This window comes from Pinus tabuliformis, chromosome 1_1, assembly GCF_031772625.1.
Source record: "Pinus tabuliformis cultivar Carrire ecotype Pingquan chromosome 1_1, CPIR1, whole genome shotgun sequence".
NCBI classification, from domain to species: domain Eukaryota; kingdom Viridiplantae; phylum Streptophyta; class Pinopsida; order Pinales; family Pinaceae; genus Pinus; species Pinus tabuliformis.
Window position 1 is genome coordinate 723,703,241 of NC_142297.1, and position 288,358 is coordinate 723,991,598.

Below are 288,358 nucleotides of genomic sequence, written 5' to 3' on the forward strand. Positions count from 1 at the left end.
AAAGATACGGGTCGTATTCATTATGGACGCAATTATATTTATGATGAATGGAACGCAGAGAGATACGGGTCATAATCATTATGAACATAGTCATATTTATGATGAATGTAAATGCTGGTCATTGAGTTGTAACATAAACGCTGGATGATGAGCAGCAATATATATACGTTGGGGTGATTCAAGTTACATGATGTATATATATATGGACAGTGATATACGGTATATGAAGACTCATATATTCTGACCTATGCTCATATACGCAGGCAAATCTGCAGTACAACATATATACATGGCAAGGTATATATATGCAGGTTATGGCAATAAATATCCATGCAGGTAGAAGGGCGTATTATCATAAGGACGCAACTATGATTTAATGTGCATGGATAGCACAATGATACATGGACCATGGGCAGCATCTTGATGAGTGCAATCATAAGCATGGGCAGCATGAAGCAGGATGATTATCATGATTAGTGCAGCAGCAACAAATGAACGAGATGTAGAATGATGATAGGTGAAGGAGTCACCTTGAGAATCAGTTGAAGTAGAACGTCTTCAACTCATGTCATCATTATTCAAAATGATCTATGCTAGATCTAGATAAGTCAAAGTGTTGACTTCTGTTGTAAATATACTCTCTCTCTCTCTCTCTCTTTCTCTGTTGAACTTTGAAGATAAAAGAAGATTTGATCAAAGGGTTTCCCCACACATTGTGGGGTTTGTCCCTGGCTTGCGCCACATCTTGTGTCCTCATGTCTTGGCTTGTCTTCTGCATATTATATTTATGTTCTATCTGCAGTTTATCGTAATGCTGATGTGATTGCTAACTGTGAAAATTTAAATAAATTGCTCTAGCATAGAACATACCAAAAATTAACATGGCATCAGAGCTGAGGTGAAGACAATGCCCAAGCAAGAGTGAAAGAGAAATCACCAAATACAGTTGGGACAAGACAAAAGGATCAATGGGTTCCTCATAATTCACCTAGGGTGAAGTTGAAGCAGAGAATGCTATTAGAATAGCGCAGCAAAACTTCTGATGGCATCACTTCGAAGTTCAGATCTAAGGGTAGGAAGGAAAGGTAGATGTCTTGGTCATGAGTTCGGCCCTTATGCGAAGGAGTGCCCGAATGACAGAGATGCGGGTCATCAAAGACAATGGTCGACTCTTCCATGAAAGCAAGGAACCCCAAAATATCTTTTATGTACCTGATTGAACCTGATGTCCATCTCGGAAATGGAAGTCAAAGGTTACAGGTGGCACTTATCGATGGAAAGGTACGTGTTTGAAAATAGATCTTTTAAAGATGTTTTTGAGTTCAGGGTTGTATCAAGTTGCAGGAAGTCCACTGGGGACCATGTCCATTGACTCAGCACCGGAGGTCTGTGAGATAGATGGTGACTAGGATGCCTGAATTCAAAAAGAAGCATGAAGGTACATGTTTGAAATGTACCGAAGGAAAATATTATAAGGGGACCATTCCCCTCATGCAGCAGGTTCACAGGTTTGGAACAACCTGAGGAGTTTGAGAATCATGATCAAGGAATCGCATGTATACAGGTGGAAGAAAGCCCTCTATGGCTTGAAGAAAAACACCTCGAGCATAGTATGAGAGGATTGATAGCTGTCTAATGCAGCTGAGATTCACTAGGAGTGAAACCGATCCAAACCATTACTCGAAGGTTGTGGATGATAAACCTCTCGTACCAGCACCTATGTCTGACAGGTGCAAACCCTCTCATTTATAGGAGACAGAGGGAGTTGGATTCAGAATGTGGGAAGATAAGCTGCAAGCTTGTGACTGCCTCTAGGATCTTAACTTTCAGAAGTTATATGGTAATGATGTCGGACCAGATTTGGGAAATGCTTTTGAGTTTCATAAACTCATTCGCATTGATGTTCTTGGAGAACCTCCGTTCGAACATATGTGTTGCAGTTAGCATGGTGAGCTCATATTTGGTTAAGCCTCACTGGATTGGTACCAAGAATCTTCTGAGATATCTTCAGGGGCACAATCTCTCATGGATTGAGATACACTGCCGAAAATATGAAACCACATGATTATTCGAATGATGAGTGGGCAAGCAGTGTGGAGGATCACTAGAGCACTTTTCAGTGTTGGTTCTCTTTGGATTCTGCTTTGATGCAGGAAGCAGAAGTCGGTCACTATAAGCACCGCCAAGACCGAATACATGGCTACAAGTATGATCTTATATGAAGCTGCATGGTTGCGGAATTTCTTAGTTGTTTTCGATTATTGAGGAATCCTGTATTCGACAATTGCTCCAGCAGATAGACATCAAATAATGCCTTATCTGGGATATGGTAAGTCGATGATTAAGGAGGCTCCATCACACTGAGATGATGTACAGGACAGAGCCCCGAGGAAAGATCAAATTTGTGATTTTCCCGAATGACTTGGAGTCATCAAGAGACCTTTGTAAAAGGGTCCTGCATGTTGCATACATTGAGCTCTGGGAGCTCTGGGGGGCTTGCAGTTCTACTTGAGAAACATATGACCACAGGGTGACTCACCCTCCCCTGGTGGTGCGCACTGGAACAAGATGATTCGCTCTCTTGTGGGACAAGATGATTCACTCTCTTGTGGAACAAGATGATTTGCTCTCCTGTGTAGCAGGATTGATGTGTTCTCCTGTGAGGCCTGGATTGATGTGTTCTCCATGGCGATTTTTGCAGGATTGATTTGTTCTCCTGTGAGGACAAGATTGATTAAGTTCTCCTGTCGAGGCATCCTACCCATGTAGTCTGGGACTCATGGGAAGTACCACTCATCTGATCAATGAGCAGGGAAATGAAGTTAGGGACCATAGTAGTACCGATGGATGCATCGTTGTATCTATCGTACTCTCTATGCTAGGATGTCCTCCATTGATCTGGGATCAATGATACTGGTCTGGGACCAGTGGTAGGAGTTGTACATACTATGACGCTGACTTCAGGTCGGCTGAGACTGGTCTGGGACCAGTGGTACACTCTCTGAAATATTATCATTTTCATATCATTATGTCTTCAATGACATGTATGGTTGCAAACACTCAAAGTCATTCCATGTGTTTCCTCTAATTGTTTTGCTCCTTTTCGCTTATTGGATCAACTGTCATATTTTGGCACGTTTGACTATTATGTCATGTTTGTGAGTCTTTTCTGATGGTTTCGAAGGTTGTTAAATTGGCAACTAGGGCCAAACTCCATGTGGGTCGGCTTATTTATGGCAGCTAATATTTTTGTTGGATCCCTCTCGTCAAGAGGTGTAGGATTGATCCAAAGATCATCCAATTCCGATAAGTATTTATGGAGATATGAATTTATTTTGTTTATGTAATTATTATCAAGCCAACCAGCTCTTATGTAGGCTCTAGAAGCCCAATCGACGTGTCTATTCATCATCCTCGTTGTGGTATAAATAGATGAGGATTTGATATCATTTACACACTCATTCTTGATGTGATCTCCTCTCCATGTCTTGGGTTTTTGGAAAAGGAGAGTCACAAAAGGAATACGCTGGCCTAATTTGATGATGCCCTAATCTGCTAACCTCAGCCGCAGTCAAAGGTGAAAGATGAGCCGCAGATGATGCCCTTATCTACGCCGGTCATGGAGACATACATACGCTGTTCATAGAGACTGATATACACAGGCAATTGAAACATGTATACGCTGGGCAAACACTGGACAGTCTTACATATGCGCTGGACAGTTTTATGTACGCTAGACAATCTTACATATACGCTGGGCAATAATATAAACGTTGGACGCTGGGCAAATGTTGTACGTTGGGCAAACGCTGGACAGTCTTGCATATATGCTGGACAGTTTTATAAACGTGTTTGTAAACGTTGGACAATCTTACATATACGCTGGAATCACAGTCTTCGTATTACATGGTTAAGGTATGACAATAAGCAGTCACAAATACGCAGATGATCTACGCTATCCACAAGTCTGATATGCTTGCTCTAAAGGAAAGGCTCTTCATTCGGTCTACCATGGATGTTATACAAAACTCCAAACGCAATCAAATCTCAAGCACCATTCCATATATCAGGTTTTGTTGTTTTATACAGAAACGACATCCACCCACAAACACATCGGGATACAGGAAAGTTTGTATTTTCCTTACACAAACTGATACATGCTGCAGCGCCATTTGAAATAGAAGCTCGACACATGTCAAGAGCAAGATCCATGGGGTCCGGTAAAGCAGGAAAAGACTTCGGAGCGGATATGTACCAATACCATCATCGATAGAAGTCAATGGCATCAAATACACCCTAAATACACAATCAATGATCTGCAACTTATCAAGACTGCACAATCTCAACATGGTTATCACCACAGTGATTATACTCGCTACAGGTATATACTGGAAGGAATGAGGAACAAAACTCGGGAGCAGGTATATGAAGCCGCATAGATAAACCTAGCTACAGTCATATGCAGATAGCAATACGCAGCAAAGAAAACCTACGTATATGGATCATATTCATGCAATTATATTTATAATGCATGGAATGCAAAGATACGGGTCGTATTCATTATGGACGCAATTATATTTATGATGAATGGAACGCAGAGAGATACGGGTCATAATCATTATGAACATAGTCATATTTATGATAAATGAAAATGCTGGTCATTGAGTTGTAATATAAACGCTGGATGATGAGCAACAATATATATACGTTGGGGTGATTCAAGTTACATGATGTATATATATATATATATATATATATATATATATATATATATATATATATATATATATATATATATATATATATGGACAGTGATATATGATATATGAAGAATCATAAATTCTGACCTATGCTCATATATGCAGGCAAATCTGCAGTACAAACAATGTAAACTTTGAAACGAGAACTGATACTGTTACCCGTTTCGTAGAGATAGCAAAAAAATGACCCGATTTTCAAAAGTGGTGATGCAGAATACACATGTTTTTTTTACAACATGGTTTTTGGAACTTTAATTTTTTTTCATGTTCAAGGATGAAATCAAGTTTTAGAATGGTAGTGATTTTCATGCTGATTTTAAAAAGTGAGTATTCTGCATCACACCCTTTTTTTAAAAGACCTATTTTTTGACTTTTAATTTTCTAGTGTGTGAAATGTAAAAAATTATTTTCTAAATTTGATAGTTTTTTGAAGTCGTCATTTTATTCATATTTTCTTGTTCTCTATCTTAAATTTTTTTTTTTTTAACGGGGGTTTTTATTGTTTTGCGTTTTTAAATTAGAAAGTCGATAGTTTGAATTTTAGATAATCTACATATTTATACATCCTTAATTAATTTTTCAATCCACATGAAATAATTGTTTCTAAAAAACAACATTTTTTAACAATGGACATAAAAATAACCATTTTTAACATAAATATAACAAAAAAACTAAACATTTTGATAATTTTTTGCTAGAATTAACATGTCAAAATCACAATTTTTATACAAAAATATTAACTAAAAATGGTCAAATAATAGTTTTTTTTATGAATTTCATGTCAAAAAAATAATAATAACAACTTTTTAAAAAAAAAAAATAATAATTAACTTAAAAATCAATGCGAAAATCACAAATTACAAATATTGAACACATAACAACTTTAATTCATTGATTATTCTTTTCATGAAATGTCAGAGTCAAAACATTGCAAAGCTTGATTTCGAGGTATAACTTAAATTTAATCAACAATGTCACGTAATCCAAACTCTTCGTCCTCTAGAGTTTCATCATTGTCATCTTCCACAATATTTTCTGCTTCCTTTTGCGTAATTTCCTCTTCTAATGGGTCTTTGATGTCTGCAAATCTCCCAATATATGTCTTTCCAAACATTCCATGTAATGGTGGTTGGGGTTCCTTTGCCTTTTTGCCACACGTGATTCACTAAAGTCCCCTTTCCTCAACCCAATTTCTTGCATTTCATCTGGAAGAAATTGAAGAGCATTAATTCTTTGCTGAATGAAATTGCATTGTAATGGATCTTTCTCAATTGCAATGCAATTTCTTCCTTTTTGAAGGCAGCATGCTAGTGTTGTAGCTAATTATCAAGCACAAAAAAATAATGAAGTAAATTAGTACAATGACATATTAATTAAAAAAAAGAACATATTGAAATTCAATTCCATGTGGCAAAACCTACCTGAGCCAGAAAATAAATCCAGAACCCAATCTCCTTCATTTGAACATATGTCTATAAGATAGTTAATCAATAATTGTGGTTTCTGATAAATGTTAACTATCTCTCCTTTCGTTTCTTTGTCTTCATATGTTAGTTTTCTCACAACAGCATCATAAGTCAGTATTTGGCTATGACTCTTTCTCTCCACCCGATTAAAAATCATAGACATATAGCTATCATCTTTTGCCCAACTATCAATATGAATGAACTCACAGTCATTTATAAATTGTTGATCTTCATTGTTAAGAAGATTTGACTTTTTCTTGTAACATAAAATAGTAAAAGTTCAATTAACTTGTACATAAATGAATTTTACAACATTAATCAAATATACCTTTAAACATCTTACCATGTAAGCTGCATCCTTGAATTTGTTTTCCCCTTGAAGCTTGAAAATAACATTGCCAATTGTGTGTCTGAATGAAATGTCACAAATCTCCATAATGGTGATGACGTCACTTCCATAAATCCCGCCACCACTTTATTAAAAGCTTGATAAGTATAAGGGTCACTATCATAGTAACTTAAATTAATAACAAAAATATACCATAAATTTTTTATTTGTATAATCAGAATTGCCCAGCCACCTCTAACGGGCAGGCGGGTCGATGGGCGAGCGGGAGGTCAGGTGAGGGATAATGAGGCTAAGTAGACATTTAGGCAAGTATGGGCGAGCCCCTACCCACGCGCCCCCCACAACCCCCTAAGCTTCCCCCCCTCCCCTTCCCTCACCCTACCCCCTACCGTCCCCCCACACCCCCGCCCCCAAAACCCCCTCCCCCCCCATCCCCCGCCCCCAAACCCCCTACACCCCCCAACACCTCCCCGCGGTCGCCCCTCCCCACTGCGCCCACCACTCCCCACACCACGCGCCCCCCTACCCCATCCCCCCCCCACCATCCCCATGCCCTAACCCTCCCCGATCTCCGCGCGCTACCCCTTACCCCCCCTACCACCCCCAACCCTTATCCCCCCCCACCTACACCCTACCCGCGCCCTACCCTTACCCCCCCCCCAACCCTTATCCCCCCCCTACAACCTACCCGTGCCCTACCCTTACCCCCCCCCCTACCCTTATCCCCCCCCCTACACCCTACCCCGCCCTACCCTTACCCCCCCCTTACCCTTATCGCCCCCCACCTACACCCTACCCGCGCCCTACCCTTACCCCCCCCCTTACCCTTATCGCCCCCCACCTACACCCTACCCGCGCCCTACCCTTACCCCCCCTATTCCCCACCCTCGCCCTACCCCCTTCCCCCCCCCTGCCCCCCGCAGCCCCTACCCTACCCCCCCCCCCATTCCCCCACCCTACCCCACCCTACCCCCCCACGCCCCCTATCCTACCCCCCCCATCCCCCCACCCTACCCCTACCCCCCCCTACACCCTACCCGTGCCCTACCCCTACCACCCCCCATTCCCCCCCCCCCCCCCCCGCCTACCCTACCCCCCCCATCCCCCCCCCCCCCCCCCCCCGCCTACCCTACCCCCCCCCATTCCCCCCCCCCTACCCTACCCCCCCCCTACACCCTACCCGCGCCCTACCCCTACCCCCCTATTCCCCCCCCCTTACCCTACCCCACCCCCATTCCCCCCCCCCCATTCCCCCCACCCTACCCCCCCCCCCCCCCCCCCCACGCCCCCTATCCTACCCCCCCATTACTCTGGATCCAATCCCTTTTGTCACTCAAACCATAACAACCATCATGGGTGATAAATATTGGGTTAGAAATGTCTACAAATCACTCAATATGATTGGGATAAACAAGTTCTGTTGTAGCTATTTCTTGTCCCAAAAACAACTACATTTAAAAAAAAAAATCAATTTTCTTTACTAACTGGATTATCAGACACATATTTTTGTCAAAATAACCTAGTTAAAATTTTGATCCCGCGACTCTTTCAAACATTTTTCTCATCATCCCTGTATTAAAATTTATTATTTTTCTTTATAAACTTTCACAACCTTAAATGGCATTTTACATTTTTAATGGTTATTATCATAAATAATTTATATTTATATCATAAATTTATTAATGACATTATTATTTAGTTAAAATAGTTTTTTATTTAAAAAGGGAAAAGTTCTTTAATCCACCCTTCTAATCTTAACCACACCTATGCAAGGCACCAATCGACAACTAATTGCCGAGCATTCAAATTAGCAAACCAAGTCCAAGCCATTGCATCAATCTACAAGCTATCAACAACATTGGAATTCAAAGGATCAACGAAGAATGTTAACTGCGGACCCCTCAGGGTTCTCGAAATTTAATGGAGAGGTGGCCTTCACAATTTGTGGTTTTGTGAAACCACTCTGGGCACGTGGTAGTAGAATAAGAATTGCGGCACCCAACAAGTCCAAAACTGCTTATCAGCAGTGAGCCCCCACGCAATCCACTTATTGTTTCTGACATACTGTTGTCATAGTGCCAATGGGTCAACAGAAGAGTTAGATGATGCCGTTAACAATTTCATAGCAATACCTGAGCAGGGAGAAATCATGGATCTTATTGAAATGGTAGATGCAGAGCACGTGAAGCATACATTGGTTGGTTGAGGTGGTTGATAGAGGCAACTTCTGCGCTGTCAAATATGGGGACATTTAAAGCGGAAATGAGTAGCGATTCATTTCAGCTGCTTGGGATGCTAGAAATTTTAAAGAATGATTTCCATTTTTTAACACATTCAATGAATATGGAGCGTCAAATTCAAGTTTTTTGTAGGCATTTTCACATAGTGAACTTCGAGCACATATTCTAGGCAAAAGAAGGCGAAATTCGAAAATCCGAGACGTGGACTTTGTGTAGAATTCGTCAATCAACTGACTTGCAAGAATTTCTGCGAAATTTGGAGTAGTTTGGGAGATTTCCTTAGATCTTTGAAAGGTAAATGTTCAGTTTTTGGCATGGTTGGTTTTGTTGCAAAACACTTGTAAACAATTAGTTGATCCCACACCTTCAGTAGATCAATCTATAACAAGAGTTATTAATGGGAAGTTTGGATTCTGGAAACGCCACGCGCGCAGCGCCACCCCCGGACCGCCCCGCCCCGCCGGTCGGGCGGGGCGGGGCGGCCCGCGGGTGGCGCTGCCGCGCGCATTATAACATTACATTTGCATTCTTCAAAATTACATTGCATCACAGTCCATCACAGTCCAAAAGAGGTCGACTTACGGTTAGATTGACCCAAATTGTAAGAAACAGATTCTGAATGCTTTGAGGCGTCTATGTTTCACTGTACCTTAATTACTATTGTACGGTATTGAGCTACTGGTGAACCAGTTTGATTGATTGATTGATATGATGCAATTCTTTATATTTATCCATTTCCGTTCTTCCATGATATGGTAAAGAGGACTTCAGTGTACAAGCACAGCGAAAGAATTTAAAAATACAATAACAATAACAACGAAATTAATCGAACCGTACATTTGGGAGAAGAATTTTTGTAATGGTAAGTCTTTTTTTTGTAATTTCTCATACATTTATACATTGCAAAATATAACAAATTTCAAACAGTGAAAATTTACCATCTCAAAAAAAGTCATTAACGAATTCCCACCAAGAAACTAGACTGCTCGGATCTTCAGGTATTGGATGTCAGCCAAGAAAAAAGGCTTAAGTAACTGATTTTTCACATAATCAAACGGCAAATCACCGTACCAAATTACGTTTCTTGAAATTGCCAATTAGCTTATGGATTCAATCATTTTAATTCATCTTTCCACATGATATCCCGGCATTCTTATACTTCTGGCCGTTGTCGCTCAATCCCTGACGTAGCAAAAAGCAGCACCCAGAGGGTCTCCAAAATGATTAATACTCGCAAAAGATCTGGTACTAAAGATGTCGCGCATGAAGGGCAGAGTTATACCGTCATGAGATTCATTCTGCTTGAACATAATGAATGCTATCATGTTGGAAGTTGGAGGTCTATAGGGAACCAAAGGCGCCCATTCGACACCTAATATTAATATTGGACAAGGAAACTAATCAATATCGATAACCAAGCATACTTTCGATCGATTTCAAGGCCAAAGAAAGAAAGAAAGAAAATCATGATACCTCTAATTAGTTGACCAGTAAACGGGTTTACATAAAAAGAAACGGCAGTCAACCTGTAATTAGGAGCAGCGATACATGGGGTTATTAGATTAAGAGGTTCCCGGCGCTATTATATTATACTGAGAAATTCAATCTGAGATGAGGAGTATTGGAGCATACCAGAGCAAAGACTCGCAAACAGTTCCAAGTTCAGTCATAACCTGGCCGCATATGAATTTTCATTTGATATAATTAATAATAAAATATGGAAACATTATAGGGAAGGAGGATAAATTATGTGGAAAGCGGATTAAAACTACTTACAAACACGTATCTGGTGTTCTTCGTTACATTCCGTGTGTGGGAGCTGATGTTTTTGTCGTCGATGTCCAGAGGTTCTCTTTGGACATCAGCACGCGAAACATGATCACCCAAGCTAATTTGTTTATTGAAGAAGCTTACATGCAGATCCACACATGGAAGAAAATCGTTGACAATGTCTCCTATAACTCTCGTTTCTCTCAGCAGCTGCCTTATTACCTGCCTTAGGTCTTGCACTGGTACCGCTAACAATCGATTTCTCTCTTCTAACTCCATTCTTTTGCGCCAAAACGACCTTATCTCTAATATCTCCAGTTTCGCCAGCTCCAGTGTCTCCCATTGCTTCTCAAGCGGTAACTGCAATATATTCTGTAATCTATTCCGCCATTTTGACTGAAACGATGTCAAGACCTCTTCTTGGAGCCGAATAAACCACTCCATTCGCCGGTCCCGTAGTTGCTGTGTTAGCTGCTCAATTCTTGCACGCTCCATATTTTGCCAAATGCAATTAGGGCACAATGCGAAGAATCAAAACACCCAAGAAGCAGCATGTAAATGAGACTTCCGATGACGGCTATGCCTATGCTTTATACATATTTCAAATATACATATATACCTCTTTCTTCTATTTCCATGTCATCATACATAAAAATATAATTTCGTGGATGTGTTTATTCAATTCATTTATATTAGTCATGGATGGACTGTGATGGACTGTGATGCAATGTAATTTTGAACTGTGATAGATTGTGATGAATCTAACCGTAAGTCGACCTCTTTTGGACTGTGATGCAATGTAATTTTGAAGAATGCAAATGTAATGTTATAATGCGCGTGGCAGCGCCACCCCCGGGCCGCGGCGGGTCGATTCCGGGAATCGACCCGCTGCCGGTCGGGCGGGGCGGGGCGGCCCGGGGGTGGCGCTGCGCGCGCGGCGTTTCCAGAATCCAAACTTCCCATTAATAACTCTTGTTATAGATTGATCTACTGAAGGTGTGGGATCAACTAATTGTTTACAGGTGTTTTGCAACAAAACCAACCATGCCAAAAACTGAACATTTACCTTTCAGAGATCCAAGGAAATCTCCCAAACTGCTCCAAATTTCGCAGAAATTCTTGCAAGTCAGTTGATTGACGAATTCTACACAAAGTCCACGTCTCGGATTTTTGAATTTCACCTTCTTTTGCCTAGAATATGTGCTCGAAGTTCACTATGTGAAAATGCCTACAAAAAACTTGAATTTGACGCTCCATATTCATTGAATGTGTTAAAAAATGGAAATCATTCTTTAAAATTTCTAGCATCCCAAGCAGCTGAAATGAATCGCTACTCATTTCCGCTTTAAATGTCCCCATATTTGACAGCACAGAAATTGCCTCTATCAACCACCTCAACCAACCAATGTATGCTTCACGTGTTCTGCATCTACCATTTCAATAAGATCCATGATTTCTCCCTGCTCAGGTATTGCTATGAAATTGTTAACGGCATCATCTAACTCTTCTGTTGACCCATTGGCACGATGACAATAGTATGTCAGAAAAAATAAGTGGATTGCGTGGGGGCTCACTGCTGATAAGCATTTTTGGACTTGTTGGGTGCCGCAATTCTTATTCTACTACCACGTGCCCAGAGTGGTTTCACAAAACCACAAATTGTGAAGGCCACCTCTCCATTAAATTTCGAGAACCCTGAGGGGTCCGCAGTTAACATTCTTCGTTGATCCTTTGAATTCCAATGTTGTTGATAGCTTGTAGATTGATGCAATGGCTTGGACTTGGTTTGCTAATTTGAATGCTCGGCAATTAGTTGTCGATTGGTGCCTTGCATAGGTGTGGTTAAGATTAGAAGGGTGGATTAAAGAACTTTTCCCTTTTTAAATAAAAAACTATTTTAACTAAATAATAATGTCATTAATAAATTTATGATATAAATATAAATTATTTATGATAATAACCATTAAAAATGTAAAATGCCATTTAAGGTTGTGAAAGTTTATAAAGAAAAATAATAAATTTTAATACAGGGATGATGAGAAAAATGTTTGAAAGAGTCGCGGGATCAAAATTTTAACTAGGTTATTTTGACAAAAATATGTGTCTGATAATCCAGTTAGTAAAGAAAATTGATTTTTTTTTTTAAATGTAGTTGTTTTTGGGACAAGAAATAGCTACAACAGAACTTGTTTATCCCAATCATATTGAGTGATTTGTAGACATTTCTAACCCAATATTTATCACCCATGATGGTTGTTATGGTTTGAGTGACAAAAGGGATTGGATCCAGAGTAATAGCACTATATCAGTCTTGAGAAACCTCTACCCCTCTCTTTAAAACTTCTTCAGGATCTAAAAGGCTCCAAGAAAGGGTCAAATTAGAACTTCTTGTTGAATACCCTCTACTAGACTCTTCCTACTATGGAGTAGCTTGTTAGGTTAATAAAACCTCCAAATATTTCTCACCAAATTTAATTGAATCCAAACTTTGAATACATGGAATGGACTTTATCCATGGCAACAATGCAAAAATACTATCTGTTAGACTCTCCTGAGAGGAAAATCCCTAACCTCGAATAGGGGAAAACACAAGTATACTACTAGGTAAGCCTCCCATTATCATTGGGCAACCTTGCCTCTTGCTTAAAGTCTCAAGAAAGGTCCTAAACCTAAAAGGGGGATCCTTAAATGCCTATTCTTTGTTTGCTACATGGTTAAACAGATCATTCTCTTAGAATGAGTAGTCAATGCATCTGTCTGCGTGTCATACATGCCAGAGCCTGCTTTTGAAGTGTTGGAAGAAACTGTTGACATGCGAAGGTTTATTCTAGGATCATATGGTGAGGGGAAATGCATTGAACAACTTAATGATATTAGCTTCCAACATCAATTTCGTATAAAAAAAATTGATGGGAAAACACTAATATGGGGCAAGAAGTTTTCAACTACTACAGAATGGGCACCGTCATCAGGTTTGCAATTTTTGAAGTTCATTCTAGATCGTCCAATATTTGCATCAAAAATATTGTTATTACAATCAGTTGGTGAAGTTCAGAATGCACGCAGATAGAATAGACATATAAATTATTCTGATTTCCTAGAAGAAATTAAAAAATGTATTAGATATACATATGAGTACTTTGACATTGCTGATTCAGTTTGGTGGGATTCATTTTTCAATAATCAAAGTGATATCATTTCAACAACAACCAATGAAGATATACCTTTGAAAAATCCAATTATTTGGCCACAAAATGTGTCGAATGAACAAGAGGAAGTAAACATTGTTGAACAACAACAAACTCAAGGTATTATTAATTCTTCACAGGTAATGGAAAGAGAGATGTATATTGGTTCCAGAAGATCTCGTGCACAACGTGAAGCCATGGAAGACCTTTCTAGGGGTTCAGTACATGATATTAAGGAGGGTTGCATGATTGCAGTGCTAGCAGATGGAGATCCCAAAGGCTATCCATTTTGGGTTGCTAAAGTTATAAAGGTCTTTACAGAAAATGAGGATGTTACAAGTGTTGAAGTACATTGGTATGCCACAAATACACACCCATTCAATGGTGTGTATAAGCCAGAGATGGTAGTTGACAAAAAAAATGGTGGAAAAAGAAAAAGAAAGGGTACAAATATAAATCGCCGCCGCACAGACATATTACAATTGGAGGATGTTGACATACTTGTTTATGACTTCAATTTAACAAAGAGAGGAACTCTTCGCTTCAAGACGATAGAGATTCTGAAAAGGTTGTTACCAGAAGGAATAGTGTTGACATGGGAGTTTGTTGAAACCAGTCGTAGATCTAGAAGACTTTTGAAACCTGGAATGTTGGGCATGCATGTGGACTCAGATGGGGCACTAGTTGATGAAAGAGAAGAATATGGAACATCTTCGTCAGCATCCAGTCACTCATCTGAAGATGTGAATTGTGATGGTATGCAAGAAAATATGAGTGATTTTGAATAATTTTTTAAGACAGATTATATAACTGATGTATGCATCATATCTTCAAATAAAATTAATGTTTTCCATATGTTGTTAAATGAGAAGTTATGAAGCATTTTTATGTTGTTGGATTATGTCTTAAGTATGATAAATTTTATTGTTTAAATATCTACAATGAAATATCAAATTAGAGATATAATGTCTATTTTATTCAATATACAAATAAAGACTTTTGATTTCATTCAGTGATATACTTTGTTCATAATGTCATGGTTTTTTAATTTTATAGTTGAAAAAATTTCAATTTCTTTTGTATCTAGCATGGTGTGGTTGAAAACATGTTAAATTTATACTTAGGAAAGAAAAATGATATTCTACCAGAAACATTAATGTTTTTTTTCCTTAAAAATTAACTTTGTTTGAGACATAAAAAATTGGTTTTATTAGCATTTTTTAAAAAGTTTGAAAATTGACCCTAAAAAAAAAATTGTTATTCCAGTAGCATCACTTTCGTTTTGAAGCTATATTTTGCACGAAAATTTCTTAGTAAATTTCGTAGTCACCGCCATTTTTAAAACACGTTCAAAATTCACACCTAAAAAAAAAACATCGTTCCAGTATACACACTTTTCGTTTTTAGCACTGTTTTTGATGTTTTTTTGGGGTTTTTTGGCCAGAGTTCCAGTTTTGAGTTTATAGTTCCCGTTTCAAAGTTTACATTGTTTACAACATATATACATGGCAAGGTATATATATGCAGATTATGGCAATAAATATCCATGCAGGCAGAAGGGCGTATTACAATAAGGACGCAGCTATGATTTAATGTGCATGGATAGCACAATGATACATGGACCATGGGCAGCATCTTGATGAGTGCAATCATAAGCATGGGCAGCATGAAGCAGGATGATTATCATGATTAGTGCAGCAGCAGCAAATGAACGAGATGCAGAATGATGATAGGTGAAGGAGTCCCCTTGAGAATCAGTTAAGCAGAACGTCTTCAACTGATGTCATCATTATTCAAAATGATCTATGCTAGATCTAGATAAGTCAAAGTGTTGACTTCTGTTGTAAATATACATTCTCTCTCTCTCTCTCTTTCTCTGTTGAACTTTGAAGATAAAAGAAGATTTGATCAAAGGGTTTCCCCACACATTGTGGGGTTTGTCCCTGGCTTGCACCACATCTTGTGTCCTCATGTCTTGGCTTGTCTTCTGCATATTATATTTATGTTCTATCTGCAGTTTATCGTAATGCTGATGTGATTGCTAACTGTGAAAATTTAAATAAATTTCTCTAGCATAGAACATACCAAAAATTAACATGGTATCAGAGCTGAGGTGAAGACAATGCCCAAGCAAGAGTGAAAGAGAAATCACCAAATACAGTTGGGACAAGACAAAAGGATCAATGGGTTCCTCATAATTCACCTAGGGTGAAGTTGAAGCAGAGAATGTTATTAGAATGGCGCAGCAAAACTTCTGATGGCATCACTTCATTGGGAAGTTCAGATCTAAGGGTAGGAAGGAAAGGTAGATGTCTTGGTTATGAGTTCGGCCCTTATGCGAAGGAGTGCCCGAATGACAGAGATGTGGGTCATCAAATACAATGGTCGACTCTTCCACAAAAGCAAGGAACCCCAAAACCTCTTTTATGTACCTGATTGAACCTGATGTCCATCTCGGAAATGGAAGTCAAAGGTTACAAGGTGGCACTTATAGATGGAAAGGTACGTGTTTGAAAATAGATCTTTTAAAGATGTTTTTGAGTTCAGGGTTGTATCAAGTTGCAGGAAGTCCACTGGGGACCATGTCCATTGACTCAGCACTGGAGGTCTGTGAGACAAATGGTGACTAGGATGCCTGAATTCAAAAAGAAGCATGAAGGTACATGTCTGAAATGTACCGAAGGAAAATATTATAAGGGGACCATTCCCCTCATGCAGCAGGTTCACAGGTTTGGAACAACCTGAGGAGTTTGAGAATCATGATCAAGGAATCGCATGTATACAGGTGGAAGAAAGCCCTCTATGGCTTGAAGAAAAACACCTCGGGCATAGTATGAGAGGATTGATAGCTGTCTAATGCAGCTGAGATTCACTAGGAGTGAAACCGATCCAAACCATTACTCGAAGGTTGTGGATGATAAACCTCTCGTACCAGCACCTATGTCTGACAGGTGCAAACCCTCTCATTTATAGGAGACAGAGGGAGTTGGATTCGGAATGTGGGAAGATAAGCTGCAAGCTTGTGACTGCCTTGAGGATCTTAACTTTCAGAAGTTATATGGTAATGATGTCGGACCAGATTTGGGAAATGCCTTTGAGTTTCATAAACTCATTCGCATTGATGTTCTTGGAGAACCTCCGTTCGAACATATGTGTTGCAGTTAGCATGGTGAGCTCATATTTGGTTGAGCCTCACTGGATTGGTACCAAGAATCTTCTGAGATATCTTCAGGGGCACAATCTCTCATGGATTGAGATACACTGCCGAAAATATGAAACCACATGATTATTCGAATGATGAGTGGGCAAGCAGTGTGGAGGATCACTAGAGCACTTTTGAGTGTTGGTTCTCTTTGGATTCTGCTTCGATGCAAGAAGCAGAAGTCGGTCACTATAAGCACCGCCAAGACCGAATACATGGCTACGAGTATGATCTTGTATGAAGCTGCATGGTTGCGGAATTTCTTAGTTGTTTTCGATTATTGAGGAATCCTGTATTCGACAATTGCTCCAGTAGATAGACATCAAATAATGCCTTATCTGGGATATGGTAAGTCAATGATCAAGGAGGCTCCATCGCACTGAGATGATGTACAGGACAGAGCCCCGAGGAAAGATCAAATTTGTGATTTTCCCGAATGACTTGGAGTCATCAAGAGACCTTTGTAAAAGGGTCCTGCATGTTGCATACATTGAGCTCTGGGAGCTCTGGGGGGCTTGCAGTTCTACTTGATCAACATATGACCACAGGGTGACTCACCCTCCCCTGGTGGTGCGCACTGGAACAAGATGATTCGCTCTCTTGTGGGACAAGATGATTCACTCTCTTGTGGAACAGGGTGATTTGCTCTCCTGTGTAGCAGGATTGATGTGTTCTCCTGTGAGGCCTGGATTGATGTGTTCTCCATGGCGGCCTGGATTGATGTGTTCTCCATGGCGATTGTCGCAGGATTGATGCGTTCTCCTGTGAGGACAGGATTGATTAAGTTCTCCTGTCGAGGCATCCTACCCATGCAGTCTAGGACTCATGGGAAGTACCTCTCATCTGATCAATGAGCAGGGAAATGAAGTTAGGAACCATAGTAGTACCGATGGATACATCGTTGTATCTACCTTACTCCCTACGCTAGGATGTCCTCCATTGATCTGGGATCAATGATACTGGTCTGGGACCAGTGGTAGGAGTTGTACATACTATGACGCTGACTTCGGGTCGGCTGAGACTGGTCTGGAACCAGTGGTACATACTTCGAGAATAACTTCGTGTTAGTGCAGGACTGGTCTGGGACTAGTGAGAGTCGTACATACTATGACGCTGACTTCAGGTCGGTTGAGACTAGTCTGGGACCAGTGGTACACTCTCTGAAATCTTATCATTTTCATATAATTATGTCTTCAATGGCATGTATGGTTGCAAACACTCAAAGTCATTCCATGTGTTTCCTCTAATTGTTTTGCTCCTTTTCGCTTATTGGATCAACTGTCATATTTTGGCACGTTTGACTATTATGTCATGTTTGTGAGCCTTTTCTGATGGTTTCGAAGGTTGTTAAATTGGCAACTAGGGCCAAACTCCATGTGGGTCGGCTTATTTATGGCAGCTGATATTTTTGTTGGATCCCTCTCGTCGAGAGGTGTAGGATTGATCCAAAGATCATCCAATTCCGATAAGTATTTATGGAGATATGAATTTATTTTGTTTATGTAATTATTATCAAGCCGACCAGCTCTTATGTAGGCTCTAGAAGCCCAACCGACGTGTCTATTCATCATCCTCATTGTGGTATAAATAGATGAGGATTTGATATCATTTACACACTCATTCTTGATGTGATCTCCTCTCCATGTCTTGGGTTTTTGGAAAAGGAGAGTCACAAAAGGAATACGCTGGCCTAATTTGATGATGCCCTAATCTACTAACCTCAGCCGCAGTCAAAGGTGAAAGATGAGCCACAGATGATGCCCTTATCTATGCCGGTCATGGAGACATACATACGTTGTTCATAGATACTGATATACACAGGCAATTGAAACATGTATACGCTGGGCAAACGCTGGACAGTCTTACATATGCGTTGGACAGTTTTATGTACGCTAGACAATCTTACATATACGTTGGGCAATAATATAAATGTTGGACGCTGGGAAAATGCTGTACGTTGGGCAAACGCTGGACAGTCTTGCATATATGCTGGACAGTTTTATAAACGTGTTTGTAAACGTTGGACAATCTTACATATACACTGGAATCACAGTCTTCGTATTACATGGTTAAGGTATGACAATAAGCAGTCACAAATACGCCACAAGTCTGATATGCTTGCTCTAAAGGAAAGGCTCTTCATTCGGTCTACCATGGATGTTATACAAAACTCCAAACACAATCAAATCTCAAGCACCATTCCATATATCAGGTTTTGTTGTTTTATACAGAAACGACATCCACCCACAAACACATCAGGATACAGGAAAGTTTGTATTTTCCTTACACAAACTGATACATGCTGCAGCGCCATTTGAAATAGAAGCTCGACACATGTCAAGAGCAAGATCCATGGGGTCCGGTAAAGCAGGAAAAGACTTCGGAGCGGATCTGTACCAATACCATCATCGATAGAAGTCAATGGCATCAAATACACCCTAAATACACAATCAATGATCTGCAACTTATCAAGACTACACAATCTCAACATGGTTATCACCACAGTGATTATACTCGCTACAGGTATATACTGGAAGGAATGAGGAACAAAACTCGGGAGCAGGTATATGAAGCCGCATAGATAAACCTAGCTATAGTCATATGCAGATAGCAATACGCAGCAAAGAAAACCTACGTATATGGATCATATTCATGCAATTATATTTATAATGCATGGAATGCAAAGATACGGGTCGTATTCATTATGGACGCAATTATATTTATGATGAATGGAACGTAGAGAGATACAGGTCATAATCATTATGAACATAGTCATATTTATGATAAATGAAAATGCTGGTCATTGAGTTGTAATATAAACGCTGGATGATGAGCAACAATATATATACGTTGGGGTGATTCAAGTTACATGATGTATATATATATATATGGACAGTGATATACGGTATATGAAGAATCATAAATTCTGACCTATGCTCATATACGCAGGCAAATCTGCAGTACAACATATATACATGGCAAGGTATATATATGCAGATTATGGCAATAAATATCCATGCAGGCAGAAGGGCGTATTATCATAAGGACGCAACTATGATTTAATGTGCATGGATAGCACAATGATACATGGACCATGGGCAGCATCTTGATGAGTGCAATCATAAGCATGGGCAGCATGAAGCAGGATGATTATCATGATTAATGCAGCAACAACAAATGAACGAGATGCAGAATGATGATAGGTGAAGGAGTCACCTTGAGAATCAGTTGAAGCAGAACGTCTTCAACTGATCTCATCATTATTCAAAATGATCTATGCTAGATCTAGATAAGTCAAAGTGTTGACTTCTGTTGTAAATATACTCTCTCTCTCTCTCTCTCTCTCTTTCTCTGCTGAACTTTGAAGATAAAAGAAGATTTGATCAAAGGGTTTCCCCACACATTGTGGGGTTTGTCCCTAGCTTGCGCCACATCTTGTGTCCTGATGTCTTGGCTTGTCTTCTTCATATTATATTTATGTTCTATCTACAGTTTATCGTAATGCTGATGTGATTGCTAACTATGAAAATTTAAATAAATTGCTCTGGCATAGAACATACCAAAAATTAACAAAGGTCGACCTTTGTGCATATTATTTTTCCTAACCATGTAAACATTCATCACACTCATGCACAAAGTCTTGAACATTGTCGCACAAGTGTCGTCACGGTCATCCTAAAGTCTATCTCAAGTGTCACACTTGTCACTTCTTGTTATGAGACAGTCACACAGAGGGAAATATTTTTTCTCCAGTGGTCTATGTTGTCATGTCATCAAAGTATGCTAAGTGTGTGATCACAAGTTCAAGTTCATCACAAGTCTATCTTCCTCCCACACTTAGCCATTTTTCTGAAAATATCCCTGACCAGGAAACTCAGCTGCACTGGACCCTAACTGGACTGCACACTGCATAGTCTCAGCCCCTCAGTGTTGTGACATTGTTGCATGGAACAGTGCAGTGCACAATAACTTTCCTCAAGGGCAGTTGCACTACACAATTTCAGAGCTCAGCAGCCTTCCTTGACCCCCAAAATTGCATAGCAGTTCCTCCCAGTCTGACCTGAACTGCGCACTTCGCACTGTCAGTCCTCAATCTTTTCCCCTTTCCTGCTAGAACCCTACAATGCGTAGATAACCCAACCTCCCTTAGCCTCCGGAACTACGTAGAGGTGTCTCCTAGTGTTCTCGCTCAACCATAGCTCACTTCACTCAAGAATTGCGTAGATTTTTGCTCCAAGGCTCTATGTTGCCCAATTCGCCTTGCCTTTAACAACTGCGTAGAACTGACCCCACATGGGCTCATCCTGCATCAGCCATTGTTGGTTTGAACTACGCAATTTTCCCCCCAGTGGGGATTGTGCTGAAAAGTTTCTCTGTCAAGCCTGAGCTGCGCCTTGCGCAATCTCAGTGATCAAGCCCTCTCTCTATCACCTGGAACTATGCAATACGTAGTTACGAGGCCCTCTCTCCTAGATTGTCACTTGTCCTAGGCTCAGTTCATGGATAGTAATGCACCATCTTATACTAGGGAGTTTTCGAATTGATGTCGTCCCTTCAAGGGTGAATTATAGGAACAGGTACACTATCAAAACATGATGAGATGATGAAGAAGGAGAAGAAGGAGGGAGGCATTCCTAGAAACTCACTTGTAGTTGAATGGACAAGTGAACCTACCAAGAGAAAGAGAAGGAACACAAGTGTGCAACCACTTGCCAAGACCGAAGATCATTGAAGACCCTACATTATCAATTTATGTGAAGGAGAAAAGAAAGCATATCCAAGAACACATCAATCGCTCAGCAACAACATCATCTTGATATTACCACATCATCAAGCTAGTCCATGTTAGCAGTGTCATGTCAAGTCATGTCATGCATTGTCATGTGCCACATCACTATTGTGGGCCATGTATATTGTGAATCAAATGTATTCTAAAGTGAAAGTCCAATGGACACAAGAATATGAAGAGTCACGTAAGTTGAAAAGTCATAGGAAGTTGAACAGTCATGAGGGTAGTCAAAAAGTCACAAGTGGAAGAATCACCCTTGGTTATATATACCCCCTCATTGTATGAGAAAAATAATTTTCACCTTGGCTCCTCCCGCAAGGCATTAGAGAGACCAACTAGTTCTTTAAGGAGCAAGGAGTGGCTCCAATGTCCCACTATTGGGGCTAGTGATGTACAATGTAAATATGTGTCTTGGAACTTTTTCTTAATAATAGAAGCCTTTTAAGGCTAGCACATTCTTCATGCATGACTTATGAATGTTTGTAAGACTATTCTATGAACATTTTTATTTCATGTTTTCTTTCACATGTACTAAGATAGCTGTTTCGGTTACTTTAGTGCTTATCTCATTAGCAATGTGTTGTAATGGTTGTTACTACTATCTCATCCTTATGGACTATTCCATGGGATTCTAGACAGACCTTTCTTTGCTTATCAGTATAACGACCATCACATCCACCATGTACTACTCCGCTGGATGTTAAACAGATCTTTCCTTGTTCATTGGTTGTAACGACTATCACATCCATTGTGGACTATTCCACCGGATGTTGGATAAGTTTTTATGGTTCATGTGTGTCTCTTCCTAGGTGGTACTATTACCTCTCATGTAGAGGCTCACTTTTCTCCCCCCTTTTGCAGTAAGAGAACCTAGACACAGTTGCGTTGCACACTCACCTTGTTGTTTGAAGATACTATTGCATCACTCTCATGTGCTTACAGCTAGAGCTAAGGGAAATATTTGAAGATTTGGAAACCATGCCTTTATACCGAATGGTAATCCTATAGAAAATGGTGTGAGGTCTCAATGGGACTTCATATCGGGGAGATCCCCTTGCTTGACATATTTTCAACACTGTCAATAGGAAGAAATATCAATCGAAACTAGAATCCAGTCAAGGGGGCAAGAAGAAATATTTGTCCAAAATTACATGTTTCCATTGTCATGAATTCCGACACTATGCCATGAAGTGTCCACACAAAAATGCAATCAAGAAGACCTCAGGAGTAGTCACAGGTGAAGCTTTGGCTTCACAGTTCGAGCTTGACTTTACCCTTATCGCATGCATGTCTAGCACAGTGATGGGGAGCATGTTGTACTTGGACTCAGGTACATTGTTCCACATGACAGGGTCTAGAGAATTTTTCGGTGACTTGGAAGAAAAATATTTTCAGATGCACATATAGATGGGGGACAATGAAAGGTATAGCGTGATCGAGATTGGTACAATCACCTTTCAAAGGGAGTCAAGTTCCCCCCTTAGGCTTAAGGATGTCATGTAAGTTCTGAACCTAAAGAAAAATATTTTCTTTGTTGCAATTTTGGAAGACCATAGTTATGATGTGATCTTTAGCAAAGGAAAGGAATTCCTGAGACACATAGCCATGGGACAAGTGAAGTAGATCGGGGTTCATGTGAAGAATCTGTATAAGCTAGATGTGGAAGATTATGTTTAATTAAGCACAAAATTAGAGAAGGTGCATAAAATTAGAGAAGGTGAACTTTGGCACAAAAGAATTGGTCAATTACATCATGGTGCCCTGAAGATTATGTAGTAAGTAACCATAGGCCTCCCTAAAGAAGCACTTAAGTAGTAGGATATGCAAAGGATTTACCTTGGGGAAGTACACAAAATCCAATTTCCATGATCAGGACAAAAAAGCATATACAGCCCTTGAAAGGATCCACTTTGATGTCTGTGGACCTTTCTCAACAGCCTCCATTATTAGACACAAATATTTTATCATTTTTATTGATGACTTCTCATGGAAGTGTTGGATCTTCTTCATGTGGAAGAAAGATGAGACATTCTCCAAGTTCGTAGAATTCAAGGCACTAAAATAAACTGGTAAGAAGGTGAAGGTTCTCAGGAGCGATAATGAAGGTGAGTAGATGACAAATGAATTTAAAAATTTCTATGCAAAAGAAGTCATTCGACAAGATATGATAACACCCCACAACCCACAGCATAATGGAGTGGTTGAGAGAAAGAACCATAGCATTGTGGGAGCGGCAAGGGTGGTGTTTCATGGTCAAGGCCTACCTCTAAATTTGTGGGTTGAGGCATGCAACATCACAGTCTATTTGCATAACTGGAGTCCTCATTGGATTCTGAGCATGATTACATCAGAGGAGGGTTTCTCAGGGAGGAAGTCAGATGTGTCACACTTTAGGATTTTTAGAGCCTCTTTTTATTTCCATGTCTCTAAAGAATCAAGGAAGAAGCTAGAGCCGACAACATAATTGTGGGTATTTGTGAGTTGCACAGAAACTCCCCACAACTACTGTGTGTACTTTCCATCCCTCAGAATGATATTTGTGTGAAGGGGTGTAAAGTTTGATGAGTAGAAAGCAATGTGGTACTCTCTTGAGAAGGAGATTCAGATCCCACAAGAAGAGGAGATTTTATCTCCAAAGGAGGAACCTCAAGAAGTTATGGGGCAACTACAAATTGAGGAGTAGAGAGTGGAGATAAACACTCAATCATAACCATATAGAGAAGGTAGAAAAAGAACCAAGGAAGTTTAAATACTTATGCAGGATGTGAGGGAGAATGTGGGTGCTCCTTCAAATCAGTGCAGGCAAAGAAGGTCACCTAATTAGTACACTAGCTACATGGATCTAATGACTAAGCTTGTAGAGACTGGTCCATCCTCTTTCAAGAAAGTAGTAGAGATCCCTACATGGTTTGATGCAATGGTAGAGGAATATGAATCCATTGTAAATAACAGTGCTTGGGAAGTGGTCCCAAGACCAGGAGATAAATCACTTGTGTGTTCAAGATGGATATTCAAGGTGAAACAGACAGCAGACGAAAGCATAGAGAAGTGTAAGGCCATATTTATGGCCAAGGGGTACTCTCAAGTTGAAGGGATTTAATATGAGGAGACCTTTGCTCTTGTAGCAAGCTACTCATCCATTAGATCATATCATGGTCTACTTGCGCAGATGGGGTGGAAGATCCACCAGATGGATGTAAAAACAACATTCCTCAATGGAATTATTGAGGAGGAGGCGTACATCAAGATTTGAGACATTTGATCAAGAGTGTCATGTGTGAAGACTTAAGCGAGCATTGTACAGTCTCAAACAATCACCTCGTGCTTGGTACACCATGATCAATAGTTATTACACAGGTTTGGGCTTCACCAAAAGGGACACAAATGAAAACCTCTAGCATATATTCGTAAAAGGTAAATTGTTGATTATTTTCTTATATGATAATGATTTGATTTTAACAAGTGATGAGTAGTTGATCATATCTTGCAAGGAGGACCTTGCAAGGGAATTTGAAATGAAGGACATGGTTCTCATACACTACTTCATCGAGTTGGAAGTATGGCAAGGAAATGGGGAATTGTTTATCTCTCAAGGAAAGTATGCAAATGAGATACTACAGATATTCCACATAGAGAGTTGCAATCCCATGAAGACACCTCTACCAACCAACTAGAGGAAGGAGGATGCCACTTTAGGTGAGGAGGTGGATGCTACCATTTATTGGTAGCTTTTGGGTTCACTAATGTATCTTGTGAACACACGACTAGATGTGTGTTATGCAGTCAACCAACTGAGCCAAGTTATGGTTAGGAAAACCAAACTATTTTGGAATGCAGCTAAGCATGTTCTATGATACCTCAAAGGTAATACCCTATTTGGATTATGGTATAGACGAACAGAGGGGGTGAAGTTGTGTGGCTTCACAAATTCAGATTGGGCAGGGAGTCCATCAGATCAAAAGAGTACATCAGGTGGAATTCTCAATGTTAGGTCCATAGTGGTTTCCTGGTACAATAAGAAGAAAAGATGTGTGGTGCTCAGCTCGACAGAAGTAGAATACAAGGTTACAAGTCAAGTAGTATGTGAGGAAATCTAGATTAGAAATATACTTGTTGGATTGTTTGGTCAGATGATGGATCCAACTATGATCTACTGTGATAATCAGAGTTGCGTCAATCTCTTTGAGAATCTTGTATTCCATGATTGATCCAAACATATAGAAATCTGGTATCACCATTTACAAGACTATGTGCAGGGGTGGATAATGTTGCTTCAGTGAATTCTGATAGAGGAACAAGATGTTGACTTTTTGAAAAAGGCCTTGTCAAGAGGGAAGTTCGAGTTCCACAAGTGTAGGATAGGGGTGGTTGATAATCCATTTCTTGCTAAGAGAGAGTGTTGAAAAATGTAGCAAGAAATTCTCAATTTGATTTTTCCTTGATAAAATTGAGAAAATTCGAATTTCCACATCAGTAAACAACTTGGATGCAGTTAACTTGTGTGACATGGCTTGTGTCATCTAGTTTACTCAATAAATTCGAGTTGGAGGAGTTAGAGTTCAGTTAAGCATGTGTGATTGCTAATTTGTAGAAATCAAAGTCAGCTATCTCAAGTTATTTTCAATTAAACTAGTTCCAACTTTTGGAGGAACTATTGGAAGGTTACTTGTGCAGTGAGACTTCAGTCAAACTCAGTGATCATCCAGTTAACTAATCCATCAGCCCAAAATAGCTAGTTCATGTAGAGAATTTGAGTTACCCATTTGAGGTGGATATTTGAAGGAAGTGTAACATTAGTTTTATACTATTCTGGAGTGTACAGGTGTTGCATGCAGCCTGATGATCAACTTGAGGAATTGCACAATTCATTTTCGAGAAATTGTTAAATAATAGGGGCCTAATCCCTTAAAGGAAATGTGCAAGGAAGCAGGGGCTCAAGCAGAGGCTGAAATTGACTAATTTTGGATTAGAGATTCTCATTGAGAAGAGAGATAGGTTATTCACTTGCAGGGTGTGCTCAATTGAGCAAAGAAATTGTAATACATCTCTATTCATCATATTAATGCAAGCAGACATTGGGGTTTTTTTCAAATTTCTTTCCCCAGGAAAAATACTATTTGCATGTGTCTGATTTCTTATTGCATGTCTGAAATTTTTGTTCTAGATTGTGAATTACTTTCCACAAAGCAATAGAGTAGGTTTGTGTCTTGTGATTTTGATTAAAAATTCAAGAGAAATTGAAAATATACACCATAATTTCTACAAATATATGTTGAGAAAATAAATTGAAATAGTAGAAAAAATGAAGCATGATTGATCCATAAATAAAACTCAAATTGTAAACATTAACAAGCTATCATCCAAGAATGTGAGAAGGTGCACTCTCAGCTTGCTTTTCTTGCTTACGGGGATGGGATGTGACACAATGAGAATAACCATGAGAAGAGTCTGGTCTAGTGACCTGAGCATTTTTATTTTCATGGTTTTCTGCAGGTAGAGGAGGGTTAATGGAATGCTTAGAAGTATGAGCAACACATTGTGGAGGTTTGCTAGTAGGTCTGGAAGATTGGGTTGTTGGTTGTGGAGTGGGGACAAAACAAGAGGTAGTTGATTGTAACTTATGTATTACATGGGGTTTGGGAGGGGGAGGAGGGGGAGGCAATTAAGTTGTTGGTAATCCCTAAACTGAACATAATTGTTGATTCTAAATCGTTTTTTTTCTAGCCATCATTGGCAGGGACTACTAGTGGCGTTGAAATATGAGGTGGCACTGGAATACCAATATTAGGCTTGCTATGGACGGAAGGCTACAGAGGCTAAGCAAGAGGTTGACCAGTTAAATTTATAAATTGTTAGTTTGGAGAAGCTACCTCAATGAGTCCCCATCAAAATGCAAAAATTATATGCCTTTTATCCCTTATTATCCCCAACCCCTTGTCTTTATTATTTCTTTCCATGCCTCTATTTCGATTATGAAAACTCAAGTTGTAAAGGAAACATCAAGTTACTTGCAGATCGTGATAAGACAAAAGTATTCTAGCATCAAATAATCTAATATTACATGAGTGTCTAATAACAAACATTTGGATAAAAATTGTAAGGGAGGGGAAAAACTGCTTAGTAAAGAATCAGAATCAAATTGTAATCAATGAGGGATTTGCAAGATATCATCAAAGGAGAAATGGAGTGACGATATCTAATGTAGAAATTCCCACCGTATATCAACAGATTATGCAATATACTAAAGCAAAATACAAGATCTACTTCTACAACAAACTTTTCGAAAGCTTAATCGAATACAAGCAAGATCAATTAGAACACATATAACTGAGAATGAGAAATCAATCACACATAACATAGAAGAAATAACCCGGGGAAAGCCTCAACCTAAAACCCCAATCTCTATATTATCATACAAGTGGAAATATGTTCGAGTTACAAAAAGAATCAGCTCACAAGCTATCCTGCTCTCTCTGCAATCAAACAATACAACTCACAGATTGAGTAGACACAAGATATGCCTTTCCTCAACCCTCCAAGCCTCCTATTTCCTTGCGCAGTTTTTCTTGGGGTCCAATGATGTCACATGTGTGAATTGGCCTCATCACACTCACTAAACTGAAGAAGTAACTGCGCAATCTCCAAGGAATGAATTCCTTCTACATGCAAGAGATATTCACAATGGAATATTCCTGCAACTGATAGTACATTGTCCCTCCATCTGATCTCAACTGGGTCTCTGTCTGAACTGACATGCATGAGTTATTTATGAGAGAATATTCAGTTATCTGAAGTGCAGCAGTTACATGCATGCATGCATTAACTAACTGAACTCACAATTAATTCAAAAAACTATTTGAATTAATCTAACTGGACTTGACTCAGTTAACTGAGCCAACTAATTACAACTCATCCTTATCTCTTTAACTGATGGATAAATTCCTCAATCAATGGAGAAACTGTTGCATGTCCCCACATAGACTTCATGTTTTATTTTCTACAACGTCTAATTAACTCAAGATGAATTAATTAATTATTTTAGAAACAACTGCTAAGATCAAATTCGAATTTCACTTCTCTATTTTAGTTCAAGGACTAACTAAAATAGCAAGGTATACCGAAATGTTATTTATAGCAATGCTAAATTTAACACTTCTATATTTATCATTTCTTGTTGTTATTTTCAACACTCCCTCTCAACAAGAAAGGGATTATCAGTAACCCCAATCATGTCTCTGTGGAACTCGAACTTTCATTTTGACAATGCCTTCGTCAAAATATCTGCATCCTGTTCCTCGGTCGAAACATACAACAACAAGATGATCCTCCTCTTGACCACACAATCTCAAAGATGGTGATACCAGATATCAATGTGCTTGGACTTGTCATGAAAAACGAGATCCTTAGAGAGTTTGATACAACTCTGATTATCGCAGTAGATCACGGTTGGATCCATCCTCTAACCAAACAATCCCACTAGAATCGTCTACATCGAAATGGCCTCACATGCAGCCTGACTAGCAGCCATGTATTCAGCCTTTGCTGAGCTAAGTGCAACTGATCTCTGTTTCCTATTGTACCAAGAAACTATAGTTGAACCAAGGTTGAAGATTCCTCAAGAAGTGCTCTTCGGATCTAATGGAATCCCTACCCAATCTGCATCTGTGAAGCCCTAAAGCTTCACTCCCTCTATCTATTTGTACCACAATCCGAACTAAGATGTGCCTCTGAGGTATCTCAGCACATGCTTCGCTACCTTCCAAAACAACTTGGTAGGCTAAACCATAGCTTGACTCAGCTGGTTCATCGCAAAGCATAAGTTGGCTCATGTGTTCACCAGATACATAAGTGAACCCACCAGCTGCCGATAAACAGTAGCAGCTACTACCTCACCTGAAGTAGCATCCTCCTTCCTCCAGTTCCTAGATAGAGGAGTCTACATGGGCTTGCACTTCTCCATGTGAAAGCGCTTAAGTATCTCATTGGAATACTTGCCTTGAGACACAAATACTTCACCATCTTTCTGGCACACCTCCATGCCTAGAAAGTAGTGCATAAGACCCATGTCTTTCATTTCGAACTCTCTTGCAAGGTCCTCCTTGCAAGACTGGATCAGCTGATCATCAACTATCAAAATCATATCATCAACATAAAGAACAATGATCAATGGCTTACCTTCTACCATGATGTGGTAAAGGTTCACATCTGCTTCACTCTTGGTGAAGCCCAACCCGATGAAATAGATGTCGATCCTGGTGTACCAAGCACAGGGTGCTTGCTTCAGCAAATACAAATCCCTCTTGAGTTGGCACACATGCGACTCACGATCGAAAGTCTCGAAACCCTTTGGCTGCTCAATGTACACCTCCTCCTCAATCTTACCATTGAGGAATGTTGTCTTCACGTCCATTTGATGGATCTTCCAACCCATCTAAGCTGATAGTGGCAACATTGATCTGATAGATGAGTACCTTTCTACAAGAGCAAAGGTCTCATCATAGTTGATCCCCTCGACCTGTGAGAAACCTCAGGCAACAAAAATTGCCTTATGTTTCTCAACACTGCCATTAGTTACCTGCTTTACCTTGTAAAGCCATCTAGAACTCACCACTGACTTGCCCTGAGGTCATGGGACAACATCCCACACACCGTTCCAAATGATAGAGTCGTATTCCTCTACCATTGCATCAACCCATACTAGTTGTTGCACTACCTCCTCAAATGAAGAAGGTTCAATATATACACACTCCCCAACCAGGGCCATGTACCCAGTGTACCGCTCGGGAAACCTCCTCTATCTGCGCTGAGAAGATGGTTGTCCCACATTCTCCCGCGCATCCAGCATCAACTTGTCAGCTTCCCTTGAGCGTTTCCACCCATCTCTGGAAGTCTCAGCATGAGTGGATGTCTCCACTCCCGGATCCTCTGCATGTAGCTGCTTCACATCAATCTGAGGCTCCTCCTCCTTAGGAACTAAAAGTTCCTCCTCTGCATGCAACTTAAGCTCCCTCTCAAGTGATAATCGCATGTCTTTCTGCTCGTCGAACTTCAGATCCCTGCATACCATTGTCCTCTAACTGGTAGGCAGGTACACTCGATAGTTGTGGGGTGTATCCGTGTACCCCACAAGTATTCCCAACTCAGCTGTTGGATCTAGCTTCTTCCGAGCATCTTTGGTCACATGACAGTAAACTGATGATCCAAAGATTCAGAAGTGACTCACATCTAGTCATTTCCAGGAAAAGGCCTCCATAGGTGTCTTCATTCCCAGTATATGGTGTGGGTTTCTATTCTGCAAGTATATTGTTGTATTGCATGCCTCAGCCCACAAATGCAGTGGTAGGCTTTGGTCATGCAACATCGCTCGAGTTGCTCCCACAATCGATCTGTTCTTCCTTTCAGCCACCCCATTCCACTGTGGGTTATGGGGTGCCATCAACTCCTGTTTAATTCCTTCTGCAGCGTAGAAGTCCTTAAACTGTTGGGAGACATACTCTCCACCATTGTCGCTACGCAAGGCTTTTATTTTATTTCTAGATTCTTTCTCTGCCAAGGCTTTAAACTCACAAAACCTCAAGAAAGCCTGATCCTTATTTTGCATAAAGTAGATCCAGCATCTACGAGAAAAATCATCAATAAAAATAACATAGTACCTTTGTTTAGCGGTGGAGGCTATAGAGAAAGGTCCACAAACATCTGAGTGAACTCGCTCCAGGATTGCTCCAGCTCCACTATCAAGATCCGGAAAGGAATATTTCGCATACTTACCCAAGGTACAACCTTTGCATGTATTTGTTTGCTCCAGTTTTCCCTTGGGTAGCCTAGTAGAAATATGCTGCATGACCTTCAAGGCTCCATGGTGCAAGTGGCCCAATCTTCTATGCCATAGCTCGCCAACATCTTGGCTCTACACCATCTCAGCTTTGGAACTCAATGTAGCATATTCATCTACCTCCAGCTTGTAGAGATTCTTTACTCGAATCCCAATTCGCTTTGTCTGTCAAGTACTGATATGCCTCAAGAATACATTTCCTTTACTAAAGACTACATCATAGCCTTTATCTTCTAGCATAGCGACAGACACAAGATTCTTCTTCAGACCTGGTACATACTTTACATCAGTCAGGGTGAGAGGAACTCCATGTTCCCTCTGAAACACAGTACTTTCCATCATCGCCCATCTCGATCCGCATCTAGAGATCCTTCTCCTCCAAGGTACTGAAAAGATTCTTGTCACCTAACATGTGGAATGAATCTCCACTATCCAGATACCACACACATCCCACCATGGATGAAACCATGCATTCAATAAGAGAGAAATCCAACTCAAACTATGAGGGCAGTGCCTCACCATCAGATCCCTTCGAGGAACCCTTCTTGGATTTCTTCTGTGGACAATTTGTAGCATAATGGCCCACTTCATGACAATGAAAGCATCACACTTTCAATTTGTCAAACTTCTTCCCACCATGGGAAGAATTGGATTTGGAATGGGATGCCTTCCGTTTCCCCTTCCTTGCCTTACTTGCTAAGGCTATATTTTCCTCATCATCTTGCTTTGATGAGGATCCATCTCTTGTGCTTCTTCTTATCTCCTCTTGCATCAGATCCAACCAAAGTCATTCCCAATGTGGCAGTTTTTCTCTCCCATTAACTGAGTCTTGGTAGCTATGCCAACTCTTAGGTAGACCGAGGAGTGCAAGACTCACCATGTCATAATCGGCTGTCATGATCCCTACACTTCCAAGCTCATCCCTGCAAGTGGCGAGCTTGTTTAGATATGTAGAGATCGTCTCACCCTTTTCACACTTGATTTTCTGAAGCTTGTCTTTTAGCGCCAGCTTCCTCTGATCGCTTCTATTCTGATATAGATCTTTCAATGTTTTCCACATGAAAACGATGTCTCCTTCCCATGGAGGCTCGAGAAAATGTGGTCTCGAACTCCCTCCAGGAGGATTCTCCTTGCTCTAGCCACACATTTGTTCCATTCTGCCAATTTTGTAGCATCAATCAGCTTGGGGACTTCTTGATCAATGAAGTATTTTAGACCATTATCCTCTATTACTGCTTCCATGCGATCCTTCCAGGCTATATAACTCAAGCTGCCATCAAGGGCATACTCGAGTCTTAAACCATTGAACACCATTGGTGAAATTGAGATGTGATAAGAACTCGATTTCTATATTTAGGAACTTCAACCTTCGAACTTCTCCCTTCTTGTATATTGCTCTGATACGATGTAGAAATTCCCACTGTAGATCAACAGATTATGCAATATACTAAAGCAAAATTCAAGATCTACTTCTACAACAAACTTTGTGGAAGCTTAATCAAATATGAGCAAGATCAATTAGAACAATATAACTGAGAATGAGAAATCAATCACACATAACACAAAAGAAATAACCTGGGGAAAGCCTCAGCCTAAAACCCCAATCGCTATATTATCATACAAGTGGAAATATGTTCGAGTTACAAAAAGAATCAGCTCACAAGCTATCTTTCTCTCTCTACAATCAAACAATATAGCTCACAGAATGAGTAGACACAAGATATGCCTTTCTTCAGCCCTCCAAGCCTCCTATTTCCTTGTGCAGTTTTTCTTGGGGTCCAATGATGTCACATGTGTGAATTGGCCTCATCACACTCACTAAATTGAAGAAGTAACTACGCAATCTCCAAGGAATGAATTCCTTCTGTATGCAAGAGATATTCACAATGGAATATTCCTGCAACTGATAGTACACTATCCCTCCATCTAATCTCAACTGGGTCTCTGTCTGAACTTACATGCATGAGTTATTTATGAGAGAATATTCAGTTATCTGAAGTGCAATAGTTACATGCATGTGTGCATTAACTAACTAAACTCACAATTAATTCAACAAACTGTTTGAATTAATCTAACTGGAATTGACTCAGTTAACTGAGCCAACTAATTACAACTCATCCTTATCTCTTTAACTGATGGATAAATTCCTCAATTAACTCAAGATGAATTAATTAATTATTTTACAAACAGTTGCTACGATCAAATTCGAATTTTACTTCTCTATTTTAGCTCAGGGACTAACTAAAATAGAAAGGTATCCCAAAATGCTATTTATAGCAGTGCTAAATTTAGCACTTCTATATTTAGCATTTCTTGTTGCTATTTTCAACATCTAAAATGATGATAAGCACACTTTCGAAATTTATGAAGGCCTAGGAGGTTCTAATAATATGTTATTTTTATAATATATATCGGTCTTAACAAACAAAGGCCTCTTTCTTTACTCAAAACCCTATGACCCAGGAAGTGTATATCATTATATAGACATGAAGTACTAAAAACTTTTAGCATCAACATAATCATGCTCACAAGGGTTATAAACCTTTAAATGTATATACATTTTGAAAATATTTCAATCAAAGTGTTGGGCTTGACCAACCATTAAACATGCATGAATGTTGGGCAAATAAAAGCACAAAAAATGATCAAGGTTTTTGACCTTCAGTAAAAAAATGGGGCATATCAAACAAAGGCACCATTTCAAAAACCATTTTGATTGACCTATTGATGATGAGGTGGTTTTGTGCTCAAAACCTCGAAGTCTCAATGACCCCCACATCAAATCATATATTTCAATTATGTTATGGAAAAACTTCTTTAGTCATGCGCCAAAGAAATACACCATAAGTATTTGATATGAGGGGAACTAAATCGTAAAGAGAAAAGGACTAATACACCCAAAAGTAATGTTCAAAAGAATTACTTAAAGAGAAACTAAACCATGGTTATAATGAATATGTCATTAAATGTAATGATAATCCCTTGTTATGACTTTGGTATAGAGAGGGATCAAGGTTTGATTGTTACAATAGTCACGCTGCATGGCTAGCATAACAACCATTTTCAAAATAGTTTTAGCAATAATATATAAGAATGTGTGCACCAAGAGAAGTTGATAGTTCGAAATTCTCTTTTTTCAAAAATATCATAATTAATGAACTTGAAAAAGCTAGATACAAGGACAAAGAACATGAATACAACCCTGACAAGACCCAGCAAGCCCTTTTGTTGTAGGGTTCGAAAATACATTAGATAAATTTTGAGGTTTAAAATGGGTCTGCTAAGGAATATTATAAAATAATAGTGGGAATAATAAAATAATATTATCTTACCTCATCAAGTTTTGGAGGGAAAAAAGAAAAAACTACTTTTTCAACTCGTATTTTCAACTTATTTTCTTATTATTTTACTCAAATTTTGAGCAGGAGCACTCGTTGGATGCAAAAGCTAATTTTGAATCCAAGGAGTGCCCATGTTGCGTACTTTGGATGGACCCTACTACATGAAAAATGTGAAATAAATTAAAAACATGATTGCAATCATGTTTTTCATGTATTTCACATTTTTCGTGTAGTAGGGTCCATCCAAAGTACACAACATGGGTATTCCTTGGATTTAAAATTAAATTTTGCATCTAACGAGTGCTCCTACTCAAAATTTGAGTAAAATTGTAAGGGGATAAGTTGAAAAGTATTTTTAATTTTAATTTTTTCTATTTTTTTATGTTTTTACTTTTTTACTCCAAAAATGATGAATCATCCCCCATGGTTGACATCATCATATTGAATCTTATTGGTTCTTATAAATTTTATTTGTGTTGTACATTTTTATTTTGAGGCCCATATTTTACCTCAAAATTTCTCTAATGGATACAATGAGACTTACCCAAAATATAGACACATACTTAGTGACTTTCAGGATCCTGGCATGCTTTTGTGCCTAAAACCTAGGTCCCAAAGCCTCGTATGAAGAAATGCATAATATATTCACATAGAATTTAACAAACCCTATGATGAAATCAACTATGTAAACAACCTTTGTATACTATAGGAGGTATTTGAATTAAAATATGAAGGATGATGTTGGTTCTAAGTTTGGTGAAGTTCTTAAAACAAAACAATAAGTTCTCGAACAGCATGGTGCATCTAAATGGACAAAATATCAAACAAATGAATCTATAAAAGGATTTGTGGATCTTTTGAGACTACTAAGCAATGAATAAACAAAAATTGAGGGAGGAAAGGAATAGGGACCATAAAACTTAATGTAAATTCAATTAATTAGAGAAAAAAAAAATTATCTATCACTATGAATACCTAGTAATTTTGCACCAAAAAAACAATTGTCCTGTGACCTAAAAAATTATTAATCCCTAGGCTCCCAACAATAGTTAAGGGTATTTTGAATGGAAAATAATTGAAACGAGAGGAGTTGAAACATGTTCAATACCCATGGAAGTTCACAGGCATAGTAAAAAGTGTGTGTTATGATCGAAGCCCAAGGAGGAGTGGTGAGTAAATGTCAAAGTTAATGGAAGATGCAAGGATCGCCATCGTGGATGGTGAGGCTACAAAGCATGGATTCCAACTCAGACTTATAGCGCCATCAACCACCGATAGTTTTGAGGGGAACCATATTATATGGGGATGGTTTCCATATTTTATAAATGTGGGCTAAGAACAGAGGTAACAACTGTCACTTTGTGTCGGCAAGGATAGATGCAAAAGACATTATATTAATGGTCAATCTTAGGCAGGGATCATGTAAATGACTTGCAATTAAAACCTCATTTACAACAAAACTCTAGTGCCATCCAAACCAAGATACATGGAATGACACATCAGTCTTAATTTGTCTATTTTGAACACAACCATCCCTAGTTAGGTCTTTGGATTGCATTACCAAGGACATGCCATGTAGAAGCCAAACAAAAATATGTTGCGAAACCTTGCCCTTTTCACTGAACCCATTTTCCATGTATTAACGAAATCCAAGAACTATATTATGCATCTTATAAACATGCCTCGAATATTTCATTGTTTAAACATGTGCTCCACTGCCACCTTGAGCCATACATTATAACATGCATTGGGTACGGTGTAAACTTTATACACTAATTCGATAGTATAAGCAATAACTCTAACCTTATAACATGAGTATCATATAAAATGTTTCCATTGTTTGTTATACATGGGAAATATAAGATTGTGATCACCAAAATATATAAAGTACTTTTCAACAATTCAAATCCCTCAATGTTAAAACAAATTATGTTTTGGCCATATAATACGCATGCAATAACTTTTGTTGGAAGGACTTATGGATATGGCATAAGAATTTAGATCTTCGACATTAGAGACCATATAGGTTAGCTTATAGTAATGAAATTAAAAGCCTTACTCTTTTATATGCTTTGAGGTACTATATAAATACATGTTCAGGCTTTACTTTTATTTTTCATATTCACGGAAAAAAAATTTGCCTCCATTCCAAACATAATCAAAACCCAAATGTGAAAGAAAATTCGATGTATTTGTGCTCTCATATCATCTCAAGTGGTAGAAACTTTTTATGTGATTGTCTTAAGGTAGGGTCCCACCTACTAGTTTTATTTTTTAATTTTTTGGGGATTGGTTCTTAATTTATTTGTTAGGGAGAGGGAATATTATCACAATTATTTGTGAAATTTTCATTATTGATGTGTGTCAACATTGGCACTCCACATGGCAGTTTGCATGGTGCAAACCAAAACTAAAAAATATTTGGTAATAGAGTTAATAGCTTAGGCTGTGAATGAGTAGGATGTGAGTTTCCATTGGGGGACATGACATAAGGTATGTGAGAGGTGGGATGAAGAAGGTAGTACATAGGGTATCCTTTCGTAGGTAAGAATAAGGTTTAGATCTATCTTATTCACAATCTAGCTCTTGAACAAAAGGGAAGGTTACTTATCCCTATATTAGAGATTTTGTTGCTGACAAGTTGAAGATATTAACACATAAATATTTTCAAAGGAATGAAGCTTAAAACAATTTGTATCAAAGAGAATGTTGTTGCTTTGTTAAAAATACCTTACAACTGTACTCAAAATACAATATATATCATCCTTACAAAAACTAAAAGGACTGGGATAATGAAAACTATGAAATATATATATATATATATATATATATAAAGATGCAAAAGATATATATATTAGCTTCTCAGATAATTACAGAATCTCCAGATATGAGACTAGCGCTCCGTGATGCAAGCAGATCGAGAAAACTTCTCGCAGATGCAGAGCAGGGAGATCTCGTCTTGTCTAAAACTCAAAGAACTCAAACTCACAATACATACTATAGAGTTAAACTCCGTGATGCAAGCAGATCGAGAAAACTTCTCGTAGATGCAGAGCAGGGAGACTTCACTCAGACTTTAACAATACTCAGACTCTCTCAAAACTCTCAAGACTCTAATGCCCCTAATGAGCTTACAATGCTAGTATTTATAATATCCTAGCAGGTCATCCGGTGAAAGGTTTTACCGGGAACTTGAAACCAAAAGAATCAAACTTTCGCTAGAACATCATGCAAGATGTCTATCACGAAAGAACTTTGTACAAAAGTAATGAATAGTTCTAAAGATTCGGGCAAGTGGGGACAACCACTTGTTATCTCGTCCCTTGGAGGCTAAGCCATATGGGGACCGAATCATGACATCTCTGAAGTGAAAAGATGGCCGGAATCTAGGACGTCGGCTCTTATACAAAAGTAATTACACAGTGGAGATTTTATTCGGACCAAATCCCACGGAAACCAAAGAACAGCAGGATAAAGTAATTACACAGTGGAGATTTTATTCGGACTAAATCCCACGGAAACCAAAGAGCAGTGTATGTACAAATAAAGCAGGATATGAAAGGATTTCATTTGATTGATCCCTTCAATCAGTCGCTGTTAGCCTTGTCATCATAATCATGTGCATGAGTATCTGGAATAGCTGGATTATTATGGCCAAGTCTGATTTGGTCTTGTTCTATTAATTCCTCAATTAGTTCTTCATTGTTTGGAGCCAGCACTTCGTATGGGACAGATTCATCTAGCCAATATGGTGTTGTATCTCTGGTACAACAAAAGAATGGGAATGTGAACATGAATGTTGGCCTGTCATGTGGGTCCACTGATATCAATCCTCTGAATCTGACAGAAAGCTTAAAGGACTCATCTTCTTCATTAGGAATGACAATTGTGTGTTTGTGGATGAATTCAAACTCTAAGACGAAATCATTTTGGACAGCTACATGCATTTCCCAATGAAAGATTCTGACAAACTCAACAAACGTCCTATCAAAAATGCTTTTAGCTCTAGGCAAATATCTAAACATGAATAGCTTAAACCATGGACTCCACCAATTGTTAGAGGGATCTATAGCTTGAGCATAAAATATGACCTTAACCGAACCATGTATCCTAGCTCTTTGGTGAATAGAAAAGTAGTTTGACCATGTCCAGTCAGTATTTTGAATACACCCAAAATAAACAGGATCTGGTTCCCTAGACAATGCATAATAAACACGCCATGGCCTAATCCTATATGGTAACTCTTTTGTATATGACCATCTAGACTCCTCCGAATCAAACCATTTTTGCAAAATGATTTGTCTTAAGCATAATGGAAAGACTCGGACCTGTTTTGATAGACATTCTAGACAAAACTCATAATGACAGTTACTACAGACTGTAACATACTTAACTCTTTTAGACTCGACATGACTGGACTGACTTGTGGAAGCTTCGTGTTGATTAAGTGGTCTGAACATCTTGATCTCCTTGGTTTCTTGAGCACCCTCTCTGGTAAGCATGTCAGCAAGATAATTTTCTGCACCAGATTTGTAAACAATATCAAAATCAAAACCTTCTAGCCATAGTGCCCATCTTCGTACTCTGGTACTACCTTGTTCTAACAATCTTTTGTTTGCCAACATCTGTTTCATATGCTTTATATCTGTTCTGACAATAAATTTAACACTTTTCAAGAACAAGTGAAATCTTTTTATTCCTATCTTTACTGCAAGTATTTCTTTATGAGAAGAAGGATACTTTTTTTCTGTATCATCAAAAGATCCTGAGGAATAGGCACAAACCAATTCTTTTCTTCCATGCTTTTGTAACAAAACTGCAGCCCAAGTGTGATAAGAAGCATCTGTTTCAAGTATAAAAGGAAGATTAGTATCACGAAGCTTGAGTTTTGGCAAATCATTGAGCTTACTCTTAATACTAATTACTGCTGCTGTCATTTCATCTGTCCAACTGACACCTTTCTTCTTTAGTCTGTTCTGCAGTATATTTGTATCCTCTGATTGTTTAGCATAAAATTTTCTTAGATAATTCAGACATCCAAGAAATCTCTGCAGGGTCTTTACATCGGAAATTATATCAGGAAACTTTAATAGATGGGTTAGCACATGTGGCTGAAGTTCTACATGTCCTTTTTCTATGTGTAAACCCAAGTAATCAATCTTGACTTTTCCAATCTGAAACTTCTCTTCTGAATCTGAAAGTACTAATCCATGCTTATATACAAGTTGGTAGAATTGTTCTAAATGGATCTTGTGCATATTTACATCTCTGCTAAATACAAGCAAATCATCAATATATACAATAATGTACTCTACCCCACCAAAATTGTCTTCCATCCTTTTTTGGAATTCAGATGGAGCATTTTTCAAACCAAAGGGCATCACAGTCCATTGATATTGGCCATGAGGAACAGTGAAGGCTGTTTTATACCTGTCAGCAGGAATAATACCAATCTGCCAAAATCCACTTTTAAGATCAAACTTGCTAAACACATTAGCATTAGCAATCTTAGCAAGTAACATTTCTTTGTTAGGCAGAGGATATCGAATAGGAAGAAGAGCATCATTCAAAGCCTTATAATTAATCACAAGCCTTTTCTTGCCTCTTTTCTGTTCACTATGCTTATTGACATAGAAAGCCGGGCAGGCCCAAGGGCTCTTGCAGGATTCAATAAGCTTTTGTTCTAACAATTGTTCAATTTCTGCTTTGCATAATTCTTGCTCTTTTGGACTCATATGATTTGCACTGGATTTTTGTGGCCTAGGAATATATCCTTCTCGGTAAGGTAGTGCAACAAAATACTTTTCTCTTGCCCAAAAGGCATCTGGCCTACTTGAAGTACAATCTGCACAAAGTTTATCAGAAATTTGTTGCAAGGTTTTGGGACCATGTAACTCTGCGTTATTTACGATCTTATTAATCTTGGTCAGATCTTGCAGACTATACTGGAGAGGATCCTGATCTTCAGGCTGCACATTAATTTTGTAATCACTGGAAGCAGGGACTGTGATAGGACCAGCAGTGGTGGAGAATATAACATAATCTTGTCCAAATGTGACTAGCAAATATTTCTTCAGAAAATCTTGTCCTAATAGAACATCAGCACCAGTATCAAAACTATACAAAGTGACAAAAACCTGGACATCATTCAAGAAAATAGGAAATTCAGGAGCTATATGACTTATTTCCATTAAATCACCAGTGATAGCCCTGAATTGGAGTTTAGTAGGCTGCCAATAATAATGAGGAATGGCTTTATATTTGCAGCAGCTACTCATAGCACCAGAATCTATTTGAGCATCCAAAGTATATGGTTTAATGCTAGGGACTTTAATTCTTATTGGAATAACCACTCTATCTTTGATGCCCATAACATTAAAAAGCTCAACATTTTTCTTTGGGGATATCTCTTCAATAACTGGCACATTTTTCATCAGTAGGCTTGTTAATTTAGAATTACAATCATCATAATCAGAAATAAGTTTTTGAAGTTTAGATGACAACTGTATCATTTCTGACCTTGTATGATGAATTCAAGATTCCAAATCTGTGATCTTCTTTTTAAGAGCATCAATTTGATTCATACCTGGAGATACTGAAATCTGCAAAGGTCTGAACATTGAATCGAACTCTTTCTCGATGAAGTCATCATCATCTCTTTCTTCTTCTGAAAATCTTTCTTTCCTTTTGGATGGCAGTTGTTTCTCAAGATTCTCAAGTTTTTCAATCAATCTTCTTCTTCCCGTAAACTGAACTGGATCTAACTGTGCTAGATCAGCTTTGACTGCTGTAATCTTTGCTTGTATCTCTCCTGAGGAATGTAGACTGAACATTTTAATATCAGGAATGAATGTTTCATCAGAATCAGATGATTCTGAATCAATTGTTAGTTTCGTGATTTCAGGAATTTCACTATCTGAAGATTCTGAAGAAGAACTTGAAACTTCAAAATATTCTCCATCAGAGTGGGATATAAGATCACAATCTTATGGATCATGTATTGTAGAAAAGATATTCATTATCTTCATCTTCTTTTTATCTTTTCTTTCTCTGCAAGCGTTAGCATAATAGCCTTCTTTACCACAAATAAAACACTCACCTTTTTTAGAAGGTTTTGATCTTTTCCTAAATACTACCCTTCGTCCTTTAAATGATCTTTTGGAAGGAAAGTATTTTTTCTTTTTAGGAAAGTATTTATCAGCCTTGCAGGAGCAAGAGTTATCAAACTTTGCCTTTTTAGAAACCTTTCTTTCACTTTTCTTGTGACAACCAAAATTATAGGTTTCTTTGACATTATTGCAAAGCTTTGTGCTAAAGTGCATCTGTTTTGAAAAATTCTTCTTGGCTTTGCTCTCTGCACATTCTTTCTGCAATATTGTGACAATCAATTGGTGAATAGCTGCAAATGATTGTCCTTCCAAATTCACTTTATGATCTTCTATGTACTGGTTAATTAGATCAGTAATTTTACCAGGCATAGACCGGATATAATATCTCAGATAGGCAACATTATGTGGATCACTAGCCTGATACAGAAGTTTTTGCATAACACAAAAATACTCCTGCAAGTAATCAATGTCGCATAACTTCTGGGAGAGAAATAGCTGTGAATGATGGGCTGAATCTTCAGGGACTAATCCAACAAATTCATGTTTTAAAGCTTCAAACAGTGCTCTTAATGGATCAGTACTATGTTCAACTATTTGATCTTTCTCTTCCTCTGCAAGCCTTTCCCACCATTGCTTTAGTATGCCAGTAAAAGACCATACAATTTGAGTAACTACATCAGACCATGATATTTTGGATTCAGCTTTCCTCTGTAATGCCCAAGCATGGACATTATGCAAAACAACAATTACTTCATTATAATCAAGGCAATCAATATTTACTAACAATGAATTTCCATATCCTCTGGAAGCAGGATTGTCTAGCCTTATAGGTATAGATTGCATATTTTCAGTATATCTGCTGAACGGGCTAGATGCTGATGCTTCATGTGCATTGGTATCACCAGCACCTCTTTTTCCTTTGTTGGAATGGAAAAAAGAATCACTTCTATCTCTTTTAGAACTTGATTCACCTTGTGTTTGCTCACCAGTTACTCCTGACATGGCCATTATTGTAGGAGCAGATGGTTGGCCATTTTGTTTCATCAAAGAGCTAAGGCTGACATAGTTCTTTGGCAGTCTTAGGCTTTCAACAGAAGGAAGATCAGCTAGTCTATTCTTCATCAACTCTGTCTTTTCTCTAGCTAGATTGATTCCTTTCTGGATCTTCTCAAGTCTGGCTTTATCTATATTCTCTACCCCTTTAAAAAAGATTTGCTTTGATTCATCAGAATTGGAGGAGAATTTCAGCTTTGAACTTAAGACATCTACTTCTCTATAATGAGGTGGAGAAGCAGGAGTGGGGAGTGCATTTGTAAGATGTTCCAAATACTTGGAGATGATACCCATGTTTGACTGAATATTATTTAACTTTTGTGTGTGTGTATCTTGGATTCCCAATGTCTCAATATAACCAGTATGCATCTTTTTGATGTGCTCTTTAATTTCTAAAACATCTCGAGCTATATCATCAATATTCTGAAGCATACAAACTATTTGGTAGTTTGTATAATTATGCAGCTTTTCATTTTCGTTCTGGTCTAGATCAGAAGTTGCTTTCATAGATAACCATTGGAAATCTGCTTTCTTCGTTCCATTGCTAAATGTTCTTCTAGAATTTCCAGATTCTAAATATCTTTCTGGTATTTTTGCAGTAACTTTTGACTGAGCTCTAGGAAGTGAGAAACTTTTGATATCAGGTATAAATAGTTCAGAGCTAGGGGATTCCTCAGTCTGGAATGTAGAAGATGAAGATGGAACACAGAACTGGCAATCATCAGGTTTATGAGAGGTGGATTTTCTATGATCTTCTCTTGGAGCAGAATGTCTTGATGATAAACTTCTGGGAACAGAGGGTATATGTGGATTCTTACTACCCAAAATTGTAGATCTAGGGAAGGATGACATAGATCTAGTAAGTGAAGGAGTGGTGAATTTAAGACCAGAGGATCCGTCAGGATGATGGACGAGAGACAATTTCGGAGGAACTTTAGATGTTTGCAGTTGAGGATATTTCTGTGAAAGTGGAATATAAGTACTATTCCATTCATCTGGAAGAGTACATTCTGCAAAACCAATTTGTAGGGGAGCAGTGTTACCAGGGTCAACAATAACACCTTCTTTTAAAGCTCTACCAGCTAACTTTGGATTCAGAGGAGGCATGGAGGTGGAGACAAATCTCAGGCATATAGAAGCATGGAGTTGAGCAATCTGTGACTGTGGGGCAACGTCAAAACCATAAAACTGAATATAAGCATTCAAGAAATCATTGATATAAGGGTCTGTCAATGAAACTTGATACCTGGGGATAACTGATGACAAAACAGGGCCATTATTGAGGGGACTTTGGAATCCTCCCAATAAAGCGTCGTCGAAATTATTCATTCTTGTATCAAGGACACATGTCAAGCATGAAGCATTTAGACCCGGACGGACTAGAGGATTAATTCCAAATTGTATGATACCGATATGGATATATCTATAACCATTTTCTAAACCCCATTTGATATTTTCTAGCTGTATTAGTGGGATTTGATATACAGACTGGCCAGTGGAAATAAGAATATTCACAGATGTAAATCTAAATAACTGAGCAGCTCGAAACTGGAAAACAGGCATTTTATAAAGCTTATCAATATCAATCTCTGGCAATGTCCAGTTAGGTTGTGGTTCAAACTCTTGTACTAATACTTTTTCATCATAGAGAACATCTTCACTTCTGGTTTTATTTAAAAACTTATTCATAAAAGACCATCGATTCTTATGAGCTATCTTTCTGTCTTCGGGCTTCTGAAGAGAAAACTCATTCATATAACCAGCCATTGAAAGGAAGTATGAGTAAGCACCTGAACAGAGGAGAATCAAAGCTTTTGTGCACCAGGAAAGAAAACACGGCAGTCCTTCGCCTTCACAGCTCTCTACCAGCGCCTTATCGCAAACTTAGACTCGTGGATAGTAGCTCAGACAAATACTACTTAATGGTACTTATATTCCACTTTCACAGAAATATCCTCAACTGCAAACATCTAAAGTTCCTCCGAAATTGTCTCTCGTCCATCATCCTAACGGATCCTCTGGTCTTAAATTCACCACTCCTTCACTTACTAGATATATGTCATCCTTCCCTAGATCTACAATTTTGGGTAGTAAGAATCCACATATACCCTCTGTTCCCAGAAGTTTATCATCAAGACATTCTGCTCCAAGAGAAGATCATAGAAAATCCACCTCTCATAAACCTGATGATTGTCAATTCTGTGTTCCATCTTCATCTTCTACATTCCAGACTGAGGAATCCCCTAGCTCTGAAGTCTTTATACCTGATATCAAAAGTTTCTCACTTCCTAGAGCTCAGTCAGAAGTTACTGCAAAAATACCAGAAAGATATTTAGAATCTGGAAATTCTAGAAGAACATTTAGCAATGGAACGAAGAAAGCAGATTTCCAATGGTTATCTATGAAAGCAACTTCTGATCCAGACCAGAATGAAAATGAAAAGCTACATAATTATACAAACTACCAAATAGTTTGTATGCTTCAGAATATTGATGATATAGCCCGAGATGTTTTAGAAATTAAAGAGCACATCAAAAAGATGCATACTGGTTATATTGAGACATTGGGAATCCAAGATACACACACAAAAAAGTTAAATAATATTCAGTCAAACATGGGTATCATCTCCAAGTCTTTGGAACATCTTACAAATGCACTCCCCACTCCTGCTTCTCCACCTCATTATAGAGAAGTAGATGTCTTAAGTTCAAAGCTGAAATTCTCCTCCAATTCTGATGAATCAAAGCAAATCTTTTTTAAAGGGGTAGAGAATATAGATAAAGCCAGACTTGAGAAGATCCAGAAAGGAATCAATCTAGCTAGAGAAAAGACAGAGTTGATGAAGAATAGACTAGCTGATCTTCCTTCTGTTGAAAGCCTAAGAGTGCCAAAGAACTATGTCAGCCTTAGTTCTTTGATGAAACAAAATGGCCAACCATCTGCTCCTACAATAATGGCCATGTCAGGAGTAACTGGTGAGCAAACACAAGGTGAATCAAGTTCTAAAAGAGATAGAAGTGATTTTTTTTTCCATTTCAACAAAGGAAAAAGAGGTGCTGGTGATACCAATGCACATGAAGCATCAGCATCTAGCCCGTTCAGCAGATATACTGAAAATCTGCAATCTATACCTATAAGGCTAGACAATCCTGCTTCCAGAGGATATGGAAATTCATTGTTAGTAAATATTGATTGCCTTGATTATAATGAAGTAAATGTTGTTTTGCATAATGTCCATGCTTGGGCATTACAGAGGAAAGCTGAATCCAAAATATCATGGTCTGATGTAGTTACTCAAATTGTATGGTCTTTTACTGGCATACTAAAGCAATGGTGGGAAAGGCTTGCAGACGAAGAGAAAGATCAAATAGTTGAACATAGTACTGATCCATTAAGAGCACTGTTTGAAGCTTTAAAACATGAATTTGTTGGATTAGTCCCTGAAGATTCAGCCCATCATTCACAGCTATTTCTCTCCCAGAAGTTATGCGACATTGATTACTTGCAGGAGTATTTTTGTGTTATGCAAAAACTTCTGTATCAGGCTAGTGATCCACATAATGGTGCCTATCTGAGATATTATATCCAGTCTATGCCTGGTAAAATTCCTGATGTAATTAACCAGTACATAGCAGATCATAAAGTGAATTTGGAAGGACAATCATTCGCAACTATTCACCAATTGATTGTCACAATATTGCAGAAAGAATGTGCAGAGAGCAAAGCCAAGAAGAATTTTTCAAAACAGATGCACTTTAGCACAAAGCTTTGCAATAATTTCAAAGAAACCTATAATTTTGGTTGTCACAAGAAAAGTGAAAGAAAGGTTTCTAAAAAGGCAAAGTTTGATAACTCTTGCTCCTGCAAGGCTGATAAATACTCTCCTAAAAAGAAAAAATACTTTCCTTCCAAAAGATCATTTAAAGGACGAAGGGTAGTATTTAGGAAAAGATCAAAACCTTCTAAAAAAGGTGAGTGTTTTATTTGTGGTAAAGAAGGTCATTATGCTAACGCTTGCAGAGAAAGAAAAGATAAAAAGCAGATGAAGATAATGAATATCTTTTCTATAATACATGATCCACAAGATTGGGATCTTATATCCCACTCTGATGGAGAATATTTTGAAGTTTCAAGTTCTTCTTCAGAATCTTCAGATAGTGAAATTCCTGAAATCATGAAACTAACAATTGATTCAGAATCATCTGATTCTGATGAAACATTCATTCTTGATATTAAAATGTTCAGTCTGCATTCCTCAGGAGAGATACAAGCAAAGATTGCAGCAGTCAAAGCTGATCTAGCACAGTTAGATCCAGTTCAGTTTACGGCAAGAAGAAGATTGATTGAAAAACTTGAGAATCTTGAGAAACAACTGCCATCCAAAAGGAAAGAAAGATTTTCAGAAGAAGAAAGAGATGATGATGACTTCATCGAGAAAGAGTTCGATTCAATGTTCAGACCTTTGCAGATTTCAGTATCTCCAGGTATGAATCAAATTGATGCTCTTAAAAAGAAGATCAAAGATTTGGAATCTTCAATTCATCATACAAGGTCAGAAATGATACAATTGTCATCTAAACTTCAAATACTTATTTCTGATTATGATGATTGTAATTCTAAATTAACAAGCCTACTGATGAAAATTGTGCCAGTTATTGAAGAGATATCCCCAAAGAAAAATGTTGAGCTTTTTAATGTTATGGGCATCGGAGATAGAGTGGTTACTCCAATAAGAATTAAAGTCCCTAGCATTAAACCATATACTTTGGATGCTCAAATAGATTCTGGTGCTATGAGTAGCTGCTGCAAATATAAAGCCATTCCTCATTATTATTGGCAGCCTACTAAACTCCAATTCAGGGCTATCACTGGTGATTTAATGGAAATAAGTCATATAGCTCCTGAATTTCCTATTTTCTTGAATGATGTCCAGGTTTTTGTCACTTTGTATAGTTTTGATACTAGTGCTGATGTTCTGTTAGGAGAAGATTTTCTGAAGAAATATTTGCCAGTCACATTTGGACAAGATTATGTTATATTCTCCACCACTGCTGGTCCTATCACAGTCCCTGCTTCCAGTGATTACAAAATTAATGTGCAGCCTGAAGATCAGGATCCTCTCTAGTATAGTCTGCAAGATCTGACCAAGATTAATAAGATCGTAAAAAACGCAGAGTTACATGGTCCCAAAACCTTGCAACAAATTTCTGATAAACTTCGTGCAGATTGTACTTCAAGTAGGCCAGATGCCTTTTGGGCAAGAGAAAAGTATTTTGTTGCACTACCTTACCGAGAAGGATATATTCCTAGGCCACAAAAATCCAGTGCAAATCATATGAGTCCAAAAGAGCAAGAATTATGCAAAGCAGAAATTGAACAATTGTTAGAACAAAAGCTTATTGAATCTTGCAAGAGCCCTTGGGCCTGCCCGACTTTCTATGTCAATAAGCATAGTGAACAGAAAAGAGGCAAGAAAAGGCTTGTGATTAATTATAAGGCTTTGAATGATGCTCTTCTTCCTATTCGATATCCTCTGCCTAACAAAGAAATGTTACTTGCTAAGATTGCTAATGCTAATGTGTTTAGCAAGTTTGATCTTAAAAGTGGATTTTGGCAGATTGGTATTATTCTTGCTGACAGGTATAAAACAACCTTCATTGTTCCTCATGGCCAATATCAATGGACTGTGATGCCCTTTGGTTTGAAAAATGCTCCATCTGAATTCCAAAAAAGGATGGAAGACATTTTTGGTGGGGTAGAGTACATTATTGTATATATTGATTATTTGCTTGTATTTAGCAGAGATGTAAATATGCACAAGATCCATTTAGAACAATTCTACCAACTTGTATATAAGCATGGATTAGTACTTTCAGATTCAGAAGAGAAGTTTCAGATTGGAAAAGTCAAGATTGATTACTTGGGTTTACACATAGAAAAAGGACATGTAGAACTTCAGCCACATGTGCTAACCCATCTATTAAAGTTTCCTGATATAATTGCCGATGTAAAGACCCTGCAGAGATTTCTTGGATGTCTGAATTATATAAGAAAATTTTATGCTAAACAATCATAGGATACAAATATACTGCAGAACAGACTAAAGAAGAAAGGTGTCAGTTGGACATATGAAATGACAGCAGCAGTAATTAGTATTAAGAGTAAGCTTAATGATTTGCCAAAAATCAAGCTTCCTGATACTAATCTTCCTTTTATACTTGAAACAGATGCTTCTTATCACACTTGGGCTACAGTTTTGTTACAAAAGCATGGAAGAAAAGAATTGGTTTGTGCCTATTCCTCAGGATCTTTTGATGATATAGAAAAAAAAGTATCCTTCTTCTCATAAATAAATACTTGCAGTAAAGAGAGGAATAAAAAGATTTCACTTGTTCTTGAAAAGTGTTAAATTTATTGTCAGAACAGATCTAAAGCATATGAAACAGATGTTGGCAAACAAAAGATTGTTAGAACAAGGTAGTACCAGAGTACTAAGATGGGCACTATGGCTAGAAGGTTTTGATTTTGATATTGTTTACAAATCTGGTGCAGAAAATTATCTTGCTGACATGCTTACCAGAGAGGGTGCTCAAGAAACCAAGGAGATCAAGATGTTCAGACCACTTAATCAGCACAAAGCTTCCACAAGTCAATCCAGTCATGTCGAGTCTAATAGAGTTAAGTATGTTACAGTCTGTAGTAACTGTCATTATGAGTTTTGTCTATAATGTCTATCAAAACAGGTCCGAGTCTTGCCATTATGCTTAAGACAAATCATTTTGCAAAAATGGTTTGATTCGGAGGAGTCTAGATGGTCATATACAAAAGAGTTACCATATAGGATTAGGCCATGGCATGTTTATTATGCATTGTCTAGGGAACCAGATCCTGTTTATTTTGGGTGTATTCAAAATACTGAATGGACATGGTCAGACTACTTTTCTATTCACCAAAGAGCTAGGATACATGGTTCGATTAAGGTCATATTTTATGCTCAAGCTATAGATCCCTCTAACAATTGGTGGAGTCCATGGTTTAAGATATTCATGTTTAGATATTTGCCTAGAGCTAAAAGCATTTTTGATAGGACGTTTGCTGAGTTTGTCAGAATCTTTCATTGGGAAATGCATGTAGCTGTCCAAAATGATTTTGTCTTAGAGTTTGAATTCATCCACAAACACACAATTGTCATTCCTAATGAAGAAGATGAGTCCTTTAAGATTTCTGTCAGATTCAGAGGATTGATATCAGTGGACCCACATGACAAGCCAACATTCATGTTCACATTCCCATACTTTTGTTGTACCAGAGATACAGCACCATATTGGCTAGATGAATCTGTCCCATACGAAGTGCTGGCTCCAAACAATGAAGAACTAATTGAGGAATTAATAGAACAAGACCAAATCAGACTTGGCCATAATAATCCAGCTATTCCAGATACTCATGCACATGATTATGATGACAGGGATAACAACGACTAATTGAAGGGATCAATCAAATGAAATCCTTTCATATCCTGCTTTATTTGTACATACACTGCTCTTTGGTTTCCGTGGGATTTAGTCCGAATAAAATCTCCACTGTGTAATTACTTTATCCTGTTGTTCTTTGGTTTCCGTGGGATTTGGTCCGAATAAAATCTCCACTGTGTAATTACTTTTGTATAAGAGCCGACGTCCTAGATTCTGACCATCTTTTCACTTCAGAGATGTCATGATTCAGTCCCCATATGGCTTAGCCTCTAAGGGACGAGATAACAAGTGGTTGTCCCCACTTGCCCGAATCTTTAGAACTATTCATTACTTTTGTACAAAGTTCTTTCATGATAGACATCTTGCATGATGTTCTAGCGACAGTTTGATTCCTTTGGTTTCAAGTTCCCGGTAAAACCTTTCACCGGATGACCTGCTAGGATATTATAAATACTAGCATTGTAAGCTCATTAGGGGCATTAGAGTCTTGAGAGTTTTGAGAGAGTCTGAGTATTGTTAAATTCTGAGTGAAGTCTCCCTGCTCTGCATCTGCGAGAAGTTTTCTCGATCTGCTTGCATCACGGAGCGCTAGTCTCATATCTGGAGATTCTGTAATTATCTGAGAAGCTAATATATATATATCTTTTGTATATATATATATATATATATATATTAAAAATAAATAAAAGGTAACTTATCAAGAAACTGTATAATCAAAAGTAAGCAAGATTACTTCAGAGTGTCAAAAGTGAAACAAGGGAAAATATGGAAGAAAATATTTACAAACAAAAAAATTGATTTTGATGATTTATTCTTATGTTGCTTCTACGTATGGCTTGAGATGAGATCCATTCACAATGTAAAGCATAATAAGATCATTTTTATCTTTTAAAATATAAGAATTAGGCCCAGAAATTGCAACAATTTTAAAAGGGCCCATAATTTTTGGAACTTATGATGTTTTCCCTTTTCTGTATGTGAAGAGTCCATAACGACACCTTTTGATCAATAGTAAAATTCACCGATTTAGATTTCTTGTCAAAATATTTCTTTATTGTCTACATCTTGCGTTTAATATTTCCAAGAGAATGATTATGTTTCTCTTTATAAATTTAACAAAGCTAAGACTCTTTGGGGAATATTGGTGGAATTAAACTCTTCAAATTGCATGGGAAGGCATAAAGAAATCAACTTGATTTTAACAAGCATAATTTCTTCTTTCCCATACACAAGATGAAAAGGAGAAGCATTAGTACTGGATTTCACAATTTTGCAATCAGCCCACAAGGTGTATTTTAACAAATTGTGCTAATTGCAAGGTTTGTCATTTATGATTTTCTTTAAGATTCAGATTAGATTTTTATTTGTTGACTCTACTTGACCATTATCTTAAGTGTAATAGGTGGAAGAGGTGGAATTTCTAATCCTGTATTTTTCGCAAAATTCAGTGAACCTTACATAAACAAATGTTGGACCATTATTAGTGATTACATCAAGATGGATACCAAAATGTGACAAAATATTATTTTCAAGAAATTCAATAAGTTGCTCATCTCGGGCATTCTTTAACAAGATAGCCTTTGCCCAATTCGTGAAGTAGTCAGTTGCAATGAGGATAAAGATGTGCCCTGCAGACAAGGGTGGATTGATTGGTCCAATAGAATCAAGACCCCATTTTGAAAATGGGAAATCAGTAATGATAGGTTGCAAAGGCGTCGCATGAAATTTTTCTTTATTAGCAACTTGTTGACATTCTTTGCAACTATGCACATATTTATAAGAATATGAAAATATCATTGGCCAATAAAAAAACATATCTCAATATTTTATGTGTGGTGGATTTGGCTCCAAAATGAAAACCTATATGCATTCCTCCATGAGTGGATTCATGAGATAGTGTTAAGATTTCATTTGTAAATTCATCATTAACACAACATAATAATAATGTATTAAAATATCTTTGAAAAAGCATGTTATTAAGGATTATATATTTGGAAGATTCTATACACAACCTTCTTAGTTGAGTTTTATTAAGATGATCAGGACATTTTTCATTTGCATGTATTAGATCAATTCTTGTACCAGGGGTGATTTGTGACATCAATTTGTTGTTTGTTAATAAAAAACAACGCAGATAAGGATGAATCATCATTCTCTGGTTCACTTGGTTCAGGGTATTAAGCCAAGTGAAGCGCCAGGTCGTGTCCCTTTATTTTTTTGGTAGTAATGATTGACAGATCATGCTCTTGAATTTTGGCAATCCAATGAGAAAGTTTCCATGAATTATAAGTTTGTGAAAGTTGAAATTTAATGGTAGGTAACAGGACTCTTACCTCCGTATGCTTGCCTAGGCTATAGTGTAGAAACATTTTTATTGCTTTGAAAATGGAAAAAGCATGTTTTTCAATAAAATAATATTTTAATTCATCATCCAAAAGGCTTTGACTCATGAAAGCAATCAGTTGTTCAATTCCTTAATCATTCTTTTGCATGAGGATACCAGAAATGCCTTCCTCTATGGCATTAGTGTAGATAGAGAAATTTTTAGTGAATTTTGGCTTTGCTAGAACTAGTGTGGAGGAAATAGCTTCCTTTATGGTAAGAAAACATCTTTCTACAATCTCATCCCATTTGAAAACATGATCTTGCTTCAATAAATTATGAATAGGCTTAGTATTTTTAGCAAAATCATTAATAAAAATGTGAAGGAAATTTACCTTTCCCATAAAAGATTGGATTTCCTTTTTTGAATTAGGGGGTGGGATATTCTTAATTGCTTTGACCCTATCTGGATCAATGTTAATTCTAACTTCAAGGAAAATATGTCCTAGAATCTTACCAGCAATGACTCCAAATATTGAGTTCTTTATCTAAGAGTGATATGTCAAATCTTCTACATTTAATGAAAACTCATCTTAGATGCTCAAAACAATATTTATGGCACTTTGATTATACCAGCATATCATCAAGATAGACCTAAATGATCTTCCTGACGAGGTCATCGAAGCCTAACTGCATAGCCCTCTGGAAAGTGGCACCTCCGTTGATCAAGCCAAAAGGAATTAGTTTGTAAGTGAAACTGCCCCAGTGATGGGGTGAAATTAGTTTTGTATTTGTCCACTTTCTTCATGTGAATCTAGTTATAACTGGAAAAGATATCTAAAATGGACGTCATCTGAGATTCTGCCACTTGTTGTAAAATATGATCCATGTTAGGCAAAGGGAAATTATCTTTTACACTTGCCTTATTTAATTATAAGTAGCCTACACATAAGTGTATGCCACCATTATTCTTCCTAACAAGGACCAAGTTGGCCACCCACTCTGAATATTTAACTAGAAAAATGATTTGAGCTTGTAGTAATTTATCTAATTCTTTCCTAATAGTGGCGTTGAGAGCAGCATTGATCAGTCTTTGTCTTCGCGTAACTGGGTTTGATCTGAAATCACTCGTGAATGATCTCAGCTAATTAATGAAGGTATTATAGACTTATGTGTTGGGATGTGCCTATGTTACTTTAAGCAACGGATCAATAAGATTGTGAAATACACAGGCACTTGAAACAGTAAGAGAAACACAATAAGCACATACAAAAACACAACAAATTTAATAAGGAGTTCACCCAATCCTCCTTGGCTACATCTCCTGGTCAGCTTTCAGTGGAGGCCTTTTCTATTGTGTCTTAAAGTAGAGATTTTACAATAAGGAGCTCAAATTGAGTCTCACTTAACAGAGGATGATCAGTAGGATTATACTTAGATCCCCCAAGTCTCTAGAGTACACAGACTCCCCTTACTGAATCTCAACCTCAACTGGTCTCAGTGATATGAGTCCAAGGACAGGTATACACAAAAGAGTTGCTTAAACCTCTCAAGCCTTCTCTAGAGTTCATAGACTCACGGACCCTCTCTGGCTCTGTCTACTCGATGTTGCCTTTACTCTGCAAGTCAGCTCAGCTTCTATGTTCTCTACAATTCACTTCTTTCTCTACTTATGTCCCCCTTCTTTTCTTTGTATGTTCGTGGCTTAAAGCCAATCTTCTCCCTGACTGTTTGTTTCTGCTTCCCGGCTCTCAGGATCGCCTGCCTCTGTCCGCTGGAATTACCCTGCTCTGTGTCATCATGGTTATGTAACGCTTCACAGAGAGGTGGCCACTTGTTTCCCTCACGAACTGAGTGTCAGTTCTCTTTGAATGGTCGTTATTTCCGTTGCTCCACGATTTCCCACAAAACTGTTCCATCTGCCAACTCATCGGTCATGCCGGATCTCAAATCTTATCTGCCTCAGCCTATTTCCCTGTCGAATCCGGTCACCCATCGGATTAATTCTCCGTCGTTGATCTAGGGCCTCCAGATCCTACGGTCTCCGTCTATATTGCGCGGGTAATTTGCTCGACCGTTACTCACGCGATGTAAGCATTCTTCTCTCTCATCCACTAGACACATGTCACCCAGTGTGTGGCATCGCATTGAACTTGGACAAAGTCGCTTATTGCTCGAAGTGCACGCAATATCCTATCGATTTTTGGCGCGGGACCCGCCTTCTGACGGTTTCAGTGATTTTCGTGCGGTTCTACGCTTATCCCTGTGACCAAGTGCTTGGGGCATTCCTTCACTGAGGGTTTTGCCCTGTGATATGCAATTAGCACAAAGCACTAATCATGTATCAGAAACTGCCTCTGTTTTTGGATCTAGGTTTCCAATTGCCAATTTGCGTCCATGCGCGGTCTCCATGGGCCAACAGTCGGCGCACTTTGACCGAGGGTCCTCATTGTTCTGTGCTGGCCACAAATTGCCATTGTCTAGAGGTCCTTTCTGATAAGCTCATTATTCATAAGATTTTGAAGCCTGACAAAATTTTAAATAGTCATGGAAATGTTTAAGGATCCAATTCGGATCACGGCCTTCCCACTGAAAAGAACTTTTGGACCACCAAAATTTGGTTTTCAAGCATCGACTAAGTGAGTGTATAGTTGTCTCACTTTTCCAATCTCTATCCATTTTGCACTACTTGGCTTTGAACCCTTGAGTCCAATCCTGAGGTACTCAACATCTCCCCTGCACGTCGTCCTCACCTTTCTGTCTAGAACTGTGTCTTCCTGCAATTCATTGAGATATTCAGGTAACAGATCATCAATAGAAGGCAATTGACTCTGCTCTTCGAGATCTTCAATTAATGAAGGTTCAAATAGTCTCAAGTTGTCTGCATTAACGACCGAGTAGATGTGCATGTAAGCCGGTAAATCAAGGTGAAAAACATTCTCACCAATTTTCTCAAGTATCTTGAAAGATCCATACCTTATTGGTTTTAGCTTTTTACCTTCACCTTGCATTTTGTCTTTGCTGATATACAACCAGACATGATCACCAACTTGGAAACTATGCTCCATCTGATGCTTGTCATGTCTTACCTTGTATTTGGCTTGGCTCTTTTCTAGCTGTTCCTATACTACCTAGTGAATCTCTTGGATTTGTTTAATGAACTGGGTTGCCTTGTCCACATCACGGTGTCCATCAACTAATATGTCTTTACCAAAGACAAAATCCAAGGGAGACCTTGGTGTGAACCCAAAACAGGTCTCAAAAGGAGATCTCTGTGTAGAAGAATGTGTTGCTCGGTTGCAAGCATGCTGCACATAACACAAATGCTCATCCCAAAGTTTGGGGTGCTTGCTGAAATAGCCTTTGAGAAACTAGATCACTATCCTGTTGACCACTTCTATCCGACCATTTGTTTGTGGATGAAAGGTTGTACTTTTCTTCAGTTTGGTGTCCATCAGTTCCCACAGACTCGACCAAAACTTCCCAACAAATCGGGTGTCTCGATCAGATACAATGGAAGTGGGTAATCCAAAATGAACCCATACATGCTAGAAGAACAACTTTGCAGTTCATTCAGTTGTAATATGTTTATTACAAGGTATCAAAATACACATTTTGTTGAACCTATCCACAACAACATATAAATAGTCATGACCTTTCCTAGATTTAGGCAGTCCTCCAAGGAAGTCCATGGAAACACTTTCCCAAGGATGAGAAGGAACTGGCAGTGGAGTGTACAAGCCTAGTTCTCTATTGATGGACTTGCTTTTAGCACACATGATACACCCTCTTACATATCTAGAAACTGTCTCATTCATTTTTAGCCAATAACAAAATCTTTGCAGCTGTGCAACCGTTTTACTTACACTAAAGTAACCTGATATTAGAGAAATGTGTGCTTCTCGAATTATCTTTACTCTTTCAGTTTGCGGAATTCATAGCTTCCCACAATGATACAAGAGTTGGTCCTTAATGTGATAATCCAATTCTTCTATTTGTTTGCCTTGACTTAAAGTTGCATATACATCTTTAAAATCTATATCTTGAGCATATTGTTCAATGTAGCTCTCATGCAATACTGAATTATGCTTAAGTATAGTAGATGCATTTATAATCGGTCTAGATAACATATCTGCAATTTTATTGCGTATGCCCTTTTTATATCTAATGACTAAATGAAACTGTTGTAGAAAACCCATCCATCTATAGTGTCTTGATTGCTGCAACATAGTTTGGGAGTGTAGATATTGAAGTGGTTGATGTTCAGTATGTATAACCGTCTCTTTGCCCATTAAGTAATGTTTCCACTTTTTCACACTCTGTACTAATGCATACAATTCTTTATCATATGTGGGATAGTTAACTACTGCGTAATTAAATGTCTCAGAATGATAACATATGGGTTTACCGTGTTGTATCAACACTGCTCCCATGGCATAGTCACTGGCATCTGTTTGGATCTCAAATGGTCTTTGAAGATCAGACAGTACTAGTATTGGTGCTGTACTAATCTTTTCTTTCAAGGTGTCGAAGGCTTTCTGCAATTTTTCCACCCATTGAAACACCTTGTTCAATCATGTTAAAGCATGTAAGGGAGCTGCAATTAAGGAAAATTTAGAAATGAACTTTCTCCAATATTGTGTTGCTCCTAAGAAGCTTCTAACTTCTGTAGCAGATTTGGGTTTAGACCAGTTTACAATGACTGCCACCTTAGAGGGATCTATCTTCAATTCACCACCCCCTACTATATGACCCAAATAATTCAAAGATGTTTTGCCGAATTCACATTTGGAGAGTTTAACATAAATTTTTTCTGTTTTCAAAACATCTAGTGTCTGCTTAACATGCTTTAAATGTTCTTCCCACGTTTAGCTAAATATAAGAATGTCATCCAGATATACAATCATTCATAATTCTCATGAAAGTAGTAGGAGCATTAGTTAAGCCAAAAGGAATAACCAACCACTCATACAATCCCTACTTTGTTTTGAAAGCAGTCTTCCATGCATCTTGTTCTACAACTCTGACCTGATGATATCCACTATGCAAGTCTAACTTGGAAAAATAAACAAATTATTTCAATTTATCTAATAGATCATCTATGCGAGGAAGGGGATAACAATTTTTTATCGTTATCTTATTCAGTGCTCAATAATCAATGCACATTCTCCACGAGCCATCTTTCTTTCTCACCAAAATGATTGAAGACCCACATGGTGATGTGCTAGGTCTGATGAACCCTTTCTCGAGCAACGCCTGCACCTACTTCTTGATTTCTACATTCTCTAAAGCGTACAACCTTTTATACATGTGGCTGCAATGGTTGCTTCATCTCTTGAGTCCGACCCCAAATCTTTCTGAATAGCTGCAACAGTCTTCTTCTTCTTTCCCTTGAACTTCTTAGGTCTCAGCTCCGGATGCAGAATCCAACAGTGCTCATCATCATGCCCATCCTTCTTACAGTGAGTGCATGAAGACTTGCTTTTCTGTGCAGTGTTGGCCTTCCTCTCTTTCCATTTATATTTTCTTTTCTCCTTATTCTTGCTTGCAATGGGCTTGGATGATCCTCCAACTTCTGGGTTCCCATTCTTTCCTCTAGCTTCTAGATGCGTAGCTTGAACAGATACCTCATCTATACTAGTGGGATTAAACATAAGGATAGTGTGCCTCATGTAGCTGTGTAGACCACCTATGTACTTCAACAAAGTCTTGGGTGAGTCTAATGAAATTCCTAGAATCAAAGCTCTCTTCCTAAATTCTTGGGTGTAACCTTGTACACTTTTCCCTTTCAATTAGCGAAGAGTTTTCCAATTCATCATGGCTTGCTGCATGTAAGCTAGTGGATAGAACTACTTTTTGATTGCAGAAACAAATTCACTCCAGACAGAAAGAGTCTTACCATGTTTCTTCATGTCAGCTTGGGTCCTGCCTTCCCACCATACCAAGGCAGTTCCTTCGAGGCGTAAGCTGGCCAGCTGAATCTTACTCTTGTCTGAGTCGATACTTTGCACTCTGCAATAAACATCAATTTGTCTAATCCAATTATCCAGCTTCTCTGCATTCAACTCTCCATCATATATTGGTAAATCAAATTTAATATCTAATTTAATCAAAGATGTCTTCTTTTTATGTTCAGGGCTATTAGGAGGTGTGAGAAAGTTTTCAAAAACTGCCTCTGTTTTTGGATTTGGGCTTCTAATTGCCAATTTGCGTCCATGCGCGGTCTCCATGGGCCAACGGTCAGCGCGCTTTGACCGAGGGTCCTCGTTGTTCCATGCTGGCCACAAATTTCCATTATCCAGAGGTCATTTCTAATAAGCTCGTTATTCATAAGATTTTGAAGCCTGACAAAATTTGAAACAGTCATGGAAATGTTTAAGGATCCAATTTGGATCAGGTTTGGCGTCTTGTTTAATGGGAATGGTGTATTGGATGATGTCAAGATCAAAACCATGAAGGTATTTGTAATACCAAGGAAAGACATTGGAAAAGTATTTGAATAAATAATTATCTTCTCTTTCTCTTCTTTGGTGCATTAGGCCCCAACTTGTAATATCTTAGGATCATCAGGGGTTCCAATATTTATTGAAATTGTTTCTCCAATTTTACACTAAGATCCTTATCCATGCTTTCCTTTTGAATTAGGAACGTCACTTGGTGAGAAATAAATTTCTATGGGGGAGAATCTGGCTAAAAATATAGTTACTAGCAATTGCCCCAAAAGGTGCAAAGAGGGGCCAATAGGATTGTTAAATTAAAAAATTGTTTATTTCAGTTTTCATAATCAAGCAAGAAATAGTTTGCCTTATGTACATATAGGAAAGAACATAATGTTATTTGGTCAAGTCCATCACAAATGGAAACAATTTGTTCTTACTGAAATTGAGGCATAAACATTATGGTACTCTTCTATACCACCCACCACTATCACTTTTCAGCCATGTGCTTAGGCAACTCAATTAAAATCAGAACAAAGACAAAACGGGGGCAATATTAATATAGAAATTCCAACAACACAGTATCCTTCAATTGGAAATTCTCACCCATCAACCTTCAAATATGCTATGAGCACATTGTATGTATGTTGTGGAACTTTATCGGTTTAGTATTCAGAAACAACCAAAACAAAAATACTAGTGCAGGGTGCTTTCTTGTGAAATCCAACGAATATGAGCTAACAGAGCTATGTATAAGCAATTACAATTTATGATAAATTATTGTTGTTAACCTTCTGAAGAGTTATTTTTTTTTCTAATTAGAACAATTATGTCTCAAGGAAGCAAACCAATAATTTCAATTACAAGCAATTTCTTCATTTCTTGACCAAGAAAATCTGACCAATCTCTAACTGCACATGAAGCTTCACGTTGTAGGTCTTGTCTCAACAATTCACACAGTGCTAAGAAGGCTCTTTCTTCTTTCTGCATTTTTTTTTGTTCATGGTTGGCTTAGATTTTCTAGCAAACACATATGTGCGAGCTCCTCCGGAGATGCTTCAATTTATATCATAATTGGAGCATGCGAAGAAAATATGCATTAATCTCATTAAGTAAAATTTATTTACAAGAGTGGAGATGTAGGATGGGGTTGATTGTAGGAGAGGAGTGGCTATAGTAAAACAAATGTATAATAAAGAAAAACTTAAGAAACAATGGTAAAGTTTATCTAGACAATGGTGATGTTGTAAGATAAGAGAGATGGAATTGGTAGAGGGAATAAGTTGAGGCAATGAGATCCAAGTTGAGGGTTCCAGAACATTTAAAGTTGAGGTGTACATACTCCACCTCTTTCTATCACCTTTAAATTTGAGCTTGTAACCTTTTTAACCATTAAACTTATTCAAATTATACTTAATATCTTAATTAATGTATACTTAATATCTTAATTAAATTATTTATTGAATAAATAACATAGATTTTTTGCCCCATAAATTCTATCAAATATTTTACTATTATACCATTTTTTTAATTTTTCATGAAATTAAAAATTTTAATAATTGAACATTAAATACTATAAATAAATTTATTTATAAAAACTGAAATTTCAGTATGCATACAATACTAGCATACCCTTGGACCCCCGAAGCCGAGGAAAGGGATACAGAACAAAAGGCAGAGTATATGTTTTTTTTTAAATCACAATTAAATGAATGGTTATTAGCCATGTTCTTTCTATATCTTTTTTTTCTAATTTTATACACGTCATCGGTGTAGTATCCTTTTTATAATTAGTTAAAACTTTTCTCAATATTTAAAAAAAATCATAATGTAGGTGTGAAAAGAGGTGAAAGAGTTCTTCCCAAAAAAACACATGATTGACATGGTTCAATGATGGAGTTTTATGATCTATTGTGATTAATCATTTAAGGGTTATTTCAACATACCTACATAATGTGAAACATGATGATCCATCTATTTGGCTAATTAATGGTTGGGTATTGAAACCATGTAGACATTGAAGAGTATTACATCCATTTGTAGGATAATGTAGCATAATCAAATGCAAACTTTGCTAATCTTGTAATGATGTGTTGAATTTATATAAGAACATCTTTGTATAGTTGAAATGATTCTTCAACTCGAGTAAATAGAGGGTCATCATAATGAATTGAGACAAATTCATGATTAGTTAGCACAACTCAATTAGAGGATAGAAACCATTGATTGAAATGAGAGCAATAGTCCATCATGCACCACAGGTTCATAGGATCATTACCTTAGAAATTTCTCATCAATGGTGGCGTCTTGGGTTTGATCATTGTTCTTTCATAAAGTATATATGTTCCATGACTTAGGCCTTAATTCCATTAAAAACAAATTGTATATTCCTTTCATGGGATTTTGTGATAGTTATTGATTAGATTAGAGTCTGCTCCATTCCCCTTTTCCTTCTCTCAATAGAGTGGATCAAAATCCTGGAAAGTTCAACACTCTTTGGTTAGGTTGGTGTTTGTTCCTTTCATGTTTTCCTTCTCTTAATGGGAGTAAATCAAAATCCTAGCAATTTCAATACTCCTCTAAAGTGACACATGTGAATAGAAGATATATGAATACATTCCATATCTCTAAAATTATTAGTATATTAGTACCTCTCCTCCCCTACAATCAAATTTGAGAAGGAATACTTGAGGTTAAAATTGATAAACAATACTCTCTTATAAATACAAGTCATGTAAAGAGGTGTGTTTTTGTTTTATAACATTCTATGATCAATATAGAGTATCACTTTAATTGCACAAGAAATGCAATTTCGACAATTAAGGTAAGAGTCACTCCCCATCGATATTTTGAGTTGCAACAATTAAATGAAACACATCAGAGCACTCATCATAACTTTGCCATTTTCACTTTAATTTGTGACTATAAAACTACTAAAATCAAAGAAAAAGAACAGTGATTTAACCACCACATAACTTGATTTAAGCAAGACACATTGAACACATATATGTAAATTTTTAGCTAGATGAATATATAACATAAATAACCTATCCAATTGCAAATGAAATACAGCCAAAAAAACAAAAAACGAATGTGACACATAATAGGTAAAAGGTATGAAACAGTGCAAACTCTTCCGCTTACAACATTAAATTATGTTTATGATAATTTTCTATAATTTTGGCCCATTGAAAAGCTTCAAGGGTTTTTTGGGGGTGACCAATGACCATAGAAAATATTTCCATTGAATTTTAGTGATGCAAGAAGTATAAAAGCACAGAAATCCGTAAATAACAGGAAAAGTCTATAACATGCCAAACAGTTGAGCTCACTATATTAAATTATGTGTTTATTATGGCTATCTACAATTTTCACCAAGATGCGAGTTTCAATATTTTTTAGGGTAGACCATAGAAAGGAATATAATATAGTTGCATGCTAAGAACTTCGAGAAGTCTTTTCCATGTATGGAGCGACTGAAAAGCAAAAATTTAGAAATACTAATATATATGTTGTATAACTCTTTCCTGATCTTCCTGCATGTAACAATTTGAGGTTTCTTTGTATCTTCCATGATCATGCTCATAAGTATTTTGATAACATTGCATTTGAATCTTCAGACTACATTCGTTTGGTACAGGTCTCATTTCTATGTATCCTTTTCCACCTAGTGCATTCAAGTATTTGCAATTATTGCAGGTTTGTAATTATTTACCCTTCCTTCAATAGATGGAATCTAAGTTACATGGAGATTCATTACCTAGACTACAAATAAAAAAAATTAAACACATGATACCTACAAATATATTAAAAATGAAATTCTAGACACCCTATCAGGAATATTATAAAATATATATAAAAAAAAAAAAAAGGTGAAACACCCATCGATAAGAATTATGGCAGAAACCATTTATATCATTTTGTTGACCTTGCTTGATTCATATCCTATTCAAAATAGACCGTTTTGTAGGATTATGAGTATATTCTTTGTTGTAATGAATTTGAGCTTTGGCTACCCTGAGTCAATCAAAAAACCAAATGAAATCCTAATAGTGTTTAAGAATGAAAAATGAAGATCAAACCCCATATGAATGTGTGATATATAAAAGCCTTGTGTAAACCCTTCCCTAAGACAAAGGTATTCATCCTTTCATTCACCCATACTTTACAGGAATATCTATAACGACCATGCTCAGAGTATATTAATAAATGCATCCTCTATGGACTTTGAATACAAGCTATGTTTTTCATAAGCCCATGAAGTTTCTGATATTTGACGATTCTCTCAGACCTATAATTACATAACAAAAACAAATGAATAACACAAACTAAAGTGGAATTAATGGTGATTGCACAAATCAACATGCTCTATAATATATTGTCATCATGGCACATTGTTGGGTATGACCATGAATACTAAGTTGAAATGGAATCAATTTGAAAGCTCGTGAAATACCTCGAGAGAACACCTTGCGGAAATCTCTATAAACTACCTCGCCCTCTTAAGCATGTCTGCTCTGTGAAGTTCAGAGCTGGAGCTCCAATGATTCTCGAATTGAATCTTTAACGGGATCTCTAGCATCTCTAACTAAATCTCCCACTGAATTTCCATCTCCAACAAGTGAATTTTGAATCGAACAATTTTCATTGAATTTTAAATGAATTCTCCCATTTCCCATTGGGTATCGAATTTGATATTCAGTCGAATTTTCCACTTGATGAGCGCAAATGGCATGGATTCTGCACATAAGGCTCGATTTAGTTACCAAGAAAATGCATGCCACTCGAAGGAATCATATTAACTACTCCATCCCTAACAAATTTCCTCACCTATTGCTACTCCTAGTAATAATTTCGTACCATGTTAAAAAATGCATGAATTTATTTTTAAGCATAAATTACAAAAGAAATCAATGATTAGTAAATATCTTAATATTGATGTTAACAAAAACCCATTGATTTCAATGAAAAAAAGTGAGTGATACACATTATTATAAATGACAACTATCACAACATCTAAGATGTTGTGTTATGGGATGTAATAGCCTCACTCATATTAATTTATTATATATATAGACACACACATAATTCCAAGGTCTCCAACAAAGCATTATATGACAATATTATATGTTTAATTTTAGATATAATAAAAGTAAGCAATATTGTGCATAGTTGTTACATTAGATGGTCCTTGGAAATAACATGCATGGGTACAAAAGTGCCACTACAAGGAGCCATGACAGTGACATAATGTGTTTTTGCTTCCCAACTAAAAGTCAAATTTAGCCTATGATGGCCATGAGAAATTATGTGCATTGTGACATTCAGAGGATTCGTCTCAAAAAGTGGGGAAATCATAGAAAACATCTGCCTATCCTAAACATTACCAGGGGGCATGGGTATATAATCTTCGAAACAATGATGGAGATAAGTAGAACCTGGAAAAATTGAACTTGCAAAATAGAAAGAACCAAATGGAAAGAAACTTTTAACATAAAATTTAAGCAAATTTGAAATGTATATCAAAATGGAGACAAAGAGAAATCTAAGCAAAGAAATTTTAGCGCCAATTTCACCAATCCAAGAAGGAATTATGCAACAAATTTGATATGCATAATAGCATCATATTCTCCCCATGGAGAACCATAAGAAAACCAAACCCTACCATTTTATTAGGCTCTAAGGCAAGGGCAAGACATGTGTTCATATAATAAACATGCGACAGCAAGGACAAAATTAACAGGGAGTCATTTCATAATCCATTGTGAATGACTAAACATTTAATAATCAAATGCACGTTTCAATGAAATTTTCAATAAACATCTCATAATTCAATCCACATTTTCAATGTAGGGTTGTAATTCTTTCATTCACTTCTCATTAATTTTCATTAAAATTAATCATGATAAGTGGTGAGAAACAAGTGGTAAAGTAAATTTTTAATTATTTTTGGTAAATATTTAATTTTAAACATAGTTTAAATATTGAATTAGAGATAATAATAAGTTATTATTGGAAAATTCAATTGTTTACTTAGAAGAGATGATGAAAATATCTTAGTATCTTTAATTTTGAACCATATAATTGAGTTTTGCAATTAAAAAAAATGTAAACTTAAAACTGAGAAACACCTATAAATGTAATGAAATATCTTTTCTTTTTTTTTATTCTCATGATACTGATCAATTTTTATGAACCTTCAAAGAGTGAGACAATGTCATTTTTTTTAATGATAAAACATATAGAGAGAGAAGTATAAGTTTAAGTTAAAACAAGTATCATTTTTAAAGTTGTCCCATAACTCTTAATGTGATGCTCATGCATCTTAACATGAAAAACTAACCATAGAAAAGAAATACTTTATTGTAACAATAAGTCATTTTAATGTGCATTCATCTGACAGAATTGGTTCTCTCTCTCCATTTCATGCTAAACCTATATATAAACATGTAATAAACAAAGGAAAAAGTCCCATTCTTAATGAATCTCACTTGAAGCAAAATATTATTTTGAACCATTAAAGCATCACAACACATATTGTACAGATGGAAGAGAATGACATCTCCCATACAAAACATGAAATCTCATTGGAAGAAAGTCCTCTTCCTCAGAGTTGCAAATAGAAATTATATTTTACATAAGAAGAGGAGATAACATGTAATACCAAAGCAAGCAACCTAATTGGGATACAATTGTATTCTTAGCATTGTGATTGTCTTTAATAAGAGCATAAATAAGAATAAGTTGGTTCAACCTTCAATCGTTGTCTAAAATTTGTAAGCTTGATCTGAAATCAACAAATCAAATTTGTGTGGGTCTGCAGAATGGATTGAATGTAGCAATGGATCAAAAATGTGACAAGGCACTCAAGAATACCACAAATAAATGAAACTGGAAGCTTAAGTGATTCATACTAAAACAACGCAGGAGGACAAATGACATTAGTATTACCATAAAATAGTTTGTTCAATGTTGACCGGTCAATTAGAGGTGAGCGACCAAATTGCCAATGAATCACTGTGATTGTGTGATGTTTTAGAGGGAAGAGTCGGCAACCTGGCCTGTGCATTACCCTCATTTCATGTATTGCATTGAAATTTTGGACCATTCTTCAGTAATACCTAGTTTCGAATAAAAACAATGAGGACGGAGACTCTCCCACTGCCCCTGCTACTTTTGTTATCATACATGGTGTTCGTTGATGTAGAGTTTCTGATGGACCTACATTATGTTCATAAATTGCAGTGGGAGAAGTCTTTCTGTAAATCAGCCAATATCAACGGTAGTGATAACCCTTTCTTCCATACATTGCTAAGCTTGTTCGGCATGGGAATAACTCAGTATTTGAGAGATGCATCCGTGCTCGAGCTTTCCAACAATGCCTCTGTTGTCTATTGTCTCACGCTCTTTCAGCATCATATGGTCTCTCTGGGTCTAGCCTCACACTTGGTGTCAATATGTTTGAAGAATAGTATGTTTGAGTTTGTATCGAGCCCAGTCCTCTACGCTGGATTACTAAGGATGAAGAATCAACCCTTAAGAAACCTAGAAAGGTTCCTGACATGAAAATTCGTAAGAGGTATTGCTACAATCATTATGGACACTACCAAATACAACCCATACACTATCGAATACAACCCATGCGGCTTGTTCTCTTGCCAAATATCACAATTGTAGCCTTGTTTTCTGGCTAAATATCACAACTATTACATTATCCCAACACCAGCCTCACGAATGCTAAGGCGAATTTGTTTTCCCAACTTCATGTCTCACAACAAAGTGCAATTAAATTCAGCGAACCTAAATAACTTAACTAATCTGGCTAATAGTATAGTTATTAGCATTTTATTGTGTGAAAATTTTAACAAATTTTGAAATTCCTTTGCAACTATTTGACATATGGGGAAAATAAATGTAATTAGGAATTCCTTTATAACTTCTCAACATCAATGGTGAGAATAACTACAATTATTATAATATGTTATAAGAAGAACATGAATTATTGCAATTATTATAATATGGCATAGGAAAAGCATGAAGATCTTGCAGAAAACATTTATGTAAATAAATAATGTGGCAATCATTTTTATTCAAAAACATTGACCAAGTGAAAGAGTCAAGATTATTAAGTTAATAGTGGTTGTTTGGATTATCTACTATTGATTGTCCATGGCATTACATAATAAATATATTCTTAACTTGGGATTGTGCATTGTGTGCTACAAGAAATCATGTTTGTTGTGATGAATCAACGTGACAAGAACACATAATGTGAGTAGGTGTGAGGAATGATGGGACAACAATAGCAAAATTGTAATGCCCCTAACAATAATAATAAATAATATAATATAAGGAAATAAACAATAAACAACAAAGAAAAGATAATAATAGTAAATAAATAATGAAGAGAATATAATAATAATAAATAAATAAAATAATAAATTAGAGTTCTAAATAATTATATATAAAAGTAAACTATAAAAATAGCAAAAATAAGTAAAGTTGAAAAAAATAAAAAGGAATAAAATAAGAAAGAATTAAATTAAGAGAAATACTAAATTAAGTAAAACTTAAAATAAAGAAATAAAGTTGTATGTTGACACATGGAATGTGTGAATGCAGACCCATTTCCATTTTTTGTTCTATTTAATGGACGGTGGGGAAGATGAGATTCATCATTTCTTTATCCATTTTTTGGGGACAAAAATGTTGTGAGACAAAGGATAGCAGTAGTACGTTGATTTAGGGCTCGGGGGTGGCTAGCTGTAGAAAGATTATGTGCAGTTGAGCCTACGGTTGGGTGGAGAGTCATCCCCAAAACTTTGTTGCGGTTAACGGGATTCAAATAATGTTCAACTTCGAAATCACAAGTAAGGAATATCATCGCCACAGGTAAGTTGTCTCTGCTCATATTTTTTTGAAAATCTATATTAATTAGCTAATTAATTGTGTGTTGATTATAAATCACATAATTGATGTAATTATTTGTATATTTTAAATCGAAATTGTTACATATGATATCAGGCCTATGAGTCTTGATATATAATTTTATTTAAGAATTATATGCAAAACGAATTATTAACCTTGTTAAAGATCTCTATTATTTTTATTTAATTGATTAAATAAATTTATAACCAACTTTCTTCCAGTATTAAATAGGAAAAAAAATATATATATGTTAGTTATATTCTTACCATATAAAATTGTAATGCAATAATATACAGAAAATTCTATATACATATTTGAGAGATTACACATTTTATATAATGTATTTCGTTTATGCCCTTTGGGGGCTCACTAGAGTCGGTGAAAATTGTTGGGTTTCAATTACCTCTTTAATAACACCATGACTGATAACAAACTTGAGCTTTCGATAACTACACTGCATCACATGGAACACTTCAAGACCATAGGTGAACCATTTCATCTGATTAACCATTCAGATTCACCATTTATTCAAATTTCTCTTAATTCACAACCGAAGCTTGCAAATTATTTTCAGAAGATTGCAAAACAATTGGTGTACTATTAGTTGTAGCTACACCCTTTATTAATACACATTTTCCAAATTTTTTTGTTAAAAAAATAAAAATCTGCAACATAACTTACATTATTAGTGTTTCCACTTGAGTGATATTTCTATTAAAGAGTAAAACTTGACACAACTTCAATATTTTAATTTTAGTACTTTAAGTCTAAAATAGGAAGAGTTTAAAAAAAATGATAAAATAAACGAAACAAACCATTTTTTTATATAACATGTAACTACAATCGTTTGTGATTTTGAGAAATTATTTTAAAGTTTAATAGGGTATAGTTCTTTTATATATAGATTATATTTAGAATGGAGTTTTCCAAAAATAAAAAAAACTATGATAAAATTGAAATGGCCATTTATTTTAAACGAAAAAAAAACTAGATCTTTCTTCTATAAGGGAGGTTGGTCATAAAATTGGTTTTTTATGTGAAGCTCTTTATTCTCTCACCAAGGATTGTCCGCATGTCTAGTTATTTTTATTTTAATTAATTTTGGTTTTATCAACTAGATCTTTTACTTAGTGAGAGTTGACAAATATTTACTGCAACTAATTTAACTTAGACGTCACCATTTAATTGAGGTTTAAGGTGAACAAAATTTTAGGAAAAGTTTGATTTGGTTGGTATAAAAATGTATCTTAATTATATGTTTTTTTTAATAGATTTAGATTAAAAATTAAAATATATAAATTTGAAATTAAGATAAGCATATTTTTCCTATGTTTTTTATAATTAAATATTTTCTTTTTAGGTAAATTTAAATTCTTTTTTTTTCTAGGTTAAGACTAAACTAAGTACCCACGGGGAATTGAACCAGTGACCTATCGCAAGGAGTGCCTTAACAGCGCACCCATTCACCATCAATTCAAAGCCCCGTGGGCTAGATAAATTTAAATTCATTTAAAAAGAGAAAATGAAAAATATATCATTGAAAAAAAACAAAAATAATCACTAGTTATAATTATTAAATAGTGATCTTTCTATAAACTTTATCCAAATTAATGTTTATTAATGATGAATGAATGATATATTTTTAATTTGAAATTTATAATTATATTAAAGTAATTAATTGAAATCCATTTTTTTATGTAGATTAAAAAAAATTATGTCAAAGATAAATTAAAATCTTAGATAATAAGAATATGATGATTTGTTTAAATATATAATTTATGAAAGATATAAAAGTAGAGTGTTTGGTATATAATATGAAAATTATTTATAATACATTTAAGTGATTTTGAAAAGATTGAAATGTATATATACCACATATGGTATATAGTGAAATTATTATATGTTATGGTTGTATATATTCTTATTTAGAATTTTTTGGTTTAATAAAGTGTAACAAGTAAATAATTCATGATTAAGGACAAAATAATAAGATGAGTTAAAATGAGAAAAATAGAGAGACATGGTGTGATTCCTTGTACCAAAGAAAATAAAGCTAATGAATAAGAACTCAATGAATAAAAATTCCATGTCGATATTATGGATGAATTCAAGATGATTGTGAGCTTAAGTCATAATTAATAATTTTTTGGTTGACCTTGATCTAAGGATGTTAATTATTTGGTTGACCTTGATCTAAGGATGTTAATTCTCAGGAAGAGAAGAAGGTAAAATAATAGGTTGGTTGACTAGAAACAAATAATGGTCTTGATATTTGATTACTCTATATCCAATGATGTTTAGTTTCTACATTGGATAATTAATGCACTAAATAATGTAAATATTGGGCTATTGCATTGGTTTTATTTTTATGATCCACATTATTAACAATGATAAGGAAAACTCATGAGATGCAGTTAGAAATATGAAATAATTGATAAGAAAGAAGCAAGATCAACTTATAATGGAACTTTTGTTATGCTCTCTATAACAAGTCAATTTTCATAAATAAAGTAGGAAAATATTAAAATTTCCTTAGTAGATGTGTCATTGATGAGTTATGTAATTGGATAAAATAAGTCAAATGATTGGAAATGAAACAATGATTTACAAAATGATGGTAAGGCTAGTAATAACTTAATTAATGGTTAAGGCTCTAGATGGTGAAACTTGTAAATAAATAGACTATATAAGAATTGTAGCATACAAATTGTGTGGTGAACTAGATAGGATTGCATATAACTTAGCTTAGATAGATACTTTTGTGGAGCATCTAAATCATATCATATTCTTTAAATTTTATTGATACGTCTAAATCATACATTGTGATTTCAATTAACAGTTATGTTGTTGGTTGAGGTTGGGGTGACCGAGTTTTGGATTTTACTGCGCAGCAACAAAACCCTAAATCATTGGCCCTTTCGGCAACGACCTGCAAGCATATCGCAGTCTCACTTGAATTGACTATGGGAGGATACAGAACCAGGTTTATGTAGCCTTGAGGGATGATGTGATGTGGTAGTTTTACTCTACTTTCACTTAACACTTTATTCTTTACTTCGTGGTGTTGGCTTATCTACTTAACCATGTCATTAAAAACCATAAACAATATTGTGTGGAAGTAAAATATAACCAAAATACTGAACATAAAGAAAAATATACACAATAATCATACAAAAGTTATGTCTGTCAAAATTGTACCTCTTATATTAATTCTTTGAAACAACGTACAATTCCTAGATCTGCGCACCCAGCTGTAGGTGCCTGCCACTCAACTGCAAACTTTTGGTCTTCGCGCACTCAACTGCAGAGCTTTTCCTTCAAGTTCCAAACATAGATTACACAGATATTTCCTTTATGCTCGTATCATTACTATATTCATGACTTCAAATTATATATTTTCTCCTATATATACTAATTACATCAACAAGTACATCAAAATATCATGGTCCAAATACCATGGTCCTCCTAAAAACAATCAACTATTGCCCAAACCCGTTACAAAAAGAAGGGATTTCGACCCACCCCGAAGCCCATAAAACATCGTGTGGTACATAGCTCTACCGTATCACACACTCCGCTCCCTAAAATGCGGAGTTTTGACCAAAACTTGGGCCAAGTTGGGTTGCGCCCAACATATGTCAACATAGAACTATTGAGTATAATGTTGGGATGAGGTTTCATGATATGATGGTATGGCAATAATGATGCACATGTGGTTCTTATTCCTTTAGTTTGATATGAGAATGATGTTGTATACTCATGATGAACATGATATGCATAGGTATTATGGTGTTATGATATGAAGTATATTGACATGTGGTTCATTTATGATGTCATGATATATCTTTAATGCAAAAATGTTGATGTTATAACTTAAATGATCGTATTTCATGAGATGAAGTATATGGTAAATGCATGCAGATTTTATGACATGCATGAGTATGCAATTCGTTATTATTCAAAATGATATGATTAACAATGATGTTATTCTCTCATGCTGACATGAAAGACTTGACACGTGAATTGTTTTCTATTATCATATGATTATAACTAATGCATTGGTTTCATGTTGAGATGTGGAGACTGACAAGAACTCCGCAAATGGGCTGAGAAGGCCAGTATTTGATGATCTCGTGGGAGCCCATACATGCGAGGGAGAATATGAAACACCATATGGGCTAGGGGGAGATACTCAATCAACACTACATATGGTATTGGTTCCTTTGTCATGTATATATCTTGAGGGGTTATGAGGCCATCTTGAAGGGGCTAAGTGCCCAGTATTGTAGGCCAAGTGCCTGATAATGGATTGGGATGTCAAATTCTAGTGGGGGTGTAAGGACTTTGATGCTTGGGGTTGTGCACCTTAGTTAGTGTGGATGGAGTGGGTCAGCCTTTCGAGATGCCTGGAGTACTATTGCATGGAGTACTGAGTTTGGTGCCTGCCTTGGGGCATCTGAGATCTGAGTTGGGTGTGAGCCTTGGGGCTAGCCTTGGGCTATGGTACAGACCGACGAGGCTTATGCCTGGTTCTGAAGGTGGGAAAATGACAGATATTTCTTGAGAATTCTCGGGTGTTGTGGAAACTTTTGATGCTTATTGGTTATACTAGTTCAACAGAGAGTGTGGGGTAAATGTGAAGTAATAAATAATTAAATAAAATAAAATGTTAAGTGATTCAACTTAACTTCGGGATGAAGTTCCTTAAAGAGGGAGAGTATGTAATATCCCCTAACAATAATAATAAATAATATAATATAAAGATATATAATAATAGTAAATAAATAAAGAAAATATAATAATAGTAAATAAATAATAAATAAAAGATAATAATAGTAAATAGATAATGAAGAAAATATAATAATAATAATAAATAAATAAAATAGTAAATAATAAACTGGAGTTATTTATTTATATATATATATATATATATATATATATATATATATATATATAAGTAAACTATAAAAATAGTAAAAATTAGTGAAATTAACAAAAAGGAATAAAATAATTAAGAGTTAAATTAAGAGAAATATTAAATTGAGTAAAACTTAAAATAAAGAAATAAAAATTGTATGTTGACACATGGAATGTGTACATGCAGACCCCTTTCCATTTTTTGGTCTATTCAATGGACGATGAGGAAGATGAGATTCATTATTCCTTCATCCATTCTCTTGGGAGAAAAGTGTTGTGAGACAGGATTCCCTGACAATAGTACATTGATTGAGGGCTCGGGGGTGGCTAATTGTAGAAAGATTATGCGCAGTTGAGTCTATGGTTGGGTGGAGAGTCGTCCCAAAATCTTTGTTGCGATTAGTGGGATTCAAATAACGTTCAACTCTGAAACCACAAGTAAGGAATATCATCGCCACAAGTAAAGTTGCGGTTAGTGGGATTCAAATAACGTTCGACTCTGAAACCACAAGTAAGGAATATCATCGCCACAAGTAAGTTGTCCCTGCTCAATTTTTTTTTGAAATTCTATGCTAATTAGTTGATTAATTGTGTGTTGATTATAAATCACATAATTGATGTAATTATTTGTATATTTTAAATCGGGGTTGTTACACAAATAAAATTACTTTGCAAATGGAAATTTTTAAAGTACATGTAAATGGGTACTCATGTCAAAAGCAGTTAGTATCTGTAAAGCCTAGTGATATAGACCTAGGTGATAGGGAGACAAACATGTTTGTTTTCAATAATCACGTTTAAAAGAAAGATTGTTAAATAAACTTTACTTTGTTACTAAAAGAATCATTATTTTTAGTTCATAATGAGAATTTCAATCAATATTAATGACCTATAATTTTAAGTCCTTGACATTACATAATTAAAATATTTTAAAAAGTTTTAATATTCTTTCTTATAATATGTTAAATGTGAGTAAAAAAATCATTTCCCTAGAATAAAAATATTAACTATAAATAAAATAATAATAATAATAATAAAAAATTAGTTTCTCTTATTAAAATAGTTATAAATAAAATAATAATAATTATTATTATTAATTAGTTTCTCTCCTATTAAAATAGTTAAAATAAATGAAATATATATCCTATTAAAATAGTTAAAATAAATGAAATATATATCATGTGGAAATTTAAAATATAATTTTCCCATGAAAGTGGAAATAAAGTTATGGTGTTGAGACATTTACACATTCCAACTATAAATATTTTATGGTGTTGAGATATTTACACACTCAATCCACAAATATCTTGTCACAAATAAATCAACGTGTATTCAATGGTGTCCAGAATGTGGCCATCAGAAAGCGATGTAACACGGAGCCCCACAAACAATGAACAACCGAGGTCGATGGGGCCCACAACGAACTCTCCAACGGTCTCCACCGTCCTTCCCTCTTTGTCAGTGATGTTTCATTCACGTAATTTCTGGCTCATGGGGTTTTTCTTTCTTTCTTTAGAGAATGCAGTTGTCTATAACTTGATTTTTTGAAAGTCTTTCGGGCGGGTTTTTCCGGTCGAAATCCGGCAGGAATTTATTAGAATCTCAAGTTTGATAGCTAGTTTCTGCACAATGAAAGCGTCCTAGGGGTTTTCGAGGGTGCTGAATCCAAATATGCAGTTAAAAAACCATTTTAACTGCAACAAATCAAGATTTAACCTCAATTTCTTCCGCCGGATTCCGTCACCGTAATCTCCAAAAAGTCGCATTATAGACAACTCCTTAGAGAATAATTTGGAAAGTTTTCATTCATTGAAGTTAAAATAGATGGAGATTGTATGACCTATTTACGATTAGTTTAAACGAAGTTTAAATTTTTTTGGTTTGAAAGTTATGGAAATTTTAATTATATTGTGAAAAAATTGATAAAGATTTTTGTAATTTAAATAAAAGCGGTTAAAATTTATAATTTTAAGTGTTTTAGATGTTTTTGATGGCGCTAAATCTATTTCCACCATCAAAAATATGATTCAAACACTGCATCTACAAAAAAAAATTAAGTTTTTTTACCCCGGTATTTTTAACCGTCCAACCAATTCCTCCACCTCTATAAACTCCCTTTTTGAAAACTGAATAGATTTAAAACCTCACAAACTCACAAAATAGAGTAACTACGTCCCTAAAACTGAAATTGTTATATTTAAAACAACAATCTATTTCGACTGAAAATTGATTATAATATATTGCCTTAGACACCCATAAAAATGGGTCATTGCCTTTTATCCTTTCAGATTATAAATAACCCCCTCTTTATGATACACATGCATGCATATAGTACGTGCTGGTGACTCATCATTAGCTTTTTCCATCGGTAGGGCATTTAATTTTATTTATTTACTTAGTAGATAATCTATTAATTTTAATTTTAGTAATTAAATTAGTTTGAAAAAGACAAACATCACATTGGTTTGAACTTTTGTTGGGTAAAGAATATGAAAGTGTGGAAATAAAAGAGATATTGTTTTAGCAGTTAATATTATATAAAAAATATTTATATAAATTACATAGTAGATACTAATTTCTAATTATATTAAGAAGACGTAAGGGATTTATTCAAGCGATTAGGTGTTTTTTTTGTTACAATGGTACGTGATTATTATTTTATGAGGAGGACAATGTACTATTAAATCAAATCATCAATCACGAGATCATGGTCATATTATTATTATTATTTAATTTTAAGGTCACGACCAAGCTAGACACCAAATTGGTATATGAGACCTCCTTGTTTGTGGGATAAGGGACCCACCTTCGTGTAGCGATTTAACTGCTAAGTCTACAAAGGTATACATACTCTAGCCCCTATGGTTTTGAACCTGTGACCTCTTAGGAAGAAACCCATGCTCTTAACCATTAATTCTCTCACATCTCTTCCCAACATAATTTATAAAATGATATAATTTAAGGCATAAATTAATTATCTTACAAATTAAATGGGCATTTAACATTTATGTATATAGTACACTTGAAGTGTCACTCGAAATTAAAATAGAATTTTTAGATTTTTTTAAAATTTTTTTTTTTTGACAAATTCATTTTAAAGCAAATAAAATTAGTCATTTCAATGTTGTCATTTCAATATCCTTGTCCGATCAGAAAATTGGAATACAATTTTAAAACAAATAGAAAATATTTTTATAATTATCAAATATTTGATTTAATATTTAAATACTTCAAAACTATTGTAAAACTATAGTAAATTTGCTATATTTGAAACAACTAATTAAAGGTCAATCTATTTTGACTAAAAAGTGATTACAATATATATGCCTTAGAGACTTATAAAAATTTCCAAGTTAGATTTTTTGAATTTTTTTTTAAATAAGTCTTGAAATAAGCAATATTTAAGAACTTATCGCCTTAAATATTTATAAAAGAGGAGTTTTTCGGATTTAAATTTTTGGAGATGGGTTTTTATTAATTAATAAATAATTTATTTTTGAAATTCCATTTACTGGGAAATAATAAGGAGTTGCCTTTAGTGCGACTTTTCGGATTTTCTAGTGTCAGAATTCGGGGGGAAATTTGAGGTGAAATCTTAATTTTTGTTATTTAAATTGGTCTTTTGACTGTATATATGGATTCAGCACCCTGAAAAACCCCTAGGGCTCTTAGATTGTGGAAGGGTTACCCATCAAGCTTGTGATTTCAATATAATCCTGTCGAATTAGAGAAATTAGACGAGAAAAAACCACCGGAAAAGCTTTCAAAAAGTCACACTAAAGACAACTCCAAATAATAATATAATAATAATTTATCTATTTATAAGTAAATAATAATTTATTATGAAAAACTTCACTTTGTAATCATTATTTTTTTTACATTTAGAATTTGTTAGTGATTTTTATTTATCTTTCTTTTACATATATTATCTAAAGGAGTGATGTTGGAAAATGTGACATAAAAAATCCTTAAATCTATTAAAAAAAAAATGTTTATATTTATAAATTTTAAATTTAATTTTTCATTTATATTAAAAAAATTGTGTAAGGTGAATTCTATTGATCAATCAGAACTAGAATACATCATATACAATCATGATTCTTTTCTTGGCACAGTGTACCATTTATTGATAGGAACATCACTGAGGTGTATGAAACTGAGAATAGCAAAGGATACATAGAGGAACAAAAGAAACAATTACAGAAGAGAAACATCCAAATTGGGGCTCATCCTCAAAGTGACTTTTCGTTCCTTTCCTTTTTGAAACCATGACCCAACCTTCCAAAGGCAGTTTTATCAAGGAAATTTTAAGATTATTAGTGCGCATTGAAGGAGAACCTTTGTTAGAGTCTAAAGAAGTTGACTCATAAGTTCGCTTCAATGCACTCGAAGAAGCATTATTATACATTATCTATGTGTTTGTTGAATGAGCATGGTCCACACCAAGATCCTCAATTGATTTTTGAGGATTAGAAGTCTATACCTTGTCCACCAAATGCATTTCATCATCATATCCTTCATCATCCTCTTTCGCAACAAAGAAAGCCTCGTCCTCCATAGGAGGCAATTCACAGGGCTTCCAACTTTTAACTTTGGAATTTTGAATATTCCGCTTCTGGTGAGATTTGAACAGAGAGAAAGAATTCTATAAATGGCTTGTTTGCTAATAGAAGTGACAACGAAAAGTAGTATTCTCATATTCCAAATCCTAGGTCCAATGAAAATCACCTATTTTAAATTGATTTAGTTTGGTGGTCCTTTACTGATATTGACTTCAACACAAATTCTGCCATAGGTGTCGATGCCCAACTTGCCATGAGAATTATCAATTGCAAGTAAATGACTCAGGGTGTTCCCAATGCCCTGAAAGGTTGGGTAATGTCGCGAGTGAGCAATAAGATTAGGAAGACGAACCCATATTGGCAGTTTGGTAATGGTTATTATGGAAGGGTTAAAATATGGAAACCATGGTATTAGGAACAATCCTACATTACCCCAAAATTAAGGCCCTTTTGATAAAACTTTTCGATAGTCTTCTTTTTCAGCAAATGCCACAATGAAGAAGCCTTTGGAGCATAAAATAACCTTGCATTTTTTGTCGATGATGAATGGATCCATTGCTAGAGATACACTGAATGGGTCCATAAACCATTAAAACTAAAAATGAGGGTTGACTCTACATAGATCTAACAGACGTTCTCAAGAGTGGGGTAAGCGATTTCTCATATTTTTTGACCAAAAATAGCTTAGGAGTTGCCTGGGACTAAGTTTCCTTTGGGGAGGATTGTGCATGCACAACATCTTTATAAAAAATTCCTGAGAGGGGGAGGGCTTAACCCTAACCCCCCTTGTAAAGAAAAGGCCATAAAGGCAATATCATCTTTTCCACTATTATAGACTGAAAGAGGGGAAGAATCGTCTAGTTTCTTACCTTTGAAGTGTAGGCATTGCATGATAGAGGGAATACCCACCCGAAGCTCCAAGGAAATCTTGAGGTCCCATACCAGATATGTGGAGAAAACCCTAAGGAGCAATGAGTGCCCAGAGAGCACTTTAACAAATATTTGACAAGAAATTTAAGGAGTCGGGGGTTGAGGGCACAAGAAACTAAAGTAGAAAGGTAGCAGACTTCCACCATTAACATAGCCACCACTACTAAAGCCACTATCACCGTCACCCTTGTTGTTGTCTCAATTTACATCGTCGCCTCCACTGTTACCCTGGACAAAGACTCTGTCAGTCCCCATAACATCAATGGATTTGGATCTTTCATCTTTCTCATGCTCGACCATGTACTTGGCAACCTCTCACTTGACCTACAATTAGATACTTTGGAATGAATCGAAGTTTGGTGGACCAATAGGTCCTCACTACCATAATTAGGTGTTATGAAATTGTGACCCTTAGTCGAGTCAAGCCCCATACCCTTCCCCTATCTCTTTCCCCGATATAGGGTATCACTCTCGGTAGCCAGATATTCAAGAGCAACAGTGAGATACATTAGAGCACCAACCTCCATGCGCTTTGCATGTCATGCAACTTTAAGGAAATTAACACTTCTTCCTACCAGGAACTGTAATCCCACCTTCTGCAGCATAGACATAGAATTCATAGAATTGGTCTTCCCACGACTACCAGGATTATCAACAAAATTGAGGTTTTTGTGTATCAATCTCTTTGCACACTTTCCCTTTGCAACTATCATCATGCTCTTGGATAGATTCCAGCAACGCTTAGTTTTTTCAAGCCTCAAATTCCCATTGAAATTTCAACACCATGCAATCTCCTCATTGGGTTTAGGCTTCCTGGTTCTAATATCTGGTAAAGGCGATGGTTGCAACCATGAAAAGTATTTATTGGGCTCAACCTCCTTGATTCATTGTTCAATCATAGGGAAACACAAAGAATCATGAATATCCTTGAGCCTGTGCCATTTTTTGAATGCGGAAACCATGGGAGATCTGCAACAACTGAAGGTCGTCATTCGCAGAGCTCTAGTATTCTCCTCATTTATATTAAAGTTGTAAAAAAAATGGTTGTTTGTCAAGTTGTCTATGATACTCTAGGCTTGACCTGTGTGGCTTGAGTAGTCGTGACCCAAGGGCATCTAATCCGTCAAAGTCACCCAGGAATCGCACCCTCTCCTCCCCCTAACACAGGGCATAACCACCCCCATGAGGTTTGATCCTGGGTTGCCCTGCTAACAAGGCCCATCATCAACCGGTTGTGCTAGCGGGACTTGACAAGTTATAAAAAAAATTATTATTTATAAAAATTAAATTAAATTTCTTCAAACTATATGAAAAAAAAAAACAAAAAACAAAACAAAAACTAAGCTTGAGATACAATTCTTTCTTATATGATACACAAATTCATAGCACATGGTTTCATCTTCCAATTAATTACTTAGACTTCTCATGACTATTCAAATTCACTTGTGGTTTTTTGCTTTCCTCTAAAGTTAATAATAAACTTTACATAATCTCTAAGGATTATGTTTCCAAATTTCCCCCTTTAGTCCAAAGTAGTAAATATGAGCCCGAAAAGAGAGTTTAAATATGGAGGTGGATAACATCTAATGACTTGATGTACTTTTTGAATATGGGGGTCTAAAGAAGAACACGAATCAAATGGGTAGTAGAAACTGAAGTCTTCAACTAGTGGTGGTTTAAGGTTTTCCACTAACACAAGAACTTGACTTGAAACAATTTATGTAGCAATTTCAAATATAGTTAGAAGTTGATGTCTTTTGTGAAATGGAAGAACTTTATAATGAGGATTTGACAACGATTAGAAAATATTGAAATTCTGGTTTAAAGATGACCATAAAATATTGTAAAGCATAAGAAGTAATTATTTTACTAGGTGGTGGTTTAAAGAGTATCATAAACCAGATGGTGCTCATGGAGCATGAGAGAGAGTTTCTCTCTAGATACAATGTTGACTTGGCCTTAAACCACCACTAGTAGAAGACTTCGGTTTTTTCAACCCATTTGGCATGTGTTATTCCTTGAACCACCATATTTGAAAAGCACGTCTAGCCATTGGCTAATATCCACCTCCATATTTCATCTCTCTTCTTGGACTCACATACACCCCTTCGGATCAAGGGGAGATGTTGGAGAAATAATCCTTAGGGATTATGTAAACTACATTATTAACCTAAAAGTAAGATAATAAAAAAGTCGCAAATGAACTCAAAAAGTCATGGGGATTCCAAAAGACCACTCGTAAGATGAAACCAAAGGTCATGAATTTATGTATATCATATAAATAACAATTGCATTTCATGCTTGTCTAATCAAAGCTCCAATTTTTATAAATATAACAATAACAAATCACTTGAAACATAGTGAAACTTTGTTAAAAAACTAACTTTATAATATTAAAATAAATTAAAATAATAATGATTCATATTCATAAGAATTTTATTTCAAAACATATAATTAATAAATATAAAAAATAAATTGTAAAAATTACAAAACATGACAAAGAAAAATGTCAAGAACATTTACATGTATATATATGTAAATGTGATTATATGTATTATCTAAGATTTTAATAAAATTAAAAGAAGAATATGTGTGTGTGTGTGTGTGTGTCCCCAAGGTAAGCTCAAGTGGCCTAGAGCCAAACGTGAAATTATTTGACATTATTGCTAGTTGTTGTTGATCACGAGTTCGACTTTCTTCGATTCCTTTAGGGTGAGGTCTCGTAATCAAGGCCAATAATTTATCCAGTTTACCATCCACGAAACCAAACCACTGACAATAGAGATAAAAATTCAATTTGTAGTGTTGACCCAAAAGTGTTACTCTATCTATAGTCCAACTTATATAAGAAAACTAATGTATTGTGCATTCATACTCCCCACCAATAGCAAGCATGATTGATGATACAAGTTATTGGTTGGAAAACAGGACCCAACTACAAAACCAAGAAACTAAATAACATGAAAATATAAATAGAAAGAAAACCTTTAGGAAACTTGAGCCATGAAAACTCATAGGAGGACGAAGCTAGAGCCGAAACAGTGACATTAGGATATAGAGTAGGCTATGTTGAGAAATCAACGCTTATAGGAATTAGAGTTTGATTCCTCTTTCTTGATAATTACTTGTGAATCGTGTTGGCTTCTTTTACTTCTTTATTATTTATTCTTTCATCAAGAAATTACCAAATTATGTGTATATGAGGATCATGAGAATAAGAGATACAAGATGTAAACGCTCAGCGAGGGAAAAACCCCTACAAGGGGAAAACCCAGTCAAACTCTTCCACTAGTAGATTCAAATCAAGATGAGACACTCCAAGACTTCTTAGACCTAGACAATTACTCCTCCAACCACCAAGTCAGCCCTTCCCTTCAATAGATGATCATTGTCAAAGTCTCCAAGTGACATCTCCCCAACAACAACTTCAGTCCAGAATTTTGGCCCCCCGACAGCAAAACTTCAGCCCCCGGCAACATAATTTCAAACCTGCAGTAGACATAGATTTTCAGCCCCAACAACTGCCCAGAAACTTCGCACATGTGAGAGATAGATAGCCTAGAAACTCAAATTACGTCTTCCCAACAAATTTGTTTCCTTCTCCAGCTACTTTTCTCTCTTTTTTACCTCTCTTCCTTGAAGATCAAACCTGTTGAATGAATGCACCAAATAGGTCGAACTAGCTCTCTATATATAGCCTTTATGTTGGGTCAAATTGCCCTAATGTAGACAGACTTCATGCGGACAGGTCCAACTTGGTGTGGAGGTGACAAATAACCTTTTTAACTCAAAAATAACTATTTTTAAATGATACAAAGGCCCAATAAGGGTCTAATAAAAATGACAATGACTTTAATGACTCAATGCAAAACCTAGAAGCATTCAATGGAGGCTTTGACCTAGAAAACATTAACCCAAACATGAAACCCATGCTTTAATAAGTCATTTTATTTAATAATAAAATTTATTTTGACAACTACAATTATGAAGACCGACACTAGTTACATTCTTTAACATACTAGTTGTCATTTTTCATGAGCTTTTCAATGTTCCCAAGTCGAGCATCCAAGCTAACCAAACAGGTGTGCAAGTGCTTTTGGACACAGTGAATGTCATTTAGGAATACAATGATCTCATTGTGGTCCTCTTGTTTCTCTTGGATAACATGTCCCAATAATATTTCATCTATCAATAAAGCGTAAGCGAATAGAAGTAATGGTTGCAATAACTCCAAAAATTTCCTGTTTTGAATTGGATCATTATATTGTTTTTAATCATTCTTGATGTTTTGAGAGTGGAAAAAATGGACGAATAAGCTCATAGGACCCTTTTACCAGCAGGGCCCAATTTGGAAAATGAGGTCTAAAACCTTCCAGGAGAATTTTGAGGCATCAAATGAAATTTTTTGGGTGTAAAACTTTGTTGCTTTAACGCCATGCTTTTTTTTCATATTCTACACACATAAACCTTCCAATGGTGCAAGAACCACGTCAATCAGAGTCTGTATGTGAAAGTTATGTCACCCAGAAGTTGAACTTCCTATTTTCACCACCACCATTCGAGAGGGTGCCACGTCAACTCCCATAATTCATGGAAAATGGGCTAGCCATGTGATTATGATGAAGAAGACTCTAGAAAAGTGTAACCCACCCCTCCCACATTTACCCAATTTCACCTACCTGTCAAGGTAAACACGAGATGAAGAGTTACTATGACATGACCCAACCTCCAATCTCTAGTTAAGTGGGGCCTACTACTAACGATCGAATGACAACTCACAATATTCCTCAGGGATACATGACATTTAGGGGCCAAAGGACCACCCCAAGTGACCAAACCCTAAGTTGGTGCTGCTTTTTACTAACTTGGGCTCCCAATTGCATGTTGAGATGTGGCAACAAGAATATTCCAAATTAATTTGTCCTTGAATTAAATTGTGAATTAAAATCAAATTTAGTCTTAACAGCTACTTGGAAAAGATTAATTAATTTATTTTGAATTAATTAGTTGGATAAATTCAAGTTAGAAGTCTTTCTGAAGTCATGCAAGAGTTATCCCTTAAATTAAGGAAGTTATCCCTTAAATTAAGGAGATAAGATTGAGTTATATTTGAGTTGTAATTAGTTAACTCAGTTTACTAATTTAAGTCCAGTTAAATTAGCTCCAAACTGTTTGAGGAACTAATAGATAGTTTACAATAAGTTGATGCATTAATGCACTCAACTAGTGTACTCCAGTTAACTGAAGATTCCCTCATCAGAAACTCATGCATGTCTATTCTAAGAAAGACCCAGTTGAGTTAAATGTAAAGGACAGTGTACTATCAGTTGCATGTGTTTTCCTATAAAGAAAACTCAAGCATGCATTCAAGAAATTCATCCTTGAGGATTGCGTAGTTTTGGAGGATTAGTGTTACACTTGATTGAGAGTTTTCCACTTGGTAACAGGAGGATCACCTAGGAGAAACAGCGCAAGGAAATAGGAGCTTGGAGGGCAGAGAGGAATGCTTGAGAGAAGCCAAGATTTCCTGTGAGCATCTGTGAGGATTGTACTAAGAGCTAGCTAGTTGTGAGAGCTAAGGCTTTGTATAATTCCTATGTATTTCCACCTTGTATGATAATACAGATAGTGGGGTTTTTGAGCTGAGGCTTTCCCCAAAGTATTTTCATGTGTATTGTGCATTGATTCTTCTTCTTCTTATTATTATATTGTTCAGCTCAATCCTCAAGCTTCCGCAAATTGATAGTAGGAGTAGGTTATAGTATTATGTTTTGATTTATATTGCATTATCGAGTTAACCTACAATAGGTTTTTTACATGGTCTCAAAGCAATATTTGTAGAGAGAATTTCTACATGGTATTAGAGCTGTGAACAGTATACTAAGAAGATAATTTGAAGTTTGAATTTCGGGGTTGCGGGTGAAAATTGAATTCATATCATACCTCAAGGTTGGCCAATGGTGTTCTATGGTTCTTCTCATGGAGGGAAGAAGGGTGACATGCCTAAAGTGAGATTCTTTAATTGTCACGAGATGGGACATTATGCGACTAATTTTCCATCGAAGAAGTCCAAGAAGGGATCCTCGGAAGGATCGGAAGGTGAGGCATTATCCTCTTAGTTAGAAATGGACTTTACCCTCATCGCATGCATGGTATCATCGATGATGGGTTGTGTCTAGTATATTGAATGTGGAGCCTCATTCCATATGACCGGTGATAAAATTGTATTCAGTGACTTGGAGGAGAAAGACCTCAAGATGCACATAGAGATGGGTGACGACAGAAGGTATAGTGTTTCAGGAGTGCGCAAGGTTGCTTTTCAGAGGGAGCATGGAGCTCCTCTCACCTTGACAAATGTGATGTATGTGCCTAGACTGATGAAGAACTTGGTATCAGTCGCAATGTTGGAGGACAGAGGCTACGATGTTGTCTTTAGTAAAGGAAAGGTGTTCTTAAGACACATAGCTACGGGTCAGACCAAGAGGATAGGGATTCGAGTGAAGAATCTTTATAGACTAGAGGTAGATGATTGTGTAGCATTGAGTATGAAAGAAGAATTGGTGCAAAGCCAAGACATTGGCAAGTTGTGGCACAGGCGGTTGGGCCATTTGCATCATGGGGCTTTGAAGATAATGCAGCAGATATCTACAGGACTTCCCAAAGGTAAACTTGAGAAAGTTGACACATGCAAAGGTTGTACCTTGGGAAAGTACACCAAGTCTTCCTTTCATGAACGAGTCGAGCAAAGGTTATCTTAGAGCAAGTTCATACTGATGTGTGTGGACCATTCTCGATGGCATCCACAGCGAAGCAAAGGTATTATTTGATTTTCATTGATGACTATTCTCATAAATGCTAGATTTATTTCATGTAGAAGAAGGACCAAACCTTCACAAAGTTTTGTGAGTTCAAAGCTTTGGTCGAGAAAGAGTTAGGGAAGAAGATCAAGGCCTTGAGAAGTGACAACGATGGAGAATATGTCTCTCAAGAGTTAAGGACGTATGTGCAACAGAAGGAATTAAACGAGAGTTGGCGACACCTCATAACCCACAGCAGAATGGGGTGGCTGAGAGGAAGAACAGAACTATTATAGGGGCAGCACGGGCAATGCTACATGACCAAGGCATACCACTTCACTTGTGGGCTGAGGCATGCAACACAGCGGTTTATTTGCATAATAGAAGCCTGCATCGCATACTTGGGATGAAGACACCAAAGGAAGCTTTCTCCGGTAAGAGACCAGATGTGGTTCACTTTAGGATCTTTGGCTCATCCGTATATTTCCATGTGACAAAGGATGCATGGAAGAAGCTTGAGCTGATAGCAGAGTTGGGGATATTTGTGGGGTACACTACTACACCTCACAACTATCGGGTGTACTTGCCTACCAGTCGGAGGATAGTGGTTCGCAGAGATCTCAAGTTTGATGAGAAGAAGGCCATGTGAGTTTCCCTTTGAGAGGGAGCTCCAACTATAGGTTGTGAAGGAATTGTTGGTTCCTAAGGAGGAGGAGCCTCATACTGATGTGGAGCAGCCGCATTGAGAGGTTCTAGGAGTGGAGACGTCCACTCAAGCAGAGTCTTCCAGAGATGGATGGAAGCACAAAAGAGAAGTTGACAGATTGTTAAAGGATGTGAGAGAGAATGTGGTAGCACCATCTTCTCAGAGCAGACAGAGGAGGTCACCTGAGAGGTACACTGGATATATGGCCCTTGTTGGGAAATGTGTTGAGACCAAGCCATCTTCCTTTGAGGAAGCAGTGCAGCAACTGATTTGGGTTGATGCTATGGTGGAGGAGTATGAATCCATAGTTCGTAACAGTATTTGGGACGTGGTTCCGAGACTGGAGAACAAGTCAGTTGTGAGTTCCCGTTGGCTTTACAAGGTAAAGCAAGCTACTGATGGGAGGATCATGTTGTTGTAGTATATTTTGATAGAGGAGCAAGATGATGACATTTTGACAAAGGCATTGTCAAAGTGTAAATTCGAGTTCCATAGAGACAGGATCGGGGTGGCAGATAATTCCTTTCTTGTTGAGAGGGAGTGTTAAAATGTGGTTTAGAGGGAGTGTTGAAATGTGGCAATAAGAATATTCCAATATAATTTGTCCTTGAATGAAATTGTGAATTAAAATCGAATTTAGTCTTAACAGCTACTTGGAAAAGATTAATTAATTTATTTTGAATTAATTAGTTGGAGAAATTCAAGTTATAAGTCTTCCTTAAGTCATCCAAGAGTTATCCCTTAAATTAAGGAAGTTATATCTTAAATTAAGGAAATAAGATTGAGTTATATTTGAGTTGTAATTAGTTAACTCAATTTACTGAGTTAAGTCCAATTAAATTAGTTCCAAACTATTTGAGGAACTAATAGAGAGTTAATAGTCAGTTGATGCATTAATGCACTCAACTAGTGTACTCTAGTTAACTGAATATTCCCTCATCAGAAACTCATGCATGTCTATTCTGAGAAAGACCCAATTGATTTAAATGTCTAGGACAGTGTACTATTAGTTGCATGTGTTTTCCTATAAAGAAAACTCAAACATGCAGTCAAGAAATTCATCCTTGAGGATTGCGCAGTTTTGGAGGATCGGTGTTACACTTGGTTGAGAGTTTTCCACTTGGTAACAAGAGGATCACCCAGGAGAAACAGTGCAAGGAAATAGAAAGCCTCTGCGAGGATTGTACTGAGAGCTGGCTAGCTGTGAGAGCTAAGACTTTGTATAATTCCTATGTATTTCCACCTTGTATGATAATACAGATAGTGGGGTTTTTGAGCTAAGGCTTTCCCCAAAGTATTTCCATGTGTATTGTGCATTGATTCTTCTTCTTCTGGTTATATTGTTCATCTCGATCTTTAAGCTTCCGCAAATTGATAGGAGAAGTAGGTTATAGTATTCTGCTTTGATTTATATTGCATTATCGGGTTAACCTACAACATATTTTCTACATGGTCTCAGAGCGAGATTTGTAGAGAGAATTTCTACACTGCATGCATGACAAGCCCTGGGTGTGGTTGAGGGTCTCCAACTGCATGCACAACATTGCTTGAGTGTGATTGTGACTCAAAATGTCCAATTCAAAGGGTGCAGTCCCGAGATCTGAGCCACAACTCTAGGTTAACGTCCAGACCACTACCCAAAACTTCCTGAAACTTCTCATAATCATTATTGACATAACAACAAGGATAAACATACAAACTTGAGTAATAAACTTGATCTAGATTGGACATAAAAAACTAGACATTTCATCAACACATGGTAAACATGTAAGCTACATGTCATGAATGCCTATGTGATCATAAAGGTATGAGAATCACTGAGAAAGCCCTATGCCCTCTCCACATAGCTACAACAACACTTATTAGTACATGCATTCATCAAATGATAAATAGCTAATAATTCATGACAAGAGCCATAAAAGATACACATCATATGAACAACATATAACCTGAAAATAGCCAGCACATAGACCATGGAAACTCAGCCATAATATCACCAACATAATCGCTACAAATATACATGAATCACAATAGAAGAATAACTCTTATTAACATATGAAAATACCAACCAAGTTAGGGACTTCCACATACAACCCGACCATAGATTGGGCTAAACAAAATCTCTCTTTCAGCCAATCACCCCTGCACGATATTCCAAGCATGAATGTGGGATCTCATGGAATAAACCAAACAAAACCAAACTAGGGCTTCTAGAGGCCAAACCACCTCAACCCTCAACCAGTGATTCCACCTCATGGTCGAACATCATGTTGTGTTCCTTCCTAAATTAATTTGGAACAAGACTAATTATTTCATTTTGGGGCCAGTTTTGGAGATAGTGGGGCCCATTTGATTTTTATTAGGAGATTAGACTTAGGAGAAGTTATTTTGTTGTGGTTAAATTACACATGGGGGTCACCCACACTAGGGAAATACGCACTCCCTAATTCGTTTTTCATGGAGGTGGTTAAGTGAGTGTCCATGATGGAGATAAAATTGGAGGGAAAAGTGCTCCACGAAATCTATATAAGGAAGGCAACTCTCCTCATTTCATTCATCTTTTTGGTAATATCGATTTATCTTTAGTCGCTTGAGCTGCTTAGCCGAGTCACCTATTGTTTAGCACGAGTTCTTCAAGCAAAGAGATCACCATTTCTTCGAAGGACTTCGAGTGCCACCCTAGGAATGTTTCCTTTCATTTCTTCAGTAGGAGGATCTCAGTGTGATTCCCAACAATTGCATCCATCTTCAGGTGGTGTGTATTACTGGAGGACGTAGTGAAGAGGAGGCTAAGTTTTCTTATGACCTCTTGGAGAGGAGTTTGGGTGAAGGATTTTTCGGAGAGGAGGCATAGGAGGATTGTTGGAATTTGGGAGAATTTTTGGAGCTGGAGGAGTGTGTTACTTTGCAGGGTGATTTTCGCACTTCTTGGGCCAACGCAGAGGCAACACTGGGTGTTCACGTGGAGGGTAGAGTATCAGTCTTTGAGGCTGAAGTTTACCATGGAGGTTAAGGGAAATTCTTGGAGAAGTGATTATTGCATTTTTATGAGATTGGAGGAGGATTTCACTGGAGTTTATTGCAGGTCGTTTCTGGAGTAGCTTGGAGGGCGTATAGCATATTGGAGGTTGATTTTGAAAGTTCAAAATCTGGCCAACCATTTATGGGTTTTTCAGGGATTTCAACAAGGATCCCAGATATAAAGTTTCATAGTTTTTTGAGCAATAGAGGTGGGGTTTTTAACTATATATTTGCAGCAGACATTATAGAACTGTTGGGAATTGCATAGGCATACTGGAGGCTGAATTTGGGAGGATGGATTAAACCAAAACCATTTCTAGGTTTTTTTGGGTTTTTGACAAGGATTCCAAATATAAAGTTTTAACATTTTCTTAGCACCAAAGATGGGGTTCTTGCAATTCCTTTCCAACCAATAGTGTAGTTTCTAGGGACAGCGCAGAGCATTAGAGGAGCAATCATTTATAGCTTTTAGATTATTGTTTTATTACCTTGGTCCTGTCAAGATTTCCCTTGAGGCAAGACCAAGTGCATTTCTCCGTATTATTGTACTTGCTCTATTTCATTAATAAAATGGCTTAGCTGGTTCTTATTTTTGGAGTTTACATGGGTGTTTGTTGAATGTTTGAAATTTCCGGTGTTGTATTTGTTATTTGCTTTTCATATCACTATTTTTCCTATTTCGTAACATTACAGTGGTATCAGAGCATGATCTTGGCCCAGTTGTGGGAAACTAGCCAGAAGATCATGGAAACTTTGGGTATGAGTGCACAGTGATGAGTGAAACTGAAGATAAACCCATGGCTCAAGGGAAATCCAATATGCAAAAATTCAGGGACATAATTCATTGGGACGATGAGAGGTTGGCCTAGTTGAGGAGGGTGACAAACCAAACCCATCTTCACCCTTACAACGGAGACGTTAGAGGTGAGCAGGTTGTGGGGGTGCAACCATCTACATCATGTGGAGAAGTCAACAAAAGCAGGGCACCAAATCTCCTGAAAAGGAACAGGTAGGACAGGGACAGTTAGAGAGTGAGACCACGTAGTGTTTTGGCTGGTGGAGACTTGACTTTAGATATCAAGAGCCTAAGGAGGAGATTTAGCATGATGCTAAGAGCCCATAGGATGGTGAGGAGCACATTGATTTACCCAATATAGCACATGAGTCACCATTGTTGGAGACCTCTTTGATAACACCAGTTGACACCTTGGTAGAGAGGATGGAGCCTACACATATAGAGTTATTTTTTGAGGAGGCTCCACCCATGGATGAGATATTGATAGTTTCTTAGGTATCTAGAGTTGTGCCTGAGTCTCCAGGTGATAGATACCAATGACAATTTCATCATTTCTAGACTGACCTTCTAGCATTGAGAGAGGAGGCCATGATAGTACGAGGGGCCATTCTACAATAAAAAGAGGAGCTATAGGGCATGAGAGTGGTTTGTCCTGAGTCAGCAACCAAACTGACTCGCGTTGGGGAATGGTTGGATTCCCTAATGGTACAAAAAATGTTCACATTAGAGCATCAGAGCAACCCTCTTCAGACATACATAGATGGGGCTTGTAGTGTTAGTAGTTTACCTTTGCACCTTAGAGAGGGAGAGTTAGATCCACCTCGACATATTTTATGTGTTGACAAAGATGATGAGATGACGCGACATGAGCAACATAGAGTGTAGCATTCGCATGATGGAGGGCTTGTCCTATGTATGGGAGTTTGTACATTCAATCCCTCTCTTGGGGTTGGATGGTGAGATATTTTGAGTTGGTACTCGGTGGAGTGGGCTATGGAGATGGTAGTGGACTGGCATGAAGCTCAGCAGGAGCTTTCAGGCATTAGTGATCAGGTGCTCAAAATTATGCTCAAAAAATAAAAGTGTCAGAAACTTCTCAAACTCAGCTTTAGATTGAAGAACTCGTCATTCTGAATCCAACTGTGTGAATGACACTCAAATCGGACTTCGTATGCAGAAGTTAGAGCAAGTCAAATTTAAATTTTGACTTTCATAAATGGCAGGATTAGGATGATGTGGCAAGTCTTCAGCGAATAACAAGGCACCAAGTGGTAGCCTGCCATTGGCCCTCGCAAATCGCATATCGCAGTAGTAGGTGGGAAAGGTGCTTCAAATCGCTCCCCGACAGGTTTAGGTTGTGATGAGACCTAATCACAATCGCATATTGCAGATGGTGAATGGGGAGAACAGAATAGGTATCGGCAAGGTTTGTGATGTAATGCGATCACATATCGCAATCGCGGAGAATAGGTATCAGCCCCGGCCCCGAAAAGGTTAACAATGTGATGCGATGCAATCACATATCGCAATTGCAGTAGTAATAGGAATCGGTCTTGACGCAAGTTGAATTCTGAATGCAAAAGACCTCGTACATGATAACGTTATATGTCACAGTTTAAAACTCTAGTATGTTCCTGATATTGCAATCGCAACATTTTGCTGAGTAAACAAGACATTCTGCTCATCGAAACCCACTGATTTCAATTTGTGATATGACCGATATAATATGGACCGCGGTGCGAGAAATTATTTCCTGATTAGTGGATTTTGGGGCTAATTTGTAGTTTTCTACCGGTTTTGGAGCATTTTGTGGAACAAATAGTGGGAGAACTGGGAGAAGTCATAACTCCTTCAGTTCTTATCCAAATTTGATGCAAAAATAGTCAATTCTAGCAGATTTGATTATTTTGAACTCATTGAGATAGGTTTTAGAGGCATCTGAGCATTGTAAACATACTTTTGATGTAATTTGAGCATAACAGAGAGGCCCAAGCCATTTGAAGCTGGATCAAGGAGACGTACCCAAAAGGGGTGAAATAATTTATCATGTGCTTGTTGTGTGTTATATTTTGATGTTCTTTGCAGTTATATTGCAGTTGTTCAACATATTTTTTTATGTTAAACTGTTTATAACATTTACATAAGAAACTCTCATGGGAATCTGTTAATTATGAAAAAGTTTTGAATCCTTAAGCACTTGAAAAAGAAAATGATAAGCATCTTGGGTTTATTTCTGAATGGGGAATTAGCACAACATTACTAATCTACTCCAATTCATATCAAGTTGGTATTAGAGCATTGGTTTTGCTTACTAGATTTTCTTTGTGAAAGAAGGATTTAATTGTTTGCAAGTTTATGTCATGCTCACAAGGTTAAAGCTCAAAAGAGGTGAAGGAAAGCTAGTTGAAAGCCATGAAATTGGGTCAAAGGGAAGAAGAGAAAGGTTTCCAAAGTCTTCTACACCATTTTAGCCTCAAGTTGCAGAAGTTGCAATTGAGATTCCAACACCAGTACAACCTCAAGTTGTAGTTGAGTCTCCATAAACCATGGCTCATGAAGGAGAAACTATCATGACAAAAGATAAGAAGACCTTCAGAAATGATTTCTTTGATATGACAGAGATGGTGAAGGTCCTCTATGAAGAGAGGAACAACATACTACAAGGAGAAAGTTCCAAGCCTCCCAATGGAGAAGGCTCTTTAGGAGGAGTTAATGGAAAAGAAGATAAAGGAAAAGGAGGTAATGGGAATGGAGGCAAACCTCCACCATCTCCACCATATTCTTCATCTTCTTCTTCGAAAGCATCTTCACACTCTTCCACAAATACCACCGTTACTCATACTCATCATCATTCTTCGAAAGGGGTTAGTAAATCACCTTTTCTAAAGCTTGATGTTAAATTCAAGTTGTCTATGTACAATGGCGAGGTTAACGCAGAGAACATGGATAACTGGATTCGTTAGTTGGAGGTGTATTATAGAATTCAGAAGCTTCAAGAGGATGATATCAAAATTCAGTTGGCTTCATTGAGACTGGAGGGTGCAACACTTATATGGTGGTAAGCAAGGACGCAAGACTAGATCAAGAAACATGGTAAGATATCTATTTCTTGGTATGATTTCATTACTTCTATAAATAGACAGTTCTACCCTTTAGCTCATGTGGAAAAGCCATTATGAATTAGAAAATTTTCAGACAGTTGAAAGGTCAAAATGTGCAAGAGTATACTCAAGAGTTTAGGAAAAGAGCTCTTATGCTAGGAGTAGACTTACAGTCACAAGATACCTTGCTGAAATACATAGGAGGGTTGCATAGCTATCTTCGACATATTATTCTTATGTTCAGTCTCATGAATATTGTTGAGGTTCGTGTTTAATCTACACACCTCGAAGCAAGAGGGAAAAATATACATGAAGATGGTAAGAATAAGCCATTTCAGAGTGTTGAAAAGGGGAAGAAGTTTAAAGGAAAGCAGAAGAAAAATGCTTCTGTTAAGAAAGAAGGGGAGAAACCCATGTGTAAGAATTGTTCCAAGGAAGGACATGATGAAGTGCATTGTTGGAAGCTTCATCCAAAATTACGACCAAAGAAATTCAAAAATAAATGGAAACAGAAGACCAATGTTGCTGCACAACAAGACTTGGGTTCACACTCACGGGATGAAACAAAAATCACAGCCACAGTCACCAAAGGAAAAGCCATGGAAAAAGAAAGTAAATAGGTCAGCAAAGAGGCAGTTCTAGCAAGTACCAGTGCAGAAAATAATACCCATAACATTTCAAATAAGTAAAACCGAATAGAACTATTCCATATCCGAGTCATTTCCAAACATATGAAAATCGATACGTTGTTTGAAAGTGGATCGCAGGCCAACTTAATTTCTGCGGATTTGTTTAAGAAAACGAATATGGAAGCCATGCCCCATAACAAACCTTATCCATTGGGATGGATAACCAAGGACGTTAATTTACAGGTCACACAGAAATGCATTTTCAGGTTTGCAATCACCGCTCATTTCATTGATGAAGTTGAATTAGATGTTGTGCCATTGGATATCTCAGGAATTGTGTTGGGAAGTCTGTATTTGTATGACAGGAAGGCTATTTTCTATAGGTTTGAGAATAAATACCATTTGTTAAAAAATGGAGCGGAGTAAATTATGAGAGTCCATCACAAGAAACTTAATATGTCTTTGGCAAGCGCAGGTGAAATGAAACGACTGGTTAATTCCACCAAGAGTCTCGTGCTCCTCATGATCAAGCATAAAAATGACACGGAGCGGGGATCCTTTGCAGGCTATGACATGAAGCTGAAAGATGAACAGTTGATGTGGTCAATCAATATGGAGACATGTTTAAAGGACCAAAGGGATTGCCACCGAAAAGAGGAATTCAACATGAAATTCAGCTACGGCAAGATTGTCCACTCCCAAACATTGGTATGTATCAAATGTCAACTTTGGAAAGTTTAGAAATTAAAAAACAAGTCCAGGAATTGTTAGATAAAGGAGTAATTCATCCTTCTGCTTCGCCATGTGGTTCACCAATAGTATTGGTACCCAAGAAATATGGAACCTGGTGCATGTGTGTAGATTATCGAGCTTTGAATAAGATTACAGTAAAGAATCGATACCCACTACACAGAATAGATGATTTGCTAGATCAGTTGAAAAATGCAAAGTATTTGACTAAATTAGACTTGAGAAGTGGATATCATTAAGTTATAATAGTTGAGGAGGAAATATGGAAGACTGCTTTTAAAATCAAATAGGGATTGTTTGAGTGGTTGGTTATGGCTTTCAGTCCTTGTAATGCTCTAGCTACATTCATGAGAGTTATGAATGATGTTTTAAGATCATTTCTTGATGAGTTTGTAATTGTCTATTTAGATGATATTTTGATATTTAGCAAATCATGAGAAGAGCATGTCAAGCATGTTAGGAAAGTGTTGGGTGTCTTGAGAAAAGAACTGTTATTTCTGAAGATGTCTAAATGTGAATTCGGGAAAACTTCTTTAGTGTATTTGGGCCACATAGTTGGAGGAGGAGAGCTGAAGATTGACCCCTCTAAAGTTTTGGTCATTGTAAATTGGCCAATACCCAAATAATTCATAGAAGTAAGGAGTTTTTTAGGAGCAACACAGTACTGAGGAAGTTCATTGTCAATTTCTCCTCCATAGCAGCTCCACTACATGCATTGACCGGCGTGAAGGTTGTCTTCTAGTGGGGAGACAAACAACAAAAAACATTTGATGCTTTGAAACAAAAGATCAGTTCAACCCCAGTTTTGGCATTATCGGATTTGAAACAACCATTTGAAATACAGAGAGGTGCAAGTGACTACGCCATGGGTGCAGTTCTTTTACAGCATGGTAAGTCCATTTCATTTCATTCTGAAATTTTTAATGGTGTTGTTATTAATTATCCTACATATGATAAAGAGATTTACGCATTGGTACAAAGTGTGAAGAAATGGAAGCATTATTTGATGGGAAAAGAAACCATTAGTCACATTGATCAACAACCTCTGCAATATCTTCAATCTCAAACCAAATTGCAGCAATCGAGGCACTTTATTTGGATGGGATTTTTACAGCAATTCCACTTGGTAATTGGATACAAGAAAGGCATTTATAATAGGGTTGCTAATATTCTTTCTAGACCGGTTGTAAATGTAGCCATTTTACTCAAGAATAATTATGTTTTACCTGAAAGTTATGTTGAACAATACGCACATGATGCTGACTTTCAAAGTTGTATTTAAACTTGAGTCAAGACCACCAAGTTGTGGAATTAGACTACCATGTTCATGATAATCTGTTGTATCATTTGGGAAAAATCTGTTGTCCACGGGAAGAGAGAGTAAATGTCACAAGTGAAGCGTACACTTCTCTTATTTTTGGACATTTCGGTGTAAGTAAAACAGTGGCAAATCTTCAGAGGTATTTTTATTGGCCTCGTATGCTTGAAAGTGTGTCACATTTTATAAGAGGTTGTTCATTGTGTGCAATCAATAAGCCTAGTAATAGGAAACTAGGATTGTACACACCACTTCTAGTGCCTTCAAGACCATGGGAAAGTGTTTCTATGGATTTTGTAGGAGGTCTTCCTTTGTCAAGGAAAGGTCATGATTATTTGTATGTAGTTGTGGATAGGTTCAACAAGATGTGCATGTTAATTCCTTGTAAAAAGAAAATTACAGTTGAACAAATAGCTCAACTTTTCTTTCAAAATGTATGGATTCATTTTGGATTGCCTTCTTCTATTGTAAGTGATAGTGATTCTTAATTTTGTTGGGAATTTTTGGTTAAGTTTATGGAACTTGATGGACACCAAGTTGAATAAAAGTACAACCTTCCATCCGCAAACATATGGTCAAACTGAAGTGGTAAACAGGACAATAATTCATTTGCTAAGAGGATATTGCAGAAAACATCCTAAGTTGTGGGATGAACAGTTGCATTATATTCAACATGCTTACAACCGAGAAAAACACTCTTCTACTCTAACTTCACCTTTTGAGGCATGTCTTGGTTATTTGCCTAAATCACCTTTAGATTTCATCTTTGAGAAAGATGTAGTTGTAGATGGACATAGTGACATCGACAAAGCAAAGAAATTCATTGAGAAAATTAAGTTGATTCACCAAATAGTTCAAGAACAACTAGAAAAGAGTCAAGGCAAGTATAAGGCATGGCATGATAAGCATCTTGTGGATGATCAATTTCAAGTAGGTGATGAATTTTGGCTCCACATTAGCAAGGAAAGGCTTCAAGGTCAAGGTAAAAAGCTTAAACCAATTCGTTATGGTCCATTTAAAATTCTGGAAAAGATTGTTAATAACGATTTCAAGCTTGATTTCCCTTCATATATGCAAATCTATTCCATTGTTAATGTTGAAAAATTGAGATTGTATGAACCTTCTCTGATTGAAAATCAAGGAGAGAATGTTCAAATTCCATCTATTAAAGACTTTTCTCTAGAATGCCTTCATGTGCTTCAGCAAGACACTATACTTGACAGAAGGACAAGGACAACTAAATGGGGAAATATTTATTATCTTCGCGTGGGTCTCAAAGGTACACATCCATCAAAGGCCAAATGTATTGAAGTGGGGAAGGTGAGGGAACATTAACCTCATATGTTCAATAAATTAAAGTGATCCTTTTGGGGTCCAAAAGGCTTCCAATGGGGAGGAGTGATTAGGTGCTCAGAATTATGCTCAAAAAATAAAATTTTCAGAATATTCTTAAACTTAGCTTCAGATTGAAGATCTCATCATTCTGAATCCAACGATGCAAATGGCACTCGAATCTCAGTTCGTATGCAGAAGTTAGAGCAAGTCAAATTTCAAGTTCGACTTGCCTACATGGCAGGATTTGGATGATGTGGCAAGTCTTCAACGAAAAAGGAGGCGCCAAGTGGCAGCTTACCATTTGCCCTCACAAATAAAATATCACAATAGTATGCAAAAAATGTGTTTCAATTCGGCCCCTGGCAGGTTCAGGTTGTGATGCGATCTAATCGCATATCGCAGATGGTGAGGGGAGAACAGAACATGTATCGACAAGGCTTGCGATGCGATGCGATCACATATCGAAATCATGACAAATATGTTCCGGCCCCGACCCTAACAAGGTTAACAATGTGATGCGATGCAATCGCATATCGCAATTGCAGTAGTAATAGGAATCGGTCCTGACACAAGTTAAGTTATAAATGCGAAAGACCCAGGACGAGATAATGTTATAAGTCACAGTTTAAAACTCTGGTATGTCCTCGATATCGCAATCGCAGCATTTCGCCGAGTAAACAAGACATTCTGCCCATCGAAATTTGAGATACGACCGACAGAATATGGACCGCGGTGTGATAACCTATTGCCTGGTTAGCATATTTTGGGGCTAATTTGTAGTTTTTTGCCGATTTTGGAGCATTTTGTGGAACAATTAGTGGGAGAACTGGGAGAAGTCATAATTCCTTTAGTTCTTATCCAAATTTGTTGCAAAAATAGTCAATTCTAGCAGTTTTGATTATTCTGAACTCATTGAGATAGGTTTCAGAGGCATCTTTGCATTGTAAACACACTTTTGATATAATTTGAGCATAATAGAGAAGCCCAAGCCATTGGAAGTTGGACCAAAGAGACGTAACCCAGGAGGGGTGAACTCCTTTATCATGTGCTTGTTGTTTGTTATATTTTGATGTTCTTTGCAGTTATATTGTCGTTGTTCAACATATGTTTTTATGTTAAACTGTTTATAGTATTTACATAAGAAACTCTCATGGGAATCTGTTAATTATGCAAAAGTTTTGAATCCTTAAACACTTGAAAAAGCAAATGATAATCATCTTGGGTTTATTTTTGAATGGGGAATTAGCACAACATTACTAATCTGCTCCAATTCAGATCAAGTTGGTATCAGAGCACTGGTTTTGCTTACTAGATTTACTTTGTGAAAGAAGGATTTAATTGTTTGAAAGTGTATCTCATGCTCACAAAGTTAAAGCTCAAAAGAGGTGAATGAAAGATGGATGAAATCCCTGAAGTTGGGTCAAAGGGAAGAAGAGAAAGGTTTCCAAAGTCTTCTACATTTTTTCAGCCTCAAGTTGTAGAAGTTGCAGTTGAGATTCCAACACCAGTACGACCTAAAGTTGTAGTTGAGTCTCTAGATACCATGTCTCATGAAGGAGAACCTATCATGACAGAAGATGAGAAGACCTTCAGAAAGGCTTTCTTTGATATGATAGATATGGTTAAGATCCTCTATGAAGAGAGGAACAACATACTACAAGGAGAAAGTTCCAAGCCTCCCAATGGAGAAGGCTCTTTAGGAGGAGGTAATGGGAATGGAGGCAAACCTCCACCATCTCCACCATATTCTTCATATTCTTCTTCGAAAGCGTCTTCACACTCTTCCACAAATACCACCATTACTCATACTCATCATCATTCTTCAAAAGGGGTTGTAAATCACCTTTTTTGAAGCTTGATGTTAAATTCGAGTTACGTATGTACAATGGAGAAGTTAATGCTGAGAATTTGGATAACTGGATTCATTAGTTGTAGGTGTATTGTATAATTCAGAAGCTTCAAGAGGATGATATCAAAATTCAGTTGGCTTCATTGAGATTGGAGGGTTACATGGTGGGAAGCAAGGATGCAAGACGAGATCAAGAAACATGGTAAGATCTCTATTTCTTGGTCTGATTTCATTGATGCTATAAAAATACAATTCTACCCTTTAGCTCATATGCAAAAAGGCATTATGAATTGGAAAAAATTCAGACAGTTGAAAGGTCAAAATGTGTAAGAGTATACTCAAGAGTTTAGGAAAAGAGCTCTTATACTAGGAGTAGGCTTAAAGTCACAAGATACCTTGCTGAAATACATAGGAGGGTTGCATAGCTATCTTCGACATACTATTCTTATGTTCATTCTCACAAATCTTGATGAGGTTTGTGTTCAAGCTACACACCTCGAAGCAAGAGGGGAAAATATATAGGAAGATGGTAAGAAGAATCCATTTCAGAGTGTTCAAAAAGGGAAGAAGTTTAAAGGAAAGCAGAAGAAAAATGCTTTTGTTAAGAAAGAAGGGGAGAAACTCAAGTGTAAGAATTGTTCCAAGGAAGGACATGATAAAGCGCATTGTTGGAAGCTCCATCCAGAATTATGACCGAAGAAATTCAACAATAAAGGGAAACAAAAGACCAATGTTGTTGTGTAACAAGACTTGGGTTCAGACTCACGAGATGAAACAAAAATCGCAGCCACAGTCACCAAAGGAAAAGTCATGGAAAAAGAAAGCAAAGAGGTCAGCAAAGAGGTAGTTGTAGCAAGTACCAGCGTAGCAAATAATACCCACAACGTTTCAAATGAAGAAAACCGAATAGAACTATTCCATATCCGAGTCATTTCCAAACATCTGAAAATTGATACGTTGTTTGACAGTGGATAGCAGGCCAACTTAATTTCTGCGGATTTGGTTAAGAAAATGAATCTGGAAACCATGCCCCATCACAAACCTTATCCGTTGGGATGGATAACCAAGGATGTTAATTTACAGGTCACATGGAAATGTATCTTCGGGTTTGCAATCACCACCAATTTCATTGATGAAGTTGAATTAGACATTGTGTTGTTGAATATCTCAGGAATTGTGCAGGGAAGTTCGTATTTGTATGACAGGAATGTTGTTTTCCACAAATTTGAGAACAAATACCATTTGTTCAAAAATGGAGTGGAGTACATTGTGAAAGTCCATCATAGGAAACTTAATCTATCTTTGGCAAGCTCAGGTGAAATGAAATGACTGGTTAATTCCAACAAGAGTCTCATGCTCCTCGTGATCAAGTAGAAAAATGACACGGAGCATGAATCCTTTGCAGGCTATGATGTGAAGTTGAAAGCTGAATCGGTTGATGTGGTCAACCAATATGGAGACATGTTTCAAGAACCAAAGGGATTGCCACCAAAAAAAGGAATTCAGCATGAAATTCAGCTACAACAAGATTGTCCACTCCCAAACATTGGTATGTGTCGAATGTCAATTTTGGAAATTTTAAAAATTAGAAAACAAGTCCAGGAATTGTTAGATAAAGGAATAATTCGTCCTTCTACTTCACCATGTGGTTCACCAATAGTATTGGTACCCAAGAAATATGGAACCTAGTGCATGTGTGTAGATTATCGAGCTTTGAATAAGATTACAATAAAGAATCGATACCCACTACCCAGAATAGATGATTTGCTAGATTAGTTGAAAAATGCAAAGTATTTCACTAAATTAGACTTGAGAAGTGGATATCATAAAGTTAGAATATCTGGGGAGGAAATATGGAAGACTGCTTTTAAAACCAGATAGGGATTGTTTGAGTGGCTAGTTATGCCTTTCAGTCTTTGAAATGCTCCAGCTACATTCATGAGAGTTATGAATGATGTTTTAATATCACTTCTTGATGAGTTTGTAATTGTCTATTTAGATGATATTTTGATATTTATCAAATCACGAGAAGAGCATGTCAAGCGTGTTAGGAAAGTGTTGGATGTCTTGAGAAAAGAATAGTTATTTCTGAAGATGTCTAAATGTGAATTTGGGAAAACTTATTTAGTGTATTTGGGCCACATAGTTGGAGGAGGTGAGTTGAATATTGACCCCTCTAAATTTTTGGTCATTGTGAATTGGCTAATACCCAAATTAACAGAAGTAAGAAGTTTTTTAGGAGCAGCACAGTACTAGAGGAAGTTCATTGTCAATTTCTCCTCCATAGAAGCTCCACTACATGCATTGACCAGCGTGAAGGTTGTCTTCCAGTGGGGAGGCAAACAACAAAAAGCATTTGATGCTTTGAAACAAAAGATCAGTTCAACCCCAGTTTTGGCATTTTTGGATTTGAAACAACCATTTGAAATACAGACCGATTCAGGTGACTACACCATGGGTGCAGTTCTTTTACAGAATGGTAAGCCCATTTCATTAAATTCTGAAAATTTAATGGTGTTGTTATTAATTATCCTACGTATGATAAAGAGTTTTACACATTGGTAGAAACTGTGAAGAAATGGAAGCATTATTTGATGGGAAAAGAAACCATTATTGACACCGATCATCAACCTCTGCAATATCTTCAATTTCAAACCAAATTGCAGCAGTCAAGTCACTTTCATTGGATGGGATTTTTACAGCAATTCCACTTGGTAATCAAGTACAAGAAAGGCGTTTATAATAGAGTAGCTAATATGTTTTCTAGACTAGTTGTAAATGTAGTCGTTTTACTCAAGAATAATTGTGTTTTACCTAAAAGTTATGTTGAACAATATGAACAGGATGTTGACTTTCAAGAGTTGTATTTAAATTTGAGTCAAGGCCACCAAATTGAGGAATTAGACTACCATGTTCATGATAATTTGTTGTATCATTTCATAAAACTTTGTGTTCCACAGGAAGAGAGAGTAAATGTCACAAGGGAAGCACACACTTCTCTTATTGTTGGACATTTCGGTGTAAGTAAAATAGTGGAAAATGTTTAGAGGTATTTTTATTGGCCTCATATGCTTGAAAGTGTGTCACATTTTGTAAGAGGTTGTTCATTGTGTGTAGTCAGTAAGCCTATTAATAGGAAACTATGATTGTACACACCACTTCCAGTGCCTTCAAGACCATGGGAAAGTGTTTGTATGGATTTTGTAGGAGGTCTTCCTTTGTCAAGGAAAGGTCATGATTATTTGTACATAGTTGTGGATAGGTTCAGCAAGATGTGCATGTTAATGCCTTGTAAAAAGAAAATTACAGCTGAACAAATAGCTCAACTTTTCTTTCAAAATGTATGGATTCATTTTGGACTGCCTACTTCTATTATAAGTGATCGTGATTATCGATTTGTTGCGAATTTTTGGTCAAGTTTATGGAACTTGATGGACACCAAGTTGAATAAAAGTACAGCCTTCCATCCGCAAACATATGGTCAAACTGAAGTGGTAAATAGGACAATAATTCATTTGCTAAGAGGATATTGCAGCAAACATTCTAAGTTGTGGGATGAACAATTGCATTATATTCAACATGCTTACAATTGAGCAAAATACTCTTCTACTCTAACTTCGCCTTTTGAGGAATGTCTTGGTTATTTGCTTAAATCACCTTTGGATTTCATCTTTTTGAAAGATGTAGTTGTAGATGGACATAGTGACATCAACAGAGCAAAGAAATTCATTGATAAAATTAAGTTGATTCACCAAACTGTTCAAGAACAACTAGAAAAGAGTCAAGGCAAGTATAAGGCAAGGCATGATAAGCATCTTGTGGATCATCAGTTTCAAGTAGGTGATGAAGTTTGGCTCTACATTAGCAAGGAAAGGCTTCAAGGTGAAGGTAAAAAGTTGAAACCAATTCGTGATGGTCCATTTATAATTCTAGAAAAGATTGGTAATAATGCTTTCATGCTTGATTTGCCTTCATATATGTAAATCTATGCCGTTGTTAATGTTGAAAATTTGAGATTGTATGAACCTCCTTCGATTGAAAATCAAGGAGAGAATGTTAAAATTCCATCTATTGAAGACTTTGCTCCAGAATACCTTGATGTGCTTCAGCAAGACACTATACTTGACAAAAGGACAAGGACAACTAAAAGGGGAATATTGATTATCTTCAGGTGAGTCTCAAAGGAACACATCCATCAAAGACCAAATGGATTGAAGTGGGGAAGGTGAGGGAACAATACCTCATCTGTTCAATAACTGAAAGTGATAATTTTGGGGTCCAAAAGGCTTCGAGTGGGGAAGAGTGATTAGGTGCTCAGAATTATGCTAAAAAAATCAAAGTGTCAGAATATTCTTAAACTTAGCTTCAGATTTAAGATTTTGTCATTCTGAATCCAATGGTGCAAATGACACTCGAATCTGAGTCCGCATACAAAAGTTAGAGCAAGTCAAAGTTCAAGTTTGACTTGCCTACATGGCAAGATTAGGATGATGTGACAAGTCTTCAATGAATAAGGTGGCACCAAGTGGAAGACCACCATTAGTCCTCACAAATCGCATGTTGCAGTGGTATGTGAGAAAGGTGTTTCAATTCAGCCCCCGGCAGGTTCAGGTTGTGATGCGATCTAATCGTAATCGCATATCGCAGATGGTGAAGAGGAGAATAGAACATGTATCGGCAAGGTTTGCGATGCGATGCGATCACATATTGCAATCGTGGTGAATAGGTATTAGCCCCGGTGCCAGCAAGGTTAATAAAGTGATGTGATGTGATCACATATTGCAATCGCAGCAATAACAAGAATTGGTCCCAGTGCAAGTTAAGTCTCGTATGCGAAAGACTTCGGACGCAATAACATTATATGTCACAATTTAAAACTCCTGCAGGTCCCCAATATTGCAATCGTAGCATTTCACCGAGTAAACAAGAAATTCCTCCCGCCAAAACCCACCGATTGCGATTTGCGATACGACCGACAGAATATGGCTTGCGGTGCGGAGAAATTATTGCCTCGTAAGCAGATTTTCAAGCTAATTTGTAGTTTTCTATTGGTTTTGGAGCATTTTGTGGAACAAACAGTGGGAGAACTGGGAGAAGTCATAAGTCCTTCAATTCTTATCCAAATTTGATGCAAAAATAGTCAATTCTGGCAATTTTGATTATTTTGAACTGATTGAGACAGGTTTCAGAGGCATCTGAGCATTGTAAATACACTTTTGATGTAATTTGAGCATAATAGAGAGGCCCAAGTCATTGGAAGTTGGACCAAGGAGACGTAGCCCAGGAGGGGTGAACTCCTTTATCATGTGCTTGTTGTGTGTTATATTTTGATGTTCTTTTTTGTTATATTGCAGTTGTTCAACATATGTTTTTATGTAAAACAGTTTATAACATTTACATAAGAAACTCTTATGGGAATCTGTTAATTATGCAAAAGTTTTGAATCCTTAAGCACTTGAAAAAGAAAATGATCAGCATCTTGGGTTTATTTTTTAATGGGGAATTAGCACAACATTACTAATATGCTCCAATTAAGATCAATTAGGGATATTGTAATCCCATACTGGAATTGGGATCCAGGTGGGACTACCTATCATTCCCAGGATATGTCGGTTGACTATGACCGTGGTGGTGCAGTTGGCCTGGCAGTTGAGCACACACATTCGCTAGGGGAGTATTAGTCAGCACCAGTGGAAAACCAGTTTATGGAAAGGATCCCTAAGTCATTTTGGTTTGATGGTCGTGCATGGGAACATAGGATGACCAGCATACCCTGGTGGGAGTTTGTTGGAGGAGGTGGCATTGGCAGGGCACCAGACAGTGCCTTATATGGAGTTGGGGATTCTTCATATTTGTATGGGGAATGAAATACATGGAAGGGTAGAGTCGTGGTGTCTTCGCTATTGGTACCTAGGGAGATTCACTTCTTGGGTCCCTCAAGGAGGATTTGGAGGGGATATCCCCTCATCGGAGAGAATGGTGATGCGATGGTGGAGGTGATGATACAAGTCGGGTGCGGGCCAACACATATCGACACAGCTTTAGGCCATCACAACCAAGGATGGGTAGGAGCATCTTGTGTGGAGAAGTGGTCTATAGATGGGCATGGAGACGCATGGGGGTGTGTCGTAGTATGTTGGACTACATTATGGAGTGGGAGTGCCTCACATCGCATTGAGTACATGTGGGGAGTGACAGGTGCAATGTCACGGGTGGGACACAGGATTGTACAGGATGGTATAGACATAGCTGGGAGTATCCAATAGTGTATCGGGATAGGTTGCAGTGTACAGTGGCATGCCGAGGATTGCGGCCATATTGGGTGGTATGCAGTGGCATATGATGTGGCGCAGTGGGCGCTTGGGGTGTTGCTTATTCATAGGATTACTCTTGAGAATTCCCGCAGACACTTGATCATACCGATCCTCTTCCAGTGTCGTTTACCATTGGAGAGTGGTTGTTTGTTTCCCATTAGCACTCTCCATTAAGGAAACAAGGCTTTGGAGGTTCACCCTAGGCAGTTGGATGAGACACCTCGTGTCATGATATGGGAGGAGACTCTCCAGTTGAGACACTTGGTAAGTGCACGAGTTCACGAATACAAGCTTAGGGATGGCATGTTTGATTGTCGAGGTAGCATATGTTCCACCCCTAAGCTCACACATGGGGAGGTGACCAAGAGGGAGTTACATGGTGCTTTTTCAGTTGGAAAACTCGAGGTGTTAGGTGAGCATGAGGTGCAGAGGATGGTAGTCTTTGTTGGCAAGATGATGCTTAGGCTTCTGTCAGTACCCGGGCACATCATCCGGAGTTAGGATAGCAGATATCATTGTGTTATTTGGAAGATAAAGAGAAACTGGATATTCATGGCACAGGTTTTCTTGATGCTCGGTGTCTACCTATTGGATACCTACAGGAGATAGAGACGAGGCACAGAGGGGTCCCAACAGCTAGCAGCATAACACAACAGCAGGTAGAGAGGATTTGGGGTTGTGGACCTCTAGTATGGTTATGGGATCTAGGGATCCAGTGGATTGGTGGGATACTCCACTCCTCAATGAGCCTGGTCAGAATAACAGGCAAACTAATTCATTCACAGGTAGACACATGGGGAGTCACCAAAGCCCTCACCATAGGGCGAGGCAGATTGTTGCTCAAGATTGGGGCCAGCCATGGGGCGATAGGTGTTGGCACTATTGAGGCGCTTTGGCAGGTTGGGCCTAACCTCAATCATCACATAGATTGTAGTCAAGAGTTATGCGAGATGAGGTTATGGTACGAGTGTGCTAGGTAGTTAGTGATGAACAGGGTGTCACAGGGTCAACATGATAGTTTCTTACTATGCTGGGCAAGGGGACCTAGCATCATAGTACTTAGTGGTTCAGCTCCCCATAGGGGTGAGCTGGCCTCTACAAGAGACGGTTGTCCAGATTTTCCACCAGGTTTCTGTGATTGGCTGATGGCGTGGGAGACTTCATCAGCATGGCAGGATGGACAGCAAGAGGATTTCAGGAGGAGCTCATGCAGGAGAGGCTTCATTCGCATGGGGATTGAGTTGTATCTTCAGGGGACCACAATCAGAGTGTATGGGGTGGACTATTAGATAGGGAAAGTTCATGAGGATTTGGATGGAGTTTTACATCGTCATGACACTTTGCTTATTGGCAATAAACAGATGGGTCCTAACACTCCTATCTTACAGGATAGTGAGTGGAGCAAGGGGTGCTCCACGTTGATAAGGTTGGCTTGGGATCTTGGTATCAAGTGACTCCTTCACTACAGGATAGTACAATGACCAGGGATGATCCAATGGCATATTTGGGACCCTAGTGAAGTTTGCAGTGATAGTGGGGATCCATAGTTGGAGAGGGCGCTTGTTTAGGCATTGCTTGATGACAAGCAATTTTTGGTGCATTGGAGGAGCTTGCCGGATGAGGATGCTACTTGGGAGGGAGAGCACATACTTGAGCATCTGGCACTGAAGTTGCTTGGGGACACGCAATATCTAGGAGGGGACGATTGTCATTTCCCTTCCTAAATTGATTTGCAACAATACTAATTATTTCATTTTGGGGCCAATTTTGGAGATAGTGGGACCCATTTGATTTTTATTAGGAGATTAGACTTAGGAGAAGTTATTTTGTTGTGGTTAAATTACACATGGGGGCCACCCACACTAGGGAAATACACACTCCCTAGTTCGGTTTGCATGGAGGTGGTTAAGTGAGGGCCCACGATGGAGGTAAAATTGGAGGGAAAAGTGCTCCATGAAATCTATATAAGGAAGGAAGCTCTCCTCATTTCACTCATCTTGTTGGTAATATTGATTTCTCTTTGGCTACTCTAGCTGCTTAGCTGAGTCACTTGTTGTTCAACACAAGTTCTTCAAGAGAAGAGCTCACCCTTTCTTTGGGACTTCGAGTGCCACCCTAGGAATGTTTTCTTTCATTTATTTAGGAGGAGGATCTCAGTGTGATTCCCAACGATTGCATCCATCCCCAGGTGGTGTGTATTACTGGAGAACGCAGTGAAGAGGAGGTCGAGTTTGCTCATGGCCTCTTGCAGAGGAGTTTGGGTGAATTATTTTTTGGAGAGGAGGCATATGAGGATTGTTTGCATTTCGGAGAAGTTTTGGAGCTGGAGGAGTGTACTACTTCGCAAGGTGATTTTCGCACTTCTTGGGTCAGCGCAGAGGTAGCAATGGGTGTTCACATGGAGGGTAGTGTATCAGTCTTTGAGGATGAAATTTACCATGGAGGTTAAGGGAAATATTTGGAGAAGTGACTGCTACATTTTCATGAGATTAGAGGAGGATTTCCTTGGAGTTTATTGCAAGTCGTTTTCTAGAGAAACTTAGAGGGCGTAGTGCATATTGGAGGTCGATTTTGAAAGTTCAAAATCTGGCCAAACCGTTTCAGGGTTTTTCTTGATTTTTGACAAGGATCCTAGATATAGAGTTTTATATTTTTCGAAGCACCAAAGGTGGGGTTTTTGGTCGTATCTTTGCAACAGATAGTGTAGAATTAATGGGCATTGCATTGGGCATATTGGAGGCCAAATTTGGGAGGTTAGATTCAGCCCAAACCATTTCTGGATTTTTATGGGTTTTTTACAAGGATCCCATATATAAGTTTTCAACATTTTCTAAGCAACAAAGATAGGGTTTATTGTAGTTTCTTTCCAGTCAGTAGTGTAGTTTCTAGGGACAATGCAGAACATTAGAGGAGCATTCATTTCCAACTTCGAGATTATTGTTTTATCACCTGGGTCCTTTTAATCTTGCCCTTGAGGCAAGCCTAGGTGCATTTCTCCATATTATTGTACTTGCTACATTTCATTAATAAAATGGCTCAATTGGTTCTTATTTATGGAGTTTACATGGGTGTCTGCTGAATGTTTGAAATTTCCAGTGTTGTATTTGTTATTTTCTTTGCATATCACTATTTTTCCTATTTCGGAACATTCCACATCACTAACACCAACCAGATCGGTCTCTACCCAAGTTGTATAGGGCTCCGGAAACTAGTAACTCAACCCAAAACCTTCCAAGGCTCTAGGAACTAGTAACTCAACCCACAACCTTCCAGGGCTCCAGAGAATTTTTCTAACCTGACTCTAGGGACTAGTAATTCAACCCACCAAAGGCTCAACATCATTTGCCCCAACCTAGGCTCCAGGACTAGTAATTCAACCCAAGTAGTTTCAGGGCTTCCATAACATTTGTTCCAACCCACAACCATAAGGAATTATGAGAAATAAAAAAAAAAAATCAAATGGAAAAACCCAAAACACCATGGATATCCAAGAAATGGCAAGGCAAGGCTAAAACCACTGTCAATTCACGCAATTCCCCATGCCAATGACAACACATAACCATATAATCACATGCATATATCAGGCATCCATAAATCAACAAGGAAATTACACATGCAACCTGTTACCTGCAAAGCAATCCAAATATAGTTGTTGATCCACGTGTTCCCTTGCACTTTCCTACTTTCCTTTTCCTTCTTTCTCTAATCCAAGTGAAAATTAGTGTGCTCCAAGCATGCTCCAAGAATTCTCTAAATGTGCAAGAGTATGAGAGAATGAGAGAATAAAAGAGAGCTCCAACGCAAGATTGACAAAAAATTGTGAATTGATCCTCATAAGCCTTTTTATTATTGAGGCCTCTATTTTCATCATTTTCCTTCAATTTCCTCCTCATGAAAATATGTGACCTTTCATCTCCCTTTTCTCCTATCCTTTATTTCATTAATAAAATGCCAATTATTGACACTTTTCCTTCGCCAATACCTTTTCCAATTTCCATAGCTATTAATTAATCACCAATGATATCCATCGCTATGTTTTACCCAACATTCAACCCTGAATACATGTCCCATGACCTTGGTCTTATTTTTATTTACATAGAAAATCAACTAGGGGCTGTTACAAATCCCTTTCCCTTAAGGGAACAATGTCCTTGGTGTTCAAAGCCACTTATAAACCAACAAAAAACATGTTGCCCATGGAGCTTTATAACACATCTTGATGCAACATTTACATTATATCATACTGCCAAGACCATGACCATCATACCATGAACACCATACTGCTTATTGGAGCTTTATAACATAGCTCAATGTGGTAATTACATGCACATGCACACATATAGACATAACCAAAACACAACATCAAAACATATATCAGAATACATCCACTCAACCAATGAATAAAGAAGGATACATAGCTCGAATAAGATCAACCATCTCCCATATAGCTTCATCGGGCCCAAAGTGCTTCCATTGCACTTTAAATTTCTTGCTTGCTCAATTCCACAGCATGAGCATCTTTCACTGCAAAATTCACTGAGCTTCCAGATGAAATTCTCCTTCTGGTTCGACCTGCAATACATACCAGTCAATCACATGATCAACATCCTTCATGTATCTTTTAAGTAATGAAACACGGAAAGCATCATGGAATTTCACTATTAGAGGAAGTGCAAGTCTGTAGGCCACTGGTCCAATCCTCTCAAGGATCTTTAAAGGCCCACAATACCGAGGTGCCAACTTGGCACATGATCCAATCCTTAAGGATATTTTCTTGGGCTTGACGCACAAGTACACATGTTCCCCAACCTAAAACTCCTTAAATACCTTGTGTTGATCTACACAACTCTTCTTCCTATCATGTGCTATCTTTAGATTCTTCTTGATAACCTACATTTCTTGTTTTATTTCTACCAACATGTCCTTTCCAATCAACAACCCATTCACTAGAGCAGCCCAACTGATGGGAGTATTACAAGTCTGACCATAAAGTGCCTCAAATGGACTCATCTTCAAAGATTCCTAATACCCATTGTTATACGCAAGCTCCACAAGTGGAATATACTCTTCCCACTTTCGTTGTTGATTGATTCTCTCTGTCTATACATCTATCTACAAATGATAAGTTGTACTTGAGACCAAATCTATCCCCAAACCTATAAACAACTCTTTCCAAAACCTGGAAGTGAACTTGGCATCCCCGTATGACTCAAACTTATTAGGAATTACATGCAAACTCACTATCTAACAGATGAATACCTGGGCTACCTCACTAGCTAAATTACTAGACATCACTGGAATGAAGTGAGTTACCTTAGTCAACTTTTCAGCCATAACCATAATAGAATCATGTTATCTAGATGTCCTCGGCAAACCTGTAATGAAGTCCATGGAAATGACCTCCCATTTCCATTTTGGAATCGGAATCGGCTGCAATAAACCACCTGAATGCTTACACTCTGCTTTTACCTGTTGATAATCCCAACATCTCGCAACAGACTCGACCACCTCTTTCTTCAAATTCATCCAATGATAGTACTTCTTAACCATTTTCAATGTCTTCTGATATCTCGAGTGACCTGAATATGACTTAACATGAAATTCCCTCCAGATAAGATTCTTGAGCTCGTTGTTGTCTGACACATATATCATGTCCCTAAATATAACAAAACCATTTACTGTGAGATGATAATCCACATCTTGTTCACCTGTACCCTGTTATTGTAACATGTGCTTAATTTGCTCGTACTTGTCATCCTGTTGTCCTACCTACAATATTTTCTCCTGAAATTCTATCCCATATGAACTCATAGTCGTAATGTGATTTACCGGCACTCTTTTGCTAAGAGCATCTGCAACCATGTTATCTTTACCCTTAATGTACCTAAACTCAAATTCAAACTCATTTAGTGTAGCCAATCACTTAGCTTTCCTGGAATTCAGATTAGGTTGGTCAAACAATTAACTTAGCCAACTATGATCACTCATCAAAATGAACCTCCTTCCAAGAAGATAGTGTACATCTTGAAGGTGTGGATGATAGTTGCCAACTAGAGGTCATGAGTCACATAGTTCTACTTGTGTTCATTCAATTTCCTTGATGCGTAGCATACTGCTTGTCCTTCTTGCATCAGGACTCCGCCAAGTCCACTCTTTCAAGCATTTGTACATACCACAAAATCTTTGTCTGGATCTACAATCTTTAGAACTTGAGCATTTTTCAGAAATTGCTTCAGCTACTGAAAACTAGATTCGCATTCCTCAATTCATCTAAACCTCTTTCCTTTTCACTGCAAATACGTAATAGGATAAGAAATCTGTGAGAAGTTCTTGATGAACTGCCTATAACAACCTGTTAGTCCCATGAATATGATCTGACCTCTTTCACATTCCTAGGATTTGGCCACTCCATGACAATTATGATGTTCTTCAAGTACATTGTTATACCTTCCTTGGAAACCACATGCCCCAAGTAATGAAATTATGTCTGAGATAAACTGCACTTACTAATTTTGGCATATAGTTGATGCTCTCTTAGCAATCTCAAGATTGCTACTAGATGTTTTGCATGCTCTACCTAATTCTTAGAATATATCAATATGTAATCAATGAATATTATCACAAACTTTTTCAGATAAGGACACAACACATTATTCATCAAATAAATGAAAGTAGTTGGAGCATTAGTCAAACCAAAAGAAACCACAACAAACTCATAATGCCGATACCTGGTCCAGAAAGCAATCTTGTAGAGATCCTCTTCTTTGATGCATACCTGATGATATCTTGATCTTAAGTCAATATTTGAGAACATTGTTGCTCCCTTTAATTGATCATACAAATCATCAATCCACAGTAAAGGGTACATGTTCTTAATCATCACCTTGTTCAACATTCTGTAATCAATACACAACCTGAGAGTACCATCCTTATTATTCACAAATAATATTGGTGCACCTCAAGGTGGCACACTTGGCCTTATCAAGCATTTCCTTAAACTGCAACTTCAATCCCACCAACTATGGGGTGCTCATCATATACGATGCCTTTGATTCTGGTGTTCTCCTAGCATCAACTCAATAGAAAAGTTTGCTTCCCTATGAGGCGGTAACTCTGAGATCTCTATTGGAAATACATCCCGAAACTACTGCAAAACTGGATACCTCTTCAAGACTTTTGCATCCTCAACATCCTTTACCTTTATCACTATAAATATGAACTGCAAACAATACACATCCTTTCCTACTACTGCACTTTTCCTGCATAGTTGTAACCATTCTAATCAACGTAGGCTTCTTCTTACCCAACAAGATTCTATTCTCTTTGTCATCATCCAAGCACTCAATAGCCTTATCATAGCAATCTACCTTAGTATTGTGAGTGTACAACCAATCAACATTAGAGGAAATTTCAGCCTAAAAGTGGCCTCCTAAGGAAAAATAATAAAATAAGAGTTATGATTTTTTGAGGGAAAAGAAGAAAACTATTTTTTTATTATTGTATTTTTAGCTTATCTCCTTATATATTTACTCAAATTTCAAGTGTAGACACTTGTTGGATGCATAATGAAATTCTGCATCCAACTAGTATCTATTATGCATACTTTTGAGAACACCAACATTGATAAAAATTGAAGATACATTAAGAAAGTGTGTTCAACACCTTTTTTTTAAGTATCTTCAATTTTTCTCAATGTGGGTGTTCTCAAAAGTATGCATAATGTGTACTTGTTGGATGTAAATTTTACTTCTGCATCTAATAAGTATTACACTTGAAATTTGAGAAAACCTATAAGGAGATAAGCCAAAAATACAATTAAAAAAAGTGGTTTTCTTTATTTTCCTCCAAAATATTTACATGTACCTCATTTTAAATTTAAAGGATTTTGATCGGTTTACATATTATGTACGTGAAAATTTCATGGACTAAAATTTCTTCTAATGTACCCAACAACATATTGTATTATCCCAATGAAAGCAGATTTCGATGCGTTGATGTAGACATATTGTTCAAATCGAATGCATAAGATCTTACCCAATGATGAACTCTTTTCTTAATACCTGTAGCCAACTATACCAATGAAGATTTCATGAACTTCTTTTGACACTTATCCACGAGGTCAAGACTGATATAACTCTAGTTAGATACAAGGTCAATCAAAATAGAAACAAGTTGATCACAAAGCTTACCTTCCATCTCCATAATAAATGTCTGATGATCAACTTGCCTATTATCTAATGCTGCATAAATCTAAGGAATACTATGTCCAACATCCCTAACTGACTTTGTCTCCTAAGAACTATAAATTTTTGGTATACCACCCTAATGTTGTGGACAATATCTCCTGCAATGATACTTGACACAAGTCCAACACTGCAAAGGTTTCCTGCCATCACCCTTGTTCTAATCCTTAGACTGAAATCCCTGTCCTCTGTCAACTACGTTGAATTTATTGTATGGTGTTGCATTCTCCTTGTCATTTGTATCCTAAGGTTTTCCTCTCTTCTTAGCTCACTTTCCTTTATCCTTCTCACTACCTTTCCAATACTGCTTAGACTCAATTTTGTGCTTTGATTGCTCATAAAAGTGCTTCAACTTTCTAATGGCTTCCTCCAATGATCTAGGCTCATCAAATTCAATCATTTCTTTGAATGATAGCAACAACCCGCTAATGAATCTCTGATTATTTTATTTCTCCTCCTTAAGATAAGGCACATATCTCAACAAATCCAAGAATCTGCTAGTATACTCCTCATCAGTCATAGATCCCATCTTCAACTCATAGAACTCCTTTGCCTTGTCATCATAGTATCTTTTAGATAGATACTTCTTCCTGAAAAGTCTCTTGAACTCACTCCAAGTCAGCTCCTCCTCTCAAATGCCTCTGACATTCTTTACATCTTCCCACCAAATGTTTTCTTTTCCTTTAAGGCTGAAAGTAGTTATCCTAGCTTTCATATTTTCTGAATAGTCATGCAATATAACAAAAATTATTCATCCCAAACAACCAAGCTTTTGTGTCTTGTGACTTCTTCATTTCTCAATCAAATTCATGAGACTTTGCTTTCTTGAAATCCTCTGGAAAGTATTGCTTCTCACTCCTCCTATATGAATGGTAATTGTGATGACGATGATGTCTCTCTGAACCAAAACTGGAATAGAACACATGGTCATTACCCCCCCCCCCCTGTCAGGGGTATCCAAGAACCTACCATCTCTAACCGTGTCGTCCCTATCAAACCTTTATCCTGATCGAGATCTACTACCATATGCCCCATTTTTCCTTTCCTCTTGTCCATGATTGATCCTAAGGGGTCCATGTCCTTGCAAATCAGATAGACTCTGAAGAATAATTGCATTAACTTCTTCTTTCTTTTCCTATGTCCTGGTAAGTCTTTCCTGTGACTAAATGATCCTATCATTATCTGCCTTAAAACTTCTTATCGTTGCCTTTAAACTTCTCAATGTATATACTATGTCAAGGGGGTACTCATCTCCATGTTGTTCATCTGATCTGTAGGGAGAATCACATGAATTATATACCACCATTTTGCTTGTCATCTTTATCTTTTACTTCCTGCAAACATACCATGTTAGGTAAACCCAAATATAAACATGATAAAACATACCTCAATGAAGTTCAGGGGAGGTTATATCATCTGCACAATCAATCAGATTAGCACAACATATGTATATGTAATGAAATCAACATATCAATCATCTCAACATCAACATCATCAGCCTCTACATGACAACACTACTACAACACTAACTATCACAATGCATTCATAATAGACACATATACAACTGACATGCATGCATGACAAACACATTCCTCCCATCCAGTCCAACTACTTGAACCTGGAAACACTGATACCAATCTATAAACCACCCCTCCCACATTTACCTAATTTCACCGGCTTGTCAAGGTAAACACGAGACAACGGGTTACTATGACATGACCCGACCTCCAATCTCCAGCTAAGGAAGTTGGGCCTACAATTGACCATCAAATGAAAAAAACACAACATTCCTCAAGGCCACAGGACACTTAGGGGCCAAAGGACCACCCTAGGTGACCAAACCCTAATTTGGGGTTGCTTTTACTAACCTAGGCTCCCAACCGCATTCATGACAATTCCTGGGTGTGGTTTAGGGCCTCTGACCACATGCACAACATTGCCTAAGTGTGGTTGTGACCCAAAATGTCCAGTTCATAGGGTGTGGTCCCAAGACCCGAGCCACAATTTCGGGTCAACCTCTATACTACTGCCCAAAACTTCCTGAAACTTCTCAGAATCATAATTGACATAACAACATGGCTGAACATGTAAACTTGAGTCATAAACTTGAACTATAATGACCAAAACAAACTAGGTAGTTTGTCAAACACATGGCAAACATGTAAGATACATGTCATGAATGCATATCTAGTCATAAAGGTCTGAGAATCACCGAGAAGGCCCTATGTCCTCTCCAAATAGCTGCAACAACACTTATTAGCCCATACATTCATCAACCCATCAATATCTAAATAATTGATGACAAGAGCCATAGAAGATACACATCATATGAACAACATATAAATATAAAATAACCAACACATAAACCACAGAAACCATAATATCACCAACATAATCACTACAAATATACATGAATCACAATAGAAGAATAACTCTTATTAACATATGAAAATACCAACCAAGTTAGGGACTTCCATGTACCACCCGACCATAGATTGGGTTGAACTAAATCTCTCTTTCAGCCAATCACCCTTGCGCCATATTCCAAGCATGAATGTGGGATATCATGGAATAAACCAAACAAAACCAAACCAGGGCTTCTAGAGGCCAAACCACCTCAACCCTCAACCAATGATTCAACCTCACGGTCGGATATTACTAACACCAACTAGATCATTCTCTACCAAAGTTTTCCAGGGCTTCAAGAACTAGTAACTCAACCCACAACCTTCTAGTGATCCATAGTGTTTGTCGAACCTAGATCCAGGGACTAGTAACTCAACCCACTAAGGGCTCCAGAGCATTTTTCCCAACCTAGGCTCCACGGCTAGTAACTCAACCCAAGTTTTTCCAGGGATTCCATAGCATTTGTTCCAACACACAACCATTAAGAATTATGAGCACCAACCAGAAAACAATCAAATGGAAAAATCCACAACACCATGGCTATCCAGGAAGTGGCAAGGGAAGTCTAAAACCACTGTCAATACAGGTCATCCTCCATGCCAATGACAACACATAACCAGATAATCATATTCATATACCATGCATCCATAAATCAACAAGGAAATAACACATGCAACCAGTTACCTGCAAAGAAATCTAGTTGGAGTTTTTGATCCACCTATTCCCTCACACTTTCTTTCTTTCATTTGCATTCTTTCTCTAATCCAAGTGAAAACTAGAGTGCTCCAATCATGTTCCATGAATGTTCTAAGTGTGCAAGAGTATGAGAGAATCAGAGAATAGAAGAGAGCTCCAACACAAGACTAACAATAAGTCATGAACTGATCCTCAAAATCCCTTTTAACATTTAGGCCTCTATTTTCTTCATTTTCCTTCATTTTTCCTTCAATTTCCTCCTCATGCAAATATGTGACCTGTCATCTCCCTTTTCTCCTATTTTCCTTTATTTCGTAAATAAAATGCCAATTATTTCCACTTTGTCTTTGCCAATTTCCGTAGTCATTAATTAATCACCAATGATACGCATCATTATGTTTTACCCAACACTCAACTTGGAATACATGTCCCATGACCTTGGTCTTATTTTTATTTACATAGAAAGTCAACCAAGGGTTGTTAAAAAGAGTTTATATTGTAACTATGGTTAAGATTTGAGGTAGTCAAACCTAACCACTAGTAGGATATTGGGCTATGTTATAACTAGGCCACTAGGAGGAAAAGGGGTTCCATTCTTTCGAGTGCATTCATTACATGGTTGAGAAAAAAATACCCGAGAGGGATAGGAGATGGATCACATGAAGAAGATTTGTGCACTGAAGTAGCCCGCAGGCCAAAATCCATACTTCTTTGTACTCACAAACATTTTCTATTAATAGAAAGAGAGCATAACGACCTCACCTTCCAGCTGGGTTCTTCTACCGAAAGGGTTTCCCAAGTCATATCTTGTATCAAATGTGTGTGTGAGATTTTATTTCACTCCTCTCTATTTTCTCCATAATTTTAATTCACATGCATACACTATTAACAGACATCTACAAATCCATAAATCTAAAAAGAAATAAAATTGCAATAGTGAAGAATTTCAATTTTTAAATATAATTTTATTAGACTTGTTGTGACGAATTATCCAATGGAATATCCACAACTGTTTACGAATCATGTCCTGTATCTGGGAGGCAAAAAATGACTGTCTCCTAGATTTTTGAATCCAATTGCACCTGTCAGTCTTGGGTGACTCTTATTTCGAGGTCACAAATTTCTTCTTGGATATGACCAAGAGTGGAGGAGTGGAATAAGGATGCAACAGGCTAAGCCCAAATTTCAGCTCTCGACCTATGACCTGGACTACATCCACTAGAGCCCTATCCACCGCACATGCGTTGGCACAACACGATGTTTGAAGGAGAGGAAGGCACATCCAAAGAGAAGCTACACACCAACAAGAGCTTAGAGAAATAGTTATGGGGGGACCCACATAAACAAGACCTATAAACAAAGCCAAGAATTAGCTAACGAGAGGGAGAAAAGGGAGAGGCTTGAATAAGAGAAGGGAACAATGGTGAAATAAGAATCATGTGTGAACAAGAGGCAAAATCCTTTCCCATCCAAGTGATGACAAGAGACTCCTTCTATGACAACACCCGTTACATTTCCCATTTATTGTAAATAAAATTTAATAAAAATAGGTTGAGTCAGGGAAATAGATTCTAGAGCTGAGGAGGGGAGGAATTTATTGGGATACTGCATGTTTGATGATAGCCATGGAGGCTGACTTGTGTGCATAAGGAACAAGTTCCAAAAATATCAGTGGATAGAGGATTAAGTGGCACCATGGTGATTAACCTGCAAGATTATGATAGGGAGACACAAACAGATCAAGGGCGAAAAGGATAGCCGACAAAAAAAATATGGAAATAGAAATATAGTTGGAGAAATGTTGATTGGTCAAGGGGATTTGGGCTAGGCTGGAAAATAACCTCCAGGAAGTTGAATCAAACAACCAGAGTAACAAGAAAAGGGCAGCGTGGGTAGGGAAATTTAGAGAAGGGAGGCAACGAAAGAAAATGGGAGGAGGGATCTGAGGCACAAGAAGATACATGCACAAACATTTTATACCCCCCCCCCCGCGCGCGCGCGTGCGCTAGTACAAGCAGTGAAAATAAGATTTCCTCAGTATGCACTTTTTAGAGGAGCCAAGCAAGCATTGGCTCTATTGATGTCGCCATAGAAGGCAACAGAAAAAGTATGGATGAGTTACGTTGTGGGAATAGTGTACATTGTTGGAGTATCCGGTGATGAGGAGAAGTCTAGAGGATATATACCCGACGTGTAGCATTCAATGATGTAACCACTAGAATTAGACAGAGATCATAGTACAACTCTTATGGGGAATATGAAGTAATATGATTAGAACCACTTGGCCGAAATCTGCATTTGATCCTGTGACTAAATGTAGCTGGAAGCATAACATGGGAGAAGGAGTTGAATACAGTAGCTCAGAGGAAGCAATGAGAAAGTTTCTTTGTTGCACCAGTAAGGGAAGGACATTGATCTCATAATAGCTGTTGGTGGAGGCGATAAACTTCTAAAAGTCCCTAAATAGATTTGAGTAGCAATGTCGATTTAATCCCTTGATAAAATTCCCTTTTCACTCTCTGGAATTTGGCTTGGGGGTGATTAGGATGCAAGAAGGACCATAGTGCATCCAATCTAAGGTTCGATGGAGAAGCTTATTATAGAACTAGATTGTTCAACTGATACTCTAAGATAAGTAGTTATCCCATGAATTTCATGTTATGTTTAATGGTTTAATGTCCTGTTCACTAAATGCTTAAGCATGACTTTCTCATAGGGTTAATCAACACTCTATATGATTGGTATAATATAATTGACAACCACACTAACTCTCAGTGTTGTATTGCTGAATGAATTTCCTTCTCATGAAAAAGTTATTGTTCCCGTTTCTAGCCACGGCGACAGAGACAATGTACAAAAACAAATTGTGCTTGTCCAATATGAAAATCAATTGTTAGAAAATGGTTTGTGTACCTTGCTTCAGGAGTTGGTGGTAATATGTGTGCTTGTTCTTTATTTTATTGTAGTGGCTTGAAACCTACATTATTCGGTGTTTGGACACTCGGGAAGTAGTTTTTAAGTTTGTTTTTGTTGTCTCTTGCGATTGTGGAACTTAATCAAATTGGTATTTTGTAGCTAATTGTCCTTATATATATAAATAATCAAGATAATGCTCATTTCCTAAGTTTATAGTGGCTCCTCTCAGCATAGATGAGTCTGGATGCTTCATAAAGACAGAAGTTTTGGGTATTCCATGTTGTAATTTATTTCTTAGATTTTGAGTTCAGAAAAATAGCATATAGCGCCAAAGAGGGACAAGATTTTTCTTAGTCACAAGTGTTGTAGATAAAAACTATATCTATTATGCTGACATTAGACAAACATGGTATGCATAAAGCCAATTTTGTGTGGTGTTGTAGAATAACTAAAGAGGAGGATGTCGACATGAACTTTATACCAAATAATAACTCTGATTTACCATAATATTAGTGATTTTTTTCCTCTTTTATGAAAAATATTTATCACGAAGGTTAAAATACAATGTTGTATAATGTGGTGTGGGGTATGGCATGTATTTAGTGGACTAGGTTGGGAAGTGTACCATGCATTAACTTGATTAGCTTGATGGAATCTTCTATAGAACTATACATAGGTTTTGTGTTTGTTATAAGCCATTTTGTCGGAGTCAATTCAATCCCTTGGTGGTTTTCCTTGCCCTTAGTGTTTGTTTTACCTCTTGTTTAGACCTTTGTAGTCTTACTCAGTCCTGATTAGACCTAGGAAGACCTATCATTGAGTTTCCATTTCATTTTTTTGTGTCCGAACGTGAGATTCCTTAATCAACACACCCCCTGATCTAAAGATGGTGCATTAAAGTGCACCCTAGCCCTTTCAGCACTTGTAGTGATCCCTGTTTGATGCAAAAAATTTACCTTTTTGTGATTTTCTCTCTGATTAACTTTGGTCAAGTTGGTCCTCCTTGTGTTCCTAAGTGTGTTTTGGTCTCTCAATATTCTTCATTTGGTTTTATTTTTGTTTTTATAGCCTTCGATGAGAATTTATTTAGATTTTTATTTGTTCTTGTCAATTAGGTCATTTTCAAATTGATTGCTTAATCGTTGGATTGCTTGAAGGAATTGATGTTCTAGTCATCGTTTTGAATAGTTTCTTTTATCAGTGATTAGGGAAATATCTTAGTTTTTATCTTAAAATTAAGTGGAAGCCAAAAGAAAAATCTTATGCATCATGCATTGCATACAGGTCTTTGATTTTGATTGGAATAATGAAGTTGAGGAGATCAATTGTTGCATCACTTGTTTGTTTCATTGTTGATTGATTTCTTCTTCCCTTACTTAGTCAGGCCTTTCATTATTAAAAGGAAAATGAAAGAGTTGTTCTTCTAATATTAGTTGTATCATAGGTGTGTTAAGGTGATATTGTGTTTTGAGCCTTGAAACTAAAATCTAATTCAAGATCAACTCTAAAATTCACTCAATTAATCTAAGGATCATTTGTAACATTAATCCAAACATCTTGAGGTCTAGGCTAGAGATGTGCTCTGATATCTTTAAACATAGGAGCTATATTTTTTTGTCGACGTTACAATCCAAGGGTTATATCTCGTTCCACGCACATAAGTGTATCAGATCATTCTACACGTATTTTCGAGCAATCAGATGGTGCTCCATGCATGAAAAGTATATGGGAATGCTCTCATTGAATGATTATGCATTGACAACATTACCATAGATTGCACTTCCACGTACCGTCAAGTATATTTTGGAAGTCCACCATAGGTTGTAGTCAGTTGCCTTGTATACTATTATACATCAAACACAACATTCAGGGAGATTGCCTACCCGTTCGTAAATCCTTGGTTCTCCAAAGTGCTATATTGCAATTCACAGTTGCTTGGTAAACCCTTTTTCCTAGTTTCCCCTTTTTTTTTTTGGTTATGTATTTAATCTATAATCAATTAATTGACCACAAAACAACATCCTCACTATAGAATAGCTCCTTAGTAGATCTCAAGTTGAGACTAATGGAAACAGTTCCTGAGTCCACCAGTCAAGGAAACCCCTCTGATAGAAATCCTAGTCCTTTTCCTTATTTTGGAAATATTGGTGCTCCTTTTCTACCTCTTTGGTTTTGAATGTCAAAACTACTTCTCAACCAGGTTCTCCTCCACTTGAACAACATCAACCTCAATTTGATCCTAAAGTTGAACCTTTGCCTTCTTCACCTATTCTTTCTTCATCCCTTTCTTCCTCCTCACGTGGTGAAATTCTTGATTCTAGTATCCAAGAGGCTAAGAAGAAGAAGAAAAGGAAGAAGACAAAGAAGCAAAATAAGCATAGGGGCAACCAAGCAACCATTTCTACAAATGCAACTAGTATGGAAAAACCTTCCAATCAACCCCACAAAATTAAACTCACTTGCATGTTATGTAAGTGTGATCACCTTCTTAGAGATTGTCATGGTATTCCCAAGATATTAGAAGTATGGTCTACAATATCACATCAACCTTTGTCATCAACCTCTAGAGATAATGCTTGTGATAATTGTCCACAAGTGATAGTAAGGTTCATGGGAAAAAGGGTAAAGTCAAGTTTCCCTGTAAGCTATGTGAAGGAAGTCATCCTATTCACCTTTATCCTTATATCGATGAAGCTTCAAAAGTGTTAGAATCCTTACAAATTCTCAGCCACGAATTCAAGCTGGTTACTAGAAGATTTATCCCAATCCTCCACTAGTTCATGAAATGATTGATCGAAATCTTGATGAAGTGATTGATCAGAATCTGTCTCCATTCGATCCCACTCTCTCTGAACGTGAATCTCGTGAGTCTGTTCCTAACCAACCATTGATATAGTAAATGGTTGACTCGATTCCACCTTCAGTTGATCATACCTTTCCCATAGAGAGTGAAATTCGTACTGCTCAGATTCTTCTTGTTTCTTCAGGATCCAATGACCTGTGGGATAGTTCTCTCGTTCCCACGGCATAGGGGGGAATCCTCCCATTCCCACGACACTAGAGAGAAATTGTCCCATTTCCATAGCGCAAGGGAGCAGTCCACCCATTCCCATGACACCCCCTCCAAGTAGTATGGTCACTTCCTTTGATCAATAGTCTAATTAGGTGAATGAAATGAAGCTTGGGGAGCATGTCCTTGAATTGAGTCATTATGTTGGGGGCATGCACACTTATTTCAAGCATAGTTTTTCTCTGTTTCAAGCTTGTGTAAAAATTAAACCACTCTCAAGCATAGTTTTTCTCATGTTTCAAGCTTGTATAAAAATGAAACCATCCTCAAGTAATTTCAAGCGTAGCTTCCCATGTTTCAATATTGTGTAAAAATGAAACCACTTTCATCCTATTCTTGTGATTGGAATTTTTATCAGCCTGTTTTTTTCACATGAGCCTTGGTTTTATAATTCCACCGTCATCATTTGTTTGGTCGATCATAAACTTTCACTTGATTGTTTTACCCTTTCCTGAGGAAGCTCTACGATGAGTGGTCTTATTAGCAAGTCTCTTGACCTTTACGTGTTTGAGCAGTTCCATCATGACCGAAACTAGTTGTTACCTTTTATAACACTTGTTCCTCTAGGAGGAGTCCTCTTTCAGCTCTTTTCAAACTCCCAAAATATGAAAATATTGTCGAGCACTTGTCTTTTCGAATTCGTTAAAGTAAATGAAAAGACGTCTACTCAGTATAAGTTTAACCATTTTCCTGACTGATATGGACTAATTACGAAAAAGGAAAACCTTAGTCAAACATGGATAAGAGGTTCTCTTGAGTATTGTTTTATGCCTTTTCGGACTCAAGGGAATATCTACAAAAAGGAACCTTTGGAGTTTTCTTTTTCACCTCTTTTTCAAACTCTCTAAACATGAAAAATATGTCGAATTTTCACCTTCACTGGACTTGTAAAAACATCAAACAACGATGGAATCGTCGATCATAATGGGACTAAACTACTCCTTCTTTGGGTTAGTTAAATATTCTCAGAGGGATTCATCTGAAGGATGGAATTACAGATCAATCATATTTTATCCTCCTTAAGCTTGTCAAAAATAAAGTGGTATTGACCAATAATGGTTGGGGAAATTGGGAAAACGGGATACTCCACTTGTTAATGGCAATGATTCGCTCTTGAACACGACACTCTTCTACTTCATCTCTATGGCTATTGGGTTGGTTAATATACTTGTCTTTTGGTTTATCATACCTTATCAAAGCCTCGGCCTTTGGTTTTAGGTCAATGTTGCAAACTTCATTTCAGTGTCGTCGTTGTGTTCAAGAGAAGTCATTTCAATATATGAAACAATACTCTTAAGTTGTCATTCCATGTCTATTTTTCCTGATCTAGTTCCATATCAACATCATTACAATTATTTTGTCTCAAATCATGATGCCTGTTTCATGTCGTTGACCGTGGATACATCAAGGCCCTCCTACGACAAGTCGTTTCTTGTCGACATCAACTCATTATCCATGAAGTTGACTTAGAAACATCCCTTTCGTACCTTGGTGCTTGCATACATCAATGTCAAGTTTCTTTGCTCTTCGCAACATGTTTTCATCATTATCCTTTGACCGAAAGATTATGTGTGGTGTTGGACATCAACTCATTCATTCACACCATACATATTGTACTAGTGTACCTTGAGAGCCATTAACATCATTAATGGTTTCTCTCGCATTTGCTAACTACTTACATCATTGGATGGTAATTAGATGGTGTCTACCACGTTTGACTTCAGGTCATTGATTCACATGGATAAACTCATACATTGGTTGGTCGTGTGAATGAGATAGAAAACCCTAGATCTAGGTATATCCATTCGAGCTTCAATTTCAGGAATAATGCAAGATCACAATGTACGATGGCTATGATCATACAGATAGTCATCTAGTCATGGGTCCACCCTTTATCATCAATAGACATGTCTTCTTGATCATTGTACATGTAATGTTAGCTTATGTGTTGAACATGGGTATGCCTCCCTCAACAAATATTCCATGATGTAAATGTATTGTTAGAGATGATGGCTATGACCGATTGATCTTGATCCTAACTTGTCACAAGGTAAAGCATTTTAGTCATAAATTGTCATTTATGACTTTATTCTTTAGGGGCTAATATGTTATAGACCATTTTGTCGCATTTGGTCAACAAACCTTCAAATTGGATCAATTCACATCCTTGAGCATGTTGTAGTCATCCCTACACAAATCCTTAAGCATGGCGATGCTACATCCCTGAGTTTATGCTCTTTATTGCTAAGTTTCCAAACTTTTAAGGCCCAATGCACCCTGGCCCTTTAGGGACCAACGTTGACCACCAGGTTGACCCTCTTTGCACCTGCGTTGAACGCTAACAGGTTGCTCAGTCTGGGGGCTGCGCTGATTCTAAAAATTCGGGAAAAATAAAAAGAATCCCAAAGCTTCCTCTTCCAGAAGCTTCCTAAGGTTGTTTCAACCATTTACCTTGGATAAGAGTCTTATATCCTATCTGATCCTACCTTGAAGTTTTCACCTCTTATCCCTTGAGCTCATCCTCCCATATCAAGTGGATCTCAAGCCTATATTGGTAAATGGATAAGAATTCATGAACTACCTCCCTCGTTTATATATTTACAACCATCTATGGGCAAGGGGTTGGATTTTGGAGATTGATTCTACCCTCATGTTGCTGCTTTGAGAGTCATTATTCCATGCATTAAGATGACATAGAGGCATAGTTTATAGCAAGAGAAGGACAAGTCAACTTGGGGGGCTCTTCTACAAGATCAACTCCTATTTTTGGTTGTAACTTTGTCCATTTCTTTTAATACAAAGAGTAGACTATTTTCCTATATGATGTTATGATTCATGTATTTCAATACCATGTCGATATGTTGAATGAAGTGATTAGGTTATGCTACATAGATGTCGTAGATATTTATCTTGTATTGTTTGATTGTGTAGGTTCTAATTATAGAAATAAGAGCTAGGATTGGAGCGTACAAGCCGAGAAAGGAGTGAAGCTTACGATCGATTCCAAGCAAGCTTCATCCCATCATTCAATTAATTTAAGGAGGATATTATTATGTTTGCTTTCTATTGTTCTAGGTTAGTCCACCAGGCCTAGAGAAAACACTTCTTCCCACAGTCATAGGTTTTGTATAACAGTGTTGAGCATGGGATTTCGATGTGGCCTTTCTTCCCAACTTTTATGTAACCCATTGGTTGGTGAACAAATTAAGAGATCACTCTTTCTACCATGGTTCTTTGGCCTAGTTTAGTCTTGCTTCTTGGGATTTTTTTCATCTTAGTGTTGTTATTTGGTTATCTTTCTATATTATCCTTTAGTGAAGTCCCTCGTATCAACTCAGTCTTGATGATTACTCTTCTCATAGGAATTGTTGTGGATTGTATCCTTATCCAAAGGTGATACAATTATGTTCTTTGCCCAGAACATTGAAAGATTTTATGAATATTGACGAACAATCACGTTGGCCTCCATTTAGTATATAATATGCAATGTTGATAAATGTAAATGTGTGTAGATGTTTAAAATGTATGATGAAACAAGTGATGTATAGAGATAAATAAAAAAAGGTTTGAGAAATGAAGTTCTTAATAGGTAATCAAGCTCATCATGGGCAAGTTCTATATTGAGCTTTCCTCGAGGTAGGTTGAGTTATTTGTTATTTTAGGGTTATTTGAGGTCAATGATAGGTATATTATGTTTATACCTCTTTCAAGTATATGATTAGATTCCTATATAAAATTCTAATCACTTGTGCAATTTCATTGAATACGTATGAAATTTTTAGGTACCCCATTCTATCTTAACTATTAGTTACTCCCAATTATATGCTTAAAGGGTTTAATCCAAAATAGGTATTGGTTAACTACTTTGAGTATAGGCATATATGCAAGCCATTTAATTGGATGCATGTAGAGATGGGCATAGATAATGTATCACTTATTAAATTATTCTAATTGGATGTTTCCTCATCTAAGAATTCTAGAAAAGCGGTTTTTGGGCAACATGACTAGAGTGGAGGCCATGTATGGTTTGTATAATAGTTGATATTTACGTAACTTTATAATGAAAAAAGGCTACTACAAGTATAAAATGTGTGATGACCCATGAGACTAAGAGGCCTCTCAACATAAATGGATTCCCATGGTTTATAGGGTATTGTTAAGGGCCAGTGTAGGATAAGTTTCTTGTTAGGTGGTCTATTTGGCTACAAAGTCATCATTGATTTAGTCATCCAGTTCTTTCCTTGCGGAGTTCCAAAAGAATGATTGACGTAAATGAAAAAAATATTTTCTATATGCTAAGGTGCCCTCCATAGGATGAAGAGCGATCGCCTTGAGACAAAGATATACAGGCCCTAATAAAACACAATGAATTCAACATATACAATAAGCCATCTCTAAGCGTACAATTGAAGAAAGGGGTCAGATTAATTACTGTCGAATGTTGGATGGATTCCGCAACATGACCAAATAATGGATTAGTGACATAGATGTCTTTCCATTCTTCATATGTTGTATACTTCACATCGAGTATGTGAAGAGACTTGGCGGGGGTCTGCTAAGCTAATTAACAATTGTATTTGAGCTTCCCTTTTTGTTCTTAATAACTAAATGAAATTGTTGTACATAGGACATTCATTTCAAATGGTGTTGCACCTAAATTTTAGATTAAGAATTTGAAAATTGAAGGCATTGATGATTAGTGTGGATGCTGATTTCCTTAGTTGTAGTGTTGCCATTACTTGAGTACTTGAAACAACAAGTAGGCCTCCTTGTCATAATGCGGGAATTGAGCTTGGTTTGAGTCAAGGTTTTGAATGGGATGTAGTTGGGTGTCCTCCTTGCTTAAGAATGGTGCCAATTTCATATTGAGTGGCAACAATATCTATTTCAAATGGTTATTGTAGATTTGGGAATGCAATCATAGGTGCCTAACAAGGGGCATCCTTCAACTTCCAGAATGCTATGTCTGCTTATGGAGTCCATTGAGAGTCTTGATTGTCAATTTGGATGAAGGGGCGAGCTATATGGGAGTAATGGCAGATGGATTTTTTATGGATATTTATTCTCCTGGAAAAATCGAGATTGAAAATGGTACTAAGAGTTTGCCACTCTAGAACCCTAGATTTGTATGAACTACTACATCAATAAAAAATCCCATGTATTAGTCACACGTCTTACCAAAAAAAGGTTTCTTTTGTTTTGTGAAGATCCAAGACTATGTAAATGTGCTCCAAATGTTCTGCCTATATTTTATTATATATCAAGACATTATTAAAATGGAACACAAACAAAGTCTCCAAGGTGAGGGTAAAAACTATCATTGATGAACGCCATAAAAGAGGTAAGGGCAATGGCGAGGTCAAAAGACATGACCAACCACTTTTAGAGACCCACATTAAGTCTTGAAAACTCTTTGCCATATATTGTTAGGTGTGGAATTGGTGATAACCAAAAGCTATATCAATCTTGGTCAAGTACCTCGCTCGCTTGTGTTGGTCAAGAACATCATCAATCCTTGAGAGTGGATAACAGTTTTGAAGGGTTATCACATGACCCTGTAATATGTGCAATGGCTTCACTCTTATTGTTCCTTTTCAGGGATGGAGATTGTTGGAGATCCACAAGGTGAGATGCTAGGTTTGATTTGGTTGTCTTATGAAGTTACAAAAACAACTTAATCTGTCACTCAATTTGTGTGCTTTCCACAAGTGTGGTTTGGTAGGCAAGGTAACAAGGTAGGAAAGAACTCGAGGCCAAGTGAATAAAATGCTAGTGACTCTAAATAAAGGGATCCCTTTTGAGGTCTCAAAAAAATATTGGTATAAGAATTTATGAGTGCCTGAAGATCAGAGGGAGGGATCTTTCTATGATTGTGCCCCTTGATTTGGAGGGTTATCTATTTGCTAAGGTTAACCTCTTTAACAACTTTCTAACTAGTAGATAGAGAATAAAAAAAAATGTTGAAGACTTTTGAGCCCATTCTCATAACTGCACTTTGGGATTTGGGTAAACCTAGTAACCACCTCCTCGGGTTAGGATGTGAGGGGGTTGTTACACCTTCCCGTGGAACTGAAAAAAATCCACACCCCCACGAGAATTCCAAACAACTGTTACACTAGAGGCAAACCAAAATATACCACAGGGACACACTAAAACCGGAAATGACAAGTCGGAGGGAGATTGCTTGTGTTCAGGAAAATCCAATTGCATGGAGAAATTGTTGGGCCGACACATAAAGATTTCCAAAATCGTCAACTAACTAACCAAGCAGACAATGAAATTTGTGACAGACTTGGGCTAAGGATGGAGGGTTCGACTAAGAGGGCCCAAACCTTCCCACACTCTTGTCACCTTTGCCTAGACTATACTGGGACAAAATCCCACATTCTTTTCGACAACACTTCCTTCTTTCTTGATAAACTCTCGCTCACCACTGAAACAATGCATTTGAAGGAGGGGGATTACCGCAATAAACCATTTGAGTAGTCATAAAGTGTGGGGTGTGTGTGAATGCATGGGTCTAACTGGACACAACCCCTCCTCATTTAAAGCCTAGGATGATGGTGGAGTGGATAACCTGTTGTTCATCAGCTAATGCACGTCTTCCAACACCCTGATTGGGGTTAATATAAATAATATTTTTAATAACCAATATAGATTCATTTTAATTTTAGATTTATCAAAAGTAAAGAAGAATTAAATATTTATGGGTTTAAACTTTTTCTTTTAAATTTTAACACTTAATAGATATACAGTTCAAATACAATTATATTAATTGTGCCGAGAGGCACTCTACAACCCAATATAGGGGTAGATGTGTAGGCATAAATGTTTAACATTTAACATTTATATGTCGGCTCAATTAAAAAACAATAAAAGGTTAAAATTAATATAGAGTCGAGTATGGTGGAGATGTTGTAGTGCAAACATTTAAACCTTGGCTCAAATAAAATAAAGTTAAAAATAATAAAATTCAATTTATTATATTGTAATTTTATTTTGCAGGGCAACTTAGCCCCTCCAACTCAAGTTAGAAATTATGCTTAGCCCTCCAACTCAAGTTAGAAATTATGCTCTAGGAAAAATTGCATAAATAATTACAAGTTACATTGGTCAATGCTAAATTAATAATGATTGATAAATAAATCATTCTATAGTCTTGCTTTGGCAGTAACTAATAAATTGAGATGTGAAGTGGATAAGTAAATTGCTTGCTCAAGTAGAAGAACTTGCATAAATTTTGGTGGGTAGTAACCATTAGTAAGTCTACACATTTATAATTTTACTCCTACATAAGTGTTGAAGAAAACATAAATAATGGTGGGAAGTAACTCTTGTAAGTATATTTTTTACATCTTATTCCTATCCATTTTTTATGCAAAGACTTGCTTAAATTATGGTGGGAAGTAATTTATGTGGATATGCCATTTACTTGAGTATAAGTTATTTTTCAATTATTTTATTTTTGAATGGTTTTCATACTAATCCGTTAATGAAAAAGGTATTATAGATTATGTGTGAAGTTGCCTATGTTACTTAGTGCAACAGATTGAAAAGATTGTGAATAACATAAACACATAAATAATTAGAAAACACATTTAAACCATCAACACAATCAAATTTAATAAAGGAGTTCACCAGACTTCTTGGCTACGTCTCCTGGTCCTTTCGCTTCCAGTGATGACCTCTCTATTCTATCTTCAAATTGTTCTTAAAGGTGTGAGCTCAGAAATAGAGTCTCAAACATGAAAATGAATCTCACATTTGTGTTCGGCTTGAATCTTCGAGTTGAAACGAGTATACACTCGACCGTACTTGGTTACTATGACCTCCAGACCCCCTGGAATGGTTCACAACACACTCTCCCAACTTTTTCTATGTTATGGTACTAATATACTACATATAGTTACAAACTGCGATAATCATGAAATAATACGATTACACTAAAAACAGAAGATAAACCAAAGGACCGGCGGGCGTGGAGTTGACCCCGACCGTCCGACCTTTTCCCGACGTTGATCTCAAGATCAAACAATCTGACGGCTATCGCGTCTCACTCATCAACTAATTTGGACGTTCCACACCGTTGATCTGTCCTGTGGGATCCGATGGCTATCACGTGATCTCGCGCTCCAACTAGTACGCCTGCTAATTCCCCGAAGGCACGCGAGAAAGCGGTTTCAGGATGCTACGTGTCGACCGCTGAGTGGAATCACGTAGATTTTTGAAAAATTGTTTCTTGCCTTGAAGGCACGCGATAAACCACTTACCGCTTCCCTGCCAGAACTCAAAGGAGTTTAACTTCTTTTGCATAATTTCATCGCGTCCATTTTCTAGGATAACCTGCTTGCATGTTTCGACGCGATATGCGTCGATCTCCGCTCTTGGTTGTTGATCCCATCACCTATGGTATGAACCAATCGTAGACTACCACATCACATTCTGCACTGACATCATCAAGAACCTGTGACTCTTTCCCAGGTTGCCACGTGTCATGCTAATGTAGGCATTGACTTTTTGACCTAAATCTTTAATTGGATCTAAATTCTTCATCCAAACTCGGAGTTACACACAGTTTGCACCGTTGGCTTTGTATTAACGAGCACTTCAACATGATTCCACTTTCATATGTATTTAAAGACTTTTGATATGGAGGCTTTACTGAATCCATTTTGGATCACTCCTCCCCACTAAAAGCTTTTGGTCCACCAAAAGTTGGTTTTAGCTATCGATTAAGTGAGGATAAAGTTCCTTCACATTTATAATCTCTATCCATCATGCTTTACTTGGATTTGTACCTTTGATTCCAACCCAAAGGTACTCAACATTTCCCGTCGCGAAGTTCTTATCCTCTTATCAAGAACTGCGTCCTCCTGTAACTCATTGAGATACTCGGGCAACAGATTCTCAATGGAAGGTAGCTGACCTTTCTCTTCGGGATCTTCAATCAATGAAGGTTCATACAACCACAAGTTTCAACATTTACAACTGAATAGATTTGCATATAAGCTGGTAGATCTAGGCGAAAATCATTTTCACCAATTTTATCAAGTATTTTGAAAGGACCATATCTAATTGGTTTCAACTTTTTACCTTCCCCTTGCAATCTTTCTTTGTTGATGTACAACCAGACTTGATCACCAACTTGAAAACTATGCTCAACTCGATGCTTGTCATGTCACGCCTTGTACTTTGCTTGGTTCTTTTCTAGCTGCTCCTGTACTGCCTGGTGAATTTCCTGGATTTGTTTAATGAACTTGGTTGCTTGTCTACATCACTGTGTCCATCAACTACTATGTCTTTACCAAAGACAAAATCCAAGGGAGACTTTGGTATAAAACCAAAACAAGTCTCAAAAGGAGATCTATGAGTAAAAGAATGTTTTGCATGGTTGTAAGCATGTTTCACATAACACAAATGCTCATCCCAAAGTTTGGGATGCTTACTGCAATATCCTTGAAGCAACTATAGCACTGTCCTATTGACCACTTCTGTTTGACCATCTATTTGTGGATGAAATGTTGTGCTCTTCTTTAACCTTGTGTCCATTAACTCCCATAGACTTGACCAAAATTTCCCAACAAATCGAGAATCTCGATCAAATACAATAGAAGTGGGTAACCCAAAATGAACCCATACATTTTGAAAGAACAACTTTGCAGTTTGTTCAGCTGTGACCTATTTATTACATGGTGTCAAAATACACATCTTACTGAACCTATCCACAACTACATACAAATAATCATGACCCTTTCTAGACTTTGGCAATCCCCCAACAAAATCCATGGAAATACTTTCCCAAGGACGAGAAGGAATTGGAAGGGGAGTATACAAGCCTAAGTTTCTATTACTTGGCTTGCTTGTAGCACACATAGTACATCCTTTTATATATCTAGAAACCGTCTCATTCATTCGTGGCCATTAGCAGAACCATTGTAATTGTGCAAATGTTTTACTTACACCAAAATGACCTGATATGAGAGAAGTATGTGCTTCTTGAATTATATTAACTCTTTCAGTTTGTGGAATGCATAACTTTCCCAAATGATATAAGAGTTTGTCCTTTATGTAATAATCCAATTCTTCTACCTTCTTTCCATGACTTAAAGTTGCATATACATCCTTAAAATCTATGTCTTCAACATATTGTTCAATGTAACTTTCATGAATTACTGAATTGTTCTTAAGTATTGTGGATGCATTTATAATTGGTCTTGATAACATGTCTACAACCTTATTATGTATGCCCTTCTTATATCTGATAACAAGATGAAATTGTTGTAGAAAACCCATCCACCTGTAATGTCTTGATTGTTGCAATTTAGTTTGTGAGTGTAAATATTGAAGTGGTTGATGATCTGTGTGTATGATTGTTTCTTTACCCATTATGTAATGTTTCCACTTTTTAACACTTTGAACTAATGCATACAATTCTTTATCATATGTAGGATAGTTAACTATTGCTGATGTAAATGTCTCAAAATGAAAGCATATAGGCTTTCTATGCTGCATCAACACTGCCCCCATGGCATATTCACTTGCATCTATCTCGATCTCAAATGGATATCGAAGATCTGGCAGTGCTAGTACTAGCGATGTACTGATCCTTTATTTCAATGTGTTGAAGAATTTCTGTTGTTTGCCTCCCCACTGAAACACCTGTTTCACACATGTCAAAGCATGTAAAGGAGCTATAATCAAAGAAAAGTTAGCAATAAACTTTCTCCAATATTGCGCTGCCCCTAAGAAACTTCTAACTTCTGTAGGAGTATTGGGCTTAGGCCAACTTACAATAGCTTTGACCTTAGAGGGATCTATCTTCAATTCACCACCCCCTACAATATAACCCAAATAATTCAAAGGTGTTCTGCCAAAGTCACATTTTGACAGCTCTACATAGAGATTTTCTTTTTTCAATACATCTAAAATCTGCTTTAGATGCTTTACATGTTCATTCCATGTTCTACTAAAAACAATAATATCATCTAAATATACTATTACAAAATCATCAATAAATGGTCTAAATACATCATTCATGACTCGCATAAACGTAACTGGAGCATTAGTTAAGCCAAAAGGCATAACCATCCATTCATAGAGTCCTTGCTTCATTTTGAAGGCAGTCTTCCATACATCCTGTTCTGCAACTCTAATCTGATGGTAGCCACTTCGCAAGTCCAATTTAGAGAAGTGCATTGCATCTTTTAACTGATATAATAAATCATCAATACGAGGAAGAGGATAACTATTATTTATTGTGATTTTATTTAATGCTCTAAAATCAATGCACATTCTCCACGAACCGTCTTTCTTTCGCACTAACACAATAGGTGATCTACATGGTGATGTGCTTGGTCGAATAAACCCTTGATCGAGAAACTCCTGTGCCTGCTTATTTATCTCTGCATTCTCTAGAGTTGATAACCTGTACATTCCAATGTTAGGTAGTGGAGCATCTTGCTGCAAATAAATCTCATGTTCTATCTCTCGCTTTGGTGGAAGCCCTTTAGGCTCCTGAAACAAAATATCATAATCAGAAACAACTTTAACTAGATATGCTTTCTGTTTAGGATTACAGCCTTGGAATGCATCGTATTTATCAATATCCTTTGCTTTTACAATCATATGTAAAAATTGCTTACTTGAATTTACAATTCTTTTCATCTGTCCTGAATTTATGAGAGATAAGTTATCTTTCAGTTTATGAGCCTTTAAAATATATTCAATTCCATCCTTAGTGAGTTGATACTTATTTTCAGTTCGATAGAAGATAGCTTTTCTATCGTACAAGTATGGAATTCCTAATACAATTCCACATATGTCCAATGGGACTATGTCTAACTCAACCTCATCTACAAACTTTGACCCAGTAGCAAAACGAAGTTTACATTGTTTCATAACTTGTAGCTTAGTTTTAGCACACACCCAACCTAATGGATATGGCTTTTTATGAGGTTTTGTTTCTAGATCCAACTTCTTTACAATTGCTTCAAAAATCAAATTAACTTGTTACCCACTATCAAATAAAGTATCAATTTGTGTATGGTTGGAAATGACTCTAATATGAAATAGCTCATTCCTTTTCCTCTCATCATTATCATTATCAAAAGAATGTGAAGAATTACTTGTAGATGCTTTAGAATATTTGCCTTTTATACATGTAGCTGTAACCATTGTCTCGTCACCCAAGTCTAACCCCAAGTCCTTTTGAACAGCAGCAACATTCTTTCGCTCTTTACTCCCGAACTTCTTAGGCTTCAATTATGGATGCAAAGACCAGCAGTGTGCCTCATCATGTCCTTCCTTCTTACAATGAGTGCATGAAGGTTTATCCTTCTTCACAGTGTTTGTTTTCCTCTCCTTCCATTTCAGTTTCTTCTTGCCTTTATTCTTGTTTTCAATAGGTTTGGATGATTTCCCAATATCTGGGGTTACATTTTTACCTCTAGCCTCTAGATGAGTTGCTTGAACTGATACATCATCTAAGCTAGTTGGATTAAACATAAGGATAGTATGCCTTAAATAACTATGAAGACCACCTCTGTATTTTAACAATGTTTCTTGTGAGTCCAATGATATGCCTAATGTTAAAGCTCTCTTACGAAATTCCTGAGTATAACTCTAAACACTTTGACCTTTTAGTTGATGGAGTGTTTGCTAACTCATCATTTCTTGATGCATATAAGCCAAAGGACAAAATTTCTTTTTAATGGCAGAAACAAATTCGTTCCAAGTTGAAATGATTTTACCATGTTTTTGGAGATTTGCTTGTGTCTTGCCTTCCCACCATACAAGTGCGGTTCCTCCAAGTCGAAGGCTAGCAAGCTAGATCTTCTTCCTTTCTGAATCAACTTTCTGCACCCTGCAATATACATCTATTTGTCTTATCCAATTATCAAGCTTTTTAGAGTTAAGTTCTCCATCATAAATTGGCAAATCAAATTTTACATCTAATTTGATCAAAGAGGCTTTCTTTTTCTTCTTCTTAGAAGAACTAGTCTTATGAGAAGAAGACGACGATGATGATGATAATGGTGATGATGAAGGAGACTTTTATCCTTTTCCTTTATCTTCTTTATATGGAGGGATAAAAATAAAATATTCCTCTACTCCTTTTTTTGGTTTAGGTGATGAAGTGCCTTCACCTTTTCCCTTTTTAAACTCATTATACATCTCTTCCACCATTGCACTATTGTCATGAAACTATCCAAGAATTGGGATTCTAAACCAAGTGGAGCATCCTTTGCCATCCTTATTTGTGTAAAGACCCTTCCAATCTCTGGATTTTCCTCAAAAAGTTATCCTTCACCTCGTCCAAGCCTCAACCTAGTAAGCATTCAAATCTCCACACAAACTTGTCAAACATTTAGAAACCTTACTGCTCTGATACCACTTGATCCGTTAATGAAAAAGGTATTATAGACTATGTGTGAAGTTGCCTTTGTTACTTAGTGCAACAGATCGAAAAGATTGTGAATAACATAAACACTTAAACAATTAGAAAACACATTTAAACCATCAACACAATCAAATTTAATAAAGGAGTTAACCAAACTTCCTGGCTACATCTATTGGTCCTTTTTCTTCCAATGATGACCTCTCTATTATGTCTTAAAATCGATGTTGCAGGTGTGAGCTCAGAAATAGAGTCTCAAACACAAAAATGGATCTCACCGCTGTGTTCATCTTGAATCTTTGAGTCGAAACGAGTATACACTCGACCATACTTGGTTACTATGACCTCTAGATCCCTTGGAACAGTTCACAACACACTCTCCCAACTTTTTTTGTGTTATGGTATTAATATACCACATATAGTTACAAATTGCGATAATCGTGAAATAATACGAATACACTAAAACTAGAGGATAAACCAAAGGACCGGTGGGCGTGGAGTTGACCTCAACCATTCGGCCTTTTCCCAGTGCTAATCTCGAGATCAAAAAATCTGACGGCTATTGTGTCTCGCTCATCAACTAATCTGGACGTTCCGCACCGTTGATCTGTCCTGTGGGATCCGACAGCTGTCGCACGATCTCGCACTCCAACTAGCACGTCTGCTAATTCCTCGAAGGCATGCAAGAAAGCAGTTTCGGGATGCTACGTGTCGACCGCTGAGTGGAATTGCGTAGATTTCTAAAAAATTGTTTCCTGCCTTGAAGGCATGCAATAAACCACTTACCGCTTCCCTACTGGAACTCAAAGGAGTTTAACTTCTTTTGCATAATTTCATCGTGTCCGTTTTCCAGGATAACCTGCTTGCATGTTTCGACGTGATATGTGTTGATCTCCTTTGATCGAATGATCTCCGCTCTTGTTCACTGATCCCATCACCTGTGGTATGAACCAATTGCAGACTGCCACATCACCTTCTGCGTTGACATCATCAAGAACCTGTGACTCTTTCCCAGGTTGCCACATGTCCTGCTGACGTAGGCATTGACTTTTTGACCTAAATCTTTAATTGGCTCTAATTTCTTCATCCAAACTCGGATTTACACACTGTTTGCACCATTGGCTTCGTATTAACGAGCACTTCAACATGATTCCACTTTCACCTATATTTGAAGACTTTTGATCTAGAGGCTTTACTGAATCCATTTTGGATCACATACAAAGATTAAAATAAAAAATCACCACACAAATATCTAAAAATCATTTATGAATATTGCAATCATATCCATAAATTATGGCATAAAATATGTATGATAGTTATCCGCAAGACATATTATTGTGCAAAGGCTGCAATAAGGCCTTCAAGTTATGGTCCAATCAAATGTTTGAAAATTGCTTTTTGTAATATTGAAAAATAAATATTTATTTTTCAAAGTTAAACGTTATAATTTGCATTCATCAATGTTAAACTAATAGTGATCAATAGACAAATACATTGTTAGAGTCTTGCCTTGGAAGAGACTAATAATGATTCCATAACCATATTTACATTTAATTAATAAGCACATAAAAAATTAATACTTACGATAAATTTATAATATAACAAGTTTCTGAACCATGTATATCCACCCCCATTTTACCATGGATATTATTAAATTGTAAATAGTTTTTGTTGCAATACCATAACTTATCAATACCACACAATACCACACGTAGAATATCATAAAATCATAACTCATTTCACAATAAAAAATTAAAATGTAAAATATTTTAGACATTACATATAACATTCATTACATAGAGTGAAAATTCTCCAATCATATGGAGAGAGAGAGAAAGTGACATAGTTGGAGGGTGAAGAGAGAGATAGAGAGAGTGATGGGGAGGGGAGAGAGAGAGGGAGGTGTAAGAGAGGAGATAGAGGAATGAAGAGAGAGGAGGGGAGAGGGAGATGGAGTTGGAGGGGGAGAGAGAGTGAGGGAAGAACAAAGACATATAGAGATAGAGGTAGAGAGAGAGGGAGTAACAAGGGAGAAATGACGAGAGAAGGAGAGAGGAGAGGAGGGAAGTCACATAGGAGAGGAGAGAGAGGGGGACATAGAGATGGAGATGAGAGAGAGAAGGAGAGACGGGGGATATAGTGACAAAGTTGGAGGGTAGAGAGAGAGAGATGGGGGGGGGGAGAAAGGGGGAGAGAGAGAACTTGAGAGAGAGGAGGGACAGAGGGAGAGAGTAGAGCATGAGGGAAGAGAGAGAGAGGGACAAATGCATCCAACCTAGATATGGTATGTGTGTATATAAAAACAAGCCTAAATGGATCCAACCTAGATATGGTAGGTGTGTATATAAAAACAAGCCTAAATGCATCTTAACCATGGATCTATCAAATGCTGAGAGAATGTTTGATCCCTCTCAACTGTTGATACATCCAAGGTTATGTTTAATCACTCTCAGCTACAATTTCACCAATATCAAGTTAACCAATTAAGTTGCCCCAAGGCTTTTTATTATATTATTTAGAAACATTTTCAAACAAGGGCTACATAGTAGCTAGTCCCTATTGCTTAATTTAAATATAGCTAAATTAAAGTAGAAAACAATAAAAATACAAAGATTTAAAATTTTAAAATGTTATAATTAGATTAATTTTAAATTGTAATTAAATGCATTACTAAATTTTGTAAATTAACATTATTTATATTGCAACATAGAAATAATTACTAATAGTTTACATTTGACTTTTTATAATTTGTGGATGTGGCCTTATGAAAATCTTATTATTAGACCTAGGTATAGAGGTCATATCATAAATTTCTATTATACATTGGTTTGTGAATATGAGAAATTTCATATTTATTCATATTACAAACATCTTATTATTTTGAATATCATTCATTCGTTAATAGTGTAAAATCTATCATATGTGGTTAAGTTCGCACAAAAACCTAAGTGACCTCTAAGCCTTAAACATATAATGTAAAAATAAAAATATATCTCTTACATACCATTAATAAATCTTTTTAAATTACATATGTGATTTAAATAATCATTTTAAATTATATATGTAATTTTAAATAATATTATTTTTATTAGATTATATTGATCATTAACCATTTTTATAAATAGGAATATAAAATGATTATACACATTAGCAATGATTTTATCACCTTGCCAAAACAGATTATATCATAAATGCCTATCTTGCACTATGTATTTTTTATTAATTAATAAAGGCAAAAAACAATAACATGTTGAATTTGATAGCTAATCAAAATAATCATGAATAAATTAAAATATTAAAAAAAATATATTCCACTGTATAATGTTATGGAAAATTTTTTAATCAACCTATACTAATATGATTTTGATAAAAAAACTATTGCAATATCCATGGCTAATAATTTAAAATTATAAATTTAATTTAATTTTCGAATTTTAGCCGAACCGTTGGTCCTAAAAAAATTTTGATGCCTTGAAAACATAAAGTCGACATTAACGTCGAAACCACATTCATATAAATTCTATTATAAATTTGAGGTCACGAGCTGTTGATGAGGTCACTTTTCCAGAGATCTTTCTAGAAGGAGGGGCCCTCGAAGCCGACATTAACGTAAAAACATATTCATATAAATTCTATTATAAATTTGAGTTCACTGGCGGTTGACGAGGTCACCTTTTCCAGAGATCTTTCCAGAAGGCGGGGCCCTTGTCCATGCGAGTAAATAAATAACTCTGAATTGAAAGTAGTTGTCTGTGCGTAGCGAGGAGAGACTGTTGCGACAGGGCCTCTCTTCGATTCTGTTGAGGTGCTCCTGGTAGTGTTGAAATTTCTGTTCAGTCATTTGCCAGAATACACAATAATCTTCTCTGATTTATCAGATTTATCAAGAAAGGGAAAAATAAGGCAATCGAAGATGCGGGCCACGGCGGAACGGGTGCGGATGCCTGCAAACAACAGGGTTCACAGCAGCGCCGCGCTCCAAACTCATGGCCTTGGCCCGCCTTACCTCCTCCAACGCTGATGAAGCCCGGGGCGCCTGTAAAAAATGCGACAGGGTCGGCCATCTCACCTTCCAGTGCCGGAACTTCTTCAGCGTTAAAGAAGATGATGTTCTGCAGGCCATTATGGAAAGGGAGAACAATGATAATAACAATAATCGTAATACTAAATTTGTCGGTTCCGACAGGGCGAGATCGCTGAACAACGCTGTTGCTCCAGCGTCTGGTAAGAGTTCTGATGAAGATGAAGAGCAATCCGAGTCCGATGTTACGGTCAACAAAGAGGACTCTGAAATTGAGAGGATTATTGCGGCGAGGTTTAGAAATTCTCACAGTAAGTACAAGGACATTCATAAAGAGAAATATAGGGTTTCCAGGGTTTCACGCGGGAAGGAATTGTCTCGGAAGTCAAAATATCGGTCTAAGAGGGATGATTCCGATCGGAAGACAGCGAAGATGACTATGATTTGGAGGAGAGAAAGTCGAGGAGGAAGAGGTCCAGCAGGAGAAAGAAAAGGTCGAGGAGTTTTTTTGGATTTAAATTTTTGGAGATGGGTTTTTATTAATTAATAAATAAATTATTTTTGAAATTCCATTTATTGGGAAATAATGAGTTGTTTTTAGTGTGATTTTTTGGATTTTCTAGTGTTAGAATTTGGGGAAAAATTGAGGTGAAATCTTAATTTTTGTTATTTAAATTGGGCTTTTGATATATATGGATTTAGCACCCTGAAAAACCCCAAAGGCTCTTAGATTGTGCAAGGGTTACCCAACAAGCTTGTGATTTCAATATATTCCTACCGGATTAGAGAAATCAGAAGAGAAACACCCATCCTAAAAGCTTCCAAAAAGTCACACTAAAAACAACTCGAAATAATAATATAATAATAATTTATTTATTTATAAGTGAATAATAATTTATTATGAAAAACTTTACTTTGTAAATTTATATTTATATTTATACATTTTAAATTTAATTTTCATCTATATTTAAAAAAAATGGTGTAAGGTGAATTCTATTGATCAATCGCAACTAGAATACATCATATATAGTCATAACTCTTTTCTTGGCATAGTGTGCCATCTATTGACGAGAACATCACTGAGACGTATGAAACTAAGAATAGCAAAAGATACATAGAGGAACAAAAAAACAATTACAGAAGAGAAACATCCAAATTGGACTCATCTCCAAAGTGACTTTTTGTTCCTTTCTTTTTTGAAACCATGACCCAGCCTTCCAAAGGCAGTTTTATCAAGGAAATTTTAAGATTATTAGTGCACGCTGAAGGAGAATCTTTGTTAGAGTCTGAAGAAGTTGACTCATAAGTTCGCTTCAATGCACTCGAAGAAGCATTATTATGCACTATCGATGTGTTTGTTGAATGAGCATGGTTGACACCATGATCCTCAATTGAATTTTGAGGATTAGAAGTCTAGACCTTGTCCACCGAATGCATTTCATCATTATATCCTTCATCATCCTCTTTCGCATTTTGAATATTCTGCTTTAAGTGAGATTTGAACAGAGAGAGAATTCTATAAATGGCTTGTTTGCTAATAGAAGTGACAACAAAAAGTAGTATTCTCATATTCCAAATCCTAGGTCCAATGAAAATCACCTATTTTAAATTGATTTAGTTTTGTGGTCCTCTACTGATATTGACTTCAACACAAATTTTGCCATAGGTGTAGATGCCCAACATGCCATGAGAATTATCAATTACAAGTAAATGACTCGGGGTGTTCCCAATGCCCTGAAAGGTTGGGTAATGCCACGAGTGAGCAATAAGATTAGGAAGACAAACCCATATTGGCAGTTTGGTCATGGTTATTGTGGAAGGGTTAAAATATGGAAACCATGGTGTTAGGAACAGTCCTGCAATACCCCAAAATTAAGGTCCTTTCGATAAAACTTTTTGATAGTCTTCTTGTTCAGCAAATGCCACAATGAAGAAGCTTTTGGAGCATAAAATAACCTTGCAATTTTTTGTCAATGAAGAATGGATCCATTGCTAGAGATTCGCTGAATGGGTCCATAAACCATTAAAACGAAAAATGAGGGTTGACTCTACATAGATCTAATAGACGTTCTCATGAGTGGGGTAAGAAATTTCTCATATTTATCGACCAAAAATAGCTTAGGAGTTCCTTGGGATTGAGTTTCCTTTGGGGAGGATTGTGCATGCACAACATCTTTATAAAAAATTCCTGAGAGGGGGAGGGCTTAACCCCAACCCCCCTTGTAAACAAAAGGCCATAAAGGCAGTGGCATCTTTTTCAATATTATAGACTGAAAGAGGGGAAGAATCATCCAGTTTTCGACCTTTGAAATGTAGGCATTGCATGATAGAGGGAATACCTACACGAGGCTCCAAGAAAAGCTTGAGGTCCCATACCAGAAATTTGGAGAAAACCCTAAGGAGCAATGAGTGCCAAGAGAGCACTTTAACAAAGATTTTACAAGAAATTTAAGGAGTCAAGGGTTGAGGGCACAAGAAACCGATGGTTGCAGCCATGAAAAGTCTTCATTGGGCTCAACCTCCTTAATTCATTGTTCAATCAGAGGGAAACACAAAGAATCATAAATATCCTTGAGCCTGAGCCATTGTTTGAATGCGGAAACCATGGGTGATCTACAACAATTGAAGGTCGTCATTCACAGAGCTCTAGTCTTTTCCTCATTTATATTAGAGTTGTAAAAAAAATGTTTGTTTTTCAAGTTGTTTGTGATCCTCTAGGCTTGACTTTTGGCTTGAGTAGTTGTGACCCAAGGGCATCTAATCCGTCAAAGTTACCCGGGGATCGCACCCAGCCTAGGCCACCCTAGTGCTAATTTGCCTGGATTTGTTTAGCAAGTCTCCTCCCCCTAGCATAGGGCATAACCACCCCCATGAGGTTTGATCAGGTTCGCCTTACTGACGAGGCCCATCATTAACCGGTTGTGCTAGTGGGACTTCACAAGTTATAAAAAAAATAAATTTCTTCAAATTATATGAAATTTTCGAAAAAAAATCACAAAGGAATATCATAATATGTTTTTGGCATTTCAATAATTCAAAAATATGTTATAATTATTAGACTCATGAAAATTAGAGCTAAGCTTGAGATACAATTCTTACTTATATGATATACAAATTCATAGCACATGGTTTCATCTTCCAATTAATTAAGACTTCTCATGACTATTCAAATTCAATTGTGGTTTTTAGCTTTCCTCTCAAGTTAATAAATTTTACTTAATCTCTAAGCGTTATGTTTCCAACATTCCCCCTTTAATCCAAAGTAGTAAATGTGAGCCCAAAAAGAGAGTTTAAATATGGAGGTGGATAACAACTAATGACTAGATGTACTTTTCGAATATGGGGGTCTAAATAAGAACACAAACCAGATGGGTAGTAGAAATCGAAGTCTTCAACTAGTGGTGGTTTAAGGTTTTCCACTAACACAAGAACTTGACTTGAAACAATTTATGAAACGATTTCAAATATAGTTAGAAGTTGATGTCTTTTGTGAAATGGAAGAAGTTTATAATGAAGATTCGATGACGATTAGAAAATATTGAAATTATGGTTTAAAGATGACCATAAAATATTGTAAAGCATAAGAAGTAAGTCTTTTACTAAGTGGTGGTTTAAGAAGGATCATAAACCAAATGGTGCTCATGGAACATGAGTTTCTCTCTAGCTAAAATGTTGACTTGGCCTTAAACCACCACTAGTAGAAGACTTCGGTTTTTTCAACCCATTTGGCATGTGTTCTTTCTTGAACCACCATATTTGAAAAGCACGTCTAGTCGTTGGCTGATATCCACCTCCATATTTCATCTCCCTTCTTGGACTCACATACACCCCTTCGGATCAAGGGGAGATGTTGGAGAAATAATCCTTAGGGATTATGTAAACTACATTATTAACCTAAGAGTAAGATAAAAAAAGTCACAAATGAATTCGAAAAGTCATGGGGATTCCAAAATACCACTCGTAAGATGAAACCAAAGGTCATGAATTTATGTGTATCATATAAATAACAATTGCATTTCATGCTTGTCTAATCAACGCTCCAATTTTTATAAATATGACATAACAAATCACTTGAAACATAGTGAAATTTTGTTAAAAAAATAAATTTATAATATTTAAATGCTAAAATTTGGATGCCAGAGCACAAGTGGTTCCGTAAGGCTTTGACCTTTGGCTTAGGAAAAAGTGTCCAAATTTATTTTTTACTTTTCTCCTAAAGTGATTTTATAAGTGGTAAAGTCAGTTTAATTTAAAAGTGACTTTATAAGTGGTAAAGTTACATTCTAATTTAAAAGTGACTTTATAAGTGGTAAAGTTACATTCTAATTTAAAGGTGAATTTATTAAAGTGATGAAGAATTAGAAAGTGAAAAAGTGACTATGGAAATAAAAGGCTAAATGGGTCTTTATTTAAGCGAGTGAGTTAAAAAATAGAAAGTGATAATTAAATGCACATTTATTCTCATCCCTAGATCTAAATGAATCTCAGCCATTAGATCTTAGGGTAACCCAAAAGGTCATTTAGAGAATAAAAGGAGAAGAGAAGAGGAAAAGATCATTCATTCTTTCATGAGCATTTGAGAGAAAGAGAAGAGAGAGCAAGGAGAAAATTTCTGAGCAGTGAGGAAGTGAAGGAGAGCAACAAGAAGACATTTCAACAAATCTAGGCAGCAACATTTATTGGCACGCATCCCAAGGAAAAACCGTACAGCAGGAGAAAGGCACAGAAATCGAGGAAGAGGGACAGCAAGTTTTGGGCACATTTTTCAAGGTTGGCCATACAACATTTAATGTTGTTTTATTGCTGTAAAAAATTCTATTTTGGCTATTTGTTGATTGGCACGATTTTTGAGGCAGAGTTCAAGCACGGAAATCGAGATAAGTTGTAATTTGTGGTTGCTGGAATTTTTACTGTGTATTTCAGTTTCTCTGTAAAAGCATTTTCAGAAATAAAGAAGAGCTCTCAAACTGGTTTTCCCCAAGAGTTGTAGGGGGTTTTTCCAGGGTCACATTGACCAAAAATCACTGTGTTATTTTTTGTGTGTGGCTGTCATAATTTTGTTGTGTTTTATTTCTGCAATTTCAGTAGTTGTAAAATCTCTAAATTTGTGTTTTTAAAAAAATATTATCATTTCCAGATTTTAGAATTTTTATCATGCTTGGATTTAAAACTAAATGCATGGAGTGATAAGGAAAACTAATAACCGGAGTGGGGGTTGAAATTTCTTCATGGTATTAGAGCTTCGTTAGCTGAAAAGTGCAGTTTGGGACAGCAAAGTGAAAATTACAGCAAGCTGATTTTTACATAGAAAACAGAAACCTTTCCCGCATGTTTGAAAATTTCAATTTGATAGGAGAGTGAAACATGTCTTTGGGTTTGAGAGTTGAAGACAAGTTGGATGGGCAGAAAAACTACAATGCATGGAAGGAGAGAATCTAGAGCATCTTTGAAGTAGAAGTCTAGGGCATTATGGTAAATACCACACAGAACCCAGTAGCAGTATCTGCTAACCCTGTATAGTTGGCAAAGTTTAACAAAAAGAATGTTAAGGCAAAAAGATTGATTCTAGAAGGAATCAAAGACCATGTCATTCCTCATGTGAGAGGAAAGACTTATGCACATGAGATGTGGACAACCTTGACCAGTCTTTACCAGAGCTCAAATGAAAACAGAAAAATGGTCCTAAAGGAGAAATTGAAGGCCATTAAAATGGCTAAGACTGATAGTGCTACAGCATACCTCACAAAGATCACTTCAGTGAGAGATGATTTGGCAACCATAGGTGAGATCATTGCACCCACTGAGTTGGTGAGAATTGCTTTGAATGGTCTTCCCAAGAATTGGGAGAATTTTGTGGATGGCATTGTTGCACGGGAAAACCTTCCCGATTAGGAGAGGTTGTGGGATGATTGCATTCAAAATGAGATAAGAAAGAACCATCTTGGGGCAGCCAAACAAGTGGAGGAGGATGACAATGTGGCATTGTTAGCAAGAGGCAAGAAGGGCAAAGCAAAGAAGCAAGCTTCCAATAGTGGAGGCAAAAGCAAAGGTAAAGGCAAGCAGCAGAACAAGGAGGAGGACTATTCCAAAGAGAGCTTCTCGGAGAGATTTGATCGGGAGTTTGGGTTCATAGCTTGTGAGGCCACTAGTGCAGGATCACCTGCCATATAGGTTCAGAAGGAGTGTGCCTTCCCCGCTACTAGCAGAGCATCTTCTAGCATTTGGTATGTTGACAGTGGCACTTCCTGCCACATGATAAGAGTCAGAGAGTACTTCTCAGAACTTTCAGAGGGTGATACTGATATGGAGGTAGTACTTGGTGATGACAGCATTGTTAGAGCAGTCGGTGTGGGAAAATTAACATTTGATAGTGGACCCAAACCTCCCTTGAAAGTGTCAGATGTTTTATATGTGCCTGGAATGAAGAAGAACCTGATATCCGTCTCAGCACTTGAGGATAGAGGGTACGATGTGTTGTTCAGGAAAGGGTAGTGCTTATATATCCTAGGGGAACTCCAGCTTCTTTAGCTAGAGAGATTGGTGTGCGCCATGCCAAGGTGTACAAGTTCTCATTCCAGCCCCTGATGGCATTGAGTAGAAGCACCCGGGACAGGGCCGACAACAAATCTAGTAGTTCAGAGTTGTGTGAGATTTGGCACTGCAGGATGGGGCACATGTATCATGGGGCCTTGAGTACATTGCGGGAGATCACCACTGGTGTGCCAGATTTCAGTTTTGATCACCTTGATGTATGTAGAGGATGTGCTATGGGGAAGTTTGCCAGATCCCCTTTTCCCAGCAGTGATAGCAGAGTGATCGGGATCCTTGACTTGATTCAGACCGATGTGAGTGGTGGGATGTCTCATGTATCCTTTCGTGGCTATGAGTACTATGTTTTATTTATTGATGACCACTCCAGGAAGACCTAGATTTATTTCTTGAAGACAAAGAGTGAGGTATTCAAGTGGTTTCAAGAGTTTAAAGCTCTTGTGGAGACCCAGACAGGTAGGAAGATCAAGGTCCTTAGGTCGGACAATGGAGGGGAGTATACCCTTGGTGAGTTTGTTGATTTTTGTGCTAAGGCAGGCATTAGGAGGTAGTTCACAGTGCCTTACTAACCCCAGCAGAATGGGGTTGCAGAGAGGAAGAACAGATCCATTGCAGGGGCTGCCAAAGCCATGCTTCATGATCAGGGGTTACCTTTATTTTTGTGGGCAGAGGCCTGCAACACTGCTGTGTACTTGCAGAACAGGAGTCCACATCGTGCCTTGGGGAATGTGACTCCAGAGGAGGATTTTTTGGGAAGAAGCCTGATGTTGGGCACTTTCGTATCTTTGGGTGCCTTACATATTCCTATTTCCCCAAGGAGAACAGGACCAAGCTAGAGCACACTGTAGACAAGGGCATCTTTGTGGGTTATAGCGAGACCTTGAAAGCTTATCGGATTTATATTCCTGCGCAGAGGAAAGTGGTTATCAGGCGAGATGTGAAGTTCGAGGAGGAGAGAGCTTTCAGCAGGTCACGGGGGTTAGAGCATCCAGAGTCACTAGACCCTCAGGAGCAGCTGAGTCAGTCATAGGGATCCAGTGGTTAGGGATCAGGAGGTACGTCGATTACAGTGTCAGGGCCATCAGTGAGCAATGGCTCTCAGAGTCAAGTGGGTGGTTCTTCAGGAAGCATGCAGGGCAGTCCGCATAGCAGTTCACAGGGTAGTCCACTAATGGACAGTTCACATGGTACTTCAGCATCTACAGGCACAGGTTTAGGCATGAGGTCAGTTGACAGGCCTTCAAGAGTTCAAGCTTCTGATGATGATGAGGATTCTTTCACTCCGGTGGGAGAAGTATGCTCAAGGAAGAGGAAGCCCAAGTGGCTTCAAGAGACCTTGCACGAGGCCACATCAGTTGTTGGGCCAAAGAGACAGGTTAGAGAGAGTAAACCACCTAAGTGGTTTTGTAGTTACATGGCATTGGTAACAAGAATTGTTGACTCTAAGCCTTCTAGTTATGAGGAGGCAGCCAGCTAACAGGTGTGGAGAGAGGCCATGATGGAGGATTATTCTTCTATTATGAAGAACGATGTTTGGGAGGTAGTGCCGAGGCCTGAAGGTAAATCAGTTGTTACTTCCAGATGGCTCTACAAGATAAAGCATGCTGTAGATGGCAACATCAAGAAGTTCAAGGCTTGATCTGTGGCGAGAGGGTTCTCACAGGTAGAGGGAGTTGACTATAACAAGACCTTCGATCCCGTAGCTCGGTATACATCTATTCGCTCCATTATATAGATTGCAACACAGATGGGTTGGAAGATCCACCAGATGGATGTGAAGACTGCATTTCTCAATGGCTTCATTCAGGAGGAGGTTTATATTGAGCAGTCGCAGGGCTTTGAGGTGCATGGACAGGAGTCCCATGTATGCAGATTGAAAAAGGCACTCTATGGCTTGAAGCAAGCTCCTAGAGCTTGGTACTCGAGGATTGATACATACTTGCAGCAGTTGGGTTTCACAAAGAGTGAGGTTGATCTAAACCTATACTTCATTGTGGTGGGTGAGGAGCCTCTCATTCTGGGGTTGTATGTTGATGACTTGATCATCATTGGTGCAGAGTGACTCATTGAGGGCTGTAAGAGAGATCTTGCTTCAGAGTTTGAGATGAAGGATATTGGCTTGATGCATTATTTTCTGGGATTGGAGGTGTGGCAAGAGGAGGGAAATTTCTTCCTGGGACAAGGGAAGTACATTGTGGATATTCTTAGCAGATTTCACATGGAGGATTGCAAACCCATGTCTACACCTATGATCACTAACTGGAAGAAGCTTCATGCTTCTGATTCCGAGTTGGTGGATCCTACTCTATACATACAGTTGATTGGTTGTTTGATGTATTTGGTCAACACTCGACCAGATATATGTTTTACAGTTAACACTATGAGTCAGTTCATGTGTGAGCCCAGGAGGGTGCACTAGGTAGCTGCAAAACACATTCTTCATTACTTGTAGGGGATAGTGGATTTTGGTCTGGATTATAGACAGGGTGATGGAGTGAGACTGGCAGGGTACACGGATTCAGATTGGGCAAGTTGTGCTTCAGATAGGAAGAGTACTTCCGGGTGTTGTTTTGGGTTGGGTTCGGCAATTGTGTTGTGGATCAGCCGGAAACAACAGTCAGTTGCATTGAGTTCAGCTGAGGTAGAGTATATGGCTGCTAGTTTGGCTAGTTGTTAGGCCATATGGCTTCGCAAGATGTTGTTTGGTCTATTTGGTCAGGCATTGAAACCTTCAGTAATTCACTGTGATAATCAGAGTTGCATAAAACTCACGAAGAATCCAATTTTTCATGATAGGTCAAAGCATATTGAGATCAAGTATCACTTCATTAAATACTTTGTCCAAAAGGGAGTTGTCAAGCTTGAGTACATTTCCACAAATGAGAGGGTAGCGGACATTTTCACCAAAGCCTTACCATGTGGCATGCATGTATACTTCAGAAACAAGATGGGAGTGGTGAGGAACACTTTCCTCGATAAGAGGGAGTGTTAAAATTTGGGTACCAGAGGACAAGTGGTTCCCTAAGGCTTTGATCTTTGGCCTAGGGAAAAGTGTCCAAATTTATTTTTTACTTTTCTCTTAAAGTGACTTTATAAGTGGTAAAGTCAATTTAATTTAAAAGTGACTTTATAAGTGGTAAAGTTACATTCTAATTTAAAAGTGACTTTATAAGTGGTAAAGTTACATCCTAATTTAAAGGTGAAGAATTAGAAAATGAAAAAGTGACTATGGAAATAAAAGGCTAAATGGGTCTTTATTTAAGTGGGTGAGTTAAAAATAGAAAGTGAGAATTAAATGCACATGTATTCTCATCCCTAGATCTAAATGAATCTCAGCCATTAGATCTTAGGGTAACCCAAAAGGTCATTTAGAGAATAAAAGGAGAAGAGAAGAGGAAAAGATCATTCATTCTTTCATGAGCATTTGAGAGAAAGAGAAGAGAGAGCAAGGAGAAAATTTATGAGCATTGAAGAAGTGAAGGAGAGCAGTAAGAAGACATTTCAGCAAGTCTGGGCAGCAACATTTATTGGCATACATCCCAAGGAAAAACCGTACAGCAGGAGAAAGGCACAGAAATCGAGGAAGAGGGACAACAAATTCTGGGCACATTTTTCGAGGCTGGCTGTACAGCATTTAATGTTGTTTTATTGCTGTAAAAAATTCTGTTTTGGCTGTTTGTTGATTGGCATGATTTTCGAGGCAGAGTTCAAGCATGGAAATCGAGATAAGTTGTAATTTGTAGTTGCTGGAATTTTTATTGTGTATTTCAGTTTCTCTGTAAAAGCATTTTCAGAAATAAAGAAGAACTCTCAAACTGGTTTTCCCCAAGAGTTGTAGGGGGTTTTTCCAGGGTCACATTAACCAAAAATCACTGTGTTATTTTCTGTGTGTGGCTGTCATAATTTTTTTGTGTTTTATTTCTACAATTTCAGCAGTTGTAAAATCTCTAAATTTGTTTTTTCAGAAAAAAGAAGAAGAAATAAATAAATAAATAAATAAAATAAAATAAAAAAAATAAAAAATAAATAAATAATAATAAAATAAATAAATAAATAAATATTATCATTTCCAGATTTTAGAATTTTTATCATACTTGGATTTAAAACTAAATGCATGGAGTGATAAGGAAAACTGATAACCAGAGTGGGGGTTGAAATTTATTCATTAAATAAATTTAAATAATAATGATTCATATTCATAAGAAATTTATTTCAAAACATATAATTAATAAATGTAAAAAATAAATTATAAAATTACAAAACATAACAAAGAAAAATGTCAACAACATTTACATGTATATATATGTAAATGTAATTTTATGTATTGTCTAAGATTTTGATAAAATTAAAAGAAGAATATGTGTGTGTGTGTGTCCCCAAGGGTAAAGTGTAAGCTCAAGTGGCCTAGAGCCAAACGTGAAATTGTTTGACATTATTGCTAGTTGTTGTTGATCACGAGTTCGACTTTCTTCGATTCCTTTAGGGTGAGGTCTCATAATCAAGGCCAATAATTTTTCCAGTTTACCATCCACGAAAGCAGACCACTGACAATAGAGATAAAACTTCAATTTGTAGTGTTGACCAAAAATTGTTACTTTATCTATAGTCCAACTTAAACAAGAAAACTAATGTATTGTGCATTCATACTCCCCACCAATGGCAAGCATTATAGATGATACAAGTTGTTGGTTGGAAAACAAGACCTAACTACAAAACTAAGAAACTAAATAACATGAAAGTATAAAACAGAAAGAAAACCTTCAGGAAACTTGAACCATGAAAACTCATAGGAGGATGAAGCTAGAGCCAAAACAGTGACATTAGGATATAGAGTAGGCTATGTTGAGAAATCAATGCTTATAGGAATTAGGGTTTGATTCCTCTTTCTTGATAATTACTTGTGAATCATGTTGGATTCTTTTACTTTTTTAATATTTTATCTTTCATCAAGAAATTACCAAATTATGTGTATATGAAGATCACAAGTACAAGAGATACAATATGTAAGCGCTCAGCGAGGGAAAAACCCCTACAAGGGGAAAACCCAGTCAAACTCTTCCACTAGTAGATTCAAATCAAGATGAGACACTCCAAGACCTCTTAGACCTAGACAAAGACTCCTCCAACCACCAAGTCAACCCTTCCCTTCAATAGATGATCCTTGTCAAAGTCTCCAAGTGACATCTCCCCAACAAGAACTTCAATCCAGAATTTTGGCCGCCCAGCAGCAGAACTTCGGCCCCCAACAACATAATTTCAAGATCAAACTTGTTGAATGAATGCACCAAATAGGTCGAACTAGCTCTCTATATATAGCCTTTATGTTGGGTCGAATTGCCCTAATGTAGGCAGACTTCATGGGGACAGGGCCAACTTGGTGTGGAGGTGATAAATAACCTTTTTGACTCAAAAATAATTATTTTTAAATGATACAAAAGCCCAATAAGGGTCTAATAAAATTGACAATGACTTTAATGACTCAATGAGGAAGTCATAGCTGGTAAATCAGATCAAGGGGTTGGAGCTCCCTTTCGGTGGGTGCAGGTAAATGAGATTAGGGGGTTGCAGCTCCCTTCCAATGGATGGTGGAGAACAAGAGAAGGTTGTAGCCTTCAACAAGCGGGTTCTTGCATACTAGTATGAGTCCACACTAGTACAAGATTGTAAGAAGTTTTTCTTTATATTAAAAAGAAGACAGAGACGACAACATTGGTGGTTTTTCCCCACATTGGGTTTCAACATTAAATCCTAGTGTTCATGTGTGATGGTTTATTTTTTTCTTACTGCACATGGTTATTGTTTTTTAATGCTTAATGAAGTATTGATGCACTTACGATATAACAAAAGATGAATTAACTGAAAAATGGGTTTTATTGGATATATGCTAGTTGTATGAACAACAGTCGCGTACACACGCGGGTAGAAATTCCCACCTGTAGATCACCTGATAATGCAATATACTAAAGCAAAATACTTGATCTAGTTCTACAAATAATTATGCAGAAGCTTAATCGAATATGAGAAAGATCAATAGAACACATATAACTGATAAGAAGAAATCAATCACACATAACACAAAAAAAATAACCAGGGGGAAGCATCAGCCTAAAACCCCAACTCTGTATTATCATACAAGTGGAAATCTTGTCCAAGTTACAAAAAGAATCAGCTCAAAATCTATCCTGCTCTCTCTACAATCAAACAATGAAGCTCATGGACTGAATAGACAAGTATATATCCTCCTCAAGTCCTCCAAGCCTCTTATTTCTTTGCGCAATTTTTCTTGGTGTCCAGTGAAGCCACATGTGTGAATTGGCCTCATCACACTCACTGAACAGGAAGAAGTAACAACACAATTCTCAAGGAAAGACTTCCTTCTGCATGCAAGGAATATTCACCAAGGAATATCCTAGCAACTGATAGTACACTATCCCTCCATCTGATCTCAACTAAGTCTCTGTATGAACTGACATGCATGAGTTATGTATGAGAGAATATTCAGTTATCTGAAGAGCAGTAGTTATATGCAAGCATGCAATAACTAACTGAACTTACATTAATTTAAACAAATTGTTTAAATCAATCTAACTGGACTTTACTCAGTTAACTGAGCCAACTAATTACAACTCAAAATAAAACTCTTCCTTATCTCTTTAACTGATGGATAAATTCCTCAATTAATAGAGAAACTGTTGCATGTCCTCACATAGACTTCATGTTTGATTTTTCACAACTAATTAACTCATGGTGAATTAATTAATTTATTTTCAAACAGTTGTTAAGTTTAAATTCAAATTTTACTTCCTATTTTAGTTTAGGAACTGACTAAAATAGGAAGGTATCCCAAAATGCTATTTATAGAAAAGCTATTTTTAGAACTTTCACTTTTCATCCATTGTTGCTAAGTTTAACACTAGCTGAACTACTATTTATAGCAGTGCTATTTTTAGCATTTTCTATTTTTAGCATTTCTTGTTGCTATTTTCAACACTCCCTCTCAACAAGAAAGGGATTATCAGTAACCCCAATCCTGTCTTTGTGGAACTCAAACTTTCATTTTGACAATGCCTTTATCAAAATATCTGCATCATGTTCCTCAGTCGAAACATACAACAACAACATGATCCTCTTGACCACACAGTTTCGAAGATGGTGATACCGGATATCAATGTGCTTAGACTTGTCATGAAAAACTGGATTCTGAGAGAGTTTGATGCAACTCTCATTATCACAGTAGATCAATGTAGGATCCATCCTCTGACCAAACAATCCCACTAGAATCTTCCGCATCCAAATGGCCTCACATGCAGCCTGACTAGCAACCATGTATTCAACCTCAGCTGAGCTAAGTGCAACTGATCTCTGTTTCCTACTGTACCACGAAACTGCAGCTGAACCAAAGTTGAAGATTCCTCCAGAAGTTCTCTTCATGTCTGATGGACTCCCTGACCAATCCGCATTTGTGAAGCCCTAAAGCTTCACTCCCTTTGTCCATCTGTACCACAATCCAAACTGAGATGTGCCTCTGAGGTATCTCAGCAAATGCTTCACTGCCTTCCAAAACATCTTGGTAGGCTGAACAATAGCTTGACTCAACTAGTTCACCACAAAGCATAAGTCGGGTCGTGTGTTCACCAAATACATAAGTGAACCCACCAGCTGCTGATAAATAGTAGCAGCTACTACCTCACCTGAAGTAGCATACTCCTTCCTCCAATTCCCAGCTAGAGGAGTCTGCATGGGTTTGCACTTCTCCATATGGAACTGCCTGAGGATCTCATTGGCATACTTGCCCGGAGATACAAAAATTTTCCATCTCTCTGCCACACCTCCATGCCTAGGAAGTAGTGAATAAGACCCATGTAACATTGACCAATACATTGCATGTTCTTGCGAAATCATTATGTGATATACCTTCAAATCAAACGACAATTGTTGTAGGAGATTTCAATGTCCATATGCTCGAAACCAACAACAAAACAAACAAACTAAAACCACATATGTGCAATTACAACCTTCATTTTCTTTTGGACACAAATAGAAATGTACCAACATCAATGATCGATCACATATGGTCAAACATAACTTATAGCTACGAAACCTTCAGGATAGATACATATTGGATAAACCATGATAATATTTGTCTCATAATCAACCATAAAAATGCAGAAGAGCCATAATACATATGAAAATAGTCTAACATATTTGTTAGCCAATATTGCCACATCTACTCAATCATTTCCTTTTTATACAAAGCATAACAATAGTGAGTATTATTACCAATGTTACTTTTACTTTGTTTGTAGAAAAGTTGCAAATGATTGCATTCTAACTTTTCAACAATGTCACAAATAATACATAGGTCTTGGAAAGAAGAAAACATTTACTTTGCCAACACATACGAATTAATTTCAGTGGAAAACATTTAGTTCTTTTTACACATATGGATTTGCTTATTTTTACTTAACAATTTTATTATTTTGACTTCAACTAGTATGTCTTGTACAGTTGTATTGCTTTCTACATTGGATCAAAGGTTCAAAGACATATCAAAAAAACAAAGAAACACATCCAGGTTCGTTTATTACATTCAATTCACTAGTTCTTTCCTGCATATGTATACATGTATGTTTATGATTAGTTGTTTCTTTGTTTTTATGTCTTTGTTGCAAGATATATATGCATATATGTATTATGTCTGTTTGCGCTTTCTATGTCTATCTATAACACCATGTTTTCATGTGACATAGTTGTTCATAAGGCCTTTCACGAAAAGCCTATTGTACCTTAGTAATTACTCATCAAATCCATTATTTATATTTATATACTTAATTCTAGTACTAATGTTGCATTTGTGTGATCTTGCAGCTCTAAAGAATAAGCAAACATAGACAAACAACAAGAAACATCACTTTCAACAGAATCAAAGAAGTAAGTACATTTGAAACAAACTATTATAGATTTAATTGTAACATGTAATTTATATTCATCAACATTGTCTCTTAGTTCTAATTTTTCCTTTTGTCACATCAACATCATTAATACACAAATTAAAAGAAACATTTTTAGTTCCAGTTACAATTGAAGAAATAAGCATAAGCAAAACCAGAAAGTTGTTCAATGGAGATGTTATGGTTATTTATTGTATGTACCTTGATAAAGTCAACAAACCATGACAAATGCTACGTGCATATTTGATAGATGTAGAAGGAATAATGACAATCACATTGTCCATACCAGGTAAGCTCATTGAAGAGAATCAACAAAAAGAGAATCAACAAAAACTATCACCGGGAAAAGGAATATCAATTACAAATTTTAAAATTTTACCTAAAACAAATTATGATTGTGATGATTGTGACTCGATTCTACTAATCACTGAATCTAGTACTGTACATAGCATACCACCAATTTGCAAAGGTTACAAATTTATTCTAGATACAATAGTAAAATAACTTGCACGAAATACATAAACATATCCAGTTGGAACAATTGCTGCAATTGTCACAACAACATGGAAAATTGGCTCATAATTCACATTACAAATTAAAGATGGAAATTTTGATGACAATAAAGCAACGGTAACATCAATTACTTTACATTAGTTTTATATTACTATTCTCGTTCTGAATTTCATTGTTGTTTCAAATAAAATAAAATAAAATTTTTGTCTTGTATTAAAGTTTGAGCTACTTGAAACATTTGCACCACTCTACAGTGAAATTGAACAAGAATTACAAAAATGACATTTTCCAATCATGTTATTCAAAAACATAACAAACAAGAAAGATGTCAAAGAAAGGAAATTTCGAAAAACACAATCAACATTCATCTGAAAATTGAATACAAAAGTAGCAAAAGAAATCAAAAAATTTAGCCCTCCAACAATCTCTGTAGTAAGCATAAAACAATACTTCTACTTTTGTATATGCAATACTCCTTTCATTTCATGTATTTTCACATATGCTATTTATCCTCCTCCATAAACAGATAGAGGGAACATTGATAGTTGCTAGCATATAATTTACGCCATTTGAACCTCTTTGTGTTGAATGCAATTCGCTAATACATGGGCTTTTGAGACATGATGTTTTTGTCCAAATACGGAAAACAATCAACTTATTATGTATTTTCGTAGATATCTTTTCAGGCTTAATGGTTTTCACGTAGTGGCCTGCATGATGCACAAATACTCTCTTATTTTTGTCATTTGCTGCATACTCTCTTATTTCCGCTGTAGTGGTCCATTTTTAAATTGTTTAATTTTTTGGGCAACCATTTACCTGAGAAGTATATGATTTCAAGTTGTTTCTTATTTATCTCCTTCAGAAGTATTACAATTTCAAATTATTTAATATTTACTGAAAGGGATCGCGTGGTCCACTTCAGTATTTAGAGAGAGTTAAATTTCGGTACTAGAGACTACATTTGGTGTTTTTCACTTCACTGGAATTCTTTTTATGGCTTTGACCATGAAAGCTCGAAAATGTTAGTTGGCTTAAGGTATTAAATTAATCTTTAACGCACAACTTTGTCTTTGTATCAGCTCAATCTCAATATCTGAAACTATAGAGATAATGTTTCTCCTGCACTAGGGATATTTATTTTAATTTTCTTGTTCTCATGAGTAGATTGTTGATGATAATGTTATTTTTGGGTATTATTTATTTTATGCTTTGTAGTTGTACATGTTGCAGTCCAATCTAATTTCATTGATGGTACTTCCTACTTTCATTACATTTATTTTTGTTTTTGATCTATGCCCTAATTTGTGTTCACTTACACATATAACAATTGTTTCAACTCCAGAACACAAGAAGTCTTTGATTTTAATAATATGGGTTCTAAAAGAGTTGCAACCCCATACAAAAAGAGTTGTAATGGCTTCTCAACCTTCACATGTTTTTGTATCCATGTCTATTTTCTTATCAAAACTGGGCTATTTTTTTTTAATTATAGTTTTTTTTGTTACTTAAAATATGTTTTTTAAACAAATTAAAAAGATTCAAATTATATAAGTATTAGAATTTTAACAAAATCTTATGTAAATTTGACCCAAAGTAACTATAATATTTTATTGGTTTTAATTTAATATTCAAAATTTAATCACAAAATTATATTTAATCTTCAATGAGTTCGAAGCTAGAGCTTACGGTCTTGAAAAGAAAATGTAGAGAACTTGGCATCCCTTGATGGCCACATATGAAAATCAAGTCACTTGATAGTCTCATACTGGGTCTACAAGTAACTTATATGGTTTTTATATTTGCTTTAGGAGCATATCTATATTGATAAAGCGATGGTTTTATATAGATCGATGTCTTTTCTTCTATCCTCTTGATAATGTCAGCTTATGAAAGGCTTAAAAATAAATTTCACTTATAAAATAAGAGAAGGCATTTGTTTAGCTACATTATTTTTATAACGAGTGATTTGTATTGTATGTTTCAGTCAAAGATAATTTTCCTATCGATTCAAATTGAATGCTTGATTTGGGGCGGGAAGAAGCCAAGAGATAGAAGAGAGAAGATAAAGCTACAACTATGACAACAATGAAAATAACAAGAATATTGGAAATTGGGAGAGAAAAGATTGAGAAGAAACCTAGAATAAACATCCAAAATAAGTATGATACTTCAAATTCAAACTCAGACGATGGAGATCCATCAGAAGAAGTTCCATCAATTTCCATCATCCTAACATTAAGGATAGATAAGGCAAGAACTTCCACAACTACCAATTAATTATTTGTGTCTATCTTTTGTTCTTTGTTATAGAATTTTAAGCAAATAAATTATGGCAACTTCCACAGTTTATTGCCAAGAAATTTGATGCAGAACAACAAACACTCTTTTAGAGGCTTGGTGTAGAAATGTTACTTCATCAATTTGTTGTCAAAGATTGTGCCTGTGAATGTATGAGGTGTTAAATTTAAAATGTTTAGTGATAAGTTAGTTTGGTTATTAACAATACAAATGTTTGTAACGCTCTCAGAACATATATATGGACAAAACATCCATCCATTAAGTGATTAATCAATATAACATTAACATTGAAGTACCCATGAATTGCAAATTCAATTTTGAATTCTTTTATATTTAGAGGCCCTGTGATCTATATAACAATTACCATTTGTGTGTTTTTAAGAGCCAAAGGTCCTTATGGAGGGCGTGTATTGCAAATTTCAAGGCAAGTTTCTTGTTTATTTACATCACGATCCTCACGGTCATGGGTGTCAAGAGGGCCGACAATGTTTGCACCGATTTTGTTGGAATTCAAGGGACCACATGGGCGTTTGGGGGAATGATCTTCTGTTTCGTCTATTGCACAAGAAGAATTTTAGGTAATAATTAATCTTTTCTGGCTTTTAGTCTGCATGAGATAAAATAAAAAGGTCCCGAGGAGATTAAGGTTCTGTCTATGAGCGTTTTAACTACATTTTTGAATTCCTTTGTCAGCAAGTTTAGATACTCTAACCCTGAATTTCTTTCCATCATATCATTTATGACTAGTACTACATTTATATGTTTACTATTAAATTTTCATGTCGCAGGCTTAAACTACTATATTCAATTTCTAAATATAGTAGGACTCTGAAATTGAGAGGATTATTTCGGCGAGGTGTGGAAATTCTCACAGTAAGTACAAGGACATTCATAAAGAGAAATATAGGGTTTCGTCCCGGAAGGAATTGTCTCGGAAGTCAAAATATCGGTCTAAGACGGATGATTCCGAGTCGGAAGACAACAAAGATGACTGCTCTGATTTGGAATAGAGGAAGTCGAGGAGGGAGAGGTCCAGCAGTAGAAAGAAAATGTACAGGAGTGACTTTACCAATTCTTCTAATTCCGATGACAAGAAGCGGTTGAGAAAGAGGAGAAGAGTTCGGAGTTCGTCGGACAATGACAGCTATAGCGAGTCAGATAATGAGAAGAGGAGGAGAAGGAAGCATGCAGAGAAGAGGCATCAGAAACATGACAGGAGCAGGAGTTACCATGACAAGACGGATGAGCAGGAATCAGGTAGCGACATCATAAGCACCACAAGCATGGCCGGATGCATTGTTCTAAAGAATAAGCCACCACTTCTTTATTCTGGATCAATGGGGTTGCATTACAGTAGCATATTATTCACAGACACGAGTTCTCAAATTCTGCTTTAATTCAGCATTATTTAGGTTCATCATTTGTGTTGACACCTAATCCGAAACGGATGGGTGAACTGGACAGTCATCTAGAAGATGAACTGATCCGTTGTATTTATGTATATAAATATGAGTTAGCTAATGAATAAAATTATCAGTTGTTTCTCCCCCTCATCCTGGAGTTACCCTGGCCTGACATGGTATCAGAGCACAGGTCCCAGAAATAGTTGTAACTCCTGCCTCTACCAGGTTTCTGCTGCCTCATGAAACCTCTGTCCTGAGAGACTGCGCATCCGTTTTCTCTGCGCATCCGGTCCTCTGTCTCTCTGCGCATTAACTGCCACCGCTCTGACCTGCATCTGCTACACCTGCTCTCCCTCTGCCTGGCTCTGACATTGATTCCCTGCGCATCTGCATGGTAACGTTTTCAAGCAAATTCTTCTTGCTATCCGAATTGATTTGAAACTTTCGAGGGGAATTCTTGGTGCGCTGCGGAACATTCTCCAGCCATCGCAGTCCCTCTGCTCCATGATCGTTTCAGACTTCCAGACAATGTCCTCTATCCCACTTGAAAGATTCTTGTAGAACTTGTGAAATTCCAATGTGTCACCTCCGGCTTTACGAAGCTCAACCATGAAAAGCGACGGAGCTACTTCAAATATCTCTGTAGCTACGGATAAGTGCCCCTGAGAGTCATTGAAAACGGCATCCACATCATCCAGATTTATATCCACGTCTTCTTGAAACTTGGGTGGCTTGTAGCCTTTCTTAAACCATACATCCTCTAAAATATCGGGTACTGTAATACGCGTCTTTGGGTTTGGATCCAAAATTCTTGAAATCAGATTTTTTGCACTTGAAGAAAACCATGAAGGAAAGCTCCAGGACGTCACAACGTTTGGTTTCCTACCGATGAAGTTCTCGGATTATCAATGGCAGACGAATGCAGAAGCAAGACCCTGAAGGCCATGACCTGCGTCAAGCATTTGATGTGAAAGCTCTTTTAGGGAGGGCGCTATTTTGGATCTGAGACAGCGAGGAGGTATTGAATTTATTATTTTGAGCTGTTGTCTTTCTCATAATTGAGGGCTGAATCTAATTGTAATATGTTGAGTCGAAAGTCTGTGTCTCCAACGTTACGTAGAAAAGACATCTATTGATAAAGGCAAATGAATCGGTTAGTCCGTGTTGTATCTGGCTACAGCTAGAGTCTCTTTTGAAAATTGAAAACTCAGATGGTGGACATATAAAATTGAAGTGCCCATCTGTATGGGACATATTTACGTTAGAGAATCGAAAATTCAGAGGGATACAGGCATACATAAACTGGAGAGTGTCTATCTGAATTGACACATTTACTTCCCATAAAATTGCACTTTTGAAAGCGCAGGCAGATTTGTACCTACGAAGGAGGAGAAGAAGAAAACGCGGGTGATCCTTCCAGAGCTCAAGGAACCGTGGGTTCCATGACCAAAGAGAAGAGATTCGTGTATATGATGGATCATGGTACCATCCCCAGGTAATCAGGTAAAGAATGAAAATGTTCTTGACAAAGACCATGTCTGTAAAACTCACTTTTAACAATCAAATTCGAAGCAATTGCAATGCCCTTAAAGCAGAAGTTGCGCATAGCAGTGGCATGTGTATTGTGTTGCATGCGGTTTGAAAATCGCTTAATAAATGTCAACAATCTCTGGTTAAATTTACATTCAGAGGAGCTGCTGGGATAGTTGAAAGTGTTCAGTATTGTTCAGTATTGGGATGGTTTTATATATTGCGCTGCTTTCATAACAGTTTTTTGCATTGATATATATTGAAGTAATATATCCCTTGCGCATTTTTAATATATTGAAGTGATATATTAATAGATTGAAGTGATCCATTGCGTTTTTTTTCAAAACATAGTAGTATTACAGTATGCTGATGCTTTTAGCAAAATATTAGAGGAATTTGAAGGCTGTAACGTAAGGATTTTCTATCAGTAGAAATAATTTTGTTACAGGATGCATTCAAGAAAAAGAAGAAGATATTTCAGAGGCAGGGGGGGCAGACACCCTCAAGAAGAAAAGGCAGACTTACATTGCATTCGCTGCAAACGAAATGGATCTCATGATGCTTCTACATGCAAGCTACCATGGGAAAAGATTGAGCAGAGAAGAAATTAGCAGAAAGGTAAAACTAATAACACAGACAAAGGTAAAGCACCTGAATCCGCTCACTATATTGAGGCACAATGTAACATTGGAGTAAATGAAGATCTGTTTAATGCTTCACTTACTTCTTCGAAAAATGACTGGTTGCTTGATTCAGGAGCAACCTGTCATATGACTCATAGGAAAGATTTTTTTGAAGATTTCACTGATAATGTTGATGGAGCAGTATACTTTGCAGATCAGTCAAAAATCAAGCCATCAGGGCTTGGCACAATTAGGCTTAAACTGCCTGGTCTTCCAGACTTTCTTCTGGATCATGTTCTATATCTCCCACAACTCAAGAGAAACTTGTTGTCCCTGGTCCACATCTGCCAGCAAGGTCACTGCATTCATATGTTTGATGGAAAGCTTGAGGTAAGAAAGGCATCTGACCATTCACTTGTCATGAGGGGTATAGAAGAAGAAATACTTCTTAAACTGCAAGGAACCTCTGCTCATGCACAACATTTTTCATATATTTCTCATCATGAAGAAGGTACACTTCCATCAAGTTTATTATGGGATGCTAGATTTGGACATTTAAACTATGACAGTCTTCGCTTATTAAAGAAAAATGGTGTTGCTGGTTTGCCTACAATTCCTAGAAAACATAAGCAATGTGATGCTTGCATTCTAGGAAAGCATAGCAAACAGTATTTTCATGATTCACATTCAAGAGCACACAGGAAACTTGAACTCATTCATTCATATTTATGTGGTCCAATGCCTGTTCCTTCTGCAAATGGAAATAAATATATCATGACATTTATTGATGATTACACCAGAATGTGTTGGGTTTACTTATTGAAGAACAAATCTGATGCTTTTCAAACATTCAAGAATTTCCATAAGTGGATTGAAAATGATGCACAATCTCATATTGGGTCTATTCGCACTGATAATGGAAAAGAATATACATCAAATGAATTTGAACACTATCTTCGCCAACATGGGATTAAACATCAAACAACTGTGCCTTATAATCCTCAACAGAATGGTGTAGCTGAAAGAATGAACAGAACAATTTTGAATATGGTACGATCCATGCTTTTCTTCAAAAATGTAAAGACAATGTTTTGGGCTGATGCTGTTCTATGTGCTGCATATATAAAGAATAGATGTCCATCTAGTGCTATAAGAAACAAGACTCCTTATGAATTGTGGTATGGACATGTTCCTTCGGTAAAACATCTCAGGATTTTTGGTTCCACCTGTTATGCTTTAATACCAAAGGTACATAGAAACAAACTTGGTGCTAGAAGTCGTAAGTGTATCTTCCTGGGGTATTCAAACACATCTAAAGCATACCGTCTCTATGATGAAGTAAATAAAAAGTTTGTTTTATCTAGAGATGTCATTTTTCTTGAATCATCCAAATCTGACAGTGTTGTTGAGCGGCAACTTGATCGCTTGGATAGATTCACAAAACCGAAATCATTTCAAGAGTTTGATAATTAGATTCCACATCTTGAAGGGGGGATTCCTATACTAGATCAACATGTGGAATCTCCTTCTGAAGAACAATCTCCCCTGCATGACACTCCAACAACAGATGATGCTTTAAGTGATGTAATTGATAGAATTGGGAGACTCAATCTTGATTCAGACCCAACTCAATCAACAGCGCAGCCTGGACCATCTCAGAAAGGTCCCCCAAAGTGGCTGACAAAGACACTTGAAAGTGTTCATCCTGATGAAATTGGAAAAACAGGAACCAGAAATACAAACCGACAAGATGGAGGTGATGTAGATAACTCTAATTCACCTGTTGATATGGATGTTACTTATGATTGTGAATTGAACTTGTCTACAGATTTTGAACCAACTTCCTTCAAAGAAGTTGCTTCTCATGATGAATGGAAAGAAGCGACGCAGAAGGAGTATGATGCCCTCATAAAGAATGGCACTTGGAAGCTGGTTGATCCTCCATTTGGAACCAAACCAATTGGCTGCAAGTGGGTCTACAAGAACAAGTACAAAGCTGATGGCTCACTTGACAAGCACAAAGCTAGGCTTGTGGCAAAAGGTTTTGCACATAAGGAAGGGGTCGATTATGAGGAAACTTTTTCTCCCACAGAAAAATGGGCCACCATCCGGACACTCTTTGCACTAGCTTCTCAGAACGGTTGGAAAGTCCATCAAATGGATGTAAAAACTGCATTCTTGAATGGAGATCTAAAAGAGAATGTTTTTATGTCCCAGCCTGAAGGATTTGCTGTGAAAGGACATGAACACAAAGTATGCAAACTTGTGAAGTCCTTGTATGGCCTCAAACAAGCACCACGAGCCTGGTATGAAAAACTAACTGAGCATCTTCTGAAACTCAACTTCAATCATTTTGATCTTGATGATGCAACTTTATTTGTCAAGAAAGTTGGAAAAACAGTTGTATATCTTGTGGTATATGTAGATGATCTTTTAATGACAGGGAACAATGAAAGCTATATTGCATCCATAAAGAAAGAATTAGGAAAAATTTTTGAAATTACTGATTTGGGCTATGTTCATTACTATCTTGGCATTGAAGTAACCCAACATCCAAAGTCCATATTTCTTTCTAAAAAGAAATACATTGGAGATTTGTTAAACATATTTGGCATGACAGAGTGCAATCCCCTTTGTACTCCAATGGAACAAAACTTGAAGCTCACATCTATTGAAGGAAAGGAATTTGAGGATGCAACAAAGTATAGACAGCTTGTAGGAAGTCTCATCTACCTCACTACTACCAGACCAAACATTTCATTTGCTGTTGGAATCCTCTCCAGGTTTATGCAAAAGCCTTGTGAGGGACATTGGTCTGCTGCAAAAAGAGTTCTAAGGTACTTGAAGGGAACTCAAGACCTTGGAATCAAGTATACACAGGTGGACGACTTCAACTTGATTGGATACTCTGATTCAGACTTCGATGGAGACAAAGAAACTGAGGTATCTACTTCAGGATATGCTATGAGTCTTGGATCAGGAGCTGTCTCCTGGAGATCACACAAACAATCAGTACCAGCAGATTCCACAACAGAAGCAGAATATGTGGCAGCAGCTGAAGCAACGAAAGAAATTGTGTGGCTCAGGAAAATTCTTGAAGATTTGCAGGTAAAACAAATACAATCAACTCCACTCATGATTGATAACATATCTAGAATAAAGTTGGCCAAGAACCCAACGTTCCATGATCGTACTAAGCACATCAATACTAAATATCATCTGATTCGACATCATGTTGAGGCCAAAACAATCCATCTCCGTCATTGTTCCACAAACGAGCAAATTGCATACATCTTCACCAAAGCGCTTGGAAGAGAAAAGCTTGAAAGATTCAGAACGATGCTTGGACTCACCAACATCCCTTCCGATTAAGGGGGGGAATGTTGACACCTAATCTGAAACAGATGGGTGAACTGGACAATCATCTAGAAGATGAACTGATCCGTTGTATTTATGTATATAAATATGAGTTAGCTAATGAATAAAATTATCAGTTGTTTCTCCCCCTCATCCTGGAGTTACCCTGGCCTGACAATTTGGTTGGATGTATACAGGCTATTGTAAACTACGAAATTTAAATCTCTGGTTATCCGGTCATAGTTAATCTTCTCTAGAATTTATCTTTCAACGTCTTTCATCCGACGTATATTGATACATGCTTTGTGATGATTAAATGAACTTGGACTCTAATAGATTGCTGTTCACCAGAGGACTTCACTAGTAACTAGTCTGTAATTGTACCTCAGACATTGTAAATCTTGTTCTGTAAGGATTTCATGCTTTTTTAACTACTCGGGTTGATGCAATTTATACATGCGTTTCATTCTGATATTTTCTAGCATTTGTCTCTTTTCTTAGTATTTGGATGCACAAGAATTTTTTGTTACGGATGCAGATTACAGTACAGCACAAACAATAAACAGTCCTATGCACGGGAAAGTTTAATTGGATTTTGTTGGCAATATCGGGCTAATCTAAATGATAGATGAAATCCTGAATTGGGCCTCCTTTGCCTCCCGACGTATCTACACAACAGAAAGATGTACCTGCGGGGCAGAAAAGGCCTTAAAAATATGGAACTGGCACAGATCCATGTGCCCTCTTTGTGGTTTTGTATTACAACATATGAAATGAATTGGAGCTCTTTGCTCACAATTGTTGTTATTCTTTTATTATTCTATAGTTCTTTTGATTTTGGGAGCATCATTGTTGTTGACTTTGAATGTTATGTTAGCTATTAAAGTCACACATTTGGGTGTTCACTTCTGGCTTTGCCAATCTCTTGGAGTATGATGCTTCTGAGATTATAGATTTATGGGACTGGAGGATTGCAGTGTTAGGTGTGTGCCTTTTTAAATCTGAATACACAGATATTAGAGGAATGTTTAGTTTGAGGTATTCTTGTACTCTCATCTCTCCTTACGGGTACAGATGTCGAATATATTGCCCATTGTTTCCACCTTCCTATCTGGTAACCATTGTGTATGCATCAGTTTGGGGCTGTCTTATGGTAGGGGCAAATCACCTCATTTATGCCATAGTCTTTTGATGACCATATATGCATTGAGTCTGTGAAGGCATACATATTCTACCTTTGTGGTTTTTAATTTTCAGATTTTTTTTTTAATTAATCTTTTTTATTTTAACAAATGAATTTTAAAATAAATAAAATGAGTCATTGCAACGTCATTATCCAATCAGAAAATTGGAATACAATTTTAAAACAAATAGAAAATATTTGTTTTACCTACAATCACAGACTTTGGAATGAATCGAAGTTTGGTGGACCAACAGGTCCTCACTACCATCATTAGGTGTTATGAAATTGTGACCCTTATTCAAGTCAAGCCCCATACCCTTCTCCTATCTCTTTCCCTAATATAGGGCATCACTCTTGGTGGCCAGATATTCAAGAGTAATAGTGAGATACATTAGAGCACCAACCCCCATGCGCTTTGCATGTCATCCAGCTTTAAGAAAATTAACAATTCTTCCTACCATGATATTGGAGGAGGATTTTTTTGGGGTTTATTCCAGGATATAAAGTTTCATAATTTTTTGAGCAACGAAGGTCTGGTTTTTGTTTGTATATTTGTAGCAGACGTTGTAGAATTGTTGGGCATTGCGTAGGCATATTGGAGGCCGAATTTGAGAGGATGGATTCAACCCAAACCATTTCTGGGTTTTTCTGGGTTTTTGACAAGGATTCCAAATATAAAGTTTTAGCATTTTTTGAGCACCAAAGAAGGAGTTTCTTGCAATTCCTTTCCAACCAATAATGTAGTTTTTAGGGACAACGCAGATCATTAGAGGAGCAGTAATTTCTAGCTTTGAGTTTACTGTTTTATTACCTTGGTCCTGTCAAGATTTCCCTTGAGGCAAGCCCAGATGCATTTCTCCATATTATTGTATTTGCTCCATTTCATTAATAAAACGGCTCAACTAATTCTTATTTCTGGAGTTTACATGGGTGTTTATTGAATGTTTGAAATTTCCAGTGTTGTATTTGTTATTTGCTTTTCATATCACTATTTTTCCTATTTCATAACATTACAATGGTATCAGAGCATGATATTGGCCCAGCTATGGGAAACTAGCCAGAAGATCATGGAAACATTGGGTATGAGTGCACAGTGATGGGTGAAACCGGAGATAAACCCATGGCTCAAGGGAAATCCAGTATGCAGAAATTATGGGACATAATTCATTGGGATGATGAGAGGTTGGCCCAATTGAGGAGGGTGACAGACCAAACCCATCTTCACCCTCACAATAGAGACAATAGAGGTGAGTAGGTTGTGGGGGTGCAACCATCTACATCATGTGGGGAAAGTCAACAAAATCAGGGCACCAAATCTCCTGAAAAGGAGCAGGTAGGGTAGGGACAGTTAGAGAGTGAGACCAAGGAGTGATTTTGCTGGTGGAGACCTGACTTTAGATATCAGGAGCCTGAGGAGGTTGAGCATGATGCTGAGAGCCCATAGGATGGTGAGGAGCACATTGATTTACCCAATATAACACTGTATGAGTCACCATTGTTGGAGACCTCTTTGATAGCACCAGTTGACACCTTTGTGGAGAGGATGGAGCATACACACATAGAACTATTTGTTAAGGAGGTGCCGCCCATGGATGAGATGTTGATAGTTTCTTAGGTATCTAGAGTTGTCACCGAGTCTCCAGGTGATAGATACCCATGAAAGTTTCATAAGTTCCAGGTTGACCTTCTAGCATTGAGAGAGGAGGCCATGATAGTATGAGAGGCCATTCTACAACAAAAACAGGAGCTAGAGGGCATGAGAGTGGTTTGTCCCGAGTTAGCAACCAAACTGGCTTGCGTTGGGGAATGGTTGGATTCCATAATGGTAAAATATTAGAGCATCAGAGCAGCCCTGTTAAGACATACATAGATGGGGTTGTAGCGTTAGTAGTTTACCTTTGCACCTTAGAGAGGGAGAGGTAGAGCCACCTCGACATATTTTATGTGTTGACTAGGCTGATGAGATGATGCGAGATGAGCAACACAAGGTGTATCATTCGCATGATGGAGGGCTTGTCGTATGTATGGGAGTTCATACATTCAATCCATCTCTTGGGGTTGGATGGTGAGATATTTTGAGTTGGTACCCGGTGGAGTGGGCTATGGAGATTGTAGTAGACTTGCGTGAAGCTTAGTAAGAGCTTTCAAGCATTAGTGATCAAGTGCTCATAATTGTGCTAAAAAACCAAAGTGTCATAATCTTCTCAAAATCAGGTTCAGATTAAAGAGCTCGTCATTCTGAATCCAACGGTGTGAATGGCACTCGAATCCAAGTTCGTATGCAGAAGTTAAAGCAAGTCAAAGTTTAAGCTTGGCTTTTATAAATGGCAGGATTATGATGATGTGGCAAGTCTTCAGTGAATAACGAGGTGCCAAGCGGCAGCCTGCCTTTGGCCCTGGTTTTGGAGCCTTTTGTGGAACAAATAGTGGGAGAACTGGGAGAAATCATAACTCCTTTATTTCTTATCCAAATTTGATGCAAAAATAGTCAATTCTAGCATATTTGATTATTCTGAACTCATTGAGACAAGTTTCAGAGACATCTAAGCATTGTAAACACACTTTTGATGTAATTTGAGCATAATAGAGATGCCTAAGCCATTGGACGCTAGACCAAGGACGTAGCCCAGGAGGGGTGAACTCCTTTGTCATGTGCTTATTGTGTGTTATATTTTGATGTTCTTAGTTGTTATATTGCAGTTGTTTAACATATGTTTTTATGTTAAACTGTTTATAACATTTACATAAGAAACTCTCATGGGAATCTGTTAATTATGCAAAAGTTTTGAATCCTTAAGCACTTGAAAAATCAAATGATAAGCATCTTGGGTTTATTTCTGAATGGGGAATTATCACAACATTACTAATCTACTCCAATTTAGATCAAGTTGGTATTAGAGCACTGGTTTTGCTTACTAGATTTTCTTTGTGAAAGAAGGATTTAATTATTTGCAAGTTTATGTCATGCTCACAAGGTTAAAGCTCAAAAGAGGTGAAGGAAAGATGGTTGAAAGCCTTGAAATTGGGTCAAAGGGAAGAAGAGAAATGTTTCCAAAGTCTTCTACACCAGTTCAACCTCAAGTTGCAGAAGTTGCAGTTGAGATTCCAACACCAGTACAACCTCAAGTTGTATTTGAGTCTCCAGAGACCATGTCTCATGAAGGATAATATATCATGACAGAAGATGAGACGACCTTCAGAAAGGCTTTCTTTGATATAACAGAGATGGTGAAGGTCCTCTATGAAGAGAGGAACAACAAACTACAAGGATAAAGTTCCAAGCCTCCCAATGGAGAATGCTCTTTAGGAGGAGGTAATGGAAAATAAGATAAAGTAAAAGGAGGTAATGGGAATGGAGGCAAACCTCCACCATATCAACCATATTCTTCATCTTCTTCTTCAAAATCATCTTCACACTTTTCCACAAATTCCACCGTTAATCATACTCATCATCATTCTTCAAAAGGGGTTGGTAAATAACCTTTTCTGAAACTTTATGTTAAATTCAAGTTGCCTGTGTACAATGGAGAAGTTAATGCAGAGAAGATGGATAACTGGATTTATCAGTTGGAGGTGTATTGTAGAATTTAGAAGCTTCAAGAGGATGAAATAAAAATTCAGTTGGCTTCATTGAGATTGGAGGGTGCAAAACTTATATGGTGGGAAGTAAGGATGCAAGACGAGATCAAGAAATATGGTAAGATCTCTATTTCTTGGTCTGATTTCGTTGTTGCTATAAAAAGACAGTTCTACCCTTTATCTCATATGAAAAAAACCATTATGAATTTGAAAATTTTCAGATAGTTGAAAGGTAAAAAATGTGCAAGAGTATACTCAAGAATTTAGGAAAAGAGCTCTTATGCTAGGAGTAGACTTAGAGTCACAAGACACCCTGTTGAAATACATAGGAGGGTTGCATAGCTATCTTCAACAGATTATTCTTATGTTCAGTCTCACGAATCTTGATGACGTTTGTGTTCAAGCTACACACCTCAAAGAAAGAGGGGAAAGTATACAGGAAGATGGTAAGAAGAAGCCATTTCAGAGTGTTGAAATGGGGAAGAAGTTTAAAGGAAAGCAGAAGAAAAATGCTTATGTTAAAAGGGGAGAAACCCATGTGTAAGAATTGTTCCAAGGAAGGACATGATGAAGCGCATTGTTGGAAGCTTCATCTAGAATTACGACCGAATAAATTCAACAATAAAGGCAAACAGAAGACCAATGATGTTGCACAACAAGACTTGGGTTCAAACTCATGGGATGAAACAAAAAACACAGCCACAGCCACCAAAGGAAAAGCCATGGCAAAGCAAGCAAATAGTTCAGTAAAGAGGCAGTTGTAGCAAGTACCAGTGCAGCAAATAATACCCACAACATTTCAAATAAGGAAGAATAGAGCTATTCCATATCTGAGTCATTTCCAAACATATGAAAATCGATACGTTGTTTGACAATGGATCACATGCCAACTTAATTTCTATGGATTTGGTTAAGAAAATGAATCTGGAAACCATGCTCCATCACAAACCTTATCCATTGGGATGGATAACCAAGGATGTTAATTTACAGGTCACATGGAAATGTATTTTTAGGTTTACAATCACCGCTAATTTCATTGATGAAGTTGAATTACACGTTGTGCCTTTGGATATCTCATGCATTGTGTTGGGAAATTTGTACTTGTATGACAGGAAGGCTATTTTCCATAGATTTGAGAACAAATACCATTTGTTCAAAAATGGAGTGGAGTGCATTATGAGATGTCATCACAAGAAACTTAATTTGTCTTTGGCAAGCGCAGGTGAAATGAAACGACAGGTTAATTCCACCAAGAGTCTCGTGCTCCTCATGATCAAGCAGAAAAATGACATGGAGCAGGAATCCTTTGAAGGCTGTGATGTGAAGCTGAAAGCTGAATTGGTTAATGTGGTTAATCAATATGTAGACATGTTTCAATAACCAATGGGATTGCCACCAAAAAGAGGAATTCAGCATGCAATTTAGCTACAGCAAGACTGTCCACTCCCAAACATTGATATGTATCGAATGTCAATTTTGGAAAGTTTAGAAATTAAAAAACAAGTCCATGAATTGTTATATAAAGGAGTAATTTGTTCTTCTAATTCGCTATGTGGTTCACCAATAGTATTGGTACCCAAGAAATATGGAACATGGCGCATGTGTGTAGATTACCAAGCTTTGAATAAGATTACAATAATGAATCGATACCCACTTCCCATAATAGATGATTTGCTAGAACAGTTGAAGAATGCAAAGTATTTCACTGAATTAGACTTGAGAAGTGGATATCATCAAGTTAGAATAGATGAGGAGGACATATGGAAGACCACATTTAAAACCAAACAGGGATTGTTTGAGTGGTTGGTTATGCCTTTCAGTGTTTGCAATGCTCCAGCTACATTCACGAGAGTTATGAATGATGTTTTAAAATCATTTCTTGATGAGTTTGTAATTGTCTATTTTGATGATATTTTGATATTCATAAAATCAAGAGAAGAGCATGTCATGCATGTTAGGAAAGTGTTGGATGTCTTGAGAAAAGAACAACTATTTATGAATATGTCTAAATGTGAATTCGAGAAAACTTCTTTAGTGTATTTTGGCCACATATTTGGAGGAGGTGAGTTGAAGATTGACCCCTCTAAAGTTTTAGTCATTGTGAATTGGTCAATACCCAAATTAGTCATAGAAGTAAGGTGTTTTTTAGGAGAAGCGCAGTATTAGAAGAAGTTCATTGTCAATTTCTCATCCATGGAAGCTCCACTACATGCATTGTCTGTCGTGAAGGTTGTATTCCAGTGGGGAGGCAAACAACAAAAAACATTTGATGCTTTGAAATAAAAGATCAGTTCAACCCCAGCTTTGGCATTGTCGGATTTGAAACAACCATTTGAAATACAAACAGATGCAAGTGACTACACCATGGGTGCAGTTCTTTTACAACATGGTAAGCCCATTTCATTTCATTCTAAAATTTTTAATGGTGTTGTTATTAATTATCCTACGTATGATAAAGATATTTACACATTGGTACAAAGTGTGAAGAAATGGAAGCATTATTTGATGGCAAAAGAAACCATTATTCACATCAATCATCAAATTCTGCAATATCTTCATCTCAAACCAAATTGCAGTAGTCAAGGCACTTTCGTTGGATAGGATTTTTATAGCAATTCCACTTGGTAATTAGGTACAACAAAGGCATTTATAATAGAGTTGTTGAGTACAGCCTTCCATCCACAAAGGTATGGTCAAACTGAAGTGGTAAATAAGACAATAATTCATTTGCTAAGAGGATATTGTAGTAAACATCCTAAGTTGTGGGATGAACAGTTGCATTATATTCAACATGCTTACAACCGAGCAAAACACTCTTCTACTCTAAATTCGCCTTATGAGGCATGTCTTGGTTATTTTCCTAAATCATCTTTGGATTTCATCTTTGAGAAAGATCTAGTTGTAGATGGACATAGTGACATAAAAAAAGCAAAGAAATTCATTGAGAAAATTTAGTTGATTCACCAAACAGTTCAAGAACAACTAGAAAAGAGTCAAGGGAAGTATAAGGCAAGGCATGATAAGCATATTTTGGATCATCAGTTTCAAGTAGGTGATGAATTTTGGCTCTACATTAGCAAGGAAAGGCTTCAATGTGAAGGTAAAAAGCTGAAACCAATTCGTGATGGTCCATTTAAAATTCTGGAAAAGATTGGTAATCATGATTTCAAGCTTGATTTCCTTCATAAAAGCAAATCTATTCTGTTGTTAATGTTGAAAATTTGAGATTGTATGAACCTCCTTTGATTGAAAATCAAGGAGAGAATGTTCAAATTCCATCTATTGAAGACTTTTTCTCCAGAATATCTTGATGTGCTTCATCAAGACACTATACTTGACAGAAGGACAATGACAACTAAAAGGGGAAATATTGATTATCTTCGGGTGGGTCTCAAAGGAATAAATCCATCAAATGCTAAATGGATTGAAGTGGGGAAGGTGAGGGAACAGTACCTTCATCTGTTCAATAACTGAAAGTGATCCTTTTGGGGTCCAAAAGGCTTCGAGTGGGGATGACTAATTAGGTGCTCAGAATTATGCTCAAAAAATCAAAGTGTTAGAATATTCTTAAACTTAGCTTCAGATTGAAGATCTTGTCATTCTGAATCCAACGGTGCAAACGACACTCTAATCTCAGTTCATATGCAAAATCTAGAGCAAGTCAAAGTTCAAGTTTGACTTGCCTACATGGCAGGATTAGGATGATGTGGCAAGTCTTCAACGAATAAGGAGGCGCCAAGTCGCAACTTTCCATTGGCACTCACAAATCGCATATCACAGCGATATGCAAAAAAGGTTTTTCAATTCGGCCCTTGGCAGGTTCAGGTTGTGATGCGATCTAATCGCAATCACATATCACAGATGGTGAAGGGGAGAATAGAACAGGTATCGGCAAGGCTTGCGATGCGATGCGATAACATATCGCAATCGCATCGAATAGGTATCAGCCCCAGCCCCAACAAGGTTAAAAATTCAATGTGATGTGATTGCATATCGCAATCGCAATAGTAATAGGAATCGGTCCTCATGCAAGTTAAGTTCTAAATGCAAAACACCCCGAACGCGATAACATTATAAGTCACAATTTAAAACTCCAATATGTCCTCGATATTGCAATCGCAACATTTAACCAAGTAAACAAGAAATTATATCCATCGAAACCCATCGATTGCGATTTATGATACGATCGACAAAAAATGGACTGCAGTGTGAGAAATTATTGCTCGGTTAGCAGATTTTTAGGATAAGTTGTAGCTTTCAGTCGATTTTGGAGCATTTTGTGGAACAAATAGTGGGAGAACTGGGAGAAGTCATAACTCCTCCAGTTCTTATCCAAATTTGATGCAAAAATAGTCAATTTTAGCAGTTTTGATTATTCTGAACTCATTGAGATAGGTTTTAGAGGCATCTAAGCATTGTAAACACACTTTTGATGTAATTTGAGCAGAATAGAGAGGCCCAAGCCATTGGAAGATGGACCAAAGAGACGTAGCCCAAGAAGGGTGAACTCTTGTATCATGTGCTTGTTGTGTGTTATATTTTGATGTTTGTTGCTGTTATATTGTAGTTCTTCGGCATATGTTTTTATGTTAAACCATTTATAATATTTACATAAGAAACTCTCATGGGAATCCGTTAATTATGCAAAAGTTTTGAATCCTTAATCACTTGAAAACACAAATGATAAGCATCTTCAGTTTATTTCTGAATAGTGAATTAGCACAACATTACTAATATGCTCCAATTCAGATCAAGTTGGTATCAGAGCACTAGTTTTTCTTACTAGATTTGCTTTGTGAAAGAAGGATTTAATTTTTTTAAAGTTTATGTCATGCTCACAAGGTTAAAGCTCAAAAGAGGTGAAATAAAGATGGTTGAAAGCCCTGAAGTTGGGTCAAAGGAAAGAAGAGCAAGGTTGTCAAAGTCTTCTACACCATTTTAGCCTCAAGTTGCAGAAGTTGCAGTTGAGATTCCAACATTAGTACAACCTCAAGTTTTAGTTGAGTCTCCAGAGACCATGTCTCATGAAGGAGAGCCTTTCATGATAGAAGATGAGAAGACCTTCAGAAAGGCTTTCTTTGATATCACAAAGCTGGTGAAGGTCCTCTATGAAGATAGGAACAACAAACTACAAGGAGAAAGTTCCAAGCCTCCTAATGGAGAAGGCTCTTCAGGAGGAGGTAATGGAAAAGAAGATAAAAGAAAAGGAGGTAATGGGAATGGAGTCAAACCTCCACCATCTCCACCATATTCTTCATCTTCTTCTTCGAAAGCATCTTCACTCTTCCAAAAATACCATTGTTACTCATACTCATCATCATTCTTCAAAAGGGGTTGGTAAATCACCTTTTCTGAAGCTTGATGTTAAATTCGAGTTGCCTGTGTACAATGGAGAAGTTAATGCAGAGAAGCTGGATAACTGGATTCATTAGTTGGAGGTGTATGGTAGAATTCAAAAGCTTCAACAGGATGATATTAAAATTCAGTTTGCTTCATTGAGATTGGAGGGTGCAACACATATATGGAAGGAAGCAAGGACGTAAGATGAGATTAGGAAACATGGTGAGATATTTGTTTCTTGGTCTGATTTCATTGCTGCTATAAAAAGGCAGTTCTACCCTTTAGCTCATATAAAAAAAACCATTATGAATTGGAAAATTTTTAGACAGTTGAAAGGTCAAAATGTGCAAGAGTATACACAAGAGTTTAGGAAAAGAGATCTTATGTTAGGAGTAGACTTACAGTCACAAGATACCTTGTTGAAATACATAGGAGGGTTGCATAGTTATATTCAACATATTGTTCTTATGTTCAGTCTCACGAATCTTGATGAGATTTGTGTTCAAGCTACACACCTCGAAGCAAGAGGGAAAAATATACAGGAAGATGGTAAGAAGAAGCCATTTCAAAGTGTTGAAAAGGGGAAGAAGTTTAAAGGAAAGCAGAAGAAAAATGCTTATGTTAAGAAAGAAGGGGAGAAACCCATGTGTAAGAATTGTTCCAAGGAAGGACATGATGAAGCGCATTGTTGGAAGCTTCATCCATAATTACGACCGAATAAATTCAACAATAAAGGGAAACAGAAGACCAATGTTGCTGCACAACAAGACTTGGGTTCAGACTCACGAGATGAAACAAAAATCACAGCCACAATCACCAAAGGAAAAGCCATGGCAAAAGCAAGCAAATAGGTCAGTAAAGAGGCAACTGTAGCAAGTACCAGCGCAACAAATAATACTCATGACATTTCAAATAAGGAAGAATAGAGCTATTCCATATCTGAGTCATTTCCAAACATATGAAAATTGATACGTTGTTTGACAGTGGATCACAGGCCAATTTAATTTCTGCAGATTTGGTTAAGAAAATCAATCTGGAAACCATGCCCCATCACAAACCTTATCCATTGGGATGGATAACCAAGGATGTTAATTTACAGGTCACACGGAAATGTATTTTCAGGATTGCAACCATCACTAATTTCATTGATGAAGTTGAATTAGACGTTGTGCCATTGGATACCTTAGGAATTTTGTTGAGAAGTTCGTATTTGTATGATAGTAAGGTTGTTTTCCACAAATTTTAGAACAAATACCATTTGTTCAAAAACGGAGTGGAGTACATTGTGAGAGTCCATCACAGGAAACTTAATCTATCTTTGGCAAGCGCGGGTGAAATGAAACGACAGGTTAATTCCAGCAAGAGTCTTGTGCTCCTCATGATCAAGCAGAAAAATGACACGGAGCAGGAATCCTTTGCAAGCTGTGATGTGAAGATGAAAGATGAATTGGTTGATGTGGTCAATCAATATGTAGACATGTTTCAAGAACCAAAGGGATTGCCACCAAAAAGAGGAATTCAACATGAAATTCAGCTACAACAAGATTGTCCACTCCCAAACATTGGTATGTATTGAATGCCAATTTTGGAAAGTTTAGAAATTAAAAAACAAGTCCATGAATTGTTATATAAAGGAGTAATTCGTCCTTCTACTTCGCCATGTGGTTCACCAATAGTATTGGTACCCAAGAAATATGGAACCTGGTACATGTGTGTAGATTATCAATCTTTGAATAAGATTACAATAAAGAATCGATACCCACTACCCATAATAGATTATTTGCTAGATCAGTTGAAAAATGCAAAGTATTTCACTAAATTAGACTTGAGAAGTGGATATCATCAAGTTAGAATAGATAAGGAGGAAATATGGAAGACTACTTTTAAAACCAAATAGGGATTGTTTGAGTGGTTGGTTATGCCTTTCGGTCTTTGCAATGCTCCAGTTACATTCATGAGAGTTATGAATGATGTTTTAAGATCATTTCTTGATGAGTTTGTAATTGTTTATTTAGATGATATTTTGATATTCAAAAAATCACGAGAAGAGCATGTCAAGCATGTTAGGAAAGTGTTGGATGTCTTAAGAAAAGAACAGTTATTTCTGAAGATGTCTAAATGTGAATTTGGGAAAACTTCTTTAGTGTATTTGGGCCACATAGTTGGAGGAGGTGAGTTGAAGATTGACCCCTCTAAAGTTTTGGTCATTGTGAATTGGCCAATACCAAAATTAGTCACATAAGTAAGGAGTTTTTTAGGAGTAGCGCAGTACTGGAGGAAGTTCATTGTCAATTTCTCCTCCATAGCAGCTCCACTACATGCATTGACCAGCGTGAAGGTTGTCTTCCAGTGGGGAGGCAAAAAATAAAAAGCATTTGATGCTTTGAAACAAAATATCAGTTCAACCCCAGTTTTGGCATTGACAAATTTGAAACAACCATTTGAAATACAGACAAATGGAAGTGACTACACCATGGATGTAGTTCTTTTATAGCATGGTATGCCCATTTCATTTCATTATGAAATTTTTAATGGTGTTATTATAAAATATCCTACGTATGATAAAGAGATTTACGCATTTGTACAAAGTGTGAAGAAATGGAAGCATTATTTGATGGGAAAAGAAACCATTATTGACACTGATTATCAACCTCTGTAATATCTTCAATCTCAAACCAAATTGCAGCAGTCAAGGCATTTTCATTGGATGGAATTTTTACAGCAATTCCACTTGGTAATCAGGTAGAAGAAAAGAATTTATAATAGAGTTGTTGATATGTTTTCTAGACTGGTTGTAGATGTAGCCATTTTACTCAAGAAGAATTATGTTTTACCTGAAAGTTATGTTGAATAATACGCAATGGATGCTGACTTTCAAGAGTTGTATTTAAACTTGAGTCAAGGCCACCAAGTTGAGGAATTAGACTACCATGTTCATGATAATCTGCTGTATCATTTGGGAAAACTTTGTATTCCTCAGGAAGAGAGAGTAAATGTCACAAGGGAAGCGCACACTTCTCTTATTGCTGGACATTTCAGTGTAAGTAAAACATTGGCAAATCTTCATAGGTATTTTTATTGGCCTTGTATGCTTGAAAGTGTGTCACATTTTATAAGAGGTTGTTCATTGTGTTCAGTCAGTGAACCTATTAATAGGAAACTAGGATCGTACACACCACTTCTAGTGCCTTCAAGACCATGGGAAAGTGTTTCTATAGATTTCATAGGAGGTCTTCTTTTGTCAAGGAAAGGTCGTGATTATTTGTATGTAGTTGTGAATAGGTTCAGCAAGATGTGCACGTTAATGCCTTGTAAGAAGCAAATTACAACTGAACAAACAGCTCAATTTTTCTTTCAAAATGTATGGATTCATTTTTGATTGCCTACTTCTATTGTAAGTGATCATGATTCTCGATTTGTTGAGAATTTTTGGCCAAGTTTATGGAACTTGATGGACACCAAGTTGAATAAAAGTACAACCTTCCATCCACAAACATATGGTCAAACTGAAGTGGTAAACAAGACAATAGTTCATTTGCTATGAGGACATTGCAGCAAACATCCTAAGTTGTGGGATGAACAATTGCATTATTTTCAGCATGCTTACAACCAAGCAAAACACTCTTCTACTCTAACTTCGCCTTTTGAGTCATGTCTTGGTTATTTGCCTAAGTTGCCTTTGGATTTCATCTTTGAGAAATATGTAGTCGTAGATGGACATAGTGACATTGACAGAGCAAAGAAATTCATTTAGTAAATTCAGTTGATTCACCAAACTATTCAAGAACAACTAGAAAAGAGTCAAGGAAAATATAAGGCAAGGCATGATAAGCATCTTGTGGATCCTCAGTTTCAATTAGGTGATGAAGTTTAGATCTACATTAGCAAGGAAAGGCTTCAAGGTGAAGGTAAAAAGATGAAACCAATTCGTGATGGTCCATTTAAAATTCTGGAAAAGATTGGTAATAATGCTTTCCAGCTTGATTTCCTTCATATATGCAAATCTATTATGTTGTTAATGTTGAAAATTTGAGATTGTATGAACCTCCTTTGATTTAAAATCAAGGAGAGAATGTTCAAATTCCATCTGTTGAAGACTTTTTCTCCATAATACCTTGATGTGCTTCAGTAAGACACTATATTTGACAGAAGGACAATGAAAACTAAAAGGGGAATATTGATTATCTTCGAGTGGGTCTCAAAGGAACAAATCCATCAAAGGCCAAATGGATTGAAGTGGGGAAGGTGAGGGAACAACACCTTCATCTGTTCAATAACTAAAAGTGATCCTTTTGGGGTCCAAAATGCTTGGAGTGGGGAGGAGTGATTAGGTGCTTAGAATTATGCTCAAAAAATCAAAGTGCAGAACAACAAACACTCTTTTAGAGGTTTGGTGCAGAAATGTTACTTCATCAATTTGTTGTCAAAGATTGTGCCTGTGAATGTATGAGGTGTTAAATTTAAAATGTTTAGTGATAAGTTAGTTTGGTTATTAACGATACAAATGTTTGTAACGCTCTCAGAACATGTATATGGACAAAACATCCATCCATTAAGTGATTAATCAATATAACATTAACATTGAAGTACCCATGAATTGCAAATTCAATTTTGCATTCTTTTATATTTAGAGGCCCTGTGATCTATATATCAATTACCATTTGTCTGTTTTTAAGAGCCAAAGGTCCTTCTGGAGGGCGTGTATTGCAGATTTCAAGGCAAGTTTCTTGTTTATTTACATCACGATCCTCACGGTCATGGGTGTAAAGAGGGCCGACAATGTTTGCACCGATTTTGTTGGAATTCAAGGGACCACATGGGCGTTTGGGGGAATGATCTTCTGTTTCGTCTATTGCACAACAAGAATTTCAGGTAATAATTACTCTTTTCTGGCTTTTAGTTTGCATGAGATCAAATAAAAAGGTCCCGAGGAGATTAAGGTTCGGTCTATGAGAGTTTTAACTACATTTTTGAATTCCTTTGTCAGCAAGTTTAGATACTCTAACCCCGAATTTCTTTCCATCATATCATTTATGACTAGTACTACATTTATATGTTTACTATTAAATTTTCATGTCGCAGGCTTACACTACTATATTCAATTTCTGAATATAGTAGGACTCTGAAATTGAGATTATTGCCGCGAGGTGTGGAAATTCTCACAGTAAGTACAAGGACATTCATAAAGAGAAATATTAGGTTTCATCCAGGAAGGAATTGTCTCGGAAGTCAAAATATCGGTCTAAGACGGATGATTCCGAGTCGGAAGACAGCAAAGATGACTGCTCTGATTTGGAACAGAGGAAGTCGAGGAGGGAGAGGTCCAGCAGTAGAAAGAAAAGGTACAGGAATGACTTTACCAATTCATCGGATAGCTATGATAGAATGTCTTCTGATTCCGATGACAAGAAGCGGTTGAGAAAGAGGAGAAGAGTTCGGAGTTCGTCGGACATGTTGGGTATTTTTCAATGGGAAAATACCAAAACTGTTATAGACATTTTTGTGCCTTACAGCATGAAGCATGAAATGTCCATAATCTAAGGGATCCAAAGTCCCTAAACATGTTGTTCCTACCCCTAGAGGAACAAGGTCAGCAAACCACAGCACTGAATATCAGTTCTCCACCTGAAAACACTCAAAAACAAGCAATTTCTGGATCATGTCAACTGCTCCACTGAGCATCTGCGCTGAATGTCAATTGCCCCTCTATGTACCTGCGTTGAATGTCAACTCCAACAAAGGCTACCTGCGCTGAGCGAGATTTGACATGTGGAAGTCTCATTCCTCAATGTGTCAGTGCCCAGGAAGCTTCCAAAATGACACTTGGATCAGGGAATTCGCCTAGTGATGAGTAAGAGGTTCTTAAGCTCCAAGTGGAAGCAAGGATCTCCAAGTGGACTCAAGAACTAAAGAATAACTGAAGTGGGAGAGGACACTAGTCAGCTTGAAGCCAGCCTCAAGTTGACTCATCCTTTCTCCAAAACTCCTATATATAGAGCTCTCTCATGAGGTCTAGGGAGGCTGGAATCTTGTGAATGTAAAGAAGTGCTGTTGGTTTGAGTTTAGAGGTATTGGGTGATTGCTTTGAAGGAGGTGAAGAGGAGATTTCTTTCTGCTGGGAGGTGTTGTTGGATTGGGCCTCTTATGGTTGTAACACTTCCTGAACTTTACTTCTTCCATTAATAAAGCATTTGAGGTTCTTCTATATGCATGTGTCTCAATGGTGTATTGTTATACTTGTGTATTTGATTTATTCTAATCCTTGAATCAATTATGAATGTATGCTTCTTGTAGTTTCCCCTTCTTGCCATTTTACAGGATCTTGGTGTAGCTGGGCCAGCGAAGGAGAAAGGAGCTGGGAGCAAGCAGCAAGGAGAGAAGATTGGATCAACCATTAGCGGAAGACACCGGTTAGTGGGCCTCTTTCTCCCTTATTTTACTTTCATAAGGAAGAAATCTTAGATAGCTTTGCTTCGGTTGTTGCTGAGGTACTATCACCCTTAGAGTGGGATAGGGTCATTCCGTATTGGATACTTTTCCCAACAACAAATTGGCGACTCCGCTGGGGATCGTATATTGTTGGTTGTTTGTGTTTTTGCTATTCATTTCATAAACACAGGGAGTACCGAATCGAACTGCATTTGGATCTTTCAAATGCAAAGTAGAGGGCAGCTACTCTAGCTCAGTTTCTGGGCATGTTTATGATTTGAAGAGCTGATCCACAAGGACTCTGAACAGCTCTTAGTGATATCTTTTCATCCTCCTAATTACCCTTTAGTGTGTACTTGATTGATAGCTTCTGATTTGGCCAAAAACTGTGAATTTTTGAGCAATCTGTGACCCGGAAACCAAGAGAAACGCAAGTTTCTCTTTTCATTGCAGGCACTGTGAAGGCAGTCTGCATTTCAGCGCAGTTCCCGAAGGGGCTACCTACGCTGAATGTCAAACTGACAGTGTACTACCTGCGTTGAACCAGTCTTGCCTTGTGCTACTGGGGTTCCCTGCTGTTTCTTGCCCTGTTTTCATCCTTGTTTTTGCATCCTATTGTCATTCAATGTACCTATCTGAAACCACCTTTCCTTGCCACTATTCCGCCTCGGTTGTATAAAGAAACTGTGTTTGTTCTTTGTGTATTTCTTACATCATTTACAGTTTCCCATAACGAAAAGTGAACTAGTCTTGCTGTGGCCTCTTAGATCTAGACCTGTGATAAGTGTCGTATTGATCTTAAGAGTTAGTTTATTTGCTGTTCATAGCTGATTGAGCTTTTGCTTTCGTCATATGGTTTGAATTTATATATTTCTAGTGTTGAAACAAGTAAATCTTAAGGTGTCTTTTGATTTTGGACAAGCTTGTTTTCTTTCACTTGAAATTGAATTCAAAATTATACAACAACTTTCTTTTTGTAGTACACCAACATTAAGAAAGAGAAAAGAAATACCTGCATTGTGCATGTGCATTTTGACAGCTTGCATGTTGATTTAGGGAAAAGTGCATTAGTGTGTGCTCTATGATCTGTGTGAAAAGATGATGTCTTTCTTTTCCCTTAGTAGTTAAGATTTTCAAAGTTGAAAGATTGAAAAGCTTGCTTATCATCTTAGACTGCATTTAGGAAGTTGTATTATACATCTCGTGGTGATCCATAAAGGCAAACTGCTAAGCAAGATCAACTTAAAATGAATTGAATTTACATAACAACGCTTTGAAACATAACGCAAACACATAGAGGTCTAAGCTAGAGACGTGTTCCGGCGTCGTTAAACGTGATATCTTAGCGTTGAGTGGTTGGGTGATTCCTCCACGGTGAAGCGATAAGTATCAATACGGACTTGTGCTCCCACGTACCGTCGCGTATATATTGGGAGACCCCTATAGGAACAAAGCCTTTATCCTTAGGAAGCCGTGTCGACCGCCCTACTGATCGTGATGCAATGAACACAGCATTCACGAAGATCGACCACCCGTACCGTAAAACGTATTCTGTGGTTTCGCGAAAGGTTTGGCACACCCTCTGCCTAGATCTCCAGAGCAGTTTCTTTTGGCCTTTTTCAAACTCTATAACTGAAAAAGTCCATCCGAGCATTTGTCACTTCGGGCTCATTAAAACATCGAAGGAGACTAGAGTCATCTTTAGCTTTTTCTCGACTCTTTAAAACTGAAAAAGCAAGTTGTGTCTAAAGCGTCGTTAACAATTTATTTTAAATGGAACAATCACCCTTTATTCCTGCGTTGATCTTCGAAGTTAGTCTCCCTTCATCACAAAGTTCTTGTAGAATCGCTAGAAAATCTTTTGGATAGACTAAATATGTTTGGACAACTGTCGACATCCAGGACTGTGTCATCCGACACAGCAGCGGCAGAGCCTCCTGCTGCTACTCCAATGATGTTCGCTAGTATACCATCTGTCCCGGCAAATTGTCAACAACAAGCCGGAGTCCCATCAGGGACTGCTTCGACGACATGGTTAGTTCCTATTTCTTCATCCGGATTATCATCTGGTATTTCTTATGTTGAAACTCAACAAATTAATCCAATGTGTCTTCAAAGGCCACTCTGCCCTTTAAGTACTGGATTGCAACCATATGGAGGGCAGTATGCCTTTTCATTGTTCCCCCCCCTGGAGAACAACCATATGGGAGTTTGCAACAAAGTTCAGGTCAAACTGGAATTACATCCAGCGGATGGGTACCGATACTACCTCAGCAACCAGGGGTTGTACATTCAATGCAACCAGTACACCCTGTGTCGAATATTCCCACCACACCTGCTATGGTGAATGCGTCGCAAGTACAAGCGCTACCTGTTGTATGTCAACCCCCTTCTCAGGTTGCAATACAACAGCCTCTTGTCTCAACGACTCAATCACAATCTCAGGGTAGTGCCTCCTTATCTGGAGCGACTCAGGCTCAAACAAGTACTGTGACTCCTCATCTTGGTCAATCATCAAGTATCGGTCAACAGCAGATGGTCCAACAACCAGAGTTGGTTCAATCTCAACAACCGCCATTCCAGCAATCATATCAAGGACCTGAGCAACAAGTCTTTGTAAGTAATGGGCAACCATACTATAATGGTTATGCCCATCAACCTTGTCAAAGTTGCCAGCATTATGCTAGTTTGCAAAGACCCGTTGCTCAGGCGATCCCATCTTATCCTGGGTATGCTTCGCCTAACCTGAGTCAACAGTTGCCCTTTGTAGCAACTCTAGAATTGCCAGATCTAAACCGGCTGACAAATGATCCAATTTCTTATGCCCCTTGGTGGCCAGCGATTCCGCATAAACTTCCATCGGACATTCCTAAATTCAATGGAAATCCAGGTGAAGACCCGTCGAATCATGTGATGACATTCCATCTATGGTGTTCATCAAACACCCTGAATGATGATTCGATAAGACTTCGCCTCTTTCAAAGGACGTTAACGGGTCTAGCGGCAAAATGGTACATTGAATTGCCTAGAGCTTCGTTCGACAACTTCAGTACCTTAGCCACAACCTTTTTAACCCATTTTCAATTACCGATAAGGTATGAAACGGGAACAGAAATTCTTACCAACTTCAAACAGACGACCGCCACCCACATATCTGATCATATACATGAGTTGCGACGTCATCGTAGGATGGTAAAAACGTACATTCCTGATCAGCTATTAGCTGAATGGTTTATCAAGTCGTTACTTCCCGCTATAACGGAAGATGTGGCAAAGGGAGGAGTCGTAACGGAAGAGCAAGTTATCGCTCGTGCGTAATATCTAGACTTGGTCTATACTTAGTCTGGCACGCTCTACGACAAAATACCTGATGCCCCTAGACCAGAATTCTCAATTCCTCCTCCTCCTAAATCAAACAATGACACTCACGCCGGCGATGGCGTGATTGGAAAGCACTAAATTTCTAGTCAAAATGCAAATGAAGAACTTCTTGCCTCGGAAGTAAATGCCATGTCGACCGACAAGGGCAAACAACTGAAGCAACCAGGGGGCAAGAAGAAAAAGACAGGGAGAAAAAGGAAACCCCCGGCAGGGTGTCATATATGTGATGAGGATCATTGGACGAAAGATTGTCCACATATAGCTGAAGTTAAGAAACTCTTCAAGAGTTCAAAAACCCCAGCAGTATTGACTGATCCGTTTCCTAATCCAGGTCAAAATCTGGTTGCTAATCAAAATGCTTCCCGATCCCAAGTGCTTATGTTGTCTACCTCAAAGCAGCAGAATAATGCTTTGACAAGGAATAACTATTACGGGAATCCACGGCTGTCAAATAACAAGGCTAATGAACAACCTAGTAGTTCGACGACAACTTTGACCAAAGTTGTGCCACCCATCATTCTTGAACCAATGATAAAGTTTCCAAAGGGAGTAGTACACAAATCGACATTTAATCCTCGTGCCAAAATAGCACAGAATTATAATATAATAGAGGACCTGGACCAATCGTCGTCCTCTATGTCGACACTTGAGGTACCGCAAAATTGCCCCTCCCAAGAGCAAACTTTATTATCAGCAATAGGTGGGATTGGCCCAATGGATTCCAATCTTGTGGCCTTTGATCATAAAGGATATGACCCTAAGTTACCAGCTCAACTAGCTTTCCTTATTCAAGTGAAAGCCCTCAACAAAACTGTTCATCGAACAATTATTGATGAGGGGGCATCTACATGTCTTGTGTCAATGAGTTGCTGGAAAAATTTAGGCTCACCACCCTTGTCGAAATCGTCAACAACCTTAAAAACATTTGATGGACGATCATACACTCCATACGGGATTTTAAGTAACTTGCAAGTTGAACTGGGGGGGAAAACAGTAGAAGTTGATGTTGAAGTAATCGATGGAAACCTCGATTACAACATCCTACTGGGAAGGCCATGGATATATGCCATGGCCGCAGTTGTGTCGACCTACTTCAGGAAGATTGCATTTCCCTTTCAAGGAGGAATTACAGTCATCGACCAACAAACTTTCCTCCCCGACAGTTCACAAGTTACGGGAAGCATTCCAATGATCCATGGAAGCAATCATTCGCTTCAAAATATTGGAGTAGGTCTCCTAAAAGACCCTGCCTTAATGGGTACTTTTGCCCTACCGCCTGCAAGTGATCTGGCGGAAGTGGCCACAATGGAAACCTACAATATGAAATCTTCTATACCTAATGGATTCGGAAGATTCCTAAACATTTTGTCAGCATGGATCATCGCCCTGATAGAAATACTGTAAATATAGTGGGCTCCGAGGATGGTTCTTATCTCGTGTCAACCTCGTTAAAAAATGAAACAAGGAGTCATGAGGATAGTTCTTTTACTGTGTCAACCTCATTAAAAAATGAAACAAATCTCCTTTCCGAATCTCAAAGGTAAACCTTCATTCCAACCACCGAGTTGAATGCAATGAAGCTTGGGGGGCATGCACCTCGATTTGCGTTATTATGCTGGGGGCATGCAAACTTATCAACGAGCAGTTTTGGCATAAAGTTCATGCTCGTTAAAAAATAAACGCAAGATACGAGCAGTTTTAGCATAAAGTTCATGCTCGTTAAAAAATAAACGCAAGATTCGAGCAGTTTTAGCACATAGTTCATGCTCGTTAAAAAATAAACGCAAGATCCGAGCAGTTTTAGCACATAGTTCATGCTCATTAAAAAATAAACATAAGCTGTGAGCAATCTTCCCCCAGAGTTCAAGCTCATCCAGAAAAAATGAACCGGTAAATAACCATTTGTGATCGTAAATTCATCAGCCATAAAAGCCCTGGTCGTGTTTGCACCGTCACCTCCACTTTTCATTTGGCCGATCATTCACCTCCATTTGAGTGTTTACCTCTTTTGAGGAGCAGCTGTGAAGAGTGATTTCACCTAGCCATCCTTGTGACACTGCCGTGATTGGAAAATTCCAACCTGTACCTGGAATCTGCTGCTATCCCTGTTTATCACTCGTTCCTCAAAAGACGAGTCTTCTTTAAGCTCTTTTCATCTGACTCGTAAAATATGAAAAGTTTGCCGAGTCTTGGCCTTCCAGCTCATTAAAGTGACCGGAAGAGCTATCCCTCCTCTAGATTTTAATCTTTTTGGACCTGAGAGATTATTGCACAAAAAGATCGAGCGCTTGTTTTGTTCGGCTCGTTAAAAGTACCGAAAACTCATCCCTTCTGTATTGTTTTATACTTTTTCGGACTTAAGGGATTAGATGACAAAAAATGAATTTTGGAGTTGACTTTCTGTACCTTTTCAGACTCTCTAGAAATGAAAAGGACCGAGTTTTCCTTGTCGTTAGACTCGTTAAAATGATTAAATAGCGACAAACTTGTCTTTAGACGAGAACGAGTTTCCCTATCGCTAGGCTCGTTAAAACATAGCGATGGGCTTGCCCGAAGTGCAGGTTATAGAACAAGCATATGTTATCCTCCTCAAGCTTGACAAAAATAAAGAGGTACTAGTCAGAAATGACTGGGGAAAAATTGGGAGAACCTCAAAGCTTTAATTGTAGCAAGTCGCTCTTGAACATGACACTTTTCCTCCGTACCACATCGGGTTGGGTTGTTTCATTCACCGGTCTCATCACCATGGTCTTCGCCAAACCATCCATTTGGGGTAATGCTACCGATCCATCGCATCAGTGTCGTTATATGTTCAAGAGATGTCGTTCAGAAAGAGTCAACCGTGTCCCATCCATTGCCATACATTATCTTTCATCCATTCATGACCGCCACCCTGAATCATATGTCACAGATTGTTTTCACCTCCACTAAAATCATTAGCTCCGTTCCGTGTCACTGATATGGGATTCATTAAGGCCCTCCTTTGATGGATCGCTTCTTGTCGACTTCAGCTCATTATCCAAGAAGTTGATCTAGGAACAACCCCCTCAGTACTTTGAAGCTTGCATGCCTCAATGGCAAGTTTCTCACTTCCGGCGACAGGTATACATCAATGACCTTCGACCAGAAGACTTTGCGTGGTGTTCGACACCAAGTCCTTTATTCACACCACGTGAATTGTACTGCAGTACCTTGAGGGTCATTATCATTATCGGTGATTACTGTCGCACTTGTTAACGGTTTACATCATTGGTCGGTAATCAAGCGATGTCTTTCCATGTTCGACTTCAGCGCAATTCTCACATGGATCGACTTGTACTTAGAGTGAAGATCGAACGAGTTTGAAGACCCTGGATCTAGTTTCATCCATCCGGGCTGCGATATATATTCAGGAAATATAAAGACATTTGACATGTACATCATTGCAGCAGATGATCATCCTACTCAAAGGATGATAATTTCAGTAGAGAATTATCAGTCTACCATCAGACGATCGTCTGTTCTATGTACCAAAATGAATTTATAAAGCTGAGCATGGGAATGCCCGCCTCAGCTAGATCACGAAAGCAGAATGAAAAATAATGTATTGTATTGTATCTTATTACAGGTCATCTCTCAGCAATTGAATGAACTTCGGATCCTCCTGATAAAGCATTTCACCCGATAAATGACCTCATACTTTAGGGGGCAACTGTTATAGACATTTTTGTGCCTTACAGCATGAAGCATGAAATGTCCATAATCTAAGGGATCCAAAGTCCCTAAACATGTTGTTCCTACCCCTAGAGGAACAAGGTCAGCAAACCACAACACTGAATATCAGTTCTCCACCTGAAAACACTCAAAAACAAGCAATTTCTGGATCATGTCAACTGCTCCACTGAGCATCTGCGCTGAATGTCAACTGCCCCTCTCTATACTTGCGTTGAATGTCAACTCCAACAAAGGCTACTTGCGCTGAGCGAGATTTGACATGTGGAAGTCTCATTCCTCAATGTGTCAGTGCCCAGGAAGCTTCCAAAATGACACTTGGATCAGGGAATTCGCCTAGTGATGAGTAAGAGGTTCTTAAGCTCCAAGTGGAAGCAAGGATCTCCAAGTGGACTCAAGAACTGAAGAATAACTGAAGTGGGAGAGGACACTAGTCAGCTTGAATCCAGCCTCAAGCTGACTCATCCTTTCTCCAAAACTCCTATATATAGAGCTCTCTCATGAGGTCTAGGGAGGCTGGAATCTTGTGAATGTAAGGAAGTGTTGTTGGTTTGAGTTTAGAGCTATTGGGTGATTGCTTTGAAGGAGGTGAAGAGGAGATTTCTTTCTGCTGGGAGGTGTTGCTGGATTGGGCCTCTTATGGTTGTAACACTTCCTGAACTTTAATTCTTCCATTAATAAAGCATTTGAGGTTCTTCTATATGCATGTGTCTCAATGGTGTATTGTTATACTTGTGTATTTGATTTATTCTAATCCTTGAATCAATTATGAATGTATGCTTCTTGTAGTTTCCCCTTCTTGCCATTTTGCAGGATCTTGGTGTAGCTGGGCCAGCGAAGGAGCAAGGAGCTGGAAGCAAGCAGCAAGGAGAGAAGATTGGATCAACCATTAGCGGAAGACACCGGTTAGTGGGCCTCTTTCTCCCTTATTTTACTTTCATAAAGAAGAAATCTTAGATAGCTTTGCTTCGGTTGTTGCTGAGGTACTATCACCCTTAGAGTGGGATAGGGTCATTCCGTATTGGATACTTTTCCCAACAACAAAAACCAAACAAACAAACACCACAGAGCCAATGCTCTGTTTACACTGTTCCAGGATCTTTTGCACAGGGAAGCTTTTTAAACAAATTTGCTCATAACAGTCCATTACACAGTCACAAAAACATTTTTATTTGCTTAAAACAAAAAGGACTGATACAATTTCATCCTCTGTGCAAAGAGGGATTCACTGGAGAGACTCTGTCTCTCTCTCACTTCTGGTCTTCCACTGCTGTGGGTATTACATAAACAATCTCATGCTATCTCTTGGTTTTGCGATGGCAAGCCAATACAATACATCCCTGTTTTCAAATTCTTTTCGCACTGCTGTGCGTTCAATACATTTCCATGAACAAAAAAACGTGCACAGGGTCAACACCATTACAATGCACCTCTGTTTTACAATGGCGAGCAAAACCATTACATCCCTGTTTTTGTTTTATCGCACTGCTGTGCATTTACAAAAATCGCACTACTGTGCGCAGCCACCACATAACACCATTACATAAAAAAAATTGTGCGCAGGCACAATACCCATCACCAAAAAAAACGCGCACATCACTATACGCTGCCGCAGCCACAATACACCACAACAAAAAAAAACATAACGTAACATTTTTCACACACGGGCTTACATAGCCATATATAAAAAAACATATAAAAATTAACATAAAGGACGTATGCCCCATAACCTTATTAAAGGGGCCTCCACCAAGATCTACGTAAAACATTAAATTCCATAACTCTTCTACGGCGGTCAACTGGAGAAAGTCTTTCACTCCACGCAATGCATTGATTTGCTGCAGGCCCGTATGCACCTTACGCGATCGACGGCTGAGGACGCGCGAGGAGATCAGACGACGGAGATTGATATCGGAAGGCAGTTTGCAGCCGAACTTTAACGCCCGAGAAATTACGTTGGCTGATGTCAGGGGAGAGCCACACGTCTGCTCCATGTTGTATCGGGTTCAAAAGTACGGAGATTCCCTTCGCCGGAAAATGGTCCGAGAAGTTTCAGGCGGGTATGCTGAACGGTTTCGGTCTGCCGTCGTTCGTGCTTGCTGAGTCGGCTGCCCACGTCCGCCTGCAGCCTGCAACCTGCAGTTGGAATTAACATTCCAACACTCCCCTTTAATTTCAACTGCTGGGCGTTCAAACATACCCAAACACTTCCTCACATAGAGGGATTTACCAACACTGCTGTTACAAAAATATCTTCCTCACATAGAGGGGTTCACCAATCTTCCTCGCATAGAGGGATTCACCAACTGCTTCTGATGCAGTTCCACACACGACAAAATAGTCTTCCTCTTAATAGAGGGATTAACCTGTGATTGTGCTAAAGAGCACCTTCCTCATGATAGAGGGATTCACCTGTGACTATGCTGAAAAGCATCATCCTCTTGATAGAGGGATTTACCATGTGTATGCTAAAAAGCATCTTCCTCTTGACAGAGGGATTTACCATGACACTGTGCTGAAAAGCACCTTCCTCTTTAATAGATGGATTACAAATAGACACTGCTTTACATGCAGTTTCAAAAACAAACAATCATTGCATTGTTCTTTTATGCTGCTGCATATTCTCTGCTGCACTGTTGTGCCATCTTCTTTGCTGCGTCTACCCCACACTGCTGTGTCTACACTTGCTGTTGTGTTGCTGCACTTCACTTACATTTCTTTGCAAACTCTGCATTGCTGTGCATTCTTCAAAGACATAATACTCTGTCTTTTCTGGAACAATTACACTGTCCCAACTTACAAATTTACACTGTGCTGCTGTCCATAACTTCTTGCTACTGCATTTTTCATATTCACTACTGTCCATACCCATAACCATAGACTCTGTCATCCCTGGGTTTATATTTTCTGCTGCGTTGCCTCTGCAATTTGCACTGTGGCTGCCTTTTGTTTCATCATACTGCTGTGTGCCCATACACTAACTCTTTACTCTCCATTACTTGCACATAGAGAGAAATCATCCTCACGCTGTTTTGCGCTGCATTCTCCACACAACAAAAAAATTAACACGGGCTGCTGCCTTTTCTTTTTACACCCTTACTTCACACACTCTTAGTCTTCATTCATTTTTTTTTATTTACACAATGCACTGCTGTGCAGTTCCTTTCATTTTTCTGCTGCCACACATTATCATTCACCCATGTGCATTAAAAATCTGTTGTCCCTGTTTTTCTTTATGCATTTCTTTGCATGCTGCATTGCATATGAAGAAAAACATTACATTTTTTTACTGTTGTGTATTGTACTCACTCTGCTGTGAGTGTGTTTTCTCACATTACATAGAAGGAAACTACCTTCCATTGCTATGCATTTCAATGCATGTGCTCCATAAAAAAATTCAAGCTGTTGTTTTATGTTTTGTCCTCCCACTGCTGTGAGGGTCTCCATGCTCTGCATACTTTTCTTCTTGCGCTGCTGCTCTTTACATTTGAGCGCTGCCCCCATTTCTTTTCTGCTGTTATAGCAGATTTAACTTCATGTCCTTCCCTTATAAAAAAAATCTTCATCAAGGAGTGACTGTTAATACAGTTCAGCAATAAGAATTACAAGCTCCCCTTTAATGTATGCTTGTCTTCTTTTGGCAGACTCTTCTCAAAACAAATTTAGATCCACTAGAGAGTTCAAGGGGTTTTCAGATTGCCTTTGCTTCCTTCTCCATACTTGTGTAACTTTCTTCTTTTGCATGGGTCTAGCTTGTGTAAGAGCCCATGTCAAGTTACAATCTCGTGCCATATGCCCAATGTTATGACACTTAAAACATTCTACATTTTTCATGAATGACATTTCATGATTTCTTCTAAAATTGTTTCTTGGAGATTTTCGGAGACCACAACATCTATATTTATGAAATGCACTACAGTCTTTTGCCATATGACCAAAGTTTGAGCAAGCATAACAATAACCATAAAATGGACTTTGGTACCTGGAAGATGGAGGTTTTCTTGATGCACTTCTGAAGTCTTGTTGCCTTGAGATCCTTTGATGATAACCATTGCCTCTTGCCTCTTTGACATCAGCTACATTTCTTCTTGGAGCTAGTTTTCTGCTTGGAGCAGGATTTCTTCTATTGTAGCCTTCATTTTTCTCCTTGCCTTTGCTGGAACTAGGAGCATCACCATCTCTTTCTGGCTTCTTCACATCTCCTTTGCTTAAAGCATCCTCATCCTTATTTGAGGGTTCAGCTACATACCCAAGTCCTGATTTATCAGATGGAGATCTGTGATAGCTGAGCATGTCATCCAGAGCTTGAGAGCTCTTCATGATATTGTTCATCCCTTCAACCTTCTTCCTGAGGAGGACAATCTCTTCTTCCAACTTTTCACATACATTATTTTTCTTTGCTAGTTGTCCCTCAGTTTCTTCCTTGCTACGAGTAGCTTCAGCTGCTACTATTTTGAAGGAGATAATATCTGTCTTCATTTTGGAGATTTCTTCATCTTTTGCTTGATTGTTCTTCATTTTCTTTTCAGCTCCTTGTGCCTGCTTCCTGGCTTCTTGTAGTTCAGACTTAAGGGAGGAGACCTCTACCTTGTACTGTCCAATCTCTTCCACAAGCTTATTCACTCTCTTGTGTCTTTGTTCAAGTTGACTTAACAAGTCATCTTCCTGCTTCTTTGCTTTATTTAGCTGATTTGTCATTGATATGACTTCTTCATGATGCTTCCTCTTGCATTGATCCAGCTCCTTCTTGAGCTTGGCAAGCTCTTCATCCCTTTCTTTTACTTGAAGCTTGATGAGGTCAAGCTTTTCATTCTCAGCTTCTATGATGGGTTCTTCTTGACTCATTGTCATGGTCAGTGCTCCCTTTGCATGAAGGTCATGCAGTCTATCCCATATATCCTTTGCTGATGAGTATTTTCCTAGATTCTTCTTCACAGAATCAGGGATTCCATCCAAGATAGTCTTTGCTGCTTGTGCATCATACTCCATGGATTCTTTATCCATCTTGCTGTCATCAATCACTGACTCCCAGACTTCAATCCCTTCAAACTGTAAGAAAGCCCTCATTTTTATTTCCCATACATCAAAGTTTCAATTAAACTTTGGAACCTCAAATACAATGCTTTCAAATAGATTGCCTTCTAGTTTAGTAGAGGAGGGAGACACATTTTTAGCAGGCTTGGAGGCTTTCTTCTTTGATCTTGCCATTCTTATCTAGGCTTTAAATACTTGACTGTGTTTTCTTTTAAATCACTGACTGTTCCTTTAACAGTAACAGAAAGGAAAGCTTTGAAAAATACCTTAACTCTTTTGGCTGAGTCTTCACACTGCTGGAGAGGTTTGACTGCTGCAACAACACCTTCCTTCAGCTTCTTTGAGTCTTCAAAGAGCATGAACCTGCTCTGTCACCATCAAAGAGCCTGGACTAGCTCTGATACCACTGTTGGGTATTTTTCAATGGGAAAATACCAAAACCAAACAAACAAACACCACAGAGCCAATGCTCTGTTTCCACTGTTCCAGGATCTTTTGCACAGGGAAGCTTTTTAAACAAATTTGCTCATAACAGTCCATTACACAGTCACAAAAACATTTTTATTTGCTTAAAACAAAAAGGACTGATACAATTTCATCCTCTGTGCAAAGAGGGATTCACTGGAGAGACTCTGTCTCTCTCTCGCTTCTGGTCTTCCACTGCTGTGGGTATTACATAAACAATCTCATGCTATCTCTTGGTTTTGCGATGGCAAGCCAATACAATACATCCCTGTTTTCAATTTCTTTTCGCACTGCTGTGCATTCAATACATTTCCATGAACAAAAAAACGTGCATAGGGTCAACACCATTACAATGCACCTCTGTTTTACAATGGCGAGCAAAACCATTACATCCCTGTTTTTGTTTTATCGCACTGCTGTGCATTTACAAAAATCGCACTACTGTGCGCAGCCACCACATAACACCATTACATAAAAAAAATTGTGCGCAGGCACAATACCCATCACCAAAAAAAACGTGCACATTACTATACGCTGCCGCAGCCACAATACACCACAACAAAAAAAACATAACGTAACATTTCTCACACACGGGCTTACATAGCCATATATAAAAAAACATATAAAAATTAACATAAAGGACGTATGCCCCATAACCTTATTAAAGGGGCCTCCACCAAGATCTACGTAAAACATTAAATTCCATAACTCTTCTACGACGGTCAACTGGAGAAAGTCTTTCACTCCACGCAATGCATTGATTTGCTGCAGGCCCGTATGCACCTTATGCGATTGACGGCTGAGGACGCACGAGGAGATCGGACGGCGGAGATTGATATCGGAAGGCAGTTTGCAGCCAAACTTTAACGCCTGAGAAATTACGTTCGCTGATGTCAGGGGAGAGCCACGCGTCTGCTCCATGTTGTATCGGGTTCAAAAGTACGGAGATTCCCTTCGCCGGAAAATGGTCCGAGAAGTTTCAGGCGGGTACGCTGAACGGTTTCGGTCTGTCGTCGTTCATGCTTGCTGAGTCGGCTGCCCACGTCCACCTGCAGCCTGCAACCTGCAGTTGGAATTAACATTCCAACAGGACAGTGACAGCGATAGCGAGTCAGATAATGAGAAGAGGAGGAGAAGGAAGCATGCAGACAAGAGGCATCGGAAACATGACAGGAGCAGGAGTTACCGTGACAAGACGGATAAGCAGGAATCGGATAGCGACATCATAAGCACCACAAGCATTGCCGGATGCATGGTTCTAAAGAATAAGCCGCCACTTCTTTATTCTGGATCAATGGGGTTGCATTACAGCATATTATTCACAGGCACGATTTCTCAAATTCTGCTTTAATTCAGCATTATTTAGGTTCATCATTTGGTTGGATGTATACATGCTATTGTAAACTACGAAATTTAAATCTCTGGTTATCTGGTCATAGTTAATCTTCTAGAATTTATCTTTCAACGTCTTTCATCCGACATATATTGATACATGCTTTATGATGATTAAATGAACTTGGACTCTAATAAATTGATGTTCACTAGAGGACCTCACTAGTAACTAGTCTGTAATTGTACCTCAGACATTGTAAATCTTGTTCTGTAAGGAATTCATGCTTTTTTAACTACTCAGGTTGATGCAGTTTATACATGCGTTTCATTCTGATAGTTTCTAGCATTTGTCTCTTTTCTTAGTATTTGGATGCATAAGAATTTTTGGTTACGGTTTAAATGCAGATTACAGTACAGCACAAACAATAAACAGTCCTATTTCGAAATTAACTTTGTAATTCATCTATGCACGGAAAAGTTTAATTGGATTTTGTTGGTAATATCGGGCTAATCTAAATGATAGATGAAATCCTGAATTGGGCCTCCTTTGCTTCCGGACGTATCTACACAACAGAAAGATGTACCCGCGAGGCAGAAAAGGCTATGGAACTGGCGCAGATCCATGTGCCCTCTTTGTGGTTTTGTATTACAACATATGAAATGAATTGGAGCTCTTTGCTCACAATTGTTGTTATTTTTTTATTATTGTATAGTTCTTTTGATTTTGGGAGCATTAGAACATCATTGTTGTTGACTTTGAATGTTATGTTAGCTATTAAAGTCACACATTTGGGTGTTCACCTCTGGCTTTGCCAATGTCTTGGAGTATGATGCTTCTGAGATTATAGATTTATGGGACTGGAGGATTGCAGTGTTAGGTGTGTGCCTTTTCAAATCTGAATACACAAATATTAGAGGAATGTTTAGTTTGAGGTATTCTTGTACTCTGATCTCTCCTTACGGGTACAGATGTTGAATATATTGCCCATTGTTTCCACCTTCCTATTCGGTAACCATGGTGTATTGCATCAGTTTGGGGCGGTCCTATTTTAGGGGCAAACCACCTCATTTATGCCATGGTCTTTTGATGACCATATGCATTGAGTCTGTGAAGGCATACATATTCTACCTTTGTGGTTTTTAATTTTTAGATTTTCTTTTAATTAATTTTTTTATTTTGACAAATGCATTTTAAAACAAATAAAATGAGTCATTGCAACATCCTTGTCCAATCAGAAAATTGGAATATAGTTTTAAATCAAATAGAAAATATTTTAATAATTATCAAATATTTGGTTTAATATTTAAATACTTCAAAACTATTGTCCAATCAGAAAATTGGAATACAATTTTAAAACAAATAGAAAATATTATTATAATTATCAAATATTTGATTTAATATTTAAATACTTCAAAACTACTATCCAATCATAAAATTGGAATACAATTATAAAACAAATAGAAAATATTTTTATAATTATCAAATATTTGATTTAATATTTAAATACTTCAAAACCACTATAAAACCATAGTACATTTGCTATATTTGAAACAACTAATTAAAAGTAAATCTATTATGACTAAAAAGTGATTACAATATATATGCCTTAGACATGTATAAAAATTTCCAAGTTAGAATTCTTTTAATTTCTTTTTAAATATGTCAATATTTAAAAACTTATTACCTTGAATATTTATAAAAGAGGAGTTTTTCGGATTTAAATTTTTGGAGATGGGTTTTTATTAATTAATAAATAATTTATTTTCGAAATTCCATTTACTGGGAAATAATAAGGAGTTGCCTTTAGTGGGACTTTTTGGCTTTTCTAGTGTCAGAATTTGGGGAAAAAATTGAGGTGAAATCTTAATTTTTGTTATTTAAATTGGTCTTTTGACTGTATATATGGATTCAGCACCCTAAAAAGCCTCTAGGGCTCTTAGATTGTGCAAGGGTTACCCATCAAGCTTGTGATTTCAATATATTCCTACCCGATTAGAGAAATTAGAAGAGAAAAACCCATACAAAAAGCTTCCAAAAAGTCACAGTAAAGACAACTCAAAATAATAATATAATAACAATTTATTTATTTATAAGTAAATAATAATTTATTATTAAAAACTTCACCTTGTAATCATTATTTTTTTAACATAAAAAATCCTTGAATCATTAAAAAGAAAAATTATTTATATTTATAAATTTTAAATTTAATTTTTCATTTATACTTAAAAAATGGTGTAAGGTGAATTCTATTGATCAATTTGAACTAGAATACATCATATACAATCATGACTTTATTCTTGGCATAGTGTATCATTTATTGACAAGAACATCACTGAGATGTATGAAACTTAGAATAGCAAAAGATACATTGAGGAACAAAAGAAACAATTACAGAAGAGAAACATCCAAATTAGGGCTCATCCTCAAAGTGACTTCGTTCCTTTCTTTTCTGAAACCATGATCGAGCCTTCCAAAGGCAGTTTTATCAAGGAAATTTCAAGATTATTAGTGCGTGTTGAAGGAGAATTTTTGTTAGAGTTTGAAAAAGTTGAATCATAAGTTCGCTTCAATGCACTCGAAGAACCATTATTATACATTATTGATGTGTTTGTTGAATGAGCATGGTTGACACCATGATCCTCAATTTATTTTTGAGGATCAGAAGTCTAGAAATTGTCCACCGAATGCATTTCATCATTATATCCTTCATCATTCCCTTTTGCAACAAAGAAAATCTCATCCTCCATAGGAGGCAGTTCACAGGGCTTCCAACTTTTAGCTTTGGAATTTTGAATATTCTGCTTCAAGCGAGATTTGAACAGAGAGAGAATTCTATAAATGGCTTGTTTGCTAATAGAAGTGACAACGAAAAGTAGTATTCTCATATTCCAAATCCTAGGTCCAATGAAAATCACCTATTTTTAATTGATTTAGTTTGGTGGTCCTTTACTGATATTGACTTCAACACAAATTCTGCCTTAGGTGTAGATGCCCAACTTGCCATGAGAATTATCAATTGCAAGTAAATGACTCGGGGTGTTCCCAATGCCCTAAAAGGTTGGGTAATGTCACGAGTGAGCAATAAGATTAGGAAGACGAACCCATATTGGTAGTTTGGTAATGGTTATTGTGGAAGGGTTAAAATATGGAAACCATGGTGTTAGGAACAGTCCTGCATTACCCCAAAATTAAGGCCCTTTCGATAAAACTTTTTGATAGTCTTCTTGTTTAGCAAATGCCACAATGAAGAAGCTTTTGGAGCATAAAATAACCTTGCAATTTTTGTCGATGAAGAATGGATCCATTGCTAGAGATTCGCTAAATGGGTCCATAAACCATTAAAACGAAAAATGAGGGTTGACTCTACATAGATCTAATAGATGTTCTCAAGAGTGGGGTAAGCAATTTCTCATATTTTTCGACCAAAAATAGCTTAGGAGTTGCCTGGTATTGAGTTTCCTTTGGGGAGGGTTGTGCATGCACAACATCTTTATAAAAAATTCCTGAGAGGGGGAGGGCTTAACCCCAACCCCCTTGTAAACAAAGGGCCATAAAGGCAGTGGCATCTTTTTCAATATTATAAATTGAAAGAGGGGAAGAATCGTCCAGTTTCCTACCTTTGAAATGTAGGCATTGCATGATAGAGGGAATACCCACCGAAAGCTCCAAGAAAAGCTTGAGGTCCCATACCAGATATGTGGAGAAAACCCTAAGGAGTAATGAGTGCCCAGATAGCACTTTAACAAAGATTTTACAAGAAATTTAAGGAGTCTGGGGTTGAGGGCACAAGAAACCAAAATAGAAAGGTAGCAGACTTCCACTGTTAACATAGCCACCACCGCTAAAGCCACTATCATCATCACCCCTATTGTTGTCTCGATTTCCATCGTCACCTCCACATTACCCTGGACAAAGACTTTGTCAGTCCCCGTAACATCAAGGGCTTTGGATCTTTCATCTTTCTCATGCTCGACCATGTACTTGGCAACCTCTCGCTTGAACTACATTTAGAGACTTTGGAATGAATCAAAGTTTGGTGGATCAACAGGTCCTCACTACCATCATTAGGTGTTATGAAATCGTGACCCTTATTCGAGTCAAGCCCCATACCCTTCCCCTATCTCTTTCCCTAATATAGGGCATCACTCTTGGTGGCCAGATATTCAAGAGCAATAGTGAGATACATTAGAGCACCAACCCCCATGTGCTTTGCATGTCATCCAACTTTATGCAAATTAACAATTCTTCCTACCATGATATGGGAGGAGGATTTCGTTGGGGTTTATTGCAGGGCGTTTTCTGGAGTAGCTTGGAGGGCATAAGGCATATTGGAGGTCAATTTTGAAAGTTTAAAATCCGACCAAACCATTTCTGGGTTTTTCAAGGTTTTCAACAAGGATCCCAAATATAAAGTTTCATAATTTTTTGAGCAATGGAGGTGTGGTTTTTGGTTGTATATTTGCAGCAGACATTGTAGAATTGTGGGGCATTGCATAGGCATATTGGAGGCCGAATTTGAGAGGATGGATTCAACCCAAACCATTTCTAGGTTTTTGACAAAGATTCCAAATATAAAGTTTTAGCATTTTCTGAGCACCAAAGATGGGGTTTCTTGCAATTCCTTTCCAACCAATAGTGTAGTTGCTAGGGACAACACAGAGCATTAGAGGAGCAGTAATTTCTAGCTTTGATTTTAATGTTTTATTACCTTGGTCATGTCAAGATTTACCTTGAGGCAAGCCCAGATGCATTTCTCCATATTATTGTACTTGCTCCATTTCATTAATAAAATGGCTCAACTGATTCTTATTTCTGGAGTTTACATGGCTGTTTGTTGAATGTTTGAAATTTCCTATGTTGTATTTGTTATTTGCTTTTCATATCACTATTTTTCCTATTTCATAACATTACAATGGTGTCAGAGCATGATATTGGCCCAGCTATGGGAAACTAGCCAGAAGATCATGGAAACATTAGGTATGAGTGCACAGTGATGCGTGAAACTAGAGATAAACCCATGGCTCAAGGGAAATCTAGTATGCAGAAATTATGGGACATAATTCATTGGGATGATAAGAGGTTGGCCCAATTGACTAGGGTGATAGACCAAACCCATCTTCACCCTCACAATAGAGACAATAGAGATGAGTAGGTTGTGGGGGTGCAACCATCTACATCATGTGGGGAAGTCGACAAAATCAGGGCACCAAATCTCCTGAAAAGGAGCAGGCATGGCAGGGACAGTTAGAGAGTGAGACCAGTGAGTGATTTTACTGGTGGAGACCCGACTTTAGATATCAGGAGCCTGAGGAGGTTAAGCATGATGCTGAGAGCCCATAAGATGGTGAGGAGCACATTGATTTACCCAATATAACACATGAGTCACCATTGTTGGAGACCTCTTTGATAGCACCAGTTGACACCTTTGTGGAGAGGATGGAGCCTACACACATAGAGCTATTTGTTGAGGAGGCACCACCCATGGATGAGATGTTGATAGTTGCTTAGGTATCTAGAGTTATGACCGAGTCTTCAAGTGATAGATACCCATGACAGTTTCATCAGTTCCAGGCTGACCTTCTAGCATTGAGAGAGAAGGCCATGATAGTACGAGAGGCCATTCTACAACAAAAACAGGAGCTAGAGGGCATGAGAGTGGTTTGTCCCTAGTCAGTAACCAAACTGGCTTGCATTGGGGAATGGTTGGATTCCCTAATGTTACAATATTAGAGCATCAAAGTAGCCCTGTTCAGACATATATAGATGGGGTTGTAGCGTTAGTAGTTTACCTTTGCACCTTAGAGAGGGAGAGGTAGAGCCACCTCGACATATTTTATGTGTTGACTAGGCTGATGAGATGACGTGAGATGAGCGGCACAGGGTGCAACATTCGCATGATGGAGGGCTTGTCGGATGTATGGGAGTTCATACATTCAATCCATCTCTTGGGGTTGGATGGTGAGAGATTTTGAGTTGGTACCTGATGGAGTGGGCTATGGAGATGGTAGTGGACTTGTGTGAAGCTCAGCAAGAGCTTTCAGGCATTAGTGATCAGGTGCTTAGAATTATGCTAAAAAATCAAAGTGTCATAATCTTCTCAAAATGAGCTTCAGATTAAAGAGCTCGTCATTTTGAATCCAACGGTGTGAACAACACTCAAATCCAAGTTCGTATGCAGAAGTTAAAGCAAGTCAAAGTTTAAGGTTGACTTTCATAAATGGCAGGATTATGGTGATGTGGCAAGTCTTCAGTGAATAAGGAGGCGCCAAGCGGCAGCCTGTTGTTGGCCCTCGAAAATCGCATATTGCAGCTGTAGGTGGGAAAGTTGTTTCAAATCGGTCCCCGATAGGTTCAAGTTGTGATGCGATATAATCGCAATTGCATATCGCAGATGGTGAAGGGGAGAATAGAACAGGTAACGACAAGGTTTGTGATGTGATGCGATCACATATCGCAATCGCGAAGAAGAAGTATCGGCCCGGGCCCCGAAAAGGTTAACAATGGAATGTAATGTGATCGCATATCACAACCGCATCAGTAACAGGAACCGGTCCTGACTCAAGTTAAGTTCTGAATGTGAACGACCCTTGACTCAATAACGTTATGTGTCATAGTTTAAAACTTTTTTATGTCCCCAATATTGCAATCAAAACATTTCATTGAGTAAACAATACATTCCACCCATAGAAACCCATTGATTGTGATTTGCGATACGACCGATATAATATGGACCGCCGTGCGAGAAATTATTGCCCAGATAGCATATTTTGGGGCTAATTTCTAGTTTTCTACTGATTTTGGAGCATTTTGTGAACAAATAGTGGGAGAACTGGGAGAAGTCATAACTCCTTTAGTTCTTATCCAAATTTGATGCAAAAATAGTCAATTCTAGCATATTTGATTATTCTGAACACATTGAGATAGGTTTAAGAGACATCTGAGCATTGTAAACACACTTTTGATGTAATTTGAGCATAATAGAGAGGCCTAAGCCATTGGAAGCTGGACCAAGGAGACGTAGCCCAGGAGGGGTGAACTCCTTTATCTTGTGCTTTTTGTGTGTTATATTTTGATGTTCTTAGTTGTTATATTGCAGTTGTTTAACATATGTTTTTATGTTAAACTGTTTATAACATTTACATAAGAAACTCTCATGTGAATCTTTTAATTATGCAAAAGTTTTGAATCCTTAAGCACTTGAAAAATCAAATGATAAGTATCTTGAGTTTATTTCTGGATGGGGAATCATCACAACATTACTAATCTGCTCCAATTCAGATCAAGTTGGTATTAAAGCACTGGTTTTGCTTACTAGATTCTCTTTGTGAAAGAAGGATTTAATTATTTGCAAGTTTTTTCATGCTCACAAGGTTAAAGCTCAAAAGAGGTGAAGGAAAGATGGTTGAAAGCCCTAAAATTGGGTCAAAGGGAAGAGGAGAAATGTTTCCAAAGTCTTCTACACCAGTTCAACCTCAAGTTGCAGAAGTTGCAGTTGAGATTCCAACACCAGTACAACCTCAAGTTGTAGTCGAGTCTCTAGAGACCATGTCTCATGAAGGAGAACATATCATGACAGAAGATGAGAAGACCTTCAAAAATGCTTTCTTTGATATGACAGAGATGGTGAAGGTCCTCTATGAAGAGAGGAACAATAGACTACAAGGAGAAAGTTCCAAACCTCCCAATGCAGAAGGCTCTTTAGGAGGAGGTAATGGAAAATAAGATAAAGGAAAAGGAGGTAATGGGAATGGAGCAAAACCTCCACCATCCCAACCATATTCTTCATCTTCTTCTTCGAAAGCATCTTCACACTTTTCCACAAATACGACCGTTAATCATACTCATCATCATTCTTCAAAAGGGGTTGGTAAATCACCTTTTATGAAACTTTATGTTAAATTCGAGTTGCCTATGTACAATGGAGAAGTTAATGTAGAGAAGATGGATAACTGGATTCGTTAGTTGGAGGTGTATTGTAGAATTTAGAACCTTCAAGAGGATGATATAAAAATTCAGTTGGCTTCATTGAGATTGGAGGGTGCAACACTTATATGGTGGGAAGCAAGGACGTAAGACGAGATCAAGAAATATGGTAAGATCTCTATTTCTTGGTCTGATTTCATTGCTGCTATAAAAAGACAGTTCTACCCTTTATCTCATATGAAAAAAACCATTATGAATTGGAAAATTTTCAGATAGTTGAAAGGTCAAAAATGTGCAAGAGTATACTCAAGAGTTTAGAAAAAGAGCTCTTATGCTAGGAGTAGACTTACAGTCACAAGATACCTTGTTGAAATACATAGGAGGGTTGCATAGCTATATTCGACATATTATTCTTGTGTTCAATCTCATGAATCTTGATGAGGTTTGTGTTCAAGCTACACACCTCAAAGAAAGAGGGAAAAATATGTAGGAAGATGGTAAGAAGAAGCCATTTCAGAGTGTTGAAACGGGGAAGAAGTTTAAAGGAAAGTAGAAGAAAAATGCTTATGTTAAGAAAAAATGGGAGAAACCCATGTGTAAGAATTGTTCCAAGGAAGGACATGATGAAGTGCATTGTTGGAAGCTTCATCTAGAATTACAACCGAATAAATTCAATAATAAAGGCAAACAGAAGACCAAAGTTGTTGCACAACAAGACTTGGGTTCAAACTCACGGGATGAAACAAAAATCATAGCCACAGTCACCAAAGGAAAAGCCATGGCAAAAGCAAGCAAATAGGTTAGTAAAGAGGCAGTTGTAGCAAGTACCAGTGCAGCAAATAATACCCACAACATTTCAAATAAGGAAGAATAGAGCTATTCCATATCCGAGTCATTTCCAAACATATGAAAATTGATACATTGTTTGACAATGGATCACATACCAACTTAATTTCTGCGGATTTGGTTAAGAAAATGAATCTGGAAACCATGCCCCATCACAAACCTTATCTGTTGGGATTGATAACCAACAGATAAGGTCACACGCAAATGTATTTTCAGGTTTGCAATCACCACTACTTTCATTGATGAAGTTGAATTACACGTTGTGCCTTTGAATATCTCATGAATTATGTTGGGAAATCTGTATTTGTATGACAGGAAGGCTATTTTCCATAGATTTGAGAACAAATACCATTTGTTAAAAAATGGAGTGATGTACATTATGAGATGTCATCACAGGAAACTTAATTTGTCATTGGCAAGCGCGGGTGAAATGAAACGACAGGTTAATTCCACCAAGAGTCTCGTGCTCCTCATGATCAAGCAGAAAAATGACATGGAGCAGGAATCCTTTGCAGGCTGTGACGTGAAGCTGAACGCTGAATTGGTTGATGTGGTCAATAAATATGTAGACATGTTTCAAGAACCAATGGGATTGCCACCAAAAAGAGGAATTCAACATGCAATTCAGCTACAGCAGGACTGTCCACTCCCAAACATTGATATGTATCGAATGTCAATTTTGGAAAGTTTAGAAATTAAAAAACAAGTCCATGAATTGTTATATAAAGGAGTAATTTGTTCTTCTACTTTGCCATGTGGTTCACCAATAGTATTGGTACCCAAGAAATATGGAACATGGCGCATGTATGTAGATTATCGAACTTTGAATAAGATTACAATAAAGAATCGATACCCACTACCCATAATAGATGATTTGCTTGATCAGTTGAAGAATGCAAAGTATTTCACTGAATTAGACTTGATAAGTGGATATCATCAAGTTAGAATAGATGAGGAGGACATATGGAAGACCACATTTAAAACCAAACAGGGATTGTTTGAGTGGTTGGTTATGCCTTTCGGTCTTTGCAATGCTCCGGCTACATTCACGAGAGTTATGAATGATGTTTTAAGATCATTTCTTGATGAGTTTGTAATTGTCTATTTTGATGATATTTTGATATTCAGCAAATCAAGAGAAGAGCATGTCAAGCATGTTAGGAAAGTGTTGGATGTCTTATGAGAAAAGAACAGTTATTTATGAATATGTCTAAATGTGAATTCAGGAAAACTTCTTTAGTGTATTTTGGCCACATAGTTGGACGAGGTGAGTTGAAGATTGACCCCTCTAAAGTTTTGGTCATTGTGAATTGGTCAATACCCAAATTAGTCATCGAAGTTGTTAGAGCCTAGATTTACCTCAGGCTGAAAAGGCAAGATTCTAGGTCCACATCAAACCACGCTCAACATCGTAGCTAGCCCTACGAGGACAGGACAGGGCTCTCTCCGGGTCAATCTCAGCAAAAGATAATCAGATGGGGCTTGAGATGATTGACTTAACAACTAATATTAGGCTACCTGGATAATATTCAGACTCCGTCTATAGTTTATGAAGCAAGAACACTAACGAACAAATAATCTTTTCTTCCCCAGTATGGTCGCCACTATGTTAGAGCCTAGATTTACCTCAGGCTGAAAAGGTAGGATCCAAGACCAACATCAAACCACGCTCAGCCTCGTAGCTAGCCCTACGAGGACATGAGAGGGCTCTCTCCGGGTCAATCTCAGCAAATGATGATCTGCAGGGCTTGAGATCACTGAAATATCTTCTGATTTTAGGCTAGGTATGAAGTGCAACGATTTGATTTGAATTTTTTGGGGATTTTATTGGAATCAAGGGAAAGACAAATTTGGGTCCGGGGATGAAGGCCAGTTTTGCAAAGATCTGATTGGGGCAAGAAAGGCAATCGTTTTGATGCTTTGATTTGTAAATATGGAGGGCTCAGACTGGTGAGAAGCTGAAGAGGGCAAGAGGGTATCAAGAATCCTCTTCAAACTGAAGAAAACATTGAAAATTAAACAAAATTGAAAGGCAGAGCATAGCAAGCTAATGAATTCTACCTTTGTCACTCATTTGTTTAATTTCATAAGAAAAAGAGAAAGGAAATGGTACACATAAATATCAGTGAACTCACAAATTACATAGAGAAGAACACCATCAAAACACAGAGCCACAAGGATCCCAAAAAGTGCTGCAAACCCTGGTCTTTCCTTTGCCAAAAATGCAAAAATCAAATGTACAATGGAGTGCCAAGCAATCCCAAGTGTCCAACCCTGAAAATGATTGAGAAATTACCTAATATAGGCAAGCTTAACTCATTCCCATGCCTTTAGGGGTCGAGCTCATCATTCTAGGAGCTGTTTCAACCATATCTAAACAAAGAACTGAAAAATAGGCAATGAAACAACTTGCCTATATATAAAAGGAAATTGATTCATTCAGTTGTTTTTCACTTTTTAGTGAATGAATCTACTAAAACAAGTAAATATGTGCCAAAATTACTTCATGTTCATGAAATTACATCAAGGTAAATCAAGAGTTACATGAAAAAATGAAACTATTCAAAACTTGGTGAAATTCTGAGCTGCTGAGTGAAAAATAGGCCAAATTTCCCTATGCGGCGCGCCCAAAATCTCTATGCATAGCACAACTTTGGAGCTGATTTTGAGGCCCTTCCCGAAGTCCAAATTGAGCCCAAGATAGATCGTTGGAAATCTCTACTCGTCTACTTTCCAACCCAAGTGGAATTTTTGGATTTGGTGTCCATTTGTTTCTCCAAAAATCCAATCTCCCAACACTGCTTCCTGTGGGTGCAAAAGGTGGCAGAAAGGTAATTTTTTTGTGTGTTTTTTACCCTTTAGGCAACCCAGAACTTGATGAAATCCTTAGGTAATTCATGAGCATGCATAATTTTTCATAACAAATCCAGAAATGAAAAGTTTTCCTCCAGAGGACCTCCCAATTATAAGCGTGCGCCAAGTGGTGCTACACATTGGGCAGGAAAATCTGTTTTGAAGCCAAAAAATTCAAAATTGACACAATTTTCTCCAAATTTGTTGAAATTTGGACTGAAGGTCCATCATCAAGTATCATGCTCAGCCAAAGAAGCTTAGGCCAAGGTTTGGAGCCTATCATGCCTTTTGCATCGTTTTAGTGCCCTCCTTAGTCTTGCCTTCAGGATTTTGATCTTTGCTTTGCAAACATGAGTTCGTGCCCAATAATGGTTTTTCATGTGCCTGAGCATGTCCTTGTCCTTGTTTTCCTTCACCAACAGCTTCTCAAGATGAATGTTGGCTCTTTCAAGCCATGACTCCCAATCGGCACTGACCCCTTGCTCAAGTGAAGTGAGCTCCACCCTGTTATGTTTTCCACTTTTGCGAGGCCTCCTTGGTGCATGCATGTCTCTAGAAGAATCACTGACTGTCTCTTCATCTCGGTCATAGGAGGGATCAAACTCCATGTTTGCCAATGTTTGAGTTTTCTTAGATGAGTATGAAGAGATTTTATGGTGTCTTTAGGTTTTTGCTGCCAAAGATATGAATGTATGAGGGACTATGGAGGGAGTGTGTTTGAGGGGTTTAGGAATGTTTCTGACAGGTTTTTTGGAAATAGAAGGGTTTTAGGGGATGATATTTAGAGTTGGGGAATAGCAATTAGGGTTTTGGGATAGCAATTAGGGTTTTAGGATTAGTAGTTTTAGGGATATGGGGATTAGGGAGTGGGTAAATAAGAATGAAAGGGAGGGAGAGTTATATGAGTGAAGTGTAGTGAGAGAAAAATGAAAATGGGGATACAACAACAAAACTATAATTTTGCAAACCCTAGGCAATTTTCTCAACACAACTTTGCAAGGAACTAGGGTTTTGTTTTTAACCTATTGAAACACCATAAACACTGATGGAAACTCATGCATTGGCAATATGGAGGTGTTAACTTACTTGTGGAATGAAGAATTTACAATTTTGAGGAATATTTGAATGGATTTCAGGCCTTTTAGCCCAATGTGCCGCGCCATCTCAATGCACCGCGCCAGTTCATTTTTTACACTGTAGAGGGTTGCTCAATGTGTAGCGTCATTTCAATGCGTAGCGCCGTTTTGCAGGAGACATTTGGAGGCCTTCCCGGTGTCCAAATTGGGTGCAGGATAGCTCGTTGGAAATATATTTGAGTATAATTTCCAACCCAACTAGAATTTTTCAATTTGGAGTTCATTTTCCATGTAAAAAATCAAATTTCCCAAGACTGGTCAAATGTGAAAAATGAGGCTACCTAAAGGCAGAGTGTTGTTGCAGTCAACTTTTGAAGGGCTTCCCCAACTCCAAATTGAGCTCATGATAGCTCATTGGAAATATATTTGTGCCTAGTTATCCTTTGACTCATCAAGCAAGTCATTTGGCCAACCAATCTAGGAGAAAATTTGATTTTCCAAGGTCACTTCAGAGGTGCATCAATTCTCCCGAGGCAACTGTATTTATGTCATTTCTTTAAAACCACGACACCTATGTAAAACGTGAAGGAGTTTTTTCTTCCTTGGCCTATTTTGGACAAAAACCTCTCTCAGTTTTCTCAAATTCATCTTTTATTGCTCAGAAACAGCATTGGAGTAAAACCTATCCCGATGTGTGGAACAGGGGATTTGTCGAAATGAAGCGAAATGAAGGGGATAAGGGGCTTATAAATTCTTGAGAAAATTTTAGGAAGTAGGGAGGGATGTTAGGAAGAAGGGGAAAGTGGAATTTCAAATATTGAGTGAGGGGAAGGGGTCCAAAAGGGCTAAACACAGGCCCAACCTAGAAAATTGTCAAGTTGTAGCAAAAAACTAGGGTTTGTGGAGAAATGAGGAATTCGGGGGATCTCAGTGATGGGAAGTGTTTAATAAGGTACATTAAGGATAGGGGAAGGTGTATGAACATCAGGATACAAGTTTTGTTGATGATTTGACCATCCAAGAGAAATTGCCTTCAAAACCCTAGGAGAGGGAAATGAACCTTACCTGGGCGCAACTGAAGCATGAACAAGGTGTAAAATGACGTAGTGGAACTTGACATGATGATGAAAACCCTCTGAATGGTGGTAGACTTAGCTGAATGGTAACGTGGACCAAAATTTGGATAACTTTGAAAGGAGTAAAAGCAAACCTAAGTTGCACGAAACGGGGAAACGGAAACGAGTTTCCGAAATGGGAAGCGATACGAAACGCGACCTCCCCAAATTTTGGAAACGGGGAAACACGAATATATATATATATATATATATATATATATATATATATATATATATATATATAGATATATATATATATTTAAAAAATATTTAAAAATTATTATTATATATATATGTGCAATCATAAGGCACTAATGATACATTATAATTTATTACATTTAAACATTAAGATTAAATTTACATCACATTTACTCATGAGTCATGAATGATCACATGGCTGTAGCTGAGCCAAATCTGCTGCTACTGAAATCTCTTTCTCTTACTACTGAAATCTCTTTCTCCTGCTGCTGAAATCTACTTTGCTCACTGCTCAAAACACCCTAGCTGAAACAACTGCCAGTCTCCAAAAGAAACAACTTGCTGAATAGTGTGATGAGAGAATGAGACAAACTTCTCTTTTATAAGTTTAGAATAGGCTTCTAGAATTTACTGGAAACCTAAAAAAAAAATAAAAACAAATTAAAAAAAAAACACATTACAACTGGGAAACGTGGCTTGTACGGTCGGGAAACGCGTTTCCGGCCGTACTGCCACGTTTCCGTTTCGAGAAACGTGGCAGTACGGCCGGAAACGCGTTTCCTGGCTGTACCAAACGCGTTTCCGCGTTTCATACCGGTTTCCAGCCGGAAAGGCCCCCCCCCACGTTTCCTACAACATAGAAGCAAACCCTAGGCCTAATACCTAGTGACCAAATTTTTCTTGAAGACTCACTAAAATGACAAAATTTGACCTTGACACCTTAAAATCACTTTGTAAGAGCATGTTTGATCACTGGAGGAAGGCTGCAAATACTGACACTAACAGAAGTAAGGTGTTTTTTTAGGAGAAGCACAGTATTAGAAGAAGTTCATTGTCAATTTCTCCTCCATAGCAGCTCCACTACATGCATTGTCCATCGTGAAGGTTGTATTCCAGTGGAGATCCAAACAACAAAAAACATTTGATGCTTTGAAACAAAAGATCAGTTCAACCCCAGTTTTGGCATTGTCAGATTTGAAGCAACCATTTGAAATACAGACAGATGCAAGTGACTATGCCATGGGTGCAGTTCTTTTACAACATGGTAAGCCCATTTCATTTCATTCTGAAATTTTTAATGGTGTTGTTATTAATTATCCTACGTATGATAAAGATATTTACACATTGGTACAAAGTGTGAAGAAATGGAAGCATTATTTGATGGCAAAAGAAACCATTATTCACATCGATCATCAACCTCTGCAATATCTTCAATCTCAAACCAAATTGGAGTAGTCAAGGCACTTTCGTTGGAAAGGATTTTTACAGCAATTCCACTTGGTAATTAGGTACAACAAAGGCATTTATAATAGAGTTGTTGATATGCTTTCTAGACAGGTTGTAAATGTAGCCATTTCACTCAAGAATAATTATTGTTTTCCCTAAAAGTTATGTTGAACAATACGCACGGGATGCTTACTCTCAAGAGTTGTATTTAAACTTGAGTCAAGGCCACCAAGTTGTGGAATTAGAATACCATGTTCATGATAATCTATTGTATCATTTGGGTAAACTTTGTCTTCGACAGGAAGAGAGAGTAAATTTCACAAGGGAAGCATACACTTCTCTTATTGTTGGACATTTCGGTGTAAGTAAAACAGTGGAAAATCTTCAGAGGTGTTTTTATTGGCCTTGTATGCTTGAAAGAGTGTCACATTTTAAAAGAGGTTGTTCATTGTGTGTAGTCAGTAAGAATAGTAGTAGGAAACTAGGATTGTGCACACCACTTCCAGTGGCTTCAAGACCATGGGAAAGTGTTTCTATGGATTTTGTAGGAGGTCTTCCTTTGTCAAGGAAAGGTCATGATTATTTGTATGTAGTTGTGGATAGGTTCAAAAATATGTGCATGTTAATGCCTTGTTAAAAGCAAATTACAGCTGAACAATTAGTTCAATTTTTCTTTCAAAATGTATGGATTCATTTTGGATTGCCTACTTCTATTGTAAGTGATCGTGATTCTCAATTTGTTGGGAATTTGTGGTCAAGTTTATGAAACTTGATGGACACCAAGTTGAATAAAAGTACAGCCTTCCATCCGCAAACATATGGTCAAACTGAAGTGGTAAATAGGACAATAATTCATTTGCTAAGAGGATATTGCAGTAAACATCCTAAGTTGTGGGATGAATAGTTGGATTATATTCAGCATGCTTACAACTGAGCAAAACACTCTTCTACTCTAACTTCTCCTTTTAAGGCATGTCTTGGTTATTTGCCTAAATCACCTTTGGATTTCATCTTTGAGAAATATGTAGTTGTAGATGGACATAGTGACATCGACAAAGCAAAGAAATTCATTGAGCAAATTCAGTTGATTCACCAAACAGTTCAAGAAAAACTAGAAAAGAGTCAAGGCAAGTATAAGGCAAGGCATGATACGCATATTTTGGATCATCAGTTTCAAATAGGTGATGAAGTTTGGCTATACATTAGCAAGGAAAGGCTTCAAGGTGAAGGTAAAAAGCTGAAACCAATTCGTGATGGTCCATTTAAAATTCTGGAAAAGATTGGTAATAATGCTTTCAAGCTTGATTTCCTTCATATATGCAAATATATTCTGTTGTTAATGTTGAAAATTTGAGATTGTATGAACCTCCTTTGATTGAAAATCAAGGAGAGAATGTTCAAATTCCATCTATTGAAGACTTTTTCTCTAGAATACCTTGATGTGTTTCAGCAAGACACTATACTTGACAGAAAGACAATGAAAACTAAAAGGGGAAATATTGATTATCTTCGAGTGGGTCTCAAAGGAACAAATCCATCAAAGGCCAAATGGATTGAAGTGGGGAAGGTGAGAGAACAATACCTTCATTTGTTCAATCACTGAAAGTGATCCTTTTGGGGTCCAAAAGCCTTCGAGTGGGAGGAGTGATTAGGTGCTCAGAATTATGCTAAAAAAATCAAAGTGTTAGAATATTCTTAAAACTAGCTTCAGATTTAAGAGCTCGTCATTCGGAATCCAACGGTGCAAACAACACTCGAATCTGAGTTCGTATGCAGAATATAGAGCAAGTCAAAGCTCAAGTTTGACTTGCCTACATGGCAAGATTAGGATGATGTGGCAAGTCTTCAACAAGTAAGGATGTGCCAAGTGGCAGCCCGCCATTAGTCCTCACAAATCATATATCGCAATGGTATGCGAAAAAGGTGTTTCAATTCAGCCCTTGGCAGGTTCAGGTTGTGATGCGATCTAATCGCATATCACAGATGGTGAAGAGGAGAAAAGAACAGGTATCAACAAGGTTTGCGATGCGATGCGATCGCACATCGCAATTGTAGCAAACATGTATCAGCCCCGGCGCCGACAAGGTTAATAAAGTGATGTGATGCAATCACATATCGCAATTGCAACAGTAATAGAATCGGTCTCGGTGCAAGTTAAGTCCCGAACGCGAAAGACCCCGAACGTGATAACGTTATATGTGACAATTTAAAACTCTAGTAGGTCCCTGATATCGTAATCGTAGCAATTCACCGAGTAAACAAGAAATTCCTCCCGCCGAAACCCACCAATTGCGCTTTGCGATACGACTGACAAAATATGGCTCGCAGTGTGAGAAATTATTGCCCAGTTAGCAGAATTTGGGGCTAACTTGTATTCTGTCGATTTTGGAGCATTATGTGGAACAAATAATGGGAGAACTAGGAGAAGTTATAACTCCTTCTGTCATTATCCAAATTTGATGCAAAAATAGTCAATTCTAGCAATTTTGATTATTTTGAACTCATTGAGGTAGGTTTCAGAGGCATCTGATCATTTTAAATACACTTTTGATGTAATTTGAGCATAACAGAGAGGTTCAAATCATTGGAAGTTGGACCAAGGAGATGTAGCCTAGGAGGGGTGAACTCCTTTATCATGTGCTTTTTGTGTGTTAAATTTTGATGTTCTTTGTTGTTATATTGCAGTTGTTGAGCATATGTTTTTATGTTAAACTGTTTATAACATTTACATAATAAACTCTCATGGGAATTTGTTAATTATGCAAAAGTTTTGAATCCTTAAGCACTTGAAAAAGACAATGATCAACATCTTGGGTTTATTTTTTAATGGGGAATTAGCACAACATTTCTAATCTGCTCCAATTAAGATCAATTAGGGATACTGTAATCTCATATTGGAATTGGGATCTAGGTGGGACTACCTATCATTCCCCAGATATGTCGGTTGACTATGACTGTGGTAGTGCAGTTGGCCTGGCAGTTGAGCACAAACATTTGCTAGTGGAGTATCAGTCAGCACCATTGGCCAACCAGTTTATGGAAAGACTCCCTAGGTCATTTTGGTTTGATGGTCGTGCATGGGATCATAGGATGACCAGCATACTCTGGTGGGAGTTTGTTGGAGGAGGTGGCATTGGGAGGCCACCAGACAGTGCCTTATATGGAGTTGGGGATTCTTCACGTTTGTGTTGGGAAATAAAGACATGGAAGGGCAGAGCAATGGTGGCATCACTACTGTTACCTAGGGAGATTCACTTCTTAGGTCCCTCAAGGAGGATTTGGAGGGGAGATCCCCTCATTGGAGAGCATGGTGATGCGATGGTGTAGGTGATCATACAAGTCGGGTGGGGACCAACGCATATCGACACAGCTTTAGGCCATCACATCCAAGGATGGGTAGGAGCACCTTGTGTGGAGTAGTGGTCTACGGATGGGCATGGACACACATGGGGGTGTGTCGTAGTATGTCGGACTATGTTATGGAGTGGGAGTGCCTCACATCGCATTAAGTACATGCGGGGAGTGATAGGTGTAGTGTCACATGTGGGACACAGGATTGTACATGATGGTATAGACATAGTCAGGGAGTCTCTAATGGCGTACCAAGATAGGTTGCAGCGTATAGTGGCATGACGAGGAGTGCGACCATCCTAGGTGGTATGTAGTGGCAGATGATGCGGAGAAGTGGGCGCTTAGAAAATTGCCTCCCAGGAGACTTATGGACATGGGAACTATGTGTACCATTGGATGCAGCCCACCTAGGATCGATGAGGACATTGTTGAGCATCTAGGGACACCATGTTTAGTGGAGACAGGGCTTCGAGGGGGTTATCAGCAAATCTGAGACAAAGAGGGGGTCATCCATAGGATTACTCTTGAGCATTCCCGCAAACTCTTGATCATACCCATCCTCCTCCAGTCGTGTTTACAATTGCAAAGTGTTTGTTTGTTTCCCCTTGACACACTCCATTTAGAAAACAAGGCTTGGGAGGCTCACCCTAGGCAGTTGGATGAGACACCTCGTGTCATGAGCTGGGAGGAGACTCTCCAGTTGAGACACTTGGTAGGTGCACGAGTTGATGAATATAGGCTTAGGATGGCATGGTTGATTGTCGAGGTAGCATATGTTCCACCCCTAGGCTCACACATGGGGAGGTGACCGAGAGGGAGTTACATGGTGCTTTTTCAGTTGGACAACTCGAGGTGTTAGGTGAACATGAGGTGCGGAGGATGGTAGTCCTTGTTGGCAAGATGATGCCTAGGCTTCCGGCAGTACCCAGACACATCATCAGGAGTTGGGATAGCAGATATCGCTGTGTTATTTCGTAGACAAAGAGAAACTGGATATTCGTGGCACAGGTTCTTGATGCTCAGTGTCTACCTATTGGATACCTACAGGATACAGAGACGGGGCACAAAGGGGTCCCAATAGCTAGCAGCATAACACATTAGTAGGTAGAGAGGATTTGGGGTTGTGGACCTCTAGTATGGTTATGGGATCTAGGGATCTAGTGGATTGGTGGGATACTCCACTCCTCAGTGAGCCTGGTCAGAACAACAGGAAAACTAATTCATTCACAGGCAGACACATGGGGAGTCACCAAAGCCCACACCATAGGGCAAGGCAAATTATTTCTCAGGATTGGGGCCAGCCATGGGGCGATAGGCACTGACACTATTAAGGTGCTTTGGCAAGTGTGGCCTAACCGCGATCATCACATAGATTGTGGTCGAGAGTTATGCAAGATTAGGTTATGGTACGAGCGTGCTATGTAGTTAGTGATGAACAGGGTGTCACGGGGTCAATGTGATAGTTTCTTACTACGTTGGGCAAGGGGCCCTAACATCATAGTACTTAGTGGTTCAGCTACCCATAGGGGTGAGCTGACCTCTACAAGAGAGGGTTGTCCAGATTTTCCACTAGGTTTCTGTGATTCACTGATGGCATGGGAGACTTCATCGGCATGGCAGGATGGCCAACAAGAGGATTTCAAGAGGAGCTTATGCAGGAGAGGCTTCATTCACATGGGGATTGAGTTGTATCTTCAGGGGAGCACAATCAGAGTGCATGGGGTGGATTATTCGGTAGGGAAACTTCATGAGGATTTGGACGGAGTTTTACATCGTCATTATGCTGTACTTATTGGGAGTAAACAGAGGGGTCTTAACACCCCTATCTTGCAGGATAGTAAGTGGAGCAAGGGGTGCTCCACGTTGATCAGGTTGGCTTGGGATCCTGGTATCGATGGACTCCTTCACTATATGATAGTACAACGATCAGGGATGATCCAATGGCATATTTGGGACCCTAGTGAAGTTTTCAGCGATAATCGGGATCCACACTCGGAGAGGGTGCTTGTTTAGGCATTGCTTGACGACAATCAATTTTTGGTGCATTGGAGGAGCTTGTCGGATGAGGATGCTACTTGGGAGGGCGAGCACATACTTGAGCAACCGGCACTGGAGTTTCTTGGCGACACACAACATTTGGGAGGGGGGAAATATCATGTCCCTTCCTAAATTGATTTGGAACAAGACTAATTATTTCATTTTGGGGCCAATTTTGGAGATAGTGGGGCCAGTTTGATTTTTATTAGGAGATTAGACTTAGGAGAAGTTATTTTGTTGTGGTTAAATTACACATGGAGGCCACCCACACTAGGGAAATACACACTCCCTAGTTCGGTTTGCATGGAGGTGGTTAAGTTTTGCATGGAGGTGGTTAAGTGAGGGCCCACAATGGAGGTAAAATTGGAGGGAAAAGTGATCCATGAAATCTATATAAGGAAGGTAGCTCTCCTCATTTCATTCATCTTTTTGGTAATATTTATTTCTCTTTGGTTGCTTGAGCTACTTAGGTGATTCACTTGTTGTTCAACACTAGTTCTTCAAGAGAAGAGCTCACCCTTTCTTCGGGGACTTCGATTGCCACCCTAGGAATGTTTTATTTCATTTATATAGGAGGAGGATCTTAGTGTGATTACCAATGATTGCATCCATCTCCAGGTGGTGCGTATTACTAAAGGACACAGTGAAGAGGAGGCCAAGTTTTCTAATGGCCTCTTGCAGAGGAGTTTGGGTGAAGTATTTTTCAGAGAGGAGGCATATAAGGATTGTTTGCATTTCGGAGAAGTTTTGGGTTTGGAGGAGTGTGCTACTTTGCAAGGTGATTTTCGCACTTCCTGGGTCAGCGTAGAGGTAGCACTGGGTGTTCACGTGGAGGGTAGAGTATCAGTCTTTGACGCTGAAATTTACTGTGGAGGTTAAGGGAAATATTTGGAGAAGTGATTGCTGCATTTTCATGAGATTGGAGGAGGATTGTGTTGGAGCTTATTGCAGGTCGTTTTCCAGAGCAACTTAGAGGGTGTAGGGCATATTGGAGGTCAATTTTGGAAGTTCAAAATCTAGCCAAACCATTTCCGGTTTTTTGTGGATTTTCGACAAGGATCCTAGATATAGAGTTTCATAATTTTCTAAGCACCAAAGGTGGGGTTTTCGGCTGTATCTTTGCAATAGACAGTGTAGAATTAATGGGGATTGCGTAGGGCATATTGGAGGCTGAATTTGGGAGGTTAGATTCATCCCAAACCATTTCTGGGTTTTTATGGGTTGTTTACAAGGATCCCATATATAAAGTTTCAGCATTTTATGAGCACTGCAGACAGGGTTTATTGTAGTTTCTTTCCAGTTAGTAGTGTAGTTTCTATGGACAATGCATAACATTAGAGGAGCAGTCATTTAATGCAGAACGTTAGAGGAGCAGTCATTTCTAGCTTCGAGATTATTGTTTTATCTCCTGGGTCCTTTTAATATTTCCCTTGAGGCAAGCCTAGGTGCATTTCTCCATATTATTGTACTTGCTACATTTCATTAGTAAAATGGCTCAACTGGTTCTTATTTATGAAGTTTACATGGGTGTCTGTTGAATGTTTGAAATTTCCAGTGTTGTATTTGTTATTTTCTTTGCATATCACTATTTTTCCTATTTCGGAACGTTACACATCACTAACACCGACCAAATCGGTCTCTACCCAAGTTGTACAGGGCTCCGAGAACTAGTAACTCAATCTACAACCTTCCAAGGCTCCAAGAACTAGTAACTCAACTGACAACCTTCCAAGGCTCTAGGGAATTTTTCTAACCTGACTCTAGGGACTAGTAACTCAACCCACCAAGGGCTCCATAACATTTGCCCTAACCTAGGCTCCAAGGCTAGTAACTCAACCCAAGTAGTTTTAGGGCTTCCAAAGCATTTGTTCCAACCCATGGCCATAAGGAATTATGAGAAATCAGAAAACAATCAAATGGAAAAAGCCACAACACCATGGTTATCCAGGAAATGTTAAGGCAAGGCTAAAACCACTGTCAATCCATGCAATTCCCCATACCAATGACACCACATAACCATATAATCACATGCATATATCATGCATCCATAAATTAACAAGGAAATCACACATGCAACCTGTTAACTGCAAAGCAATCGAGATATAGTTGTTGATCCACGTGTTCCCTTGCACTTTCCTGCTTTCCTTTGCCTTCTTTGTCTAATCCAAGTGAAAAATAGTGTGCTCCAAGCATGCTCCAAGAATGCTCTAAATGTGCAAGAGTATGAGAGAATGAGAGAATAAAAGAGAGCTCCAACACAAGATTGAAAAAAAGTTTTGAATTGATCCTCATAAGCCCTTTTATTATTGAGGCCTCCGTTTTCATCATTTTCCTTCATTTTTCCTTCAATTTCCTCCTCATGAAAATATGTGACCTTCATCTTCCTTTTCTCCTATCTTTTATTTCATTAATAAAATGCTAATTATTGCCACTTTTCCTTCGCCAATACCTTTGCCAATTTCCATAGTTATTAATTAATCACTAGTGATACCCATCACCATGTTTTACCCAACATTCAACCTGAATATGTGTCCCATGAACTTGATCTTATTTTTATTTACATAGAAATCAACCAGGGGCTGTTACAAATCCTTTTCCCTTGGGGGAACAATGTCCTTAGTGTTCAAAGACACTTATAAACCAACAAAAACATGTTTCCCATGAAGCTTTATAACACATCTTGATGCAACATTTACATCATATCATACTTCCGAGACCATGACCATCATACCATGAACACCATACCGCTTATTGGAGCTTTATAACATAGCTCAATGTGGTATTTACATGCACATGCACACATATAGACATAACCAAAACACAACATCAAAACATATATTAGAATACATCCACTCAACTAGTGAATAAATAAGGATACATAGCTCACATATTATCAACCATATCCCATGTAGCTTCATCAGGCCCAAAGTGCTTCCATTGCACTTTAAATTTCTTGCTTGCTCGATTCCAGAGTATGAGCATCTTTTGCTACAAAATTCATTGAGATTCTAGATGGAATTCTCCTTTTGGTTCCACCTGCAATACATACCAGTCAATCACATCATCAACATCCTTCATGTATCTTTTAAGAAATGAAACATGGAAAGCATCATGGAATTTCACTATCAGAGGATGTGCAAGTCTGTAGGCCACTGGTCCAATCCTCTCAAGGATTTTTAAAGGCCCACAATACCGAGGTGCCAACTTCGCACATGATCCAATCCTTAAGGATATTTTCTTGGGATTGATGCACAAGTACACTTGTTCCCCAACCTAAAGCTCCTTAAATACCTTATGTTGATCTACACAACTCTTCTTCTTGTCATGTGCTACCTTTAGATTCTTCTTTATAACCTACATTTCATGTTCTATTTCTACCAACATGTCATTTCCAATCAATACCTTATTCACTAGACCAGTCCAATTGATGGGAGTATTACAACTCTACCTATAAAGTTCCTCAAATGGACTCATCTTCAAAGATTCCTAATACCCATTGTTATATGCAAACTCCACAAGTGGAATATACTCTTCCCACTTCTGTTGTTGATGCATGAAATACATCCTCAACATATCCTCGAGAATCTTGTTGACCCTCTCTGTCTATACATCTATCTACAAATGATAAGTTGTATTAGAGACCAAATCTATCCCCAAACCTATAAACAACTCTTTCCAAAACCTAGAAGTGAACTTGGCATCCCTGTATGACTCAAACTTATTAGGAATTACATGCAAACTCACTATCTACCTGATGAATACCTGGGCTACCTCACTAGTTGAATTAGTAGACTTCACTGGAATGAAGTGAGTTACCTTAGTCAACCTATCAGCCATAACAATAATAGAATCATGTTATCTAGATGTCCTTGGCTTGGAAATGACCTCCCATTTCCATTCTGGAATCAGAATCGGCTGCAATAAACCACCTGAATGTTTACACTTTGCTTTTACCTGTTGACAATTCTAACATCTCGCAACAAACTCAACCACCTATTTCTTCAAGTTCGTCCAATGATAGAACTTCTTAACCACTGTCAATGTCTTCTGATATCTCGGGTGACCTGAATATGACTTAACATGAAATTCCCTCAAGATAAGATTCTTGAGCTCATGTCCCTAAATCTAACCAAACCATCTACCGTGAGATGATAATCCACATCCTATTCACCTGTACCCTGCTATTGTAACTTGTGCTTAAGTTGCTCGTACTTGTCATCCTATTGTCCTGCCTGCAAGATCTGCTCCTATAATTCTGTCCCATATGAACTCATAGTTGCAATGTGATTTACCCGCACTCTTCTGCTAAGAGCATCTGCAACCATGTTATCTTTACCCTTAATGTACCTGAACTCAAAGTCAAACTCATTTAGCATAGCCAACCACTTAGCTTTCTTGGCATTCAGATTAGGTTGGTCAAACAAGTACCTCAACCCACTATGATCACTCATCAAAATGAACCTCCTTCCAAGAAGATAGTGTCTCCACATCTTGAAGGCGTGGATGATAGTTGCCAACTCGAGGTCATGAGTCACATAGTTCTACTCGTGTTCATTCAATTTCCTTGATGTGTAGAATACTACTTGTCCTTATTGCATCAGGACTCCACCAAGTCCACCCTTGCAAGAATTTGTACATACCACAAACTCTTTGTCTGGATCTACAATCTTTAGAACTGGAGCATTTGTAAGAAACCACTTCAACTAATGAAAACTAGATGCACATTCCTCAATTCATCCAAACCTCTTTCCTTTTTGCTGCAAAGATGTAATAGGATAAGAAATCTGTGAGAAGTTCCTGATGAACCGCGTGTAATATCCTGTTAGTCCCATGAATTATTTGATCTCTTCCACATTCCTATGATTTGGCCACTCCATGACAACTATGATGTTATTCAGGTACATTTTTATACCTTCCTTGGAAACCACATGCCCCAAGCAATGAAATTATGTCTGAAATAAACTGCATTTACTAATTTTGGCATATAATTGATGCTCTCTTAGCAATCTCAACATTGCTACTAGATGTTCTGCATGCTCTTCCTAATTCTTAGAATATATCAATATGTCATCAATGAATATTATCACAAACTTGTTCAGATAAGGATGCAACACATTATTCATCAAACAAATTAAAGTAGTTGGAGCATTAGTCAAACCAAAAGAAACCACAACAAACTCATAATGCCCATACTTGGTCCAGAAAGCAGTCTTGTAGATATCCTCTTCTTTGATGCATACCTGATGATATCTTGATCTTAAGTCGATATTTGAGAACACCGCTGCTCCCTTTAATTGATCAAACAAATCATCAATCCACGGTAAAGGGTACATGTTCTTAATCATCACCTTGTTCAACAGTCTGTAATCAATACACAACTTGAGAGTACCATCCTTCTTCTTCACAAACAATACTAGTGCACCCCAAGGCAGCACACATGGCCTTATCAAGCATTTCCTTAAGCTGCAACTTCAATTCCACCAACTATGGAGTGCTCATCATATATGATGCCTTTGATTCCGATGTTTCTCCCAACATCAACTCAATAGAAAAGGTTGCTTCCCTATGAGGCGGTAACTCTGAGATCTCTATTGGAAATACATTCCGAAACTGCTGCAAAACTGGATACCTATTCAAGACTTTTTCATCATCAACATCCTTTACCTTTATCACTATAAATATGAACTGCAAACAATACACATCCTTTCCTGCTATTGCACTTTTTGTGCATAGTTGTAACCATTCTAATCAACGTAGGCTTCTTCTTACCCTGCAAGATTCTCTTCTCTCAGTCATCATCCAAGCACTCAATAGCCTTATCATAGCAATCTACCTTAGTATTGTGAGTGTACAACCAATCCACATTAGAGGAAATTTCAGCCTAAAAGTGGCCTCCCAAGGAAAAATAATAAAATAATAGGAAAATAATAAAATAAGAGTTATGAATTTTTGAGGGAACACAAGAAAACTATTTTTTTTATTGTATTTTTAGCTTACCTCCTTATAGGTTTAATCAAATTTCAAGGGTAGACACTTGTTGGATGCATAATGAAATTCTGCATCCAATGAGTACCCATTATGCCTACTTTTAAGAACACTCACATTGATAAAAAATGAAGATACATTTTTTTTGTAAGCTTAGGTAGGACCTTCTCATTTTCGAGTTTTTACATGTCCGTTAATCACCCCATTTCCGGGGAGGGTAGCACAAGAATTGAACCCAAGATCTCCGGTTCGGTGAGACTTCATTTCCACGGCCATTGCCACTAGAGCTATCCCATGCGAACAAAAATTGAAGATACATTAAGAAAGTGTGTTCAACACGTTTTTTTAAAGTATCTTCAATTTTTATCAATGTGGGTGTTCTCAAAAGTATGCATAATGTGTACTCTCTGGATGAAGAATTTACTTCTGCATCTAATAAGTGATTACACTTGAAATTTGAGTAAACCTATAAGGAGATAAGCCAAAAATACAATTAAAAAAGTAGTTTTCTTTATTTTCCTCCAAAATATTTACATGTACCTCATTTTAAATTTAAAGGATTTAGATTGATTTACATATTATGTACATGAAAATTTCACGGACACTTTTAGGCTAAAATTTCCTCTAATGTACCCAACAACATATTGTATTATCCCAATGAAAGTAGATTACGATGTGTTGATGTAGACATATTGTTCAACGCGAATGCATAAGATCTTACCCAATGATGAACCATTTTCTTAATACATGTAGCCAACTATACCAACCAAGAATTTGCATGAACTTCTTTCAACACTTATCCACCAGGTCGGGACTGATATAACTATAGTTAGATCCAAGGTCAATCAAAATAGAAACAAGTTGATCACAAAGCTTACCTTCCATATCGATAATAAATGCATGACGATCAACATGCCTATTATCCAATGCTGCATAAATCTAAGTAATAACATGTCCAACATCCCTAACTGACTGTGTCTCCTAAGCACTATAAATTTTTGCTCTGCCACCCTAATGTTGTGGACAATCTCTCCTGCAATGATCCTTGACACAAGTCCAACACTAGAAAGGTTTTCTGCGATCACCCTTGTTCTAATCCTCAGAATGAAATCCCTGTACTCTGTCAACTGTGTTGAATTTATTGTACGGTGTTGCATTCTCTTTGTCATTTGTATCTTGAGGTTTTCCTCTCTTCTTAGCCTGTTTTACTTTATCTGTCTCATTACCTTTCCATTATTTCTTAGACTCAGTTTTGCGCTTCGATTGCTCATAAAAGTGCTTCAACTTTCTAATGGCTTCCTCCAACGATCTAGGCTGATCAAATTCAATCATGTCTTTGAATGATACCAACAACCCACTAATGAATATCTGAATCTTTTCTTTCTCCTCCTTAAGGTAAGACACATATCTCAACAAATCCAAGAATTTGCTAGTATACTCCTCATCAGTCATAGATCCCATTTTCAACTTATAGAACTCCTTTGCCTTGTCATCATAGTATCTTTTAGATAGATACTTCTTCCTAAAAAATCTCTTCAACTCACTCCAAGTCAACTCCTCCTCTCGAATGCCTCTGACATTCTTCAGATCTTCCCACCAAATGTTTTCTTTTCCTTTAAGGCTGAAAGTAATTATCTTAGCTTTCATATTTTCTGAATAGCCATGTAATCTGAAAAAATTATTCATCCCAAACAACCAAGCTTCTGCATCTTGTGACTTCTTCATTTCTCCATCAAATTCATGAGGCTTTGCTTTCTTGAAATCCTCTGGAAAGTACTGCTACTCACTCCTCCTATATGGATTGTTAGGCCCCTATACTACTAGTGTAACCCCTTATTGTTATTAGTACATCCCCCTTATTATATTGATGTACCCATGTAGTGCCCATATTGTTACTATTGTGCCCCATAGAAGCCCACTATTGTTATTATTGTGCCCTTACATTATTATTGTTATGTCAGCTGTGATTATATTATGACCCCTTAGGCTCCTATATATAGAAAGGATTTCTTTTCATTTGTATCATCAAAGAATTGTTCATTTGTGTAATGTAAAGGAGGTTGCCCCATCGAAGAGGCTTATTTCTAAGGCGTTGATCCATCTTTTCTATCTTTTGTGAGTTGGTTTCATAACATTTGGTATCAGAGCTTTGGATTCTCGGGTTTCGTTGCTCCAAATAGGTCATCATGGCATTTTCGCTATGACTTTTTTTTTGTGATGTTTCAGAAGGGCAAAAAAACCCATTTGAGACGAAATCGCACTGAACCCCAGTTCCAAATTTCAGAGCTTTTCGCACCATATTTGCGGAGATATGATCTGAGGAAGTTGGTCTTTTTGCAGACTCTTGAATTACATTCCAAACAGGTGAACTGGGGAAAATTGTCATAACTTTCTTTCTGAGCATCGGATTGAAATTTCGTAAGAAGGTACAAAAAGAGGACGGAGTGTAGTTTCTTGTATATATTTTTCAGAGCCAAAGGTCGAAACAGTGACACGTGGCACATCGTACAAGTTTGCTATACTGAACTAGTCTATAATCAGGTCACTGTGGGAGATTTGGCATAACTCTTCTTTGGAGAATCCAATTTGGATCAGTCTAGTGGCATTAGAAAGAGGAAGCAGAGGGCTACTGTAGGCCATGATTTTAGAACTTAAAGATGCGAAAGTACAGATTTACAGTCGTTTCAAGATCAAGCTCCTAAAATCAAGAAAAAGCAAGATGAGGAAGTTTGATGGAAAGGATCAGGTAAATTGGATACTTCAGATGGAGCAATATTTTGATCAACATGGTGTACCACTGTTACAAAAGGTATGTATTGCATCTTCATATTTAGAACCAAATCAATTTTTATGGTATAAAGGGCTTTGTTCTCGTAAACAACTTGTTACGTGGTCAATTTTCACCGAGGAAATGATAGCACATCATGAGCATACAAAGAGCAACACCTTCTTTAGAGCAACACCACAACAATTGGAAATAGTAAAAGGGCTTTGTTACATAGTGGAAAGTAAAATTATGGAAACAAGGAAGTCTACCCCTCACAACTATAAAAATAGAAGTGTTGTTTCTCCTAGCCTTCCACAACCTACAAGGGTTACACCACAACAATTGGAAGAAAAAAGAGAAAAAGGGCTTTATTACAATTGTGATAGCAAATGCACTAAAGGTCATAAGTGTGCTGAGAAGAAATTATTTTACATAGAGTATGAAGAGGAGGAAGAAAAGGATCAAAAAACATCAAAAGAAGAGGATATACGCCAGGACCCAACCCTAAAGAAAGAAGAAATGAATCAGACCATATCTTGTAAAGCATTGGCAAGAATTACCACTCCTCAAACTCTCAAGATAGAAGGACATATCAAGAAGAAAAAGGTGCAAGAAGTGAAAGATCACATCGAGAAAGAAGAAATGAATACAACCATATCTTGTAATTCATTGGTCGGAATTACCACCACTCAAACTATCAAGATAAAAGGACATATCAAGAAGAAAAATGTTCAAGAAGTGAAAGATCACATCGAGCATCACGAAATGAATTCGACCAAATCTTGTAAAGGATTGGAAGAAATTACCATTCCTCAAACTCTAAAGATAGAAGGACATATCAAGAAGAAAAAGGTTTAAGCAGTGAAAGATCACATCGAGCATCAACAACAAGTTCTCCAACTTTTAAAGGATAATGCCACTTTGGTGAAAAATCGAATGAAACAACAGGTAGATCAACATCATAGTGAAAAATGTTTTGACGTAGGTGATTGGGTATTTTTACTGCTACATCTCAAGCAAGCTATTTATGAGAAGGAAATGTTGGCAATACTACATGCACTTAAGAAATGACGACCTTACCGAATGGGAAGACACTTCAAGGGAAAAATGGATCATGATAGTCTTAAATACTTTTTAGAACAACTATTATCTTTAGAAGAATAGAAAAAATGTGTCACAAATATGTTGGATTATGACTTTGACATCATCTATAGAAAATGGAAGAAAATTTTTGTTGTATATGCACTCTCAAGAAAGGATGAGAATGTGGAAGCATTGTTTTGTGCTATTTCTATTATCCAACTAGATTGGATAAATGAAGCAAGGGATGAATGGAAGAAGGATGAAGAAGTATGGCCACTTATTCAAAAGTTGCAAAATATCCCAATTCAAACAATATTGCCAGAAATTGAAGAGGAAGGAAAAATCATATTGGAACCTGGACCAGTCACAGAAACAAGAACCCAACAGCTGCGAAATCGATCAATTTCAGAGTATCTCATCAAGTGGAAGAACTTACCCGCTGAAGATTCCACATGGGAAGACACAAATTTTATACAGAAGCATCAAGAACTACTCAAGCATTGAGGACAACACTTTTTGAAGGAGAGGGGCATGTTAGGCCCCTATACTACTAGTGTAACCCCTTATTGTTATTAGTACAACCCCCTTATTATATTGATGTACCCATGTAGTGCCCATATTGTTACTATTATTCCCCATAGAAGCCCACTATTGTTATTATTGTGCCCTTACATTATTATTGTTATGTCAGCTCTGATTATATTATGACCCCTTAGGCTCCTATATATAGAAAGGAGGTCTTTTCATTTGTATCATCCAAGAATTGTTCATTTGTGTAATGTAAAGGAGGTTGCCCCCTCGAAGAGGCTTATTTCTAAGGTGTTGATCCACATTTTCTATCTTTTGTGAGTTGGTTTCATAACATGAATGGTGACGGTGATGACAATGATGTCTCTTTGAACCAAAACTAGAATAGAACCCATGGTCATTAATCCCCCCTGTTAAGGGTATCCAAGAACCTACCATCTCTAATTGTACCATCCCTGTCAAACCTTTATCCTGATTGAGATCTACTACCATATGCCCCATTTGTCCTTTCCTCTTGTCCATGATTGATCCTAAGCGGTCCATGTCCCTACAAATCAGATAGACTCTGAAGAATAACTGCATTAACTTCTGCTTGCTTTTCCTGTGTCCTCGCAAGTATTTCCTGTGACTAAATGATCCTGTCATTATCCACCTTAAAACTTCTTATCATTGCCTTTAAACTTCTCAATGTATCTACTATGTCAGGGGAGTACTCATCACCATGTTGTTCATCTGATCTGTAGGGAGAATCACGTGAACAATAATCCACCATTTTGCTTTTCATCTTTATCTTTTACTTCCTGCAAACATACCATGTTAGATAAACCCAAATATAAACATGATCAAACATACCTCAATGAAGTTTGGGGGAGGCTATATCATCTGCACAATCAATCCAGATTAGCACAACATATTAGTCATCTCATCAACAACATTATCAGCCTCTACATGACAACACTACTACAACACTAACTATCACAATGCATTCATAACAAACACATATACAACTAACATGCATGCATCACCAACACATTCCTCCCATCTAGTCCAACTGCTTGAACCTGGAAACTCTGATACAAATCTGTAAACCACCCCTCCCACATTTACCTAATTTCATCGGCTTGTCAAGGTAAACACGAGACAAAGGGTTACTATGACATGACTCGACCTCCAATCTCCAGTTAAGGAAGTGGGGCCTACAACTGACCATCAAATGAAAAAATCACAACATTCCTCAAGGATACAGGACACTTAGGGGCCAAAGGACCACCCCAGGTGACCAAACCCTGAGTTGGGGTTGCTTTTTACTAACCTAGGCTCCCAACCGCATGCATGACAATTCCTGGGTGTGGTTGAGGGCCTCCAACCACATGCACAACATTGCCTAAGTGTGGTTGTGACCCAAAATGTCCAGTTCATAGGGTGTGGTCCCAAGACCCGAGCCACAATTCCGGGTCAACCTCTAGACCACTGCCCAAAACTTCCTTAAACTTCTTAGGATCATAATTGACATAACAACATGGCTAAACATACAAACTTGAGTCATAAACTTGAACTATACTGACCAAAACAAACTAGGTAGTTCATCAAACACATGGAAAACATGTAAGATACACGTCATGAATGCATATCTAGTCATAAAGGTCTGAGAATCATCGAGAAGACCCTATGTCCTCTCCACATAGCTGCAACAACACTTATTAGTCCATAGATTCATAAACCCATCAATATCTAAATAATTGATGACAAGAGCCATAGAAGATACACATCATATGAACAACATATAAAAAGAAAATAACCAACACATAGACCATGGAAACTCATCCATAATATCATCAACATAATCGCTACAAATATACATTAATCGCAATAGAAGAATAACTCTTATTAACATATGAAAGTACCAACCAAGTTAGGGACTTCCATGTACCACCCGACCATATATTGGGTTGAACTAAATCTCTCTTTTTTATCAAATCACCCTTGCCCCATATTCCAAGCATGCATGTGGGATCTCATGGAATAAACCAAACAAAACCAAACCAGGGCTTCTATAGGCTAAACCACCTCAACCCTCAACCAATGATTCAACCTCACGGTCGGACATCACTAACACCAACTAGATCAGTCTCTACCAAATTTTTACAGGGCTTCGGTTACTAGTAACTCAACCCAAGGTGTTCCAGGGATTCCAAAGCGTTTGTTCCAAAACACAACCATTAGGAATTATGAGCACCAATCCGAAAAAAAATCAAATGGAAAAACCCACAACACCATTTCTATCCAGGAAATGGCAAAGGAAGTCTAAAACAACTGTTAATACAAACAATCCTCCATGCCAATGACAACACATAACTAGATAATCATGTTCATATACCATGCATCCATAAATCAACAAGGAAATAACACATGCAACCAGTTACCTGCAAAGAAATCTAGTTGTAGTTTTTGATCCACCTATTCCCTCACACTTTCTTTCTTTCCTTTGCATTCTTTCTCTAATCCAAGTGAAAACTAGAGTGCTCCAATCATGTTCCAAGAATTCTCTAAGTGTGTAAGAGTATGAGAGAATCAGAGAATAGAAGAGAGCTCCAACGCAAGACTGACAATAAGTTGTGAAATGATCCTCAAAATCCTTTTTATCATTTAGGCCTCTATTTTCTTCATTTTCCTTCATTTTTCCTTCAATTTCCTCCTCATGCAAATATGTGATCTATCATCTCCCTTTTCTCCTATTTTCATTTATTTTGTAAATAAAATGATAATTATTTCCACTTTGCCTTTGCCAATTTCCATAGCCATTAATTAATCACCAATTATACTCATCACTATGTTTAACCCAACATTCAACTTGGAATACTTGTCCCATGACCTTGGTCTTATTTTTATTTACATATAAAATCAACCAAGGGCTGTTAAAAAGAGTTTATATTGTAACTATGGTTAAGAGTTGAGGTAGTCAAACCTAACCACTAGTAGGATATCAGGCTATGTTATAACTAGGCCACTAGGAGGAAAAGTGGTTCCATTCTTTCGAGTGCATTCGTTCCATGGTTGAGAAAAAATACCCGAGAGGGATAGGAGATGGATCACATGAAGAGGATTTGTGCATTGAAGTAGCCCACAGGCCACAAGCCATACTTCTTTGTACTCACAAACATTTTCTATTAATAGAAAGAGAGCATAATGACCTCACCTTCCAGTTGGGTTCTTCTCCCGAAAGGGTTTCCCAAGTCATATCTTGTATCAAATGTGTGTGTGATCTTTTATTTCGCTCTTCTCTATTTTCTACATAATTTTAATTCACATGCATACACTATTAACATACATCTACAAATCCATAAATCTAAAAAGAAATAAAATTGCTATAGTGAAGAATTTCAGTTTTTAAATATAATTTTATTAAATTTGTTGTGATGAATTATCCAATGGAATATCCACAATATTTTACGAATCATGTTCTGTATCTGGGAGGAAAAAAATGATTGTCTCCTGGATTTTTGAATCCAATTACACCCGTCAGTCTTAGGTGACTTATTTCAAGGTCACAGATTTCTTTTTGGATATGACCAAGAGTGGAGGAGTGGAATAAGGATGCAACAGACTAAGCCTGAATTTCAGCTCTTGTCCTATGACCTGGACTACATCCACTAGAGCCCTTTCCATGGCACATGCATTGGCACAACACAATGTTTGAAGGAGAGGAAGACACATCCAAAGAGTAGCTACACACCAACAAGATCTTAGAGAAATAATTATAGGGATGGACCCACCTAAACAAGACCTATAAACAAAGCCAAGAATTAGCTGACGAGAGGGAGAAAAGGGAGAGGCTTGAATAAGAGAAGGGAATAATGGTGAAATAAGAATCATGTGTGAACAAGAGGCAAAAATCCTTTCCCATCCAAGCGATGACAAGAGACTCCTTCTATGACAACACCTCTTACATTTCCCATTTATTGTAAATAAAATTTAATAAAAATAGGCTGAGTCAGGGACAAATTTTCTAGAGCTGAGGAGGGGGGAATTTCTTGGGATACTGCTTGTTTGATGATAGCCATGGACGCTGACTTATGTGCATAAGGAACAAGTTCCAAAAATATCAGTGGACGGAGGATTAAGTGGCACCATGGTGATTAGCCTGCAAAATTATGACAGGCACACACAAACAAATCAAGGGCGACAAGGATAGCCAACAAAAAAAATATGGAAACAGAAATATAGTTGGAGAAATGTTGATTGGTTGAGGGGATTTGGGCTAGGTTGGAAAATAACCACCAGGAAGTTTAATCAAACAACCAGAGTAACAAGAAAAGGGCAGCGTGGGTAGGGAAATTTAGAGAAGGGGGGCAATGAAAGAAAATGGTAGGAGGGATCTGAGGCACAAGAAGGTACCTACACATACATTTTAGTCCCCCCTCGCTAGTACAAGAAGTGAAAAGAAGATTGCTTGAGTATGCACTTTTTAGAGGAGCGAAGCAAGCATTGGCTCTGTTGATGTTGCCATAGAAGGTGACATAAAAAGTATGGATGAGCTACTTGTGGGGATAGTGTACATTGTTGGAGTAGTCGGCGATGAGGAGAAGTCTAGAGGATAGCTACCTGACGTGTAGCATTCAATGATGCAACCACTAGAATTAGATAGAAATCATAGTACAAATCTTGTGGGGAATATGAAGTAATATGATTGGAACCACTTGGCCAAATTCTGCATTTGATCCTGCAACTGAATGTAGTTGGAAGCATAATATGGGAGAAGGAGTTGAATACGGTAGCTTAGAGGAAGCAATGGGAGAGTTGCTTTGTTGCACCAGTAAGACAAGGTCGTTGATCTCATAGTAGCTGCTGGTGGAGGTTATAAACTTCTAAAAGTCCCTAAGTAGATTTGAGTAGCAATGTCGGTTTAATCCCTTGAGCAAATTCCATTTTCATGCTCTAGAATCTGGCTTGGGGGTGATTAGGATGCAAGAAGGACCACCGTGTAGCCAATCTAAGGTTTGATGGAGAAGCTTAGTCTCGAACAAGATTGTTCAACTAATACTCTAAGATAAGTAGTTATCCCGTGAATTTCATGTTATGTTTAATGGTTTAAAGTCATGTTCACTAAATTCTTAAACATGACTTTCTCATAGGGTTAATCAACACTTTATGTGATTGGTATAATATAATTGACAATGACACTAACTCTCAATGTTGTATTGCTGAATGAATTTCCTTCTCATGAAAAAGTTATCGTTTGCATTTCTAGCCACGACGACAGAGACAATTTACAAAAAAAAATTGTGCTTGTCCAATATGAAAATCAATTGTTAGAAAATGGTTTGTGTACCTTGCTTCAGGAGTTGGTGTTAATATGTGTGTTTGTTCTTTATTTTATTGTAGTGGCTTGAAACCTACATTATTTGGTGTTTGGACAATAGGGAAGTAAGTTTTAGGTTTTTTTTTGTTGTCTCTTGCAATTATGGAACTTAATCAAATTGGTATTTTGTAGCTAATTGTCCTTATATATATAAATAATCAAGATAATGCTCATTTCCTAAGTTTATAGTGGCTCCTCTCAACCTAGATGAGTCTCGATGCTTCATAATGACAGAAGGTTTGGGTATTCCATGTTGTAATTTATTTCCTAGATTTTGAGTTCAGAAAAATGGCATATAGCGCCAAAGAGGGTCAGGATTTTTCTTAGTCACAAGTGTTGTAGACAAACACTATATCTATTATGCTGACATTAAACAAACATGGTATGCACAAAGCAAATTTTGTGTGGTGTGTAGTATAACTAAAGAGGAGGATGTCAACATGAAATTTACACCAAATAATAACTCTGATTTACCATAATATTAGTGATCTTTTCCCTCTTTTATGAAAAATATTTATCACGAAGGTTAAAATACAGTGTTGTATAATGTGGTGTGGGGTATGGCAATCAATGGAATCTTCTATAGAACTATACCTAGGTTTTGTGTTTGTTATAAGCCATTTTGTCGCATCTGGTCAATAGGCCTTAAAACTGGATCAATTCACATTCTTCAACATGTTGTCATCATCCCTACACAAATCCCTAAGCATGACTCTGCTACATCCTTGAGTTTCTTCTCTTGAATGCTGAGTTTCCAAGATTTTAAGGCCCAATGCACCCTGCCCTTTAGGTACCAGCGTTGACCACTAGTTTAGCCCTCTTTATACCTGCACTGATCACTAGTAGGTTCCTCAGTCCTTAGGGTGCGCTGGTTCTAGAAATTTAGGAAAAATAAAAGGAATCCCGAAGCTTCCTCTTCTCTAAGCTTCCTGAGGTTGTTTAAACCATTTATCTTGGATAAGAGTGTCCAATCCTATCTGATCTTGCCTTGGAGTTTTCATCTCTTATCCCTTGAGCTCATCCTCCCATCTCAACTGGATCTCAAGCCTAGATTGGTAAATGGATAAGAATTCATGAACTACCTCGCTTTGAGAGTCATTATTCCATGCATTAGGGTGACACATAGGCATAATTTGTGGCAAGAGAAGGACAAGTCAACTTGGGGAGCTCTTCTACAAGATCGACTCCTATTTTTGGTTGTAACTCTCTCCATTTATATTAATACAAATATTATATTGTTTTCCTATATGTGATGTTATGATTTCATATATTTCAATACCATGTTGATGTATTGAATGAAGTGATTGGATTATACTACATAGATGTCATAGATCTTTAACTTGTGTTGTTTGAATGTGCATGTTCTAATTATAGCAATCAGAGCTAGGATTGGAGCGTACAAGCTGAGGAAGGAGTGAAGCTTACGACATATTCCAGGTAGGCCTCATCCCATCATTCAATTACTTTAAGGAAGACATTGTCCCTTTTCTTTATGTTGTTCTAGGTCAGTCCACGAGGCCTAGGGAAGACACTTTTGTCCGCAGTTGTAAATTCCATATAACAAATTGGCAACCATACTTTGGATTCAATTCAATCCCTTGGTGGTTTTCCTTGCCCTTAGTGTTTATTTTACATCTTGTTTAGACCTTCATAGTCTCACTCAATCCTAATTAGACCTAGGAATACCTATCATTGAATTTCCATTTCATTTTTTTGTGTCGGAACGTGAGATTCCGTGATCAACACACCCCCTGGTCTAAAGACAGTGTGTTGTAGTGCACCCTAGCCTTCTCTGCACCTACCTTGTAGTGCACCCTAGCCCTTTCCGCACCTATAGTGATCTGTGTTTGATGCAATAAATTTACCTTTTTGTGATTTTCTCTCTAATATACTTTGGTCGAGTTGGTCCTCCTTGTGTCCCTAAGTGTGTTTTGGTCTCTCAATAGTCTTCACTTGGTTTATTTTTGTTTTATAGCCTTTGATGACAATTTATTTAGGTTTTTCTTTGTTCTTGTCAATTAGGTCATTTGCAAATTGATTGCTTGATCATTCGATTGCTTGAAGGAATTGGTGTTCTAGTCATCATTTTGAATAGTTTCCTTTATTAGTGATTAGGAGAATATCTTAGTTTTCATCTGAAAATTAAGTGGAAGCCAAAAGAAAAATCTTATGCATCATGCATTTTGTATAGGAATTTGATTTTGATTGGAATAATGAAGTTGAGGAAATTGATTGTTGCATCACTTGTTTGTTGCATTATTGATTTATTTCTTCTTCCCCTACTTAGTTAGGCCTTTCACTATTAAAAGGAAAATGAAAGAGTTATTTTTCTCATATTAGTTGCATCATAGGTGTGTTAAGGTGATATCGTGTTTTGAGCCTTGAAACTAAAATTTAATTCAAGATCAACTCTAAAATTCACTCAATTAATCTAAGGAGAATTTGTAAGATTAATGCAACCATCTTGAGGTCTAGGCTAAAGACATGTTTTGATATCTTTAAACATAGGAGCTATATTTTTTTCTCGGTGTTACAATCCAAGGGTTATATCTCATTCCATGCACATAAGTGTATCAGATCATTCTCCATGTATCTTCGAGTATATCGAATGGTGCCTCACGCATGAAAAGTATATGGAAACACTCTCATTGAATGATTATGCATTATACAACATTACCACAGATTGCACTTCCACGTATCGTCGAGTATATTTCAGAAGTCCACCCTAGATTGCTATCCTCACCATAGGTAACCAAGTCAGTTGCCTTATATACTATTATACATCAAACACAACATTCAGGGAGATTGCCTACCCATACGTAAATCCTTAGTTCTCCAAGGTGCTATATTGCAATTCATAGTTGCTTGGTAAACCATTTTTCCTAGTTTCCCCTCTTTTTTTTGGTTATGTATTTAATATATAATCAATTAATTGACCACAAAACAACATCCTCACTATGGAATAGCTCCTTAGTAGATCTCAGGTTGAGACTAATGGCAACAGTTCCTGATTCCACCAGTCAAGGGAACCCCTCTGAAGGGAATCCTAGTCCTTTTCCTTATTTTGGAAATATTGGTGCTCCTTTTCGACCGCTTTGGTTCTGAATGTCCAAACTGCTTCTCAACTAGGTTCTCCTCCACATGAACAAAATCAACCTCAAGTTGATCCTAAAGTTGAACCTTTGCCTTCTTCACCTATTCTTTCTTCACCCCTTTCTCCCTCCTCGCCTGGTGAAAGTCTTGATTCTAGTATCCAAGAGGCTAAGAAGAAGAAGAAAAGGAAGAAGACAAAGAAGAAAAATAAGCATGGGTCAACCAAGCAACCATTTCTACAAATGCAACTAGTATGGAAAAACCTTCCAATCAGCCCCGCAAAATTAAACCCACTTGCATGTTACGTAAGTGTGATCACCTTCCTAGATATTGTCATGGTATTCCCAAGATATTAGAAGTGTGGTTTACAGGCTCACATCAACCTTTGTCATCAACCTCTAGAGATAATGCTTGTGATAAACTATCCACAAATGATAGTAAGGTTCATTGGAAAAATGGTAAAGTCAAGTTCCCCTGTAAGCTATGTGAAGGGAGTCATCCTATTCACCTTTATCCTTATATGGATGAAGCTTCAAAAGTGTTGGAAACCTTACAACTTCTTAGCCATGAATTCAAGTTGTTTACCAGAAGATTTCTCCTAATCCTCCACTAGTTCATGAAATGATTGATCAAAATCTTGATGAAGTGATTGATCAGAATCTGTCTCCAGTCAATCCCACTCTCTCTGAACATGAATCTTGTGAGTCTGTTCCTGACCAACCATTGATATAGTAAATGGTTGACTTGATTCCACATTCGGTTGATCGTACCTTTCCCGTAGAGAGTGAACTTTATACCACTCAGGTTCTTCTCCTTTCTTCAAGATCCAATGAATTGTAGGATAGTTCTCTCACTCCCACGACACACGGGGGAATCCTCCATTCCCACGACACTAGAGAGAATTTCTCACATTTCCATAGCGTAAGGGGGCAGTCCTCCCATTCCCATGACACCCCCTCCAATTAGTATGGTCACTTCCTTTTATTAGAGTCGACTGGCAGGATATTGTCTTCCTTCTTACATGCCCTTTTAGGTCATAGTACAGGATTATAATAAGACTGTACCTAGAACAGTTATAGATGAAGGCATGTCTATCAGTATTTTGTCCTTAGCTTCTTGGAAAGCTTTGAGTTCTCCACAACTTGTGCCCATTACCCAAAATATGTTGGCTTTTAACAGAGGAACCAATCAACAGCCGGGAATCTTCCTCAATTACCTATTACTTTGGGAGGAAAGATTGGTTATATCGATGTGATGGTAACCCAAGGCCCTTTGGATTTTAATTTACTCCTCGGGCATGATGGTAGTCCAAGGCCCTTTGGATTTTAATCTACTCCTTGGGCGTGACTATGTTTATGTCATGGGAGATATTCTCTCTTCACTCTTTTGTGTGATGTGTTTCTTGCATGAAGGAATAATCGCGCCATTGACCAAATTTCGTTCATTGGTCTTAATCTAACTCCCAATCAATCAAATTCCCTAAATGGTCCTTATAAGAAAGTGGTATCTTCCCCACCACATATTAATAATTTGGCAACCTGTTCCATGCACGCCTCTATTGATGATGTAGTAGGTGATGTAGTGCATCATTTAGTGGGGGAATTGGAGTCCGATCTTTCCATTGGATCCTTCAATCCCTTCCTGAGCGTTGTTCTCCCATCTAATGAGAACCTCTTGGAAGCCAAGGCCTCCTGGCAGTCATGATCAAGGTTCCCGAAACAAATTTCCTTTTCTTGTGTCAAGCTCCTTACAAAATGAAACAAGGTTCTTGGAGCACAGTTCCTTTTCTTGTGTCGGGCTTGTTAGAAAATGAAACAAGGTCCCTTAAGCATAGTTATTTTATTGTCTCAAGCTTGTTAAAAAATGAAACAAATATCCCCTTCCAATTCGAATCTTTGATTAGATCTCATAAATTCCCAGTCGAGTATTTCACTTGATCTCACAAATGAACCTTCATTCCATGCACCTGTTAGTATCAGTAGTCTACTTAGGTGGATGAAATGAAGCTTGGGGGGCATGTCCTTGAATTGAGTCATTATGTTGGGGGCATGCACACTTATTTCAAGCATAGTTTTTATCTGTTTCAAGCTTGTGTAAAAATGAAACCACTCTCAAGCATAATTCTTCTCATGTTTCAAGCTTGTATAAAAATGAAACCATCATCAAGTAATTTCAAGCATAGCTTTTCCCATGTTTCAATATTGTGTAAAAATGAAACAATTTTCATCCTATTCTCATGATTGACATTTTTATCAGCTTGTTTTTTCCAGATGCCTTGGTTTTATCATTCCATCGTCATCATCTGTTTGGTCGATCATACACTTTCACTTGATTGTTTTACCCTTCCCTATGGAACCTCTACGATGAGTGGTCTTATTAGTTAGTCTCTTGACCTTTGCGTGTTTGAGCAGTTCCATCTTGACCATAACTAGTTGTTACCTTTTATAACACTCATTCCTCTAGGAGGAGTCCTCTTTCAGCTCTTTTCAAACTCCCAAAATATGAAAATATTGTCAAGCACTTGTCTTTTCGAATTCGTTAAAGTAAATGAAAATACGTCTACTTAGTATAAGTTTAACCATTTTCCGGACTGAGATAGACTACTTACGAAAAAGGAATACCTTAGTCGAACATAGCTAAGAGGTTCTCTTGAGTATTGTTTTATGCCTTTTCGGACTCAAGGGAATATCTATGAAAAGGAACCTTTGGAGTTTTATTTTTCACCTCTTTTTCAAACTCTCTAAACATGAAAAAGATGTTGAGTTTTCACCTTCACTGGACTCATAAAAACATCAAACAATGATGGACTCGTCGATCATAATGGGATTGAACCACTCCTTCTTTGGGTTTGTTAAATATTCTTAGAGGGATTCATCTGAAGGATGGACTTACAGATCAATCATATGTTATCCTCCTCAAGCTTGTCAAAAATAAAGAGGTATTGACCAATAATGGTTGGGGAAATTGGGAAAACGGGATACTCCACTTGTTAATGGCAACAATTCGCTCTTGAACACGACACTCTTCCACTTCATCTCTATGGCTATTGGGTTGGTTAATATACTTGTCTTTTGGTTTATCATACCTTATCAAAGCCTCCACTTTTGGTTTTAGGTCAATGTTGCCAAATTAATTTCAATGTCGTCGTTGTGTTCAAGAGAATTCATTCAATCAATATATGCTACAATACTCTTAAGCCTTCATTCTATGTCTATTTTTCCTGATCCAGTTCCATATCAACATCATTACAATTATTCTATCTCAAATCATGATGCTTGTTTCGTGTAGTTGATGGGGGATACATCAAGGCCCTCCTATGACGCGACACTTCCTGTCGACATGTTGAAGGTTCGAAAATTGTTGCCTCAACAAAGGGGATAACTAGCCAATCCGGACCTTGGGACAACTCCTTTTTCGTTTGGAATAGTGGCTCCAACTAGGGTAAGTAATCTAATTTAACTAATAATCATTTGCAGTTTGTCCTAATCAAAAATATTTATCTAACTGTAACTATCCGAAGAGTAACATGATATATGTGATCTAAAATGATGTCTGAAAGCAATTGATAATAAAGATCATTCAATTATGATAAGAATTGAATCCATTTAACAATGATCATTTCGTATAAAAAGTTAGCCAAAAAGATATGAGATATATATCGCATAAAAATCATTCATGCATTTAGCATAAACTATAAATCATCATCATACAATAGTGCAATAATGGCAATAAAAAATTCAAACTTTCATACATAAATAACTTGAAGATAATGTATTGCTTGACGCATAAGTAAAAAGAACTAAGAGATAAAAGTACCATTTATAATATGTTCTACTCAGTTGCTCCAACAATATTGATCTACTTTCAAATCATCCAACATCATCTAAGAGTAAAAAAGTGCAATTTTAGTAGAAGATGTCAAATTCAGGTAGAAAATAAATCCTGTTCCATTAATTTCACTTGACTTCCTCAAAGGGACAAAAGTGCATGTCCTGAAGAATGTTTATGATAAAAATTTTGGACCTCTCTCTAAATGCATGAGAGGGGTTTAAATACTAACTTATGAAACTAAAAATAGATTATTACAAAAAAAGTTGAGGAGGTTTAAACAACTTGCCTCAATTTAAGAAAAATAAAACAAAAATAGACATGTGCATAATGACTAATCCTGCATTCGATCTTTCAGATCACATATATCTAGCATGGTCTTGAGGAATGTAGGTTGGCCGATTTCGGCATTCCATTGTCATGTAAACATGACATTGATGAGCGCTGGCACCATTTTATTGGTAGAAACAATTAGGCATCTCAAGGTCATCCACTGGCTATGCGGTTTTACCAGATATTGCCAATATGCCTCCCAGTTTAACTTGGTCACTTGCCTAATTGCTTCTGTTCTTTCTTCTGCTGCCTGTTTCCACTGTAATTCAAGTTGTTTTGCATTCGGAAGGAAACCAGGGGTGGTCTCTGCCACAAGATTAGCACTATGCAAATTTTCATTTACACTTTCAATGACGTTGTTTTTCGCCGCTGTCGCATCCTCTATTGCCTGTTCTACCTCTTTGAGCCGAGAATCCCAACTTGCAAATAAGATCTCCTTATGTGATTCATCCAGTTTTGGCATGTCGGATCTTCTCCCATTTTCAAAATTTTGCCAAGTTATGAAATCTGAAACCTTTTTAAGAATTTCATCATATTCAAGTCGCATTTCCACAACTTGGCTTGTTAATTTGTCACTTGTTTCGCAGTGAGAGTTCCACTGCGATATTTTTTGGCATAGCAATTCTTTTTGGTGTGTGAGCTGGGAGTTGAGGCCGAGTGCTTCGGTGACAAACTGATCAATATTTGGGTTGTCCTTATGTAGATTTGTTATGCTTTGTATCTGTGCCTCCTTATCTACCAAGCTGCTTTGATGTTCTATTTGCATTTGTTGGAACTCCTGCTGTAGCTTAGCCAATTGTATTTCTGCTTGTTGGTTGGTTTTGGCTTGTTGTAACTGTTGTTCTAGTGACAAAATTTTTTCTTCTTTTTCTTTAAGCAACAGTTGTACCTCTGTTGCTTTGTCAATGGTTGTCGTAGCGTATGCACCTGTGAACTGCGAGAGCCTGGTGAGGTTGGTCGATGGGTCGGTGGATGAGTCTTTCTAGAGGACATCCATCGGCTCATTTTCTGGAGTGGTAGCAGTTGTAGATTCCAATTTTCTTTTCTTTCTCTGTCTCTTAACAATGGCCTTGGGTTGTGGGATGTAAAATACATCAAGGGGGGAATTTCTTCTATTCTCAAAACAATCTTAGAGGTGGGGGTAATAGGAATGTGTTCTATTTCTTGAGTATTCACAGTTCCCCTAGTTATAATTTACGGAGTTGTTTCCTGATGTGTCATTTGCATCTCCAGTGCTTGTTCCTCTGTGTTGAGTTTTTTGTTGAAATTATCCCACTCCTCTTCCAAATTAATTACCTGAGGCTTTATTAGCTATATAGAGGGAGTATGGGTTTCAGTCTGCTTGATGGTCGAAGTCTGTTCATCTGTCTTTGTTGCAGACTGGGCTGTATCCTTGATTGATTCCTTGCTCCTGCTTTTCCTATTTTCTAATGACTTCTCAGATCCCTTGGAAGATTTCTCTCGGGATTCCTTTCTAGAATTAGTTTTAGATTTTTCCTTAGAGTCACCATCTATGCTTACACTGGGAGTGGGCTCCCTTATTGGTTCAATTAACAATTGGTCCAATGGGACCTTTGATAATCTCTTTTCTCTGTAGCTATAAAATGCTTCAAGACCCTCTTGATCAAAAAGTATCTGTGCCATATGCTTCACTTCTTTGAAGGTATTCTTCTGTAAGAAAACATCATCAAATGGGTCCTTCTCATTGCTGAATATCTTTATTTTGACCATAGTGGTAAAATCCTTGACAATACCGAATGGGTCGTATTGTCTTCCAGGGAACTTAGGTAATCGTAGAGACAACATATTATCTACTTCCCTAAACGCATGTCCAAGGTCATGTAATGCAAACACTCCACATGACACAGGAAATTGAGGCCAAATGGCCTTCTTTGACTCCTTCAATGTTTTGTTGATCCCTCCTTCACTGCATGTCTGATAGGCTATTTCTCTAGCCATTAATTTATCTGGACACATAGAGGGATAACATGGGGAGAGGCAATATTGCCAAATATTCTGATATATGTAAATGTCTCTTCCCCGAACCATCGGGCTACTAGGAGGATGTCTATCTCAACTTCTTGGGAGAATCTGGGGGCATCTCAGTTATAAATTCGTTTATGGATAGGAAGCATAACCCCGTGACAAATCTTGAAAAAATGTGGTTCAAAATTGGATTCCCACATGTCTTTGTGGTGGATGTGAATAGGAAGTGGATCTTGAATAGTCCACTTCCATCCCATAAGAGGGAATTTAGAACCAAAACAAATAGTGTCCATTACATAAGCACTCATGAAAAACGGAGGGTAAACCCTCGAAGCAATACTTCTTTTCCTTCTATACTCTATAATTGCTTTAGCTAAATTATTAGACAAGATTTGTGCCCAATCTATTATTGTTGCATTAACGGTTGCATCTATTAAGGGCAACCATTATGAGGAGAATTTGTTACTGTCGAGTTTGCCAAATAGTCTACATAGCATAGCCGCAACAAAACAGAAAGGGGAACAAACATATGCGGTGGCGTACATACCGTTTTTGTCTTTCTTGATTCTTTCATCATTATTTGACCAATTCTTTGTGCAGTCTGTCGGGTCCTCATTTTCTTTGACGAATTTCTCAACAAATTGCCTGTTGTAGGTAACCTGTGGCTCTGGTAGGTGGTACATAAGCCTTAGGTTATCTGGAGTGAAAGATCCTATAACTTCCTGGCCTCCTGTTTTGAATTCTCTGTCAGATATATCAGCGTCGTCAATGATCCACTTAACCATGTCAGTATAGGGGATTATTTTTGGTCGTGCGGCTATTCGGTGTAGAAATGAGCACGCAAGCTCAGTTATGGAAGCATCAGAGGAATCGTGCCCATCAACTGTAATCGTTGTCTCAAGAATCCTTGGTTGTTCTTCCTCCAGTAACTGATACATAGCCTCCCATGTAGACGTCCCTGCTTCCTTATTACATGTAGTATCTGTGAACAGAGGAGTCATTTTTGACTTCTCAGAGGCGACTGCTTTCCCTTTCTTCACCATTGCTTTCGGCATCCTGTTCTGCAGATTTTTCCTGAAAGTTTCAAGAGGAACAGTTTATCGGATAAAAATGATACTAAACGTAGGAATGAATCGATGAAGAAAACTAGTAAAGGTGATAAAGGTGTTTTATTTGAAATCACGTAAGAAGATATCAAATCATGCTAAATGACCTTTCACACACAAATGCAATTAATTCTTCATAAATTCCCACTAATGATTCGTTATCTTTTAACTTGAATGTCCATAAATATTCACATCGTAAATCGGGAAACAATCTCCTAGGGTGGTGAGCCTTTAAACTACGATAATAGCAATTTTGCGATTTGCAAAGCAATATCGCAGATTGCTATATCGCATAATTCATTTTTGTTTAACTTACAATTTTTTGAGTTTATGTGAAATGCGAGATGTGAGAAACAAGCGTCATCACTTGTTGGGCTTATTTTTTAAAAATAATGGACCTCCGCATGTGTTGGTGGAAAGATTAAGAGGTGGGTCCAGGTTGAGGTCGCATTTTGCAATATCGACATATAATAGGTTGAGGCTTGTGTTGTATCACTGAAATGTGATGTGAGAAGGCTATTATACCATCACAATTTCGTAGATCGCAATCCTTCGGGGTAGCCTCTTAGGATATTTTTTTTTTTAAACAACGATGTTGCGATGCGAGACTTTAGCTTTTTAAAGAAGCTTTGAGGACTTTCAAACATTATGACCATTTTTTTAATACATATTTGCTTTTTTTATTGTTTCATCGTAGATCGTGGTGGGTTAGAAAGGCATCATTTGTGATGAATTTCATGCTAAATATGAAAAAGTAGCATTTTAATGGTTTTATAGGTTTTGTTTGACATCTTGATTTATTCTAAAAATAAAGAAATACCTACATGCTAGGATTGATTTTTTGGGTATATATATTTTTTGAAATGGTCCCCATTTATTAAAGTAATATTTTACTACTAACGTTAATAAATGGGGGGTTGTTGACAAGCACAACATGACATCAACTCATTATCCATGAAGTTGACTTAGAAACATCCCTTTGGTACCTTGGTGCTTGCATACATCAATGTCAAGTTTCCTTGCTCTCCGCAACATGTTTTCATCATTATCCTTCGACCGAAAGATTATGTGTGGTGTTTGACATCAACTCATTCATTCACACCATACAGATTGTACTATAGTACCTTGAGATCCATTAACATCATCAATGGTTTCTCTCACGTCTGTTAACGACTTACACCATTGGCTGGTATCAGATGGTGTTTACCACGTTCAACTTCAGGTCATTGATTCACATGGATAGACTCGTACATTGGTTGGTTGTGTGAATGAGATAGAAGACCCCAGATCTAGTTATATCCATCATGGCTTCAATTTCAGGAATAATACAAGATCGCAATGTATGATGGCTATGATCATACAGATAGTCATCCAATCATGGGTCCACCCTTTATCATCAATGGACATGTATTCTTGATCATTTTACATGTAATTTTTAGCTTATATGTTGAGCATGGGTATGCCTCCCTCAAAAAAGATGCCATGATGTAAATTTATTGTAACAGATGATGGCTATGACCAGTTGATCTTAATCCTGACTTGTCACAAGGTAAAGCACTTTAGTCATCAATTGTCATTTTTTACTTTATGCTTTAGGGGCTAATATGTTATAGGCCATTTTGCCGCATATGGTCAACAGACCTTCAAACCGGATCAATTCACATCCTTGAGCATGTTGTAGTCATCCCTACAGAAAGCCCTAAGCATGACGATGCTACATCCCTGAGTTTATGCTCTTTACTATTAAGTTTCCAAACTTTTAAGGCCCAACGCACCCTGGCCCTTTAGGGACCATCGTTGACCACCAGGTTGACCCTCTCTACACCTGCGTTGATCGTCAATAGGTTTCTTAGTCTTGGGGCTACGTTGATTCTAGAAATTTGGGAAAAATAAAAAGAATCCCAAAGCTTCCTCTTCCAAAAGCTTCTTAAGGTTGTTTCAACCATTTACCTTGGATAAGAGTCTTATATCCTATCCGATCCTACATCGAAGTTTTCACCTCTTATCCCTTGAGTTCATCCTCCCATCTCAAGTGGATCTCAAGCCTAGATTGGTAAATGGATAAGAATTCATGAACCACCTCCCTCGTTTATATATTTACAACCATCCATGGGCAATGGGTTGATTCTACCCTCATGCTGCTGCTTTGAGAGTCATTATTCCATGCATTAGGGTGACATAAAGGCATACTTTATGGCAGGACATGGAAAATTCAACTTGGGGAACTCTTCTACAAGATCAACTCCTATTTTTGGTTGTAACTTTATCCATTTCTTTTAATACAAAGAGTAGATTGTTTTCCTATATGTGATGTTATGATTTCAATACCATGTTGATATGTTGAATGAAGTGATTGGATTATGCTAGATAGATGTCGTAGATATTTAGCTTCTGTTGTTTGATTGTGTAGGTTCTAATTATAGCAATAAGAGCTAGGATTGGATCATATAAGCCGAGAAAGGAGTGAAGCTTACGCCCGATTCCAGGTAGGCCTCATCCCATAATTCAATTACTTTAAGGAGGACATTATGCTCTTTGCTTTCTATTGTTCTAGGTCAGTCCACCAGGCCTAGAGAAAACACTTTTGCCCGCGGTCGTAGATTTCGTATAACAGTGTTGAGCATAGGATTTTGATGTGTCCTTTCTTCCCAACTTTTATGTAACCCATTGGCTGGTGAACGAATTAAGAGATCACTCTTTCTACCATGGTTCTTTGGCCTAGTTTAGTCTTGCTTCTTGGGATTTTTTTCATCTTATTGTTGTTATTTGGTTATCTTTCTATATTATCCTTCAGTGTAGTCCCTCGTATCAACTCAACCTTGATGAGTACTCTTCTCATAGGAATTGTTGTGGATTGTATCCTTATCTAAAGGTGATACAATTATGTTCTTTGCCTAGAACATTGAAATCTTTTATGAATGTTGACGAACAATCATGTTGGCCTCCATTCAATATATAATATGCAATGTTGATAAATGTAAATGTGTGTAGATGTTTAAAATGTATGATGAAACAAGTGATGTATAGAGATAAATAAAAAAAAGTTTTGAGAAATGAATTTCTTAATAGGTAATCAAGCTCATCATGGGAAAGTTCTATATTGAGCTTTCCTTGAGGTAGGTTGAGTTATGTGTTATTTTAGGGTTATTTGAGGTCAATGATAGGTATATTATGTTTATACCTCTTTCAGGTATATGATTAGATTCCTATATAAAATTCTAATCACTTGTGCAATTTCATTGAATACATATGACATTTTTAGGTACCCCATTCTATCTTAACTATTAGTTACTCCCAATTATTTATGCTTAAAGGGTTTAATCCAAAATAGGTATTGGTTAACTACTTTGAGGATAGGCATATATGCAAGCCATTTTAATTGGATGCCTGTAGAGACGGGCATAGATAATGTATCACTTATTAAATTATTCTAATTGGATGTTTCCTCATCTAAGAATGCTAGAAAAGTGGTTTTTGGACAACATGACTAGAGTGGAGGCCATGTATGGTTTGTATAATAGTTGATATTTACTCAACTTTATAATGAAAAAAGGCTACTACAAGCATAAAATGTGTGATGACCCATGAGCCTAAGAGGCCTCTCAACATAAATGGATTCCCATGGTTTATAGGGCACTGGTAAGGGCCATTGTAGGACAAGTTTCTTGTTAGGTGGTGTGTTTTGGCTACAAAGTCATCATTGATTTAGTCATCCAATTGTTTCCTCGCGGAGTTCCAAAAGAATGATTGATGTAAAAGAAAAAATATTTGCTATATGCCAAGGTGCCCTCCATAGGATGAAGAGCGACCGCCTTGAGACAAAGATGTACTGGCCCTAATAGAACACAATGATTTCAACATATACAATAAGCCATCTCTGAGTGTACAATCGAAGAAATGGGTCAGATTAATTACTGTGGAATGTTGGATGGATTTCGCAACATGACCAAATAATGGATTAGTGACATAGATGTCTTTCCATTCTTCATATGTTGTATACTTCACATCGAGTATGTGAAGAGACTTGGCGGGGGTCTGCTAAGCTAATTAACAAATGTATTTCAACTTCCCTTTTTGTTCTTAATAACTAAATGAAATTGTTGTACATAGGACATTCATTTCAAATGGTGTTGTGCCTAAATTTTAGATTAAGAATTTGAAAAGTGAAGGCATTGATGATTAGTGTGGATGTTGATTTACTTAGTTGTAGTGTTTACTTGAGTACTTGAAACAACAAGTAGGCCTCCTTGTCATAATGCAGGAATTGAGCTTGATTTGAGTCAAGGTTTTGAATGGGATGCAGTTGGGTGTCCTCCTTGCTTAAGAATGGTGCGAATTTCATATTGAGTGGCAACAATATCTATTTCAAATGGTTATTGTAGATTTGGGAAAGCAATCATAGGTGCCTAACAATGGGCATCCTTCAACTTCCAATGTTATGTTTGCTTATGGAGTCCATTGAGAGGGGCAAGCTATATGGGAGCAATAACAGATGGATTTTTTTATGGATGTTTATTCTCTTGGAAAAATCGAGATTGAAAATGGTACTAAGAGTTTGCCACTCTAGAACCCTAGATTTGTATGAACTGCTACATCAATAACAAATCCCATGTATTAGTCACACGTCTTACCAAAAAAAGGTTTCTTGTGTTTTGTGAAGAAGATCCAAGACTATGTGAATGTGCTCCAAATGTTCTGCCTATATTTTATTATATATCAAGACATTATTAAAATGGAACACAAACAAAGTCTCCAAGGTGAGGGTAAAAACTGTCATTGATGAATGCCATAAAAGAGGTAAGGGCAACGACGAGGTCAAAAGACATGACCAACCACTTTTAGAGACCGACATTAAGTCTTGAAAACTCTCTGCCATATATTTCTAGGTGTGGAATTGGTGATAACCAAAAGCTATATCAATCTTGGTCAAGTACCTAGCTCACTTGTGTTGGTCAAGAACATCATCAATCCTTGAGAGTGAATAACAATTTTGAAGGGTTATCACATGACCATGTAATATGTGCAATGGCTTCACTCTTATTGTTCCTTTAAAGGGATGGAGATTGTTGGAGATCCACAAGGTGAGATGCTAGGTTTGATTTGGTTGTCTTATGAAGTTACAGAAACAACTTAATCTGTCACTCAATTTGTGTGCTTTTCACAAGTGCGGTTTGGTAGGCAAGGTAACAAGGCAGGAAAAAACTCGAGGCCAAGTGAATAAAATTATAGTGACTCTAAATAAAGGGATCCCTTTTGAGGTCTCAAAAAAATATTGGTATAAGAATTTATGAGTGCTCGAAGATCAAAGGGAGGGATCTTTCTATGATTGTGCCCCTTGATTTGGAGGGTTATCTATTTCCTAAGGTTAACCTCTTTAACAAATTTCTAACAAGTAGATAGAGAATAAAAAAAATATGTTGAGGACTTTTGAGCCCATTCTCATAACTGCACTTTGGGATTCGAGTAAACCTAGTAACCACCTCCTCGAGTTAGGATGTGAGGGGGTTGTTACACCTTCCCGTGGAACTAAAAAAAATCCACACCCCCACGAGAATTCCAAACAACTGTTACACTAGAGACAAACCAAAATATACCACAGGGACACATTAAAACTGGAAATGAGAAGTCAGAGGGAGATTGCTTGTATTAAGGAAAATCTAATTGCATGGAGAAATTGTTGGGCCGACACAAAGATTTCCAAAATTGTCAACTAACTGACCAAGCAGATAATGAATTTTGTGACAGACTTGGGCTAAGGATGGAGGGTTTGACTAAGAGGGCCCAAACCTTCCCACACTCTTGTCGCCTTTTCCCAGACTATACTGGGACAAAATTCCACATTCTTTTCAACAACACTTCCTTCTTTCTTGATAAACTCTCGCTCACCACTAAAACAATGCATTTGCAGGAGGGGGATTACCACAATAAACCATTTGATTAGTCATAAAGTGCGGGGTGTGTGTGAATGCATGGGTCTAACTGGACAAAACCCCTCCTCATTTAAAACCTAGGATGATGGTGGAGTGGATAACCTGTTGTTCATCAGATGATGCACATCTTCCAACACCCTGATCGGGGTTAATATAAATAATATTTTTAATAATCAATATAAATTCATTTTAATTTTAGATTTATCAAAAGTAAAGCAGAATTAAATATTTATGGCTGTAAACTTTTTCATTTAAATTTTAACACTTAATAGATATACAGTTCAAATATAATTATATTAATTTGCCGAGAGGTGCTCTACAATCCAGTATAGGGGTAGATTTGTAGGCGTAAATGTTTAACATTTAACATTTATATGTCGGCTCAATTAAAAAACAAGAAAATGTTAAAATTAATATAGAGTGGAGTATGGTGGAGATGTTGTAGTGCAAACATTTAAACATTGACTCAAATAAAATAAAGTTAAAAGTAATAAAAATTCATTTTATTATATTGTAATTTTATTTTGCAGGGCAACTTAACCCCTCCAACTCAAGTTAGAAATTACGCTCTAGGAAAAATTGCATAAATAATTACAAGTTACATTGTTCAATGCTAAATTAGTAATGATTGATAAATAAATAATTCTATAGTCTTACTTTGGTGGTAACTAATAAATTGAGATGTGAAGTGGATAAGTAAATTTCTTGCTCAAGTAGAAGAAATTACATAAATTTTAGTGGGTAGTAACTATGAGTAAGTCTACACATTTATAATTTTACTCCTACATAAGTGTCAAAGAAAACATAAATAATGGTGGGAAGTAACTCTTGTAAGTATATTTTTTACATCTTATTCCTATCCATTTTTTATGCAAAGACTTGCTTAAATTATGGTGGGAAGTAATTGATGTGGATATGCTATTTACTTGAGTATAAGTTATTTTCAATTATTTTATTTTTGGATGGTTTTCATACAAAGATTAAAATAAAAAATCACCACACAAATATCTAAAAATCATTTATGAATATTGCAATCATATCCATAAATTATGGCATAAAATATGTACGATAGTTATCCACAAGACATATTATTGTGCAAAGGCTACAATAAGGCCTTCAAGTTATGGTCCAATCAAATGTTTGAAAATTGCTTTTTGTAATATTTAAAAATAAATATTTATTTTTCAAAGTTAAACGTTATAATTTGCATTGGTCAATGCTAAACTAATAGTGATCAATAGACAAATACATTGTTAGCCTCGGAAGAGACTAATAATGATTCCATAACTATATTTAAATTTAATTAATAAGCACATAAAAATAATAATACTTACAATAAATTTATAATATAACAAGTTTCTTAACAATGTATATCCACCCCCACTTTACCATGGATATTATTAACTTGTAAATAAGTTTTGTTGCAATACCATGACTTATCAATACCACACAATGGCACACCCAGAAAAATCATAAAATTATAACTCATTTCACAATAAAAAAATTAAACTGTAAAATATTTTAGACATTACATATAACATTGATCACATAGAGTGAAAATTCTCCAATCATATGGAGAGAGAGAGAAAGTGACATAGTTGGAGGGTGAAGAGAGAGAGAGAAAGCGATGGGGAGGGGAGAGAGAGGGAGGTGTAAGAGAGGAGATAGAGGAATGAGGAGAGAGGAGGGGAGGGAGAGGGAGATGGAGTTGGAGGGGGAGAGAGAGTGAGGGAAGAACAAAGACATATAGAGATAGAGGTAGAGAGAGAGGGAGTGACAAGGGAGAGATGACGAGAGAGGGAGAGAGGAGAGGAGGGAAGGCACATAAGAGAGGAGAGAGAGGGGGACATAGAGATGGAGATGAGAGAGAGAAGGAGAGACGGGGGATATAGTGACAAAGTTGGAGGGTAGAGAGAGAGAGATGGGGGGAGACAAAGGGAGATGGGAGAGAAAGGGGAAGAAAGAGGACTTGAGAGAGAGGAGAGAGAGGGGGAGAGAGTAGAGCGTGAGGGAAGCGAGAGAGAGGGACAAATGGATCCAAATTAGATATGGTATGTGTGTATATAAAAACAAGCCTAAATGGAGCCAACCTAGATATGGTAGGTGTGTATATAAAAACAAGCCTATATGCATCTTAACCCTGGATCTATCAAATGCTCAGAGAATGTTTGATCCCTCTCAACCCTTGACACATCCAAGGTTATGTTTAATCACTCCCAGCTACAATTTTACCAATATCAAGTTAACCAATTAAGCTGCCCCAAGACTTATTATTATATTATTTAGAAACATTTTCAAACAAGGGCTACATAGTAGCTAGTCTCGGCTCCTCAGTTTAAATATAGATAAATTAAAGTAGAAAACAATAAAACTAAGAAGATTTAAAATTTTAAAATGTTATAATTAGATTAATTTTAATTTGTAATTAAATGCATGTTAAATTTTGTAAATTAACATTATTTGTATTGCAACATAGAAATAATTACTAATAGTTTACATTTGACTTTTTATAGTTTGTGGATGTGGTCTTATCAAAATCTTATTATTAGACCTAGGTATAAAGATCCTATCATAAATTTTTATTATACATTGGTTTGTGAATATGAGAAATTTCATATTTATTCGTATTACAAACATCTTATTATTTTGAATATCATTCATTCATTAATAGTGTAAAATCTATCATATAATACATCTTATTATTTTGAATATCATTCATTCATTAATAGTGTAAAATCTATCATATGTGGTTAAGTCCGCGCAAAAACCTAAATAACTTTTACCCCTTAAAAATATAATGTAAAAATAAAAATATATCCCTTACATACCATTAATAAATCTTTTTAAATTACATATGTGATTTTAAATAATATACTTTTTATTAGATTATATTAATCATTAGCCATTTTTATAAATAGGAATATAAAATGATTATAGACATTAATAATAATTTTATCACTTTCACTCAACAAATTATATCATAAATGCTTATCCTACACATTGATGTGATTTATGTATTTCTGATTAATTAATAAAGACAAAAGGCAATAACATGTTCAATTGAATAGCCAATCAAATTGAACATAAATAAATTAAATTATTTAAAAAAATATTATACTATAGAATTTTATTGCAAATACTTTTAATCAAACCAAAAATAATATAATTTTGATAAAAAACCTATTGCAATATCCATCGCTAATGATTTAAAATTATAAATTTAATTTAATTTTCGAATTTTAGCCAAACCGTTGGCCCTAAAAACTTTTTGATGCGTTGAAAACATAAAATCGACATGAACGTCCAAACCATATTCATATAAATTCTACTATAAATTTGAGCTCACTGGCTGCTGACAAGGTCACTTTTTCCATAGATCTTTCCAGAAGGCGGGTCCCTTCTCCAGGCGAGTAATTTGAGTTATCTTCGTTGATCGATCTTTCTAGAATCCTTTGGTGTTGAAATTGTAATTTCAACTGAAGAAAAAAATTAAACAGCAGCATCAAACTGTTTTTCCTTATCCTTGCGATGCGATGAGATCGCAGATCGCATATCGCATGTGTGCTTGGTTCCTCCACTTTGTTCACTTGACTTCCCCGATTGTGATGGTGTGATGCGATCCGATCGCACAAATGGGTGTGTGCTCCACTTTTGTGTTGCAGCCAAATGTGATTTCTGCGATGCGATGCAAATAAAGTCAATGGTTAAAGTACAAGCTAGCAGCAAAAAAATTTGACGTGAAGTAAAAGTCCCTTTACCGCCAGTAAATGTCAGTAAAACAGTAAATGCAATTTGTGAAGTAAAAGTCCCTTTACCGCCAGTAAATGTCAGTAAAACAGTAAATGCAATTTATTGTGGGTTGGTAAGTTTTGGTGAAGTTTTTAATTTGATTTCAGCGGGAGTATGGGCAAAGTAAAAGCTAGTATGGGCACAAGTAAAAGCCGGTAAAATCATTTAATTTTCATTTATTTCTTTTACGAAAGCATGGCGAATTTAAAGAATGGTATGGGCAAGTCATCGCCCTATCTTTAATGCTTTTGGTATATGTTTCTTGTGTGTGCTCATTTGCATATGAGTTAATTGCACATGTAATTGAAAAGTGAATGATAACGCATAGCAGTGCGAGAAGAGAAAAACTTTGGTGTTGCACAGCAGTGCATAAAAATCAGTTGCTCATTGTAATGAGAAGGGCGTAGTGTGAGAGAGGATAATGCACAGCAGTGCTATCCGCGAAGATCAAGGGAGCAGTATGTTTTTGCTGAGTGGTGATGAAGCTCGCAGCAGTGGAAAAACCAAGGGAGATGCACAACAGTGCATAGATCATTTTTTTTAATGTATTGGATTTGCATTGAAATGCAAAAGAAAAGAGCGCTCAGGTGAAAGTAATTTTGGTGAATCCCTCTCAGCAAAGAGGATGAATATGTATCAGAGTTGACTGAATATATTTTTGGTAAATCCCTCTGAGTGAAGGAGGATGAATGTTGTTACAGACATTTTTTTTTAATGAATATAAATGTTTTATGGCTGTGTAATACTCTGTTCTAAGAATTTTTATAAAAGGCTTCCCTGTGCAAAAAGATCCTGTGGCAGAAGGAAACAGAGCATTGCCTCTGTGGTGTTTGTTTGTTTGGTTTTTGGTATTTTCCCCATGAAAAATACCCAACAGTGGTATCAGAGCAAGTCCAAGCTCTTTGATGGTGACAGAGCAGGTCCAGGCTCTTTGAAGTGTCAAAGAAGCTGAAGGGAAGACTCTTGTTACAGCAGCAGTAAAACTTCTCCAGCAGTGTGAAATCTCAGGCAAAAGAACCCAGGTATTCCTCAAAGTTTTTTTTGTGTTGCTGTTGAAGAACCAGTGATTCATTTAAAAAAAAAAAAAAAAAAAACACACAGTCCGGGATTTTAAAAATAGTTAAGAATGGCAAGGTCAAAGAAGAAAGCCTCCAATCCTCCTAAGGTTGTGTCTCCCGCTTCTACTAAAATAGAAAACAATCTATTTGAAAGAATTCTACTTGAGGCTTCAAAGTTTAATGGAAATTTTGATATGTGGGAAATAAAAATGAGGGTTGTCTTACAGTCTCAAGGGATTGAAATCTGGGAATCAGTGATTGATGATAGCAAGAAGGATAAAGAATCCAAGGAGTACAATGCAAAGGCAGCAAAGACTATCTTGGATGGACTGCCTGATTCTGTGAAGAAGAATCTAGGGAAATATTCATCAGCAAAGGATATATGGGACAGACTGCATGACCTTCATGCAAAGGGAGCACTGACCATGACCATCAGTCAAGAAGAAAGTTCTGAATCGATCATGGAAGCTGAAAATGAGAAGGTTGACCTCATCAAGCTTCAAGTAAAAGAAAGGGATGAAGAGCTCGTCAAGCTTAAGAAGGAGCTTGATCAATGCAAGAGGAAACATCATGAAGAAGTCATATCCATGACAAATCAGCTGAATGAAGCAAAGAAGCAGGAAGACGCCTTGTCAAGTCAACTTGAACAAAGGCACAAGAGAGTGAACAAGCTTGTAGAAGAGATTGGACAGTACAAGGTAGAGGTTTCCTCCCTTAAGTTTGAACTACAAGAAGCCAGGAAGCAGGCACAAGGAGCTGAAAAGAAAATGGAGAGCAGTCAAGCAGAAATCTCCAAAATGAAGACTGATATTATCTCCCTTAAAATAGTAGCAGCTGAAGCTACTCGTAGCAAGGAAGAAACTGAGGAACAAATTGCAAAGAAGAATAATGAGTGTGAAAGATTGGAAGAAGAAATAGTCCTCCTCAAGAAAAAGGTTGAAGGGATGAACAAAATCATGAAGAGTTCTCAAGCCTTGGATGATATGCTCAGCTATCACAGATCTCCATTTGATAAATCAGGACTTGGGTATGTAGGTGAACCCTCAAACAAGAATGAAGATGCTCTAAGCAAAGGAGATGTGAAGAAGCAAGAAAGAGATTGTGATGCTCCTAGTTCCAGCAAAGGCAAGGAGAAAAATGAAGGCTGCAATAGAAGAAATCTTGCTCCAAGTAGAAAATCAGCTCCAAGAAGAAATGTAGCTGATGTCAAAGAGGCAAGAGGCAATGGTTATCAACAAAGGATCTCAAGGCAGCAAGGCTTCAGAAGTGCATCAAGAAAACCTCCATCTCCCAGGTACCAAAGTTCATTTTATGGTTATTGTTATGCTTGCTCAAACTTTGGTCATATGGCAAAAGACTGTAGAGCATTTCATAAAGATAAATGTTGTGGTCTTCGACAACCTCCAAGAAACAATTTTAGAAGAAATCATGAAATGTTATTCATGAACAATGTTGAATGTTTCAAGTGTCATAACATTGGGCATATGGCACGAGATTGTAACTTAAGATGGGTTGCTATGCAAGCTAGACCCACACAAAAGAAGAAAGTTACACAAGTATGGAGAAGGAAGGAAAGGCAATCTGAAAACCCCTTTAACTCCCCAGTGGATCTAAATTTGTTTTGAGAAGAGTCTGCCAAAAGAAGACAAGCACACATTAAAGGGGAGCTTGTAATTTTTTTTGTTGTTGAACTGTCTTAACAGTCACTCTTTGATGAAGACCTTTTATAAGGGAAAAATATGAAGTTAAATCTGCCATAAAAGCAGAGAAGAAAATGGGGCAGCGCTCAAATGTGAAGTGTAGCAGCGTAATAAGAAAAGTATGCAAAGCAAGAAGACCCTCACAGCAGTGGGAAGACAAAACATAAAACAGCAATTTGGAAATTTTTTTATGGAGCACATGCATTGAAATGCATAGCAATGGAATGTAGTTTTCCTTTTATGTAATATAAGAGAATATACTCACAGCAGAGTGAGTATAATACACAGCAGATGGAAATGTTTTCTATTGGGAATGAAAATGTAAAGCAGTGAGAAGAAAATGAGAAGAAGGCAAAACGCAGAAGAGCGTAAATGCCCAGTGGCTGAGAATGCAATGAAATTTTTCACACAGCAGTGAAAAATGTAATATTTTTTTGTATGCAATGCAACATGCACAGAAATGCCTAAAGAAGAACAGGGGCAGCCATAGTGCAAATTGCAGAGGCAACGCAGCAGCAAATAAAAACTCAGGGATGACAGAGTCTATGGTTATGGGTATGGACAGCAGTGAATAAGAAAAAGCAGCAGCGTGATGGCAAGAAGGAGAAGCACAGTAGTGCGAAGAAAATGAAACTAGAACTAAGAGAGAATGAAGAAATGTGTTCTTACACAGCAATGCAAATAAGATAATGCGGCAGCATGAAGTTTTTGTTGAAGAAATGAAAGGTAATGGACAACAGCAGATGTAAAAGAAATTTTTCTTTACAGCAGTAAATGTAAGTATAGTGAATGTGTTGATTCATTGAATTGAAATGAAACATATGCAACAGCACTGAATGTAAGAAATGTTTACACACAACAGTGTAAATTTGTAAGGTGGGACAGAGTAATTGTTCCAGAAAAGACAGATTATTCTGTCTTTGAAGAATGCACAGCAATGCAGAGTTTGCAAAGAAATGTAAGTGAAGTGCAACAACACAACAGCAAGTGTAGACACAACAGTGTGGGGTAGACGCAGCAAAGAAGATGGCACATCAGTGTAGCAGAGAATATACAGCAACATAAAAGAACAATGTAATGAGTATGCACAACAGTGCAATTAATGTTTTGTTTTGAAACTGCATCTATAGCAGTGTTTGGCAGCAATCCCTCTGTGAGAGGAAGTGAAGTTCTTGTTGAATCCCTCTGTTAAAGAGGAAGGTGCTTATCAGCACAGTGTCATGGTAAATCCCTCTATCAAGAGGATGATGCTTTTCAGCATAGTGTGGTAAATCCCTCTGTCAAGAGGAAGATGCTTTTTAGCATACACATGGTAAATCCCTCTGTCAAGAGGAAGATGCTTTTTAGCATACACATGGTAAATCCCTCTATCAAGAGGATGATGCTTTTCAGCATAGTCACAGGTGAATCCCTCTGTCATGAGGAAGGTGCTCTTAAGCATAGTTTCAGGTTAATCCCTCTATTAAAAGGAAGACTATTTTGTTGTGTGTGGAACTGCATCAGAAGCAGTTGGTGAATCCCTCTATGTGAGGAAGATGTCTTTGTAACAGTAGTTGGTGAATCCCTCTATGTGAGGAAGTGTTTGGGTATGATTGATAACCCAGCAGTTGAAATTAAAGGGGAGTGTTGAAATTGTAATTTCAACTGAAGAAAAAATTAAACAGCAGCATCAAACTGTTTTTCCTTATCCTTGCGATGCGATGAGATCGCAGATCGCATATCGCATGTGTGCTTGGTTCCTCCACTTTGTTCACTTGATTTCCCCGATTGCGATGGTGTGATGCGATCCGATCGCATATCGCAGATCGCACAAATGTGTGTGTGCTCCACTTTTGTGTTGCAGCCAAATGCGATTTCTGCGATGCGATGCAAATAAAGTCAATGGTTAAAGTACAAGCCAGCAGCAAATAAATTTGACGTGAAGTAAAAGTCCCTTTACCGCCAGTAAATGTCAGTAAAACAGTAAATGCAATTTACTGTGGGTTGGTAAGTTTTGGTGAAGTTTTTAATTTTATTTCAGCGGGAGTATGGGCAAAGTAAAAGCTAGTATGGGCACAAGTAAAAGCCGGTAAAATCATTTAATTTTCATTTATTTCTTTTACGGAAGCATGGCGAATTTAAAGAATGGTATGGGAAAGTCATCGCCCTATCTTTAATGCTTTTGGTATATGTTTCTTGTGTGTGCTCATTTGCAGATGAGTTAATTGCACATGTAATTGAAAAGTGAATGAAACTTTGGTGTTGCACAGCAGTGCATAAAAATCAGTTGCTAATTGTAATGAGAAGGGCATAGTGTGAGAGAGGATAATGCACAGTAGTGCTATCCGCGAAGATCAAGGGAGCAGTATGTTTTTGCTGAGTGGTGATGAAGCTCGCAGGAGTGGAAAAACCAAGGGAGATGCACAGCAGTGCATAGATCATTTTTTTTAATGTATTGGATTTGCATTGAAATGCAAAAGAAAAGAGCGCTCAGGTGAAAGTAATTTTGGTGAATCCCTCTCAGCAAAGAGGATGAATATGTATCAGAGTTGGCTGAATATATTTTTGGTAAATCCCTCTGAGTGAAAGAGGATGAATGTTGTTTCAGACATTTTGTTTTAATGAATAGAAATGTTTTATGGCTGTGTAATACTCTGTTCTGAGAATTTTTATTAAAAGCTTCCCTGTGCAAAAAGATCCTGTGGCAGAAGGAAACAGAGCATTGCCTCTGTGGTGTTTTTTTGTTTGGTTTTTGGTATTTTCCCCATCGAAAAATACCCAACAGGTCTCAAATAAATAACTCTGAATTGAGAGTAGTTGTCTGTGCGGAGCGAGGAGAGATTGTTGCGAAAGGCCTTGAGGTGCTCCTGGTAGTGTTGAAATTTCTGTTCATTCATTTGCCAGAATACACAATAATCCTCTCTGATTCATCAAAAAAGGAAAAAAAGGGCAATCGAAGATGCCGGCCACAGCGGGACGGTTGCGGATGCCCGCAAACAACAGGGTTCACAGCAGCGCCGCGCTCCAAACCCATGGAATCTGGCAGAGTGCCATCGGATACGATCCGTATGCTCCCAACCAAAACAACAACGACAACAACAATAAAGACCACCGTCATGGTCGCGTGTCGGGAGCCGAAGACAAGGAGAACAATGCCTACGACAGTTTCCAGGGTCTCCTGGCCTTGGCCCACCTTACCTCCTCCAACGCTGATGCAACCTGGGTGGCCTGTAAAAAATTCGGCAGGGTCGGCCATCTCACCTTCCAGTGCCGGAACTTCCTCAGTGTTAAAGAAGATGATGTTCTGCAGGCTATTATGGAAAGGGAGAACAATAATAATAACAATAATCATAACACTAAATTTGTCGGTATAGACAGGGCGAGATCGCTGAAGAACGCGGTTGCTCTGGCGTCCGGTGAGAGTTCTGATGAAGATGAAGAGGAATCCGAGTCCGATGTTACTGTGAGCGACGAGGACTCTAAAATTGAGAGGATTATTGCAGCGAGGTTTGGAAATTCACACGGTAAGTACGAGAACATTCATAAAGAGAAATATAAGGTTTCCAGGGTTTCATACGGGAAGGAATTGTCTCGGAAGTCAAAATATAGGTCTAAGACGGATGATTCCGAGTCGGAAGACAGCGAAGATGACTACTCTGATTTGGAGGAGAGGAAGTCGAGGAGGAAGAGGTCCAGCAGGAGAAAGAAAAGGTCGAGGAATGAATTTTCTAATTCATCGGATAGCGATGATAGAATGTCTTCTGATTCCGATGACAAGAAGCGGTTGAGAAAGAGGACACGAGTTCAGAGTTTGTCGGATAGTGACAGCGATAGCGAGTCACATAATGAGAAGAGGAGGAGAAGGAAGCATGCAAAGAAGAGGCACCGGAAACATGACAGTACCGTGACAACACGGATGTGGAAGAATCCTGTAGCGATCATGAACGGAAGCATCAGAGGCATCATAAGCACCATAAACATGGCCGGAAGCATTGTTCTAAAGAATAATCCGCCACTTCTTTATTCTGGATCAATTTAGCTGCCTCTGTAATTGAATATAACTACATGAAATCAACACAAGAAAGTGAAGATGGGGTTGCATTACAGTAGCATATTATTCACAGGCACGAGTTGTCAAGCTTTGCTTTGATTCAACATTATTTAGGTTCATTATTTGGTTGGATGTATACATGCTATTGTAAACAGAGTTGTCTATAATGCGACTTTTTGGAGATTCCGGTGACGGAATTCGGTGGAAGAAATTGAGGTTAAATCTTGATTTGTTGCAGTTAAAATGGTTTTTTAACTGCATATTTGGATTCAGCACCCTCGAAAACCCCTGGGACGCTTTCATTGTGCAGAAACTAGCTATCAAACTTGCGATTCCAATAAATTCCTGCCGGATTTCGACCTGAAAAACCCGCCGAAAAAGCTTTCAAAAAGTCGCGTTATAAACTATTTCATTGTAAACTACAAAATTTAAATCTCTGGTTATCAGGTCATAGTTAATGTTCTCTAGAATTTATCTTTCAACGTTGTTCATCCGACATATATTGATACATGCTTTATGATGATTAAATGAACTATGCTTTATGATGATTAAATGAACTTGGACTCTAATAGATTGTTGTTCACTAGAGGACCTCATTAGTAACTAGTCTGTAATTGTACCTCAGACATTGTAAATCTTGTTCTGTAAGGAATTCATGCTTTTTAACTACTCAGGATGATACAGTTTATACCAATGTTGCATTAATTGTTATCGGATAATATCAGAGTGAGGAAAAAATCGTAATTATTGGGAAATAATTGGAAATAATAGGGAAAAAATCATTTGGTACAAAAATATTGATTTTTTTTTTGTTATACAATTTTTTTAATATCTAAACCATCTACAACATAAAATAAATACATTGACACATAAATATGATAAAAAAACTAATATATAAGATGTTTAATATCATTTCTAGTGCTAAAATCACACATAACATTGAATCATGTCCTGAATAGTAAGTCCTGACTCCTGAGTCCCAACTCAGCCTCAAAATATCAACAAAAAATATAATAATGTATCTCATCATGTCATAATGTCATATACAATAAAATGAAGAAAATAACCAAAGTCTAATCCTATTGATTTCCTCTGCCCCTCTTGCGAGAAAATGCCACAGCTTTCGCTTTCCCTCTAGACATAGATGCTGGTGCTGGTGGAGTTGGCAGTGGAGTCTGTTGTGCTCTAGAAGCTGAAGAACTAGAAGTAGGAGCCATAGGAGCTAGACCACGTCCCCTACTGGTCGCAGGGGTAGCTTGGGCAGGTGGTGTCACTTGGAAACATTACAATCTCCCAATCCTGAAATCCTAAAAAATTGATAAGTTTGCTGGATTTTGAATGAAATCTAAAATTCTACTTTCTCGATATGAAATCGAATGAGGCTGGAACCACTTTCAAACATCCTGAGTCATTTCATGGTAATGTTAAAAATTTAATTAAAACTGACATTCTCCTTAATCTTCATTTTCACATTACCATGAATAGCATATCAATACTAGGGCCTAGACTTGATCATTAAGCTGCCCCACTCAAAAATTATTTGTTTCTTTCAAAAAAAATGCATTTCGAACATTTAGCATCCCTTATAAAACTGCGCTGCCCTGACCCTCAGCGATAAATTGGGAAAAAATTGCGTATAAAAAAAAACGCGAGTATTACTCGCGATAATATTGGCTTTGGGAAAAAAATCGTGATAAAGCGATAATATCACGGTTTTAACAACACTGGTTTATACATGTGTTTTATTATGATATTTTCTAGCATTTGTCTCTTTTCTTAGTATTCGGATGCATAAGAATTTTTGGTTACGGTTTAAATGCAGATTACAGTACAAAACAAACAATAAACAGTCCTATTTTGATTTTAACTTTGTAATTCATCTATGCATAGGAAAGTTTAATTGGATTTTGTTGGCAATATTGGGCTAATCTAAATGATAGATGAACTCATTAATTGGGCCTCCTTTGCCTTTGGACGTATCTAGAGAACAGAAAGATGTACCCACGGATAGAAAAAGGCCCTAAAAATATGGAACTGGTCAATGGTTCTTAGGTCAAAGCCTTCATTGTAGGTCCATGCCATAATGTAAAAGACCCTTCTTGGGCTTTGTCAATCAAGAAAGTAATTTATTTTTATGCAAAATAGTTCATCTAGGCCTCAACTTGGACAAGTCGGCCTAATTAGAGAGGAAAAATCCACTATAAAAAGGGAACAACTCAACTCATTTGTAGTACATCAACCACAAGTTCGCTCTGCAGTAGCTGGAGACAGAGAAAGGGTGCGAAGTTCAAGGAGGAGGCAGATTTGACAGAAACTGGCTGAGCAGTAGGGGAAGTGCATCACAACAGGGATGTGGCTTGATTAGGGGCCTCCACTGGAACAGCAGGGGGACACCTCCTCCTTCATCTTTCCTTTTTCCTCCTTCCATTAGTTCTGTAGTTAGCATTTATTTCCAAGAAAGGGAGCAGATCCCCATTGTAATATTTTTAGGCAGTAGGAGCTATCACAGGCCGAGGCAGCTAGTACATCAGACAGCTGGCCTTTGGCTGAGATATTTTGTAACAATTATTCCAGCTCCCCCTCTTCTTATAAATAGGGGGAAGCAATATTATATAGAGGTTCCAGAATTTCTCACCCGCAGGGTCTGAGTTCTGTGATGCCATTTGGTTCTAATATGTTTATTCATGGGGGCTTCACTAATATCGTGTTGAATGTATGGATTGGTTATTTGGACCCTTTGAGATAAATGGTGTTTTTGCGTTGATTCCAAGCATGATTAATGTGCAACATGTTCCTCTTGGTAATCTCATTTCATCTGTGTTTTTCTTCCTTTGAAATAGTATAATGAATGCAGTTGGTTCCTCTTCAATCTATGGATTTATCTTAGCTGTTCATAGAAGACAGTACTCGTGCTTATCACAAACCTATATGTGTTATTCACTAGCATTGTAGTACTTGTAAAATTACAGATTTACTTGTGCATTTGATTAACTTGTAGGACTTGTATTAGCCCAGATCTATGTTAGCTTTGGCAGAGAATGATACCCATGTCATGTTTGATTTGAAACCTTCTTTCACATGCCTTTATTTTTATCATTCCACCGAAAACCGTGGTTTAGGATTCTGTGTTGTTTATAGCCCTATCCATCGAATTCCACTTTCTGCTGGAACATTGCTGACGAGGATTCTGTTTGTTACAACCCTAAGCATATTTTTCCCTCCTTCCTTTCCTCCTCTCCATCATTATTACGACTTCAGTTTTATGTTGTCTAATTTCCGTGTGTCGGCCACCAAAGGAAGAAGCCCTTTCTCTTTGAGATTACCCCATTACACCCCTAACATTTGGATCCATGAGTTGGCTTGAATCTACCTCAGTGAAGGATTATTGAACCAAGCCCCTCCTATTACCTTTTTATGTGACAATTGGACTGTTGATAACCCCTCACAGGTAATCTCTTAAGCACTCCTCTATTTAAGATGTCTTAGGCACTGCTCTACAATCAACTGAGAGGCTATCTCTAGGAGGCTTTGTATCTCCCCTACAACACTTGTGCCACTGGTGCGATTTGAATCGAAAATAGTGGGCTTGATTCTCTTCGAACCTTCTTCGTCTGTGGTCTCTTTGTTTTTTGCGTGCCCACAAACATTGTAATCTTGCCATCCTCTCAATACATATGTATTTAAGCGGCTATAGGTTCGCCTCACCAATGATTGAGTGTGACATGGAGCTTGAGGTGACATGTCATTATGAAGACAGAACTTAGTTACACTTTTCGACACTCCCTCTTAACTAGGGAGGTATTCATATTGGTACTTGGACTTTCTCAATCTGAAGAATTTCTCATAAGAAGAATTCAGATTCGTAACTCATTTGTATAGCGTCATATCAACCAACATTGTTACATAGCAAGTCCTTGACTAACAACTCCTTATCTCCACAAGATCTGAGCTCAATGCTCGCGAGACCAATGATTTATAGACACTCTCATCATTGTCTTTATCGGAACATCCCCTACCCGGGTACTAAGGGTATGTTCCAGGAGGACTATTATTTTCTTGGACTCCCCAGTCCTTGAAGAATATCGGTCCTCAACAGCTACTCTTCTGTTGGATGTCGTATCTCATCCTTAAAGAGCATCAGATGCCAAATGATTACCCAATCCTCCATTCTGTCTTCCCAGGTGAAGACTAGAATAACATGTCTATCTCTCCATCTCAAATAGGGAGGACATATTCCAATAAAGGAATGTACTCATTCCTACCAAAAAATGAATGTACCTAAGCTCCCTCTTGGCTTAGGAATTTCCAAGCTTCTTCCAAGTAAGAAACTTCTTTTCAAGCTCCCTCTTAACTAGGGACCTACAACAACTCTCACGTGGAACAACCAACTGCCTGAAGAACTCCTCTCTTCTTCGATGTCATCAATTTCTTTTGTCATGTAGTCTTCATCTTTCGTGGACTTCTTCATAGGGCACAGACCATCCATCACTTTCATCCATGAGTTAGTCATATCCTCATTTCATCAAAAAGTGATCCATCAGTTTTCCATCTGACTTTGCTTCATGTCATTCTGCTTTCATGCCATATTTTCCAGAAGGATCTTACATCCTTCAATATGGTCCTCATGGAAGTCATCTACAAAACTTCCCTTTGGTAGTTCTACATAAGCCCATCCAGATATTAGCTCAAAAATAAGAAATGAACACTTAGAGATCAAACATTACCATTGTGAGGGTCTTTCATCATGACATCTTCTGGGAGATATTCTAGTCAAATCTTCTTGGACTTTGGATGTTGAATGCCTTCTACCTTAGTTGCATATTTTCACGATCTCTTCCTTTCTTTCCACACTTCATTCCCAAGAGCTTCCAATTAGAGTTACTTAATTGTAGTCAACTTCCTCATGATTCATATGAGGATATATTATGTTGATTTCATCTAGTGTGACATATGCTTGTGCTGCAATTTTTGAGAGGAGGAGATCCTTTCTTCTTTTGATCATGCTTCCCTAGGATGGAAATAGTGATCTATATTATCTGCACCCATATGACATGACTTTCATAATAATCTATGTAAGCATACATACCTCATCTTTCCTTTTGGTCATCTGGACTTCCTGTAGAAGCTTCATTTGACCGAAGGAACTTTATCCTTTAGACCTGCTTCCATACTATGTCATCATACCATCATCCCTTGAATCCCACATGTTGAAATTCCTGATGAAACTCTTGCTTCCTTTCTTAAATCGGTGAATCCTTTGATAAGGATTCCATCAGAGAAACTTGAGGATCTTTCATATCCTCACCTGGCAGATGTTGACTATAGTATGATGATCTCAGTCGATGATGACCTCTACTTCTTTCTATAAGTATTGCTTGAGATTTCAATGAGGTTTCCAAGAACACTTATTCAATAGAATTTATTCCAAACATTCTTTCTTCTTCCCATGTCAAGAGCTCTTACTTCTAATGCTTTTAACATGATGCTATTTTCTAATCTGATGCATCCTATCTTATTTACATTGCTTCCTATCTATAAATTACAAGTGAAAGTACCTTCTAGTGAAGAAGATCATCTCAGTCATAGTGGAGATATTTTACTTCTTCATTCTTACACTTATTTGTCTCAGGCTCTTTCACTTCTTCGGTAATGTGGGCTTATTCCCTATCCCTCTTGTCCTCACTACATTTAGTGATCCGAATTGGATCATTATATTGTTTTTCATCCATCTCGATGCATTTGGAGTGGAAAAAGTGGAGGAATCAACTCATGGGACCGTTTTTATCGGCGGGACCCTGTTTAGCGAAACGAGGTCGGAAACCTTTCAAGAACGTTTTGAGACATCAAACAACATTTTTTAGAGGCAAAACTTTGCCTCTTAAGCAGTGTTTTTAAAACTGGAACTGGTGACCGGACCGGTCCACCTAATGAACTGGTTTACCGACTGGAACCGGTCTAACCGGGATTGGTTTGGTCTAAACGAACTGGTTTTAGAAAAGTACATTAAATAATTATTTTTTAATGAAAAAAACTATTTTTAAGATTTAAAACCATGATTCCAAACCAATAGAGACAAAATATGCAAAGATTGCTCATTTATATACCATGTAAAGGTGAATATATCAAAATGGCACAGAGTGCAATACATATCATCAACAAAATATATAAGCAATGAGGCTCTAAATGGCCTATAAAGTGCAAAAACAAAGCCTACAAACTATGGGGCCAGTGGCCTACTACAAGACTCAAGTCTACATATATGATAATATTATAATAGTGATCAACATTATCACTTGAAACTTCTCATGAATCATCATGATCAAACTCAGTTGGTTGAGTCTCGACTCCTAAACTTTGCAGTCACAAACTTATCTATTGGTTCAGTGACTTTAGTCTCAAACTTCTGAAGGTATTCCACCCTAACATGCCCTATTATTTTATTTGGTGCTCCACATGGCTTTACATGGCCTCCTATCCCAGCCAAGTGTTGCTTGAACCTGTTAATATCCCCTCCGTGAATGTATTTTTGGCAATATTTGCAGATAATTTTGTCATCAATCATATCACAATGAGCCCATGCAGTATCTCTGGCTTTTGGAGGCATGATGACTACTACTTAGCTTAAACTCTGCTGTTCCACTACTCCAACAAAAACTCAACACTCTCCAACCTCCCAAGCAAACTCACAAACACTCCAAATGAGATGTGTGAGACAAATGAGAGGGAAAGAGGCCTCTTAAAGGCTTGGAAAGGGTGTTTTTGGAGGGAAAGCATCTTTAGTTTCCCTCCAAAACACCTAAAACACAGTCAAAAAGTCGCTTTTTGGGCTCACGGTGGGCGTGCCTCCTAATCGGTCGGTTTAGGACGGAACTGGCCGGTTTGTATCAAACCGGCCAGTTCCGCCCTTAACTGGCCAGTTAAGACCGGTTTAGGGCAAAAAATGGAGAAGTGCCCCCTTTGACCGGGTTTTTTGGCTTGTTTCGACCGGTGGGCTTGCTAACTGACCAGTTAGACCAGTAACTGGTTAGCAAGGCCGGTTTTGAAAACTATGCTCTTAAGCGCAAAAGCTTTTCATGCTACTCTACACACATAGAGCTTTCCAACGACGCAAGAATAGCGTCAATCAGAGTTCATATGCAAAATTTATGCCACTCAGAAGTTGACCTTCCTGTTTTCACACCTATAGTTTTGGAGGATCTCGCATCAGCCCGCATTATTCATGGAAAAGGGGCAAGCCACATGTTTGTGATGTAAAAGACTCTAGAAGAGTCTTTTTTGTTACTCTAGTTAAGAGTTGATGTAGTCATACTTAATCACTAGTAGGCTATGGGGCCACTAAGAGGAAGAGGAATTCCATTCTTTCAAGAGCATTTTGTTCCATAGTTGAGAAAAGATAGCCAAGAGAGATAGGAGGTAGAGCACGGAGAGGATCTGTGCATTGTAGCAGCCCATGGGCCACATACATTACTTTTTTGTATTTGTAGCCATATTTCCAAACAGAGAAAGAGAGCGAAGTGGCCTCACCTTCCAGCTGGGCTTTCTCCTGAAAGGGTTTCCCAAAGAGCATATCTTGTGTGTTATGTGTGTGTGAGATTATTTTGTCGTTTTCTACTTTCCTACTTGATTTACTTTTACATGCATGCACTAATTACAGTTAATTTTATAGATCTAGGAATTAAATAAAATTGTAATAGTGTAGAATCTCAGATTTTTTAATATAATATTATCAGATCTGTTGTGGCGAACTGTCCAGTGGAGTATCCACGATAGTTTACAGATCATTTGGTATCAGAGCAGGTTTCTTTGGGTATTTTGTGGATATTGTAGGGATCTAGATTGGCAAGGCCGAAAACTTTAAAACCTTAATCATGGGCGACGAATCTTTAAACAAACCTTGTGATCCTGCAGAGGTGAGGTTTTCGCGGCTTGAAGAACAAGCTGCGGATATAAACAACATTGTCAGCCTCATGGCGGTCCTAAGCAATAAGATGGGGATATTTGGAGAAGAAGGGGGTTCAAATGCAGAGGACAAATCAGAAAGGGGATCGAGAAATGGGGAAGACGCAGATAACCAACCAAAGAAAGAACCCGGAAAAGATCATCTCAGTTCGAGTGTCATGAACCAATCCTTGTTTAAAGTGGAAGCAACAGTCGATATCAAGCCATACCACAATGAGATCAACGCTCTGAAGCTGAACCATTGGTTGTAGCCACTAGAATTTTATTTCATTGTCCATCAGATCGAGGAAGGGCAGAGGATCTCATTTGTGCGGCTGAAATTGGAGGGCCATGCACTAACTTGGTGGAAGAGCTACATAGAAACCCTGAGGTTGGAGGGAGAACCTCCAATGGCTAAGTGGGAGGATTTCAAAACCCTCATTAAGTCACAGTTTTATCCCATTGGGTATGTGGAAGATGAGTGGATCTGGTGGCAACGATGGCGACAACGTCTTTGACTACCATCTCCAGGATGGGTTACTCTACAGGCTGAATAAGCTATGTGTTCCTAAAGGTGAGCATTTGCAGTTGATTAGAGAGGCTCACACCTCCAAGATTGCAGAGCACTTTAGTGTAGGGAAGACCGTGGCTAACTTGCAGAGGTATGTGTATTGGCCCAAGATCCAAGAACAAGTAGCTAGGTTCATAAGGGGATGCATGCTTTGTTGTACTAGCAAGCCTAGCAATAGGAAACAGGGTCTGTATCATCCCTTACCTGTAGCTACTCATCCTTGAGAAAGCATTTCCATGGACTTTGTGGGAGGTTTATCGACAACCAGGAAGGGACATGACTACCTATTCATGGTAGTTTACAAGTTCAACAAGATGTGTGTTATGATGCCATGTAAAAGGACCATCAATGGACAAGAAGCAACAAACTTGTTCTTTGGATAGGTCTGGGTACACTTTGGGATACCAAGGAGCATCATTTCAGACAGGGATACAAGATTTCTCAGTGCATTCTAGACTACATTGTGGGAGAATATGGACACGAAGTTGAAGAGATCTACAGAATTCCATCCACAGACAGATGGGCAGACAGAAGTAGTCAACAGGACTTTGGTGTAGCTTTTGAGGGGTTACAACCAAAAGCATCTGAAGTCCTGGGATGAAAATCTGGTATATATACAACATTCTTATAATAGAGCGGTCCACACTTCTACAGGAAAGTCCCCATTTGAAACTTGTTTTGGATATTTTCCACTTTCACCTTTGGATATTGCATATGGGCAGCAAGGAGGAGTGAAGGAAGACATTATAGGAGATGCTTTGAGGGCTGAAAAATTTATAGAGAAGATCAGGCAGATCCATCTACAGGTACAGGAAGCGCTGTACAAGTCGCAAGTGAAGCATAAGGCCAGGCATGATCAACACAAAACAGAGAAATCATTCAAGGTGGGAGATAGAGTAAGGCTACAATTGAACAAGGAGAGGCTGCAGGGGCCAGGTAAGAAAGTCAAGGCTCTAAGGTATGGTCCCTTTGAGATCATGCAAATGGTGGGTGATAATGCCTATCGATTCAATTTACCACCAAATATACACATTTATTCAGTTGTAAATGTAGAGAATTTGAAACTCTATGAGCCTTCTATGCTAGATCAGGAAGAGGAATAGGTCCTACCTTTTGTGGAGGATTTGGCACCAGACGCTTAGGAAGAGTTGATAGAAGATACAGTTTTGCAGAAGAGGTCCAGAACTACAAGACAAGGGCAACAATACCTTTGGTAGATTGGGTTGAAGGGACAACTTCTAGGCAAGGCTAAATGGTACACTAGAGAGAAGGTGGAGGAAAAATTTCCTCACCTCATTCAGTAAAAGCTTTTGGGGACCAAAAACCTCCCAAAATGGGGAGGTGTGATCCAAATTGGATCATTATATTGTTTGTCATCCATCTTGATTCATTTGGAGTGGAAAAAGTGGAGGAATCAGCTCATGGGACTGCTTTTGCTTGCGGGTCCCAGTTTGGTGAAACAAGGTCTGAAACCTTTCGGGAGCATTTTGAGGCATCAAATTACATTTTTTGGGGGTGAAACTTTGCTGCTTAAGTGCAACATCTTTTTCATGACATTCTACACAAATAGAGGTTTGCAACGTCGCAAGAATAATGCCAATCAGAGTTGACCTTCCTGTTTTCACACCTATAGTTCGGGAGGATCCTGTATCAGCCCCCATTATTCATGGAAAATGGGCTAGCCACATGTTTGTGATGTAAAAGACTCTAGAAGAGTCTATTTTGTAACTCTAGTTAAGAGTTGATGTAGTCAAACATAACCACTAGTAGGCTACTGGGCCACTAGGAGGAAGTGACATTCCATTCTTTTGAGAGCATTTTGTTCCATAGTTGAGCAAAGATAACCAGGAGAGATAGGAGGTAGAGCACACATAGAGGATCTATGCACTGTAGCAACCCACGAGCCACAGACATTACTTCTTTGTATCTGCAGCCATATTTATAGACAGAGAAAGAGAGTGAAGCGACCTCACATTCCAGCTGGGTTTTCTTTCAAAAGGGTTTCCTAGAGAGCATATCTTGTGTATTATGTGTGTGTGAACTTATTTTGTTGTTCTCTTCTTTTCTGCTTGATTTACTTTTACATGCATCCACAATAAAACACAAGTGACACATATGTAGGCATGTCAGTTAGGGCCAAAACCTCTCACCTCTTTAGAGGAAAACTTGATCAAATTTCTTCTTCTAGATCTTCAATTGATGAGTACCACGATCATGACATAGACCCTCGACTCTAGTATCCTCCCAAGAACCTTGTCACTATCCTTCATGCTCTACCTCTTCCCTTCAACTTTCCTACTTGATCTAGAATTGCTCTCCTCGGCTCCTAGAGAAACTCGGTTTCTATCCTTCACACTGTTTCATCTCGACCTCTCCTAGAGAAACTCGGTCTCTATGATTTAACTGGCTTCCTCTAGAGAATCTCGGTCTCTAGATCTCTATCTTGGTTATCCAGAACAAGTATCCAGAAGAATCCCTTCTTCGCTATCCCAAAAGAAACTTCTCTTTCGCTTGCCTAGAAGAAACTCTCCTTCGTTGTCCCCAAAATAAACCTCCTTCGTTGCCCTAGAAGAATACTTCTTTGCTGCCCCAGAAGAATGCTCCTTCACTGGCCCAGAAGAATCCTTCTTTGCTGCCCTAGAAGAAAACCATTTTCACACTTCTCTTGTGAGCCTCTTCTTCACACTTCTTCTTGATTGAATGCAAGTCGAGTTGCTTGCCTCTAAGTGAGGCAGAGTGTGGCTATATATACACATCCACACATGTCCTTTAGGTGGACACGATCCCTAGATGTTAGGCCGACTTCTTCCAACATGTTCTTCCATCAGTGTAGGTCGACTTGAAGAGCATAAGTGACAAGGTCTTGGAGGATACTTTACATAGACAATTTTGACCTTTTTACAAATTGTAACATGAATTCATTACATGACAATGACTATATCATTTTATGACTAGATGACAAATAATTCCTAAAGACTCTCAATGGGAGTCTTGACTCGAAAAAAAAATCTGTTGCTCATGAAATCCATGAAGCAAGTCAATATAATAAATTTATTATTTCTTCTTTACATATCATTACATAAAAGCATAATTACATGTCATTATGAAGACCGAACCTAGTTACACTTTTCAATAGGATTAATGTGAAATAACTCTCCTACATAGAAGTTGACTTGGAGGTCACTTTGGACATTACAATACTGTGATATGATGGGATCAAAATAAGTAGACTTTGATATTTGTAGAAGGTGGTTGTCAGGCTTTTTGGACTAGCAAAGTAAGAGTACAAAATGTCGGATAGGGTCTTCACGCTCACTAGCTGCTCCTTAGTCCTTCAAGGACACAACACTTTGAGACTTCTTACCCACTATTTCTCCTTAGCAACTTCTTCCCACTATTGTCTTCTTGCATTGCTCCAATGAAGACAAAGGTAGGGAAGGAGGGCTGCCACTAATCACTGTCAAAAGTCCTACTCCATCAATGAACTTGGAGTAGTCAAACAACTCCCTTTGACCTCCTTTTAGCCTTCAAAGATCAGTCATTGCGGTCAACAATCTTGCCTCTCCTAGCAGACCTAGTGTCCTTCCTAGTTCCACAGTTCAGGTCCACAAGGATCACTTTATCAATGCCCTCCAACAATCCACAAGTGTCCTTCCAACTTTTGTCTAATCTGCACCAGTGTTGTGAACATCTCTATAACATCCCAATTTTATCTCAAAATCACGTTTTGTTGGCCTAGTTGATGTTTTCCTATTTTTAAAAATATTTTTTATGGTACCTTAATTTTGCCAATGTTTGTTGTTTTTTACCAATATTTTTCCGATTTTTATGATTTTTTGGTTTTTCGGACTCTTGTCGATTTTATATCTATCCCAATGTTTACAACATTGATCTCGACCTATCCATTATCAACAACATCAACTTAAGCACAACCACACATACCTCTTGAGCTGGTGTGGCACTGCTGTAGATTCTGTATTCTAGTTCGCGTTGATATGACAATTACTTCAGCCTTGTTCCTACTCCAAAACCCCTATACTTAGTTGTGGCTCCCCTCAATACTCATGTTGCTACCCTTTGCTAGTCCTTAGGGCTAGTTTGCACCCTTTTAAGGCCACTCGACCCCCTCAGCTAGGTTGGTAGAGAACCTCGGCCCCTTTTTCTCATACAGTCCTGAAGTGCAGCTTGTTTATGAGAGGATTTCCACCACAAAACACCCACCTAACTACCCAGAAAAGCTGACATAAATATTCGGCCTTATCTGAACTGAATCTACCCATCAAACATAAAAATGATAACCCAAAACAAGTGCCTTTCCTTCCCTAGACGAGCTTCAAACCTTTGTGACCTATTTCAAAGGTGTGCCACTATGAAATGTTGCAAATTGGATGCTCCTTTGAGGTCACACAACCCTTTTATTTATATGCTTCATGTGGGTGTTTGAATAACCCTCCAAAAGGCACCATTAACTCCAAGCAGACTTGAACTTGTTGACAAATTAGCCGACCTAAACATATAAAAATTCCTAACTCTCTTTGTAGACTTTTGGTTTCGATGATATTCGTGGCCCCTTGTTCCTTTTAGGGTCCTCTATCAGCGTATTAAGTCAAATCAATTATAACCCTTGTGGTTTTGGCCCCACATCCTTCGATACAAAACCTCGAGCTTGGGTTCTAGGCCCACAAAGCACATTTTTGGTGCTCCTTCCTCCAAAAGCCGAACCCTAGGGCTTGGAGTACCTCCCAAGCTATCAATATCAACAATAATACCCACACATGTGGGTCAATATCCTCCATAAGCAAGAGATCATGCCCATTTTGGGTCATAAATGCCGTGAAAGTGCATGAATGGGCTAGTGGGATGTCTCATCATCATAATCAACTCCAATCATTGGGGGAAAGCCCTCAAGAAGTGCCTGAAAATGCCTCAAGTGTCAAAACCATGCTCTAGGTGCCCTACGTCACCCTCTCAAGGGCTAGATGGATGGCATGGCATCATCTCTCTTCAGTATTGGGGCTATAAGTGCAAGTGCAATCCCTCCCTTGTCATCTTGGGGATAACCATCATCATTTGGACTCCATATGAAGCAATGCCCATCAAGTAGTGTCAAGGCTAACCTGGGGGCATGATGGGTTCACTGGTCACAACATCTAGAATATACAACACCAAGCAAGAGCAATTTAGCATTTCAACATCTAGGGTTGCTTTGAGGTGTTAATCATCTGCTGGAGCCATCAAAGTGCATAACACTCTGCTCTGGAGGGGCAATGTTGCATCTGCAAGGTCATCACTGCTCTCTGAAACTGTAAAAGGGCCTAGGCATGATATGTAGTGGAGACGTATAATGTGTGAAGGACCACCTGGCAAAACCATCACAAAATCCAGTGAAAGTCATCAATCATTAGGGACAATGATCATGGATCCATCAGAGGGAACCATACTTAATTATTAAGGGAATAATAACGCTTCAAACTGTGATCACCTTCAAATATGTAACTAGACCAAATCCTATAATAGTGTTCCCTACTTGTGTTTGGGATGGTTAGATGGTTAACCATATTAGGTTTTTTCAGCCCTAAGGGGAGGTAACATGTCTTAGGTTAATCCATCAATCTATAGATGCTTGTGATAATAATGACAATGAATGGGAAAGACATCAAGGCAAGGTGCCATGGTCATGGGACCAACTGATGGAGGTTCATCATCTTGAGTGTATAGATGTAAGGAGGGAGCAATTGTGGAGGCATGAGTTACCCCTTTCGTTGGCCTGCTTTTTCCACCCCTCTGGTGCTCCTTTTACTTCTTTCTAGCAATGCTTTTGTAAGGAGCATAACTTAGGTGTCCAAGCTTGCTTTTAATTATTTAATTTTTATTTACACTTTAATGAAGAGGCGATTTCTTGCTCATCAGGCGTGGGACATGCAAGGGTTCTTTTATTAAGTGAGGGAGCATCAAGTGCTCAGAAACTGGGTGAAGGCTAATGAAGGGGGTAAAGCTCATGCTAGGTTTTTTCATACATGCAAAATAATGTCCCGACCATCTCTTACATTTTAACTTTATTTTTCTTCCATTGTGGCCATTTTATGCTTTTTCCTTACTTTTAGTTGCATCAACCTCTGGGCACTGTTTATGGTCCAAACTCATGAATGAGGATATGAGGGTGCCTATTCCATTCAGCCAACAACAACAAACTGAAGGATGGATATTAAATCTGGGGAATGGTGGAAAGTGTTAAGTATAGAAAAGCTATGGACATGCTACATTAAGCTAGTTCTCCCTAATAGTGCCCCTCCTATAACCCCAAGGCCATAGAGGAGGTCCCATTGGACTAGGGTCAAAAACTAACCTCCCTGATAAGGTGAGAGAACATGTTTATGGTCAAGATTGATCAATCATCCAGATCACCCCTTATTCCATGTTAGATAGCCCAAAACATTAAGTAAAAGCACATGATTGCAAAATGGATATAGTCCCTGCCGAATGATGACCCACCTTCCTTCAAGAGGAATAGCAGATGGGGGAGAGGTGTCCGATTGGTGCATTGGTGAAGAAATATGAAATATCATCATGTACTGAGCCAATGCAGTGTGCAGTGTTGCTGGCTAGCTGTCCAATGAAGGAATTTTTTCCCTTCCTATGGAATTACTCACTTTTCGGTTGTTAACAGGCATCATTGGACATTCTACATCTTACTGGGACGCAGTGTTGGTCTTTCATCTCCAACATGTGTACTTTTATTGGAATGGTATGGTTCCAAACTATTTTGACTACAAGAAAACATGGCATTGTTTATATTCACTGCTAGATATATTTGCTTCTAGAATCAAGAATATTGATAACTTGATTTTTTTTGTTTTATTTTGTTTTGTTTTTTTTTAATGTAATTTTTAAATTGCACTATAAAAGAGTGCAATTTTTGTAGAAGTTCACACCCTCATTGAGTTGGCCACATGGAGGATCAACCTTGTGAGCATTGTGGAAATATTTTTTCCTTCTCCCCTTGTATTTGACAGGAGAGAATGATACAAGTGATTGACAATAAGGCTTCTAGTTAGGAATCCCTATGGTTCAAGCATGCATGAAAGAGTCAGAACCACATCTAGAACCAGAGCCTCGAGCTTGAGCTAGAGTTAGAGTTGTAGCCAAACTAAAAGCCATGAGCGTGATTCATTTTTGAGTCATCTATAATTGCCATTTGCAAGCACTTCTAGTTAGTAGAAGACATCAACTTCCAACTAAATTAGGAAATGTTCTGGGAATTGTTGAGTCTTAGAGCCGAGTTGCAGAGCTGGTGATCAACCTTAAACCACCATTTAGTAGAAGACTTAGGCTTTTGCTAACCATTGGGTTTGAGGTCATCCCAAAACCACCACATTTAGAGAGCACATTCGGCCAATTACAGCTGTGCTCATCTTTCTACTTGGACTCATATACACCCCTTCGGATTAGGGGGGGGCATGTTAGACACCTAATTTGTCAAGGTTATGGTGGGGAATGTGAACCATCGCCAGAGTTGAAGAGACCTACGAAGATGAATCCAATGGTCAGAAATAATGTATTAAATGTTGTAGCATATAAATAAATGCAATCCACCCTAACTTTCTTTTACTCTGGTTCATGCCCAACATTGAGGAAAATTTTACTATTAAAATTCTGTGACCTCAGGCTAAAACTGGTATTACCCTGTCTGATTGTGTTATATCTGACTAATTACTAATTTCTAAACAAAATTTCTACGACCAAGCATGAATGTGGAAGTTTGGGTTGTTACTAGATTTAGAAGAGGTCAACCTGGCTTTATACATCCTTGCATGTATAAATGATATTTACAAGTGTCAAGAAGGAAGATGAGGTTTTATGTGAAAAAAAAGCTAGCTGAAATGAAGTGTATTCGAAGGCATACCTGGTCAAGGAAAATCAACTAACATAAAATATTTAGAGAAGAAATACCTCTAAGCTGAAATGATGTATATTCCAAGTCAAACCTGGTCAAGGAAAATCAATTAGCATAAAATATTTGAAGAATAAATACTTCTAATGACCTTTTTTAATGGATTATTCTTGTTTCGTGAATTATCATTTATGGTGTTGTCTTGCTTCAATGTCTAGTGTTAGCTTTTCAAAGAGAAGTGGCACTATGAGTGTGGATTTATCACATCCATTAACTTGGTGAAATTTTGAGTCTAGGAGAGATCTGATATAAACATTTATGCTAATTTTATGGTACTGGGGTTTATCAGTCAAGTTACACATGGATTTGTATGGATTGATGAATCTAATCTCATTACATCTGCAGAGGTGGAAAATTTCATGCATCAGCATATTTTGAAATTGTGGATGTCATAGATGTCCTACTTTGAATCTATTCTCATTACATCAGCATAGGTGGAAAATTTCATGCATTAGCATATTTTGAAATTGTGGATGTCATAGATGTCCTACTTTGTCTTTGTTTCATATCTCGAGAAATAAAGAGGAAGTTAGGGAGTAAGCTGTGCTGAAAATGAACCAAAATGCAGCATTTTTTTGGCAAACTTGTTGACGTGTCACATGGTCCATGATTTAGGAGTAGTCGTAGGTCAAGTGTTTGATCTGCTAGTCAGGGCGAATGTGAGTTCGTGAGTCAAGCTCACTGGCAATCTGTATCACCTCGGTTTGACTGTTGAATCAAGTTCTACGTACTGGTAACAATGTTCTCGTATTCTAGGGCCATGACTAATAGGGGCTTGAGGGTACGCTTGAATCAAGAGGGTTCTTATGGGGAGTTAATCTTGAGAAAGGATTTATATCAGTTCTGGAAATTTTAATGCATTTCCTGATTTTGAAATTGTGGATGACCTACTTTGTCTTTGTTTCAGATATGGGGAAATAAGGAGGAAGTCAGGAAGAAAGTTGGGATAAATGTTGTGCTGAAAATAAGCGAAAATGCAATAGTTACAGGTAATGCAGCAAGTATTTTGTCTAACTCGTTGACCGGGTCATGAATTGTGAGTAGTTGTAGGTCAAGTGTTTGACCTGCTATCCAGGTCAAATGTGACATGGTGAGTCAAGCTTGCTTGCAATTTGAATCACCCCAGTTTGGCTGCTGAATCAAGTTTTGCCTACTGGTAACACTGTTCTACTATTCTATGGCCATGATTGACTGGGGTATGAGGGAACATTTGAATGAAGAGGGTTCTTTTGGAGGGTTAATCTTGAGAATGGATTTGTATCAGTTCTGTAAATTTTAGTACCAGATATGTTCCACTGTTAAGCTCCATTGATTTTACACAAAATCTACCTTGATTTATGGAATTGCAGCTTTTCTTAACTTATGGAAACCAACTGCAATAGTTTCCTTAAGTTAAGAAAATCAACTTCAATTACTAAATTTATAATTGGGAGCTACTAAAGTGATCCATTACTTTGATCTGATCTCTACCTTGATTTGTGGTTTTTCTAACACATAGCTTTTAGAAGCTTGATGGAAGCTTAGCTATATGTTCATCTGTTTGGTCCCCAAGCTCCTATCTCAAACCCCTTCAGTTCTACACCATCTAGTTGAGATAGCAGAGCTTGGAAGTGCCTTCAGATCATTTGTCTTCTTTCCCTTTTGCTTGTGCAGCTGGAGCGTGGTGTTTCAGAAGGAAATTGCATCAACAGTTTCACCAATGGCTGGAGGTAATTCGTATCCCTGGGCATTAAGTTTCAGTGATTCTTTTCAGTTCTTTCCGCATGCAGAATCGCTATTTAAGTTTATTAGTTTTCTAACAGTTGGTATCAGAGCCATTTTACCTCTGCCTTGCTGTGTGTTGGCCAAGAATCTATGTCATGCATGCGTTATTGTTTACATTTCCATTTGTTTGACTGGCATGCCTTCCACTCCATCTTATCCAAGTCTTTGCGGGATTTAAGTTAATGGGTTTTGTAAAGACTGTAATCGAGCTTCTCAATTTTTATTTTTAAGCTCAAAGTTTGGCATTGAAGTATACAGCGTAAGCTTGATGTTGGAGTTTAGGGTCGCATGAAATTTAAGGGCTCTTCTGAAATTTAAAGACCCATTTATCTTCAAAGTCAAGTCAAAACTGCGCTGTAGTCGTATCCCTAGCCGAGGTCTGGAGTTTTCTTCATATCAGTAAGATCAGATATTGGATCTTTCTGTTGATGGGTCTTTTAATTCTGTGCATTTAGAAAATTTAGAAAATAACTTATGCTTCATTTACTAAGTATAATGCCAGGCTCTGTATGTATCAATTACCAGTCAACGAATATGGTCACAAGATTTTGATTTATGGGGTTTTGTCCTGATTAGAGCCTCAGTTCTGGGCACGCATTTTTCCGAGGATATATGATAACATCCGCATTGTGTTATTTGCCAGATTCTGTTTCTGTATTTGGATTATGTTGCGGATACAAATTATGAATGTTATGCATAAAATCTAGAATATAAAATCCCCATTGATCACCAAAATCTAAATTCCGTTTCATACAACCTTCATATGTTAATTACCAGTTTACTTAGATTTTAATTCTGAAAAATTTGACGCATTGTACCATCAGTGTGGTTGCTTCAAAGCGATTTGCGTTGAGTTAGTCAAAGGGGTTTGCGTGTCGCATATGTGTTTGGGTGAGATGAAACGTAATTTCCGTCTTAACTGCATTGGAAATATCTCTGCCCATATGCCAGACCTCGTTACTCTTCGCCTTCGCCTGTGAGATGAGCGTATTCTTTCATAAGCTTCCATTAATGTCTTTGCAAAAATATTCACTGTGATCCATTAAAAGATGAGATAAGCTGAAGGATTATTTTAAATACATTAATTTCGGGAGCTTGTTTTTGAATGTTAAAGTTCTTACAAATTTAGTATTTTTGTTGAGATTTGTTAAAATCAAGAATAATTCTTGACATGTTTTTCCTTCCATATTAATTCTTTCATGATAGATTTACTTTTAAAATTTCTCTTCACATCAAGTTCGGTTTTTATTTTTACGTATGGTTGTAGCCATATTTGAACCTTCACTTCACTTTTTTAAAGTTTTGGAGGCTTTCGTTTTTATTACTTTGTCATCATCAAGAATCAATGGGATTTGAATAGGCCTCTTAATTTTATACTAAGTATTTTGTTTAGTGAAGTTGAAATCCTATGTTCTAATACCTCTTTAGTCATCGCTTGTGGAAATTGTGAACATATTCTAACGTTAATGGCCTCCAAAATATAATATTGGATGGTGCCTTGTTTTATGAGATGGCATTGCCATGGCTCTTGAAAAGGGTACTAGCAGTATCTATTTAGGATTTTGTTTTCCTAATTTCGCCAGTGATATGTGGCAGATATGCATGAGTTGAATCTCGTTCACACGGATTTAAAGACTGAAAATTATGATACTTTTGATTATGTTTGTATGAATTGGTTTTCGGTGTTAGTTATAAACCGTTTCCACAATGTAAATCAATGAAGTGTCGAACTATTTTTCGGTTGTGCATGTTGCACATGTTGGAGTAGTAGCTGCCTCATTTGTGTTTGCTTCTGCTTCGTTTTGTATCATGCAACGTTGGTTTTCTCTTGTATTTTCTCATGTTTGTAGCTTATATGTGTAGATGTATACACATATAATGTGTTAGGTTTATATGCACTCAGCAGCAACGTTGCTCATGGCGATTTCACTGCTGATTGACTTTAAGCGCTTTCTCATTATTTTGTCCAAGACGTGCATCTTCCAATCACTGTTGCACATGTTTGCTAGTGTCTGATGCATCAGCTGATGTTTGACAATGAAGCGTTATATGCTTGATTATATGCAGCCCATCTGAATGAATTGAATGATCAGTTGGATTAGATTCTTGAAAATGAAATGGGACATTATCCATTTTAGAATCAGAAAGTTAAACCACGTTATATTCATTTTCAAGCAAATTCATTAATTGATCATTGAAAATAATTTATTCGTTTATATTATTTTCATTTAAATAATATCACAACAAATCAGTAAATATGTTTCCTTTTTTTTATGGATTGAAGGAACAATATTTGTGTGTGAATAAAGGTTGCTGTTGATATAAATCATGGTTCAGATCTTGTGAGCAAAATAGCTTGTTGTTGGTCTATTTTGTTGTTTTATAAACTTAAGGATGGAGTCTGAAGTCAAGCCAGCTAGTCTTCGAACTGCATTTGCTATGCAAATGCAAAGTAGATCAAAGCTGATTCAGTCAATCTCCGGGTTAAGTTTATAAATTAAACAATCAATTTGTAGTCATTTTCGGTAATGCTGACTGCTTTTGATTTTGCTGGAGAATTATTACAGTTTTATGGAGTTTATTAAAATGTCATTTTGACTTACTCCTTTCAGTAAACATTATTTTTCTCTCTGGTTAAGTTTTTTTTATGCAACAAAATAATGTCTAGTGATCCATATGATTTTAATTAATTAGAGAATAGCCACAACATCTTTAATTAAATAAAATTATATATTGATTGGAAAGATCACATAAAGATTATTTAGACATTAAATTGTAATTAATTACACTGAATATAATAAACTTTATCCCACAGGAATTTTTATTATATTTATGTGATTAATTAGGATAAAATTTCATAACCTACCCACAGGAGTTATGAATTAATAAGTTTTATCATAAATTTTTATTGAATCTGCTTGAATTGAAAATTTAGCCCACAGGCAATTTTCATGTCATTTGATTCAATTCTTTTTAGCATGTTTTACATTGGTAAAACATGAAAGTTCATAAAGTTTTATTGAATCTGTTTGAATTGAAAATTTAGCCCACAGGCAATTTTCATGTCATTTGATTCAATTCTTTTTACCATGTTTTACATTGGTAGAACATGAAAGTTTATTAAACCTCAACATAAGCATGTGATTCTTTATTTTGATGCAGTAGTACAACCTGCAAATTTCTCTGAAATTCGTTCTGACATTCCCGAACTTGAGGAAGTAATCTCGTTTGTTTGTTATGAATCTGATATGGTTAATGTTAATATTAACACATGGTGGATTGATTATGGATCAACAACTCACATTTCGAATTCCTTGCAAGGTTTGCAAAACCTAAGGAAGCCAGTGGGAAGTGAGCAAAGCATCTTATCAGGAAACAAGATGGGCTCGCATGTGGAAGCTATAAGAACATGTTATTTAACTTTAAGTAGTGGCTTTGTTTTGGAGTTAGAAAAGACCTTTTATGTTCCAAGTTTTTCTAGAAACTTGATTTCAGTTTCAAGGCTTGTACCTTTTGGATATTCCTTAAACTTTTCAGAAAAATCTTTCAGTCTATTCTATAAATCTGATTATGTTGGGAATGGTATTCTGCCTAATGGTCTTTACTGCATTAATTTACAAAACAATGTCACATATGATTCAATGCATGTTCACACTAGCACTAAAATTCCTCTAAATTATGGCACCGGAGACTAGGTCATATCTCCATAGATAGAATTAAAAGATTGGTAAATAAAGGAATACTTAATACTCTAGATTTTACTGATCTTGAGACTTGTGTGGACTGCATAAAGGGAAAGCAGACCAACAAGTCAAAGAAAGGTGCCAATAGGAGTTCAGACATATTAGAAATCATACATACTTACAGATTTTCACAAGGATTATGGAATCAAGAAATGCAAAGTTTCTTGAAAATGACTTGATCAGTGGGAGCGATCAAACCAGAAACATAGTTTCTGAGAAAGATCATTCAGAATCTCAACCTTCCACTTCAAGTGAAAGATTGGTTATTGTTCATAGCACCCCTCAAGTACAAACTAGTGTTGAATAACCAATTGTTGAAGTTCCACAAGCTGCTGACGATATTCCAGTAGATCAAGGAGTTCAAGAGTTGCCAAGAACTTTTGAACAACAAGTTGAACCACATACTTCTCAGGAAGATGATGGTACAACATTAAGAAGATCTACTAGACCTAAGAGATCAGCAATTCCTAATACCTGAAATTGCATTTGTTGGGACGATATCAGAGTGATCCAGGTTTAGACCACTGGAGAGCTGCAAAGAAAGTAATGAGGTACCTTCAAGGGACCAAAGACTACATGCTTATGTATATCCTGTTTGAGGCTGCTTTACATGGTGTATGGCTTAAGAATTTCATTTCTGGGCTTAGAATTATGGATTCTATATCTAAGCCATTGAGAATATATTGTGATAATTCAGCTGCTGGTTTTATGGCTAAAAAAGTGGGAGTCGAAATAAACACATCAACATTAAATATTTAGCTATAAGGGAACGTGTTAAAGAAAAGAAAGTGGTCATTGAGCACGTCAGCACTGAGTTAATGATCGCTGATCTTTTGACTAAGGGCATGCCACCGTTTAAATTCAAGGATCATGTATTGAATATGGGACTTGGTTCCATTATGTAGTTTTTTCATTGTATGGACAATGTTAATGAAATTCTTAATTATTGTGATGTTTTTTCTCATATTTATGTGCACTTTAAGTTGATTTGAGAAAATTCATTTAAGAAGGACCAAGAATAAACATAAGGTTTATTCATTAAGAAATTGTTGCCACATAAATTAGAATAAGAATAAATGCATAGTAATACATGGAAGATAATACTCGTCATAAGAGGACTTATCGCCATGATTCATGTATCTATTACTTAATACAGATTATCAATGGTTTTTAAGTTGAGACATTAAGTTTGGAAGTATGGACCAAGTGGGAGAATGTTAAGCTCCATTGATTTTACACAAAAGCTACCTTGATTTATGGAATTGCAGCTTTTCTTAACTTATGGAAACCAACTGCAGTAGTTTCCTTAAGTTAAGAAAATCAACTTCAATTACTAAATTTATAATTGGGAGCTACTAAAGTGGTCCATTACTTTGATCTGATCTCTACCTTGATTTGTGGTTTTTCTAACACATAGCTTTTAGAAGCTTGATGGAAGCTTAGATATATGTTCATCTGTTTGGTCCCCAAGCTCCTATCTCAAACCCCTTCAGTTCTACACCATCTAGCTGAGATAGCAGAGCTTGGAAGTGCCTTCAGATCATTTGTCTTCTTTCCCTTTTGCTTGTGCAGCTGGAGCGTGGTGTTTCAGAAGGAAATTGCATCAACAGTTTCACCAATGGCTGGAGGTAATTCGTATCCCTGGGCATTAAGTTTCAGTGATTCTTTTCAGTTCTTTCCGGATGCAGAAACGTTGTTTAAGTTTATTAGTTTTCTAACAGTGCTACCTCCATTTTATTTATAATTTCAATCACATAATGCTTTTCATAAAAGAGAACATACAACCTAGAGCACAAACAATAGAGTGTTTGGGCATTGTCCTTCACTGTCAAGTCCTGAATTTATTTTCTTTCATTTTAGAACTTTTGACTTTTAGCTGATGCCTATTTCAGGTAGCACACAAGTAGCTAGAAAAGTGTCAAAAATATCCAAATAAATTGTCTCAGCATTATAAATCAATCCAGAAGAAATTGGATGTGGTTAATGAAAATCATTGTTATTTTCTTTTCAGTTATCAAGGAATAAAATATCAGAGGAATCTTGCTATAATGGTGGAGTTATCTTGGAAATAGTGAGCCACTTTCTAGTATATACGGGTGTTGCCCACGGGTTTTTGCTGACCGAATCATAATTTGTAATATGTTATAACTGTCAACTAATTTTTTTTCAAGTGTTTCTTTTTCCTTTCAGAATGTTTAAAACTACACCTTATATTGATTTATAGGATCTAAGATTATTATTTTTCAATCACAAGCTGTCAAATTATGTTTGGAAATTCCAAATTTGTTGTCTGTTGAAATTTCCCATTGTTTGTGGCTGTAGTTTCCCCTACTTATTCTTGCAGCAATGGAATGGAAGTCAAAGGCTCGACTGAGTGATAATTTTACAAGGGGATTACTTCCAATTTCAACTTGTTCTTTCTACAAGATTGAAGCTAGTCTTCTGGAGAGAGCAAAACATGCACTCTTTTTCAATGGCCTGGTGAGTGACAACCAATTTTATATCTTAATTGTTTCTTATTTAATGGAAGAAAGGATGATATTTTTGCAATAAATGTTTCTTAATGTTTGCTGTTCAAGTTTTTCTACAATTCACTGGTGGAACCCAGATGAAATTCACCGTGAAGGTGTGATTTCTGATAACTTTTTTTTTTTGCGCTGCCTTGAGAGCCACATATGCTAGTGATAAAAGCTGCTGGTAAAGGTAAATATTCCCAGTTTAATCACTACTTATATTGAATTAAGGTCAACCCACCCTTAGATTGATGGGTTCAACTTTGCTCTTATGCCTTTCAAAGATTGTAAAGATTGTCTTGGTAAGCTTAGTGGTTATGTAAAATTATTGTATACTACCACAATTCCATAGGTGAAGGAACTCTTAATAGAACATCATAACCTGTCAGAAAATTATATTATGAAAAGAGATTATATAATGTTGATCTAAGATAGCACTCTATCTTCTGGATCCATATCTGCATCCAGATCTAGAGAGGTTCCATGCAACTTAGCTTAATATATATGCAACCTTCAGGTATGCTATTCTATACTTATGTGGTAATTGCTACATTTGCTAATATTCTCTTTACTGGTTACAAACTTACAGCTCAGATACTCCATGTTTATTTATTATAACTGGTGTCTATGGAGGTTTACTTGAAGAGTTTGTTCAAACTTCAAATCTATCCAAAACTACTGGAAGAGGTAAGCTTATATCTCCTTTTTGGTCTCTGGAGTACCACTGAGTTCAATTATCCCTCTGCCCGGAGAAATTTAGATTTGTGAAGTCTACAATTTTTTACACCCAATTTGACCTCCATAAATATTTTGGTCAGAATACAAATGACAATACTTTTGGAAGGTATGCCTTATTCCCAGGGTTTTTCTAGTTTCTTCTATATTGTGCACTCTTTACTTGCTGCTCAAAGGACTCTGAGGGTCATCACTAATAATGTTGGACTGTATTCCCTTGTGTTGTTCTGAGCTTCTTCCTGCTTCATTCAATGCTATATTTATAGAAGAGAAGGCATATATTATTGTTCCCTTGGTTGCATGAGCAATTGAGAATTCATCCTTGGCTGTGCCATTGCAAAGCTATGTTTGTATGTTGTAATTTTAGCGTTGGCTGGTGATATTTCTTTTTCCTTTTATAAAAACTTAAAAGTGGCCATTTCTATTCAAGTAGGAAAGAAATCACACTTATAATGTGTTGTTGCATTTGCAGATCAAAAGAGGCACATTTTTATTGCCTCCTGTCATCTACAAAATCCAGGAAAAAGATCTTTTATTTAAGGTACATAAATATGTAGGTTTACGATGACAGGCAAAAAATCCCAACAGTCTTTAACTTGGTTCTATACATTCTAAAAACAAATGTATCCATAGCACCATCTCATAATTAGTAGAAAGCATTTAAAAAACAAAAAGCATAAATTTTGTGCCTCTAGGGGGCCAATGCAACCTCCAACAATCTTTAGTTCATACCCAAATCAGCTCCAAAGTATAAGTGGATTTGAACTATGATCTTCGCAAAATTCCAACAACTTACCACTAGACCATAGGCCATTACATTCTATATAATGGAGCAAATTTCTTTTGAAGAGGACACAACAATGCTTTTTATGAAGAATAAAGGCCATAAAACCCTTTTATTTGTGGGAAAAGGTTGGGGAGAGTGTTCCAACAGTGCTATAGTCTTCTTCTTATAAGGGTCTTAAAGACATTTTTATTCCAAGTTGGAGATCCTTTTAATGTGAGCAGATATTTTGATGTATTTTTTGCATATTTTTAATGAATCAAATGCTCATTGGAAGTAGACCCGGAGACGTAGTCCAAGAGGAGTGAACTCTATTAACGACTTGCTATTATTTGTCTTTCACGTTGCTGTTTATTTTGCAATTTCATCCTTTAAATGCTCATTAAACCTTATTAAATTCATTTAATTAATAAACTTACATACAAAGACAATTTAAGCATTTAATTTTGGACAAAGTTTTGGTATCAAAGCAGGTTCGATCAAGGATTTACAAAGTGTTGAATGGTAACCAGGTCTAGTCTCAAGTGTAGAGAAGGTTCACTTGAAGAGTTTAATCTCTAGATTGGTACAAGACAAACATTTCCATGACGAGTAATGGAATTTGAAGGGGAAAAAGTCCTCACCAAGTCTGAAAGGGCATTTTGGCAAGTCTTTCTTGACATGAAAGTGATGGAAGAAGGGCCGTAGGAAGAATGGAGAAAAAATGGAGAAGGCCCTATTCAAGTTAAAGATTGGCTCAAATTTCTCCTCCTCATGTTTCTTCTCCACCTCCATCTCCATCTCAAAAAGAGCAACTAAAGAAGACCGATTATGAATTATCTTTGTTGAAATTAGATCTGGAATTCAATTTGCCGATGTATAATTGTGAACTTGATGTAGAGAAGTAAGACAATTGGATCAAGCAAATTGAAGTCTACTATACGGCTTAAAGAATTTCTAATGAAGCATTAATGGATTGGAAAAATATAAGACAAGGTAGAGGACAAAACGTGCAAGATTATACTCAAGAGTTCTGAAAGAATGTCCTTGAAATCTTTTCAAAGAAACCAATTTAGCCAATTGCAAACCAGAACAATGAAAAGCATAAAGTCAAAAGAATAGTTAAGATGAGAAAAGGAGGCGAGAAGCTATGACGTGATGATCCCAAGTGTTGGAAGCAATATTCAAAATTAAAGTCAAAGTGGTTAAAAATTAAGAAGGGTAATAAGAAGACCAATGCTACATGCCAACATGATCTTGGATTAGATTTAGGTGATGAAACCAAGATCATGACCATTCAGATACAAGGTATATCTTATGTTGCTAGTTCTAGCTATAACACTCATTCTTCAAAATCCAAAACTATGCATGATGAAAAAAAAATGAGCTATTTCATATTAGAGTCATTTCAAAACATAAAATGATTCGTACACTCTTTGATAGTGGGTCACAAGCTAATCTCATCATTTAAGAATTTGCTAAAATATTAGACTTGACACTAAGCACTCATCCAAAACCTTATCCTTTAGGATGGTTATGTGAAAATGCTAAGTTATAGGTGTCTAAATAATGAAAACTTAGATTTGCAATTATCTCCAATTTCATCAATGAGGTAGAGTTAGATGTCGTACCACTTAATATTTGTGGGATTGTTTTGGGAAGTCCATATTTATATGATATGAAAGCTATCTTTAGGGAGGAGGACAAGTATCATCTTATAAAAGATGGGATTCAGTAATCATGAGATCCCATTGAATGAAGGTGAATTTGTCTGTTGTTCCCACAAGCAGATGAAAAGACTGGTAAATGTTAGAAAAATTGTACTAATGATTGTAAAAGCTAATGATGATGTTAGATTTAATGCTTTAAGTTGATGTGATCCTAAACATAAAGATGAACTAGGTAAGATTGTTTCTAACTATGGTGAAGTGTCTCAAGATCCTAAAGGATTACTTCCCAAGAGATATATACAACATGAGATCCAATAGAAAAATTATGCTCCTCTTCTTAACATTGACATGTATAGGTTTCCAATGATTGAGAATGAATAAATCAATGAACCAGTAAAAGATTTGCTCGAGATAAGAATCATTCAACTAAGTACTTTTCACTTGTAGATTGCCCATTGTACCCGTACTAAACAAAGATTATATGTGGAGGATGAGTGTGGTTTTTTACGAATTGAACAAGGTCATGGTGAAGAATCCTTACATCACATCATAATTTTTGAAGTTGATATTTGAAAAATTGCTTTTAAAACAAGACAAGGTCTATTTGAATGGCTAGTCACGTCCTTTGCACTTTGTAATGCTCCTACTACTTTCATGAGAGTTATGAATGGTGTATTTAGGCCATCATAGATGATTTTGTAATAGACTATTGTAGATAACATCTTGATTTCAAGTCAAAATTGGGAAGATCATGTAATGCATGCTAGGAAAGTCTTGGATGATTTGAAAAAAGAGAAGAGTGTGTTTAAAGATGTCAACATGTGAATATAGTAAAACATTTTTAGTTTATTTAGGCTATATTGTAGGAAGTGGTAAATTGAAAATTAATCCCCCTAAAATTTAAGACATGATGAAATGGATTAAGACTAATAATGTAAGAGAAGTTAGGAGCTTCTTAGGAGTAGTTCTGTATTGAAGGAAGTTAATTAGTAACTTTTCATTTATTACATTTCCTTTACATGCTTTGATAAGTATTAAATATGCCTTTCCATGGGGAGGCAAGCAACAAAATGTCTTAAAAAATTTGAAAGAGAAGATCAATACAACCCCAGTTTTGGCATTGCTATATTTACAACCATTCGATATTGAAATTGGTGCAAATTATTATGCGATGATGTACCTTGAACAGAACAAATAAACCAATTTGTTACCATTTTGAGACTTTCAATGGTGCAATAAGAAACTATACTACCTTTGACAAATAATTGTATGCTTTGGTTGAAAGTGTGAAGAAGATGGGCAAAGAGACAATCATCCATACATATCATCAAATTTTATAATATCTTCAATCACAATCCAAGCTACGACAATTACATAATTTTCAGTGGGTGGAATTCTTGCAACAATTCCATTTGGTCGTTAGGTATAAGAAATGTATACAAAACAAAGTTGTTGATATCTTGTCAAGAATTTCGATTATTGCATTCATTGTTTTACAACATAGTTCTGTAGTTCATGAAATTTATATCAAACAATATGCTAAAGATGAAAATTTCAAGGATGTATAGAAACATTAATCCAAGGTACTCAAGTAGACTAATTGAATTGTTGTTATTGGCCTTAGATGAATGAAAGTGTGTCCAAATATGTAAAATGATGTGTCATGTGTGATAGTAACAAGCCAAGTAACAAAAAATTTGGTTTGTACATGCCACTTTCTATACCTTCTCGTCAATGGGAAAGTGTGTTTGAGGATTTTGTAGGGGATTTACCTGTCTCTTGAAAAGGCCGTG

At 37.5% G+C, this 288,358-nt stretch overlaps 2 pseudogenes; both read left to right on the forward strand.

Annotated features, from left to right (window-relative positions):
- The first annotated feature begins 139,926 nt into the window (after window positions 1–139,926).
- Window positions 139,927–140,581, forward strand: LOC149215936 (uncharacterized; annotated as a pseudogene).
- A 117,135-nt stretch (window positions 140,582–257,716) lies between these two features.
- LOC149215937 (uncharacterized) lies at window positions 257,717–259,161 on the forward strand (annotated as a pseudogene).
- The last annotated feature ends 29,197 nt before the right edge of the window (window positions 259,162–288,358 follow it).